This window comes from Urocampus carinirostris, chromosome 3, assembly GCF_059441175.1.
Source record: "Urocampus carinirostris isolate Australia breed hairy pipefish chromosome 3, RoL_Ucar_1.0, whole genome shotgun sequence".
Taxonomy (NCBI): domain Eukaryota; kingdom Metazoa; phylum Chordata; class Actinopteri; order Syngnathiformes; family Syngnathidae; genus Urocampus; species Urocampus carinirostris.
The window spans coordinates 18,401,842-18,626,229 of NC_142351.1; the positions used below are offsets into that span (position 1 = coordinate 18,401,842).

At 39.6% G+C, this 224,388-nt stretch overlaps 6 protein-coding genes and 1 non-coding gene across 13 annotated transcripts; 3 read left to right on the forward strand and 4 right to left on the reverse strand.

The window, feature by feature from the left end:
- Positions 1-12,921: 12,921 nt before the first annotated feature.
- Positions 12,922-44,313, reverse strand: LOC148368994 (ankyrin repeat domain-containing protein SOWAHA). Its single transcript, XM_088329724.1, has 11 exons — positions 44,009-44,313; positions 38,096-38,157; positions 35,754-35,978; positions 30,114-30,170; positions 29,787-29,888; positions 29,177-29,188; positions 27,986-28,168; positions 22,161-22,253; positions 20,180-20,252; positions 17,977-18,072; positions 12,922-14,658 (listed from the first exon to the last, which is right to left on the reverse strand). Exons 1-11 carry the CDS (start codon positions 44,229-44,231, stop codon positions 14,480-14,482), a joined length of 1,305 nt encoding a protein of 434 aa, XP_088185850.1. The 5' UTR covers positions 44,232-44,313; the 3' UTR covers positions 12,922-14,479.
- A 10,167-nt stretch (positions 44,314-54,480) lies between these two features.
- Positions 54,481-127,806, reverse strand: plekhg5b (pleckstrin homology domain containing, family G (with RhoGef domain) member 5b). Of its 3 annotated transcripts, XM_088330919.1 has the most exons (21): positions 127,220-127,806; positions 109,036-109,112; positions 86,087-86,225; positions 85,587-85,686; positions 85,454-85,514; positions 84,718-84,809; positions 83,623-83,759; positions 81,683-81,849; positions 68,764-68,955; positions 66,597-66,770; positions 65,066-65,161; positions 63,230-63,430; positions 62,905-63,015; positions 61,049-61,198; positions 60,832-60,969; positions 60,559-60,678; positions 60,351-60,483; positions 60,040-60,155; positions 58,010-58,167; positions 56,433-57,254; positions 54,481-54,635 (listed from the first exon to the last, which is right to left on the reverse strand). In XM_088330919.1, exons 1-21 carry the CDS (start codon positions 127,299-127,301, stop codon positions 54,626-54,628), a joined length of 3,276 nt encoding a protein of 1,091 aa, XP_088187045.1. In that variant the 5' UTR covers positions 127,302-127,806; the 3' UTR covers positions 54,481-54,625. The 3 variants fall into 3 exon arrangements, with proteins under 3 accessions (XP_088187045.1, XP_088187046.1, XP_088187047.1); XM_088330920.1 differs by lacking the exons at positions 109,036-109,112; positions 127,220-127,806 and adding an exon at positions 98,305-98,489; XM_088330921.1 differs by lacking the exons at positions 109,036-109,112; positions 127,220-127,806 and adding an exon at positions 95,292-95,572.
- Positions 127,807-136,036: 8,230 nt separating this feature from the next.
- On the forward strand, positions 136,037-155,287 carry nsmce4a (NSE4A component of SMC5/6 complex). Its single transcript, XM_088329857.1, has 11 exons — positions 136,037-136,334; positions 138,217-138,412; positions 138,500-138,580; positions 140,906-141,036; positions 142,562-142,710; positions 145,554-145,653; positions 149,427-149,517; positions 149,576-149,670; positions 149,742-149,790; positions 152,881-152,972; positions 155,112-155,287. The coding sequence occupies exons 2-11, from the start codon at positions 138,229-138,231 to the stop codon at positions 155,175-155,177; spliced, it is 1,038 nt and encodes a 345-aa protein (XP_088185983.1). The 5' UTR covers positions 136,037-136,334; positions 138,217-138,228; the 3' UTR covers positions 155,178-155,287.
- Positions 155,288-156,699: 1,412 nt separating this feature from the next.
- nol9 (nucleolar protein 9) lies at positions 156,700-167,982 on the reverse strand. Its single transcript, XM_088330922.1, has 14 exons — positions 167,844-167,982; positions 167,674-167,775; positions 167,068-167,567; positions 166,795-167,005; positions 166,493-166,623; positions 165,917-166,052; positions 164,594-164,690; positions 164,433-164,530; positions 163,338-163,505; positions 160,896-161,154; positions 160,720-160,819; positions 159,439-159,613; positions 157,824-157,957; positions 156,700-156,959 (listed from the first exon to the last, which is right to left on the reverse strand). Exons 1-14 carry the CDS (start codon positions 167,902-167,904, stop codon positions 156,840-156,842), a joined length of 2,292 nt encoding a protein of 763 aa, XP_088187048.1. The 5' UTR covers positions 167,905-167,982; the 3' UTR covers positions 156,700-156,839.
- A 99-nt stretch (positions 167,983-168,081) lies between these two features.
- zbtb48 (zinc finger and BTB domain containing 48) lies at positions 168,082-180,388 on the forward strand. Of its 3 annotated transcripts, none has more exons than XM_088330923.1 (11): positions 168,082-168,158; positions 169,859-170,535; positions 171,186-171,457; positions 171,535-171,640; positions 173,432-173,524; positions 173,592-173,678; positions 174,579-174,733; positions 175,454-175,590; positions 175,660-175,824; positions 177,730-177,818; positions 178,889-180,388. In XM_088330923.1, the coding sequence occupies exons 2-11, from the start codon at positions 169,864-169,866 to the stop codon at positions 179,102-179,104; spliced, it is 1,992 nt and encodes a 663-aa protein (XP_088187049.1). In that variant the 5' UTR covers positions 168,082-168,158; positions 169,859-169,863; the 3' UTR covers positions 179,105-180,388. The 3 variants fall into 3 exon arrangements, with proteins under 3 accessions (XP_088187049.1, XP_088187050.1, XP_088187051.1); XM_088330924.1 differs by having other exon boundaries at positions 168,112-168,158; positions 169,862-170,535; XM_088330925.1 differs by lacking the exon at positions 168,082-168,158 and adding an exon at positions 168,172-169,695.
- klhl21 (kelch-like family member 21) lies at positions 170,224-203,797 on the reverse strand. Of its 3 annotated transcripts, XR_015849963.1 has the most exons (6): positions 203,657-203,797; positions 198,052-199,116; positions 190,449-190,854; positions 190,280-190,352; positions 171,796-171,903; positions 170,224-170,491 (listed from the first exon to the last, which is right to left on the reverse strand). XR_015849963.1 is itself a non-coding variant. In XM_088330927.1 (5 exons), the coding sequence occupies exons 2-5, from the start codon at positions 199,076-199,078 to the stop codon at positions 186,553-186,555; spliced, it is 1,830 nt and encodes a 609-aa protein (XP_088187053.1). In that variant the 5' UTR covers positions 199,079-199,116; positions 203,657-203,797; the 3' UTR covers positions 183,354-186,552. The 3 variants fall into 3 exon arrangements, 2 of the variants coding, with proteins under 2 accessions (XP_088187053.1, XP_088187054.1); XM_088330927.1 differs by lacking the exons at positions 170,224-170,491; positions 171,796-171,903 and adding an exon at positions 183,354-186,876; XM_088330928.1 differs by lacking the exons at positions 170,224-170,491; positions 171,796-171,903; positions 203,657-203,797 and adding exons at positions 183,354-186,876; positions 203,170-203,544.
- A 398-nt stretch (positions 203,798-204,195) lies between these two features.
- Positions 204,196-204,268, forward strand: trnar-ucg (transfer RNA arginine (anticodon UCG)). The gene has a single exon. It is a non-coding gene; the product is annotated as a tRNA-Arg (tRNA).
- Positions 204,269-224,388: the final 20,120 nt, after the last annotated feature.

The window sequence follows — 224,388 nt, forward strand, 5'->3', positions numbered from 1 at the left end:
TGTGTGAACGCTCAGACCCGTGGAAAATTAGAGGGAACATTGGTCCTAAGGTGAAAAAAAGTGCTTGTGGAGAAAGAATCTAGGGATTTATTCGGTTGAGCCCTCCAGCAAATTTAAACAGAGGCAACAATAGCCAACTAAAGTGCAAAGAAGAAGAAGAGAGGCAAGCTTACGGCTGCAGGAGAAAACATCCCAAGGCAAACAAACTCTGGGCGGTCGGCTTTGTCTTGCGTTCTGACTCTTCTTTTCGGCATCTTCCTCTTTTTTGGGGGGGCCCCGGTGCGGGTGTCGGCACTGCTCCGACGGGTCGGAGCGCTATTTGCTTTTGGGATGTTGCTCATTTCCAGGGCAGTAGGGCCATGAGGGGCAGAGCGAGGGAAAAGACCAAATTAAATCCCGATTGTTCTACCGGCCTGATGTGATAACATACAAGATGGCTTAAAAGATTAAAAAAAGGGAAAAAAAAGCGGGGGGTGTCCCGAGAGACTTGATATCTGTTGACCAAAAACCTATTTTTGTGTACTGTGTTTCTACATAAATATTTAATGTTTCAACCATGGCGTATGCGGCTTATAGTCAGATGCGGGTTATGTATGTGTCATGATTAGTGATGTGACTCAGCTTTGCCCGTACCTTTGGCGCCAACCGCCGCGGGTTCTGATTGGCTCCCTGTCCCTATTTGAACCCAGTCCTGTCAGTCCCCTGTTGTCAGTTCGTCTGCAAACCTCAGTGTATACTAGGCAAGCCTTTCTCGACCCTGATTCCCACCTGTCCCGTTTTTGTTCCCGTCTGGCTCCAGCTACGACCCATTTTGATCCTGACCACGTCTGCTCTCCCGTCCCGACTTACGACACGTTTTTGATCCCGACCACGTTTGCTCTCCCATCCCGGCTTACGACCCATTTCTGACCCCAACCACATTTTTGCTCTCCTGTCCCAGCTATTGACCTGTTTTTCCATCCTTGACACCACCATCGCTCACTATGTCAGATCCACTTCCGTGTTTGGATCACAATCCGAGTACGAAAGCGACCTACTTCCTGCGCCTAGCGAACACCGGATCGTGGGCACAGCCCGTCCTCTTTCCTTTGATAAAACTTGTGAGAAACGTAACGCAATTGGGTCCTGTTTCCGTTCTGGTCCTGACAGTATGTCTAAATATGTTTTCCTTTAAAAACTGTATTGGGTGCATCTTATAGTCTGAAAATTACGTTTTATGTAGAAATTCATGTTTAAAACAAGAAATACGTACAAATATATGCCATGTAAATAAATTAACACATACGTAAATGACACAATTTATATTTATATTTATTTATATAACATGACTAAAATGTATTCATTTTATCATGCATTTTGTCATTTTATGTCATTTATTTATTTTCGTATTTATTTTGTTGGATATTTTGTTAAGTAATTTGTCGTGTATTCTGTTGTGCATTTTGTCGTGCATTTTGTCATGTATTTTGTTGTGTATTTCATCATAAATTTGTTGTTATTTTATCGTGTATTGTGTTGTGTATTTTATCAAGCATTTTGTCTTGTGTTTTGTCAGGTATTTTGGAGTGTATTTTTGTTATGTATTGTGTTGTGTATTTTATAATGTATTCTGATGTGTATTTTGTTGTGATTTTTGTCCTGTATTGTGTCATGCATTTTGTCATGTATTTTGTAATTTATTTTGTTATTTTTACAGAAAAATACACAACAAGATACACTAGAAAATAAAGAAATACATTACCAATTATAAGAATAATGCATATAAATTAAAAAATTGCATTTATTTCATATATTTAGAAATGACATGATTAATTTACCATAATATCCAGACTGTAAACCGCGACTTTCGTCACAGAATGTCGATCCTGCTGCTTATGCAGAGATGCGGCTGATGTGTGCATTTTTTTTTTACCTGTGTTTTACTTGTGTTGCTGCTGTGTTACGGTATTTGTGTTGCTGTGTTCACTGGAAGAGAAGTTCTGAATTTCTACCATGTGTGTATATTAATAAACTTGGAAATCGCTTTCTGTGTATTGTCTTACTTTGTAAATATCTCATGTTTAAACCTGGGCAAGTGCGGCTAATAGTCATGTGCAGTTCATGTACATACAAAATGTTTTATCCTTTATAAATGTATTGGCCCCGTTACCCCTGCTGAGGATTAGCAGTGTAGAAATAGATCGATGGATGGATGAGATTTATTGGGTGCGGCTTATATTCAGGTGCGCCCTTTAGTCAGGAAATGAGAGTATGTGTTCATTTATTTATGTGGTACATAGTTGTAGTCAAGTCATGTTTATTTGTGTACCCCTTGATCACAAGACTTGTCAAAGGGCGGTACAGGCTATAGACATCTGTAGGTATTATTAATTTTTATTTTTATAGATCACAGGATTCTCCATAGAGAGGTAATGATGAAATATGCACACAATAACTCAAGTGGCAAAAAAAGAATTGAAAAATAGTTTTATTTATCATAGTTCTTCTTATTGGTGAAATTGATATTTTAACTTTAACTGAACCCAGATATCCACTCCAAATATAAATTAGTATCCTGGTTAATACCAAGAATTAGAACTGGTATCAGCCCTAAAACATACAGATTAATCTACAAGGCACAGAAACAAAAAAACCCCACAGATGGTTTATGTCACAACAGCTATAAAATTGCAGCACTCTCTGGTGTCCTCGCTTTGCCATGGCATTTCTTCTGTCAGGATTAACGGCAGCTAGAATTAGTTTGTATGGCATTTTCCTATGGAGCGTCATCGCTGCCTACGGGTCATGCCCAATATGACAGATGCAAAAATGTGTATTAGAGCAAGGATTACTTAACAATTATTATGTTTTATTAATATGAATTATTAAGAGCCATGCAAAAAAATTAAGGTAGTATGTGAAATAATGTCCGGGGCGTGCATCTTTTACGTCGGACGTACAACTTACAAAACGACTCCGCCCGGGTGGCCGACAACTTTTTTTTTTTTACACAGGATGGAATGGTAGCTTGTTACAAACGTTTGCTTAATTCAGATTTTGAAATCTTCGTTCGGTTTGGATATTTCGGTTCGTTCGGCAATTTGCATACCCTGCAGCCAATGAGAAGCCTGCATCAATTAACTTCGTGCTTCCGGACTTTCCCGAGCCTTATAAGGTCATGCATTCGCATATCATTTTCCAAAGTAGATGCACAGACACCACAATAAAAATGATAAAGTGGTGAGGAATCAAGCCAAACCTCAGCCCCAGAAGAAATATTCAAAAGAAGCTAACAAAATTGATGACGCTACAAAACGTAAACGTACATTAAAAGCATCGTTCATGTGGCTTGTAGCAGACAATGCAACGCAAACACTGCATAAAATGAAGATGAGTAAATACAGGTACATACTTATTGCAGATGGAAAACGGCAATGTCACTTACATGCAATGAATGTTATAAGTAGATTATATAATAATAAACTTAATTTTAAAGTGTTGTTCTGTTATATATTCTGATTATCAATCCTCAATACTTTGCAACAATGTTTTTGTTTTTCGTTTTTTGCGATTAGTCATCTTATTGTGTTTCAAGTCTGGAAAAAATGGGGCAGGCAACTTTATGGCTGGGCAAGCAACTTTTCAGAGTTGTCTGCCCTGATGTCCAGTAACTTTTTGTCATGGGTTTCAGACACTGCCAACACCTAGATGAGGAGAGATTTGTTTCGAAGATAGACATACGTATTTGTCTAACAAGCGAAAGGTCCTGGTTGGAGACTGGGTGGAAACATGTTGGCCTGGAGAGTGATGGGTGCCACCAGGCTGTACAGAACACAGAAAATGGTGCCCCTAGGACCCTAGTGGTTAAGAAATCCACCTGACCAACCAACCATTCCTCAGATACACAAATATAGTCATGATTTATTCAAGATCTAAACATCATATGTCTGGATCAGAAGATTAATAATCACACATGAAAATTTCAGATATATTTGTGGATTTGCATAATTTACACCAAATTTCTTTGAATGGTACTGGAGGTACTTGAAGGTCTTTAAAAATTGCTTGAATTTGGCTAAGAAAAAACCTTGTAACTGTATTGAAACTGATCAAAGATTTTTTTTTTCTGTGTTTCCACATAAACACAAATTAGTAATTCTAATCGCAAGCGGGCGACGGGGGTCGAAGGTGCGAATCGAGTTAAAGGTGGCCGACAAAAGGTTGAAACGAGTAATTAGAAGCGCTCATCGAGAGGTGAGAACAAGACAACAAAAGCCGAAGCGACAATCCACAAGAGTTGTCGACACCTTCGCCTTGTTAGTTGATCTTTACGGGACGCCGGAGCGCTCCAACACACCGTCGTCCCGAAAAGCCACCATTTTCAAACGATACTTCGCAGATTCCCTGAAGAATGTCCAGATCGACGTGGCGATTGTCGTGGCCGTCGTTTACGCGAAATGCTTTGCGGCAAATCTCCAATTGAGCCGCCTAATGGGATTTTGCAGAGGCAACTGCACAAATGGGAGATGTAAGCAAAGCGTGAATGTTATCTAGCCTTGCCACTTCTTTACTATCTAAGCCCCCCTCCCACGACCAGCGCCTCCTCTTCACCCCCGGGAGACCCCCTTCCATTCTTTGTCCTTTGTCATTGCTCTTATCAGTAGCACTCTATCATTCTTTCAAAATAGTCTCGGCGTTGAAAGCGCTTGCAAATGTAAGTATTTCTTTGTTTGGGGCCGGCCCGAGGTCCGCCCACCGCCAGACTCCCTCCAGGGTGCAAGCTGATTGACGGCCCTCCTCTGGGTGAGTGACAGCCGCCGTCGGTTCAGCTGCCCCTGCTGCCGGTGGAATATCCTTTTCTTAAATCATTAATACGTTTATAGTTTAGTAGACACTGAAATAAGGAGAGGAGACATCAATTGATTATGAATTTGAACAAACAGTAAACGACAAAACCCTCAGATAAGAAATTCCTACCTGTTCTAAAAGCCCTCCCCTGAGCTCTTCCTCTTTTTTTAATTAAATCTATTAGGTTACAAAACATGGGTGTGAAATCAAAGAACAGCAATGTTATTAGCTAATGAGATAGATAGATAGATAGATAGATAGATAGATAGATAGATAGATAGATAGATAGATAGATAGATAGATAGATAGATAGATAGATAGATAGATAGATAGATAGATAGATAGATAGATAGATAGATAGATAGATAGATAGATAGATAGATAGATAGATAGATAGATAGATAGATAGATGGATAGATACTTTATTCACATAGCTTCAAAATAGTTGGTAAACAGTGCATAATATTCAAAATAATGGACAACCAGGGCATCCTATGCAATCTTACAAGATGGGTGCAGCAGTTAATGACTCTCCATCTAATTTTATACTTCTTACCCTTTTGTTATTTTTTTGACTTTCCTTTTTAGGTACATGCTTGGCTGCCAGTCCCCTGAGCACTACGTTGTAAATATATTTTTTTGCTTTTCATTCTGACAGTCTTATCTTGTTATTGTCTTTAAAGTCTTTATGACATAATTACCCTGGCCTGGAGTGCCGTGTCTAATCTTGTCTCGTACAATGTTTGACAACGTTGATATCAATGATAATAAAAACAATTCAATGTATTCCAATTCAATCTCTTTGCAGGCACCCAATATTAAAAACAGAACGCTGAGTAAACTTATCAGTCACTGGTTGGGAGATTCTGTAGCCGTGGGTTTCTTTGGCAGAGCACTGTAAAAAGAAAGGAACACTACGCATGCTAATGCATGGAAATGTATGTCTCATCAAAATTTGATTTTTGTACACAGCATAAATAAATTATTGTCCATTAGGTATTTTTAAGAATTATTTTTTCGTATTTTACTTTCAGTAAAATATTACCAACAAAATTGTCAGAACCAGAACAGGAGGAGGACCCAGATGCGTAACGTTACTCACAAGTTTATTGGGATATAGAGGAAAAAAACAGCGCCAGAAATAAGGTGCTCGCTGGACAGGGGAGCAAGCCGCGTGTTCGGAATGCGGAAGTGGATCTTCCGGAGCGGGAGAAAGTAGCGTGGTCAAACGGGTCGTTAGCCAGGAGATCAGAACGTGGTCGGGGTCAAAAAACGGGTCGTAGCCGGAGACAAACGGGGAAATCAGGAACAGACGAGTGGGAACGGGTGACAAAACGGGACCGACGGGAGTCAGAGTCAAAATGCTTGCCTTGTGTAGACAGAGGTTCGCTGACGGACTTACAAAGGGAGAGTGAAAGCACTGATCTTAAATGGGAGGGGGAACCAGTTAGGTAACCAGCAGCCGCTGGCGCTAAACGAGCAGGCACAGGTGAGTGCAATGAGTAATCATGACACAAAATGATGTTGCAAATGGCAGACTCTAAATAGCAGTGACCTATTTTCTATTATTTCACAGTTTATTTTAATATCAATCTTTTTTTGTAAAATAAAAGAAAGTAATACTACATCACAGAAAATATAATTAAATTACAATAACATTCCAGGTAGAAGAAAATATGCAGGTGAATTTGCTCATTTTCAATGTTCTCACTTCCCATTTTAACCTTTTCTTCTCGCTTAATAAATCTAGCGGAAATGATTTATGTTGCAGATGCTTTTTATACTACTGTTCTACTTTAAATGTTTTAGGTTTGAATAAGAAAACAATTTCAAGAAAAATGCAGTATTGGTAAATTCTTGCTTTTCCCACCTTTGGCAGATAATTTTCGTCATACTGAAAATATTTTTCTTACCCAATAATTTATCTCACGACTTTTGGGATTATTTCGAGATTTATTTTAAGAACTTTTCTTATTATAACATAAACATAAACAATGATTTTTAAACAAGAACTTAAAGGAGAAATTATTTTCCTTGTTCTCCTGCATTTTCCATCAATTTTCTAATCACATATTGAACGGTGTAAATCAAATAAAATGAGAGGCAATTAGTAAAGTTCCCCTTGATTGTGGCATCAACATGCTGGAATTCATCAGATGAAAAACCATTTAAAAATAAATTCAAATAGTGTATTTCCACTACCAACAAAGCCAAACAGACAACATTCTAGCTTTCACATGAATATGCTAAAACTCTCACCATTCTCGCCTACTTGCAAAAAACAACACAGGTACACAGGCAAGTAGTTGGCGAGGTTACGCTTATTTAATTTGAATCAGACAAATTAAATAGTATGTAGTGACCATTTACATTTAATCAGTTTGAACCCAAAAACATTTCTTTTTTAGTTAAAAAATGTGAGTGTTTGGACTCGGCCAGAATGGTTTACTTTGTTCATTTTAAAATATACAGTAATATGTATTCAATCTTCTTTTTGAGAGGGTCAGGGGGTTGAATAATTATAGAACTTAATATCACAATATTCTCGCAGTATAGGCAAGTTCATTACAGATATTTTGCAAAATAACAACAAAGTAGTAACTCTATGAATTTATGCCCCAGGCTACTTAAGTTTAAGTATTGCACGTTTTCTGTAATTCTTATAAACTTAATTTCACTTCTCAAATATCACTGTTTTTGTCTGCTATTAGATATTCTATCTGAAATAGCTGATCTGAACAACCAATGACTTATAAAGGAAAATCTTGAACATTTTTGGAGGTTTCATACCACATTCAGAAAATACAAAAGAAATGAAGCCGTCGTTTAATCGTTTAAATGTCTTGAGCACTTTAATGTGCAGCTAAGATTATTTATGAAAAATATGTTTTTATATCAGGGGCACACCACTGGCATAACCAGCCAGTTTTGGAGGTTTATAAAGACCCCCAAATATTATTGCATGTTAAAACTCTCTTTTGCTTAAAAAAGGACATGATTGGCTAAAATATGATGGAAAATGCCAGATTAAAAAAACAAAAATGTGAACAACGCAACTGGCTTAAAAATGGTTCAGTCGATTTGATTCCCAGGACTGCTTCATTTTCAAATAGTGTCACTTGCGGCATAGCGGTGGAGTCTGTGGAAACTCCAGTGGAGTACAGTGAGAGGCTGTTATACAAGTGGGTATGGTGAACTATTGGTTGAAGATATTTGAAGCCAAAGCAGGTCATGTCCGTTTCCTTAATACAGGCATTCAAAGGCTATGACAGGCTAAGGACCGTAAAAAAGCTTGCAATTGATCGGGTGTCAAGTGTTGTCAATCAAAAGGTCAAAGGCTAATGACCATATTGGAAATCAATTGCCGAATCTGTTTACTTTTAAAAATAACTGTAGGTCGAACCAGACGGATAACAAGAAACGATGGAGAAATGCTTTTAGGCGTTTTGTTTTTTTTAATCGGTCTGCATTATTACATGTTTTGGACTAATCATTTTACCTGGTTGGATTTACTGGGCTGTCCAGAGTGTACCAAGACCATGTATGCGGAGAATCATGTCATGGGACGTTATTGGTGAGCTATGCCAGCCTATCTTGTTACAGACTGATTTGGATGTTTCTGTGATGAGAACATTTTGAAATATCATATATTGAATCCCAAGAGTTTAAGCTTTCCAATGATATGTGGCATGCCGTATTTCCGTATCAGGTGACACGTCTGACGGCCCACTGGTGGTCAGCATGTTAAGGGGTTAACTACCAAATTGAAACAGAGAGAAATTAAAAGTAAATAGGGAAGTTTTGCTGGCAAGTCTTTGCATCCGCAAAAGCCTGACTGTTGTCCAGGTTGTGTATATTTGTCACCTGTTGTGAAGCTCTAATAATTGAATGTCATCCTCCCAAAAATGTTCAATGTAGTTTGTGTCCTCTTTTAGAGAAATGCGAGTATTGCAGGAAAAAGGAGAACACTTATTAGTAGTACAGTGGTACCTCTTCTTTCGCTCTGAATTCCTTCCAGGATTGAGCTCTCAGTTCGAATCGCTCGTGCAACGAGCGGGTTTTCCCAATATGAGATACTTTAAAAAACTATGTTTTACCTAAAACATTCAAGTGAATCCTAAATAGCAATAAAACACGTCTTTCTGATCAGTAGAAACACATTAGAATAGTGAATAAACATAAAAAATACAATAATAAGATAAAAAGATATTAGCGAAATAAAATGCCAGTTTATAGCTATAGCTAATGTGTGCTTGGCTGCAAAGGAAACGCGGGGCGGTTGCAACCAGTAGTCATGGAGATTGTATTCCTGCCAACTGTACGTTGTCCCTGTATTTCAGGGGTCAGGTACCTTTTTGACCCAAAGAGCCATAAAAGCAAAAAATGTTTTAAAAATAAATTGAGAGAGCCACATCATATATTTACAGACAAAATTGAAAAAACTGCCAAACACGCTCTCTAGACAAAAGCTAATTCTTCAGGACATTTTATTTCACTGTGCGTCATTTGATGATTTAATCAAATGAATGAAATGATAATAATGCCAAATACTGTGTCCCAAATCAATGTAAATATGCCATTTACAATTTGTCTTCCACCTTAAGTTAAGAGTGTTGCGGCAATTTTTTTCTATGAAATTTGTCCTTAATAACGGTTTCAAAACAATGTGCATGCAAAGTTATTTTGTAAAAATGTCACAAATTACTAAGCATATCATCATTTTCACTTTCGGTGTAGACTGCACTGAGCGAGAGAGAGAAGGAAGTGCCTTGTGCTGTGTGCAGGGATCCGCCCACCTGTACTGCTCACCCGATCAAAGTCGTTTGCCAGCATTTTTATTTATCAGTTTAAATGGTTTCTAATCGAACTTCTGCATTAAGTTGCTTCAGCTTTATATGGACCAAAATCGGGATGAAATCACTTGACTTTGGAACGCCACAGAGAGATGTGCAATAGTTACATTTTATTTTGGAGCCATATGTACTCATGAAAAGAGCCATATATGGCTCCCGAGCCATAGGTTCCCTACCCCTGCTGTATTGTATAAGTTCTTTGATGATTTCACATTGCGTACGCCGTACAACAATTTTTAGACAGTGACATTTTTGTTTTGTTATTAAAAACTCATAATTTTTTTACCCATTTCAACTCTAATCCAGATCGTCTCTGTCACTGGTAGCAGACAACGTCATCGTAAATTGCTAATATTGCCACGGCATTCCACATAGTCTTGCTGTGAGTCAATGGGTGCCACTTTGTTGTTGTAAGGCTTATTAAAGAGGATTTGCAATTACTATTAAGGGAAGTAATTGGCGGAGGTAGACAGGTATGAGATTAAGAGACTGTTGATGATATGTAATCACTTATTGTACACTTAAATGAGCGTACAGTAGACACTATCATTTTTTTTTTTCCATTTTTTGCCTGTAGGAGTTTGCATGCCCAAACTGGACGATCTGATTCAGAAGATAAGCAGTCACGAATGGTAGCCCCTGGAACTGTAGGGAATTGGAGTTCCCTTGTAATGGCAAACAACTTTTGAACAAAAACAAAACAACATAAAACTTGTATGCCGAGTGTTGAGAGGTGCTCGTATAAGGAGGTACCAGTGTACTTTTAGGACACATTATTACCGTTTTCGTTCAGCGGGCCGGATTAAGAATCTTAAAAGGCCGTGTTTAGCCCGCAAGCTGTAGTGTGCCCATGCCAGATTTTTGCAGTGTCCAAAAACAAGCAAACTAGACACACGCATTCTCTCTCCAGGCACTAATGAGGTTATTGGGCATCTGTGACATGACATCTACATTCGAGGCCCGTTTGCGAAACAATGACAACGAGGAAGCCCCGAACCTCGGGCCCTGTGTTTTCCGAGTGAAAATAACAAAGGCGAGCGGGACGCCGGCGGGAGGGTGCGCTCTCATGGAAATGAGCAACCCAAGCGACAATGTAGCGCCTAATCTCTACAGAGAGAGGAATCAGTTACACAGCAGTATGCAACCCTCAGTGCTTTTCATTGGAGTCAGCGGGCTGTAGAAACAGCAGCCGTCACTTCACCCCCAACACACACACACATGGGTGTAATGTAGCCACAGGCCTTGCCCCTACAAGCACCAGAAACAAGGTGGCCCCCCTCTCCCCAAACAACAGAAGGGAAAGAATAAATGGGGCAGAGGGTGCTACGGGGGTGCGAGGCCTCAAAGCACGGGATTAGAGTTAATGTGCCTCCCTGGGTTATAATCTCTTCACAGGGGGACTTTGTTTGAGGGGTTTGAGGGCAGTAAGATAAGTATCTATTACAGAAACTCCCTCTTATCCCGCCAACATCCCCGCTTCAAAAATGAGGCCCAAAAAAACTTCCCTGTCCCCCCCTCGGTGTCGTCCGATATTCAAAGATCCCGAGAGCAAGTGCTTCCCTTTTCAGCTGGTCGGGATTTAAGAACTGAAGCCGTATGGAGTTAGCGGTGCCCGTATTTACTGCATCTGAGGCCCCCAAAAAATCAGGTGGTTAAATGTTGAAAGAAGTGGTGTTGAACAAGGGGACTATCTGCAAAAACGGTTCATTTTTTATCACTACTGTACATATTTTTTACATTTTATCTCTTGGGTTTTCTACAACCTCTAGCAAAAAGTATGGGATAATCAGTCTTGGACAAGCACTCACTCATACAATATATTCTGTAGAACAAACTCGGATAAAAAGCATGAAAAAAAGATTTTTTTTCAAAGTTCAACTCCTTGTTATTCAGAAACTCAAAAATAAATTAAGAAAAAAACATTTTAAATGGTCAGTAAATGTTACTTTTACAGACAAAGCAAAGAGAAAAAAATGGAAATCACTCCATTTTGAGTCAAAAACAAGGACACACCCAGTCAATTTCCTTTCCTTATTAGGGTACCTGGCTTAGATTAAGTCTGCTGGTTAGTCAGCAGTTTAAAACAGTGCAGTTATTACACCTTGGAGGGCTCCTGGACTAAGTGGATTGGCAAGAACCAGGGCTCCAAAAAGAGAGATCTATCTTAAGACCAAAGACAGGATTGTCAAACTTCTTGAAGAAGGTAACTCTACTCGTATGGTTGCCAAAGATGTGGGATGTTCACAGTCAGGTGTATCACAGATTTGGACCACGTACTAACGGCATGGGAAAGTTGTTAAAGTCAAGCCTACTGGTAGGCCAAGGAAGCCATGTAGGTGTCAAGACAAACCACTACAGGCCATATGTCTTTAAAACAGAAACTCACGATTCCATACTTTTTTCTAGGGGTTGGAGTATGTGAATTCTTACCGCAAGTGTTACGCAAATTGGCTAATTCTTGATTTTGATGGGTCAAGAATAATAGTGAAGGTTTAAACTTCAGATGATTGAGATGAAAAGCTCCTGAATCAACCTCTTATTTTGCACATCACGCACATTATGGTTGTGCTGTTCCCACCACATTTTGCTTAAATAGACCTTGAATTGATCTGTATGAAATGAAATGATCTGCATTTATATAGCGCTTTTCAAGTCAATGAAGACTTCCCAAAGCGCTTGAATCGGTTATGTTCTGCGCTAAAAAGACTCAAATGGATATATTCGGTTATTCTTTAACGTTTAGAGGAAACACACCTTTCCGCAGAATTCAATAAGCCAATTTGCAAAAACAGTTGCAAGGACGGAGAGCATTATTTGACCACAAAATGTCGCTGTACTGTGTAGTGCATCCAAAAACAAGTGCTACAAATCACAAGGAAGATTACAAACTACTGACACCCAGTGACAAACCGCAACAATTTTCTTCTCATTTTTTTGCCCAGCCTTTCACAAGTATTTTTATTTTTTTTTATTTTTTTGCAGTATCCTTAGCTCTGAGATGGCTGAGGTGTGACTCATGTTATGGTAAAATAAATGCAGATTTCATGACCTACGAGTATTTCAACACATAAAAGTTTATGTCAATTAGTTTTTTAATTTTAAATGAATGTTTTTACTTTAATGCATGCTGACCAAAACATCCCCAACTGCATGATTCTCCCTCAAAGGTTTCAGAATTGGTCAATATTATCAATGCCTATGTATGTGGCCCAAATCAGGAAAATCCATTTGAAAGACAAAATGAGTTTAGCATAGAATAGTTTAATAGCCAAAAACAAAATATCGATATTGTTTAAACAACACAATAGTGGCTTGTACAAGTAATTGAATTACATATCGCAAGTATAGATTTCAAACGATAACAAAATGACCGCAAGGGGCGGAATTCCTTCCCTTTGAAATATAAATTGGCACAATAAAACTCCAAAAGGTTGTTAAAAGTAACACAGAGTGCTAAAATCAATGAAGGCACTTAATTATCAGCCGTTAATTACCAACACAAGTCCTGATAACGCCTGTATCCGAACCCAAAAAGGCAGCAAAGTGACACTTAAAGGTCCCTCACTGGTGAGGAACTTTGCAGACTTTAGAGAAAAAAAATGTGGATTTCTTCTTTTAAATGTCATGCTAGTGGTTTTAAAGCTTACAATTCAAGTAACTTTCCAGATTACAATCTTTCCATAGATCTTAAGTGATATAACAGAACCCTTCATCTAGGAATTAGAAAAACTAAATATAAATTTGAAAACTCACCGCACACATTTCACTTCCCATGAATAATATTTGTTCGCATGTAAGTGCATTAAATAATATGTTTTAAAACAGATTCTCAGCATTCGAGATTTAAAACTAACACAATTCCTGCTGGTCGTAAAATGCGTATCCCTAATTTTTCATTAAAAATCAGTATAAAATTTTGTTTCACTTTTCCCGAATCCGGGTCGGTCCGTGAGAGCGCTAAATCCTAACCACTGTACTACGAGCAGTAGATATGACATGCAAAGGGAAGTATCCTTTATCTCATCATCACTATTTTAGTCACAGTACTAGAGACAAATGTTAATTTGGTTGTGGCGTTCACATGTTACAATGACAATACATTAATTTCTATCCTAAGCGACAAATGTAAAGAACATTTGTCTTGTGACTAAAAGTAGTGTTATAACGGGATTAATCGTCTTTACGACTGATAAGATAAGATAAGATAAGACAATCCCTTATTCGTCCCACAATGGGGAAATTTATTTTGTTACAGCAGTAAGACAATGAATCATGAATAACAGCTAAAAATATGAACAGTAATAACAATTATTTAGAAATATAAAAACCAGAATATCAAAGGTGGTCCAGTTATAAGGATTCAGTGCTCTCACTGCCGCGACCCAGGTTTGATTCCCATGTCGTCCAATATTATGCATGTTTTTCGACTGTTCAGTCGGTAAAACCTGCTGTATGACGTGCATCCAAACATAGTTATTGTTTAGGTACAACAAAATGTGTGTTAAACAAGAATAAAAACGGAGTTTTTTTTCTCTCAATAATAACTACTTTTGGTTTCAGGGCTTAATGTGTAAACATGAACACAACCGCATGAGTTATCTTGACAATCGTCCTGAGCAAAGACAGCAATTACGCTAAAAAAGTAACAGAAGGAAACATCCGAGTGCTAAATACTGATAAGGCGTCACATAAAAAATCTGCAAATGCCATTTATGTGCTTGGAGGATATTCGTGACCGATAATGGTAAAAATGGAAGCCGATTTTAACTTGCAGAACGTTCCTGAGTATCCACCGTCCTTCAGCGCGAGAACTTCCTGGGTCTGAAGGGAGGAAGGGCGAGCTGGTGCGACGGCGTTCTCTCTTCCTCAATGGGCGCCAGTTCCTCAGCGGAACCCCATTTCTTCCTAGACTGGAAGATTGAGGCCAACTTCCTGTTCCTGTTACGCTCTCGGGCCTGAGATGCTTGAAACTCCACTGCTGTGAAGGACAGAAAACAGTTGGACAGAGTACATGCTTGTCTCTATGAGAGTTCCATCTGAGGAGTAAGTCATACTTGCTCTCACATTTAAAAGTGGGGTGCGGAATTTTAAAACTTAAGGCTGGAAATATGACTAATGACTTTAAGTCAGGAGATAGCGGCAGAGTAACACATAATGTGTGTGCATTTCTTATACTTTTCTTAAACTCTCCTCTTTTTATCTTTTTGGGGGTTTGTTCCGCCCCGAACAGGTCTGATAAACGTAAGATAAAAGCAGATAGGCGCAATGGAAAATAAAGCATGAGGGCTCGTTGAACTCAGTTTATCATCGTTAACACATACTAAATGAGAAAATATTCAACTTTCAACACCTCAAACTACGCAACGCACCTTTTACATCATACTCTCACACAAGCACAACTATACTATCATATAGACACATTCGCTTCTATGCACAAACACTACCATAATCTCTCACAAATACTACTATACTCACTCACACAAATGATTATACTCTCCTACACACACTACTAGATAGATAGATAGATAGATAGATAGATAGATAGATAGATAGATAGATAGATAGATAGATAGATAGATAGATAGATAGATAGATAGATAGATAGATAGATAGATAGATAGATAGATAGATAGATAGATAGATAGATAGATAGATAGATAGATAGATAGATAGATAGATAGATAGATAGATAGATAGATACTTTATTCATCCCCGAAGGGAAATTCACATTTCCAGCAGCATCCGTGAGCTGAGAACAATACAATAATAAAGCAAAAAGAATACAATATACAAATACCCAGTGTGACGTGCAAATGCCCACTGTAGCGTGTTATATAGAATAACTAAATAGTGCTACACAGAATACATATTGCAATAAGATTCGGTAATATGCAATGTAGGGGGTGTGGTTTACTGTGGGCTTTTACTCTGCCGGGTAGAGTTAAAGAGCCTCATGGCATGAGGAAGAAAAGATCTCTTCAGTCTGTCCATAGTACAAGACAGTGACAGCAGTCTGTCGCTAAAACTGCTCTTCTGTCTGGAGATAATGCTGTGTAGTGGATGCGATGGATTGTCCATGATTGACCGCAGCTTTCTATCTAGCTTACTATTCTTTCACGCACATACTACTATACTCCCCCAAACACACCCCCCCCTCCAAAACACTACTATTGACTCTCGCACACACTATCATACTCTCAAACACAATACTATACAAAGGTTCCTACAGCTTATAGCAAGCTATTATATTCAAGTTATATTCAAGACTTTTGAAGTAAAATTGAAAACCCCAAAAAATGACCCCCCCCCCCAAAAAAAACACAATTGAAACAAAACAAAAAAATTCTAATATTTCTTGCACAATACATCGTGCGTAGTACAGATTACCTGGCACAGCTTTTAGCCATGGCGAAAACCGTTTGTCAGACAGCCTCTTCTCATTAAAATTACATTTTTATATGGTCCAAAGTAAACGTCTATATACAGACACACTTCTATAGGTTCTCATACACACTACTATTATTTCTCATACACCATTAGAATTGCTTTCAGGGCTTTTCACACCTAGCGTAATGATCATCTTACCTCTCAGTGTTATTTTAGTTTGGGCACTTTAAGTAACCACAGCGATGCACACTGTGTTGAAGAGTTCAATGTCAAACTGGAGTTGCTCCCAGTATAGTAATATATGTGAAGAACTATAGTAAGTGAGTAGTAGTATAGTACAGTATTGTAAGCTATAGTATGTGTATTAGAGCATAGTGGTATGCAGTGTTCATTTTACCTCTGAAATGTGATGGGTCCCCGGGACTCGCATTCTCAAAAATCTATGGGTCCCAACAGAGATCTATGGGTCCCCAAAATTTAGTGTTGTCGAGGTTGAAATTGTAAATCGGCAACATATATGCAATATAAATCTATATATTCATTCAGTTTTAATCATCACAGTTTACTGGAAATACAAATCAGTTATCGCTTCAAGATTTTTCAGTTCACAACAATATTGTAAATTATACAAAATAATATTGCTGAAATAATTATATAAATCTATATTTTCATTCACTTTCAATCATCACAGTTTATTGGTAATACAAAGCAGTTATCACTTCAAATTTTTCATTTCACAATAATGTACATTATACAAAATACTGAAAATACTGCTATCCACTTAACTATCTTTAGCAGTGAAAGCATGGCCAAGTCTTCTTTTTGATGTCGTATCCGTTCATACTTGCCTCTCTCTTCCTGCAGCAACAGAATTTCCATAGCTAATTTGTGGTTTTCATTGTCATTGTGCCGATCCAATGTGCTTTTCTGAAAGTTCGTATTGCAAAATGATTTATGCAATCCAGTTTTTTTGTCACGCTGGGTACACGCATCACAGAACATGTAGCCTCCATTATCATCCTCCTCATAGCGTAACCAGGAATATAATTGAGTCCATTTTGGCAGAAAAGTCCTTTTCTTGCTCGGGGTATTCTTTTGTTTATTTTCTTTCATCGAATCGTTCGCTTCAAAACACGTGTTTTCCTTGCCTTCGCGGTCTTCTGAAGAATTTCTCCGCCATTTTTACGTGCCGGAATTATTTCCGTTGTTACCACTTTCTGTGTTATGTTTCGACTTATTACCGACACTGAAGAAATTACCAATTTTTTGTTGATTTGCACCTAATACCAACTGTTTTTTCGGAGGCATACTTCTCTTTCACTCGACAACCGCCTCAGTAGCCTAGATGGTAAGGCGCCCGCTTTGAGACTGGGAGGTTCGGGTTCGCGCCCCGGCCGAGTCATTCCTAAGACTTAAAAAGTGGTCGGCGGCGCCCTCTCTTGGCTGCGGCTGCATCGGGTCAGATGCAATCGACATTTCGTTCTGTGTACATTGTTACACAGAATGACAATACAAGGAAATTATTATTATTATTATTATTATTAACAATGTCATCTCGAAGCAACGAGATCTCGTTTGCCGAGATCTCGTTGCGAGACCAAAACAACAATGGCGGATGGCGGATCTGCCCGACGAAACGTTTGGAGTGCGGTAAATCTTTGTTAAAAAAAAAAAAAGTAATCGGGTAATAATGACAATTTGGTGTCAAAAACGTTGCGTCCCGGGGACGCACGTTGATTTGACCCAATGCGTCCCCAGCAAAAATGATGCATCTAGGACGCAGGGACGCGGGCAAACGAGAACACTGACCGTGAGTGAGGCTATGACGTTATATGTGAGAGAAAGTATGATTTACCTCTCAAACAGCCTCTCATATGTCTCCCGTGGTCCGAAATGAAAGAGCACTCACGCATCTCACAGTCCTCCTCTGGACCGTCTGCTTCTCTGGGGTCGAGGTAATGCAAGGCAAGACGGCCACTGTAGTCCCTCAAGTTCTCTTTAGCACCTGAAAGAAAATAACAGGACGAAAATATAACTTAAAATGTCAAGAGGCACTTGTGCCTGTTATTATTCTATGATGCTGCCATCAAGCATGGGACATAATTGCGTGCCACGATAATAAAACACACAAAGGTATCTCACTCCAGCACAGAACAAGACGGGCAAGGTTTATGTTCTATGTTTTTTTTTTTCCTCAGGATCTTATTTAGGTATACTTTCAGGAAGATCATGGCGTTAAAAGAAAAATCTCGGAACCTTACTTTACAACTATAATATGGACAAGTTTTCCTATGCCTAACCACAAAATATCTAGAAGATAGTACGCATTTTGAACACAAGACTAAGCAGCTTTTTAAAATATATTTGTTATGTCAATGCATTGTGTTGTACGGTATTTCAGGCAAAATTAAAGTAAAGCTCAAGTGCAGCGAGTGCTAATTCAGCTAGCCGCTAACATTAGGGTCATGAGCATGGCGATTTGCATTCGGGCTTTGATCAACTCAATAAACTCAATCTTCGCTATACTCCACTTTAAAACAAACATTATTAAAAGCGTCAAACAAAAGAAACTACCAAAATTCGTCATTAATAAATGTAAGCAGGGCAGTTAAATACTAAAGTAAATTAATAATAAATTGACTAGCATGAGGAAACCTAAATAAACAAGAAGAAAAGCATAAATAATTACAGAAATGTATAAAAAAAAATACAAGGTTTCATGTTGAGTGAAGGCCAAAAAGCAGAGATGATTGTCTCCCTTGTTTTTAATTTATAATATCATGAAAAAATATATTCATAAAATCATGTCTTAACACAATTAGCAATTAAAGTTAGTTGAAATAAATGATAAATTAAATAAACATGACAAACACTTAACAACAATTGGTGACTAGTCAAAGGCCCCAAGTTACAAAAATATTTTTCACAAAGTATTCTCTCATATATTCATAATTTAACATTAAAAGAACAGTGTTTTATTTGACTATTACATGTCACTGTATCATCTATTGTGTACCAAAACTGAGTGTCTAAAGGACACGTAGGAATATAAACTATGGAGAGTTAAAGTGACACACTATTTTCCTTCTTATTTTAAACTCAACTTTTCTTTAGGTTTTGGGGGATTTTTGTGCACCTGTAGCAGAAATATGGCGGAAAATCATGTGAGCTCCCTCTAGTTAAGGCTCGTGATATGTAAATAAATACACATTTTTCAAATGTACTTAATTATACGATAGTTTGTGTATTATTATTAAAATAAATATATTTTTTTAACAAAGTTTTTTTTACAACTAGGAGGCGCTAAATAATACACACTGTCCCTTTAAAATGAATTTGTGAAAAGCACTAAATTAGATCGTTGTAGCCTTTTTCAGCAAGGAGAAAAAAACAGTTATTATGTGGCAGCTACATTTAAAAAAATATCCTGTTTATATATTGTATATTCGTAACTCATAATTTGACCGCCACATTTCTTCGCAAAAAAAGTACATTATTCAGGGTCCTTGCAGCTCCCGGCAAGTTAAATTAAAGACTTTTCAAGACCTTTTTAATGCGTTATAAGGTCGTGCATTTGCATATCATTTTCCAAAGTAGATGCACAGAGAACACAAGAAAAATGGATAAGTAGTTAGGAATCAAGCCAAAACCTCAGCCCCAGAAGAAATATTCAAAAGAAGCTAACCAAATTGATGACGCTACAAAACGTAAACGTACATAAAAAGCATCGTGGAAAAGAGGAGTTCACGTGGCTTGTAGCAGACGACGCAACGCAAACTTTGCATGAATGAAGATGAGTAAATACAGGTACATACTGAGGGCAGATGGAAAACAGCGACGTCATATACATGCAATGAATGTTATAAGTAGATTTTTAATATAATTAATATAATAAATATAAACTTAATTTTAAAATGTTGTTTTGTTGTTATATATTCTGATTATCAATCCTGAATACTTTGCAACAATAGTTTTTTTGCGATTAGTCGTCTTATTGTGTTTCAACTTGTGAAAAATGGGGCAGGCAGCTTTATGGCTGGTGTCTGGTGTCCGGTAACTTTTTGTCATGAGTTTCAGACACTGCTATTAGGTATTCCAGACAAAAATCTTACCATAAGTCCCAACAAGCAGATCAAGAATTTTCCGATGTCCATGCAGCGCTGCGATATGCAACGGCGTGTAACCCTGTGGAAGACCACAAATTGAGAGATGGCCTTTCTCTCTGCATGCAAAACTAACTCAGGTAGTGTTGCGGTCACTCACCCCCTGGAAATCCGAAAGTCCGACGGAAAAAGCCAGGAAAGAAAAGACAAATGAGAAAAGCGCTAAATGATAACAAAAACATAATTGGCAGGTAATTCGTGGAAAATTGCGCGGTTTCAGAGTGGTGCATGCTGGGACACAGATGCCGTGTTATGGGAGACAATTAACGTGACATGATGTGATGATTTATTAGGCCGGCTTCTGCGCTCCCGTCGCGCATTTGCACAGCTGGCTCTTCACTTTGATCGCTCACCACGTTGCCGCATGCTAGCATGTTTGCAGAGGCGATACTCACGTGCTGCAAGACACACAAAAAAAAAGCAAAGACTGGATTGAAGAGTAATAAAGGTGCCACAGAATACTTTTGTTTTGCTAACAAAATGACAGAATCACAAAAACAATGTGGCATTTCTAGATTCAGCAAAAAAAACCTGAAACTATATAAGCCAGGGGTAGCGGGGTTCGTACACCTATATCAAAGCCAAAGTTACTCAGTAATTGAGTAATTTTTTCACCAAGTACTTTTCTACTTTTACTCTAGTAAGTATTTGGATGACTACTTTTACTTGAGTAATATTTTTCTGAAATAACAGTACTTTTACTCAAGTAAATTGAGTGTTCATTTTACCTGTGAAAAGTGATGGGTCCCGGGGACTCGCATGCTCAAAAATCTATGGGTCCCAACAGAGATCTATGGGTACCCAAAATTTAGTGTTATCGAGGTTGAAATTGTAAATCGACGACAAATATATAAATACATATATAAATCTATATATTAATTTAGTTTTAATCATCACACTTAATTGGTAATACAAAGCAGTTATCACTTCAGATTTTTCAGTTCACAAAAATATTGTACATTATACAAAATTATATTGCTGAAATATTAGTCTATACAGTATATTCATGCAGTTTTAATCACTTCAGATTTTTCAATTCATATATTCTTCGTGGTTTGCTGTCCCGCCACAGTTGTAATGCCCTCTCAAGGTCCAATTGCAGCAACAGAATTTCAATAGCTAATTTGTGGTTTTCATTGTCGTTGTGCCGATCCAAAGTGCTTTTCTGAAAGTTCGTATTGCGAAATGATTTGTGCAATCCAGTTTTTTTTGTCACGCTGGATGCACGCATCACAGAACATGTAGCCTCCATTATCATCCTCCTCATAGCGTAACCAGGAATATAATCGAGTCCATTTTGGCAGAAAAGTCCTTTTCTTGCTAAGAGTATTCTTTTGTTCATCTTTTGTCGAATCGTTCGCTTCAAAACACGTGTTGTCTTCTGAAGAATTTCTCCGCCGTTTTTTCGTGCCGGAATTATTGCCGTTGTTACCACTTTCTGTGTTATGTTTCAACTTATTACCGACACTGAAGAAATTACAAATTTTTTGTTGATTTGCACCTAATACCAACTGTTTTTACGGAGGCATACTTCTCTTTCACTCGACAACCACCACAACAATGACGTCATCTCGAAGCAACGAGATCTCGTTTGCCGAGATCGGCGCGAGACCAAAACAACAAAGGCGGATCTGCTTGACGAAAAGTTTGGAGTGCGGTAAATCTTTGTAAAAAAAAAAAAAGTAATCGGGTAATAATGACAATTTGGTGTGAAAAAAGGTGCGTCCCGGGGACGCACGTAGATTTGATAGAAGATTGATGCGTCTAGGATGCAGGGACGCGGGCAAACGAGAACACTGAGTAAAACTTTTGGCTACTCTAGGCACAAAAACACATGACAGCTAGCATTCGAATCCCTCACAAAACACAATAAGGAAAGAATGCACTCTTATGTCTCCCTGATGTAAAACAAGTGAGAAGAGGACGAAACACTCACAGATTTGATGTTGACATCGGCACCAGCATTTGCGATCAGAGTCGCCATGTCCTCGTTGCCGTGCTTGGCGGCCCAGTGCAGAGCAGTCTGCGGGAAGGAGACGGCAACAAAAAAGTTAATACAAGAAATCAGTGCATTACAAGTTAAAAGCTGCAGGAAAAACAACAGGTGGAAAAAATAAAGAGAGTGCAATCACTTTGCTAGTTGAAATTTAGATATCATCTCATCTCTTTTTGACCTTTGACTCTGTATTAGATTGAATATATTTAGGAATTTAAAACACTCATTCAATCGGTAGTGAAAGAAATAATAATAATAAAATTGACTCAAAGGTATTTTCTTTAATAGAACTAACTTTAGTTTGTGTGATTTCATTTCTTCTACAGAATTGTGTACGCAATGATAGTTGTCTTTAAATGCTACATAAACAGAGTTGAGGTGAGTTTTAGCTAACCTGCATTGGCTCCCTGCTAGCTTAAGATGTGATTTTAAGGTTCTGTTGGTATTATACAAAATCATGCATGGATTTGATCCCTCATCTCTTCGGGAACTTACTTGCCCCTATGTCCCGGTCCGGAACCAATTCACCTGACATGCATGTTTTGGAAATGTGGGAGGAAACCCACGCAAGCACGGGGAAAACATGCAAACTCCACAGAGGAAGGTTCAAACTCATGACCTCAGAACTGTGCCGCACACACGCTGCCTAGATTATGATGATTTGTGTAAAAATTAGTCTCCTGATTACTATATTATATACAAACTTCGAATGGGGAATTTCTAAAATGTGGTGTTTTAAATAACGTGAGACACCTTTACAGTCATCTACATTTACTTGACTGACCATTGATCATTTGTTTTCATATTTAATGGTGTAAAACAATGGTCGGCATCCACTGGACCGTGGACTGGCTTCAGGAAGGTTGTGCCGGGCCGCACAAGAAGAAAAAAAATGTGTCTAATTTTTTGCTTGTACAGTTTTTGTTTGTGATTGCACACATTTTGTTAACAGTAATATCTTATTATAATTGAGGAATATATCGACAAATATAGGGTGCGGCTGCGAGAGCGTTGAATTCTAACATCTAGGCCACTAGGATTGTAAATAGCAAGAAAAAGGTATTACATTTTATCTTATCACCACATTATTTTTTACTCACGTTGCCACTATGTACAACATTGTTTTGGCTGAACTCTTTCCCATAATGATCAATTACAAAGTGGTACTGTGAGTAAAAATAGTGTGATGAGGAGATAAAATGGAATGCCTTTTCCTATGTAATCTATATCCCTAGTGCTCCAGTGATTACACAGTAGATTTGAGCTTATTGTTGTCATTAATTGTTACTTTTACCAATGTTTTTATGACGCTGGACCATAAGAATATAGTCAGACATTAAACTGGTTCGAGTTACAGAAAGGTTGCCGACCACCGATGTAAAACAACAAGATTTTTATTCCTTGCCATTACCTAAATGCTAAACATTATGATATGAACACTTTCGTACTCCTGCATGACCCAAGTACAGAAAATTAGCTCCATAAAAGTGTGATGTGCTGACTTTGGTATTCACCAGCCAACACACAGGCCTCCTCTTTTGTTTTAGGGACTGCATAGTCATTTCCTTGCAAAATGTTGCGGGCCAAGAAGGATGTTGTCATTGCTGTTTGGTATTGAACACCAGTTGGAGCAGCTGCAGTCGACGAGTGTCGAGGATGAATGGAGGGATGGTTTCCTGCCATCTAACGGAGCCTAATTACAAAATAACACAGCGCTGCCCGCACGGCAGGAGGGGGTTAGGGGGTGGTCGGCCGCCTGTCACCACAGGCAAGATTGATGATGTTAGTGTGACCCGCAAAGGGGAGCCCAGCCCACGAGCGACTGTCAAAGCGCAAAAACGAGCATTTACAAAGGCACGCCTGCAGGTTGGCATGAAACGTGAAAATAATAAATGCCAGTATGTAGCGGGGGAAAAAACTACACACGTCCACCTGTCAGACTGTGATCTCCTGTGTTTTTCCATCACTCTTTAGGACGTGTAATTATGGGCTATCAACAGGTGTCGGCTAAATAACCGCAACCATCAAGTCAGAATTGGACCCTTAACACGGAAAATCAAACATGAGTCACATCAGAATAATTTGTAGAATGTTATTTTGAGAAAAGTGAAAACAACCTCAGATGTGAACAAAGCCTGCTGGATGCCCACATTATGGAAGTTCTTAGAAGAACTGTCGGGAGTTCAGGCAGGTCAGGTTTTCTCAGACCAACCTGGCGTTATTCGATGACAGCCTTGTCTGTCAGTCTGATGACATACTCTCTGAACAAACGCTTTAGGAAAATAATACTCGAAGTGCATGTGTGGGATACTTTTATTCACTATTGCAATTTGTATCTGTAAAACACAGCGTGAGGAATAAAATAAGCATTCGAGTTTTAGGGCATTGAAGTACACCCCGGATCCCAAGCTTCAGTAAAAATAGAGGAATTTAAGTACAATTGCAAGTAGAATCCTGGAGCAATTTAAGGACCAGAAAGCTTATCAATGAAAAGATAACCTTGACTTGTCATAAACCAATCATAAAGCAATAACAGAATGTAAACAGGGATGACTACAATTGGATGAAAATTTGCCACTGGGATCTCAAAACCAACGTTTTACATTTGCTGCTTGTTTGACCCAAGTGTTGAATAGATACAAATGTTCGAGTGTAAGACAATATTCACTATTATTCGAGAAACCCACCAAAAAGACAGAAAATTTGCATTTTTATAGTTTGGATTGGGAAATAGTTTAATTGGAGGGCTGGAAAGAGTTTGCTAAGAACAATACTATACATTTTTTTAGTTTACCAAATTGTGACTTGGAGGTAAATCCCAGGTATCAACAAGAGGTTTAACTTTGCTTCAACACAGAGAAAAAAATAAATTGCTAATTATAAACTGATTAGAAGCTGAAATTCAGAAATGTCGTAAACCCCAAAAATGTATCGATTCACAAAATTGTTAGCGATTCAATTTATGTCACTTCCATATCGATTAATCCATTAGTCGTTCCGCCTCTAATCTAACAGCTGATTCAAGCACACGAACTTGATTCCACAAAAGTTACCGGTCCCTCTACATACCTCCTATTCTAGTTAAGAGAAAATTGAGATCCAAGATATTTTTCCAACAATAATCTTTCCCAACATGAACTGAAAGTTACGATATTTTCCAGACGTATCAATTAGAAACCGCTCAACACCCGCATCAGCTGAAAAAATTTAGCAAATGCGTTTTCTGCCAAACAGACTTGATCCCGCGCACTTGTGTTGTGCTTTTTTTTTTTGCATTGCATCTTCTTTTTTTGTATTTTGGTGTGACTTTAGCCATGAGTTCTGGATAGGAAATGGAAAGGTGTTTTCTGAGGAAACAAGAAGAAGGTACGGAGTGCTTTGATTCACTACTTTGTGAAGGTTACATCCCGCTGCAAGTGTTAAACTGCAGCAAGACGACTCTTTTTGGTAGAAAAAAATGCCATGCAGGACATTCATCAAGGCTAAGGGGAAAAAAGCTGCCAGGCCATAAGGCCATAAAAGATTGTGAGGGAGTCTCCTGTGCTCCCTCACTCCTGCACTACCACGCATACACCTCCATTAGCAACCACTGACTTCCTCCAAGGTAAGTGCTCATAATAAAGTCACATTTATTTCGTTAATATCATTTCAGTTATTTTATTACTGGAGCTTTTTAGGGTTAACTTAGATGATTTTGTTATTGGGAAAAGCCATTCGAGATTCAAGAAATTCTATATATGAGGGTACACGGTATTGCTTTTTTGATGTTGGTTACTTAGTTTTACTTTGGCGGGCCTTGTTCCCGTGCTTTAGTGACCTTTGCCAGCCTCTTTGATTTAGGTTTTAGTCTGGGTGAAGTAGAGAGAGTGACACTAGCACATCAGAATAATCTACAATCAGTATTCAATGACTAAGCTAGAATTCCCTAATACTGATTTCCTCTCATCACTGATGGTTCTGACAGCGACCTCATCCAACCTGGTGACCCAATTAAACAACCATTAAAAAAAAGATTCTTCCCTACTTCATAGAGAAGCTCAACGATTCACTTCATGTCTCGTGGTTCCCTTAGTCACCAGGGACAAGTTAAAAGTTCACGAGCTGTTCAAGTTTTGCAACTCTGTTGTGCACGTGTTTGGGATCTTGAGACGGTAATGTGCTAGGAGGTGTACCTCAGCAGAGATGTCGTCCATCTCTATTGTTGGCTAGCTGTCACAACACAAGATTGATTGGCCCAAGTGCTGTTTCTCCTACTGAAAAAGAGTGACTGACGAGCCGGAACAGGATGCAGCGTGTCCCCTTCCTGCGTCCCTCGTTTTTGGTTCCTGAACCCCCCCTCGAACACGCACTGTCTGACTGAATACTTAAGGGGTGCGTCTTGGTATAACACCTGCCCAGAGCAAGATGAAGAGGAATGATGGACGGATGATGTACTTACAAACTGTGTGGCCCGGGAGGAAGAGCAGGTCCCAGCAGGGCGGCAGGTCCATGTTTTGACAACAGCAGAGACACAACAAATTACATTTAAAATTAGTTCACCTTCACACTACCTGATCCTTAAATAGAAATTGTAATATTCGACCACTAGATGCCTCTGTATTGTGTCGTGCAGGAGTGTCAAACTCATTTTTGCTCAGGGGCCACATTGTAGGGTCTCACCGAAGTGCCAGACTAATAAAGTAAAGGCATAAAAAGTCTGCTAGAGCAGTGGGGCTGGGAATCTTTAGTAGTCTCCCAATCAAATTACAATTACAATTCAGGGTGTAAGATTTGGTTATAAAACGGTTATTGAGTTGTTTTGGTTCCGAAATATATTTTTCTTGACAAAGATTTAATCTCTAAGAGTGTTAATCAATGGTACATTTGTAGAAAACGCAAAACAACAGTTGAATTCATTGGCACAAGTCTGGGGAAACTCATGAAAATGGCAAAGTGACATATAACACCCAAACACCAATTCAAATGCAAATCATTTCAATGATTTTAAAGTATTTTTCTTCTATTTTTTTATTTTGTATGCAAATGTTTATTTGAATTTTGGAACTTCGTTGTTATATTTAATATCTATTATAAAAAGGAGCGTAAGCTTCTTAAGTTGCAAAGACACACAGGTGCTAACTGATAATATACAATTATTGATCATTTATAGTAAAAAGTGTAGTTCAGTAGAAAATATTGCGGTTTAAAGAGACATACACGCACCACACCTGAGTTCATTCGTATTGCCTTAAACAGCCGTCTTTGACTTCTATTTTAAGTAAAATAACATCAGGATGGGTGTTTCTTCAAATGTTCTCTGGTTGATAAATGTCAGTCAACAAATACTGCTAGTGGGTGGCTTGCTTTGGGAGTGGTGCCTGGTTATGGCAACCTCGAGTGGACTTATTTAAAACTGCAGGTCATTGTTTGACGCAATACTGTTCGTTTTTTTTTCTCGTGTTTCTCTCAGCATTGTCATTTTTTTAAACAAATTTAATTCTTTTTACCACGAAGGGCGCTAAATGATACATAATGTCCCTTTGACGATAAGTCATAAACACAAAAACACAAAAGTGTGGTTCTGATCTAGTTCTACTGAGTCATGTGACATCACCTGCCTCCGGGTAAGCTAAGCGTGGATGCTTTTTGCGCAAAGAGCATCTTCCTCTCTACGACCAGGAAGCCAAACGGGAACATCAAAGCGCGCTAAAGGAGACTTAGCACCTTCCCAGGGACACAAGCACTATTGTTCTGCAATTAATCCCAGCCTGCGCTATTACTTTCAGATTATCTTTAAGTAGGTGAAGTCTTTGTGGGGAATTAAGACTCTCCTTAATCCACGACCCCCCCCCTCTCATCTCCGTGCACTTCAATGGCGGCCGAGCTATCTTGTCCGGGTGGCTACCGCGGTGGCTTAGAAGGTGGTCCGCAACCGGCCGCAGGACAGTGTGAGAACTGTGATGCTGGGGAGGGACAACAAACATGAGCCCAAAGCTCTTAAGCGCACAGGGAGACAAATAAAAGGATTTGGGTTGTCAAGGGGGGCGCAGGAGCTAAAAAGCTATCTTTCATAATCCTTTTGATAGTGGACCTTTGAAATGCGTGATCTGGATGTTTTAACACAGCCTTCTCGGAATTCCATTGAGACGGGATCAAAAAATCTCCGGACGACCATATGAAAGTTACACAAGAAGATCGCAGGTCCAAGCCGAGGGCGGGCAAGCGTTACATTCTCGCTAGGATTGCAGATTAGTTGAGAAAGGGGAAGATATTTGATAGGTGGTAATTGTTCATGAGAAAGGAAACTTACCCCCTGATGAATACGGTGATCATCACGGACATAAGGACAAAGATACAGACAAAGAATCAAGTTCATAAATGTTTAAAGATTAGAACAGTGTTTTTCAACCAGTGTGCCGGGGCACAGTAGAGTGCTGTAAGAACTTGTCTAGTGTGCCACAGGAATTGCCCAATTTAATCTTTGCAAACAAAAACATGAAATAGTTTTTTTCAGCGATCAACCAAGTAATTGTAACTTTTATTTCCATATCAGTAAGTGGGAACACATTACATTTTTGTCCTAAATGGAATAAAGAAAATAATCTTGCATTCATTATTATTTTGTTATTTTACTAAAAAAATCTTGTTATATTACTTATTTTTCTTTTTGGAAAAACAGCATAAAATAGTAAAACTTGAAAAACACGTTAAAAAATCTAATTCTAAAATAAAATTGTTAACTTGTACGTCCGAAGCCACGGTGATCACAATCAATAAACATTTTATTACATTTTATAATGTCAGTTTAAGCTTAAAAAGATACAATTCAAATGAAATAAATTTCAAATATTTACAGCAGACAGTGTGCTCCGAGGTTTTTTATAATAAAAAAGTGTGCCCTGGCTCAAAAAAGGTTGAAAAACACTGGATTAGAATATCGACATACAAGAGGAAAAAGGTGAAATACTTACAGATGTGAAGTCCTGCAGTAACACAAAAAAACAAGAGAATATTTTAGCAAAATCCTAATGTAATCATGCAATATTGGCATCATTTAGCATATTTCCCCAACTGTCTTATGTATGGACACAATTGGAAATGCGTGTCGGTGTATTATCATAATCGTGCATTTATTAATGAATAGATATTTATTGAACAGGGGATTCGACACAGATAGCTACGCTAAGAGTGCTGAATCCTAACTACCAGGCCACTAAGGACATAAATGATGTAGGAAAAGGCAATGGAGCTTATCTCATTAGTACGCTATTCAGTCCAATAGATAGGATCCGTTGCTCACCCTGCCGAGACCGGGTTCGGTTCTCGTTGCATCCAATTTTTTCAATTGTGGGTATTTTATCAATAAATTGACCATTTAATCAAATTAGTTGTGCAATGCTCATAATTGAAGCAAAGTGCTAAATTATGTCCCTTGATTAAGCACTAAATTGTATAATATGGATTGAAAAACTCACACGCACATATAAATTTTGGATAATCGTTTTTTCGTCATTAATAATCAAAATAATTTAATAAATAAAATGGAGTAGGTCCCAATTTTTAGGATATTAAAAACATTACCTTCTTGTTGGCAAGTGACGGGTCCTGTCGAAGCAGCTGAGAAAGGTCAGGAATGCGAGCACCAGCCGCAAAGTAGATCCACTCTTTTTCTAAAGGATCCAGCTAGGATGGAGAGAAATTGGTTATTAAGATTGTTTTTTTGTTCAAGAGTTAGCATTGCGAAGAAGGTTATCCCACTTGCAAATAACACAGTCTCTCAAAGATGACATAACTAGCATAGCTTAAACTTTGGCAATGTCACAAATAAGAAATATGTTTTATTTTGGCAGACCTGTCGGCTTTGACTTTAAAAATAAAGGGGGAAAAAAATTATTACAGTAAACTTACTGCAACTGCCGCGGAACCCATATTACCGGACGACTCTTCGTCCTGCTCCGACTCCCACTGAAATCCAGAAAAACATCAAAGATGACTAAAACATATGGCACAATCAGCTGCAGAAGATGTATATAGTCATACACACACACACACACACACACACACACACACATAAACGCAAACAGGCACTTATACTCGTTTGAAATCATCCGGCTGCTGACCAAGAGGTGTGAGAGCAAGCTAGCAAAACAGGGACACAGTTTCACTCCGGAGGAAAAAAAAAACAATCTAAAAAACGAATTTCAAAACAACACGCATGGTGTGTATCACTTCAAAAATGTGAACACCTTCAGCTCTGAAGTTGTTATTATGTCATAATACTCACCAACACAACCGCTTTAAATATTGGACTATCACTTTTCTCCCCGTAAAAACGCCTACCCATTTAAAGGTTTTTTTTACCTGTTGCGCTTTTAGGGTGGACCAAAGTGAAAGCAAGCGTAGACTGAGAAAGAGATGCTCAAAAAAGCACAGTCTTTAACAGGGTTGGGTAGGGTTACTTTAACTGGATTACTTTCAATTACTTTTGGACTACTCCAATACCAAATATGCTAATAAAAGACAAAAGAAACTAAATATGAATAATATAAAATAATATCCCATAATATCTTCATTCTGCTGACATTTTTGTGCAGGCTTGGGAGTAACGGAATACATGGAACGGCAAAAATGATGTTGGCAAGCTCATCTCATCTCATTAGCTGCACCGCTTATCCTCAGTAGGGTCGCGGGGTGCTGGAGCCCATCCCAGCAATCATCGGGCAGTGGGCAGGGGACACCCTGAACTGGTTGCCAGCCAATCGCAGGGCACACGGGGACAGACAACTCACTCGCTCATTCACACCTAGGGACAATTAGGACCGGCCAATTTACCTGAAATGCATGTCTTTGGAATGTGGGAGGTAACCGGAGTGCCCGGAGGAAACCCACGCAAGCACGGGGAGAACATACAAACTCCGCACAGTAAGGCCGGGATCTGGATTTGAACCCACGCAGGAGGTTCCCACGACCTCAGAACTGTGCCGCACACGCGCTAACCACTGCGCCGCCGTGCTGCCCATGTTGGCAAGCTGTTTGGATTTATTTTCATTCTGTTTCTGTCGCATTTTATGTTAGTTTTGCCGGAGATCAAAGCCAGGAGAGAAAGCTTACCACGTGTTGTGAGTCATCATTGTATTCAAATCTAGTTTCTTTTGTCTTTTATTAGCATATTTGGTATTGGAGTAATCCAAAAGTAGTTGAAAGTAATTCAAGTTAAGTAACCCTACCCAACCCTGGTCTTTAATAACAAAACCAGGAACAATGTAACAAATAAACAAGGAGTCACAAAAAGAAATAACATGTCCAAACAAAATTCAACCAAACAATATCGAAACCAGAGACAAAAACCAAACTGGAAATGGAAATGCAAGGAACAAAGTAACAAACAACAACAAACAAAGGGTCACAAAACTAAAAACATGTCTGGGGGAAGGTTGCGTTACACATCCTGACCGTACCGCTTTAGAAAATTCAAACAACAACAAAAATCTTAACTCAACAATGGCATTTTAAGTCCACAGCTGCTTTTATTTGAAGTGAAATCTCCATGTGAGTAAACTGCTCCAACGATCACATTCGATATCTTTTTTGGTCAAAGTTTTCCACTTTTGGTTTTGAACAAGCACATGTTTTTCTTTTGTTTGTTTTTTTAATATTCAAGAGACGGATTGTGTTTCACGCGTAATAATAAGAGTATGCGATAAAATTTACAGCTTTTTAGTGTCAAAAAATTGGCATGTATGGTGTCACACTGGCAACCTTGCAGCAACTCGTAGGAGTTCAAATGAATTCAAATCAATTGTTATCTGCAAGTAAAATAAGATTAAAAATACTATCTTTAATATTTCAAAATCATTTAATAATGTGTCGTAAGAATTGGACAGGAACATGATTCAGGTAGTGTATTATAACTCTTTCAACGTGACTATAGTCAGCAAATGTATTCATTCATTGGTTTAGGGTAAAACTTATAATGAAAAGAAAAGTATGTCAACTAAATCTATGTAAATATGACATTTAATATTCTATTGCTGCTAATGTTATTTCGACTACCTGTGGGGTAAGACTATTTTAATTATCCTTGAATGTTCTATAATATTACCAAAAATGATGGTAACCTTAAAATTTCCCTGATTTATATCAAATTAATAATCAAATTAATTAAAAAAAAAGAACGGGGGATTGATGCTATGAGAAACGAGCATGAATCAGAAACACTCAAGCCCTGCCTCTTACTAACTTTCACAGCCAATTAGCATGACGCCACCTTGTGGGTCAGAACTAGTACTGCTCGTGAATAACGCTCGAAGTATACCTTAATCACTCGCTATAACGCGGTTTATGCATTGCGCTCTGCATTGTGATTGCCTAAACAGTACCTAAGAGAGTAAATATTGATAAAAACGTAAATAAATAAATGTTCACAGGTACCGTATACAGTACTTTTATTTGTTAAAGGAATATATGGGCCTGTGAAAAGGTTTTCCTAGATTTCAACATATTTTATACTAATTAATTGTGTAATAATTGTTCAAAAAGTTTATGACTTCTCAGGTTTGCTTATCACAGGGTATACTTGGAATGTAACAGCCGTGAAAAATGAAGTATTACTGTAATAAGGAGGTGGCCACCTGCCTGACACGAATATCTGAGCTAATAAAAATCCAACCAGTGTTTATTTTTGTTTTTACTGTAATTGCAGAAACACGACTATAAGGCTCACCTAAAAATCCCAATTAGGCCAGAAATTAGAAAGTACACTTTATTACCCGGTGCGACTTACATACTGCAGAAAGTGGCAGATAAAATTGGAAATGCAGAAAGTAGTTATAGGTATGGATTATTATACAAGGTTTGAGCATTAAATGTGCAATGTTTGATCAAATTGATAAACATCACTGACCTAAACTGCACAGCATTGTGTAAAACGGGAATCAAACTCAAATAGTGCCAGGGAAGGTGCAAAAACTTTAGCACTGAAACAGTAGCTGTACATATGAGGTACCATAAGGCATTAGACCTTATCTCATTATTACAGTATTTTTACTTACAGTGCCAGGAAAACTGATTTGCAAAGTGTATTCTTGTAAATGTAAATGTTCTGCATTCATATAGCGCTTTTCAAGTCAATGAAGACCTCCCAAAGCGCTTTACAATGTGCTTCACACTTTTCCCTTTTACACACTAACTAGCCGATAGCAGCTTCAGCCATGCAATTGGGGGCATTAGGGATTCAGTGTCTTGCCCAAGGACACTTCGACATATAACACGGAGGAGCTGGGAATCGAACCTGCGACTTCTTGATCCCAAGACGAGCACTCTACCTTTTAAGGAGTCTCTCCACTTCTTAATCAACAAATGTTAGAGAATAAAGAAAACAAATTATTTCGACAAAATACAAATCTCTATTAAATACATGTACATGATATTATTTACGCACAGGTGAAGAAGTGTAGAGACTGTTTTTAACCAATTAGAATACACTAAGCAAATCAGTGTTGCTGGCACCGTGGATAAAAATGCTGTGATAATGAGATAAGGTCTAATGCATTTGCATTTGTCATCCGTACCACTGGGGGGTCTATTGGTAATGTGTGCTTTCAATGCTGCTATTCAAGTTTGATTCCCATTGCATACAATGTTTAGCTATTTTGGTCAACGGCACATACTACCTCAACACGGTAGCTCTTACTGTAGTCTCAATCTCATGAGCCTTATAGTCTCGTGCGCCTTGTGTAAGAAAGATAAATGACAAAAGATTATTTTTGGGGGATGTGCCTTGCAATCGGGGAGGTAGAGTGTGTGCCCCTCTGTGTGTAGCTCCACCCACTCCTACCGCTCACCCAAATCAAGAAGATCTAGGTTCTTTGCTAGAGCTTCTGGGCGTGTAAAGTTTGTTCTGTGGTTTTTCATCATACGGGCCGGTAATCGTTGAGTGATAAGATCTGGGGTTTCTTTGGCACTGGGATGATGTTGGCAAATTTGAAGCATGATGGTACTTTGGCTTGGTCTAGCGAGGTGTTGAAAATGTCTGTTAGTACACAAGCCAGCTGATCGGCGCACTCCCTAAGTACCCGCCCCGGAATGTTGTCCGGGCCTGGAGCCTTCCTTGTGTTGACCCTTCTCAGGGTCTTCCTCACGTCAGATGAGTCCAGGTGGAGTGCTCTTTCGCCCTGATTTGGAACCGCTTTCGCTGCAGGGGTGCCGTTTTGTGCCTCGAACCTTCCAAAGAATTTGTTGAGGTCATTCAGAAAGTCCATGCTAGTGTTCTGCACTGGGGCGGTGGTTGGCTTGTAACTGGTGATGGCCTGAATGCCTTTCCACATATCCCTGGTGTTGGTTGTGCTGAGGAAACGTTCCTGGATTTTTTGACTGTGCGTTCGCTTTGCTAGTCTGATAGCCAGGTTCAGGTTAGCCCTCGCTGATAACAGCGCCTCCTTGTCACCAGATCTAAAGGCAAGGTTCCGTACTTTTAGTTGTTTTCGTATTTCAGCAGTCATCCAGGGCTTCTGATTGGCACGGGTGCAGTATCAAGTTCCTAGGGGTGCACATTACAAACAAACTCACCTGGTCCGTAAACACTGCATCACTGGTTAAGAGGGCACAGCAGCGCCTGTACTTCCTGCGGAGGATGAGGAGAGCCCACCTGCCCCCACCCTCCCTCATTACATTCTACAGGGGCACCATAGAGAGTATCCTGACCAGCTGTATCTCTGTGTGGTGTGGAGGCTGCAGCGCTACCGACTGGGGTAGTGTGAGGAGGGTAACGAGGACAGCAGAGAAAATAATCGGGACTACACTTCCCTCCATTCAGGACATTGGCCAGAAGCACTGCCTATCCCATGCTAAAAACATTACCGGGGACCCCTCTCACCCCCATCATGGACTGTTCACTCTGCTAGCCTCTGGGAAGAGGTACTGCAGTGTGCGGTGCAGGACCACCAGGCTCCGCAATAGTCTAGTCCCCCTGGCCATTAGACTGTTAAATGGTCAATCTAACATATAGTTAACTTAAATCTAAACGGCTGCTAATCTGACTTTTGCACTACTGGCAGTTTTTTTTATAGCTTGCCACTCCTTGCACATTGCTCTCTGCACTATTGTAATTACAGCGTTATTGTTACAGTGTTAATGTTACTGTGTACCTGACTTGTTAACCTGACTGCCCATTTTGCGCATCTGGTTAGCTACTCTTCTTGCACTATCGGAACTATGGTAAAATACTATACGTAGCCAAAATACAATACAACATTATTTATATCTGTACATTCAAGGAAACTGTGGGGGTCAGATGCATCGACATTTCGTTCTGTATACACGTGTACTAGAATGACAATAAAGTAGATCTGAATCTGAATCTGAATCTGAATCTGACAGTGAACCTAAATTGTTGAATGTGCTTCCATATTAAGGAGTATTGAGAAACTCGCGAGGTGTGTTTGGCCTCTGATGCACCTTACATTTCGGAAGATACGGTACTTATATACTCAAGAGGAGTTGTTAGGCCTAGCATCAATGTGGAATAAAAGAGAATAACTTTGGATTCACCTCAGTAGTACTGTCTGGCTCGCCGCACATCATCAGCTCATCCCGGCATTCAACCTGCAGTGGGACACAAGCGCTGGAGTCCGTTGCATCCCGCTGCGCCTTGGCTGGCACTGTGGTGGGACTCGATTGTCTCTGCCCGTCTACATCAGGCACCTGAAGTTTGTCTTTGTCCCGGACTTGCAGCAGCTGTCTGTATTTCTTCTTGAGGAAAAGATACTTCTCACCCTGCAGAGCACAGAAGTCATGTTTCATCCCACCTGGAGTAAATTCATGAGTAGAAACAAGTAGTAGAAGCTGCCAACTACATCAGTGCAAAGAGGTTAGCTTGAAAGTTAGTGTGAAATATTAGATTGCTAAGATTAAATTAATTTTTTTTGAAAATGGACTTCTTTTAAAAATAATAAGAATACACAACTAATTGATTAATCTTATAAATTGACAGCTAATTTCGTGATAAATTCACTTTAAAAGCGCTCCCCAGAATATGGCATTTTTCTACTTGCTGATGCCCACTTCTGTCATTGCAGCCTCTGTCAAGCTTTTAAGTCCATGCATTTCTTAGATACGTTTAAATAAACTCTTCTTTTTTCATCTCTTTTGAGGTTTGGGTTTGCTTTTGGACTGTACTTGAAACAGGCCTTTTTTTACTTTCACCATTTTCATGCTACACTTACATAAATCTGCAGCGACGAGCATAACATCACTCTCCATCACTTCCCCCTGACCCTACTTTCCTTCTACCGTGGCCCGAAAAGCTTTGCTATAGGTAAGATAAAAGCAGATTGGCATAGTGGGAAAAAATACAAGGGCTCTTTGAACTTAGTTGGGCATTGTTAACACATACTTGATAGAGAATCCATTCTACTTTGTCTTTTTAAGGACACCTGAATAGGACAATAAGGCTGCACGATTTTAGAAAAAAAACTAATTGCGATTTTTCAGACCAGTATTGCAATTTCAATGCAATTTTCACTTTTAAAATAAAAGTTTGTTTTCCGTGCTGGATTTTTTGAGAGTACTTAACCCTCCTGTTGCCCTCAGATGAGAATGAAATGTCATGTCATGTTTCATGTTTCATGTTTATTTGTATAGCCCTTAATCACAAAGAGTTTCAAAGGGCTGCACAGACCACAGACAATTGCAAACCACAGACAATTATGACACTATCCCCTGATCTAAACCCTTCCCCACAGCCATTACCCTAAACAGACACCGCACAAAAAACTGAAAACTCTTGCAAAAAAACTACGTCACACAAATGTAAAATGGTACTCGCGTCTATGTTCTTACACTTCCTGACTGCACAATGTTTGTTCTCTGCTCAAAACAGACACCGCACAAAAAAAAACTGAAGAACTCTTGCCAAACACTACCTCATACGAATATAATGGTACTCATGTCTATGTTCTTGCACATGTCGACGGCACTATGTTTACTGCTCACCTTGCACAATGTCTGACCATTTCTTTTTTCTGCACTATGATGACTATGTTTGCACCAATGCATATGCTGACTATTTTTTTTTGCACTATGATGACTTTTGCACTAAATGCAATATTGCACAACCCTTACGATACCAACGGTATTACGATAACAACTGGATGTTACATCCCACATGCCGACAATTCTTGTGTAAATACCATGTAAATTATAACTATAGCCTTATCCCCCTTGTTTTATAACCTTATCTTCTCTGTTCATTTATCTTCTTGGCTCATACCTCACTGTGAATGTGTAAAATTGGAGTGTCATGCCCAATTTCATTGTCACAATATGTTAACCCATTTTGTAAAAATGACAATAAAGGTATATTCTATTCTATTCTACATGAGGGCAAGGAATGCCACTGTGTTGTTAAAAACCCCAAAAAATCCCCTGAAAATATATCTTATTTACCTTTTAATGTTCTTTTTGTAGCTTGGTCTCAACAATTTATATTTTGTTTTGTTTTAAAATAAAGACAACACAAGGATTAAACATATTGACATACTTTAATAAGAAAACAGCGCCCTTTGCCGGGGATGCTTTGTTAGGGTTTCTGTCGGCTCACACAGGGCTCTAAACGCAGCGTATCGCGATTACACGATTGCGCTACTTCACATCGTAATATCGATTAGACTTTGGTTAATCATCAGGAGATGGTATAATAATAGTCTGTAGTTTGAAATAATCTGTGGTGTGGGCAGCTTTGGGACTCCTTGTGATTAAGGGTGTCACAAATAAACATGACTTGACTTAATCGTGCAGCCCTAGTGGACAATGTTCACGCAAAGATAAGATCAATTTGAGTTTCATAACACTGAAATCTCAAAAAAACAAATCAATAAAGCAGTGCTACTCACGTTTTCAGACTTGACCACAGCAATCCTGTCAATAATCAGTTTGAATTCTTCTCTGTATCTAGCTGAAAGAACACAAAACACAAAAAGGGTTCAGATTCTGGATCACTACAGTGCATCCCACAATATTATAAAACAATGTTATAGGTAGGTGGCAGGGCTGGAGGAAGAAAGGCCAGCCAGCAGAAGAAAATAGCAGTGATCATTACGTTCTATTTATTATATAACGCATATCAATTTCAAGGCCATGATAAACATTAGCTGACCAGTTGAATAAAGACTAAAAGCACCCAAAAAGTATGAACTATTGTAAACATATTTTAATCACCCAATTAGCAAAATTTTAGTTAAAACCAACAGCTTTTTAGATTTTTATAAAATAACAATAATAATAATTTAAAGGTGCTGTGTGAAATATGGAAATGTTCTACTCGCTGACCCAATCGTCAGGCTTAAGCAACATTGCATCCCGAACAGCATTGCTAAATGTAAGATAAAAGCAGATAGGCGCAGTGGAAACAAACAAATAAAGGCTCTTTGAAATCAGTGTAGCATTGTTAACACTTACTTACAAGAGAAAATATTCTTATTTCAACTTTTTAAGGACACCTAAAACAAAGCACCCCACCTTTAAGCTAATTTGGTTTAATGCTCATCACAATATCTAAAACTGATGAACCAAGCTTTTGGGTGATCATTTAACCAACAAATCTGCACTTCATTTGCTGATTATGAAGAAGAACATTTGGGAAAACGCTGTAACGACATTTGCTACCAGGTGGTCAAAATGGCACTGTTTGACAATGTTTGCTGAAAAAGTGAACCCTTGGCTGACTATGTGAAGGTTGGCTAAGTATTTGGCTACGTGAAGGCTAGCTAAGTATTTGTGTGCATTCCTACATGACAACCAAGGTTTGCTTTTCCTGGTGTAGACAGAAAGTACACTTCCTGGTGTGGATAAATATAAAAACAGGAAACAAAAATTCATGATTCACACGAACATGACCAAAAATTTCCAGGTATCTATTGACCATAAACTACAACAAATTTAAGACCAATTCGACAAAAATAAAAACAGTTAAAACGAAACAGTAAAACACAAGTATTTCCTGCATTACTTATCACATTACCTCGCCTTGGCGAAAAACAATCGTTGGGCACCCACGTCTCATTAAATTTAGACTTTCCCATGGTCCAAAGTAAAATGTGTGTCCAACGTTGCTATGTGTACTGTGGGTAGACCTAAGAGACATGTGTGTGCCCTGAAATGCCCAATGTCACGGTTGCCATGGCGCCCAATTTGCCCCGCCCACGTGGGGCCAGCTGCGGCTCGTTGACAGATTGGCTTCCCTTCTAATTAAGCTCAGTGCTCTCACTCACCCTTAGTCAGTCCGTCAATGAACCTCTGCACCCGCAAGATGTGGGTTTTGACTGTGTCCGGTTTCCTGCTTGTGTTTCCTGTCCGGTATCGTTCCTGTCTATTTTGTCCTGTTTAATATAGATCTCCATTTTTTTATATCAATCCTGTCTTTCCCGTCATGTCCGGTATTGACCCCATCTGTCCGATATCTGCTCGTGCAATTGGTTTCAATCTTGTCGGCCTCTGGCTTCCTGTTATTCCACGCCAGACTCCTGCCTTACATTTTCCGCCCAACAATCACTGAATCACTGGCGTTTGGGTTAACGTGCATGACTGCCCCATTTCCCGTAAAGTAAAAGCTTGCGTGAGAAACATCACCCATCTGGGTTCTCCTCCTGTTCCGGTTCATGACACCCGACTGAAATCACATCACCGTTTTGATGGTTCCTTCATTGTGGTCACGCGATGTTGCCACAAACGTAAATCGGTAAAATATTAAAAAAGACAATTGATAAATGTTATTAATTTTTAGTTCAAACAAAATAATAAATCTTAATAATGTGTTCACATTTCTAAGACTTTAGAAAATTGAATTTATATTAAGAATAATGAATTCAATGCCTTTTAAGACTTTTCAAGGATCTGCGGGAACCCTTTAGTATCACCACTTCAATCATTTACAAACGTGGCCCACTTTTTATACGGGATCAAAAATCTCCCCCATTCTGTGGTCAGTGTTCTCAATGCAGTCATGCATGCGGACTTAATTGTGATTAAAGTAAGATCATCACATTTACAACGCATGAAACAGCGAGCACATGCTCTGGCCGACATGTAAGTGTGTGGTGGGAAGCACTTCTCTAATCGGCAAACACATCAGATGGCTCTGACATCACATCTGGAACACATGTGGCGGCATTGCAAGGTCACCCTCTATCAACATTTATTTTGGCAAGCTTCACATGTTGGCCTTTCGGACACCAATAAAATAAATAGATTATAGGGGAAAATTGTCAGTCTTAATTGACTATTGTTCATAGCAGGGAAATACTACAAAACAATGGTGTAAAAAACCCAATTATATCAAGTCAAGTTTATTTGTATAGCCCTTGATCACAAGGAGTCTCAAAGGGCTGCACAGACAACGGTTTATTGCAGGCGTGTCAATAAGGCGGCCCGCGGGCCGGATCAGGCCAGCTAAGGGATTGACAACGCTGAGGGAAGCGCAAGAGAAACACGAGCTGCAGCTTGAAATATGTTCACTTGATGTTGCCAAAGCCAGGTGCCTCTCACAAATTTAGTACTTGCAACATTCGTTGCAGCTTGGTCATCCTGGAAGGGGGATTACCTCATGTGCGGTCCCTTTTCAAGGTTCCTTGATTCATGTTGATATTTTTGAGTTTTTCCTTGCCCTCATGTAGGTTTTAGATCAGGGAATGGTGTAATAATAGTCTGTGGTTTGCAGTAATCTGTGGTCTGTGCACCCCTCTGAGACATCTTATGATTAAGGGCAATACAAATAAATGTGACTTGATACTAAACTAAAATTGGGGGGGTTGTGATTGCGTTACCAGCAGCGAAGCAGTAGGCAGCGCGCCTTTTACAGGAACAACAATACCAATGGGGCAAACGTGAGCACATAATTTACGGTAAAAGAATGCTTGAATTTGGTCTTTTTATTTGTAAAATTATTTTTGCAATACACCATGCGTGGTTAAAAAAAATGTCAAGGACATTACCCAGAAATCGAGTAGAAATATTTATGTGGTTGAAAACAAAAGACAAAATGAACATGGAGTGTCTCAGCTGTATTAGTATGCAAGCTCTGAAGATAGGAGCCAAGACATATAAAAGGTTCACTACTTCCGCATGTTAGTGTAAATGTTTTCTTCTATTTTTTTTATTACATGACTATTTTTAAGAAGCTTCAGGTGGTCGGCTTTGATGCCAGTGTGTAGAGTAATTTGAAACTAGTTACTTTCAGATGTAACGACCCTCAATCATGCACGACACAAGGGTTCACAATCACTTGGTTTATCGCCTGCATTCAGTAAACAAAACAATACAAAGAAGTCAGGGCGTCTGTGCACACCTGCATATATCTTCAGCACGAGGTAATATAGCTGCATTACTTTACTTTTAATTAGTGCTTTTTTGTATGCATCATTTAGCACAACTTCTATACATTTACATACAAAAATAGTTTGTGAAAGCAGCTCCTATATTTAGCATAATATGATTGCTGGGATGGGCTCCAGCACCCCCGCGACCCTACTGAGGATAAGCGGTGCAGCTGATGAGATGAGATGAGAGAATTTAATATAATATAATTGTATCAGAAATTAAGTTTTTAAGGGTCATAATAGACAATAAATTAGGTTGGAAAACACACATCAGACACATACAAACTAAGGTATCTAATAATAATAATAATAATTTCCTTTGTATTGTCATTCTTTGTAACAATGTACACAGAACGAAATGTCGATACAATTGACCCGTTGTAGCGAGCCGATGCAGCCAACAGAGGGCGCCGCCATTATACCAATTAGGTATGACTCGGCCGAGGCGCGAACCAGCGACCTCCCAGTCTCAAAGTGGGCACACTACCATCTAGGCTACTGAGCATTTCAATAATTAATAAAGCAAAATTTCTTTTAAATTATAATGCATTGTATTTATTATATTGTTCTCTCGTTCTGCCATATCTAACATATTGTGCAGAAGTCTAGGGCAATAATTACAAAAGTTCACTACAGCCCCTTTTTATCCTTCAAAATCGTGCAATAAGAACCTTACACAGGGTAGGATATCGGGATCATACTAATATTTTATTCATGCAGTCTAAATTATTAAAATTGGATGATTTAATAAAAATGTTCACTTCACAACTGTTGTTTAAGGTCAACAAAAACATAGTGCCAGAAAACATACAAAAAGTATTCACTCGGAAAGAGGGAAATTATAACTTGAGGGGCTGTAGTGAATTCAAAATCCCAAAGGTGAGAACAACCAGGAAAAGTATGTGTGTGCCTGTGTGTGGAGTCAAACTTTGGAATAATTTACAAGATGAGCTCAAACAATTTCCAACTATCCATGTGTTCAAATTTAAATACAAAAAAGTATTACTGGCGAAATACAGGGATGAAGAAAATGGGATATGAGGGAGATTGGAAATACTTCGTTTAAAACTATGGTTAGCTTGTTGTTATTGTTGCTATTATTATATCAGAACTGTTATTATAAATATGTTTATTTTTATTGTTGTTATTATCATTGGTGCCGGAGTGACATTTGGTAACTAGGCGCATTATGACGTTGAGGGATGGGTATTACGAAGATTAGTGTATAAAATATGTGATTGTTGTAATTATTATAATTATTGATATCTGACATATGTAATAAGTATATCCATGAGATTTTGTTATATTAGACACAAGAGGAAAGGAGGATTTGTAAAATGTATTTAATAGGGAAGATAAAGGGGTATGGGAAATAAGCATCAGCTTCTGACTACCCCTTTTTGAATATGTTATGTGACATTATTTCGTTGTTGACTCATTGTTTTTGTCCTGTTTTATTTTAATGTTCGAAATAAAGTTTTCATTCATTCATAATATGAACTTTTACCCAAACTGATAATGGGCAAAGCTTACCTTCAGCAGGAGGTGATATAGCTGAAGGTACGGCAAGCGCAGAAGCCCATAAAGTGCCAAAAGAAAAAGACAGTCGCTCACGCCCGTGGCTTAACAAATGAATGCGGTACCAGAGTTTTAACAGTAATGCAACAAAAACACTGATTATGTGAGAATTCAAAAAAACTCAAAACAATCAAATTTCAACTCTGTTAAACGGAATGATACGCTACATTTGGGTATCAGTAATCTAGTGGGTAATGCAATTCATTTTTTGCAATATCCTTTGCCTGGTAATCCTGAAAGGGGGATACCACATGTGCGGCCCCTTCTCAAGGTTTCTTCATTTTACTCATGTTGAGGTTTTTAAGTTTTTCCTTGCCCTCATGTTGTTTCCAGATCAGGGGATGGTGTAATAATAGTTTTAAATAATAGTCTGTGCAATAACCTGTGCAGCCCTATGGGACTCTTTGTGATTAAGGGCTATACAAATAAAAATGACTTGACTTGACTTTTTAACTTAAGTAACTAGCAACTGTAACTAAATTACTTTTAGTCAGTTACGTGCACAACACTGACGTAAACACACCATCCAACCCACTTGTGCCTTGTTTGCTGGACTAAAGTCTGCACTGTTGGATTTTTGGCCCAATGGAGGCGATGACGTCATGATAACGGGATACTCGTGATGACAAGATACGTCATGATATCGGGATACATCATGACGTCATTCCACTCCGCGAGGAAGGGGGGAACGTAGCAGGAAACACTGGAACGCCATTTCTATCCCTACGTGCCGTCCCAAAAAGTTATTTTGTCTTCAAAAATGAGACCCGGAGAGCGAGAAAACACCATGCAGTTTGTGACCTAAACACGCAAACTGTACTTTGCAGACTTATCGGCACGAATCAACTTACTTACCGCGCAACTGAACGTCACCGTGGCCAATAAAAGGCTTAAAAGCCTTCAGTATATCTGCATTTCTCACTTTGCCAGAGCTGCCCGCCGTGGAGTAGAAGTAATCCAGCAGCGCTTCCTCGCTTACATCGCTCATATTAGCTGTACTTCTTATTAGTCGTTGTTGAACGATAACTGATGCTATTTCGATCCCTCTTTTTCGTGCTTGTTTTTTTCTACGCAGCATCAAAAGTGGTCGTCTGTTCGGTTAATCTAGTGTCTACATTTCGCTCCTATCTAGCTAGCAAGTCGATCGAAGTAGCTGCTGCGCCTCCTCTTGTTTTTTTTTACGGTTAACCCCTTGTTTCCTCCGTATTTGAGAGAGTTCTCGTTTTCCTGATTTTCTATAGTGGTTGTAAACGTCTCATTGAATACAGTATACAGTGGGACCTCGCTACTTCGCGGTTCCACGTTCGCGGGTTCAGAGCTACGCGGGTCTAAAATAATTATAATAATAAAATAAAAAATTTTAAGCATTTTTGAATGGGCGTCGCTACTTCGCAGATTTTCACTTTTCGCAGGCGGTTTTGGTCCCCATTAACTGGGTCTAAAAAATAATAATAAAATAAAATAAAGAAAAGTAAATGAATAAAATAATGTAATTTCCTTTTTTTTAAGCATTTTTAAAGGGGCGCCGCTACTTCACAGATTTTCACTTTTCGTGGGTGGTTTTGGTCCCCATTAACCGGGTCTAAAAAAAATAATAATATATATATATATATATTTTTTTTTTTTAATATTTGTATTTATTTATTTATTTTAGGCATTTTTGAAGGAAGTCGCTACTTCGCGGATTTTCACTTTCCGCGGGTGGTTTTGGTCCCCATTAACCGCAATAACCGAGGGATTACTGTATCACGTTCAGAAGATACATTTTTGGTGCACTTCGGTGAAATAACGTAAAGAAAACAAGAATCACGTCATTAACATATTTAAAATACGACTTAATGGACTCTAGTTTGATATAAGATGTGAAGCATGACAGTTTGAACTGTAAAGTGATTGGAACTTAAGTGTTTGAATATTTAAAGGGACTGGGTGTATTATTTAGCACCTCGTGGTAAAAAAAGAAAGGAAAATTGTAAAACAACGTAATTCGTTTGAAAAATAAATAAAAATACATGAACGATCAGGGCATAACACAGCGGCGCAGTGGTTAACGCGTGTTCGGCACAGTTTTGAGGTCTTGAGATCAAACCTTCCTGAGTTTGCATGTTCTCCCCGTGCTTGCATGGGTTTCCTCCGGGCACTCCGGTTTCCTCCCACATTCCAAAAACATGCATGTTAGGTTAATTGGCCGGTCCAAATTGTCCCTAGGTATGAATGAGCGAGTGAGTCATCTGACTCTGTATGCCCCCAGCTGGCAACCAGTTGAGGGTGTCCCCTGCCCACTGCCTGAGGACAGCTAGGATGGGCTCCAGCACCCCCCGTGACCCTACTGAGGATAAGCGGTGCAGATAATGGATGGATGGAGATTAACTATCATATAACGTTGCATTTATTTGACAGCACATGAACCTTGTACACTATCTATGAAGTTATGTCAACTGTGGTTCTGAATTTGCACACTATATGGATCGCTGCTTGGCTCTGTGGCCAGGACCTTGACTCAGCCTCTTGGCTGAGAGCAAGTGTCTCGGCCCCTTGACTTTGTAGCGTAATATGATTTGACCGATAACGGATAATAGATAATTGATAAAGAATATAGAACAATAAACCTTACAAATCCCCCCCCCCCCCCCAACTAGTGGAAGGCTAATAAAATCGTCGCCCATATTACTCTGCGGTTATCCACGAATTAGTGATGGCAAAATGAAGCCCCATAAGCAGTGAAGCCCTGGAGAGAAACGCTTCACACACGTGATGATTCATTTCCTCAACTACGCCATCATGTGGACATAATTATACAATTCTTAGTGCATGCAATGAAATGGTGTAAATCATGCTCTGAATACAAAATGTATACACTATTTATATATATGAAGAGTTTCTTAACATGAATTGTTCTTGTGCAACAAGTGAAAGTGCAAAATAAGGAGTGAAAATAAAGTAAAGTGTCTATTATTTCACTAACACGAGGTGGTGTATCCTTGGGCACAAAGATTTCCATCTGCCGCAGGGACGTCGAACTTTTGGACTACCATGTGACGTCATCCACTCCGCTGTGGCTGAACTCCAACAAAGCACCCCGGGGGCATCCTGTTAATCTGTTAATAAACAACAAAGGAGACTGCTGGAAGTGTGAATTTCCCTACAAGGATGAATAAAGTGTCTATCTATCTATCTATCTATCTAATTCCATATCAGACGTTTTTTCTAAAGTTATTGAACTTAAACGGGGTTCAGGGGAACACAAAGCGTTTCTTTGTCGTGTTTTTGAGCTGCACTCAAACCTAGCAAATAATTTCCTGAATTAGTCACGTGGTACACCCGCTTCACGGAGCTTTAAACTCTCGGTTCATGAACCACTCAGCACGCGCTTCAGGGATTCAACCCAAGAAGCATTTTACTACCACAAACCAACTGTCCTAAACAGTGAGTTTTAACTGGAACTGTAAAAGGGCATTAAGGTTGAAACTCGAGGTGTTGAATCTTTCACTAGGACTGTTTATAAGCCAATATCATTAAAAAATAATGATAATAATGATAAATACAATTGTTCTCAAAAGCCAATATGTATGGGTAAGTACTTAAAATAGATTGAATAGTTATACTTCTTCAGAGCTAAAGTTCTTTCTCATTCAACTTCACAGTATTTGCATTTCCTTATTAAAAATATCTGAATGTTGACACTGTGTCATGAATATTATGAATAAACATAGTATGTAACGTATTCTCTTGCCTCATGGCACAGGGCAATAGAGAGACCAAGCATTCTAATTTACCCCCAAACAATAGAATTAGTGATAGTATTAGCTAGTATCAATAAATCTAACAAGCATGCTTTTGGAATGTGGGAGGAAAACGGAGTTCCCGGAGGAAACCCACGCAAGCACGGGGAGAACATGCAAACTCCACACAGGAGTTTCGAACTCATGACCTTAAACTGTGCCGCACTCATGCTAACCACTGCGCTGCTGTGCTGCCCGCACTTCAATATATTGATTTATATTTGATTGAGTATTCCCACAGATGTTTTATTTGTATCGGGAATTGTATTATTTATTCCTGTATTTATATTAACATTTTTATACACATATTATTGTTTGTTTTATGTTAAAATTTATATATTTTAGTTTTAACAAGTAAAATTGCGCAGCATCGCTGAGCCAATAGAAGACTGCTTGGAATGGTCGTTGGTCAGGAGCAACAGTATCCAATTTGGCCGCCAGAGGGCGTTAGAAACACCACAAATGCACACCACACAAAAGCAGATGTTTTATTCATTTTGTTTTTTGTTTTATTGGGAGTGCCTTGACGTGAAACCCAGCTAAAGACACTTGCGGAGACCAAAAGTACACCTCTGTACATTTTCACGAAAACTGGTTTGGCCATTTTGGAGCCTATAAGCCACATACAAATACACAAACACACACACATATCTGGATTTCTAAAGTAGTTTAGATTAAGGATAGATAGATTTAGATTTGGTTGGGTCGTCAGTTTTAATTGTCTGGTAGTCATGGTGGTTGTAGATATAATTCACTGACACTTGAGTCGATAAAACATTAAACAACCAGCATAATAGTCCGTCGTTGCTGGACTCGGTGTGGCTGGGCATTTTACTTGGGCGAAGTTGTTGGGGCCTTGGTTTGTTAAACCTCCAGGGATTTACTAGGGAGCGCCAAAGAGCCGCATGCAGTTACAGAGCCGGTGATACACAAGAACAGATGTTTATCAATTTTGTTGATATTTATTAGGGGTGGTTTGACAAGAAACCTAGTTAGACACTTGCATAGGCCTAAAGTACCACTGTTTTGACAAAACGCATGAACACACACACACAAATCAGGATTTAAAGAGTAGTTTAGATATCTGTTATACTTGAACTCAGAGTATTTGACTGTGTCCTATTAGATACATTATGTTTCAGTACTTGTGTCTTGACACTACTTGACAAAATGGGGTTCACTTTTCTGCCTCTCTGTGACTTTGCCCAAAATTTATGATTTTTTACTTAATTTGTGCAACCTGTGGAGACATCTAACTTTTCTTTACTTCATGCCTTCCATCTCATGTACCTTCTTTGGATGTAATACATCGTGCCTAGTGGCAGGGATGGCTGGGACAATTCAGATTCAGATTCAGATATACTTTATTGTCATTCGTGTACACGTGTATACAGAACGAAATGTCGCTACATCTGACCACAGTTTCCTTGAGCATCAGCCGGGATAGATAAGTTTAAGCATGTCTTCGTCAGAATTTTAGCGCAGCAGTTCGTCATCTCGCGGTTCGATTTTAGCTTCAGTTGTAAATGGTCCAGTTTATTGTCCAGAGAGCGAACGTTGGAGAGGAAAATGGATGGGAGAGGCGTTTTTAAGGGTTTAGCCTTTAGCCTAGCGGTTAGCCCGGCCCGACAACCTCACTTCCTCCTCCGGTCACACCGCTCTCTTGCCACTCTGCTTCGCTGCTTTGTAGGCCGCTGTGTCTTGTTGACGTAGCAGTTCGTGGCTAATTAACACTCCCGAGTGGTCGTAGCACCGATCGCTTGATTTCTGGATGATCGCATATCCAGCAAAAAAAACTGCGATCGTATAATAATCTGCAGTTTGAGTTGAGTTTGTGCGCCGTCAAAACTGAGTCGAAGACTGGGTTTTATGACCGAAGTGTAAAAAACTGTAGCGAGCCGATGTAGCCGCAGCCGAACAGGGGCGCCGCCATCTTAACTCAGGACAATGGTTGTCTCTCAAAGAAAAAACAAAACGCAACCAGCAGCTATTTGGGTCAGGAATTGTAGCCGTGTCTGCGTATGGTTAATAGTCTCAGGTATTAGACAAAACACATTGTCAGATTAATTGTACGCCTGCGCTGTAAATATTAAATGCAGAAGACTTACACGTTAATCCGGCCGTGGATTCTCTTAGAACGAGTTCCGTTTAATTTGCTGAGTGATTTGTGCGCCGGTGTTTGAGGACAGAACAATATTGTAATTACAGTAAGCTTCTTACGACTGATACAATTATTGAGGTGAACAGTTTACACAGCGGCGTGAAAAAGTGGGACCTTATGCTCTTTCAATTTCAGAAACAACACAACTTTTGAGAGGATAACCGTGTTTGATCCTTTAGCATATGCCACACTCTATTCATGCCAGCCAGCAGCTGGCGGTGAATTGATCACCTTGTTGCTGGTGCAAGGCATTGTGGGGGCACAGCATGCCCCAAATCTTTGTTATTTTTGTCCACCAGCAGATTTGTGTTAGGGTACCAAACACACCAGGAACAGAGTTGAACTATAATCTGTTTCAGATTCATCAAATTGGGGTTACAAAAAGGACAATGGAGATCGGGAAAAACTTTGAGGGCATAAAATATCTGCTTCTGGTACCAGTAGTGGGGAAAGCATACTTCTCAGCCTACCTTGAAAGGTCTATTTGGGGGTACGAGAGAGAAAGGTCTGTCAGGAAGTTGAATATCTGATTCTGGAGGAGCAGTGTGGTTTTCACTCTGGAACGGTTGACCAGCTCTGCACCCTCTGCTGGGTATTAGAGGGTGCATGTGATTTTGTCTATCCAGTCTTCATGTGTTTTGTGGACTTAGAGAAGGCAATTCCCATTGTTCCTCGTGGAACTCATGGAGCCCTGCGGACAGTGCTTCAGGAGTGTAGGGTACCGGAGAGTCTTATTAGGGCTGTGTGGACTGCTACTGTTTGTTCTGCATAGCTGGTGGTAAGTCAGGTTTGTTTCCACTCGAAGTTGGGCTCTGCCAAGGCTGCCCTTTCTTATCGATTATGTTCATAACTTTTATAGACCTAATTTTTAGTGAAAACCGTGAAAGAAGTCCGGTTTGAAAGGCTCTGCATCACATTTCTGTTTTTTTCTTATTTGCGGTGCTGTTGGCTTTTTTAAGCTATGATCTTCAGCTCTTTCTGGAGCGGTTCACATCTGAGTGAGAAACGACTGGGATGAAGATCAGCACCTCTAAGTCCGAGACTACAGTTCTCTGCCGTAAAAAGGCGGCATTCCCTTTCCGGTTCCGGGATGAGAGCCTGCCTTAAGTGGAGGAGTCCAGGCATCTATGGGTCCTGTTCACGAGCATGGGTGGGATGGAATGGATGATCGACATACAGATCTGTGCCGCTTTCTGCAGGCATAGGGGCCCTGTGCCGGTCTGTGGCTGGAGAGACCATGTTTCTAGGCTGGCCTTGGAACGCCTCAGGATCCCGGTGCACAAATTAAAAAAAGTGGCTGGGGATATGGAGGTCTGGGCTTTGCTGCTGAGGCTGCTTCCCCCGCAACTCAACCTCGGATAAGATGGACAGGTTTTTGCAAAGAAAAAAACAATACCAACCCAAAACTAGATTCAGACCCAGAATGAAGGCCCACGTATAAGTGGAAGTCAAAAGAAACCAAAAACTGAGGAAAGTATCTAGTATTTGAATTCTATTCAATCCTTTGACTGGGTTAACTGACCAATTCAAGGACATGACTTTACAGGAGCAAGAGGAACTAACTGACCAGAGACAAGATCACAGTTATTAAGCCAAGCTTTGCTGCTTTCTGGTTGGCCATAGCGAAAGCGTACACCATCCTCGCAAACAAAGCTATTTTGACATTGCTCAAATTTTCCATGACATATATCTGTGATTTGAGCTTTTCAAAAGCTATTTAAACACAGAGAGAAACTGAAAACAGTCGGTGAGGAACTTTGTGAAAGTCTTTCAATTATTACGAGCAGAATTATCAGCTCTATGTTCATCCAAACAAGCCAAAGTCTCACATTAAGTAGGTAAAAATATGATTGTAGAATGTGTTTTATTTGTTTTTACTTAATTGGCCATGACAATAGCGTTAAAGTGTGGCTTGGCTGAAAAAAGGTTGACAAACACTGACATAGACCATTCAACAGATGAGGTTCATTGGGAACTGGTGGATGGGCAAGTGATCTGAAAAAGGTTTGGACTTAAAAAAAAAAAAAAAACAGAAAAGAAAACATATCCCTTTCACCACAGTGATTATTGGGATCCCAATTGTATGCCTTATTTGGCAAGGCAAGCCATACATGACAGAAGCAGGAAATTTATGTTGACAAAAATATATAACTTAAAACAAAAATTTGTAGGGAATAGAGAGGCCATTTCATAGACTTCAACTCTATAGAGAATCCATTTCATTCGCGGAAGAAAAACAAAGTTTTGTTGTGTCAAGGGGAGTCTTTTGATTGAAATCCCTCCGTGTCAATTTGGCAGCTAGTTGTCACAGCCATCTTGACGCGTTCTTCGCCAGGAATCGTCAGAAGCTCAGGCAATTACCAGCAGGTATGTTGTATTACTACAACTCAGGAGTTTCCCCTCTGTTCTAGCCAAGTAAGGCAAATGCGACAAGATCTAATGGATGTATGTGGTCAGTCCGTCCAACAAAATGTTCTTCCTGATGTGGCTTGTTTGTAAACCCCTGACTGCGACTTTACATGTATACAAGCGATCCAGATGTTTCCATGCCAAGGTCAAAGCGGGCGCAGCAAACTGTCCTGATGGAGGCCAGATGTCGCGCTGACTCCATATGCCATCCAACTCATACACCAGCATCACACTTGTAAACATGCTCTACTTAACCTGAACCGCCCCCCCCCCCAGACTGGAAGTGTCCTAAATCTAATCGCAGCACTGAGAGGCTGATGTTGATGAAGATTGGGAGCCGTTAACCACGACCAGTAAGCCGGCGCTGAGAAGGGGCCGCTTTATACGGGGATTGTTCGGACAGACAATGGCGTCTACCTGCTTTTAATCCGCCCGCACAAAGAGCGCAGGACCGGGACATAGTTTAATAAAGGAAAGTGCTCCCATAATCGGGATTTGTTAAAGTGCCCCCTTTGTGTTAATCGGACATTTTTTACAGCATGCTTTGTGACATCTGCCACAGCAAGTGGTGTTAACCCTTTTGCTCTTTCTCTTCCCAGCTGCATATACAACAAAAATGTCTTTCTTAGAAATTCACACAACTTGGAGGGAAAGATTCCTACAAAATTGTGCCATATAACAGTGAAGATTTCCAAAAAGTGCAATATGTTGTACCTTATTACTTAGCAGAGGCTAATAGAACAAGGATTTGTAATTACTTCTACGCCAAAGCTGCATTTTCATAATTAAAATCCTGGCGAGATAAAATAAAATAGTTCTAAAGTGAAGGATTACAAGAGCAAATCCTACACGGTCCAGATGTGATAACGGTGAGGGGGGGTGGGATTCTGGGGTCGAGATTAAGGGACAAATCCCGTAGGCGGGAGCTTCGCCGTTGCTCCCCCGCAGTTTAGCGGCTCGTGTGGAATCAACATGCTGTAATCTGCAGATTAGCTCATATAATGAGCTGTAAATACAGAACAGGCCAGCTACACTACTTTGGGACATCATTGCTGCTGAGAAGACCCTATCGGACCAGTTGCGCAAGCGACTGGATCTTTTGTCGAGTCAGGTCGGACCTTTTTAAAGAAATTCGGGAAAAAAAACATGGATCTTTCCACCTCGTCCTCATACACCAATTTTTTAAAAAGTTGATGCAGCATAAACAAATTGTTCATTGTTTTACAGACAGCTGTCAAGACCAGAACAGAGATAGGACCCACTTGCGTTGCGTTTCTCTCAAGTTGAATTGGAAGAAAGGGAAAGGGTTGCGCCCTTGATCCAGTGATCGCTGGAAGCAGATCGCTCTAAACGCGGAAGTGGAACTTCCGTAGCGAGCGATGGCGGTGTCTGGAGCGGAAAAACGGGTCAGTAGACATGGTCGGGGTTGGAAGCGAGTCGTGAGCCAGAAAAGGAGAGTAGACGTTGTCGGGGACAAAAGAGGTCGAAAGCCGGAAGGGGAGAAAAAAACAGGTGGGAGTCTGGGTCGGAAAAGGCTTGCCTAGTGTTAACTGAGGTTCGCAGACAGACTGACCACAGATGACAGAAAGGAGTGGGTTTAAATAGTGACAGGGAGCCATTTAGAGTCCGTGGCAGTTGGCGCCAAAAGAGCGGGCACAGGTGCATCACATCGGTAATCATGACAACAGCAACGTTGGTGAATGTTCTTTGGCCTCTGTTGTCAAAGCCCAAACAGTTTTAATGCTCAATGGCTGCATTACAGAGGTGGGTTTCCCTCAACCACAAGGGCCGTATGGGCACCATTTCCTGTGGTGTGTATTGAGCAAGTACAGCCTGTTGGCACTCATCCCTCTCAGGCCAAGAAATGTTTCCACCCGGTCTCGATGAAAACTTTAAAAGCAGGGATTCAAACACACCAGTGCATTCTTTTTCTTCTTTTTTTTATTCCTTGAGACCTTTTTTAAAGTCAGGAAATAAATGATTTCAGTTGGCAGCACATGAATGGGCGACAATGAAACTCATTTAAAGACCAAGTCCCCAAAAAGTACAGATGCGGGAAGCACAACAATATCATTTACGTCTTATTCAAATTTATATATACAACAATTACAAAGGAGTATATTAGAGAGGGGGAAGTCACAACAGGAAGTAGAAAAAATAGCAAATTCACAAAAGAACTAAAATGTAATACAACTGATTTTGGAACAAAAATCATTGTGAATTTATTACTTTATTTTCAAAATGGTCCAACTTATTTATGATGGATTTATTTTCTAAACACAATAACTTTATTCCTCAACAATTTTTCCTTTTCCTCAGTATTTCAAGAACAACTGTGTGACTATACTCTCTGCAGTCATTAATACTCCTTTGTACAAAATAAATATGAGACATTAAGAAAATGAAAACAAACTGACATTGTTTGGAAAGCTAAGTGTTTAGGTGTTTTCCCTCCTGGGAAGAACTGGCGCACTCAGGATATTAAACATCCTCTTACCCCGAAAAATGTTCAATCTTTGCTGCAAAACCCAAAACGTGACCAGAAAGAAAAGGCGCAGCCAAGTGACTTCTTTGTGCTGTGTATGTGTCAATATTAGTGCAGAAAAGCCCTCCAACCAAAAATAAAAATAAGAATGGCTGCCTTTAGTGGCAAAAACTCCCCCCTGATGGACTCGTCTTTGGTTGCATGGTTCCGTTTTGGTCATTAGTTATTCAAACACAAAACACACAACATTGTGTGCACACAGACAGAAACTCCACAGGGTACTGTAAATTATTTCACACTTTAGTGAGTCTTCTTATACTCCTAAACAAATGTGCAATTATGTTTTCCCTTATTGTAGCAAACCCAAAAGTTGTTCAAGCGTTTGGGAGCCCTCCCTGCACCACACACCACTTCCAGCGAAAAGGTCGGTAGTGCCCCCCTGTGGTGCTACGTTCTCCACAAAGTGCAAGCAGTTAAAGTGTCTCTCCACCGCCTTCCCCAAAGCTCTTGGAAGTCTCAGTGGCACGGTGAACGTCTCCCATCGAGATAAAAAAACAGCGGAGCGGCGGCATCAAGAAAGACAGAGGAAAAAGAGTGCAGTGTTGTCTCCAGGGGAAACTCGTCTTTGTTGGCAGTTACACCTCCCTGAAGAAGTAAGAACACACAAATAAGCCAAATTAGCTCTGTCACAATTATATACATACAGTACGCAACCGTATCCAGTGTTCGTACACCCTTTTCATGGCCAAAAACAAGCCCTTTTTCAGTACTTTCAAATATCATTAAAATAAGATAACCAGTGCAGATAAAAACAAAAGGACCCTAAACCTTAGTTTCAAACCCCATCTCTAGCCACAACCTCATATCGGAACCCCAAAATCGGTTTAAAACCTTAACTTTCAGCCCAAACCCAAGCTGCAGACCTTAGCCCTACGCCTAACCCTAGCGGTAACCCAAGCCCTAACACTGTTTCAAACCGTAACCATAGCTCTAAACCTATTATTGGAACCCTACACTCACTTTAAAACCCTAACAGGAGCTAGAACCAAACCCTACACCTAACATTAGCCGTGAAACTATCCCCAAACCTAAATTCAGTTTAATATCCTAATAAGGAGCCTAAACATTAGTTTCTAACACAAGTCTAAATGCCATTTGGAACCACAAAATAAGTTTAAAACCCTCATTTGAAGTCAAAACCCTAACTACCAACGCTAGTCCTAACACCTAACCTAAGAAACCTTGCGACCATTTGAAGCATATACAAGCTCTTAACCTAAAATGTAAGCACTTTTAAACATTGAAAACAAATTCAAATGTTTTTAAGTATTTCTAAACCTCGTACAAACCCTGCACATCATTATAACTAAAAAGGGCAAAGATGATTGCCTAAACAAATTATAAATTAATAAATCGGAAAAATTAAATACCATATTTTCTGGACTATAAGGCCAAATTGGCCAGAAATTTCAATGTGTGCCTAACATACTTCAAAATACGGTGAATACAATTCGAAATGTGTACGGTATTTATTAGTGTGCATTACTATCTGAAGTTTTACGATATTAGTTCCTTTTATGAGCAACAATTGACCATTTGATAAACATTACTGGCCCAAATCGCAATACATTTTATGCAATAGGATTTGATCTCGGGTCGTGGCTGTGACGCCGCTAACACTTTACCACTAGACCTCGATTTGTACATATGACATGCAAAAAGGCATATTAAGTTACCTCATTGTTACTTTATTTTACTAACAGTGCCAAAAAAACACTTATTTGCATAGTGCATTCTGATAGGTTGAAGAGTCTCTCCACTTCTTCACCAGTATATGACAGAAACCGAAAAGAGTCTTTCTAAAAAAATTCTATACAAGTTTTGTATTGTGCATGTACATATATTGCATATTCTATATACTCATATATTTTTGACGCACAGGTGATTTAGTGGAGAAACTGTTTAATGCAATATGCAAATAATTGTTTCTGGCATTGTGTGTGGAAATATGGTCTTGAGGAGATAAGTTCTAATGCCTAATCGTATGTCATCTCTAACAAGTGGAAAAGTTTTGAGGCCCTCATCACCGTGATTGGGGTTTGATTCCTTTTGCAAACAATGGTTTGCAATGCCGAGCCCAACGGTTATACACGTTTTGGTAGCTCTTACTGTAGTTTCAATTTTATGACCCTTATAGTCCGGTGCGCCTTATGTATGAAACATATATGGAGAGAAAAAAATACTTTTAAGGTGTGCGCCTTATAGTGCATAAAATATAGTAGTTAATTCGAATATATAAATCAAAACATTCTGGATTTTGTGTATCAGCTCCTTGTTCAAAAATACTCAGATATTGAACAATACTAATTATTCATTATTATTCATTGTGGAAATGTCAAATAATCGTTCAAAGTCTGTATCGGTGTCTATGAGGGTACTTACGATGCGGTGAGCGTCGAGTTGAGGACCAGAGTGGTGCGGATTCGATAAAGCTGTGCTAAAGTCAGTTTCTTGTGCTGTGGTGCTGGGGAATTTCTTGTTCTGGGCGACGTTTCCCCCAAATGTTCACCAACCGTCGGATCGGACTTTCTCTTAACTTCTCCATCCGTGAGGACGTCCGGGCAGAGACTGGCGGGTGAGTTGGCGCTATTGCTGGCGAGTTCGGAGAGGCTCTTGCTGTGTGCTAGCAAGGAAACATCTGTGTGGTTTGGGTGATCGGAATGGTGAGGGGGCGGTGCTTTGGCATGGAAAAGCTGCAGGAGGTTGTCCTCAGAACGTGACAAGACCAGAGAAGACATCTTCTGGAGACAGTGGAGTCTTGACTGCACATGAGGTCGGCGACGAGGTTTGCACGGCTGCACCACTGACAACTGCGAGCCGAGTGAGTTCAAATCCTCCTCATCCTCCTCTTCCTCATCGTCCTCCTCTGGCTCCTCGGTTACTTCCTCTTCACTATGTGGGGGCTGAAGTTCTCTGAGAAGCGACTCAGGGGAAAGCGTACCATAGGCGCTGTCCATTGAGAGAGAGCGGCACTGAGGGTCCAGCTCACCGCCCTCAGGATGCGATTCCTGATTTAACTGTGAGTGATCGCCCGAAAAGGTCCTGTGGACAACTGCGGGCCGTCCATCTTCTGACAGGGCAGAGACACCACCTGCTACGTCATCTTGTCCTTCTCGGGTATCTATGGTGGCTGAAGACGTTAGAGACTCTGACGCTTCTTCAACTTCCATCACTGACAAGGTCTCAGTGGAACCGTCTGACTGGCTGAAAATTAAAAAAAAAAACAGGACTCATTCGTTTATGAAGCACATGCTCCCGATTATCTGGTACAGGGGCCCCTTTATAAAAAAGCTACTTTAGTTCCGAGTAACTTGAGATAAGAGATGTCTTTTGAGCAAAACTATTGCCTGACATACAAGAGAAAATCCAAGTTATGAGAATATCCAGATGCTACCACTGTAGGGCTGAGTGCTCAGGACCGATTACCAACAGTATCAGGTCCTCCCAACGAGCACTTGCATTTTCTGCCATACCAAACTGATCCCACACTCTTATGTTATTTTTTTCTCTCAGTCTCCCTCACTTCTCCGCTACCACCGACTTCCTTCACGGTAAGTGCTCATAATTAACTTGCACTTTATTTATCTTCTTACCGTAATCTTAACTTTAATAATTATTTGATTTTTTTATTTTATCGTCACGAAGATTTGGGGCTAAACAAATAAACATGACTTGATTAAATTGTTTTAATAGTTAAATAAATGTACGTATTGAATCCATTTTTTCTTAAGAAAATTAAACTTCTTAAACACTTTGTTGGTGATAAAATATAAAATAGTAGTAAATTAAGGGGTTACTATTTTTTTGTAGATTTCTACATAAGCAATCCACAGTAAATCCTTTAAATACTTGAAAGCAATCCTTTCCCCAAAAACTTCCCAAAAGATCCCTTTCAACGAAAACCGAATGTCATTTGACTTTGTTAAGTACACAAGTCCCATCTATTTTTCTTCCAGTACCTTAAATTATGCTGATCTTTATGCCTGAGACACGGTGAGCTTGTGTTGGAGGTGCTACTCTCGTCTTCTTCATCCCGCTCTTCTTCGCCCTCCGTGCAACTCAACAGCGAATTCTGCAGCCGGACCACTTCCTCGTTGCGAAGCCTTTGGAGTTGGTTCTGCCGTGCAAAAAGACAAGTTAGAAGAAGTCGCCTCAACACAGAGCGGGCCCAAGGTATAAGACATCGAAGCGGCTGCTTAAGGCCCCACAACCACTAGGGCGCCCCAAAGAACGGTTAACTTTTTTGGAGTCACTGTCACGTTCGTGTGTCTACAACGACAAAAACTTCTACAGAAAATCTACAAAAGCACTACAAAACTAAATATCAAATATAGTGCGTAAAAACAGGGACCTCTTATATTATATTTGCTTTCATTCGGAATAGAAAAAAATAGTACAGAAATACTACAAAAATACTATGATAAAAAATACTACAGAAATATTACCCCAGAATTACTACAAAAACACAACGACAGTAATATGACAAATATACTGAAGAAAAATGACAAAAACAACACTATGTGAATACTTCAAAAAATAATAAATATTACTAAAATACTGCTTTGGAAATGTATCAAAAATACCACTTTATAATACTATAATAAAAAACACTCCAAGAAAAATATTACTACAGAATTACTACTACAGAAGTGTTACAACAGAAATACTGCAAAAATACAATGAGAGTGATACTACAAAAATTGTACTGTGGAAATACGACAAAATACTACAAAAATCAAGCTACAGTGATACTTTTCTACAGAAATACTACAGCTGTACATCAAAATTTCTACAATATAAATACTACAAAATACAACAGAAATAGTACAAAAATACCCAAAAATAATAATAGAGTATTTCAACAAAAACACAGAAATCATTAAAGTACTATAATACTACAGAAATACTAGACATACAACAAAAACATAATTATCGTAATACAACAAAAATACTTAAGAAATACTAAAAATGTATGACTACAGAAAAACTACCAAGAAAACGACTACATTAATAGTACAGAAATACTAAAAAAAATGCCTAAAATAGGGACCTTATATATTATTTTGCTTTAATTGTGATTGTTTCAAAACCAATTTGATGAGACTAATCTAGTTTAAAAGAATGATACCATGTAAATGTCTGCATGTATATTAATTCCCAAATTTAAAAATTGGATCTTTTTCCAAGATCGGCGCATTGGCCCAAAATTTGGGACACAATGCGGCCCCCGATGCTAAATAGTTGCCCATCCCTGGATTAGAACACGGAATGAGTGATAGTAAGTATGCAAATTATCAATTAATAAGGGGCCCCCAAATCTAATTATGCTTATAGCCCCATAAAGGCTCAGGCCGGTGTTATGCCGAGAGATCCCTGCCGAGATTTGCATCCCCTCGCTACTATAAGCACTTTTACCTCGTTTTAACTCACTTTTAGATCACTTTTCGGGAATGTAATGGCGAACATATAACCAAAACCACTTCGTCTTGCATTTGTTGGGAATGTAATAAAATTTAAACCATTCCTTCTTTGTATTTGTTGTGAATGGAATCGAATGGTAATGCACACCGTATACAAATCACTTTTGAGAACTGTTATGGTCTACCATAAAGCAAGCTTATTATGCTAAAATAAGCTTTATGGTAGAGTGCATAACAGTTTCAATACAAGCCATTTGAGTAGAAAAAGGCAAAATAAACATGTTACCTGCTCAAAAGTGATTTATATACAGTGTGCATTACAGTTTGATGACATTCACAACAAATAAAAAGAAGGAATGGTTTCAATTTTATTACATTCCCAACAAATGCAAGACAAAGTGGTTTTATGTTATATGTTTGCCATCACATTCCCGAAAAGTGATATAAGAGTGAGATAAAACGAGGTAAAAGTGGTGATTATGCAAATCTCGGCAGGGATGCATTTCTCGGCATAAAACCGGCCATGCCTCAACACAGCGCAACAGAAAAAAAGCGCCCGGGGAGCAAACCTGAACATTGCAAATCGCCTCAATCCAGCTTCGCCCCTGGGGGGCGCTGTTAGCTTGAAATGTGTAGGCGGCCACTGCGCTCCTGAACTCGTTGAGGTAGATAAGGATGAAAGAGCCTAAACAGAGGAGAGAGAAAATTGTGGAATGGCACATGGAGTCACACTTTCATGTAAAACTCTTTCTGTTCTTAATTTATTCAACATGTATATGAGCATTTATAGCTAAACAATGACGTATTCAACCATATTTTATTTCATTGCGATGTTGAAAACATCCCTATAAAACATTCACAATTGCCACTCGCATCCTACCTGTGTCTTTCAGCTCCTTACAGACAACATTGTGGATGAAAAGAGGCTGCCGAATTATTTTGACCTTCTCTACTCTCTTCACAGGCTTTGTGATGAGCAGAAGATCAGTGAAAAGGAAGCAGTAGACGTCCATCTAAAGTGAAAAGTCAATTATAAGAAAAAGAGGAAAAAGGCACACATTTTGAACAAAGGAGAATTTTGTCTTTACCCGACTGTCTTTGCCCTCCTTCATCCTCAAAGCGCCCTCCAGGTGAAGTTGTCGAGTCTCCTCTGAAGACGTTCCTTTCATGGGAGCCATGAGATCAAAGTGATTGAACTCTTTGAGGATCTGAATGGAAACAAGCGAAAAGATTGTTTAGCATTCAAACCACCAGTAAAATTATAAAAAATGATTAAAAAAAGAAAATAATACCGCAGAAAATCATTGCTCTTTGAAATAGGTTACAAAAAATAAAATCCTATCGTCCAGTGCTTGGCTCACCTTCTCCACCTCCTCGCTACTGCCCTCGACTGCCTCATAGGAGTCGATGCGGGCAGAAATGGTAGCTAGTCTCTGGTGCTCCTGACGCTGGCGCATGTGTGAATTGATGCTGTCGATAAAACTCTCAACCGAGGCCACCTAAAAGTCAAGTTTGATGGTAAGGAAGGTTGCCGACTCATCAATGTAGATTGAACATAAAAATCAAATCGCCCCCTACCATGCTGACTATGACATCTCGGACAAGCGGCTCATCCGTCTTCTTGAGGATGCTCTTCAGCAGGAGGGGATATTTGGTCAACCGCTGGTGAGGTTTGGCCAACATGTCTGCCAACTTCAGACGATTACATTGTTTGTGCGTCTCTGCCCACTGGTGACAAAATAGAGGCTTGTTACACACAACATTGTAACACAAATAAAGATGGACTATGTTCAAATAGAAAAAAAGTTAAAGAGTATGAGTTTCTCTGAGTGATTATTAGCCATGATCTCAGCATATAATTAGCTAGAATCCAAATTAGCAAAGAACATTGCAGTTATGAGGATGTCACTCAACTTCTTGCGCCTTAACTCAGAAAAGACCTAAATGTTAGTTATTGGTCCATCTAAATGCCGTGACTTGTTCTCAAAAACTGTTCTGAACATTGACAAATGTAATATCACCCAGAGTGACTCAGTCAAAAATTTAGGTGTCATATTTGACCCCAATCTGTCCTTTCAAACACAAGTTAAGAATATTACTAGAACAGCTTTTTTTCCACCTTCGCAACATTGCTAAAATTCTCCCTATGCTGTCTCAGTCGGATACGGAGATTATAATTCACACTTTTGTTCCCTCCCGTCTCGATTACTGTAATGCACTACTCTCTGGTCTCCCAAAGTCCCAAATCAAGAGCCTTCAGCTGGTACAAAATGCTGCAGCGAGGCTTTTAACTAAAACAAGAGAGTTTAATCACATAACCCTGATCTCAGCTAACCTGCATTGGCTCCCCTTTTAGCTTAAGAGGTGATTTTAAGGTTCTGTTGGCAGTATACAAAATCATGCAGGTACTTGCTCCCTCATATATCTTTCATATTTAATTTCCTCCTATGTTTTGGTCCGGAACTTTCGCTTTGAAAGTGCTGGTCTACTAATGATCCCAAGAGCCAAGAAGTGATCCGCGGGTTCGAGAGCGTTCTTCATTCGGGCCCCAGTGCTGTGGAATGCTCTTCCCCCTTAGATTCGATCAGCAACCTCAGTGGACAGTTTAAATCTAGGCTTAAAGCACACTTCTATTCTATAGCATATGAATAACCTATATTTTATGTTGACAATATCTGTGTATTATTTGTTATTGCAACATCCATTGCAGCCTGGTCATCCTGGAAGGGGGATTACCTCATGTGCGGTCCCTTCTCAAGGTTTCTTCATTTATCTCATGTTGAGGTTTTGAGTTTTTCTTTGCTCTCATGTAGGTTTTAGATCAGGGGATGGTGTAATAATAGCCTGTGGTTTGCCATTATCTGTGCAGCCCTATTGAGACTCTTTGTGATTAAGGGTGTCACAAATAAACATGACCTGACATGTAGACATATATTTGACTAAAAACCCTTCACATGATGTACAGTTCTTTAATTTTGCTTTATTTAAGCTCTTGTATAAAGATTTGGGGAAATACATATAAGAGCCAGATTTATACGAATTGAAAAATAATAATAAACTATATGGATATTAGATTAATATACAAAAGAACATAAATATATCAAGAGTTTCTTTGGGTTTTATATTTTATAGGAATCACTAGCGATACTATAAGAAGTTTGAAATGTCTTTGCTTTTGAAGTTCCCGTTGTAGGGTAAGGTTATGTTTTTTTGCAAGGAAAGACATAGAACAGTAGACACTAAAAGCTTTGGCTTCAGCCGACTTCCTTTAGACACGTGTTTAAGGATTGTATTACACGGCTGCTTTTTGTGCAAATAGTTTTTTTTCTTTGGTTAATTAATGCTTTTTTGTGCTGTGCCTAAATAAAAAGCCAAAAACAAACCAACAACTAGAAACACATTCTATAAAATCGTAGGTTGGCACTCCTACTCACAGTCACATAGGTCCTGAAGAGTTCATTGTCCCTGAGAAGTGCTCGCATGTTTTCCATGCAACTTTCCTCCTCCATGCAGTAACGGATGTACGGCTTGAACCTGGAGGTGAACTGAAGACAAAACACAATGCCCTCCTCAGTACTTGCACAGTCCATCAAGGAAACTAATAAATTTACCAGCCGAGTTGTGTTTGGTAAATGCCAATTTCTACAGTTTCATATGGAATGGAAGATTGACAACCAAATGTTTGGATAACATAATCACACTAATTATTTTGCAAATAAATGTGCCTCTAAGAAGGTCTTGTTCTGAGCTACTACCTACCGTATGAAATCCATGACTAAGATCGGTGGGGTCGAGCAGCACCCGGGCCTGCCTGGCCTTGTCTAACAGTGGCTGCATGACCTGGTTCCAAAGGGCTTTATGTAGACGTACTATCTCCTGGATATTGCTGAAGATCCGTGAGGGTTCGACCTCAGTGAGCAGGCCACTCTCCTGCAGGTTGAGCAGGCCACACAGGAAAAGCTGCAAAGTCACCAAGGAATAAAATAAGCTAATTTTTCATGTAAATTAACAACATTCTGTGATGAAACAACCTATTCATTTGCAGCATTAATCAAGAATAAACAGGAGTAATAATACCACAATCTCAATTTTTTCACGTTTTATTTACAAACACGTATTTCAGTCTAAATTGGTAATTCTGAATATTCAGTCTGGTCCCGGATATTGAACACGCGGCGAGACACTGAATGTCTGACGCCAACAGTACCCTTAGCAGCGAGATGGCAGACTATCATGTCAGCTCCCTCTAGGTGAGCATAATGTTATCTCATCCCATCCCATCTCATCTCATTAGCTGCACCACTTATCCTCAGTAGGGTCGCGGGGGTGCTGGAGCCCATCCCAGCAATCATCGGGCAGTGGGCAGGGGACACCCTGAACTGGTTGCCAGCCAATCGTAGAACACACAGGGACAGACAACTCGCTCGCCCATTCACACCTAGGGATAATTTGTACCGGCCAATCCACCTGAAATGCATGTCTTTGGAATGTGGGAGAAAACCGGAGTGCCCGGAGGAAACCCACGCAAGCACGGGGAGAACATACAAACTCCGCACAGGAAGTCCGGTAGCTGGATTTGAACCCACACAGGAGGTTCCCAAGACCTTAGAATTGTGCCGCACACGCGCTAACCACGGCGCCGCCGTGCTGCCCCGAGCATAATGTTATGTAAAAAAAAAAAACTATCTTGACCTTAGTATTTTAAAAGGTGAATGTTTAAATAATAGATCTTTCGCCAATTATTCAAATGTAATATATGTTTTGTAGTAAATTTAGTTTTCGTTACCACTTAGAGGTGCTTAATAATACACATTGTCCCTAAAATGTTATTTTCAGCCAACTATACTTTCTGAACATCTTTTATTTTGGAACAATGGAACGATAACACGCAAATTCATCATCATTTCTACTCATTGCTGGTATCTTCCTGTCGGCACCTTGGAAAGCATTTTAAAATTTTCTTTTTTCATTTTACATTTCAGAAATATGGTTCCATATTGTCTGGTAACACTTGGAAATGTCAGTTTATTTAACAAAACTTTAAGTTGTCTGGCTGCACCGACACGTGCGAATCTAGGAGTGAATTACGTATCCCCTTAGTCGGCTGCATGCCAAGAGTGCTTGTGTGTTCATTGGGCATTTCAAACAGCAGTATAAGCTTGTTTGCTGTACTGAAATCAGGATATTCTGTGGTATCCGCTGTGTGACTTAACTTTGGTAAAACTGGAGGACAAAAGCATTCAGTATAGGTGAGCATGCATTTGTGTCAAACGGAACTGCTCCATCAGAACAGAAGTCATTTCAAAATTGTAATAAAATGAAAAGCACAATAAAACACAAGCAAAAGTAAATATAATCTAATGAAACAGCCAGAAAAAGATGAGGACTACAGAAGATTGAACCATCTTACAATTGATTCAGCGCACAAACCTGTCCTTAATGACCCAATAACGTCACATCGCCCATCCCTAAACCGAAGCATCAGTCTCGGAATTCACAGACTCATGCTTTCTTAAGGTGCAAAGGGTGCTTTATCTTTTATGTAAGTTCATTGACCCTTTTGTGTCTGCACAGTGGCTGATCAGTTGGACTTACGTCAGTGATGACGCTGAGTTTTTTGATGTAGGAGGCCTCGGTGTGGAGCAATTCCCATATTGCCTCCTGTTGGTGGAATTGTCTCCTTGTCAACGTCTAAACACACACCCACATGCACAAAGATACAGGTTTCAACATGAGGGGAGTGCACACATTAAGCTATGAAAATTTTCAGTTTGTTATGTAATCCCTGCACACGTGTGTCGCTAAAGCACTAAATGCTCCATCTGGCTATCTTGGTTAGTCATGCACTTGTGCTTGTAATTGCCAGAACTGCAGTAAGAGCTTGTAAACACCCATCTGGGAAATGGGAGACAGTAAATGATAAGGAAGTACTGCAAACGGGAATCTATTTTTTTTCATGGCAATGGAATTACTTTGATACTCTCGTCACATGCTGTGCGATAATTGTTAGTTGGACTGGAGATTGAACTATTAAAACAGTACTGCTGAAATGCAAGTGTTAGAATGTGATTGGATTTAACAACTCAAATTGGTAATAGGATGGATGGCATCATCTTGAACAGGGGTCGGGAACATTTTTGACCCAAAGAGCCATCAGAGCAACATGTTAAGATTTTTTTTAGACAAACAAAATTGCCAAATCTGCTCTTCAAACAATAGTTAATTCTTACGCGCATTTTATTTCACTGTGTGACATTTGATAATTTTATAAAATCTATGAAATAATAATAATGCCAGAGCCTGTGTCCCATGTCAACAATTATACACCACTTAAAATTGATCTACCTCCCGCAGTTACCTAAAATTGTTGAGGCTCATTTTGACTGTCATTTTGTTTTGTAAATAAGGATTTCAAAACAAGATGCAAGAGGAGTTGTTTTGTAAAGATGTCACAAAATACCGCAAATGAGAGAGATACAAATGTATTTACCTAAGGCACAGAGAGTCCTGGGCGAGAGAGGGTGAGCACGCTGTGTGCAGAGATCCACCCACCCATATACTCACACAACCAAATTACCTGGGTATTTGGCCGGCGTTTTCTGGAGTTTACAGTTTGTTCTGTGGCTTTTCATCATCAATTATCGCAACAGTGAGTATGAATATTTTTAATGAGCTTCCATACACACAAGGCCAAAACGGGGTCTCTTGGGGTAACACCGTGACAGTAAACTGTAGTCATTTTATCTCAGAGCCAGATGTACTTGTGAAAAGAGCCATATCGGACTTGTGAGCCATACATTCCCGACCTCTGATCTAAAACCTGCTGCATCAGCCTATATTTTGGGACAGGAGGCTCCTCAGCAACTGGAGTTTTTGTACTATTTCAGTTTCTACTTTTATTTAATGGTGATGTTGACTGTATTGTCTGTTGATGCCTTTGCAACATACATTGCAGTTTTTTCTTGCCCTCGTGTAGGTTTCAGATCAGGGGATAATGTAATGGTGGTCTGTGCAATCCTTTTGAGATATTTTGTGATTAAGAGCTATAGAAAATTATTGTGACTTGACACGGGGTGATATGTGAAGGTCTCTTCCCGTGTTGTAATAAAATCATTCATATTTTAACCTCAGCATTGTCCAGCAACATCTGCCAACTGTCCTCAAGGACCAAGTCAGGTTCCTGCTCGTCCTCCTCCTCCCAGGAATCCTGGTGAAAGGAAAGCTGCCGCGGCACCTTAGGCAGCCCAAACAACGTGTACGAGTGCAGCTTGCTGTGGAGCTGCTCCAACCGGTCCACCTCCTTTTGGGAACATATAGTTTGACACTGTTACAATAGAACATGACAAAGGCCTGTAATTACATAAAACAGCTGTGTGCAGGAAGACCCTTCTTAACAATGGTCTTAAATAGTCGGACGTCATAAGAGGAGAAGGTGGATAAGGGGAACTGTGGATCATTAACACATTTGGCGGGAAGCCTGCTTCTGGGTCGGTGGGGGCAAAATCAGAGGTGCAAAAGGTCCATTTCCCACAAGAGTATCTTTCGACTCTGAAGAGGTTAAGGGTGAAAAGACACGAGTCCACCCTTGACATGTGACTAACAGTGTCTCGATTTCACATTTGAGAATGAATGCGATTTTAACTCACATTGGGTAACACAATGTCTTAAAAAGGGCTTTGTTGAACTAAAGTTTTATTTCAATATACAGCTGTCAAACAACTATATTTTCTAATCTACATTTTCAATATTTGATTATAAATGTATAAAGATTTAGATATGTCCCTTTACTTCACTGTCAACCACTGACAGAGTCATATCAGATAATACAACACTATCAAAAAGTGTTTGCGACGAGCAGTATAAAATCTTGCTACCAACATTCCACATAACAATCATGTAAGTTTATGGAATATTTGTTCCATTTCTGGTACAAGTTTGTGGAAACGTATCATAGGGATAACAATCTTATCACTTGTAAATCAAGGAAGTTATTTTGTCAAACATTAACTTAATTGGTCTTCTTTTAAAATGTATCCCTCTCAACAGTCAAAATCCAAAACATCCCTTCTCAAAAGCTGAAATCTTTTGTGCTGATAAAATTAATGCTTAATCTTGGAAATATTTCTGCTTTATTCCTGTTGCAATTACTGCTGCCAATTGAATTGCTTTAGTTTTACATTACTATAGAACCCCAAGAGATCATTTAGATCGAGTGACAAACAGACAATTTTTGAGTTATTGTTGTTGGAGTCCACTTTCACCCAGTGAGCAAATAAGATGGAGGTGCATTTAGATAACTGGTGTTAATCAATCTAATTAGTTGAATTTTAATGTCTAATTTTCTTCTTGTGAGTCTTGTAAATATTAGTCATACCATTTTTGTGTATATAACCCATAGCTGCAAAAAAATAATCTGGATACAATTTGATAAAAAAATGGGACTACATTTACACTAAATTTAAAAACATCTTTAAATCTCTCCCAACCTGATGGTTGTTCTTGCTGTCATTTGTTATTTGTATCGTGCCTTATTGTTCCATGTTTGCATGCTGTGTTGTATTTTGTGCATAAAACATAATAGAGAAAGTTGAGCTTGAAAACCAAACATTGTGGTTACTGCTAATCAAAGCAAATGTAAATGTCTTGCATACAGAGAGCACATTCTGCTATAATGTAAGACTGCAGAGATTCAAATGTCTACACTTAAGAGGCCAGAATTTAAACAGATTCGTACAATTCTAAATTAAGGCGGGAATAATAACTGTTTACAAAATAATAATTGATACGATTATCAACAAAGGCAATTAATCGAGCAATTGTTTTTAGCTAGCTAGTATAGGTTAATTGTGATCAATAAATTCCTGAGAAAAAGACAACATTAAATGTGCATCTTTGTAAATGTTTTTCATTCACAGTTTAAAAGAATATGCATAATTCAAAAGCTCTAATGAGAGCTAATGAACACAACGACCTTCTCCAAAATAAATGGAACTTAGTGTAAATGATTTGGTTATCAATGTGAAGGACATGCAGTGCAGGACATTTCCTCTGACAGCTAGTTTCCAGAAGTGCTGGCAGGAAAATATCTGAGGCAACAAGATTTGGAAGGAAATGATCTCACCTCCCGCACCTCTGACCTCCTCCCACTGTAGCCTACTTACTTACATTTTGTCTAATGTTCCCTCAACAGTATGTCTGACCAGCAATCCACAAAAGCCAAACAATGAACTGTCCCATTGTCACTCCATCATAAGTGTTCTTGCCAAAAACAATCCATTAAAGGCTTGAAATACCTTGCCGAAGGAAGCTGCTGCGGCGTTTGAACTGAAAAAGCCACTGAAGCGGCTGGCGGCTCGGTTCTTCCAGCTGTCGGGACCGGAGCCGACACCGGGCAGCGAGCCGCCCATTTGCCCGATCGTATCCGGTGTGGGAATGTTCGTCTCGCCCAAAAACTCCGTCATGTTCTTCCTCCGCCTGGACTGACCCTTCAGAAAAGAAGAAATAACTTAAACCACAGCTTCCCGATAAATCTATGTATTCTATGTAAAAACTGTCTGCCTGTTTTATTTTATTGTGCTTTTAAAGACCAGCCCACCTGAACTTTCCAGCAAACAGTTACTTAGTGTAAAGAAAAATGATTACTGTATTTTCCGCACAATAAGGCGCACCGCCAAAAATGTGTCTATTGTGATAATTATTTCATATACAAGGCACTCCGGACTATAAGGCACATACAATCAAACCAAAGTAAGGGTTAAGGTCGCACCAGAGATAAATAAGTACCATATTTGGCATTGATTGATCAGTCAAAATATCAAGAATCAAACCTGGATCATGGGGGGAAGCGCGCTATGTCCCAGCGACTGGCCTACTAGGGATATAAACAATCTACAAAAAAGCATTGGGTTTTATGTCATCATCCCACTACTTATAGTCAAGGTACCAGGTTATTGATATCATTGGACCCGGCCATGAGAATATTGTCAGACATTAAACCTGTCTGTGGTACATACAAAGGTCGGGGGGCCACAGAAATGTAATTCGGTCGTCCTGGAACATATAAATGCATGGCCACACGTATTTAACGTTTGTCACTTACAATTCTCAGTTAGAGCTAAGGAAAAGCGAGACAAAATTTTATACCGATTTTAATACCTTTGTTTTACCATTTCTTTAACATTTGTATCTGGTACCATGACTAAAAATAGTGTAAAATGAGATTAAACCTATTGACTTTTTGTCATCTAGGTCCCTGGTAGCTTGGATACGGTGCTCTTACAGACACTATTTGATGGCTGTGTTTTGCTGCTGTTGGTGTCAGTGGATTTGTTCAGACCGAGGACAATCGACTTTGGCCTGGACGGATCTATTGACACTAACAAAGATGTTATATAATGAAATTGTGAATATGTTTGATTTTCGAGAAGGTTTGTTCAAACCTCACTTTGTGTTTGCTGTTAAAAACGTAATATTGGAATATAATATTGTGAATGTGCTTAATTGCTGTTGAGATTGTCATGATTGTTTTCTGTTTTTAGTGTCAATAAATTTGTTCAAACCCCCCAAAAAAAAAAAAAAAAAACGGGAACAATCGCAATGATCGCAGCATGGCTTTAGGACTAGGACCTTAGCTTGGCCTTTTGGCTGAGAGTAAGTGTCCCGGCTCCTAGGCTTTGTAGCGTATTATGAACTGACCGATAACGGATAATGGATAATGAATAACGAAGATAGATCAATAACCCTTAAAAACCCCAAAACCCCATACGGGAACAATCCAGTTTCCGAAATTAAGGTCAGTCATACCTATTGACTGATCAATAATTACGCAAATATGATATTACACTGGAATGCGTTTCAATATTTTTATATACCTTCTATGCCTATTATAGTCCTGAAAATACGATATGTACAATTACACCTGGTGGTCATACGGCAGCTGCGATGAGTGAAAATGAAAGAAGTATCATTATTGTCTCCCTCTCCAGGGACAGCAGATATGTTCCAGATAGGTGAATGGAAAGAGGGAAACACAATAAAGGGGGACACAAACAGGAACTTGTCAGGGGAATTTGACGTTAGAGATGACATCAGCATGGCCATTAAAGCAGTCAGACACAAACAGGAGAGGGAAGGACAGCTACTTCCTCGCGGGGAATGCTCGTTACATCACAGAAAGTTTTCTCAACTCCAAGACTGACCAGTGAGGACCCCCCACCCCCTCCATCCTCACTATTGTTACCCTGTCAGCATGCCCTGCTGTGCACCCTTCACTTTACAAGCACCAACAGAGCAAACAAAAAGGCGACCCCGCCGTATCTGAGGAAGCACTTGTTTTTTTTTTTTAAACGCAGCACTGTCAGTGATGAGGAATCAACAAGAGAATTCCCCGCCACCTCCAAAAGTAGTTCCTAAGACATCAACATTCCACAAGGTTGACAGCATCAATGGAAAACAATAACATTTTCAAAAGAATTCCTTTGCAGACACAAACATCAGTGACGTATGCTGATTGGGTGAAGCATTACAGAAAGAGTAGGGAGGGAACCAATAAGGTTGGCCCGAACCAGTATCCCTCGATTCTGCCGTTATACAAGAAATAATAGAAGAATATAAAATGTCAGAGTACTCAACAGTTTAATCAATGAAAGTGAAATAATTGCCTTGAGTGACGAATAACATTGGAACATCAAATTGACAAATCAACCAATTCTTTTCAAAAGTTAGGATTGAAAGTAATAAGTAATAATAACAATTGATTCATGCATTGTTTTTTAAATTTATTCCTAAGAGATTGGATTTCATTGCATTTACCCAATGGCAAAAACGAGAACCTACAGTAATCCAATGAGAAAGACAACATTAACTAAGCGGGGACAAAGGGTATAAAATGATTTTCTCACCAAGAGGATATCTAAGCCAAGAAAACACGGATCTCAACAAACAGCTTTTCAGCGACAATGAAAGAATGATCTTTTCAGCTAGAATAGTTTTAAAACTACCTCCACCTTGTTTGGAGGAAGGGTGAAACCATCCAGTACAACAGAACCACACATAATGATTTGTTTGAATACACAAAGTGCAGGCAACCTTAAAATATAATAAAACACTGACTAGAGAATTTATTGATGATGGAAACATTAGGCTAAAAAACATATTATAATGAAAGAGCAAAGAAATGTCATGCTCACATGATCCTGATAACAAATTGAGTCACAGGCTGTACTTTGAAATTGGCTGAACATTTGTTTAAAGAACAATGCTGTTCGCAACTGCAGCAGCGGTCAGGAACCTATGGCTCACAAGCCATATCTCCAGTATATCAAGGGCAGAGTTTAAACAACAGTTTACAATCAAGGTCTCACACCAACATACCCTCTTTTGGTTGTACATCGCAAAGGAATCCTTTATATGCAAGCTCATTCAACAATTTATGTTCACTGTTGAGATACTTTATGATGAAAACTCTCAGAAAAAAACAAAATAACCAAAAACACCAGCCAAATACACAGAGCAATTTGATTGGGAGAGTGGTAGAAGTGGATGGCTATGATTGGGTGAGCGATTGGGTGGGCGGAGTTCTGAGGACAGCACATTTCCTTCTCTCTCCCAAACGCCCACTGCGCGAAAGGGAAATACTGTACAGACGGAAACTTTGTTTGCAAAATTTTGTGACGTTTAAAATAAAACACTACTTGCACCTTGTTCTGAAATCATTATTTACGAAAAAGATGAAGGTCAAAATGAGCCTCAAAGATCTTAAGTAACTGCAGGAGGGAGAGTAGTGTAAAGTGGTATATTTGATGATATAGGACACAAGTTCTTTCAGTATTATAATTTAATCGATCATCTAACGTCATTCAGTGAAAATAAATGTGCTGAAGAATAAGCTTTAGTTTAGGGAGCGGGTTTGGCAGTTTTGTGAAATGTTGTCTTAAAAAATATTGTCCGTCTCTCTTAAAAAGTAAAATAAAATGAAGATAAAAATGTCTGAATATTTTGTTATCCCGACCCCTGGGATAGAGGAACAATTGCATTTATTCTTGTCATCCAACTCAAACACAATCAATTGATTCTTGTTGTGTTCAGGATCCACACTTACATTAAGATCCCTTTAAGAAATAAGATTACAGCAGGCTGTAATAAACTTAAAATAACATTTTACACTCACCGTTGAAGTCAGAGGCATGTCAAAACTAACAAAAACCATCCTGATGCCTTAAATTGACTCATGGATCACAGCAGACTCTGGAAGCAGTTTCCATTTATGTTCTCTTTTAAAATCTCGTCCTGCATCCGATAAACGTGTCCGCTTGGAGGGTTAAGGTCCAAGACCCGTTATGAGTGGCCGCAGGGTATAGCTATTTAGGGGAGAATTCTTTTCCTGAAAATGTAGACGGCCGGGCAGTGTTGCAGAGCTTCTGACTGCTTGCATATCATGCGGACACTGGCATGAAGTCATAGCAACCAGGAGAATCCTGCCTCATTGTGCTGGCCAGGAAAACGAGGGAGGACGGACAGCAGAAGGCTGCTGCCCTCTCACCTCGACCCAAAGAGAAGAGGGTGATTTGAATATTTATTTGGAGGCAGAGCTTCAAGGCAACAGCTTGTAGTATTTACAAACACTCAATAGTGACTTGAATTTCCGCTTTGGAAGCCAATTCTTTAGTACTCTTTCAATTCTTCAAGATTTTTGGGTAATGATTGGATAATTCCTGAATTCATGCAATAAAACTTAATCTAATGCGAAATGTTTTTTTCCAAAACTTTAGCATCAACACTCATCAAACTGTACCTGCTATTTTCACTGAGAACATGCGTTGAGAACAACAGTTGGCTTTCCGAGCCCACAGAGAACTACAAAGCCTCCATTCACAATATAAAAGCGGGGGACTTCCAGGTTAATGATATTAAACATTGCTCTCAGCCTTATCTTATCACGACCATTTGCGGCAGTAACCTTGGTCGAGAAATGGGAAAATCGTTACATGGGGGAGGACTATATGGTAATAGAATGAAGGGAGTATGGCTGGTAAAGCACTGATAACACTATTTCTTGATGAAGCAGTTTTGATTAACAACGGGAAAACACTGCAGACTTGTCAAAGCTTCAAAACAAACACTAGGCCCTGACCTGTAAAATATCACATGCACAAGGAAATTAAAGTGAAATCCCCTGCTGTCAACACAATGCCTGAAGGACACAAAATGTTTCCTAGTTATCTAGAAACAAAACTACATTTCAAAACCATGACTTAATCTGGCCTTAAAGACCTGAAAAATGTCTTATGTGGCCCAACAATTTGAACAGTGTTCAAATATAGGTTAATTGCAGCAACTCAACTTCTGGGTAGCGCCATTTACATAAGCTAAGCAGGACCAACATCAAACTAGTTTCTGTTCTAAAGCCTTTATAATCGGAGATATGAAGATGTGTTACTTTTTGCTTTTATGCTAGCTAGCCTATTTTGAATATTTTGGGGCAAGAGAATCAAATATGCAAGAACTCGGATTCAAACTGGTTCTAGTCATACTGTGGACGAAAACACAAAAACACCAATGATCTGTTGGATAGAGTACTAGTCTGTTTACTAACTACTGAAAGTGCCTACGGGGCCACTTCCCCCTTGCAAGTACCTTTTCCCCAAGCGCAGGAGTGTCAAATTCATTTTAGCTTGTAGAAAAACATTCTCATGGGGGCTGGACTAGTAAATGAATGGCATGATAAGTGTACGTTAGCCAGAGGAATGGGGGTCTTTTGAGAGGCTCACATTTCAATTAAAATTCAGGGATGAGAGATTCGATTATAAAACGATTATTGATGTTTTTAAAAATATATTTTCCATCACTAAGATTTAATCCTTTAGTGTTTTTCAACTGTGCATTGGTTAAAAAAGCAAAACAACAATCAACAATTTAACACGGCAGTAGCTCAGGAGGTAGAGCGATCGTTTTAGGATTAACGGATCCCAGTTCGAATCCCGGCTTGTCCGTGTTACATGCCGAAGTGTCCTTGGGTAAGACACTGAACCCCCAATACCCCCAATAAGAAGGTTAGCGCCTTACATGGCTGCACAGATCACGGCCGCTATTGGGAAATGTGAAGCACAATGTAAAGCGCTTTGGGAAGTCATTGACTTGAAAAGCGCTATATAAATGCAGATCATTTCATTTCATTAACACGAGGAATCAATGTTCTGTGGTTCATTAATATCAGCCATCAAAATGCAGCTACTTGGGGTGCTTTACGAGTGGCGCCTGCTATGGCGGCATCCAGTGGACATATTTAAACCTGCAAGTCATTTTTCTCTCGTGATTCTCTCAGTATTGCTTGCAGGCCCCAAAAAATAATGTGGCGGGCCTGATTAGGCCCCTGAGCCACGAGTTTTCCAAATGTGCTTCAGTGCAAAAACAAAAAACAAAAACATAATTTGGTCGTTGTTTTCACTACCATGGTAAAACAAAATGCATATAAAGCCGAGTGCAAATAGAATTTCAACATGAGGGATTCTAATCAGAATAACAAACAAAACTAGCTTCCGGTTGTTGATTTTTTTTTTTTACACAAATGCTGAAATAAACAGAATTTTTTTACTGTAGTGTAACCATTGGGAACAATGTTACCGTAATCGTACGACGTTTGACACTGTTTCCATTTAAAAAAAACAACAACAATATTTTAAATGACATTTTCATAGGTTTAAATGGACTCTTCTCACGCTAAATCTTAACAATAAAGCAAATTGATGATAATAATATTAATCCCGCGAGGTTCTCTTCTGTATGTGCATGTACGTAACTGAAATCTATAAGTCAGCAAGGCTTTCACCTGACATTCGGTTGCGTGGTTGACTTCCGCCGGCAACTCTGCAATCTCCAATTGGCGAAGGTCCCAACTGTGCCACGAAGACAGGCGGCTAAAGCGCATCATTTAATCACAGAAAACTCCCTGAGTTCTGAATACGTGCAGGAACTCAAAACTGAAACTGTATCTGAGTGCCTGCCTTAACGTGACCCGATCCTCCAGGTACGGAGTGCTATAGGCCGAAGGTCACGCACGCTGTCATCTCCACCTATGGGTGTCAGGAGATTTCTTTTGTTCAATGGCGCGCACACAAAACACTAACAAACACACCCATTTGTGCTGCTCCACCCACAACACACATTGGGTATATTATATTACCTAGAACGGTGAAAGTCATTTGAAAATGACCGAAATGTTTCACTTGAGTTCATTGATATTTAAAATATAAATATATTTTTAAAAGGAAACTTTTTCCCCATACCCCCAAAACACCCATTATGAAAGATGTCAATTTTCTTAACTAGGGGTGGGAAAAACTGGGATTTTTGGTATCGATCCACTCAAGTAAACTAAGGATAGTATCGATCGATACCTATACCATTACTTTTTGCTTGGAAAAGTAATGATCATGAAATTATTAAACCTTCCCCCCTTAAATTAGGTTGTAAATTTGATTAAAAACAGCACAGATTTTAGGTTCTGTATTTATTTAAAATAACTACAATAACAAATTTTGACGGTTAAAAAATAGATATAAATATTTCTATAACAGTTTCAGAAAAACAATAAAAAAAGTCAACAAATCCAAAAGCAGTAATCTACCAAATTACGAAAATCGTAAAACAAAGATACTAAGACGAATAAAATACAGTATTTTCCAGACTTGGTGGCGCAAAAAACCCTAAATAAGCATGTGCGCCAGATATACAGTAAATAAATCTGGAAATTGAGGAGTATAATGAAATGGTTCTACATAGGGTAACCATTTATGAATTAATTGATTCATTTTAGACGTGAAACAAGATCCCTTAATATTTATGTTCTATGAAATGCATTTTTTATCTTGTGTTTTTATTTCATCATAAAGAGTGGGGCAAATAAGTATTTTTTCAACCACCAATTGTGCCAGTTCTCCTACTTTAATAGATTAGAGAGGCCATTTTTTAAAAAAAGTCAAACAAATTAATGTCTATTTTTTTTTTTTTTTTAAATTGGAATACTCTTACTGTATTTTCCGCACTATAAGGCACACCCACAAAAAATATTCTTTTGTGATATATATTTTCATATATAGGGCGCACTAGAATAAAAGGCAGGCAGAATCAATACTATATTAAGAGCTTGGGTTGAATAATTAATAAATTAAAACTAAATTAATTTGTTCTATAGAACATAAATTAACATTATGATGTCTGATTTCACCACTAAAAATATTTCATTAATTCACAAATGGTCACAGTCTTGTCCTTATTCCGAAGAATCCCCTTTTTTGCCATCTAGACAGCTAATGAGCTACATCCCAAATAACCAGACTTTTTCCTCAGTTTCTGTTTATTTAAAGGATGGCCTACAACCATACCCTTATAACGTCACCGTAAAACTAAAAAAACTAAGTACAAAAAAAAGTCCCGTTAGCTTGCTAACTATCCAGATAGATTTTAAACTAAGACATACTAAACAATATTCAAACAAGGGTAAATAACTTTGTAAGAAACTTTACCATGAACAAAATTCTTCATTCAAATGATCAAAAAACATTTTATACTTACGGACAACAACAAAGCAACAACTAAAGAGAATTTGCTATGAGCGTTTGTTGAAGTTCAGCACTTCTCTTTTGATTCCGTTTAGCAAAGAACATTTAACATGCTAACCACAAGAGAGAACTAAAAGACCAGTTTATATGTTTCTCAAAGGCAGAACAGTTATCCATCCATCCATTATCTGCACCGCTTATCCTCAGTAGGGTCGCGGGGGTGCTGGAGCCCATTCCAGCCATCTCCGGGCAGTAGGCAGGGGACACCCTGAACTGGTTGCCAGCCAGTCGCAGGGCACAGAGGGACAGAGAACTCGCTCGCTCATTCACACCTAGGGACAATTTGGACAGGCCAATTGACCTGACGTGCATGTTTTTAGAATGTGGGCAGAAACCGGAGTGCCCCGAGGAATCCCAAGCAAGCACGGGGAGAACATGCAAACTCCGCACAGGAAGGTTGGTTGCTGGATTTGAACCCATGACCCCAGAACTGTGCCGCACACGCGCTAGCCACCACGCCGCCGTGCTGCAGTTACTGTAATACAATTTAATTTAATTGCAACTATGCATTTCCATTTTTTATGCACCGCATTTTCCGGTATATAAGGCGCACCTTCAAAAATCTGGCCAATTTGTTTTTTTTTTTTAGGTGCACCTTGTCGTACGAGAAGTTTGATGGATAATTGTCACTCAATTCAAAACTGTATTAAGTGTAGTGGAGAGAAGTGTAGTGAAGATAATCTAAATGGGAAGTGAGCAAAATCAAACACAGACAGGATTACACATGAGACTGCCTCTCAATCAGCCATTGACGACATGCGAAACCAGTCAGCACAAGACAACATGAAGCTCGCCTTTCTTTATGAGCCTTCAGACAGGCCAATTGCGCAGTTTGGGAAAGAGGAAGTCGATGAAGACAATAGCGTTACACTTAGTCACACAAAATAAGAAGAATACAATAAGGCTGCAGACAGAGTATCTGAATACTTGCTTTTTTGCCTGCCACACAGGCCAAGGTCTTATCAGACTTGTAAACTTTACATTGTCTTAACGGCTTTTGAAGAGCTTTTTAAAGTAGTACTTCGACAGTGCAGACAACATTAGGTGATCAAACTAAAAACACTAACAGTAAAACTACGATGGTGTTTTAATTGGAACCTGGTGGTTTTTCATTTTGCCTACATAGTCCCAGTGATAATCAGTATTTTATACAGTAAACCTGGTGGAGATTGACTGTGGATTGTTGTAAATTTCATCTAAAAAAAAAAAAAGGGACGCACAACCAGAAGAAAATACTTCATTTACAAAAGTGCCAAAAAATAGTTTATAGATACACAGCATCTATAAATATGTATCTGTAAAAACAGTGGTAACTTGGTATTCAAACGACTCTGTATTCAGTATTTGAACAAAAATTTGGTGGAATTTCAGCTTCAGAATTCCGACAGGGCCCAAACACACCCGACAACAGCTAAACGCGTGTCCGAGAGAGATGAGCGGCCATCTTGGCTACTCATTTTGAGAGGTCACAAGCCCGACAACAATTTTGAAAATATAGCGTGGTTACATGCGTTTTATATCTTCCCACATATCAAACAAACTTCTTTGGGAACTGAGAGGTGTTGTTTTTGTGTATTTGCGGATTGATTTTCGAATATTCAACCGTTTATCCTTCACGTCAACACTGACATCAGCTCCTACATACACATTTGAGCATCATCAGTCTCGATTTTGCCAACCAGTTTGATTAACATATATCCTGAATCCGAACAGCAAGCATCTTTATGACATTAAAATGGTTAAAAGTGCCTATACTGTACTGTTAGATTAACTCAATCAAAAGGATTCAGTACTATTTTGGTTTGGTGTTTCACTCAGAATTTCGTAAGTCTGTTATGTTATATGTGAAGTTTGAGTTTCATGAAACCTGAATGGTGGACAATTAGGAAGTTATCTCATTCTACATTTTGGAATAAATACACTCAGAAAATGAACCTCTGCCAAAGCAAACCTGAGGCCTTCCCTATGTAATCTTTCTCACGACCAGCAGGGGGGACTGGTTGCAAGGGAAGCTTGACCATCACTGTGAAAAGCTTGCAGTACTCATCCATAATAATAATAATAATTTCCTTTGTATTGTCATTCTTTGTAACAATGTACACAGAACGAAATGTCGATACACCTGACCCTACTAGAATTTTAAAAAAAATAACTCTCTAGGATGATTCAAAAGTACATTTCTATTTTCAAATATTTTTAATGTATTTAAATGTTCTTGTGTATCATTCACCGCAGAACGGGGGGCAGTGGTGTGCGGCACAGTTCTGAGGTCATGAGAGGGAACCTTCCTGTGTGGAGTTTGCATGTTCTCCCCATGCTTGCGTGAGTTTCCTCCGGGCACTCCGGTTTCCTCCCACATTCCAAAAACATGCATGTCAGGTTAGTTGGCCAGTCCAAATGGTCCCTAGGTGTGAATGAGCGAGTGAATTGTCTGTCTCTGTGTGCCCTGCGACTGGTTGGCAACCAGTTCAGGGTGTCCCCTGCCCACTGCCCGAAGATAGCTGGGATGGGCTCCAGCACCCCCGCGGCCCTACTGAGGATAAGCGGTGTAGATAATGGATGGATGGATATCCATGGACCAAACTTTGCTAGTTTTGTTCTCGAGTGGTTGAGAGCCCAATTTCCCAAAAGATGGATACGTTGTTGTTGTCCACAAATGGCCACTTAGATGTCTTGACTTACCACACCAAACCTTTTTCTTTTGAAGCGTACACGTGTGGATATGTTAAATTATGAACTCCATCCAGTTTAAAAGGACAGTGTCTTATATTTAGTGCCTTTTAGTGGTCCGAAAAACGTTCTTTCAGTAAAAAAATAAAAACATTCTTTTAATTATTAGGCAAAAAATACATTAAAGGTCATACAAATGTTAGTCTTTATAAAAAGAAAAAGATAGAGAAATTTGTATTTCTTTTACATAGTGAAGTGGAACCCATTCTTTCCAAGAGAGACTGCTATACAAGAGTGTTATTTGCATTACAGGACTGACCTAAATAGTGTATAGCGATTCGAGATTTAAAACCGAAGCTAATCAAAAGTGACATGTCGGAAAATGGAGGCGAGTTGTTCATCTTTAGGAAATCGAGCTCCTGGCCTGCATGACAAGGCTCATTAAGTCCCATCCAACTAAATGACTCGACTGTATAACTACTATGCAGCCAAGCACATCGGAGTGAAATCTGAAGTAGACTTATTGAGGCGCAAGGATTCACAAATCTTCACAGTTTAGCAGAGCAGACAAATGAAATACAAAATACTTCCACTGAACATAAAACTCTTTGGTCAAGATGTGATCACCAGCGGGAATGCAACGTAAAACAAAAACAAGGCAGCACAACAATATAATATATTCCTGCCGCGTGCAAAGACGTGACTCACAACCCCAGCCTGATTCATCAAGGTAACTTGGGTACAAAATTTGTAGTTAGGAACATTTCTCAAATTAAGCACAACAATCCAGAATCTTGGGTTTCTCCAAGAAATTACAACATTGCCAACTTTACTCAACTCCCTTTTCCCACAAATTTACTCATTTGTTAAATAGAAATGCAAGTTTATCTTGTCCACAATGTCCTTCTGTTTGATTAAATTTTCCTTGTCATGTAAATAATGTAGTTTGTTAGTATCAAACCACTTGTGTCTCTACTATTTTCCTACCAGACTTAAGAATCATTATCCATTATCTATGATCTATCTATTTGAAAGCTAAAAATGAAACATGTTTAGATATTGCTTCCTTCATGATAAATACTAGACACAATATAAGGCTACAGACGCTGCCCTACTTTCAAACGAGACATGGTGCGTAAGTTGAATTTGTTTGTAAGTTGCTTCAGTGCTATGTTTTGTATGTTTAAGGTTTACATAAGTATGTTTAAGACTTGGATAAGTAACCTGTTTTGTACTAAAAAAATTAACATTTCATAAAATAATATGCTCTATAAAGACAAATAAAGTTGAGTTTAACTTACTTTTGGAAAATGGGTTTCAGGAGGTCCTCCTTCATGGTAAAAAGTGGCCGGAAAAAAAAAACGCTCCGACAATTTTCTCAACCGCATCAACCTTTCTTGTTCCACTTTAATTTCAAAAGAAATGGCTCGCCTCTTCTTTACATGTTACACCAACCATATTGAATGGATGCATGAGAGATTAAACAATAAAAACGTAAAAATTCGCGCTACAGATAAAGTACACCTAGTATGTGTACACATGAACTGGGAAGTAGAAGCCGGATTTCTTCTTCTGGGTGGATGCTGGGTGACCTCACACAGCGCTACCACACACCGGTAGCGGCAGAAAGAAGCACTACAGTATTGTCCTGTACTCGAAAAGGTGCAAACAATACAATATCTAACTTACAGCAATGTCTGGATATTTTTCAACATCCCCAAAATTTTTTTCGAAACTACCATTTTACATAAGTCGAATGGTTGAAAGAAGGAGAGTGTATGTATTTTTAATAAATTTGGGTGGGAAACCGTGAACACTACCAGCTGGCCGAATCTGTAACCACCGAATAATATTTTGGATTAAATAAATATAATTTTAAGCAATTTTCTCACTGAGTACGTCTGTGTTTAGAATGACGACTCACCAGTGGATCGGCACCCTCGCGACGTCCCAGAGATCCGTGCTCCACCCTGTCAGTGGCTGTTGTGAGGATGTAGGAGGTCTGATTTCCAGCGGGCTTCATGTTGGGCAAGCTCAGAGACCTCATGTCCTTGACCCCCTGCTCCACTTTTAGCTCGTCGCCAGGCCGTGCTTCCGGACAAAGAAAGGCCCGTTAAAACTAACACCAGTTTAAAAAGTGGCCTACATGGACCAGACAACTTCCTCGGGTTTTTTTGTTACAAGCAAGCGAGATTTAGGACTTAATGATTCTGCTATAAATTCAGTTACTGATAAGATAATAATTGTATATTTCCATAAAAAAGGGAGTAAAAAAAACTATACCCAACAACTTATGTGAGCAACTCATACTGGTTTTTTGAGTCAAGTGCCTGGACTGGTCACCTGCCATTTATAGGACATATAGGCAAAGATCATAAACAAAAAAAAATAATCAAAATGAGATTAATGAAACATTTTGAGTATGCAGTTACACAACCTGCATGTTTTTAAATTTAATAGGTAACCAGAGTACACATGGTTATCTGTAACCACTGTAGGCATCCTTGGAACATTTAAAACTTTTTTGACATAATATTCGCCTCAAGCGCACTATAGATCAAGGTTTTTCAAATAGTGTGCCGGGGAACAGTAGTGTGCCGTGGGACTTTGTCTCGTGTGCCACAGTAAATTGGCCAATTTTGTCTTTGCAAAAACATTCCATTGGTCAGTATCTTTGCTTTCTTGCAGTGATCTGCCAAGTAACTGTAACATTTATCCATATCAGTAATTACCAGCAGATGATTGTTATTCATTAATTCTGTACACTAACTGTTCATGAGGTAGTGTGTGTGCGTGTATATCTCTTGACTACGAGAGTCGTAGGGGCACCGTTTACTGTTGTTTCCTGGGTAAGTACAGCCTGGTGGCGCCCATCCCTCTCCAGGCTAACAAATGTTTCCTCCCGGTCTCGAACCGGGGTCCTTTTGCGCATTACGTGTCGTCCAGGGAAAGATATTAAATCGCTGATTTTGTTTGATCAAGTTGTTTGCAGAGTTTAATAATATTTTGTTTATTTTGGAAAACAACTGAAAAATGTTAAAACGATTGAAGAAACATTGGCAGATATTCCTTTTAAGTATTATGTTGGTTTTCATTTTAAAAAATAAGACAAAAATATAATTAAACTAGAAAAACGGGTTAAGAATATAGTATAATTCGGAAACTACTACCTAATTAATAACCAAAATAATTAACGCCTTATACCTCCTGAGCAACCACAAACTATATAAAAAAAATTGTATTTGTGCTGTTAATTTTGCCAACACAGTGATTGAAGATTTAAAAAAAAAAAAGAAAAAAAAGTGTGTCTTGGCTCAGAAAGGGTTAAAAATCACTGCCATTGATAGTTAATTTTTGGTTGGTGAACACATTTTTATGCTTAACCCGAGTGCGTCTGCTTTGTGTTGCTTCTTCAGTGTTCATTGCACAACCTTGAAGACATTTATTCAATTTTTCTGCAGAACAGATGTAATAGAGAATAACGTGTTCCACCTTTCCTAGCTTTATTCATTTAAGGGGTCCACTCCTTTTCCTCTTTTAGTCTGGACAGCGGGTGTGAGAGGAAACTGGCCTATACAGATTACTCTCCTCACTGTAAAGGTCAGCTCAGATAAGAACACTAAAGTTAAATACACCACTTGGCTCTGAATCAAAAGGCTTCTAACTTTCTACTTGTATGAACAAAGCGGTATTGTTGATCCTGGTGCAATGAGCCATTTTTAGTTTACCAAGAACAATAAAATCTGTCTGACAGCAGATTTTGGATACACAAATACGTTCCGACAGCTTGGGCTCTGTAAAGGCATCGTAACTTCCAGCCTATTAATGAGTGCCAGCTAAACATGAAAACAGTGGTGCTTTTACCTTTGACTTTAAGGTAGTGACCTCCGAATCGATAGGCTTCGAAGTTAAGCGACAGCGGCGTGTTGGACTGATCCAGGAACAAGTCTACACGCGACAGCTCAATGCCATTCCTCTCAAACACTGGACCTAGAACCTCTCTGCCCCAGAAAACAAATAATATTATAAGTAATGCAAAAAACATACCAATTCTCAAAGCTGCTTTTGGGTGCATCATTTCAATAGATTCACCTGTTTTTCAAATACAGTATGTATTGTATGTATTAAAACATTTTCAAAGGGTCATTTGAGTAATGTATATGAATGAAGTGCTTGTGAGCAGTAGTGACATTTGATGAAGAGAACTATTCTAGGACTGCAACTCACCATTTTTTAAATAATCCCCGAATAGGTCGATTTTTTTTCAATTAAATGATCAATCGGATTAAAAAATACATTTTCCTCCTCTATTCAAATATGGAAGTTTTGGACAGATAGAAAAATAGTGCACGTAACAGAATATTCTATGATAAAAAAACAATAAAAAATCCAAGTGATTGTCAAATAGCCTAACAAACAAAAATACATACAAATGTATGTTATACACCTGCAAATATGTAAGTAATTTTTTATACTGATGTGTGCAAATATTGTATTGTTTCATTTTTATTATGTAATGATTCCAGGGAGGTGCTGTGCCTCATTAAACAAAACCTCTAAACTAGAGGTTGCTTGCGCGTTTACCAAAATTTCCTCTCTTTAAAGCCGTTTGCTTAACTCATTGCTTTGCAGGCAACTTTTTTAAAGTCTTATTGTATATTTAATATTTTTTTACAGCACTTTGAGTTGCGTTTTGGTCTTGGACACCCTAAGTCAGAAGCTCTAATACAAGTTTGCTGCAGGTCCAAGAGAAAATTCAGTGCACTCTCTTATTTGCATTGAATTAACTCAATGAGTGCTTCATGTATTGCACGACACATGAATCAATGATAACTTTTAATAATTTATTTGAAACAATTTGATTTATTCGTTGTTGCAAGCCCATTCTATTCAGACAAATCAACCTTAAATATATATATTTTGTTGTTGATAACTGAAATTTCAATAAATATCACTCACCTCAAAGTTTTCTTTTTCATAGCAGGCACTATTTCAGTGTTAATGTCCACATTTAGGTCGAACTTGAGACTGAAACACTCTTTACTGGGATCCTAGAAGGAAGGGTATACACACAGTTTACACAAAACCTCTTTTACTAGCACTACGCTCTTGCGCAAGCCCAAGTCATAGTAATGTTTGAATAATTTGAAAATCTGAATAATGGAAAATATTGTTTAAGCATTTTATAGTATCAGTATATGTGTCTTAAAGAGCTGCTATAACTTATCATCAACATGATCACTCTCTATTGTTACATTATTATTTCTTAACAGGAGTACTGAACACTTCTTTCTGGAGTTAGATTATCACCCCGAAGTGCCCTTTTCTTTTAAGAAAGATGTTTTTTTCTGTCGACTGAGCGCATGTTAGCCCCATTCACAAGGACAACTTGGTAGTATCAGAACAAAGTTACAACATAATGACATAACAGTAATTTAAGAAATGTCTATCAACCTTCACACTAATCAGTGACAAAGTAGTAATTTCAGCTTCAACATGGTTGGTAAGCCGTGCTCTACTCCACACGAGGCCTTTTCATCTCCACAGGGAATCTCCTGTGCACTGTAGCTTAAACCCTCAAAGCACATAGTGAGACATCTTTTAGCTGCATGCTATGCAAATGCGTGCTTCTATTTAGTCACTTTATTTTTGTGTACAAGAAGTATTCTGCGTCAAGGCAACTGAGTCAACTTACATCGGTGTGTCTTCTGCGTGGCTTCTTCTTCACCAGCTTCATACCCCCCGTTTTCTTCTCCCTGCAAATGAAACTTTGTTGAAGTTATATAATTACATTATTTAACCATACAGCAAGAGGAAAGTCTTCAAACCCGCGGTCACTGCTTCCCTCATCATCTTCTTCTAGGTCAGAGGGGCCACTGGTCCGTGGGGGACAGGATCGAGTGGAAACGTTACGAGCCAGGATGGAGGCTAAAAAGAACAGGGAAAATACTTGTTGACAATAACAATAATAATAACAATGAATAATATTTCTATCTTTGATGTGTGGCTCTTAATGCAATATCTTCAGTAATATCACAATTTATTTCTAAGAGGAGAAACTCCATCCAGGAAGTCATGCACAAACTAACCCATTCAAATAACACATTCCTTGGTGGTAATTAACTCTTAATTGTCATGATTTGAATCACCATTACAATGTCAAAACAGAAAACAAAAACAAAACAAAAAGTCACCAACAACAGTTGATGTAATGGCAACAAAGAAAATGTGCAACATATTGTGTCCTTCCCTAATCTCCAGTTTTGGGGAAGTTTTGTGTATTGATTAGTGATCCCTAATGTGAAACAATCCAAACGCTGTAAGCTACCTTGAGGTTGTAAGTCAAACCGGGGGTGTCGGTCAAAGTGCATGTTGTCCTTCTCCAAGTGGCAACGCGAGTCACATGACTCACACAGGTGAAGTGGGCTTTTGCTATTCAGGCCTTGGCAATCAGGGTGGTGGCAAACCTGCAAATATATAGAAACCAAACTGTCAGGTTGACAAAAGTATGGCTTTAATTTGAACTCTGTAAAAATCAGCTATACACGAAGCAATCTTACTACTAACAGTTTGACAAAACCTTGAAATTCAATTGAACACACAATCATTCCAAAGATTAAGACACGCCAACATTCTCTCCATCTGTCTTGGTATGTTAGATTTTCACCTCTGCGATCAGCTTTAACAGCTAAGCTAAGCAGGGACCAGCAATGTCCTGGAAGCTTTTCCACAGCCCAGACAACAGGCAGCAGAAGGCTGCAGGATTAAGTAGATCCGTCTCAAACCAGACAGATCCAACTCCGCACCAACAAACCCCCGTAAACTTTTATCTCAAAGGGTGGTGGGCTTCAAAACACCAGGAGGCATTTGCACGCCTGTGCCATCATCACGCAACTCTTTTAGATGCGGTTATGTTCGGGTAGATACAATGGAAGTCCTGCTAATGTACTTCCTGTCATTGTGCTTGGGTGGATTTAATGCATGCGAGTGCACTCAATAGTCTAGCTCTTACAACAATGTCATCACTGAAATTTAAAGGCTTTTCTGCATTGAGCTTGTCTTATGAGATGCCTTTTTTCGACTCTCTAGTGATACATTCACATGTGACCAAGGCATCAAAAAGGGTAAAATGCAATTATAATGTTAATGATGGTAGACTGGCCTGTCAAAAATCTCATATTTTGATTAATCAACAAATTATTTGGGATGTTTTTAAATATTATTTGAATTTGTACCTACCAGTGCTTAAAACCTATCAACAATCAAGTAGGAATACATTTTTATTTGTATTTAAAAAACTAAAACAAAAATGTATTTTAAAAATTTAAATAGAGGGCATGCAACTATATTTCAGGTATCCTAAAAAGTCTTCATGTATAAACCTGTTGAAATGTTGGCTCAAGAAAACTGCAAATTTAAAAAAGTCAGTAAATCGTCCGCATTTATTATTTGTGTTTTTCTTAACTGATCTTTGTAAACATATTTTCTGTATCACCTGTTGCTATTAGTGTATTTTTGCTGTTTATCTTGCATTGTATTTGAAAAATTGAAATCACAATCCCTAAACATTATAACTAACAATACTCTATGCTTCTATTACCAACAATTGACTTGATAAAGAAAAAAAATGTATATATGCATTTAGAAAAGACACACCCCATAATGATTTTATATCCTCAAGTGTGACTCCAGTAACTGACCGGTTCAACAGGAAGTAAGGATGTTCCACTTCCTATTAAAGAGGAAGTACTCTGTTGATGTCACAGGGAAATGGTTAAGTACTTCTGCAAACTACACCAATATTAGGGAGTGCAAGGACTCGATATCTAAGTTAGCCAAACGTCCAGTCCGTCATCTCACCAGGCTGCAACAACCTGGCCCCCCTTATTAACCAATAATCCCTTCCTCTTAATGTCTAGCCAGGTATAATCACATCTTTAATAGGACAGGAAGGGGTGGGTTCAAAGAAAAATAATAAGGAATCCCACCAAAATTATAAAGAAAACAAATGAAGGGGGAACAAAAAGAAGAACAAATTTCAGGAGCCTCTGAGAAGAGTTTCTGACCAAATATTGAGGCCAAATTAGTGCCTGTGCTTAGTCAAGACCATCTTGACGGTCCAACAGAGATTAAACAGAGCCGCTCGACACGCCACAAGAGAAAAGTCATGTCCTGCTGCCTTCCCTTTTTCATGCATACGACCCCTCCCTTACTCTTTTTTTTCCCAGCCCTTAAGATAGAACAGGTTAGATTAAAAAAAACTCTGTGATTGCGTTCACAACAACAACGGTCTCACAGAGCTGCACATTAATGAACCGTTTTCTCAAAAGATGGCTTTAATTATAATTAGTTGACTATTTCAAATAAAATCGAAGGTTTCTACCTGACGAATCAGTTTAAGCAAAAATGATGTTACCTTACTTTTGTTACCCTTCTTAAATTTGGGAAGGGAACAGAGGGCATAGAACAGGGGTAAGGAACCACCATTGTGTGGTGTCATGCTTTGAATGATTAGAAAAGTACGTCAAAACATGAGGTTGGTACTCTCTGGTCTTGCCAAAGTCTAGCATCAAGAGCCTGCAGCTGGTACAAAATGATGCAGCAAGACTTTTAACTAAGACAGTTTGATCACATTACCCGGATTTTAGCTAACCTGCATTGGCTCCCTGTCAGTTTAAGATGTGAATCTCAAGTTTTGATAGTATTTTTAAAAAAAATGCATGGACTTGCCCCCTGATATCTTTCAGAATTAATTTCCCCCTATGTTCCTTTGCTCTGAAAATGCTGTTCTACTAGTGATTGCAAGACCCAAGAAGAGCTCGGCAGGTTTGAGAGCGGTCTCCATTTGGGCCCCAGTGCTGTGAAATTCTCTGCCCTCTGAGATTTGATCTGCAACCTCAGTGGAACTGTTTAAATCTAGGCTTAAAACTCACTTATATTCTATTTCTTATGAATAACCGCTTTCATGTTGACAATGTCTGCGTACTGCAACATCTATTTCAGCCTGGTCATCCTGGAATTTAGGATTACCTCATGTGCGGACACTTCAAGGTTTCTTAATTTTTCTGATGCTGAGGTTTTGAGGTTTTCCTTGCCCTCATATAGGCTTTAGATCAGGAGCTGGTTTCATATTAGTTTGAAATAGTTTGTGGTATGTGCAGCCCGTTGAGACTTCTTGTGGTTAAGGGCTATACAAATGAACGTGACTTGATATTGCCATCTTAACTCGGAAAAAGTTTCTCTGCTACCTCTCTCTTTTTCCCTTTCTCTCCCCTTTATTTCCTTCCCAACCTCCCTCCTTCCATTTTTTCCCTCTTTCAATCTTCCTCTTCCCTGTCTGTCTTTCATTCAATCACTCCCACTCTCTCTCTCTTGCTCTCTTTCGATCACATAATCTAGCTCCCTATTTCTCACTCTCTCGCCAACTCTCTCTCGTTATATCTCTCTCTCTCGCTGACTCATTCTCTCTCTTTCTCTCTCTTCTTGATCATCCAAATGCTCTGTAGCAAAGCGCACAAGGGCCTGGATATGAGACTTATCCTCTGGAGGAACTCAAAGTCCAGAAAATATGGTATTTAGTATCCACTCTAACTTGGAAAGAAATACTTTCAAAATCAAACAATGTGATTTTCTGTTTATTTCCACATTCTGTCTCTCATAGTTGATTTACCCATCTTGACAAATACTGGCCTCTCTCATCTTTTCAAGTAAGAGAACTTGCACAATTGGTGGTTATTTGAATACTTATTTGCTCCACTGTTTATACTGGACTGAACCATGCGATTGATACGTTGATGTCTCAAAGTGTTGCATATCATATTTATTCAAATGATATGTATTTCTAATTATTATAAGAGCTATTGTTTATGTTCACTGTCTTTGCACAAATGTTGATAACCATAAATATGATTGAAGCAAATCTGATAATTCAGAAATGTGTACTAACTTGGGAGCCCTTCACATTGAACCGTACCCAAGGTTGGTTTGAGTAGTCTTTAAAAAAAAAAAGACCAAAAAAAAATCCTCCTTTGACGCTCCCTAGGAGCTTCCACTAGCAATCCGGATATGGAATAAGAGCTTGCTCTGTCCACTCCACGCATCGGCCCGGTATTGCAGTACCTCCGGGAACGGTGCATCCGCAATGATCGCAGCAAGGCTTTAGGGCTAGGACCTTAGCTTGGCCTTTTGGCTGAGAGTGAGTCCCGGCTCCTAGGCTTTGTAGCGTATTATGAACTGACCGATAACAGATAATGGATAATGAATAAAGAAGATAGATCAATAACCCTTAAAAAATCCCTCCCCCCCACTTTGACGCCTCACATGACATCATGCACGACAGCGGTTTGATAAAGTGTGAATCTAGAGTAAAGCATAAGAGCAAGTACACTTATTAGGCAGGATGTGCGTCATTTATGACTGCAAGTAGCCAAATTGGAAAAGTATGACTTAGAAGGCAAGTCAGGATTATCCCTAAAATGATCCACACATTATGAGAGCTGTTTCAACATGAAAGAAGATAACATGGAACATAGGGTCAACACAAGGAAGGCTCCAGGCCCGGACAACATTCCGGGGCGGGTACTTAGGGAGTGCGCCGATCAGCTGGCTTGTGTACTAACAGACATTTTCAACACCTCGCTAGACCAAGCCAAAGTACCATCATGCTTCAAATTTGCCAACATCATCCCAGTGCCAAAGAAAACCCAGATCTTATCACTCAACGATTACCGGCCCGTTGCACTGACTCCTATCATAATGAAGTGCTTCGAGAGACTGGTTAAAGAGCACATCACCTCCAGTCTCCCCTCTTCATTCGACCCCTTTCAGTTTGCCTACAGGACAAACCGCTCCACCAGGGATGCCATCTCCTCTGCGCTTCACCTGAGCCTGACACACCTAGAGGAGAAGAACACCCATGTGCGGATGCTGTTCCTGGACTTCAGTTCAGCATTCAACACCATCATCCCACAACATCTGGTAGACAAAATGGGGCTTCTGGGTTTCAACACCCCCCTGCGGAACTGGCTGCTGGACTTCCTCTGTGACAGACCCCAATCTGTGCGGATAGGTCAGAACAGTTCAGATGTCATCTACCTCAGCACGGGCTCCCCCCAAGGCTGCGTCCTAAGCCCCTTGCTGTTCACCTTGATGACACACGACTGCGCCCCTAGGTCCGCCACAAACCACATCGTGAAGTATGCTGACGACACAACGGTGGTGGGCCTCATCAGGGATGACAACGACCTGGCCTACAGAGAGGAAGTGGAGCAGATGGTGGGCTGGTGCAAGGACAACAGCCTGGTCCTGAATGTTGACAAGACTAAAGAGATCATTGTCGACTTTAGGAAAAACCAGCCCAACCATGCCCCACTTTGCATCAACAACAAGGCTGTGGAGGTTGTCAGCAGTATCAAGTTCCTAGGGGTGCACATCACAAACAAACTCACCTGGTCCGTGAACACTGCATCTCTGGTTAAGAGGGCACAGCAGCGCCTGTACTTCCTGCGGAGGATGAGGAGAGCCCACCTGCCCCCACCATCCCTCATCACATTCTACAGGGGCACCATAGAGAGTATCCTGACCAGCTGTATCTCTGTGTGGTGTGGAGGCTGCAGCGCTACCGACTGGGGTAGTGTGAGGAGGGTAACGAGGACAGCGGAGAAAATAATCGGGACTACACTTCCCTCCATTCAGGACATTGGCCAGAAGCGCTGCTTATCCCATGCTAAGAACATTACCGGGGACCCCTCTCACCCCCATCATGGACTATTCACTCTGCTAGCCTCTGGGAAGAGGTACTGCAGTGTGCGGTGCAGGACCACCAGGCTCCGCAATAGTCTAGTCCCCCTGGCCATTAGACTGTTAAATGGTCAATCTAACATATAGTTAACTAAAATCTAAACGGCTGCTAATTTGACTTTTGCACTAGTGGCAGTTTTTTTATAGCTTGCCACTCCTTGCACATTTGATCTCTGCACTATTGTTACTTACAGTGTTATTACTTACAGTGTTATTGTTTACAATATAATGGTACTGTGTACCTGACTTGTTAACCTGACTGCCCATCTTGCACATCTGGTTAGCGTCTCTTCTTGCACTATCGGCACTATGGTAAATAACTCAATACAGCTTTATTTATATCTGTACACTGAAGGACACTGAGGGAAACTGTGGGAGTCAGATCCATCGACATTTCGTTCTGTATACACGTGTACTAGAATGACAATAAAGTAGATCTGAATCTGAATCTGAATCTGAATGACTGCACGGCTGTATTCTTGTGCGAAAAGGTGCAGTCCCTTCTGAAATAGTTGGATATAGCAAGTCAAATTGTTTGCTTTTGTTGTATAATGAATAGGATTAGGGTTTAGTTTAAATGGATATCAGATAATAACTTAAAAGTTAGAATATTCTGCAGTATATACACATCTAGATGCGTTTGGCACATTTTTCACTTCTCGAGCATTCTCAAGTACTGAAATGGACATTATAAAAACAATTTGAAGTAAATAACTTAACAGAAGCTGAAGGTGTCCTACAAAGCCACAGTGGAGAGCATTCTGACATCCGGCATCACCGTGTTGTATGCAGTGAGTCCGGCAGTGGACAGGAAAAACATACAAGAGTAATCAACACAGCCCAGAAGATTGTCGGCTGCTCTTTGCCCCAGTCTGGAGGAAATTGCCGCACTGTGATACCGCGGCAGAACCATTAACATTACAAGACTCTTCTCAGCCTGTCCACCACCTCGTTGACCTGTTGCCCTCTGGTAGGTGCTAGAGGTCCCTTAAAACAATGACTAATAGGCTCAGTGACATGATTATCACCACCCTAAACAAGTGTGCAACACTGAATATATTTATCTTGCAGATTTTTTTTGTTGCTGCTAAATTTTATTGTACTACTTTTCATTGCACTACTGTTACGATGCACTATTCTTTTTCATTGTACTATTATATAACTTAGGCCAATCTCAAAGCCCGACTTGGTAATTATTTTTGCCAATTTATCATGACAGTCATTTATCTTATTTTTCTCTTTATGTCATGCCAAATCTCATTGCATACGTTTCACATCATTCATATCAATGACAATAAAGATAATTCGCTTCATAATATAACTCTGAAGTGAGCTGAAGTATTGAAATGGTCAAAAACAATTTCAAATAAATAAATAACAAAAACACCTGGAAACGTAATCATAACCAGAGGAGGATGGTGCACATCTTAGTGACTATCCTGTCTCAGAATAAAAAGTTGATGTATAAGGATTTTAGGGGGGTCTACCACAGAATGCAATTCAGGTGTTACAAAGTAGTGTTCACTGATACCTAAAGGGTATAGTGAGCAAGATTTTTGTAAACGATTGTATAGCGATATTTTCATGTTTTTGTGATTCTCATATTTAAGGGCTACCACTGTGTTTTGTTGGGACGCAAGCTCCACAAGGGCTTACCAGTCATTACCAACCGGAGCGAAACTGCTCAACTCTGAGGGAAACAGCTGCACATTTGCAAGTTGACACATTGCTCCACCTGCAGGTTCGCGTTAAAGCCTGTGTAGCAATTATATTGTAAATGGGCCTTCAGTTGTAAGATTAAGAGCAAGACGGGTGAAAAGCTGAGCTGAGCAGATACCACAAGCTTTAGAAAGAACTGTTGCACCATTTAACAGAGTAACTTAAAAGTCAACTTCTGCATGGCGAATCTTTGAGGTTTTTCTGGTCAATGTTCCTTTCCTCCACTTTTGTCTCCTAGACAGTCTGCTTTGTCCCCCGAAGAGCGAAATATGAGAGTTGACGAGCCAAAATATTAGTATAGTAGTTGCGTTTCAACCTGGACCATTTGCTGAGTCGGAGATTGGTGCCTGGCAATGGATTACTGAGATCAAAGGGTGGAAGGCAGAATGTTCCCCGCCCATGTATTATTTATTATCAATAAATAAGGTTAGCAAGGAGCAGCAGATGCGCTTATGCAACACTCATGTCCGCCAGTGTGCACACCTGCTTTACATTACTTCATTGTAATGTTCATTGTAGCTATGCACATGTTGAGCTACTCAAACAGAGGCACTTATGTTTAATCCTTCAAGGTGACACAAAACAACCATGAGAGAGGTTCATCCTGTTAACATATGGAAAAACAACAACAAAGCATCTGTCAAATTATATTGAAATGCTGGCCTACCTTAGTTTTCCTTATTTAAAATGATATAAGCATGTTTAAATGTTCTACCGGTCTGTTCATGAAAGAATTCATGTAAACTTAAGCAATTAGTTGAGCTTTTGGTAAGGGTACCCAGTGTTTATTAATACGAATGATTAAATTGTAATAAACAAAACAAATAATGCAAACACGTTTAGAACAGGAAGTGTCTCAGTATTAGTTTGCCAAAATCAACCCTAATAGAATCAGAGACAAGCATATACATATACTTACAAACACCTGAATCACAATTTCCCTTATTTATTATGCAGAAAAACACTCCTTCATGGAAAAAGACTCATTAACAAGTTGTAGTATTTTACTTTTTCTTTTTGTTAGATGTCAAATCATTCCCCCACCCTCACACACAAAATTACATTACATATATGTAGCAGAGTGTTAAATACATTGTAAAATTACACACACACACACACACACACACACACACACACACACACACACACACACACACACACACACACACACACACACACACACACACACACACACACACACACACACACACCATCCATCATCTGCACCGCTTATCCTCAGTAGGGTCGCAGGGGTGCCGGAGCCAATCTCAGCTGTCTTCGGGCAGTGGGCAGGGGACACCCTAAACTGGTTGCCAGCCAGTCGCAGGGCACAATAGGACAGACACCTCACTCGCTCATTCACACCTAGGGACAATTTGGACCGGACAATTAACCTGACATGCATGTTTTTGGAATGTGGGAGGAAAGCGGAGTACCGGGAGGAAACCCACATAAGCACGGGGAGAACATGCAAACTCTGCACAAGTCTGGTAGCTAGATTTGATCTCAGAACACAGTTTTTTAATATTACGGATAACCTAAAGAGAAATGTATACCCTAAGTTTGCAGTTGATACTCTTATCACATTTAGGGTATTCTACATAGTCTGTTTTGCTGCATTTATTTGCATTTTCTGTTATTATTTTTACACCTCCGAGTGCGGTAACTGCATGGTCAAATTGGTAACTCATTTGAAATGTATTAATCCACGAATAAAGGAATGAGGAGATAGAGAATCCAAAAAGAGTGTTAGTAGTTAATATGTGCCTTCTAATCGCTGTGCACCTGAAAACAGCTGAAAAAAGGCTGCTGCCAGCCCATGAACCTCCACATTATCATCTACACCTCTGTCTAAATGCAAACAATCACAGTAAATCAACCCCATTCCTAATTAATGGGTAACTACATTATTACCATCACCATGAAGTCTTAATGAAAATATAAAATAGCAGCAGCATAAAATTCAAGGGATAGATAAGTAAAATAATTATTTCAAATAAAGAGACATATCTTACCTTATTATCAACAGAGCAGTAGCAATGGCAAATTCAGTTACAATTGTCAAAATGAGATCTTTGTCTTTACTGGGGAACATAAGAAATGTATGGGAGAAGAATAAACATTGAGCAGCACTGCAAGGGATCACTATGGTCTCAAAATAACCCAAAAAGTCAAAAAATGCATGTCAGATGGCCTCCATTAAAATATTGCTACAAGCAGATGTCATCAAGTAAATACATTTAAAGTGATACAATTGATAAAAGCAGGACAGTATATCCAAAGCTATTCAAGACGGAATTCCCTTTTCTGAAAAGAGACTGAAAGCAAAATTCGTGACTGGCTCTGAAGCAGGGGTAAGTGACCTTTTTTTTGAAACCGGGCTAAGTTGGCTACTGATTAATGGGAAGAGCAACCACTTTGATAAATATACTTCAGTCATAGTAAACATATAAGCTCAATCTTATAATTCATTAGAATGGGCAAATTTTAATGTAAGGAACATTTTGTGCAAACTTGTTTTTAAAACTATATTTACTCATTTTTATGCAATCAAACATACGATTCACCAAGTTAGGCTCATATTACATACTATACATAGTACACCAAAGTTCCCATGAGTCAGTGTCTGGGATGAACCTAAGTCCAGCTTCTGTAATGCAATCATCTGCTAAATGACAAATGATGTAGATTTCCCAAGTTGGGAATGGGCAAATAGTTCTTAGGTAATAGTGCTTTCCCACCGTAAATCACTTGAAATGTGTTCCATTCAAAGACTTATTGACCTTCTAATGATGATGCAGCATCAGGCGCGATTGGGTTTCTAAATCTGTTGCAACGACACTTTAACATGATCACAGGGACATGGGGTCAAACCCGCAACCAATGGGTTGTGAAACAACCGCTTAAAAACTGAGTCTTTGGAGATTTTTACTGTAAAAAGCATCAGCCCCCACTTCATAATGAGACTATCTAAATAAAAACTTTCTTTGAATTTGAAATAGAGGTAAGATCGGGCCTAAAAAGCCAGCCCGACCCGACACGGCCCGCAGGTCCAAGAGCCCGAACCCAACAAATTAACCTTACTTAATGGACAGCGCTCAAAGTAAACCCGAAGCTGCTTTGCGACACTGCGTATTTCGGCACCCAAGTGTCTTCTTCGGCTTAAGTACACGCGGCGCCGAAATGCAGCGCCGAGGTGCAGCTTCAAGTTCACTTTGGGCTCGGTCCCTCAAATCAAGTGTGCGCTTCGCGCCAAAATAAGCACTGACCCGAAGTGCGGCGCCCAATTCTGTTACTCGAGTAAAAGCAAGTGCATGCTGTGCAGGTACTACACGAAGAAAAAAAAAATGAAGGAGAAGCTCGACTTAAATATTGACATTTTATGCCAGTTCGAAACGGGTTCGGGTCTGGGCCCAAGATCTTACCTCTAACTTGAAGTAATTGAAAAAAAAAATTGAACCCTTAATTGACCAAGCATCATAGATGCCGCTTGGATTTTTTGGGGGTTATTTTGGCCGTGAAAAGGTCAGAAATCATATTATAACTTTTGGCCTTTTTTTATGAAAACCCCAAACTTTCAATATCTGGCAATATCTACCATAAATATGTGCTAAAATAAAGTAATTACAATTTAAAAGGAATAATAAAAAACAGACCTTTCAGTGATACGAATGGCACTAAACATGACTGCATTGTAAGAGCACTGAAAAATAATTAACTGTTATAAATATATACAAATAAATTTGAGTCTTGCTCTTAGTTTTCCATATATTGCCAACTATTTTTCACCATGACCCGGCGTTTAATGGGCCTGTGTGGTGGATGGTGAAGAAGTTTTAAAGGATTCAAATTTTTTGTTTATATTAGTTACAGATAACAAAAATGGTTGACAAAATGCATTACCCGTCACCTCTTGCCTGTAATTGGTCCGTTGCCACATGTGCATGCCTGTGAGATACGATTAGAGGAAGTTGGTGACCACTTGTGGGTGTTTTGGAGAACTACTTTGGTTCCATTTATTTTTTTTATACCGCCCCAAAGCCTGTCTTCTTTTTCCAGCAACCTTCAGAATTTTTTTTTTTTTTAAGGCTGACGGTCGCGGAGTTACAATAACTTAACTACCGCTTTTGAAACGGGGGTGTCAGCGCCCAAATTGGTTACTGGAGGCTTAAACCAAAAGATATATTAGACTGTAAACATTCCAACGGGGTGCACCTCAACATCTTTATAGAAAACCCTGATAACAAGTTGTGGCAAGAGATCCGTTTCAACTCGAAGTAATCGACTCACCTCAGAAAACTATTACCACCACTTTAAATGCTCTCTTATCAGACAGCTGGTAGTTCTAGAACCAAGACATCCACTATGTTCTAGCGGGCTAGATGTAAACATGGCTTAATTGTGAAATGTGTTTAAGGATAATGCACTCCAGGCCATTCAACTGCCTTGTTGTAGTCACAAAAAAAATACCCCACTCAATAATGCGCCATTAAAATACTCCTAGAGCGATAAACTGAACTTGGACTATGCAAACCAGAATGCGGAGAAAATGTGTCTCACCTGCAGCTGAGGCTCAAAGTCAAATGTAGGAACAGCAGCAAGAACAGTCTATTGTTGCGCGAGTGGCCATTCCATCCATAGCCTGGGGGCAGGCACAGATAGACAAGGGGGCTGCACAATGCCCGTTAGGAATATTTAAATCCCAAAATGGATTTTTCATTTGGATTAGAGCTGTTTCAAATTCGACACAGAGAAGGATTTGTTTGAGAGTTTTGTCTGTTTAGGAGAAGGTTGTTGGTGCCAGGAGGGAGGCTGGCGTGTTGATATAAGAAGCAGATGTGAAATATGCACACTTTGGAGGAAAAACAGACAAAGTGCTGTTCCACTCATATGTGGAAAAAAGCCACCATTGTAAATTGTGATGTCACACACCTGCCTTTACTTTAACCAGGGAACGAACGGAAACTTAATAAGAACATTACACAGAGGTAAAAAAAAAAAAGAAGAGCATATTTAATGCTTACCTACCATAGAAAATGTCAGCGTCCCAGGAAATATAAGCCTTTAGTTTCAGTGGAATAAATATTGACAAGATCCAACAGGAGAAGGAGTTTTGGTCCTGATCAAATTTAAGCTTCCTAGTGCAATGTTCTTGTTTTCACTTTCTGGTTTAGATGATATTCCAAAATTCACAGACGATGACAATGGATGTGTTCACTTTGTTTATGACAGCAGTCTGACAGGCTCTCACAGAAACACACAAGCAGAAAGTTACAGGCCCGCCCACCTTCCCAACCACACCCACACACAAGCTGACTGCCATGAACTCCCTTTTTTCTCCCCAGCAATGTAGTTGATCCATATCAAATAGTCCCTCTCGTCCCAACTTAGAATAAAACGTGTTTTTTCTTCAGGCTAATGTTTTGCTTTCTGTTTTGTTTCCACCATTGGAAAGTTAACAAGCTTACTTTGATAACTTCAAATTGATATTCTGGCCGATAAAATTGAAAAATAAAAAAAACGTCTTAGTTGTTATAGGTGAACAAATGTGTCAGTTTAGCAAATGTCAGAATTGACTCAAATCAGACAAGGATATCCTCCTAAACAGGAAATATCAATGAAAGCTTACGCAAAAGCTTGTCGACACCTGCAATGGTCTTGCGGGTCAAAACTCGAAGTGCATCACGCAGTCTCAATAATTATTATACCTGCAGGCATCCAATTTTTGCTTTTATCACTTATTGCACAAGAAACGGTGTTTGGGAACAGAAAATATCTTGCTCACAAGCAGTCGGAGCAGTTCACTCTTTTGAGGCAGGGCTTTTGCTTTCAATACAACATGCATGCTGCAATGCAATACCAGAATTACTGTCTGGTTTGGATAACGGTGCCATGCAGAGAACGGATTGTGCTTTCGATCAAAAAAAAAAAACCCAACACTTTTTTCAAAAAGGTTATGAAACGCAACAAGAAAAAAAGAAAGTGGCACTTATTTAAGTTCCTAGAAAAAATATCAAGGTACTGTTCCCAAAGATCTGGTTCAACACTCAGACATTAAATTTAAAAAAATTAAGATTTTTAAGGCGGCACACTGCGACTGTTCTCTTGTTTTCTTCTTAAAACAGAGATGACTTCATTTAAATCCCTCACGATTAGCGCACAAAAACATACCCCCTGCCACCCTCAACAAAGTAGGCGGAGGTGGCACATGTTTGGAGTAGGGTAAAGGAGTGGGTAGCTTTTTAATGACTAAAACCCCACATCAATTGTTTGAAATAAAGTAACCTTTTGAATCCATGTCCCCCACTGTCAGTCTTAATTAGAGGAGGCGACTCTTGAAAGCCGGGATGGCAGCAATGCAATTAACATGAGGGATTAGACCCCTCTGGCAAAGCCCTTGTTGGGGGAGGAGTGGGAAATTGGGGCTAGTTGGGATGGTTGCCTATGTGACCCGACCTTGGCATTAACCCCCTGACCCACCATGAGCTTTAAATTCCACAAGTGTTCCCTGGAAGTCTGCGATGCAAGGGCAAACAAAAGAAAGATGCAGTGTGAGGATAACGAGGATGAGCACATCGGCACAAGAAATGCTGCACGGACACACTAAGAGGATTACAAGCAAATATTTCCCCTGGGATGCTGGTCTATGTTTCCACATATTCTTGGCCGGATGACCAGTTTGCTTGGTTGGCTTCAAATGTAGAAAACAAGTGTGCTGAAGTTGGGAAGCCATAATCATACATTTGGAAAATGCCTTGCAATGCTTCTGTAGTTGAGCCGTGCGGACTTAACATTTCATTAAGATGCAGTTTACATGGGCTATACATGATTGCAGGCTCATTTAAGAGGGCTTGTTTTCTTAACCCTTCTATGCTTGGGGGCTTCTTTAAGACTCTAAATCCCAACTACTAGGTCTATACAATGATCAGGAACAATGTATTCGGAGTGCCAGTCCAGTCATCTATTTGCTTTCTGTTATTCCATGTCTGTTTTATTGGATCCGAATAACTAATTGGGATTGCTAGGTCATCACTTGAGCTTGTATTTCCCAGTCAAAACAAACTGTAAAGTTGATACATTGCTTCGGGATGTTGGTTGATTGCTGAAACAGCTATTTGCAGGACATAACAGTCAGAAAAATGTTTTAAGTAGCGTTGGGTTGTTCTCTAAAATAATAGTCCAGGAGAGTACATCTGAAGCAAAATGTGAGTAGGAAGCTTTACACCAACAACAACAGCGACCAGATGATGAAGGTGCTGTATATTAGCAGCAGGCTTCTCCTGCTACTGATCATATTGGAAACCAGCATTATCTGTTTCATGTGGGGGAAAAAAAAAAAAACAACCTGGAGGGGGATGGGCACAGCCAGGTTTGTAATTACTAAAAACACACCACAGTGAGTGGGGTCCTGACGACCCAGGCGGTTAAAGGATTCGTGAACCGTGAAGCTCAAGTATCTTAGATTCTTGAGGTATTCTCTTTTTATTACATTTTTTTCCTTTTTCGTGACAAGGCTCATCCTGGTTAGTACTGATTCAACCTGGCGTGAAATCACTTTTTTTGTTGCTAGCATGGCATACAGCAAGGTGTTGGCTGCAGACCGCCAGCGGCAAGGCAAAATAATTATTCATATTGCCAGGAGGGCATTAACTGGCCAAAAGCGCACCATTAGCCAAATATTCCTATAATTACTTTGGGGCGTCTGCTAGAACCTAGCACATTTGAAGCTTTCACACATGTGCACTCCCTATATGGATATGGCAGCAAAAGAGAGGCAACTACATGACATGATCCAATCGAACTATTAGACAATTCAGATGAATTCGTTGCTCAATTTAAGTCAGCACTGATTCATGCACGGTTGCAAAGTTTTGAATAGAAGAACAAAGTACATGGAAAATTACCCATTATGGTTCTTTTGAGCATCACAGTAAAGTGCAACTCATTAGGTGTTGCAAAACACAAAATGCCTGTAGCTGAACTGCTCATCTCTCAAATATTGCTTGCTCAGAGTTAGGAATATTTGAAGTGTTTTCAAGTTGTAATGATCATTGTTACCGTTTGGTGCTCTGTTTTATAGAATAAACAAACGTCCATCCATCTATCCTAAATACATTTTCATCCCTACAAAAAAGTGCATTTTGCAGTGGAATTGGAAAACAGATTCTAAAGACTGCTGAGATTAGCTGAAGAGTACACAAAGGGGACATGTCATTTAATCATTGTGTTTACTACCGCGCTATAGCACATGGGCATGTCAGTGCTAGTTAAATGAGATTTGCAGCAGCTGTTGCAGCACAGAGGGGCTGAAAATTTGAGACAAGAAAAGGAGAGGATATTTGAATTTAAACAGTTCATATTGTGATGCAAAAAAGGTGATTGGCAACATAATGTGCCTTGGGCCCCTGATTTTGGGGAAAGGGTTATTTTCACAGTAAGACAAACCTTACACATGTCTGGTCCTGTCTTTATAATTCTTACAGGACAGACACAGGAGACTAAAGGACAAGCAAGCTGGGACTAGCTCAAGCGCAAAACTGACGTAAATTTAGAGATGACTTCTTCAATTTCAGGTTAAACTCAAGACTGTATTTGCTTCGATAAACCCTGCAGGCGGTATTAAATCTCCTGGATTTGCAGTAAACCCCAGCAAAATAATCCATGGAGACAGCAAAATCTTAAACACGTGGCAGCGCTATCGGCCTCTGTTATAGTAAAAACAAGGTAGATTATTGCTGCAATTATTATCTTGATTAACAGTGTGTTTGAATATGTGTTGAATCAGAGAAAATACATGTTAGTGACAGCAGCAGAATGTGTATCAAGACCAACATTGTAGTATGAAAATTGAATGAGGCCATTTTGTTAGCTCCACAGCAACACGGACAAACTAAACCTAATTATAACTACAAAGTGGCATTGCCTGTTATTTTGACTCGAGAGGGCGCGAGCGGCTCAGGACAAAAGATCTACCGGTACTTGAAATTTGATTAGTTTAATTAGGTGACACGCCTAGCAAATGAGCATTTCATTGTTGATTCTAATGCACTACCTGGTAAATATGTTTGCCTATTTATCTTAACATGCTTTTAGTCTTACTTTTCTCTCAAACCTTTCTTGCATGTTAATCCCGGATTACCACGTCTGATCTTGTTGTAAACAATCTTTACTGTGTTGTAATCTATCTATCTATCTATCTACCTTGGTCATGTCCCTCAAAAGGGGTGACCGACAGCAAAACAAACACATACAATAACAAAGAAAATAAAAAAGGGAAAAAAATAAGCAAAAACAGACACAAAAATTTTTGGACCATGGCCAACTCAAATGCCCAAACACCCAAACAAGTTAGGCACCTTGGCACCCGAGTTGGTCACGCTTTCGTCCCTCCAGATGAAACGGGACACAAGAAAGCGGCCATGTCACTCGGGTCAGGGTGACACAACACACTCTTTTGTTCAACAGCAGAACCCGACAGCTTTCACTGGTTTACCCCTGCCGCATCATAAGGGTTTCCCCTTTACAAAAAAAACCTGAGCGATATTTTTAGCCGAGACCCAATGCACTTGTGTAACATTGGTGAATTAGTCATAAAAGCAAATTCAATGTGCTATAAAGAGTGAGGTTTGGTGAAGTGACTTCTGTTCCGATTTGCATTGGATAAAACTGTCCAATGCGTCCATATTTTGGACTGTACTAAATTGGATGGCCACTGATAGTCTATGGCCCTTGTTCTGTCAACCACTCCAGTACTTCTATGGGAATGAAAGTGCTACACAACAAAATAACCCACGCACCGCTTCACCAGCGGATAAATGATAGATTTAAACCGATTGCTTATTGGCTGAGTAACCAATAAAGAAGCAGATACAATACGTTAAATATTGGTGCAGATTATTTGCTTTGCTATTGACAGTAAATTTCTAATGCTAAATTGTTTTTGACAACAACGCCAACCAGAATAATGGCCTGCGAAAACAAAGATAATTGCTAAATATTTGCACATTGTCAAAAGGTAGACAGGGGTAGGCAGGATTGTTTTTCATTGTTATAAATGTTTGTTTGAGTGGATAAGAGTAGTAAAAGTTGGAACATTTTATCAAGAAGTGTGAAAGAGGATTTGATTTCTAAATGCTCTTTTAAGCGCAGGACTCTAAATCCAACCATTGCCTCTGCTATTGTTAGATGTTGGAAGCAAATAAGTATTGCATTAATATGAAGACAGGGTGGGTGATTAGAAGAGTAACGGCTCTCATACTAAATCATTTTTTTCGTCATTAAAAAAATGCCAGACTAAACAGTGGGTGATGTCTCAGCCGCTATTTACTCACACCTCATGTCCTAAATTAAGGTGGAATATTAGGAATTGTGTCATTGGGGAATATCACATCATCAAGGGCTTGGCATAAATATGAAGACCGGGTGGGTGATTGGAAGAGTAACAGCTCTCATACCAAATCATTTTTTTCATCATCAAAAAAATGCCAGAATAAACATTAGGTGATGTCTCAGCCGCTATTTACTCACACCTCAATTCTTAAATTCAGGTGGAATATTAGGAATTGTGTCATTGGGGAATATCACATCATCAAGGGCTTGGCAATGTGAGTCAGGCCATGACAACAAGTCAAAAAATGATGAAATGAAACGAAATGATCCGCATTTATATAGCGCTTTTCAAGTCAATGACTTCCCAAAGCGCTTTACAGTGTGCTTCACATTTCCCAATAGCGGCCGTGCAGCCATGTAAGGCGCTAACCTGCTTATTGAGGGCATTAGGGGTTCAGTGTCTTACCCAAGGACACTTCGACATGTAACACGGAGGAGCCGGGATTCGAACCTGCGATCTCATGATCCCCAGACGAGCGCTCTACCTCCTGAGCTACTGCGGCCCCATGATCAATGTTCACGTGGAATCTGTTCACTAAAATTTGATGTGTGAACTCTACATGACCTCTCCCGAATAGGAACCACACAGTTTTAGTATTTACTGACAAAATGTTAGCCTATACTTAATTTATGAACTGCAAAAAAAAATAAGTGTAAAATGTCAATCTTTTAAAGCATTTATAGTTCTGATTCAGATCAACCTTGAGTGACAGCAATATTGAAAAAAAGATAATGCAGACACTCCCCTTCTTACGAACATTCGAGTTACGAACAACAGTACATCCGAACATTTTGTTCGGGATTTCGAAAAATATCCGGACATTGCTCTAAGTTCGATTTTGTATTGTGCACCTTTTTCCGATTACAGGACAGTACTGTAGTGCTTCTTTTCGCCGCTACCGGCGTGTGGCGCTGTGAGAGCTCACCCAGCATCCACCGGCTTCCTCTTACGGTCACAGTTTGTGTGTAAAAATACTGTATTGTATCTCCAGCGTGCCAAGAACATTGACATTTTCACTGTTTAATATCTTGTGCATCCATTCGATATGGTTGGTATTAAGTGCATCCATTCGATATGGTTGGTATTAAGTGTAAAGAAGAGGCAAGCCCTTTCACTTGACATGAAACTGGAAAAGAAAGCTTGATGCGGTTGAGAAAAAGGTTGGATCGCTTTTTTCCGTCCACTATTTACCACGGAGGAGGAAGTCGGCTAACTTTTGAAGCCCATCTTCCAAAAGTAAGTTAAACTTCTCTTTATCTATCTTTATAGAGCAGGTTATTTTAATAAATGATTATTTTTTAGTACAAACCAAAACATGGTTACTTATACAAGCTTTAAACATACTTATATAAACCTTAAACATACATTCCATACAAAATATAGCACTGGAGCAACTTACGAACAAATTCAATTTACTAAGAATCGTCCGGAACGCATCTCGATCGTAAGTAAGAAAGGTGTCCGTACGTCATTTTGGAATTGTTTAGATATACTCGATGGCCATCTAAGATACTGTGCCTTTTCAAATGGTGCTCCTATTGATGCATGTCGTTTCGGGGAGATTTTGGATCGATCCTTGGTGTACAGATATACTCAGACCACTCGGGATGGAACAAAAAAAATTGATTCATGTACATATCGTGATTTTATTTTTGGCGATTTTTAAAATCAACATTTATTCATGAAATTTTCTTTTGGAGGCTCTATTATTTTTTTATCATCTTACAGTGTTAATCATAAAAAGGATATTAAAGGACCACATTTGTGTTATATTGACATTTCAGTCAATGACATTTTGTGTCTGTAAACCTGTTGCAGAGTGTATGTTACATTCTCATTGTCTCAATCATGGTTTATTGTCCCAGAAATGTATGATTTGAGTTGCTTGTTTTTGTAGGGAAGAAAATTAAATTGCAATTATCAATTGCATTGATTCGTAATACAGTACAGTACAGCAGTTATCGAGCATATTGATTTAAATCCAATCGGCATCTTAGTATTATGATACAATCGAATCATAACCAAAGCATATCGTCCAAGCCCTAGACACCACGTGCGGCTTTTTCAACACAACTCTAACTAACACCTTCCGCACACCACACGCTACCACAGCGCCTAACTTTCTGCACTTACACTATAACCAATACTGCTAAAAATTGTCCAAACTAAGAGATACAGCGTTAACCCTTGTCACTTGTCATATAAATGTGTTATTCTGATTGGGCCGAAAAAGGAAATTTTGGTATCAATCTAACAACTCCCTGCATGTAAACATATCCGTTGTTTCCAATACTATCACCCTTTTCTGCTTTTGTATTACCGTATTTTCCCCATTATAAGGCGTCTCAGATTTTATGGCGCACTCCCCCCCAAAAAATAGTCTTTTGTCATGTACTTTTCATACTTTAGGTGCACTATAAACCGCATCAAAATGAGACTACAGTAAGAGCTACAGTGTAACTGATGAGCTTTTCATACACTAACAGCATAATAGCGCAATGATGCAATAATCACTGTTTAAAGTCACAAAATACAGTTGACAAAATAAATCAGACCTGGATCGCTGAGGTGGGGGGCCAGGACTATACCACTAAACCACAACTGGTACAGATAACATATGAAAAGGCATTACAGCTTATCTCAATATCACACTATATTTACTGACGGTTCCAGGAACACATTTGCATAGTGCATTCTGATAGCTTAAACAGTCTCTCCACTTTTACACCTGTGTGTAATTAACCTCACAGTTTACGATGTAAGAGCTTGTTTAGTATTTTGTTGAAAGACTTTCTGTTTTTCTGTTTCTGTCTTTTGCAACGTTATTGCCATACAGGTGAAGAAGTGGTCTAGTGCTAGAACATTGGCACCCTCACCACCACACCTCTGGTTCAAATCAACAATGAATTGCGATTTGTGCCAGCGATGAATATTGATTAATCAATCATTGTTCGAATACAGAAGTATACCGTAAAACCTCGTGTAGTAACAAACACCTAAAATTACTCTATGTATGCAACCTATTCTGTGGTATATAAAGATGCACCAGGTTATAAGGCGCACTTTAAAATTTATACCCAATTTTGGATTGTTGGGTGCGCCTTACAGTCCAATTTTGTTTTTACTACATTGCATTGTTCCTATAATTTTAAATTTAGCAATTGAAAACTCTTGACAATTTACCTAACTTTGGTAAATATTTAGAAGGAAGTAGGCACTAAATGTGGCAGAAAGAATGTTCAGGTTCTATAGCTCACTCTTTTTCCAATGTATCTGTTACCAAGTCATCCTTAAGCAAGACTCTTAGCGTACCTTGCCATTAGTTCCACTCACAATGGTGAATGAAAGGTGCAAAAGTCCGGATATGGTCTTAGAGGGCAGTAGACTTGAAATGACATCCGAACTGTGGTTTACTGCTAGAAAGGGCGCACTATAAATCTAATGCAGTATTATTACCCCTTTATTCATCTGTTACCATGGACTTCAGCTTTTTTCTTCCTTTTGTCTCCAGAGTAATACTCAAATGAAAAAAAGGACATCACATAAAGGAGAGGCAGTAGGAGGCCGAGCTGAACAACCAAAACAAGCAGGCAGTGAGCATGCACTGTGTCCGTCTCCCCTCCGCCTTCTGGCCAGACTCCTATTGTCAAAACTGGCGGCTTCAAAGCACTAATTCATTAAACAGTTCAGTGGCCAGACACAAGAGGCCTGACACCCCTTTTAACCAGCCTAAAAGCTTTCAACCATAGCCTGACCATAGAGATGAAGTTTAGTGTTGCTGGTGATGAGGAAATTAACAGGGAAGGGGGTTGCCATGTAAAAGGTAATTATTGCAGTATTAGTTTCGCCACCCCAATCACGAATCTTACCAAATGAGTTTTAGAATACAGCAGTATTTGAAACACTGAGGAAGATTATGACCACATAAGTAAGTGTTCAATTTGAATAATAGGTCAATAGCATTTTTTCTCCCTGACGGAATAAAACACACAGGTAACTTTGAAATTCAAAAAGTACCAGTGTTAGGTCAGTGTGTGTTGTTTGTTTTTTTTTCACTAAAACACTAAAGTATTAAAGTTACAGCAATGGATTACACTGTATAGCCGTATATTTTTCGTGGTTTGGCCGTTTTTCGCTGATTTTTTTATCATGCGTTGTATTCTACATTCTAATTGGTTAAACAGACTGCCCCTTTTCTGCCTGTGTCTGAATGTGCGTCAATGACGTTGCAGTAAGATTTGTACTTGTTTTTACTTGCCCTCATGTAGGTTTTAGATCAGGGAATGGTGTAATTATAGTCTGTAGTTTGCAATAATCTGTGGTCTGTGCAGCCCTTGGAGACTCCTTGTGATTTAAGGGCTATACAAATAAACATGACTTGACTTGTACATAAAAATAAAACAGCTTGATAAACCTACATTAAGTATAAGCAGATCTTTTTCAATTTCAAGTTTCTCTAAAACCCATCATGTCAACAAAATGCTCTGAACCGACAAACTCACCAAAAGGCAGTGAAATATACTTTCTATCGGCATCAAAGTTGGACTTTACAACCAGCTACTTGCTCTGAAACCGCATGCTGCTCTTTGGGGCTAGCTAGCTAGCTAGATAGATAGCTAGATAGCTAGATAGATAGATACTTTATTCATCCCCGAAGTGGCGACTTGGTGTTTTTTCATAAATGCTTGAAAATGGAAAAGTATATATTGTTTTTGTAGGACAAACAGGATTCATTCTTAACGTTTTCCAATTAATATCGATACAATATCGGTGTCCTTCCTTATAAGGCTTGTATTTTTATGCAGCTACAGACATTTTTTGGTGTCCAATATGACTCTTTCAACATTTTGTGATGCCAAATCATGCCTTAATGAAGTTTTCCATAACATCGACATGATCGAACAAAGTATCATGAAAAGTAAAAACATAGCGTCCTGAAATCAATTAGCGCAAAATATTTTTTTAAATGTAATTCACACAACAGAAGTTATTTGTAAGAGTAAAAGTTTATTGAGTACAGTACTTTTATTTGTTAAAGAAAGGCTTGAGGCTGTAAATTTGGTTTGTCCTTTGGTTTCAATGTATAATAAAGTATTTAATAAGTAAATAAATACATAGATAAAGGTTTCTACTTTGTGGGTTTTGACCATCGTGGGACCTTTTTGGACGGCGACCCCGCGGGATCACTGTACATTAAGATTTAATATAATAAATAAATATTCTTTGTGGTCACAGATGAAATGTGTAGTTAGAAAAAAAAAGCGTAATGACGTGATGGGATATTTCGCCTCATGATTATTTTACCATCAGAATCTTATATTTGCCTATGCTTAGCTTAGGAAAAGCCTTTTAAGTTTTGGTCGTCTTACTTTTGAGGCCCTGCGCTGGTCTGGACACTCAGGGTGCTGGCACACCACCCAATCCTCCTCTTGAACAGGCTTGTCATCTGAAACACAACCAACAGACATGTTAGAACATGAGTCACAAACAAAAAAGGACCCAAACTAATTTGAATCTAATTGCACATGTTCATACCACTCCTTTTTTGGTAGAACTGTTAAAAGTATGGCCCTGGCTCACTGCCTGAGGTTCCGATATGTACCATGGACAGTAAATCTCTTGTAGAGGAGAGTAGGGATTGTAAGGGTGTCCGAGCAGCAATAGAGAGCAAAGTGAGACTGAGTAAACACGAGTTTAAAGGGAGCAGGCGCGGGGGCACTAATGGGAAGAGATCAGAGGGACAAGAATAATGAGTGACAGGGCAGGAAGAAAATGGAGAAAAGGAGTAGAAAGCTCTGTACCATTTTTTGAGCAAAGTGCACTCACTCCATGCTCCACAATAACAAATCACTTTTGTCAAATAAACATCCAAAACCTAGTCCACAATACTCAACATTGAGCGAGTGATTAAAGGCTTTGTTTATGTCTGCAACTTGTGCGGGAACATACAGTACATGAGATAAAGACAATAATAGAAACAAAACACAGGCATATTTATCCGCGTGTCTAATTAAGCCTATCCATTGCACAGGGGGTGATCACAAAAGGTTAGTATCTAATTTTAAGTTGTTATTCTTTCAAAATAAATCCATTAAACATTTGAAGAGATATTTTGTCCTTCCAACACCGGGGTCGGCAAGCTACGGCTCAAGAGCGGTATGTGGCCCTCTAGTTCTGCAGAATGGCTCCCAGGCACTTTTCCAAAAATATTTAATAAATAAGATAAATGGAGGAGGGAAATATATTTTTCTATTAATATGGTTTCAGTAGGAGGACAAACGTGACATAAACTAACATTTTCCAATGTTGTAAAAATGTGTAGAATGAATAATACATTTCAACTCCAGGTGATACTATGCAACTATGAGACGAGAGGGATATCGGCTCCTTCACTTGTTTCTCTCTCTCAGGTCTTTCCTATTTTGTCAGTATACATTTTGAATGACACTTGGGGATAATACTTGTGTTTTTTTGCTCAGGCCCAAGGATAGATGCTTTTAGTATCGAAAGAGAGAAAAGAAGATGCTGCTGTGTTTTACCCATGCACTGCCTTGGTTAATATTTGCACATAATGTAACTTAAACAGCAATAATATGATTTTATTAGTTTCACCTTATCATAGGGCTGTGTTTTTCATTTTATATATATGTATGCTACCCTATTTTTCATTTAATTTAATTCCAAATGTGAGCCATGCCCTATTGCCCAGCACGCCTTTTGTGGCGGACGTGACTGAAGACGTGTGGGCGTCCCTGTGAAAGATTGAGTTGCGGGCGTCACCGCTACCATTTTAATTGTGGACGTGTATATAAACCAACGGGCGTGTGCTTATTGCACAACTTGTTTGAGTTGTTTAGACACTGTAAATGGCACAGAGGCACATGTATGAAGCACATTTTAAACTGGCCGTCATCAGCTAGGCTGAGGAACACGGAAATTGAACTGCAGCGAGAGAACTGAAGATTAATGAATCGATGGTTCGAAATGGCTCGACCGACGGAAACCCCAGTTTCACAAAGAGGTGAAGGCAGCGGGTTACACCACACTTTGCAAATGGATAGTTTATGCAAGGGCTATCGTGTCTGCTGTGACTGTTGTTCGATCTTTCGCAAAAGCCTTGTTGCATTCATTATAAGGCTTATATAAAGCTTTTATTGTTTTGCACCTCCAGACAATATACTCTTTAATTTGTTTTTGCCAATATGGCTTTTTCAACATTTTGGGTTGCCGCCCCTGTTTAAAGGTAGTTAAGTGATAAACTGTCTCTATCACCAGTCTGCTTCTCAAATGGAGGAATATAAATATTGATGCATTAATATGTATAGCATAATTCAAATAGTTAAAGGTGGTATGCATAATTTTAGGCGTCCTTTAAAAAGTTGAAAGTTAAATATTTTCTCTATTATGTACAGTATGTGTCAACAAGAGCCAACTGAGTTCAACTGAGCCCTTATGCTTTATTTTCCACTGAACTTTTGTGCTTTTATGTTACTTTTAGCAAAGCTGTTTGGGGCGGAACAAATTAGGCAAGAGGAATGAGGATGGGGAGGGTAACTGGAGCGTGTGGTCATGCTCGCCACTGTGGGTTTCTTTTTTTAATTGATTTTCAGTGTAGCATGAATATGGCTAAAGGCCTGCTTTTTGTAGAGCCCAAACACCAACCAGATATGTAAATAAATAAATAAATAAAATTGTCTGGAGCCGCAAAACATTAATAGTTTTATACAAGCCTAAAAATGAATGCAACACACGCACATCGCTCTATAGTACCTATATTAGCCTACTGTCTTTATGAATCAGTTGGATGCAGCCCATCCTGTGGAGAATGATTCCCCACGTGACTACTCTGTTCTAGGATACCGCCTCAAATTTAACTTTATTACAATATTAACTAATTACAGTATTGCAGTAAATAAAGGGAATAAATGCATCCAATTTTTGATGTCATTTTCATTTTGAGGATTTGAAAAAACAACTAAACTGAACGTGCATAATGTGCTGCTTATCTGGACAACAAAAAGAGTGCAATAAAACGCAGCATGAATTCATAAAAATAAAGTCTTTTTAACAGCTAAAAAAAATTCAAATTAATACAATTTAAATTTGATTTAAAGTAAGTGCATGGGTAAAACTCAGCAGCATCCTCTTCTCTCTCTTTTGATGCCAAATCAATGCCCCCATTCTTGGGCCTGAGCAACAATACACAGATACTATCCCTAAGTGTCATTCAAAATATATACAAAAATCATAAAATCCCTTAATAAAAACGGCTTCTTTATTACTAAAAGGGCCTGTGTAAGGATTCTTTTCTTACCTGTTTATTGAGACTTCTGTGTTAAATTTATCGCTGTAGCGAAGGGAAGGCAGAGTTATATTGTGATGCTGGCCCTTTAAAAGGGGCGTAGCTTGAGCTATGCTCAGCTCCAGGTTGGAACCTCCAACATAGGAAACACGGTAGAGAAGAAAACAAGCAAAGGAGAAATGCAGCAAAAGTAAGTCAAGCCAAGTCATGTTTATTTTTTATAGTTCTTAATCACAAAGGGTCTCAAAGGGCTGCACAGACCACATATTATTGCAGACCACAGACTATTATGACACCATCACCTGATCTAAAACCTACACAAGGGCAAATAATACAAGTAGTTGAAATGTAATAGGTATTCTACATATTTTTACAGCTTTCGTAAACGTTAAAGCTCCAGTGTGTAATATGTGATCACTAGATGGCACTGCATTGTCTGATGCGAACGAAAACCAGTGCTACAGAGCACAGCAAGGCAACAAGTAGCCAGAAAAACATGGCGGCGACCTTAGGTAGGGATTTCAACTGAAATAATGACATAAGGCAAGAGAAAGCGGCACTGAGAAAAATGTTCTAAATTCCGGACAGCTCCTTTAAACAGATGAATATATACATTTCAGGTCATTCATAAATTTCAGGAACCAATCTTGTTAGCATATCAATAAAACACTACTATTTTTACAAGTGCTCCATCTTGCCATTGACTTCCTCATATAATGTGGACTTTTCTCTATTACCCACTCTCTGGGTCTTTCATTCTCTGATGAATCAAAATTTGCTTAACTCAGCAGTGCTGACGAGGCAAAAAGCTGATACAAACTGTTCACTGACACACACGTGACAGTGGACAAACAGATTGCATTCTAAAGAGACAGTGGAGAATCACATCAACGCCGTGATCCGCAAAACAGTGGCATCTAAATCCCCTTTTAAGCATTAAAATACTACTTAACCCAGGGGTGTCCAAACTTTTCAGAAAGCGGGCCAGAAGCTGAAAATGTGTGAGGGCTGACTATTCAGCCGAGTATTCTTTGAATAGTCTTTAAAAAATCCACCCTTTGTTAAAGTTTTGTAGTGCTTGGCAATCAGTGTCGCGACCTCGGCGCTCACCTTTGTAGCATTTTCATCTGACCTGCAGGGTCTCGTGAAAAAGCGCTGCTGTGCCGTTAAAACTGCTTCCAGTTGCTTCGCCTTTTCACGTTTGTTTCCAGCAAGCTTTTTGTAGTCAGCATGATTAAACTAGCAGTGACTCTAGATATTATATTCTTTAAAAACAGCCACAGACTCTTTACAAATAAGGCAGACGCAGTTGTTTCATATTTCAGTGAGAAACTACTTCAATTTCCACTTGTTCTGGAAGCAGCAGCCCCCCAGTCAACTTTCCTTTTTTATTTACAGTCGCCATATCGGAAATGGGGTGGGCTAAAATTCTCACGGAAGGCCATAGTGGCCAAAGGGCTACTGCTGGTAAAAAAGGTAATGTTTTTATTTTCTTTGAAACAGATTTATTTAATACTGCAGTCAACATTACTGGCTGTCCACATATTATTAATATTATGACAGAGGCCGCAGGTCAGTGGAAATTTGATCACGGGCCTGACTGGCCCCCGGGCCGGACTTTTGACCTGCCTGACTTAACCGGTTTGGGTTAAGGCCACGAAAAAGAAAATTGAACAATATCCGGGTCAATTGCCCTTTTCTAAGCTTAAATAGCTTCGAAAATAACTGCTGACTTATCAAAGTTTTTGTACTGTGTGTGGCTTTCCAAGTTGGGATTCTTTGCAGGAATGTTCCTAAATGTAACTAATTGGGAAGGAAAACAAAATGATAATCAAGGATTTTCAGATGATGCCAGCAAAATAATGAAAATAATGCCTTTCATTAAATAATGGAGTTTGTTCAGGAATAAGCATTAGTGTATTCATTTTGATTTATTACAGCTATGGAAACATTTGTTGGCCTGGAGATGGATGGGCGCCACCAGGCTGTATTTGCCCAAGACACACCACAGGAAATGGTGCTCCTACGACCCCAGTGGTTAAGGGATCCACCATTCCACCCACTCCGCTAATGTGTACATTACGATACTGCCACTTGATAGCGAAGATATGTACGACATTCAGTTTTAGAGCACTTGTATAATGTTTAGACATGACATTTTTACATCATGAACACACCCATGATCATATACATATGCACTTTAGACAATATCTCAGTATTATGGTGTCTATAACAATATAGTGTTATTGAGTTATTATATATTGTTACCACTGACAAAAGTATGGCTCAACTGATTGAAAGTCAAACTCTAAACTAGGGGACTCCAACCTATCAAGGCTACCTTATGTTAGTAATTAGCGCAAAGGGCACTCAGTCTGATATGACGTTACGGTATTGGTAAGAAGAAACAGTTAATGCGCATCCTTAATAAAAAGTATTTATGTTTGGAAGTTTGCATAAACTTTGCATAGCACTTATGTTGGTTAACCAAAGAATGTAAAGAATAAAAACAGTGATTGAACTGTAGTTTGTATGTTTGTGTGACCAATGACCATATAACTGTGCAACTCAAAATACAAATACATTGGGTTTAAGATGGTGAACGTTAAAAGAGGTTTCTACTGTTAACAAAAAACCTATCAACACATCTTGGCAACCATAATCTGCCAAAAAGCATTGTGTCAGCAGTCATAAGCATGATAGTGGCCAGATACTTCCAGTACACTTTAAGGGTGGCTGGCTGGCAGGAAGGTTAAGGGAAATTCCTTCACAGACCTGTGTTAATACATCTCCTTCACTAATAGCGTGAATAAGGAAGGGCAAAGGAAAGTGAGCGCTATGGTGCCACATCACTTACACAAACACACAAAAGCAAAGGCAGGCTACAGAGAAAGAAATGTTATAGTACAACTTTCTTGACCAGTAAATATTTCATCCATGTTGAGTTGTTACCATTAAAGCTGGCACATCAATTTCCACCAGATATGCACAAACATGCTTGGGAGGAAAGACCTTTCCATGAGGAAGGTGTATTAATTACCTCAAAGTAACAGTACAGAATGGATAAAGAAAGACAGACGGAAAGTAGATAGAAAAACAAAGACAGAAACACTAAGACAAAAAGACAAGCAGAAAGACGATAAGAAGCAAAGAAAGAACGAACAAACACAAGATGAAGTCATGTCTCTTGCAAAATATTAATGTCCAAAATGTCCCTAAAAATGAAAAATATGTTTGTGTAATTTAACTGAAAGTACAGAAAAGTAACAGAAGATGTGGACTAGACGAAGTGATGACACCCAGGTTTTTTTCCTCCTAAATTACAGATGAAGCTACTGATGCAATCTTCCAATATATCTAGGCTCGGGAACAGCACTGGAAATTTCTTGTGGCTTGGGGGTTGGTCAACAGATGATGACAGTGATCTGTGAAGTTTGACCACAAAATTACTAATGTCTTACCGACTTTTTTTTAGCCATGACTCTTAGCTTGTTTCTTCACTTGTGTTCTGAGCATTTATGGTCAAACACTCCACAGTTATTTGGGTGGATGGGATCACGTACAACGTTGACTCAGTGGGTTTTATTACACGTTAGGTCTGAGGTGGCAGTCACAGGTAAAAAAAAAAAAAAAAGACACAACCTTATTTTTCAAAACATAAACCAAGTTCTAATGTGTTGGCCTTAAAAATATAATTTGTAAATCGTGATAAACACACAAAATACTTGATCACGCTCGCCATTTCACTTTGCGCAAATTCAATTGTGATCATTTGGAGTTCTTACCACACAGATCATGGATGTCATCCAGGGATGATGACCAGAAATAGCACTCGATTCCCATTTGGGAGTAAGATGTCAGTTGTGGCTCCAACTCATAAGCGCCTCGCTTCTTCCAGTATAGGAACATTCTGTTGCCTTAAGCTCGTTCACTCGAGTTATTATCAAAAAAACAAATCTTTAGATTCCGCTGTAAAGTGAGGGTTGACCCAACTGTGAGTCATCTGCGGAGCTTCTGACCGGCCTAAGCATTCTCCTTTCAATGACCTAATCTTTCCAAATAATAAAGTTGCCAGTTTAAACTCCGCTTTAATAGCCTGCCAAGATTCTCATTCCAAATATCCACCTGCATGATGACCTCATGCAGTTTTGCAGTCAAGCTTCGTCTTACAACACCTCCATTAGAACGGAGAAGCCGGAAAAAATCTTTTAAAAAAAATGAAGTTTGAGTTCCCATTCTTGAAAATCTTAAAAGAGAAAGTGGTCCTATCAAATGATGCCATGGGAAAAGTTATTCTCATTGCTCTTCCTGTTGAGAGCACCAGTCACCTCCTTATCGGATTCTTCAAAACAATTCCAAGAGCGATTCGTTTCGCAATCCTTGATCTCACACAGACGCAACCTCATCTGCGATCAGATGTTCCTCAAATGTGCCACATTTGCTGCTTATGTAGGAGGTCTGGACTGTAAGGTGGGTTTTAGGGCCCACTCAGTAGGACAAGTGGTGTATTCATAAAGGTTTGCAATGCATGCTGGGGTAGTAATGGCAAATGGCTTTTAGACCAGACGACACAATGATCTCTTTTAAATACCTCTCCTACATGCCGAATGGGCTGTATTTATTTATTCCACTAACTGTAAAGGGCGCATATATTCCACATTAATTTATAGCTGAGCTCTTTTGCCTGATCTATTTTTACATATACAATGGTGTATTCATGTGTCTGTGTGGGTGGGTGGTATAGGAACTGATGAAATTATGACAATTATTGCCTTGATATGCCAGTAGATTAAAACAGTGTAAAGTGGCTATTCTACTTTACACGATTAGATTTACATATAGAATGGATTAGTTTTCAAGGCGGGAGCTTTATTCTCAAACAAGGTGTCCAATTTAAAATCTACGGTTCAACCTGACGTTATGTAAAATAAAACAAAAGCTGGGGAGAGAAGTTCCGTGGAGGATTTTATTACAATAAAACAAAATAGAACAAAAACAAATAAAATGAATAAAACAAAAAGACATCATATTCTGGGCGAGTTGAGAAAAGCATATCTACGAGAATAATAATTGGGAAATTTGCGGGCTTATATTTTATCATATACATGGGCGTGGTTTGAAAGAGTAGTCAACAGTCGACAAGCTGACTCATTGAAATTTGACAGTGTTCTGTTAAGGGTCCAGTCAAAAACCATAAGTAAAGGCTTCACCTAAATACACAAACGGAAGTAAATGCCTTACTCAACCAGATTATTATGAAGTGAAGCAACTAAAAAAAAAAATGAAAAGCTCATATACAACTATGACTATCTACCCTGGTCATATCCCTTGAGAGGGGTGACCGACAGCAAGACGAACACGTACACAAAAAGAAAGAAAATTAAAAAGAATGGGAAAAAGTAGGAAAAAACACACAAAGGTTTTGGACCATGGCCAACCCAAATGCCCAAACACCCAAACAAGTTAAGCACCTCGGCACCTAAGTTGGTCATGCTTTCGTCCCTCTCCAGATCAAACGGGACACAAGAAAGCAGCCATGTCACTCGGGTCAGGGTGACACAACACACTCTTCTGTTCAACAGCAGGGCCCGACAGCTTTCACTGGTTTACCCCTGCCGCATCATACAGGTGCCCTACCCATCCCTTAGAACACGTTTAAACATCCCACTATCCTTTTAAAACACCTCTCCACTCATTCCTATCACCAACAAGAGATCTAGCTTCCACTATATTTAGACCTCTTTCCTGCAGTGCACTCATAACACCACCTATCCACGTCAATCGCGGCCTTCCTCTTAGTCACCTTCCATTTACTTCTGCTCTAGATCCTCTTCAACATTCTCTCCTCATTCAGCCTCTCCATGTGTCCAAACCAACCGACTACTCTTATCCACACGCTTGCTCAGTTCCACTACAACTCCAGTTCTGTCTCTCGCAATTTCATCTGTCAATCAATACAATCTTGTCACTCCTAACATACTCCTCAAACACTTCATCTCAAATACATGTAATTTCCTTCTCAAATCTGCATTCAGGCTCCAAGATATGCAATAATATTTATGCAAGCTGTTTAATTATGTGATTGGTATTACGCGACCGTTCAAGATGGTGACATCGCTTACGTACTGTATTTTCGAAATCTCACAGCGTCATCAAACATTTTCTGAATATATATAAAATGCCTTTAAAGTCATTACACAGAGTGTCAATGAAATTCAAAGCTGCCCCATATAGGGATACATAGGGAGAGGGAAAGTACACAGGCAATATGGAAAGTGGAAACAAGATCAAGGGATGATGTAATTGTACCTGTGCAGTCCTTTGAGACATTTTGTGATTAAGGGATAAACAAATAAATGTGACTTGACTTGACCAACCATCATAAGGAAAATGCCCATCCAGACTGGATAAGAATTCGGGATCATATCATGTATGCGTGCAAAAAGACACAATCTGATTGAAGCGAGTGGATGTGAATTACACTGTATTTCCAAATGAACTGTGAAATGCAAACGACACACACCCTTGTACACATGCACAAATTGATATCACGTACGGACACTGATAACACTGACATATTCTCATTGCACATAATTATAATCGTTCATGAACACACTCTATTCAACGTTCACACTTCCCCTCAAACTTTCCTGGTGTTCTCTTTACAGTCCACAACACACACACACTTGGCACACCACACAATAGGGCACGCCACTCAATTTGAAGAAAATGTAACACTAAGATTTGGAAAATAAGGTAATAAAAACAAGGTTCATCTGTAAGTGATGCCTTATAGCTTGTTTTTACGATGCAGATTTAGAAAGAGTAAAAACTGAAAATGATATTTATTGATACTTCATACATATGAAAAACCTATATTTTATGTTGACAATATCTGTGTATTATTTACCCTCATCTAGGTTTTAGATCAGGGGATGGTGTCATAATAGTCTGTTATTTGCAATAAAATGTGGTCTGTGCAGCCCTTTGAGACTCTTTGTGATTAAGGGCAATACAAATATACATGACTTTACAAGATCTCAACATAATCTAAATTGCCATTTGTAAATTACCAGAAAGCACATACTAAGAAGAATGGTGCATGAACAACAACAAACACTATTTTGAAAGGATTACCCATCAAACAGATAATAAAATATTGTCATAACCATTTGTTTATCTGTTCCTTTATCTTCTTGGTTTTTTTACCTCACTGTGAATGTGTGACACTGGAGTGTCATGCCCAATCTCGTTGTCACAATATGTTAACCCATTTTGTAACAATGACAATAAAGGTGTATTCTATTCTATTCTATTTTATCTATTCTATTATGTTATGTTATCTTACAAAGTGTTCATGTTCAGTTCCAGTCTCTACTTATAGTGGTGAAAAATCCAAGTCCGTTTTTTGCTTTGTAATTTCAAACATTTTCTTAACACATAGTTATTGTAGATATTGCCAGATATTCAAAGTTTGGGCCAAAGGTAATCATTTAAAACATGATTTCTGGCCCTTTCATTGACAAAATAACAAAAAAAAACCTCCAGGCAGCCTGTATGATACTTAGTCAATAAAAGGTTTATCAAAGTTATTTTTACCAGTCAATTGTTACCAACTATCATTGTGATGAATTTGTTTTATAGTTATAATGATATTATTAAAATATCTACATTTGTCATAAAAATCTTAAAATAAGAGCTCAATCCAATGCCTGGGGACGGACTAGATTTAACCTGATGATCACTAACGGTCTACTATTTAAAAAACGTCATCTCGGCTACAAAGACAGTGGATGAACAGACGTGTCTTGGTTAACCGAGGATTTTTGTCGAGTACTGTAACTGTTTTTCTGCCATTCCTAATGAGTAGACGTAGTTTTGTTGCACATTTGAAAATAGGACAAGGAATACTGTGGGATGGTGCCTGTCCGGGTTCAGGGAAGGGAGGGACACAGTCAAATGTAGCAACCAATATGTCCAATTTTGGGATAAGAAATTAGAGGGTAGGATGGGAGCTGGTCTTCCTGAGCAGCTCTGGGCTTAGCAGACATGTGGTAATAATCAAAAGCAGCTTTGGGCATCCAGCTTCCCTTTTAATGAAGCAGGCAGATGTGAAGCATGGGAACTGGCTTGCCAATACAAGGAGCCAATTTCAACCTCCTGCAGAAACAAAGCATGTGCCGGGTCCTCGGAAGGGCAGAGGAGATACTACATGTCCTCGCTTTGATCATCAGGTGACCCTTTCATCATGAGACTCGCTACAAACAATGCACCTGCATGTTGCTCATACAGCATTTCCATCTGATCACACAACGTTTACATAAAAAGACAATCTCACATCCAGAAAGACTCCTTTCTTGACAAAGCTGTCTAGTTATGAACCTTATTAGCTGCATATCATTTGCATTCAAAAACAGTAGGTGGGACTACAACCACAAGATGGGCAACTATTTTAGCCCAGGGATGCTCAAAGAAAGTACCGTGTTTCCGCATTTAAAAGCGCACAAGATTATAAGGCGCACCCCCAGAATTTAGTCTGCAATTCACACAGTGCTCTCCCCTAAATGCATCTATATCCTTGCCATTTGCAGAATTTTGTAACATTTTAACAAAAGAACTCCGCTCGCACCTTGTTTTGAAACATTACATTCAGCAAAATGACTGTCAAAATGAGCCTCCATAATTTCAAGTAACTGCGGAAGGGAGATACATTTTAAATGGCATATTTGTTGAAATAGGGTACCATTATTTTATAGATTTGATCAAATAATCAAACGTCACACTGTGAAATAAAGTGTGCTTAATAGCTTAGGTTTGGTGGTTTTATGTCTTAAACTATATGATGTGGCTCTCAAAAAAAAAAAAAAAAAAAAAAAAAAAAACATAAGTGGAAAAAGTTTCCAGTCCCTGGTATAACCAAACATTTCACAAGTTTACTTACTTGGGGCGGCAGTAGCTCAGGAGGTAGAGCGATCGTTTTAGGATTAAGGGATCCCAGTTCGAATCCCGGCTTGTCCGTGTTACATGCCGAAGTGTCCTTGGGTAAGACACTGAAACCCCAATACCCCCAATAAGCAGGTTAGCAGCCTTACATGGCTGCACAGATCACGGCCGCTATTGGGAAATGTGAAGCACAATGTAAAGCGCTTTGGGAAGTCATTGACTTGAAAAGCGCTATATAAATGCAGATCATTTCATTTCATTTCATCACTTGGGGAGTTAAAAAAAATCTGGTTCACAAACGTTTGAGCAAAAGTATATAGACTTTATTGAAATCTGGAACAAATTAATTTGACTCAAAAACAAGAAGAGTGACTTCAAAGAGCAGCAATGGGAATGGAGGAGTGCCAGAGTTAAGATTAGCAGTCACTAGGCACAATGTTTGGGAGAAAAGATGTGTAAAGACACGCAAGAGAAGGAAGGAAGGCAAAAGGCCTCCTCAAGGTGTGAGCGTGTTTAAAACGATGACTTCATAATCGAATGAGCAGTCAAAATGACACTGCAGTGCTGAGTTGACAACAGTGCCTTTCAAGGGCCTCAACATTGGAGCACAATTTACCTCCATTGAACGCGGGTAACCGGGACCCCCCTCTAAAGCCAGGCATGGAGGTGGGGTCCGCTAAAAAATGCCAGGTGGCCGGGCCTTTACTCACGGGGTCCAGGCGGGCCCCTTTTCCATGGGCTCACCACCTGTGGGAGGGGCTGAATGGGTTGGGTGCGCAGAGAGCCGTGTAGCAGCTAACACAGGGGTCCTTGGCCCACTGATCTCGGGCTAGAGAAACTGGCCCCTGGGACATGGATGTGTTTTGATCACATTTATGAAACACATACATTAATCAAAACATACAATTGTCGCAAGTAATAAAGAAACCATTTGTGTAGCTGAATGAGTAATATGACCAGGAACTCACCATGCATGTAAAACATAGGCATGATATTTTTTTTAAAGTACCATCCTCCTTTCTGCTGCTTACTTGATGCATAAAATTCCTGATCACAAACAACTAAATTTCATATTGCTATTTGCAATTGAATGTTTATGTAGCAGGTAGCGAGCAAGTCATTACAATAGATATATTCTAGGGCAGAGGTATGGAAAGCGGTTTATGTAATATAATAGTTAGAAAATGTAAAGGGGAATACTAGCACCAAAAATAAAAACAGATTTTAAAAAAAGGCAGAAATTCACAAAGTGGTCTGAGTGTCAGGGTGGGGAAGATTAGGACCTGCCTCAGGATGAGGTAGATAGAGGGTGAAAGGAAATTACTGTCAGGAATAAAGTAAAACAATGGAGGGGGAAGTCTGAACTATAAACAGAGACAGCGGGACATAAACCCTGAACACGCACTTAAATTTGTTTGCCTTATAAAGGTGAAAACTAGTGAGCCTACAACTATCTGTTAAGAGTACACTAGCAAGAGTCTGGGCCCGTGAACAGAGTGCACTAGAATAAGCGCTACTAAGACAATTGTTTTCCTAACAATGACTATTCTTCAGAGGTTGACATCCCAGGATTTTAGCTAGAGTTCAAAGACATAATAAGGCATACAATAAAAAAATAAAATCTCAAGAGACATATACCGCATCGCTTAAAACTTCAAACTGCTTATTTTGCTTATTCTGTGAATTTGTCCATCTTCAAAAGTATGCATGTGCAATTTGAGTAAAGTTGAATGATATTAAAGTTGCATAAAATTAGCAGACAGACAACAAATTGAGTATCCCTTGCAGCTTCACTCCGACAAAGTTCATCATTTTGGTTTTCCTTCAACAGTGACATACCTTAACTTAACATTTGAGTTCAGATATATTTGTAAATTATGTAAAGATTCCTCTTTACTTCCACTTTACCTAAAGTCACAGATTTTCTCAAGGTTTGACAACTAAGTGGTTAACTTCTATAATAGCTCAGTTTATTTAACTAAAAACATCAAACATAAGCACATTAGTGTTGACAAATGTGAAGCCAAAAATGGATTGTACAGTATATTGATTTCCATTATTTTCAATAGTGAAGCTGTTCAAACATTGGAACTAATCAGGCCAGCATTCAGGTCTTGATTATAGAAAACATCTGACCTCAAATGCCTTAGTTTCAGAAACCCTCACATAATTAAATGTGAAACTATTTTTGTTGTTAGACTCTAAACAAAGACCAGCCAAGACATCTGTTTATTAGACGGGTATATTTTAGACTCCAGTGGCCTGGAATACTGAAGGTTTCCATACTCCTCTATTAAGACTGCTATACAGGTTATTTAATGCTGTGAATTCATTAAATGCTCAAAGGCAACTCATGAAGTGGAGAGGTGCTAGGGGCAGTTGAAACAGTCATCGGGCAATTAGGAGATTATCCGATCCCCTGTTGCACAGAAAAACTGCTCAGGCATAAAAAGCTTAAGATCCTCCCATTCTGCTTGACCAGGCTACCAAACATGACGGGTTTATTTTCAAAGAAAAACTAGATTAGTTGATAAAACAGTAACTCAAAAATAGTGTTCAACTCATTCAATTGATGGGCCTTTGGTCCATCTTAATCTATTCTAATGAGACAAGCAGAATTGAAGAAAAAGTCATGAATCGATGGAAGGGTTTGGCTAAACATACAAACTCGGCAAGTAGTAGGCTTCAGTGCAGTTGGAGTGCCCACGTCTAATTTTAAACATGTACTCTACAACTTAACCATTTAATCAATTGAATATAAATGTACGGCAATTCCTAAATATAGAGCAATCCTAAATATATTTAACTTTACATAAAGTTTGCTTTACCTAGACCAGAAGCTGGCAACCCAAAATATCGAAAGAGCCATATTAGACGGGGGAAAAAACATAATTGTCTGGAGCCGCAAAAAAAAAAAGATATCAAATAAAAACCTTATACAAGCCTTACAATGAATGCAACATTTATATGCATTTACATTCGCTATATTATCCCACTATATGACTAAGTTGGATGCAGCACATCCTGTGGAGAATGATGCACCTCGTGATTACACTGTTGTAGGCTACTCCCTTAAGTAAAACGTCATTGCAATATTAATGAATTACAGTATGTTTCATTGTTTGGATCAAATTAAAGAAATGCAATAAAGAAATCCAACTTTTGGACCACAAGCATTTATAAAAATGAAGTAGTAGCCTTTTGGAAAGCTAAATCAAATCAAATTAATACAATTTAAGTTTGATTTCTGTGCACATGTCAAACAAGGGGGCAGCACGGTGGTTGGCGCGTGTGCGGCATAGTTTTGAGGTCATGAGATCGAACCTCTTGTGTGGAGTTTGCTTGTTCTCCCCGTGCTTGTGTGGGTTTCCTCCGGGCACTCCGGTTTCCTCCCACATTCCAAAAACATGCATGTTAGGTTCATTAGCATAGCGCTAAATCTCCTGCCTGCTGCTATCAATAAACAGCAGCTTGCACACCCCAACGGAGCTTTTATCGTCGCCGGCGACTTTAATTGGGCATGTTTATGGACTGTACTTCCCAAATACATTCAGTACGTGGACTGAGCAATTGGGGAAAAAAAACACTGGACCGTGTGTACAGTAAGATCAAACATCTAGTTGGATCCGCCCATCTCCGTCTGTCCCTCACCCCATCATACACCCCACCTCCGGAGGAAAACAAAGCCTATACAACAAGGACAGTACAAACATCTTCTTTGTTCCTTTATCTCTTTGTTTTCCTTATATCCTCACTGTAAAATGTGGAACTGGAGTGCCACGTCCAATTTCGTTGTCACAATATATCCCATGTTGTAACAATGACAATAAAGGTATATTCTATTCTTTTCTATTCTAATTGGCCGGTGTGAATGAGCGAGTGGCCTATTTCTCTGTGTGCCCTGCGACTGGCTGGCAACCAGTTCAGTGTGTCCCCTGCCCACTGCCCGAAGATAGCTGGGATGGGCTCCAGCACCCCCGCAACCCTACTGAGTATAAGTGGTGCAGATAATGGATGGATGGATGTCAAACAGGTCAGTACAAGGGTACAAGGCAGCAGCATCCTCTTCTCTTTGTATACCAAATTAACGCACCCATCAAATAGTATCCCTACATGTTATTCAAAATATGTACTGACAATAATCTGAAACCCCCAATAAAAGCAGCTAATTTGTTTCTAAAAATGGCCACACAGGATTACGTTCTTATAAATAAATAATCAGTTAAATGTGACTTGGTGTTGAAATTAGGGCTGTGGCAAGGTTTGAGTTGGATTGTAACGCTGCCCCTTTAAAAGGGGTGAAGCTTGCGCTCCGCTCGGCTCCAACACGGGCAGCGCGGAGAGATGAAAGGAGAAATCTGCCGAAGTCGTTAAAATGTAATATTTGTTGCACACTTTTTTGCAGCATTTGAAAGCGTTAAAGGTTTATGTGTCAAGTTTGTCCTCCTACAGAAATTCTTTTAAAAGAAAAATATATTTCCTCATTTTCAATCTGTAAACATTTCTTGAAAAGTGCCAGGGAGCCACTCGGCAGCTCTTGAGCCACGGATTGCTGACCCACAAAATAGATTGACTCACTCAGATTTACTTCAATTCCAATGTTTTTTTTTCATCCAAGCCTTTGTTGTAATCTATATTCACATTTGGTACTTTTTAAGCCTATTTTTGTCACTATATGACCAATCTGTGCAGTGCACACTGCAGTAAATTTCTTGTCAATTTTATTTTCCCAGCCAGTTAAGCATTTGATCGACCAGGGTTACCTATCCATGCATGTTCAATAACTTTACTTTAGAAAACCAAGATGGACCAGCTTTTACTTTGTACGAGAAATCCATATCTACCTTTTCTTTCCTCACAACACACTCATGTGATCGTACCACTTGTGAGCAAAAAAAATAATCAAGTCAAGTCAAGTCATGTTTATTTGTGACGCCCTTAATCACAAAGAGTCTCAAAGGGCTGCACAGACCACAAATTATTGCAAACCACAGACTATTATGACACCATCCCCTGATCTAAAGCCTACATGAGGGCAAAGAAAAACTCAAAAACCTCAACATGAGGAAAATGAAGAAACCTTGAGAAGGGACCGCACATGAGGTAATCCCCCCTTCCAGGATGACCAGGCTGCAATGGATGTTGGAATAACAAATAATACACAGATATTGTCAACATAAGATACATTATTCATATGCTATAGAATAGAGGTGTGTTTTAAGCCTACATTTTACGTATTAAGTAACAAATAAATCATTTTCTTACGGGGATTATAACCACACAATCCTAATTTAATTGTTAAAGCTTAGCATTTAGAATCAATTAGGTCAGATATTTGAAAATGATGGCGAAGTACATCAAAACTAAACCAACCTAAATCATACACATTGGTTTACAATTGCAATAGGATCAAAACAAATACGTTGTTCATGTCAGCTTTGCAAACACTTAACCTCTAGTAAGATTGAGACATATAATCAATTAAACAACAGTTCGGGAAAAAATATGTCAGTTCATCCTGAATGTTGTAAACTCACCTCATATTTTAGTTTTTGTTAAAACTTTAGCACAAGCATAAAGAAAGGTTGGACACTCATTTCACAAAGAGAAATGTCAAGTGACATATCTTCAAGCTCTTATTCACTGAAGCATTGTAAAAAAAAATGTATATTAAAACATTAGACTGAAATTAACCGTTCTTAAACCTAATTTTGTAATTTAACAGTTTGTTGTGCGCTTTCATCTCTTTCATTAAGAGTCTTCAAATAATGAAATTGGCATTTAGTATATTTGTAAATGTATACATTTTGTCATATACTAGCGATTTAATAATGTTAAAGATCAGTTATTTCCTATGAAATAATTGTTTTTATATTTGTGATGCGTGTTCCAAAATAATTGTATTTACAAAAATATCTTATGGGAACTCTGCCTCCGTTTTTGTGCAGTTTTAGTCAGAATTTTTATGTTCCTTGCTGAATAGGAATATGGAATTTAATTTTACATAATTGATTGACAGTATATTTGTAACACATTTTGATTAATTGTGATGGTTTTCTGTACAGTATTTCATTGAACGTTTTGTACACCTCAGTGGCTTGTTTCAGTTTGCCTTTATATCTGCTGACTACTCTAATCTGCGGTCAAATCGGCATCGCAAAGAAGATAATCTTTCCTCACTATCCTTACCTCTAAATAAACAGATCGAATATTCATGCATTCGACATTGTTAAAGTGAGTAAGCACTGTACTTGAATATAAAAGGCTTTTCAAGTCCGTACAAATTCAATCCAAAAATGGTCACTTACTGAGTCTCAACTTGAGTCCCAGCCAGCTCCGCGGAGGCGATTTGTGCAGGACTGCGTTCATGGTCCACTTGTTCGGAACCATACAGGCATGTAGTTTTTTCCCCTTTTACTTGGATTTTGGGGGGTCCACAAAGGTTCCCCGCAGCTTCGCGTGCCGCCGCCGGCGTGCTCCGATGCTAATAGCTAATCAAGCGAAGAGCGGTCGTCAAAAGCCTTCCCACATTGTCTCCCACAGTTGGCGAAGCTCCGCTCGGTTGTGCCCGCATCACGCTAAGCGCGTGGGAATATAAATGCAGCGATGGTGTCCGTGGAAAGAAAAGTGCCACGATTTTGTCTGTGGACGTGTGTTTTAAACTATCTTATGTCTCCACCTTAACGATTACACGCACATCCGAACCTTATGTCGTGGTTGAAACATTAAAAAAGAAAAGTGTCCTCAGCGGGCGCTGCAAGTTTGATGACTGCGCAGGGAAGTGAAATAATTGTCCTAGGCGGTGTTTTGAAGAAGTCGAGTGTATGTTCCATGAGAAGTTTCAAACAAAGTGTTGCTCTCTATTTTAGGTTAGTGTCTCCCCCCTCCAACTCTCGCCGACTGCCTTTCATTCATCGACTGTAACACTAACCTTTAGTGCCACTAGGGGCGCTACTCGCAGTTCAAGTCAAGTCATGTTTATTTGTATAGCCCTTCATCACAAGAAGTCTCAAAGGGCTGTTCAGACTACAAACTATTATTACACCACCCCCTGATCTAAAACCTACACGAGGGAGAGGGAAGACTCAAGACCTCAGCATGAAGATATTAAAAAAATCTTGGGAAAGGGCCACACAGAATGTAATCCCCCTTCCAGGATGGCCAGGCTGCAATGGATGTTGCAAGGGCATAAACACATACATGTCAACCTCCACGGCTCCATGCCCGTACAAACTGTCGTATTTTCCCGTACAAAATACAAAATAATCATAGACCTTTTTTTTTTTTCGGAATGATTCATGATCGCTTTGTTTGCTACGAAAAAAACGATACCTAGATAGAGGCTTCCGCGGCGAACTCCTCCTCCTTCGACTTGATTGATTTGCCATGTCGTGATAGTCTGTGTTTACCGGATGGTACCCATCATTGACAAATTTGCGTTTTTCCGTACAGATTTCCTTGTACGTCGTACTCGTCTTAAAATGTATAAAAAAACGTACTTTGTACGGCAAAACCGTACAGGTTGACGGTATGTAAACAAACAACACAAATACATCATTAACATGAAATTAAGGTCACGCATAAGTTATAGAATGTATCTGCGTTATAAGCCTAGATTTAAACAGGTCCACTGAAGTTGCAGTTTTAATTTCAGAGGCCCAATATTCCACTGCACCAGGGGATGAACGGTAAACACTCTCGAAACTTCAGTTCCATTAAAAGACAATTCTGACCGTGTCGCCCATGAACTATCATACCAATATTATTTTTTAACTATCCATGGGTCGGCAAGCTGTATTCCTTTTACATAGCTGAATCCACACCTGGTAGTCGCTGCCATGTTTGTCTAGTATCTTGCTGCTTTGCTGTACTCAAGCACTGTTACAGTGCCCTTTAGTGGTCGAATATTAACCAATGGACCCTAAATATCAAGAGAGGAATCTCAGGGGGATATTGCACCATACCAATATATGGATATGTTATTATTTTGGCCAAATCGAGTTAGTTGCATGAAACTAGGTTGGATTTACCTCAGCTCAATTACCATGGTGATTTGGATCAGGCTACCCACCGAGCTACAATTATCCTAGAGATGCATCTGGCATTTTAGTCAATAGTGTGAAAAAATATATGCGTTTCATAGTATCTTTTTTTATATGTTGTCTTATTTTTTCTTATTCCCTTCTGGTAGGTGCTACAGGTCTCTAAAAAGAAGGATTAACAGGCTCAAAGACAGTTTCTTACCCAGGGCCATCACTACCCTAAACTGTCATGATGACTGATTTGTTTCACCTGTGCTCATTTGGCACCAGCCGCTGCGGGCTTCCTGATTGGTTCCCCGTTTTACCTAAGCTCAGTCCTTTCACTCGCTGGTTGTCAGTCCGTCAGCAAACCTCTGTTTCAACAAGGCAAGCACTTTGACTCTGACTACCATCGGTCACGCTTTTTGCACCCGTTTTCCCCCCTTCCGTTCCTGATTTCCCCGTTTGTCTCCGGCTACAACCTGTTTTTTGACCCCGACCACGTTTGCGCTCCCGTCCCAGCTATCGGCCTGTTTTTTCCGTCCTTGACACCACCATCTCCCGCTCCGGAAGATCCACTTCGGCATTTGGAGCAGGATCCGATTCTGTGAGCGGCTTGCCTCCCACGTCCAGCAAGCACCGGATCGCGGGCGGTGCCTTTCCTCTTTATCTCAATAAACTTTTGAGAAACGTTACGCGATTTGGTCTACCCTTCGGGCTGGCCGTGACATAAACAAGCAAGCAAGACTGTGATTAATATTGATCTTGTCATTTGTGTTGAAAAAAACGTGTATTGCATAGAATAACGGGTATTTCTATCTTATTTGGGAATTGTGTTGCTGCTTAATGTTTATTGCACTACTTTTTTGCACTATTGTTACGATGTACTGTTTTTATTGCACTTTTATTACAACTTGAGCCAGTCTCCAAGCAACTTGTAAAAATGTTTGCCTCTGTATCCTGACATCCTTTTTTATCTTATTTTTGTCTTTTAAGACTTTATTACATGATTATCCTTGAATGCCAAGTTTAATCTCATTGCAACCACTGTTGGCTAAACGTTGCTGCCAATGACAATAAAGACAATTCTAATTTTATTATTTTGCGTTAAAATGTCACATAAAGCCTATTTTGTGCTTTTATCTAAGTCAGTTGACTGTATAATTATAACACTTATTCATAGTCATTCATGTGGTATATTTATTGCTGTCAGGCCATGTGTTTTGTTGTATGCCAATGGTCAAATTACCATCAGACCTTTGATGAATATAGATCTTAAAAAGTAACCAAAAAACATGCAAAGTTGGTATTTGAGAAAGGTAATACAAACAGTATATTCATTTCTAATTCCAATTAATCTTTTCCCTTACTTTTTTGGAGGATATTCTGGAAGAGGAAGCCCTAAATATTAGAGGAGCATTTAGACATGAAAGAGTCTTCCGGGGTAGGGTGGACCCATTGGCCTTTGGAGAAGACCATCTCGTTGAGAGGTATAGATTCTCGGGTGATGGCCTGAGATATTTATGGAAGCTGGTGGGGCCAAAAATACTGCACATGGAGTGCCAGCTCTTCCGCTGGGATCATACCCCTTTGGCTTTGTGGGCCACCCCCTGTGCCAGTTGTGTGTTCCTTTTTTTACTGCTACAAATCATACACACCATGTCAGACATCTCATGTAATGACCTCAATTGTTCACTCTCATCTAAATCGAAGTCACTTATCTGTTCGTGGAATGTTCTCATATTTAAAAATTGGACTTATTGCCAGGTACTATTTTGGCCAGACAAGTTTGGTTTTATGAACAAATACAAGGAAAAATAATAATAATAACAATTAAATGGATAACACTGACATACTGGATGGGTTTTTGCACCTTATAATATTAACTGAGTGGCATCTATCTAAGTCATAATGAGAACATGTTGATTAGTTGGGAAGTAACATTTTCAGTCGTTTAATCATTACAATGGCAGTACTAGTGAAGCACAGTGTAATTTTTTGCAGTATTTACGGGTTAAGCAGGTCCTGCAATTGTCTGCCAGGCTTTCTCCCTTTACTTAATAACAATGCTTGTTCACCTTTTTTTTAGTTATCAGTTCTTACCATTTATTTGACATATACAGTGAAGAATATAAGTATTTGAACACCCAGTTATTGTGCTATTTCTCCCACTTAGAAATTATGGAGGGGTCTGAAATTTTCATTGAAGGTGGATTTCCACGGTGAGAGAGATAAACTAAGAAGAAAAATCCAGAAATCACAATGCATGATTTTTTTAATGATTTATTTGTGTGATATAGCTGCAAACAAGTATTTGAACACCTGAGAAAATTACCGTAATGTTAAAATTTGGTACAGTAGCCTTTGTTTTCTATTGCAGAGGTCAAATGTTTCCTGTAGTCTTTCACCAGGTTTGCACACACTTTAGGGTGGATCTTGGCCCACTCATCCACACAGATCTTCTCTACATCAGTCAGGTTTCCGGACTGTCGCTGAGAAACACAGAGTTTGAGCTCCCTCCAAAGATTTTCGATTGTGTTTAGGTCTGAAAACTGGCTGGGCCATGCTAGAACCTGGATATGCTTCTTACACAGCCACTCCTTGGTTTTCCTGGCTGTGTACTTCGGGTCGTTGACGTGTTGGAAGACCCAGGCACGACCCATCATCAATGCTCTGACTGAGGGGAGGAAGTTGTCGCCCAAAATCTCACAATACACGGCCCCAGTCGTCTTCTCTTTCATGCAGTGCACTCGTCCTGTACCATGTGCAGAAAAACACCCCCAAAGCATGATGCTACCACCCCCATGCTCCAGAGTAGGGATGGTGTTCTTCGGATTGTACTCTTCATTCTTCTTCCTCACACTCCAAGCAGGAGAACCTTTCAGGCCATGCATGACTTCAAACCGTGACATCTTAGTGTATTACCTACAGCAATCTTGGAAACGGTGGTCCCAGCTCTTTTCAGGTCATTGACCAACTCCTGTCTTGTAATTCCGGGCTGATTCCTCTCCTTTCTTAGAATTTACTCCGATTGAGATTGACCGTCATGTTTAGCTTCTTCAGCTTTCTAATGATTGGTCCAACAGCGGACCTTTATTCCCCATCTGCTTGGCAATTGCTTTGGAGCCCTTTCCAGCCTTGTGGAGGTGTCCAATTTTGTCTTTGGTGTCTTTGGACAGCTCTTTGGTCTTTGCCATGTTACAAGTTAAAGTCTCACTTATTATATGGGGTGGGCAGGTGTCTTTATGGAGCTAACAACCTGAGGCTGATATATCTGATTCAGTATGATACATGGAGTGCAGGTGGACTTCTAAATGGGCGGACTAACATGTCTTTCAGGGTCAGAATTCTAGATGATACACAGGTGTATCAAACTTTATCAAACATTCTTTAGCTTGGACAAGTCTTAGTCAAGCTATTGCCGTATATTCTGACTGTCCAATAATGCCAAATGTATTCTTAAACATGAATATTTTGAGGGAGGGACATCCAATTAAAAATACACGATGCCATAATCTACAGATTGGTTGAAGGGCACTGTTGTCGGAAACCATCTGCCTCAGAATAAATAATCAGTATTTTCTTGATATTTTTTAACCAGCATATGACCTGCAATGGCCTAATATTGTAAGAAAAACATAACTTCACTGCCATATGAAAAAAAAAGAATTTCGTTTTTGTACATTTATTCTTTAAATCCGCCCTTAGTAGAGTTATTCATGTTAGTTAAACAGTATTTTCTGAATCTTAAAGACATCATTCCTTTCATGTAAAAAATATCTCCTAAATATTTTTAGGGGGGAGATTATTGTGTGTTTTTCATCCTCCAGTGAATAGTTTTTTTCTCACATATTTAAAATGTACAGTATTTAGAATAGAATTTACTTTTATTGTCATTCTTTGTAACAATGCACACAGAACGAATTGTCCATACACCTGACCCGTACAGTTAAACTGTAGCGAGCCGAAGCAGCTGCAGCCAAACAGGGCGCAGCCATTTTAGTCATTAGGTGACCAAACCCCCCAATTCCAACCCTTAATGCCGAGCACCAAGCAGGGAGGCAATGAGTACCAATGTTGTAAGTCTTAGGTATGACTCGGCCGAGTCTTGAACCAGCGACCTCCCAGTCTCAGAGCGGGCGCCCTACCATCTAGGCTACCGAGCTGGTAAACTGATTTACATAAACCATTTCCCGTACAGCCAGTTGCAGCATTCCCTTTTGGGAACCCTTTTATGACGCCGCAATCCACATGAGGCTGTATTGCCTGGCTGGCATTTAAGAACCATTGTGGCTCTCGAGGAAATGCCAATGGGTAATAAAACAGTGAGGGTCATCTTGATGAGGCAAATGCCAAGAGGCCACCCTTTTGTCGAAGCCCATATCAGACTTTGCTGTCAGTTTTCTCAAAGAATTGACATTATGATATTGTCAGAATATTGTTAATGATTTGGACAGAAACTGATCTAAATGTGAAGAACAGTATAGGAAATTTGTTTTAAAATAAGTTCAATAAAAAGTGATCCACTTCAATCACTGGTAGTTTGAGTTGAAGTTTGAATTTGTATTAGCCAAGTGTAACAGTTAAAAGACACTATTGATTATGACCATGCTGACATTTATATCATTGACACACTGTTTTTCGATTGTATTAGTTATGCGGTCAGCATTCTTAGCTTAGGTTTTGTCTTCTTTATGTCTAAGTCAGAGGTCACCAACCCTTTTGAAGCTGAGAGCTAGATTTTACCGATGGCACTGAGGGCTACCAGTTCAATATGCATTTCTGAAAAGGCAACTTATCATGTTAATATTATGTTATTATATTATTGCCAGGTAGTTATTATAAGTTGAATTAAAATAGGCCCAGTCAATCACTAAAAAAATCATGCAATTTAGAAATAAAATTTTACTTTTGAGCTAATTTTAGAACCTAAATAAACAGGACTCGACGTTTTAAGTTGTGCAACTGAAAAAAGTGCTATGTGGCATAATAAAAAATACAAACTACACATACAAAAACTCAAAGTCACCAAACCGCAACAATTTTCTTCTCATTTTTTGCCCAGCCTTTTACAAAGCTTTTGTCTTTTGGGAGGTAGCAAGACGACAGACAATTATGTCAGCTCCAAATAGCTAAAGCTCATATTATGTAAAATAAATACAAATAAGTGACCTAGGACTTATTAAAAAAAACAATGTTTGTATAATAAATCATGTAGTTTTGCTTACTATTCAAAACAATGTTTTTTTAACGAATTAAATTATTTTCCCACAAGGAGGCGTAAAATAATACACCATGTCCCTTTAAGTTCATCTGTGGTGTTGCCCCCGTCAATATGGCCGTCACGTGAGCACGCAATCATTTCCGTTCCACGACAATCACGACTTTAATGTATTTCTTTACCCGAGTTTAGTACCAAAGGACTACATATTTTTTTCATATGTATTTTTTCCACGTCATTTTGCAGACTTTATTGATCTGTGAAAATTGACATTTTGTATTGTTTTTTTGACTGCCTCGTGTCATTTTTTTGTTTTGATACAATGTACCAGTGTTTATTGTTCCCTTGGAAAATCGTTGATTTGTTTGTTTGTTGCTGTTTCGTACCAATTTTATTTGGAACGATACAATGTAAAAAAAAATAATTTCTGGACAACATAAGGCAAGGCAATAAATCTGATATTATTTATAGCAAGGTTTTTTTTAATCCACAAAAATCTCAAAAATGTAATCCCACTTTTAAAAATGTTGTCAACAACTTTTTGTTGTTGTCAAATCTTTAAATATTATCAACATTTCTAATTTGCAAATTATATTTTTATGCTTAGTATCCCCCCCTGTTGTGTTGAGTAAAACATGACATAATTATTATTTTTCTTTTTACTTCACTTATTTTATTTCATTTTCTCTGTGTTTCGCAGCATGTTCTGGAGCCATGAAAATCGACACATTTGTAGTGTTTTTGACTGTTTAGTGCCAATTTTAGTCGTATTGATACAATGTAAAAAAACGTTAAAAACGAATAAAACCGAATCACTCAAATTACCCACAGTCCCCTCTGATAATTTGGGAATGTTAATATGGACTGAAATTAGTCGTACGACATTTTATTAAATAATATAAAAACATGACGTGAGAGACAACGCAATTGGTAAAATCTTATGTCGGAAACAATTTGTCCAAGATGGGGGGGATAATAATTTAAAAAAACATTTTGAGATCAAACTCAATAAAACATAAGGGTGTCACGAATACAAATATATACAAATAAACATGACTTGACGTGACGTATAAAGTACTGATGGGGATTTCAGCTATTTTTAGAGAACCAGCTCTTTAGGCTCGGCTCACTAAAAAGAGCCAGCTTTTCGGCTCCCGAACAGTCCTCAGATTGTTTCGTTGTTAAAGATATATTACTAATAAAAATGAAACAATATGCATTAAGCCAATTACTTTAGAAACATAGACCGAGAGAGAGATAGGGAGAGAGAAAGAGAGAGGGGGAGGAAGAAAGAGAGAGAGAGAGAGAGAGGGAAGGAGAAAGGGAAAAAGAGAGAAGGAGAAAGGAAAAAAGAAAGAAGGAGAGAACACGAGAAAGAGAGAAAGTGAGAGAAAGAGTAATAAAGAGAGAAAACGCTAGAGACAGAGAAGGAGGGAGAAAGAGAGAAAACAAAGAGAGGAGAGAGACAGAGAAAGAGAGAGTGATAAAGAAAGAGAAACAGGGAAAGAGAAAAAAAGAAAGACAGTGAGAAAGAAGTAAAGACAGAGGAAAAAGACAGAAATGAGGGAGAGAAAGAAAGGGAAGAAGAAATAAAGAGAAAGGAGGGGGGCAAGAGAGTGGGGTAGAGAGAAATAGAGAACAAAAGTCAGAAAGTGAGAGATGGAGTAAAAAAATAGTGAGAAAGAGAGATCAAAAAAGAAACAAAGAAAGAGAGTGAGAAAGCGAGAAGGAGAGTAACTAGACACAGAGATAGACAAAGAGATAGAGAGCGGAAAAGAGAGAGAGTTTTGAAATAGACGGCTCCTTATTGATAGGGATCCGGCTCTTGTCGTTCACTTAAAAAATCCGGCTCATAAAGCCCTTTCATTCGTGAACGACCTACCGTTAGTGCAACGCGCCGCACATGAAAAGATGGCTGTCCCAGTCTCCCGACAGATTTCAGTTCGCACGTTTGACAAAACTTCAAAGTTTCGGGTTTTAAAATAAACGAGAAGTTAGTGAACTAGGGAACACATTCAGACCTAGCCAAGGTGAAGTACACGATCGTTTGAATGTGAAGTGTAGTCACCATTCGTTTTATTGCGTTTAACTGCTCGGAAATCGTCGCTCCTGGCACTGCTTGGACCCCCCCAAAAACAACCACAACAAACAATACGGCTTTAAGCATTTGCAAGCGTTAAAGTAAGTATTTTTTGATACGAAGTGTTTTAGCGCGCGGCTAAGTGGCTAATGCTAGTGGTAAAACACGTTGACGTAATTCCTTAAAGGGCCAGTGTGTAATATTTAATGGTAAATGGTCTGCATTTCTATAGCGCTTTTCAAGTCAATGAAGGCCTCCCAAAGTGCTTTACAATGTGCTTCACACTTACCTATTCACACACACATTATGTATCCTCCTTGTCTCCTGCCCAATGCCCAAAAGTCAGCTGGGATGGGCTCTAGTGTGGATAAGCGGTGCAGGAAATGGATGGTTCGATGGATGACTATGTATCAATTACTTTTGGATTACTCCATTACCAAATATGCTAATAAAAGACAAATGAAACTAAATATGAATAAAAGGACTAAATATTGTGCAGGCTTGGGGAGTAACGGAATACATGGAATGGCAAAAATGATGTTGGCAAGCTGTTTGGATTTATTTTCATTTTGTTTCTGTCGCATTTTATGTTAGTTTTGCCGGAGATCAAAGCCAGGAGAGAAAGCTTACCACGTGTTGTGAGTCATAATTTTATTCATATTTAGTTTCTTTTGTTAGCATATTTGGTTTTGGAGTAATCCAAAAGTAATTGAAAGTAATCAAGTTAAAGTAACCCTACCCAACCCTGTGTACAAATTATTTAATCCAATACAGACAAACATTAATTTGAACACCAGGCAAACAGACAAGAACTATTATACCAATTCTATTGTTCATGAATCAAAATCATAGGTGGAGAAACGTGTATTTCTTTTACATAGTGGTATCCCTACCTAGAAGTCGCCCTTATGTTTGTCTTCCATCTTCCATCGGACAGACTGAAGAGATATAAAAATGGTTAACGAAAGTATTACCAAATATTTTATATGACCCCAGTAATAATATTTATTTGTACCATTTTACTACAAAAATATATTATATGGTTTAAAAAAACAAACACTTTAAATGTATTATTATTTGTTTTAAAGTTATACCTAATACTTATTTTATTTTAATACCAATATATTATTATTATTAAGATATTATTATGTTTAAAAGCACATTTAAATAAAAAATAAATATTATTACTTAAAATATTTAAACATATTTTATATGACTAATGGAATATTATATATTTTTTCTAACATTTTAAAATAAAATTATGATAGACTAGTTTAAAGAATGCATTCAGTATGATTTGTTATTGGTTATTATTTTCTATTTTGAAATATTTTTGATAATGTCTTTATTTTTCATTAGTTTGTTTAATATTTATGCTAACCAGTTTTAGATGTATTTATAGTCAATTATTCAAATTTGTGTCTTAAAAACGGGTGAAATAATAAACTATACATGCATTGATAAGGCAGCACGGCAGAGCAGTGGTTAGCGTGCGTGCGACACAGTTCTGAGGTCATGAGATCGAACCTTCCTGAGTGGAGTTTGCATGTTCTCCCCAAAGGCTGCGGTTATTGAAGCCCAACTCATCCCGAGCTCGACCAATTATCTTGATTTGTGGGACCAAGCCCGATGCTAACTTGAAATTTCATATTTTATTTGTGAGGACTCAGGAGGGGGACGATTTATGATTATGAATAAAAAGTTCTCTTTTGGACACAAAGTTAAAGAAGTCAAGTCAAGTCATTTTTATTTGTATAGCCCTTAATCACAAATAGTCTCAAAGGGCTTCACAAGTTATTACATATAAGAAAGAAAGAAAGAAGACCTTATCAACATTTACATTTTTTTATGTTTCTGTGTCTGTAGAGGTTACATTGACCGGCAAATTTCCACCATCGACAAACTTTCTTTTTAAGAGTTGACGGGAATATTTTAAGGCCCAACGTCATTTAACTCTCATATCCCTGTCCTGTACACTTGCAGACTGAACGATCGATGGAGCGTCTCAGATGCCCTTCATCTGAAGAGCAAGATGGCGCTGCAAAGCACAACAGCGGCGACCGGAAGCGGAGCAATGAGGATTCCAATATCGGCTCCGTCAACGGGCAGGACGGCAACAATAGGGGAATAAGGAGGGAAATCAGGGGCAAGTATAGAGACCTCATCAATTCTCTTCAGCGTAAGTAAAACAAATTTACACTGGGTGGTGGATTATGGTTTTTGTGGGGTGTTTTGTACCCTATTATTTCTCTTTTATTTTTTTCAGAAAACCGAGAAGATTTTTTAAATCCTACCAGCACCAAACTCTCAGAGGTTTTGGAAGAGGCAGACAAGCTTTTTGAAAATGGTACGTGTAATTTTTCAAATAGTGACTTTTCATATTGGTTGAGTATAGATGCTCCCCTACTTACGACCATTTGACTTACCAAAAACCGTAGATACGAACCATTTTTTTCGGGATGTCGAAAAATATTCGGACATTGCTGTAAGGTAGATTTTATATTGTATGCACCTTTTTCCGATTAGAGGACAGTGCTGTGGTGCTTCTTTCCGCCACTACCAAAGTGTGGCGCTGTGAGAGGTCGCCCAGCATCCACCCCGAAGAAGAAATCCGTTTCCTCTTCCTAGTTTGTGTAGAAACATACTACGTGTACTGTATCTCTAGCGTCCTAAGAACTTTCACTATTTTATTGTTTAATGTTTCTATTCAATATGGTTGGTGTAAAGTGTAAAAAAAAAGGGAAAGTAGAATAAGAAAGCTTAATGCGGTTGAGAAAATGGTTGGATGGCTTTTTTTCAGCCACTCTAACACGGAGGGGGACCTCTTGAAGCTCAACCTCCAAAACTATGTTAAACTTAACTTTTTTTTATCTTTATAGAGCATATTATTTTATGAAATGTTTATTTTTTAGTACAAAACAATACAGGTTACTTATACAAGCCTTAAACACACATTCTATACAAAATATAACACTGAAGCAACTTACGAACAAATTCAACTTATGAACGATCATCCGGAACTCGTTCGTAAGTAGGCCAGGGCTTGTACACGGTATATTTATCTTTTTTTTTTTTCATAAATATACCATTTCATCAAATTGGTTTTAAAACACTCCGAATTAAAGCAGAAAAATATAAGGTCCCTTTTTTACAGACTCGATTTTTTTGAGGGGCAGCTCAGTGTATCTGATACGAGACCATTCATCCTAGCATCATTTTTCCCTTTTATTTTCATTCTCTAAATATTTGTGTGTGTGTGCTAGTACATGTATTGTATTTGTGCTCTTCAGTATAACTCTTTATTATACTTTGGGCATTCTCCAAGCTAACTCAACTTAACAAGAAACCTTTCCACACTAGATATTATGATACGCATTGAAAATGCAATAGATATAACCCCCCTTTTTTAATGAAATATCACGATAGAAAAAATAAATACATGTTAAATAAAATGGTAAGTACAGGAAAATGTCGCCAGCTAAGCGTATTGTACTGGAAGGATACTGGGATCAATAATTGCAGCAAAAAACAATTTTATAAGTCTTACTTTATCCGTTTATCCACCAATTATCTGCACCGCTTATCCTTAGTAGGGTCGCGGGGGTGCTGGAGCCCATCCCAGCTATCTTCGGGCAATGGGCAGGGGACACCCTGAACTGGTTGCCAGCCAATCGCAGGGCACACAGGGACAGACAACTCACACGCTCATTCACACCTAGGGACAATTCGGACCGGCCAATTAACCTGACATGCATGTTTTTGGAATGTGGGAGGAAACCGGAGTGCCAGAAGGAAACCCAAGCAAGCACGGGGAGAAGATGCAAACTCCACACAGGAGGTTTGATCTCATGACCTCAGAATAACCACTGCGCCGCCGTGGTGCAGTGTTACTTCAGTTTACCGATATATATTTGATCCTAATATCACACTGGGTATTTGTACATTGTATTCTTTTTGCTTTATTATTGTATTGTTCTCAGCTCAGGGATGCTGCTGGAAATGTGAATTTCCCTTCGGGGATGAATAAAGTATCTATCTCTCTATCTCTCTATCTATCTATCTAATATTTTTCCTATTTCTATCGGGTGGGCTGGATAATAAACCTGCGGGCTGTAGTTTGCCCCCCCAGTCTGTCATAGATTATATTTTATATGCATTGATAGCAGGCGGAACGGCGGATGGGTGGTTAGCGCGCCGCCCCACAGTGCGGAGGTTCAGGGTTCAAGTCCAGCTACCGCAGCCTCCTTGTGTAGAGTTTTCATGTTCTCACCGTGCTTGCATGGGTTTCTACCCGGCCACTCTAGTATCCTTCCACATTACTATAACATTCATGTGTGGTTAATTGGCCGGTCCAAATTGTGAATTAGCAAGCGTCAGTCCCTGTGTGCCCTGCGACTGGCTGGCAACCAGTTCAGGGTGTCCCCTGCCCACTGCCCAAACATAGCTGGGATAGGCTCCAGCACCACCCGCGCCCCTACTGATGATGAGCGGTGCAGACAATGGATGCATTAATAGCATAAAAAGTGATTCACCATTTTACACTGTTTTACAAGGTAGAGGACTAGACTCCTTCAGTATTGGCTATTAAAAGTCTAAGTTTCAATTGAATTTGATTACATTTTATGAGTGGATGCCGCACAGACCTTCTGAAAGCACACTTATCTTTTGACAGTGTTGGAAACGAGCGAAGCGGTGCTGGATTCCAGGTTTGTCACTGTGGCCACAGACTTAAACCATGAGAGAGCCAAACGGATGCGAAACGAGGACAGCGCCTTTGATGTCAATGTCTATGCTCAGCACCTTGTAAGTCATTTCATAAAAGCTACATCACTGTTTTTCTGATCCTCAAAGTGACAGCGTGTAGTATTTCAGTGTGTAATATAAAAAGTTTTCAGTAAAAAACAAACAAACATTGATTTGAATACTCGGTAAAAATACATGAACTTTCATACCAATGTTAATAGTTATAAAAAATAGGTTGAGAAATTTGTATTTTTTTATGTAGCCATGCCGCCATGTTTGTCTGGCATCTTGCTGGTACGCTATGCTCTTTGGCACTGCTTTTTTTTTCGCGTTAGACAATACAGTGCCATCTAGTAGTCAAATATTACACACTGGGGCTTTAGAGATGACCAATTTAGAGACTTCACAGTTAATTTACCTCAAGCCAAATGAATGTGTCACAGAAATCTAACATGTAGTCATACTTTATAAACTAAGCAAACAAAAGCATTTTTCACGGAAGCCACTGAAACAGGGGTCCGGGACCGAAAGAGCGATCTTGCACCCCACTATTTGAAAAATTGCTGGTGTAGTGGAAGCTTGCTGTGCCGGCTGGCTGCCAAAATTGTTGTACTCATTGCTGTGCTGCTACGCACTGTGTTGCCAGATGTAATCTGTGGCCATGGCTTGAAGTACGGGTAGACGTAAATTGAGTAGGTCGTAAATCGGATGTTATATATCTATTACTTATCTTTATTACATTTCTACAAAAGGAAGCTTGCATCATAAAAAAGTAAAAATAGGCACTACTCAAAATAGCATCTTTCCGATGTATTCTAACGCACTGGTGATTTCATTTTCTGCTTTTTTTATATAAAGCATATTCATTTTTTGATTTTTGCCTCGAAATAAAAATAAGTATTTGTCTGACTTGGTGGTAACTAAATACTCTCAATGATTATCAGGACCACATTAAAAAGTTTGCAAATAGAAAATATAAAATGCAATATATTTGAACACAAAGTTGTACATTTTCGTGTACAATTTTCGTATGTGTGTTTGTGTTCATATGTGGCTTATAGTCTCCGAAATGGCTTAACCTATTTTCGTGAGTATTTACATGGTTGTACTTTAGGCCTTTGGGAGTGTTTTTAGCTAGGTTTGGTGTCGAGACACCTCCAATAAATACCAAAATGGATAAACATCTGATTTCCTGTCCAAGCGGCTCTGGTGCTTCATGCGGTCATACCGCTCTTTGGCACTACTTAATGGCTCACTAGCGCTTTTTCAGCAAACCATGGCACCAACAACCTCGCTCAAGTAGAATACCCAGAAACGCCAAGCCCAGGCCATTACGCTTGTATGTATAGTATATGAAATATACAATATTTTTATCCTAAATGTGCTCTTAATTATCTTAAAAATTGTGCCACCTCTGGTTGCAAAGCCATATTTCATATGCCAGATGTATCCACTCAGTTCTCACTTCACAATATGCTAAATAGAAGCATCCTTTTGAGGCAGTGAATATTCATAATGTTAATACTGTATCTGTTGCATTGATTCTTAGCTTTTCATCCTGACTTTACCATTCTACTTCTGACAGCTCACCTTCATGGGTCTCAACCGAATCGAAAGCGAGGGGGACCAGGACGATAAAGATGAAATTGATGGTTACCTACCCAGCAACGCCTGGCAAAAACTGTCCCGGAGAGCCGAACGTTGTTTTAGGACAGCACCGACGTTCCATTACATGTACGTTTTGAGCCACTGACTCGCTTGTTGGAGCAAAACGCTTGCAATTCAAAGGTTTAAAAGTGACATCATAAACAGAATCCATTTTGGAGCCCATGGTTATTTTAGAGGGGCAATGTGTAATATTTGACCACCAGATGCCACAGTTTTTTGTTGTTTAACCAAAAACGACTGCTAAAAAGCACAGGAAAGATATCAAACTACGGAGATTCAAAGCGGCCTAACCGCACCATTTTTCTTCTATATTTTTTTGCTCAATGTTTTGCAAGGTTTTGGGGTACCTCTTGCAGCGAGATTGCTGCCTGGTTATGTAAATTTAACAAATATTTCTCGGCCTAAGAGTATTTTAACACATACAGACGCTCCTCGACTTACGAACATTCGACTTACAGATCCTGGGAGATACAATCATTTTTTTCGGGATGTCGAAAACTATCCGGACATTGCTGTAAGTTACATTTTGTATTGTGTGCACCATTTTCCGAGTAGAGGACAGTACTGTAGTGCTTCTTTCCGCTGCGTGGCTCTGTGAGAGGTCACCCAGCATCCACACCAAAGAAGAAATCCGGCTTCCACCTTCTGTTTTGTGTGTAATCATAACAACGTGTACTGTATTGCTAGTGCGCTAAGAACTATGACTTTTTTATTGTTTGATATCTCATGCATGCATTCAATATGTTTGGTGTGAAATGTAAAGAAGAGGCAAGCTGTTTCTTTTGAAACGAAAGTGGAATAAGAAAGCTTGATGCGGTTGAGAAAATGGTCGGAAAACTTTTTTGGGCCACTTTTTACCACATAGGAGGATCTCTTGAAGCGCAAGTAAAAAAGTGCTTCTTTTATGGTACCTTACAATGCAGGTTACTTGTACAAGCCTTAAACATACGTATACAAACCATAAACATACAAAATATAGCACTGAAGCAACTTACGAACAAATTAAACTTACAAATGATCGTCCGGAACCTAACTCTTTCGTAGGTCGGGCAGAGTTTGTGATAGTTCATGTATTTTTTTCTCACTATATAAATAAATGTTGTTTTTTTTGTCACTAGGATGTGATAAATAATACACAATTGGTACCTACCTTAAAACAAAGATAATGGTGTGTTTTGCTCCAATCAAATGAGAATTTCTTACATTCTTTTGTTCCAACATGCTTCCCGTTTCTTGAAAACTGCTTCTTTCTGACTTTTGAACATAAACATTTGGGTCCTTCTCTGTAAATTAGTTTTCTCAGCTAAGCTCGTTGTAGAGATACAGTTGTTGTTTATCAAAAAGTTCATGAAAAAAATAAATAATAGTAATTAGAGGTAAAAAAAATCTGTAAAATAACTCAGAATAAATATCACGGCACCAGAATGCGGCCTTTTGCTTTGCCCTGGGAGGTTTGGTTTTCCTAAACCGAGCCACCAATAATTAGTTATTTGAAAAAAACCGTCGCCATGGTGTTAGTGGTAAGCTAGCTGTACCGTACCATGTTTTACCCTCTATAAGGCGCAACGGATTATAAAGCGCGCATCCCCCCAAAAATTATTCTTTTGTGATATATTTTTCATATATAGGGCGGAATTAAAATTACAGTAAAAGCTAGGGTTGCATAAAAATTAATACATTTAAAATATCAATTATTTCATGGAAGATAAATGAACTTTGACATTTGGATTCACCACTAAAATCAATTTTATACACAAACAATTGCCATGTTAACCACAAAAGCACTCAAAGACCACTGTATATGTTTCACAAAGGCAGAGCAGTTACCGTATGCAGTATAACAATTCAAACAAGAATATGTAACTTTGTTTCTCAAAGGTGGAACAGTTACTGAATGCATTCAAACAAGAGTATGTAATTTTGTACAAAACTTTGTCATGAACAGGGTTGGTACAGGTTCTTGAAATCTGGGAAAATGCTTGAATATTAATGTTGTTTTCAGAATCAGGAAAATGCTTGATTTTTTTTCATGGTGTAGTGCTTGAAAACGTTTGAAATTCTTGTCGGGTTTCTCGGCTGTATGACTCGACAGACCATGGATTGAACCTAAAAAGGAAAAAAATAATAAAACAAAGTCTGCTTAAAAATGACGCCGACTGCAGCTGCAATTGAATTAGTATGTCTTGTAAAGCATCATTGCCCCCTACAGGTGCATTAGGGCTGGTGTATCAGACCAAGATGTTGTCTGTCGTGGAGATAACAGAAAAGTTTGATACAACATGGACAAAACAGAGACGGCAGCATCACTAATATAACGGGGCAGAGAAACTGGGTTTCATTTTATATGCCCCATTCAGCTGCTGTTTTATGTTTGGCTTAAGATTTGTCACGTTTTTTGGCTCTTTTTTTCCTTCAGGCAGCATTCGGTCACCTCAAACAGCTGGGCTATAGAGTCATGATTCACACCAGATTTCCCCTTTTAGTAGTACTGGTGAAATGAGAAAATTGGCCTTGAAGTGCTTTAAAAACTGCTTGAATTCGGCCATGGAAAAGCTGTATGAACCCTGCATAAACAATCTTCAAGTAATCACATTACATTTTATATTTATGGACAGTCCAAAAACAATAAACACATTTACCACAAGAGGGCTCTCGAACACCACGCTAGTTGTTTCTCAAAGGTAGAACAGTTATTGTATGCATTATCATTTAATTGTAGCTTTATATTTCTAATTGTATCCACCGTATTTTCCGGTATATAAGGCGCACTGGATTATAAGGTGCACTTTCAAACTTCTGGCCAGTTTGGGGTTTCTAGGTGTGCTTTGTAGTCCGGAAAATACGGTAATCGTACTAATGTTGATAGTTCAGAGTCCTTTAGTAAATCTCAATAACTTGTCTCTCACCAGGTTAGGTTCCTTCCATACCGAGCCGCCACCTCCCAAGCAAAGAATTGAACGACAAAGAAGACCCCCTAACAAGGATGTCAAAAGGGTTTTGCCCACTCAGGTAGCAATGAAACATTAAAGGGAGAGTGTGTATTGTTTAGCACCTCCTAGTGGTAGAACACTTAATTAAATAAAACAAAATTGATTTAAATAGTAAGCAACACTACATGAACTATTATATAAACATGTATTTTCTAAAATTCTCGTAGGGTTCAGAAATGTGCATTTATTTTACATAACATGATCCTCACTTAGAGGGAGCTGGCATAATTATCTGTTGTTTTGCTGCTACAGGCAAAAAAAAACAAAATGCTAAAAGGCCGGGCAAAAAAACGAGTAGGAGAATGGTGAGTTTTGGCCAATTTGAGTCTCCATAGTTCAGGGGTGTCAAATTGATTTTAGCTCGGGGGCCACAAGACAGAAAAAACATTCTCACTGGGGTCTGACTAGTAAATTAAGGACATCAAAAGTTTGCCTTAGCTGGAGGGCTGGGGGTCCTTTAGGAGGCTCACAATTAAATTATGATTGAGGGATGTAAGACTAGCAGCACGGCGGCACAGTGGTTAGTGCGTGTGCGGCACAGTTCTAAGGTCATAAGATCGAACCTCCTGTGTTGAGTTTGCATGTTCTCCCCGTGCTTGTGTGGGTTTCCTCCCACATTCCAAAAACGTGCATGTTGGGTTAATTGGCCGGTCCAAATTGTCCCTAGGTGGGAATGAGCGAGCGAGAGAGTGAGTTCTTTGTCTCTGTGTGCCCTGCGACTGGCTGGCAACCAGTTAAGGGTGTCCCCTGCCCACCACCCGAAGATGGGATGGGCTCTAGCACCCCCGTGACCCTACTGAGGATAATCACTGCAGATAACGGATGGATGGATATACAAATAATATACAAATACAAATAATTTCCTTGTATTGTCATTCTGTGTAACAATGTACACAGAACGAAATGTCGATTGCACCTGACCCGTTGTAGCGAGCCGATGCAGCCGCAGCCAACAGAGGGCGCCGCCGACCACTTTTTAAGTCTTAGGAATGACTCGGCCGGGGCGCGAACCACCGACCTCCCAGTCTCAAAGCGGGCGCCTTACCATCTAGGCTACTGAGCTGGTATAAGACTTGATGATAAAACAATACCTCAATATTTTTTCTCCGTCACTAAGATATAATTATTGTAGTGTAAAAAAATACTAAATAAATAAATAAAAGCAAAACAACAATTGAATTCATTTCCACTCCAGTTTATCCAACTCGGGAAAACTACTGCAGACTTTGAAGTGACAAAAATAGCACAGTCATGACATTTTTGATTGAATGATTTAAAAATGGGCAGCACGGCAGCGCAGTGGTTAGTGCGTGTGCGGCACAATTCTGAGTACATGAGATCGAACCTCCTGTGTGGAGTTTGCATGTCCTCCCTGTGCTTGTGTGGGTTTCCTCCGGGCACTCCGGTTTTCTCCCACATTCCAAAAACATGCATGTCAGGTTAATTGGCCGGTCCAAATTGTCGCTAGCTGTGAATAAGCGAGTGAGTGGTCTGTCCCTGTGTGCCCTGTGACTGGCTGGCAACCAGATCAGGGTGTCCCCTGCCCACTGCCCGGAGATAGCTAGAATGGTCTCCAGCACCCCTGCGACCCTACTGAGGATAAGCGGTGCAGATAATTGATGGATGGATGGATGATTTAAAAGTTTTTCTGCGTTCTGTTTTTATCTCTTTATCAAAATGTCTTCCGGATAATGGGAATTTGGTTGTTCGATTCAATATTTATGACAGAAAGAAGCTAAAGCTTTTTTAAACTTATGATAAGACTCCCAGGTGCCCCATTTTTAAATTTGTATTTTTTTTTTCTATTGCCTTAAATGGCGTGACCAAGACTTTTCTTTATTTTAAAGCAAAATAATGTCAGGCTGCGTTTCCTCAATGTTCTCTGGTTGAGTAACTGTAGAAGGAAAATACAGCTACAAAGGGTGGTTTGGAAATGGTGCCTAGCTTTGGCGACATTCAGTGGACATGTTTAAAACTGCGGGCCATAGTCGGACTATTTTCTGCTTCTCTCAGCATTTGTCCCGCAGGCCACATTAAATCTAGTGGCAGGGTGCTTTTGTCCCACGGGACTTGAGTTTGACATATGCGCCATACTTGGTACCCTTCTTTATACATTTTAGCACTCATTCGTTTGCACTACACCATAAAGCGACATCTAGTGGTCAAATAATGCGCACTGTCTATTCATGGCTCACTATTTGTATTTACAATTTTTTTCTACTCTTAGTAACGTTTGCGAATGTACAACTTAGGAGTGTTTGCCCTCTGATATCTTCTGGAAGAGTTATTGCGGTTGATGGGGACCAGAATCCCTTGCGAAACGTGAACATTCGTGAAGTAGGGTCTCACCTTCATAAAAGTCCCAAAGGGTCAAACTTAACTTGAGAATGATGTCTTTACCGACAGAGTATACAAACTGTAACAAAGTAACTAAGGAACACGGAATTGCAGTTGAATTAAGTCTTTATTGTCATTGTACAAAAGTACAAAGAAATTGGAGGTTTTCTCCTTTCAGATTGAAAGAGCGTCTTGCTGCGCGCTAGCAACGGGTAACCTCAGGTTGAGTCAGGTCTCCACCATGATTGAAATACTACCGTCCCCAATGTAGCAGTTTCCTATGTCTTGTAGCTCCAGGTTTTCTGCTTCATGCGTAAAGGATCTGGTGTTGGTGAGATAGAGGCTCCACAAGTGCTTGAGAGCGTTGTTGCATAGCTTAGCCATAGCAGTAGGCTGGACCTGCATCCTTATTATTGTCTTCTCTCCCTAGGCGGCCTTAGCCCCTTCCCGAACCTGTTGACAATCCACTGAGAACCCACTGGTGATCAGCATTTCTTTGCGCTTTTCTGACTTTTCTCAGAGTCTAATTTAATGCATGAATTACTGTTCAATGTAACGAGCCGCTAGCTGTCGCCGTGCTCAAAAATCTATGGGTCCCAACAGAGATCTATGGGTCCCCAAAATTTAGTGTTATCGAGGTTGAAATTGTAAATCGGCGACAAATATATAATATACATTTATATATTCATTCAGTTTTAATCATCAAAGTATTAATTCATTTTCTGGATCAAAATATTGTTGGTAATATACCGATTAAAGGGATAACCACAAACCTGTCTTTTTTTTTTATTTTCACCTTTTATACTTCCTTTTTTTCTTAACTTCTTTATACAACATAATTCGTAATCACCAAAGCAAGTGAGCCGTTGAGCGGGCTCTTTTTAATAAGTTGAGCCAAAAAACGGTTCTCTAATAAAAGACGGACTTCCTTTCACTACACAACGAGATCTCGTTGGCCGAGATCGGCGTGCAGACAAAAACTCGAACCGCGAGACCAAAACAACAATGGTGGATCTGCCTGACGAAAAGGTTTAGTGCAGTAAATCTTTGTTAAAAAATAGTAATCGGGTAATAATGACAATTTTGTGGCAAAAAGTTGTGTCCCGGGGACACACGTTCATTTGAGACTATGCGTCCCCAGCAAAAATGATGCGTCTAGGACGCAGGGACGCGGGCAAGCGAGAACACTGACATAGACTTCTTCGCCCGCTCTGCTGTTTGACCGCATGCATCAGTTTATCACAGTCATGCGCACAGTCATGGCCACCCACTACTCAAAGTCCTCCCCGAATTGCCCCCGCCATACCAGAACACAATTCACGATGTGTTGATATCAATGACAAAAAAGACAATTTAATTCAAAATCCGCGAGGCAGTAAACCAGCAATAACAAAAGCGCCAAGTAGCGGGGGATCACTGTATTTGGTGATCTCATCGGACGTTTTGCTCCATCAGCTGAAGAAGATGGAAGAGACCGAGGAAGAAGCCACAGAGAAGGAGGTGGAGAGGATCCTAGCCTGTCTGAAGCGCTACCATCAAGATTGCTGTGAGTCCAAAACTGTGAGACCGAACCCAAATCGCTATCAACTGTACTTTCTTCACAGCGTCGTCGGCGATTCCCTATTACGAATTTGTCATCGACCCGGACTCTTTTTCACGCACAGTTGAGAACATCTTTCACACGTCATTCCTTATCAGAGTACGTTTTTGCTGTGGAAGACTCAAACGGATGCCGTTTGCGTTCTCTAGTAACTTTGATTAACTTCTCAGGACGGTTTGGCTCGGATATACTTCAATCAAGACAAGATGCCGAATATAGGTAAAGCACATTAGCAGTGTCTGAAACTCATGACAAAAAGTTACCGGACACCAGGGCAGACAACTCTAAAGTTGCCTGCCCCATTTTTTACAATTTGAAACACAATAAGATGACTAATCGTAAAAAAAAACGTTGTTAGAAAGTATTAGGGATTGATAATCACAATATATATCAGAACAACACTTTAAAATTAAGTTCTTTACAAATCTACTTATAACATTCATTGCATGTATATGACTTTGCTGTTTTCCATCTGCCATCAAGGTTGGGTAGGGTTACTTTAACTGGATTACTTTCAATTACTTTTGGATTACTCCTATACTAAATATGCTGATAAAAGACAAAATAAACTAAATATGAATAAAATTATGACTCACAACACGTGGTAAGCTTTCTCTCCTGGCTTTGATCTCCGGCAAAACTAACATCAAATGCGACAGAAACAAAATGAAAATAAATCCAAACAGCTTGCCAACATCATTTTTGCCGTTCCATGTATTCCGTTACTCCCCAAGCCTGCACAAAATTTAGTATTTACACATCTTCATTCACGCAATGTTTGCGTTCAGTAGTCTGCTACAATCCACGTGAACTCCTCTTTCCGCGATGCTTTTAATGTACGTTTACGTTTTGTAGCGTCATACATTTTGTTAGCTTCTTTTGAATCTTTCTTCTGGGGCTGAGGTTTTAGCTTGATTCCTAAACACTTATCCGTTTTTCTTGCGTTCTCTGTGCGTCTACTTTTGAAAATGGTATGCAAATGCATGACCTTATAAGGCTCGGGAAAGTCCGGAAGCAGGAAGTTATTCGATGCAGGTGAAACAGACCGAAACTCTGAAATTTCCAAACCGAACAAATACCAATGTTATTTTGGAAAAAAAAAAATCGTTTTTTTTTCTTTTTTCTTTTTCTTGAAAAAGTTGTCGGCCACCCGGACGCAGACGTTTTGTAAGTTGTACGCCCGATGTAAAAGATGCAGGCCCCGGGCGTCCGGGCAGACGTTATTTCAGACACTGACATTATACGGGTTTGACATTTAACTCGTTCAATGCCAGATGTTTTTCCTTAAACTGGGAGAACCAATGCCAGCCATTTTTTTCCATTTCAACTCGTTTTTGAAGGTGTACAGAAGATTTAGCTTTGTAGCTCTATAGGCATTGGATGTATAAAGAAAAAGCTTGAACCCTTAACTTTAATGTGAAAAAAAAGTATGTTTTCGCGCATTGACCAGTCTTTAGTAATCAGCAGTTGAAGATGACCAAGTTTCTTGAAAATACTCTTTCCAAGAAATCTAAGGAAAAACAGCTTTTTGCGATAAGAGGCATTTCAAGCAGAACTTTTAATTTTATTTTTGTTTTGATCTTTTGCATTTGTGATACCTCCAATATCCAAACATTGCTCTCGATAAACACAAGGGCACTTTGCTTACAAAATAACATTTTATTGCAAGAACACCTGAGCCGGTGCATGAATTTTTCAAGACCTTTTCACGCCCAATGTTTCCTGGGAAATGATCATGATTTCGGTGACCATGGAAATTGCATTCCCCCTTGTGCATGTAACCTTATACCTCTCTGACCAGATGATGGGACCTACCGTAAATTCCGGACTATAGAGCGCACCTGATTATAAGCCGCACCCACCACATTAAAAAAATGTAATACAAAAGTCACCCAGACCCGACTTTAAGTCTCGCGATTGTAACTGAATATCCTTTATTAAAGTACACAGTCCAAAAATCACAGCCAACTAAATGAATGTAAAATAAAAATGAAACCAAGGTTTGATGCAGACCGGCAGAGTTCGGGTCCCGTTGAAAGTAATCCAAAGAAAAAAGTGTATATTTCCAAAGGTAAGGGTGGGGAAAAATGTATATCCACCATTGTCCGCCGTGTCCACAATCACTCACCTTTACCGGTCCCCACTTCCCGTCAGCCCGCGTTTGTTACGCCCCTTCTTTTTAATTCGCCCATCCGAAAAATATCAGAATAAGTGTCCAAAATAAATACAAATAAATAGATTACAAAAATATACAGTTGCAAATACATATTATACATGGTCACTCATATTTACAAAAAAATACAGCACACCGAGAGAGTTTTCAAAGCTTTAATAATAATAATATAACTCTCATCCCAAACGGTGCCTGTGACAGGAAGCAACACGCTAGTAACACGCTCGCAACACAGTAAACGGGTCTGTTAAAAAAACAATCCGTACTTGTAAAAATCACGGTAAACCGTCCTCATCTTCCTCCTTACAACTGAAGCCATCAAAGTTGTCTTCCTCAGTGTCTGAAAGAAACAGTGTCATATAGACGTCGTCCCACGCTCCCGCAGCCTCACTCGCGCTGTCACTGTCGCTGGTGTGCCCTCCTCTTTGTCACGGCTTTTCGGAACCCGTTGGTGATGGTGGATTTTTTTATGCTGCCCCACGCTGTCAGGATCCACTGGCAGACTTGCGAAAAAGTTGCCTTTTGCATGCGGCCAGTTTTAGTGAAAGATTTCTCGCCGCTAGTCAAGCTAAGAAGTTGCAGTCTTCCTCGGCGTATATATTCCACCGCTCTAAATCTTACCTTTTGTACTCGAGCGCCGCTGGCGGCCGTTAGAAAAATTACATAAATTGGCCGCATCACTGAATAAGCCGCAGGGTTGAAAGTTTGGGGAAAAAGTAGCAGCTCATAGTCCTAAATTTACGGTAATCGTTTTTTGTTTTTTTTTGAAAGGAATAAGCTCTGTTGAAGAGATAACTGCAGTTATTTGTCCATCCTTTGCGACTCTTACCACACTGCTTCACTACACCTACTCACCATACTGGGCCGCCTACACACACTTAATTATTTATAGGAAGTGGGGCAGTGGATTCCTCGATATGTGGACAAAGATTTATTATACCTAAACCATTCACAGAGGCTCGATACTTGGCGATGAGCAGCACCAAGCCCTTTATAATGAAAACAATAAAACTGTATTTTTACGTTTTGGCATTAAGGGACAATAGGTTTGCAAATGTATGGCATTAAATGAGTTAAATTTGAAATGAAGAGAATAAAACAACCATAACAGTACAGAAATGTTACTTTTCTTTCAGCTCCAGTGGAGGAGGGTGTGGTAGAAATGGACGCCGGAGGATCGGAATGCCGTAATGCGTCCATCGTCTCACTCAGCCCAAAGACTTGGAAGGTGGAACATTTTTCTGATCATTTCTGTGTCAAACTGTCTAAAGCAGGGATTTTATACTCAGTTGAGCTCTGGGGCCGGATCCAGACTTTTGTTCTCAGGCGGGCTGGATCGGTAAAAGAATGTCAACTCCCTAATTTTTTAGCTTTGAATTTTCAGTAGCATGCTTTATCATTCAGCCTATATTAGTAACACACCTTACATACAGTGGCTTGAAAAACTATTTGGCCCCCCATGGACTTTGTGACCTTTTGCAACATTTCAGACTTCAAACATCAAGATATAAAACAGTAATTTCTTGTCAAGCATCAACAATAAGTGGGGCACAATTGTGAAGTGGAAAACACTTTATTGGATATTTTAAACTTTTTTAACAAATAAAAAAGGTAAAAGTGCGTGTGCAAAATTATTCAGATCCATTGAGTTAATACTTTGTAGCGCCGCGTTTTGCTGCGATTACAGCTGCAAGTCGCTCGGGGTATGTCTCTATCAGGTTTGCACATCGAGAAACTGATATTTTTGCCCATTCCTCCTTGCAAAACAGCTCAAGCTCAGTGAGGTTAGATGGAAGGCGTTTGTGAACAGTAGTTTTCAGTTCTTTCCTAAAATTCTCAATTGGATTGAGGTCTGGACTTTGACTTGGCCGTTCTAACACCTTGATATGTTTTTTGGTTAATCACTCCATTGTAGCTTTTGCTTTATGTTTTGGATCATTGTCTTGTTGTAGACAAATCTCCGTCTCAGTCTCAGGTCTTTTGCGGACTCCATCAGTTTTTCTTGCAGTATTTGGCTCCATCCATCTTCCCATCAATTTTAACCATCTTCCCTGTCCCTGCTGAAGAAAAGCAGGCACAAACCATGATGCTGCCACCACCATGTTTGACTGTGGGGATGGTGTGTTGAGGGTGATGAGCTGTGCTGCTTTTACACTAAACATAACGTCTTGCATTGTTGCCAAAAAGTTAGATTTTGGTCTCATCTGACCAGAGCACCTTCTTCCACATGTTGGGTGTGTCTCCCAGGTGGCTTGTGGCAAACCTTTTATGGATATCTTTAATGGCTTCCTTCTTGCCACTCTTCCATAAAGGCCAGATTTGTGCAGTATACGACTGATTGTTGTCCCATAGACAGATTCTCCCACCTCAGCTGTAGACCTCTGCAGTTCCTCGAGAGTGATCATGGGCCTCTTGGCTGCATCTCTGATCAGTTTTCTCCTTGTATGAGCTGAAAGTTTAGGGGCACGGCCCGATCTTGGTAGATTTGCAGTGGTCTGATACTCCTTCCATTTAAATATTCTTGCTTGCACAGTGCTTCTTGGGATGTTTAAAGTTTGGGAAATCTTTTTGTATCCAAATCCAGCTTTAAACTTCTCCACAAAAGTATCTCGGACGTGCCTGGTGCGTTCCTCGTTCTTCATGATGCTCTCTGCGCTTTAAACAGACCTCTGAGACTATCACAGTGTAGGGGCATTCATACAGAGACTTGATTACACACAGGTGGATTCCATTTATCATTGTTAGTCATTTAGATCAACATTGAATCATTCAGAGATCCTCACTGAACCTCTGGACAGAGCTTGCTGCACTGATAGGAAAGGGGCTGAATAATTTTGCACACCCACTTTTTCCATTTTTAATTGTTAAAAAAAGTTTAAAATATCCAATAAAGTGTGTTCCACTTCATGATTGTGTCCCAGTTATTGCTGATTTTTCACAAGAATTTACAGTTTTATATCTTTATGTTTGAAGTCTGAAATGTGGCAAAAGGTCACAAAGTTCAAGGGGGCCAAATAGTTTTGCAAGCCACTGTATTATAATCACTAATGACTAATTTATTTTTACACGTTCATGTTAGCGTAATCTTTCGTACGGAAGATTACGATAACGCGAACGTACGATTAGCCTGGGTTAGCTTTATGTTTACGTTAAACATTCAGGGTGTTGGAACGGATTAAAACGATTTACATTATTTTTAATCGGAAAAATGATTTTGGTGATCGAACAAATCGGTTTTCGAACAGGGTTCTGGAGTGGATTATTGTCGAGAACCGAGGTTCCACTGTACTAAGAATTTAAGGAGTACCAGTAATGCAAAAGGTACCGATTCCCTGAGCCTTACTTTTTTTGTCTTTGACCCTTTCAGGAACTCATAGATGCTTTGGATATCAGAGGTGCCATGATTCCATCGGGGACAGCACGCAGTGACTAAATAATCAGTTTTTTATCAAGGAGAATGGCAGTTCTTGTTCCTAATTTGTTTGAATTGTTTACTTTTTTTTAAAAAAAACAAACACATTTTAATAAAATATATTGACACAGCTTCATGTTTAATTCATCAAGAAAGAACGCAAGATGGTCTCTTATGTCTCTAAGATGTGCTTATCCTTTAAAGCTCTTCCAAATTTGTATTGTCCGACTCCCATCTTGCTCATTGATAACTCCACCGCATCAATACAGAAGACATTCTGGTCAATCTGAAAAGATAGCTTATTCATTTCAATAATTTTGGCAATTCTGTTCTACATATCGCTTGACACTTTTAAGGTTAGCTTGACAAACCAGATCAACTTTGTCCTTTTCTGTCCTGGTTAACAATGAAGTTGCTGGTACGGCAATGAGTCTTATATTGCCAAATTAAATATGAATAAAATTATGACTCACAACACGCGGTAAGATTTTTCTCCTGGCTTTGATCTCTTTGATCTCCGGCAAAACTAACATAAAATGCGACAGAAACAAAATGAAAATAAATCCAAACAGCTTGCCAACATCATTTTTGCCGTTCCATGTATTCCGCCGTTACTCCCCAAGCCTGCACAAAATTTAGTAATTTAGTATTTAGTTTCTATTGTCTTTTATTAGCATATTTGGTATTGGAGTGATCCAAAAGTAATTGAAAGTAATCAAGTTAAAGTAACCCTATCCAACCCTGGCTAATAGTTACTGCTGATACTTTATTCATCCCCGTAGGGAAATTCACACTTCCAGCAGTATGTGATAAAAAAAAAAAAAAAAATATAGAATACAAAAATACCCAATATAACACGTTGATAAAGAGCATTTAAATAGTGTTACGGAAAATAATGTTATAAATAGGGTAATATGCAAATGTGGGGGTGGGGTTTAATGTGGGCTTTTACTCTCACGGGTGGAGTTAAAGAGCCTCATGGCATGAGGAAGAAATTATCTCAGTCTGTCCGTGGAACGAGACTGTGACAGCAGTCTGTCGCTGAAGTTGCTCTTCTGTTTGGAGATGATGCTGTGTCGTGGATGTAATGAATTGTCCATGACTGGAACAGTGAATTGTCCTTCGAGAGCATCAAATTATAAAACTGTGGTAGTAGATTGGTAATGCTGGCCTTAAACTAGTTCAGTGTCTGTGTATAGTTTTCCCCAGTACACATTCTAAAACATGAGCAGTAATATGTTAAAGCCTCGAGTTATCGAGGGATGTGAATGCTAAATGACAAGTGGCTGGGTGTGCTGGCAAATCAAAATTTTTTTGCAGACTTTGTGCAGAATCTTTGTAGCCTATTTATGAATACATAGGCTTAAGAGGTCATCCAAACAATGAGTTATATTTTGGGGCTTCTTGCAACTAAATTTTTTTCATTCTATGGCCAGTTTTTTTTTTTTTAAATCACTAATTTTACAATATACTCTCTTTTATCAATGAGTAGGACCATACTACACACCATAGCACCAATTAAAAGCAAAAACTACAATTGAACTCTTTTTCAGCTTTTAATGTGACATTAAATTCAGATGCAGTTTTGGAATGGCAGCGGTACAAAAACAAGTATTCTGACATCTTTCACTACCAAAGAGTAGGTGTCAAACATGATCATGGGAAAAGTCTCAAGTCCGAAAATTAGTGCGTCCCCATCTGACCCATTCTCTGCATGCCCTTAAAATGTCGCAGCTTTCCAGCACCCGTCAGGTCGAAGCTGTAGTCGGAGGTGACGTATGGAAGCTCTCCTTCGAAACTACCCTGTAAAAGAAAAAATAAAGAGTTTTATTTTTTTCAATTTTACCTGACAACAACCCCTAGCAAAAAGTATGGAGTCACCAGTCTTGGGCAAGCCCTCACTCAGAACTTTTTTTTCTGTAGAGAAAACTTGGATAAAAAAATCATGAAAAAAAAATATATATTTTTTTTTCAAAGTGGAACTCCTTGGCATTCAGGAACAAAGAAATGAACAAAAACATTGCAATGGTTAGTAAATCTTACTTTCATAGACCAAGTGCAGGGAAATAAGTATGGAATCATTCCATTATGAGGAAAAAATATGCAATAAGTGCATTTGAGTAGAAAGTAAGGCCACACCCAGACAATTTCCTTTCCTTAATTGGGCACCTGGCTTAGATGAAGTCTGCGAGTTAGTCAGAGTTAAAAACAGTGCAATTATCACACCTTGGAGGACTCCTGGACTAAGTGGATTGGCAAGAATCATGGCTCCAGCCAGAGAGATAGAGTTGGCACCAGATTGATGAAGAATACTTATCAAGTCCTTGCCTCAGACACTGCAAGCTGCCATAAAAGCTAAACGTGGTGAAACTAAATACTAGTGATGTTTTGATTGATATTTCTTTGTCTGTTTCTCATGATTCCATATCGATTTCCCTGCTCTTGCTCTATAAAAGTAACATTTACTGACCATTGCAATGTTTTTTCTTCATTTCTTTTAGTGTTTCTAAATGCCGATATGTTGCACTTTGGAATGACCTTGCGATTGTTTCAGTTTTTTTCCACAGAATAAAATGTGAGTGCTTGCCCAAGACTGGTGGTTCCGTACTTTTTTGCTAAGTGTTGTAATACCAAACTTTTTTCTGAGGACTGTACTGAACTTCTAACCTGCGTCGTTAGGATGCAGGCCGGCACTGACATGGCTCCCACAAGGATACAGTTAACTTTGCGCAGCACGGAGGGCTCTACTGGCGTCAGCACCAAGTAGAGTCCTCGTGCCATGTCAATTCCCCGCAGCACACCTGCAAGATACAAAGTAAACAACCTGAGACGAGAAAAGTGTATTTCTTTGTTCTGCATACCCCGGACGGTAGAGATGAAACCATTGGAATCCTTACAAGTGACACAGACCCATAGATCCGGGTTTTTACTTTATTTTTCTTTGTGGAGGATCTCCTTGGCGTAGCAAATCTTGTGCGTTCAGCACAAAAAGAGACTGAATCCTTTGCGCGGAGAGATCTTTCACAAAGAAAAATAAGAACATTAAAGGATGGCTAGTAAAAAAGGCGAGAGAAGCCCTCACAAAATAAAAAATAAAAAAGTCTTCACAAATAAAATGTTACCAAGAGAGCTCATGATTTACATTTAAGGCCAAACCTATATTTTGGTTCAGGCTTAAGATCTTACCTCAAGTATATATACACGGTTGCAAAAAGTGCCAAAACGTAAACACACTTTCTTTTAATCATAAAAAGCTATTAACGGTTTGGAATTTAGACGACAGGAATGGCTTTGACCAAATTTTTGTCCACACATCGAGGAAGCCCACTTCCTACATCCGGCGAGTAGGCGTAGTGAAGCACTGTCATGAGTCGCGAGGGATGGACAATACCGGCAGTTAACATTTCAACAGCGTTTTCCTATGAAAAAAGGATGATTAAGTCCATCTGGTCAGCGAAGGATGACATAACATGCGCACGCGCGCAGGACCGTGATTGTCATGGTGATCTATTCACCGGAAACATCAGGCACTGAAATAGTTCATGAATCAGTTCAGCGCTCTTGCAATAAACTATCATTTTTCAGGCAAAGTGCCCTTGTGTTGTTTACGGAAAGCGTTGTGCAACAGAAAAGCACAGAAGAGAAAGTTCCGTTTCAAAAGCATCCTTTCACAAAAAAAGCTGATTTTCTTAGAAATGTTCTTGGAAATGAGCCCAGTAATTCCCAGACTATAAGCCTCGTTTTATTTTTTCATAATTTGCCCAGGGGTGCCACTTATATGAGAAACTATTGACACATTAATACCCGGTAAAAAATTCACATGTTATTTTCTCACTTAACTGCAAGAGGGCGCTCTAGACCTGTGTGGATAATTGAATTGCCCTCGTCTCATTTTTTGAGAAATGTAATAGAACAGTAAAGCACAGGGAATTTGCACCGTGTATGAAATCATTTTTGAGCAAGCTGAACATATTTACTATGGCAAAATCAGAACCTTATCTTACCGATCATTGGTCACGTAAGCTAGTTGCTTTTATTTCAATTAACCTGCCATTCAAAACAGTCATCTTCTGATTATCACGTGTATTGAAAACTTATGTGTTCTACCCTAAGCCACTTTGGAAAAAGTAAGATAAAACCAGATAGGTGCAGTGGGAAAAAAACTCAGTAGGGCATTGTTAACAAATACTTAGTAGAGAAAATACTATACTTCCAACTTTTTAAGGACACTGGAAATAAAGCATCCCGCCTTGAACGTCAAGACATGAAAATAATTTCGTACCCAGGCCTACGCAAGGGCAGATGGGAGCTCGGGTCAGCAGGACTGGACTTCCTCTGCCTGACACCTTCTCTGCCAGGCAGCAGAGTCCTACCAAGCCGCAGTTGGCAGCATAGAACATGTTACTGGGCGCCACGTCAAAATGGAGAACACCCAAAGCCACGTCGGTATGAGGCACCTGTGGTGTCACAATCACACGTTAGTATATGAACCACCAATAGAAAACATTTAGAGGTATTCCCAAACTAAAGTTATTTCTTATTTAAATAAGAAACAGAACATGTAGTGTTCCTTCCCTCAATTTTGCAAATATGTTACAAAATCATCCATGCGCCATGGAACTCGAGAAATTTAGTTCAAAGTTGACTGTAGAGCAGAGACATCATTGAAGGAACACAATACATTCAAAATGGTGAATCCTGTGAACACAACTAAATGAGGCCAACTGTGAAAAAGAGCAATTGTGCGTTTACATACCACTCATATTTGTTTGGAGATAGGTGATTGCGTCTTTTCCTTTGTTTTTTGCCACATGTCACTGTTGGTATAATATTGTCCATCTGGGTGCTTGTTTGGCTATGGTTTGGACAGTTTGCCTGGCGTTAACCAAGGACACGGCAAGACCTACGCTTATTCCAGGCTGACTTCGCAATTATCCCTGGAATAATTGCCGCTTTTCTTTGTTGGTTCTTAGTTAGCTTGGCTGCTCAATGCCCGTTTTTTGATCAGCTAGCCTGGCATTAGTGCCGGTTTTGCCTTGTTCCTTGGTTTGACATTTGTCACCATAGCCACTACTAATTTTCATTGTTGGTTCCTGGTTAACCTGGTTGCTCATTGCCTGATTTTTGGTCAGCCAGCCGCGTGTTTTTCCGCTGAGGTTGCCGTCTTTAGTTGATCTGTCCCGGTTAGCACTCTCTGTGTGTTATTTTTGCCATTCAGACCCTTTTCGGCTGCTCGTGCTTTGTTGTACCATTATGACAGTCATTTGGCATCACCATTCATAGGCATTCTCTACAAAAACTGCCAAACTTTGCTTAAAACACTAATAACCTCGAGGATAAATTAACACATAAATAGGGCAATTAGTTTTTTGGGTTCCTTCGATGACGTCACAGCTCAGATGACAAAGACATGACGTTTTCAAAATGCACTCAAGTATCAGAAAATCACTGTAACATAACGAAATATATAGAGATTTTATGCAAAGATATGTCCTCTTGCATGTTTAAGAATTTGGGGTTACCTATTACGGATAACGTTTGATAAATACAGACTTAACAGTACCTGGTATGGCGTGAGAGAGTGAAGCGGTCTCACAGGTCCTTGCTCACGCGTCTGCATCTGAGCAAGGTATGCCAGCACTGACAGCTCTCGCAGGAATTTCCTGTGTGGCACAACAACCAAAATTTTTAAAATCATCAAATCCATGCTTGCGATGACAACGCAATGCTAACACTTACGGCAGCCCCTTGAGGCCAACGCCTTCGAAATCTGATTGAACGGTCATGTGAACGTAGGTGAGGGGAGGGCTTTGCGTGCCCTCCGTGTACTCGTCGAGCACTGTCTGAGCAGGCGGATGTGTCTGGATGCCCTGGGCTGTCCTGAGGAACTCAGGAGTGAGGGCAGGACATTGTGCGGTGCTGCCACGGTCAGTCAGCTGGATAACGTGCGAGACTGGGAAGAAGCGGAGCATGTCCACTAGCAGCTGCAGTCCAAAGCCTTGAGATTGCATCAAGGCACAAAAACATACAAAACTTATTAAAAAAAGATTATACCTCTATGTACGGCACCTCTAAAAGCCAGAATTTCGATATACAAGGTTATTTTCAACAAATCTGCCTTGCTTTACAAATGAAAATCAAGGTCACCATCTTAGTTCAGTTTGTAAATGCGCCTCAAGGCACCTGAGGCGTGTTCAGGAGAGTAATCAGACATGTAGTCGCTTGTTAATCGCTTGCCGCGCACTGCTGAACGTTTTGTAATCGCTCACTGTGATTGCCTTACTGATCCAAAATGGCCGACGACAGTACAATGGATTTCGTTCTACAGCTTGCTTTGAGCGAGTTGGCTGATATGAGCGACAGTTCGCATATTGACACAGTTAAGGTTATCCTAAACGCAGTGGAAGGGTCATACCTGTCTTGCATTGTTCACAAACATTACCAGGCAATGTAAGACGATATATTACATCGCCAACAGCACTCGTCAGGGTGAGATCCTCCATGTTCAGCACTGTCGACGCCATGTTGGAAATCAAAGTAAGCGGTCTTTCTCCCGTGATTACTCGGGCACGCGAGCGCTCAATAATCATTGGCCGTTCAGAAGCTAGCGATAGCTAGCGATAGCAATCGCTCACTCTCCTGAACACGCCTCTGATTTCACGTCTTTGGTTATACCGGTATTTCTCAGCATGCTCGTTTTGATCGCATTGCTTTAATAGCCTCTCCTTTTTGTGACCTTAGCCATCAGTTACGGAAAGCGAAACGGTAAGGTGTCCAAGAAAAAAGGAGAATAACAATTGAAACGAAGCAAAAAATTAATGAAAAAACACCAGCTCTGTGTTCGTGTGAGTGACCAAGCCAACAAATTCAATTGGGAAGCAGCGAGTGCCGATCAAATAGCCACGGAAGAATTATACAGCGGTTCACTGCGATCATTTCCGAGGAAAGTTATATTTTTGTTGAATATTGGATGTCGAAAAATACGTTGCTGTAAATTAGATTTTGTATTGTGTGCACCTTTATCTGAGTAGAGGACAGTACTGTAGTCCTTCTTTCCGCCGCTCCCGGCGTGTGAGAGGTCACCCACCATCCACCCCGAAGAAGAAATTCTGCTTCTACTTCCTAGTTTGTGTGCATACACACTGCACTGTATCTCTAGCACTCTGTTTAATTTCTCATGCATCCATCCAATATGGTTGGTGTAATGCTTAAAGGGGCCAGACGTTTGTTTTGAAATGAAAGTGGAATAAGAAAGCTTGATGCGGTTGAGAAAATTGTTGGATCGCTTTTTTTTCGTCCACTTTTTACCACAGAGGAGGAAGTCACCAAAGTCTTCCAAAAGTAAGCTAAACTTGACTATAAAGATAAATACAGTTAAGTCATGTTTATTAGTGACGCCCTTAATCACAAGGAGTCTCAAAGGGTTTCACAGACGACAGAATGTCAATGTGTAGCTTTGTTTTTCAGTACTATGCTTTATCATTCAGCCTGCTTTGTAACGTTATGGAGCGTATTATTTTGTTAAACGTTTATTTATCAGTTTCAAAACAATAACCTGTATTATAACTTACACAAGCCTTAAACATACTATTATAAACCTTAAATACATTCCATACAAAATATAGCACTGGAGCAACTTACGAACAAACTCAACTTACGAACGATCGTCCCGTTGGTAAGTAGGGCAGCGTCTGTATGCACTTTTTGGCTGGTGCAACTTATACTCCAGAAAAACGTATATTCCAAAAAACACGGTATGTAAAATGTTTTGTGTTTATCTTTATTTAAAGTTACAGTGACTTAAGTGTTCAGTAAGAGCTTAAGTATCATCAAAAGTTGTGCGCCGTCACTCCTCACCTTTGTTACAGCAACTTGAGTGCCTCCATAGTAAGTGCTCTTAACAAACTTGCATTTTATTTAGCTAATATCTTATTACGGCTTTTTAAATTTTAATTACTACATGAATTGTTTTATTATACGGGGAGATGCGTTTTATAGCTATCTAGAGCTTAGCACTTATATGCTTTTGGTAGGTCATGAATGCGCCAATTAGTTTTTAATTTTTTGTTCTCAGGTAAATGTGCTCGCTACAAGAGCAATTTGAGTTATAAGCACAATCTTGGAACAAATTAAGCTTGTATGTAAAGGTAAAAATGTATATAACAGAAATAATTTACTGACCTTTTACCCAGCCCATGGTATTGATAACAATGGGTGTCTCTCTGTTAGGGGAGCGCCTGCGCCACAAGAACTTGAGGCTTTCCAAGTAGCGACTTAGATCCGATTCGCACGACGACTCGCCGTAGTAGACCATGTGGTCAGGTTTGCGCTGATGTGTGAAAGGGGGGCCTAAAAAGTGATCATGCTTCAACAATTACTACAACGTTAATGCAAGTACCATCCCAAATGTCTAATCAGCATTATGGCTGCAGCTAGCGACTATTTTAATAGTTGACTCGTAACCGACTTTTCAAAATGACATGTCGAATATCAGATAATTATTAAATAGACAAATCCGCGCATTTTGTGAAGTACAATCAGTGGTTCACTGCAAAGTGGGTAACAAATGTAATTAACAATACTCAACAGCTCGGAATCAAACGTTTTTAACAACTGACGTTTGTTCTTCGTATTCCTTTTAAATTTTCTCGTTTATTTGTTTCTTCCGACTGCATACATTTAACTTAACATGCGTTTGTCAGGCACAGTCTGGCATAACGCGCAACACTCTCCTTCATAGCAAAAAATGTATGCGTAAAAATGTATAATGCATGTCATGAAAATATAGTCTGACTTCATTTCATTCAACAATTCGTCGTGCTTTGTCTTCAAATATTTATGTATCACTGATGTAGTGCCATGATACGCAAGGTCTGCATGGCCAACTTTCCAAGTAGTCTTTTTGTTTGCCATATTCAGGCTAAAATGCTCCCAAACCTTAGAAGTTTGGGTACATGTACATGATGTTGACACCCCCATTTCTGTGTTATCGCTCGAGACAGATACACTATTGCGCATGAGAGACTCAGCAGATATCATAACCATGTAAGCTGCCCCACGCTGTTAGAAAAAAGGTGTCTGGCGATAATGGTCAACAATAGAATTGATTGCGGATTAATTATCGATATTTCTCCACAAAGTAGGCCAATTGTTGCAGCCCTAATCAGTATACTATTGGAAGCAGAAACATTGGTAGTGGTTGTCAATTTTATTTAATGATTTTAAGATTTGAAGTTCCGCTTCAAACGATCCTAATGAACTAGAGAGTAAACATACCTAGCAAAGGATCTGTGACAGTCTGTAAAGACAAGCAACCAGCCGGAGTGAATTCAGTTTGACCGAGGTCCGCTTCGAAATAATCCACACACGTATTGCTACGAACACATATACAGACGAATGAGTGAGCGGTTCAATTTAAGCATGCCGATGTCACTTACTGGTTTAGTAGAGTGTTGATCACCATTCTGATGTACGTGGACTTGCCGACGTTTTTGGCTCCGTAAACAAGGACAACGCCACAGCCGTCCATGTCCCCTATGAAGCAGAGTAAGGAATCGTTGCTATAGAAGCAGACCAAAACATCACTTGATTTTAATTTTTAAACTTATTGTAGCATTTTATATAAAGTACATGTTTTGAGTATCATAAAATCATGTCACTATCCTAATATTTTGTACTTATTAATGCTGTTGAGGGCCATACAGTATGTAAAAAGTGAGTAAACCCCTCACATATCTGCACAGAGTTTATTATTAAGTTTAATAGAACACTGTAGAAAGTTGCTTGTAACTACTCAGACAGTACGCCGCAAACTTCATCGCCCCAGAATGAAGCCTTTTCTAAAGGCTCTCCACAAAAAAGCCCGCGAAAGGTTTGTTGAGGATATGTCAACAATGGCTAGGTATTAATGTAAAATATCCTCAGGTCTGATGGGAAAAATATTTATGTATTTGGCTCAGATTATGTGAACCATGTTTGATGGCAACTAAGTGAGTAGTAGGGAATGTCACGGTTTGGGGCTGCATAGAGTGCAACTGTAGTAGGGAAGTTGCATTTCATTGAGGGAACCAAACTCAAGCATGTACTGTGACATACTGGATCAGAAAATGATCCTTTCCATCCAGAAACTGGGTCGCAAGGCAGTGTTCCTGCATGACAATGACCCCAAACACACCTCTAAGATCTTTGGGGCACCTTCAAGCGGAAGGTGGAGAAGCACATGACCTTCAACATCTTCTAGCTCAGTCATGTTGTCATGGAGGAGCAGAAGAACATTCCAATAGCAGCCTGTGAGGCTCTGATGAAATACATGGAGGATTCTGCAAAATCATGGTGGCCATAAAAAGTATTGACACTTAAAGAACTTTCACTATTAATGGCTATATTGAGTTTGAGGGGAAAAAAAATAATTTACACTGATATAAGCTTTACTTTTCTTGTGTCAAAGCCATGTTTCTTCAGTGTTGTTCAATTAAACATTATAATGACACCTCTGCAGAAATGTGAGGGGTCTATTCACTTTTGGGACATACTGTTGGGGACAAGAATCACGTGGTTTTAAATGTTTCTCCTCTCCTTTTGCTAAAAATTAGGTCAGACATGTTATGAATTAATCCATCTTCGGGAACTGCTTTCAACTGTGAAAATATGGTATTTATCTTTTCAGCTCCGAAGCAAAAAAAGACAAAACCGTCCAAAAAAGACTTGCGAAAAAGAAAAATAGCCCGCATGTCTTCTGAAAAGCCTACATTTGATTTTACCTCTGCAGGCATTGACCACCACACCCAGCGACTCTCGCCAGCTGGGTGACACCTTTAGGCCCTGGATGCCGCCATCCAGAGGAATCATCCCTAGACCATTAAGCGGAGTGTCCAGGATGGCAGAGGTTAGTTCTCCCTGCAAGCATAAGTTGGAGAGAAGTTTAGAGCCTACACATTCAAAATTAAATTTATTCAAGTCCACACTTGACATAGTTCTGAATTTGTAAATACATTCAGGGACGATTTTTTGGGGGAAATCCACCTGCTACGACTTTTGTTTGTCTTTTTTGAGGTGAGGCTATTGCATTTATGTAACCATTTATTAGAATAGCAAACGTAAAAGTGTGAATCTTCTTGATGATCTAACTACTGTCACGACTAACGTCATACTGTCCCAGAGAATTAAGGTATTTTCCAATTCATGCACTTATATTTATTTAACGGAACTCCAACAAAATGGCACCTCACAAAATTTGGCATGTTTTTTCAGTCTAAATACATTTCATTCTGTTAAAACTCCACCATGCTTAATACTCAAATTCCAAAATAAGTACTGAGAAAGAAAAGTCATCTTACCACAGTGGGATCAAACAAATAAGTTAAATCGGCAAAGCTTGAAAGGAAGTGTGTCAGTTGAGTCTCCATTGGCTCCAACAGGATGATAGAGGAGTTGGAATCAACTTTTTTAACAAGCTTCTTCTGAGACGCTGCAAAGATAAGTGAGAGGGACAATACTACAGTACGTAAAATGCTTAATAGTTAAAATTCAATAATATAAATGCGTTAAATATTATTGTATCTCATCTATTTAAAGTCTTAAATTTGTTGAGGAAAATAGCCCCACGTTAAGCAATTGTAAAATTATGCATTCTATTTACCTAGTGGTAGGTAATTGCGCAGTATATCTGCTGCTGCACTTCCATAATCTCGGTTATTATCAAAGCCCTCTGTTGCCCTGATAGTGAGTGGACAATGTGAGGCGGGAGAGAATATCGGGTAAGACTGCTGGCCCTCCTCAATGGTGAAGCCCATCACTTCCACACGCCCAAACAAGCAGGTCAATAAACACTTCCCACGGAAACACAGGGTCTGAGAAAAAGGAGGAAAATGATAAAAATTGGGTTTTATTATCATCATTTTTTGAAGCGTACCTGTCCTTTCTGCATGACGAGCACCGCATGCTTTCTTTGACCATCCCTCTCTGCGCATTCATGAAGAGACTTCCCAACCAGTCGACATTCACGTGCGCTGTCAATGGCACCTTGCGTATTTAATTCATTTACTTGAACCGATTGAGAATACTCTTTCCAGTCTTCAATTTCACCCGAATCCAAGCCCATGTTGCCGTTAGTGACCGTCTCTGTCGGAGGAAAACCTTTCTCTGTCACTGGCTTTGCTTTGTTTTTCAGTCTTTTAACAGCAGGGCTTTTCCTTTTGGCTTCCTTGTGCTCTTTGTTGGTCATCTTCTTGGCCTCCAGGTGCTCTTCGATCTTCACAACCTTGACAGCACTACTGTTTAAATCAGTGGAACAAATGGGAAGTCTGCACCGTTTACCCCTCACGTCCTTCCATTTCTGAGACGTGGTGGTGCTGCTCTGGGAAGTACTGATTCTTTTTGCCTTCATTATGTCAATGTGATACTGATGAGAGCCTGGTGGGTAAGCACACACACACACAAAAAAACATCTTATTTTACAATGTAAATGCACATATCGTGAAACATAATAGTAAGATATACGACTTAAAAATTAGTATACCTTCAAACAAACACCACAGGCAAAGTGAAGGTAGCAGTTGCCTCGTTAACTTTGCATCACCGCCAAGGTTTCTCTCCAGGAATGAAGGTGTGCTGCAACTTACTGGCGAGTCAAAATACAATCCCGTGGATGTGAATATTTTTCAGTACACCCGACGACTGCAAAATTACTTAAAATAGTTAATGACGAGTCGTATCTTCCCGAATTTCTGGCTAGCCTGCTAGCTAACATGTGTACAAGGGTGCTACATCAGTCGACAAGACGTCGCTGGCCCCAAAAGACAATTCCTGGAGTGCGTTTCCCCCAAAAAATACTTAAGTGTTTTGCTTTATTATAACAATACTCACTTCGTCTTAAACCACATATTTAGGTGCATCCCGTTATCTTATGTGCTACAATAACCTCGTCCGATAACTTCCGGAGTACCGCATTGCGTTCTACGTCACATCCGCTCCGTTTTGGGGGCCTGCACGAAGCAAAGCAAGGTAAATGGGAAAATATCTTGAGCTGTTTTACGCAACAACATGGCGACGTCAACATAACATAATCGAATAACTGTTTTTTTCGTGTATAATTCAAGAGGTGGCTTTTAAGTGCTTCAGTCTTGTTTTAAGTCAGCGTATCTGCCAGCAAGGCTAGGGAGCGTCTTGAAAAACATGCTAGGACATAAACGTCGACGTATCTGGGATTTACACTACTGTATTTTTTCGATCGACAGAAAGTTCGTTTACAAAATGGGGTTTTCACGCAATTAATATTAGAGTTAATTTAATTTTGTTTATAGCTTTGATTGTGTGTGTACATATGGTCATACATTCGGGTAACCGGAGTTTTATCCACTTGACATCTTTCAATGGCGACGCTGTTCCTTTTGTTACAGTCCACTCCCAACAAGCCGCTTCGTGTGTTATCAAAACGAATTTCGTGAAATCGTTTAAAAAAATTGATATTGTCATGATTTTATTAATGCATGGATTTAGTCTTTTAATTGAAAACTTTAAAGGGACAATTCTTATCATTTGGTGTCTCTTCGTGTTAAAAAGCACTTTATTCATCAAAAAACTTGATTTCAATAATAATAAAAAAAAAACTAACATGCATCAAATAAATATGGATTTTTTAGTAGAACAACTTTATGAATGATATATGTTTACACGATATTTGAATGGCATCTTTGTATAGAAATTATGGATTGGAATCTTGAAATGTGCCACTGCATGTTGTCATAATTGTGTTTGAGTGTTGAGTTTTCCAGTTATATCATTTTAGGGATAAGTCACAGAGACCTAATGGCATAGCTCAAGTCTTCTATCTAATATTGGAGAGGCCTAGTCTAACATGCTTCACATCCATATTTTAATAAAGTTAATCTTTTTGTGGTTATTAATGCACCCTACGATTATCCATGTAATCTCATCTCATCGGCTGCACCGCTTATCCTCAGTAGGGTCGCGGGGGTGCAGGAGCCCATCCCAGCAATCATCGGGCAGTGGGCAGGGGACACCCTGAACTGGTTGCCAGTCAATCGCAGGGCACACGGGGACAGACAACTCACTCGCTCAGTCATACCTAGGGACAACACACATACTCAATTCTTCTCAATTGTGTCCTGTATATACTGGACCAAACCCAATGAGTAATCAGTGTTGACTCGACTTCGAACATGCGTCAATCGTGCACCGCTTGCAACAATATATTAAATAATCGCGCAGTTTCCATCTTATCTTCGAGCAATATGTTCTCATGAATAGAGCCACATATGGCTCGCGAGCCATAGGTTCTCGAACCCTGAGAGGACAGTTCCTGAAAGATCAATGCTAAAAAACTCACCTGTCGATACCATGATTTGTTGGGCTGATATTGTGTATTCAATGATTATCTCCGTAGTGATAGTAGTTGAAAAGTGCATTGTTATGAACTTAACTCACCTGTATGACTGGTAACGTCCCGCGCTATTGCACTTCCAGCATACTTGTTTTCACTGTTTTAAAAGCAGGCCTTCGTGCACCTTGATAGGAGTTTGTAAGTTTTCAAGCATAAGTATATATTGCACATCTTAATTAAAGCTAGCTGATATATGCGTCAGCTTACTTGTGTTAAGTAAAATTCATCAACAAATTTCAAGACTTAAGCTTTCTGATCTGCTCCTGTCATGTTAATATTTCACATAAAGTTTTTGTTTTAGTAGCGATGCCTGCCGCAGAACATGCACGGCGTGTCCTGGCTGTCTTAAACCAGCAGAGAGCAGCAGGGAGCTTCTGTGACGCCATACTGAAAGTGACTGATGGGATGGTCTACACTGCCCATCGTAGTGTCCTGGCCTGCTTCAGTGAAGTCTTCCAAGGGACCAACCTGGCTGCCGCATCACCCAACATGGAATTCCATCTCCAAGAGTGCCCCGGTGAGGGCCTAGAACTGCTCCTGGACTTTGTTTACACTGGGGAGCTGAAGCTGGATCTGGGTGTTCTGGATAAGGTGCAGAGTGCAGCGTCCAGTTTGTGCATTCCTGAAGTGCTCGCAATGTGTCAGCGCTTCAGGGATGAGCCCACAGATGCCACCCTTTCTCTCAAGCGTAAGCGAGGTAGACCAAGAAAGTCGAAATTGATGGTCCTCTCCGCTCCTGGTGAAGACATTAACAAACTAAAAGCAATCAAAGAGCAGTCAGTGTCAGAGGGTGTCACTGACAACGTGAGGACCCCCATTACTGCCACCACCCGCTCGGGTCGAGTTGTCAAAGGGCCCAAATGGAGGATGTCTGAAGAAGATGCCCAGGCCGACGAGGGAGTCCTGTCTCATTTTCCAAAGAGACAATCTCCTGCTGATAACGATCAGAACACTGAGAACCAAACAGGCCAAACACAGGTAAATATAGATATATATTTCATCCAATATGTTTATTTCTTTAGAATTAAAAAAAAAGTATTTTTTCCACTCATTTCAATATTCAGTAAAACGTTTTTTTCACTTAAAATAGAAAAGGGACACTTTCTGAATTTTTGGTACATGTACATACTAAATATGGTTGTTTTTAATAATTTCACATCCAAAGTGTTAAAAAAAATGATACTTTAAAAACGCACACACAAACTACTCAAAGCAGCATTAATTCAGATCACTGAATCGGGCTTACACTGAATTGTTTTTTCTCTTTGGGCGGGTGTAAATTCCTTTACTCCCAAAAGAGTGTTTGTTCAAACATCATCGTTGACACATCCGTTTTAAGTCCGAAGCAATGTCGTTTTTTTAATCTAATTCCATTCTGCTGGAACTGAATAGTGTTAAAAGGGACTTGCTTTAAATAACAAAATCACGACTATAACCTACAATTTTAGTACTATTTAAGCAGAGGCAAAGGTCCCCTGATCCGGGGAACACCTTTAGTGAAGCATATCCATTTACCTAAAATTACTAAAGAAACTACTCCAGAAACTAAAAACCTTATCATGATAAATCTGAAGCTTAATATCAGAATTACTGCACAAACACCAATGATTTTTCCTCCAAACATACAGATTAATGTTCTGCCAAGCGACAGAAATGATACAGCAACAGTTGAGGATGAAAGCGAAAATTTTGAAAGGACAGCCCACGATTCTGATGAGGAGTACATTCCCACCAAGTCCAGTCCAGCTGTGCCTCCTGCGTCAAGAGTTCGACAACGCTTGCCCAGTTCTCACAAAAGTGGAGATGGCCAAATGGTGGAAGTAGAAACTGACAACGGCGTGCACTGTACCATCTGTCACAAAGTCTTCAAAAGCAAATATTACCTCAAGGTGCACAACAGGTACTAGTTTTCAAAATCTGCCATTTTCTGCTTTGAAAATTATTTGTGCCTCAGGATTTATTTTTCCTCCATTAAAGACGTCATACGGGAGAGAAACCGTATGGTTGCCCTAAATGCGGGAAGCATTACTTCAGAAAAGAGAATCTTTTAATCCATGAGCTCAGGCACTGTCCCGCAACACAGGTGAGGCTGTAATTGTTTTAGCATAAACACATTGATGTGGACCTTTTAAAGCCACAATTACTTTATTTGCTATTTTATGTATCCCCTCCCTCCCCTTTCCACTTCTTTGGTTAGGGCAAATAAATGATTCCTCTCGGAGTTAGCTACATACTTACCATTTATAATGCCATCAGTTTGAGTAGCGTCAGGTGTAAAGTCAATTGTTCAGTTCTTTTTCATCTACGTCTTCCCCCTGACCACTTTTCTCTGTCTCACAGCACCCTCTGTAGAAATAGAAGTTAAACAAATAAAAACCAACGTAAACACTTATTACTAATCCTCTCCCACAATTTCTTCAAGTTGGTCAGTAATGCTGAGTAGGGAGTAACTAGGACACTCGAGATTTATCATTGGACTCTTGTCTCTCCAACTCTTCCTTCTCTTATTGCTCATTGCCGAGGAACAATCTTGTTCTACTTGGTAGGGCGCATTGTTAGAGTAAGGCAGAAGATGGAGAGGAGAGTAATGGGATTGAGCCTAAAGTCTCTTTTCCACAGTACTGGTTCTGCATGCCGCCGTACTTTCTAGAACATAAATTCTGTCTTTCCCAATTGAATTTTATGGCTTTAAAAGTGTTCAGTCGACTGCTATTATAAACCATTTCTGACAAGGTTTTGGAGCTGCGTGGTCCTGTTTTGTGATTGGCTGACAAATCAGAGGTTACTCAAAAATTTCCATTGTCCCTGTCTTTTGATTGGAGATTTCGCTGGTTTACATTATGTTTGAAAGCTGAGGCAAAAATTAGAGCTTTTTATTTTGAGGTTTCGTACAGATGCTTGAATCTTTAAAACATGTTTGGATTTTACTGTTGCGTTTTCTAGGATTGAAAAATGCTCTAAATCTTGGTGAAGTGCTTGTAAATGCTTGAAATTCTTGCCCTGTTTCTCAACAAGTCAGTTTAAAAACAACATTGGCCTTTGTTAGCTTCGCTATGCCATTCTAATTCTTCCTCCCTTGTGACTAACGGCAGCTAGCATTACTGTAGTCTCAACGGAATTGTCCTTTGGACCGTCAGCGCCCTTAATGATGCACTTAAACAGGGCAAAATGAAATGTCTCGCAATGCAAGGATTACGTCTAAGTCATGGACATTCATTATGGGCCATGCAACGGAAATTATAAGCTACACATTACTGTAATTGTGACAAGTTTTGCCTCAAAAACAAAACGTGTATTAGCAGTTTTCTCAAGATCTAAAAATCATATGTCCTAACAAATGCACACGCGAGATTTAAAATTGCTTATGTAAATCACAGATATTTGTGGCTTTGCAAAATACATGCGTCAGATTTATTCTTTTAATGGCTTTGAAAAAAAGGCTTTGACATTTTTGGAAAAGTGCTTAAATTTTGGCCTTGTAAAAGGTGTTTGAATCCTGTATTTAGCAATTGCAGTAATGGCAAATTCAGCAATTTTGTCTTGTTGAAATGAAAAGATTTTTGCATTGTCAACCACCTGTTTTTTCAAACACACGTTAAGAATATTACTAGAACAGCTTTTTTCCATCTTCGCAACATTGCTAAAATTCGCCCAATGCTGTCTCAGTCGGATGCGGACATTACAATTCATGCGTTTGTTACCTCCCGTCTCGATTACTGTAATGCACTACTCTCCGGTCTCCCGAAGTCCAAAATCAAAGGTGGAAAGGTGCGGCGCCGGCCAAACCAGTATTTTGGAAAAGAGGCTTAAGTGTGCAGCATGTTTTTCAGTGTCAAATTGGGAAAATGTGTGACATTAATGCTACTCTCTCCAGACATTCGCGTGTCGGACATGTTCGTCTTCATTTGAAGGGAAAGAGGAGCTCCGTGCACACTTAGTCACCCACGCAGAGAAGATGCCTTACAAGGTAGCGCCAACATCAGTAACGAGGCACGCGCTATCATCTCTGACGCGCCGTTGTTTTTGTTCCTAAGTGTTCATCGTGTGCTGAACATTTCATGATCAAGAAACATCTTATGTGTCACATGATGAAGGTCCATGGCTACCCCAAACCACATGCTGTAAGTTACTATAGAATTGATAATTGCTTCCAAATGAAAAAGCTAACCATCCTTGTTTTAAAAATCATATGTCTAGATAGCCGAATGATTTTTTGCAGGGAAGTGCAGTGAGATTCGTTTCTAGTGAGGCACAGATTTACAAATTACCTTATTACTCACAATGAGGTGTTGTGACACATCGGTTGCGTATAATAATCGTCGCATCATTTTCCGTGCAGTTTACGACTGTGTATGGGAGTTGATCCCTGGTATGATGGAATATGAGGGGCAAAAGAAGATGTTTTCATTGCCTCACCTGTCTCCCGTGACTGCACGTCACCAGCTTAGGATCTGTGCCACTTAATAAATAGTGAAAAGTTTAGTTTTTCTGCCTTTTTTCTTTACTCATTTAACATATATCCCGATTAAATTGAGCTCTTCACATCAGTTATAGATTAGAATATTGCTCTTTTTTAGAATTGCACTAAGGCATGTTGGAGCAAAAGTGTAGAACTTAAATGAATACATAAACACATAAATAAATAAATATGTCTGGCAAAAGCTCCAGCAATGGATGGCAAATTTTTCCACCCAAAAGGACGAATAGAATGTCTAATTTTTCGAGAGCATCATACAAATTCAATGCTGTTAATCTCTGGGACTGCTGTTGACCTGGATTTTCCTTTGTATAGTGAGCAGGATTTTCCTTGCAAATAAAGCTCATATAATTAAATTCCCGTGTTTATAAGTGCTCATATGAAGAGGTACCACTGTATACATAACCACGTCTGCACAAGTAAACAGATCCCAACACTCTACATCGAAACAACAGACAATTAGATTGATCCAAATATGGAACCCTGCATAGATTTGCTCAGTGCTTCTACCGGGCATAAAAAGTAGTAATAAATTCCCTGTCAGTGTCCACAGTGCTCAAAAACCTTCTGGACCCGCTACGAAGTGCGAGTGCACGAAGCCGCCAAACATCGTGGAGAAAAGCCGTTTGTGTGTGAGGAGTGTGGCCATCGAGCGTCCAGTCGTAACGGCTTACAGATGCACATAAAGGCCATTCACAGGTAAGACTTCCATTTTACTAAGAATTCTCTGCTATGGACATGTGCTTTACAGGACTGGCCTGCCCACAGTCCAGATCTGACACCCATTTAAATTGTGTCGCGTACTATGAAGCGTAAAACCTGTAATCCAAGGCAAGTTGAGTAAGTTGAAAATGAAAAATTGGAAGACCTTCCACATAAATCTTAGTTAGCCTTTTAATTCTCAATCAATCATATTGTCTTGACAGATTACACCCTTCGATTTTTAAGATAAAGTAATATTTAGGTGAAAAGAATTAATTTATATAGGTCTTCAGGTTGAACTAATGTCAAGGAACTTACATTTTTAATATAAGTCACTCAAAATGTTGTACTCCTTTTCTCAGTTTCTTGTGACTGGTGTTTAGTTAAAAACAGTTTTTCATGCTGATGCTGTGCTTTATTATTAATGTCTATGATTTCTGTAGAAAGTTTACGATTGTTGTCATTTTTCTACCCTAGTGCGAACTGGAATGGAGGATACCACTTTCCTTTTCCACTAGTTCTTATATCCACAAAAAAAACCCCGACTGCTCTCAACTCCAAAAATTGTATTAACAACGCGTTACAGTACTAAAGTACCGAGAAGTAATGGCGTTCCATTGAAACGTGTTAGTCCCAACACTGCTATGTCAGCCCTAATTATAATAACATGTGACTCCCATCCTCAATGAACTCCTTCTTCTTGTGTCCTTCCCCCAGAAACGAGCGCCCGTTCCTTTGTAACATCTGCGGACATGCATTTTCTCAGAAAAACAACCTCAACATGCACCTGCGCGTGCATAGCGGCGAAAGACCGTACCAGTGTCACCTGTGCGGCAAAACCTTCCGCACACAAGGTAACACCCCTTCCAGCTTTGCCGTCTTGAGTTTGGGGTAAATTAACTCCCGCTGATTTTGGACGGCAGCGAGCCTGGAAAAACACCATCGGACACACACAGGTGAGCGACCCTTCCCCTGCGACGTGTGCGAGCAGCGCTTCACCGAGAAGGGCGCCCTCCTTCGCCACAAGGCCAGCAAGCATACGGAAGGACGCCCTCACAGCTGCCACATTTGTAACAAGACGTTTAAAGGTAATCCCAAATTCTTTAACATGTAAATTCTGAGAAAATACTACATATTTTTTGCATTGTACCTGGCATTGGCAAGATACAGTGCACGCAGTGGTGGCTGAGGAGAGTTGTTAGCCTAGCCATTAGCAGTAGCTCGGATCAGCAGCACTGCTCTTTCCTTCTCCCCAACGCTGCCCTAGTCGCTTTTTGTATGCGGTAATAATCCACGTAGCACCCGTTGGTGATCACCGCTTTGTTGCGCTCTTCTGACTTTCCTCACAGTCCGATTTAATCGATGAATTTAAAAGCTTTCTGGCACTATGCTGCAGTTTTTTGGGAAAGACGGCCACTCTTGCTCTTGCCAGCATATAGTCACACCTACCAGCGCCCATCCTTATCTGCCCCTGCTCTCTGCAGTCTACCATAACAACGCAAAAAACAGTTAAATCAAGGTCAATAAAGACAAAATCAATTCAATTCAAAATCTGCAAAGGATTGAACCAGCGACAACCAAGGCGTGAAGTAGCAAGGGGTCTCTGTATTCCAATTATTTTCCATGATGATGCATTTTGAAGCTGCCTTGTCTTTGAGATCCTGAGCTGTGACATCACCGGAATAACACTAGCCGGCTTGCAAACCAGGTACCATAATGCCTTACGTGATAATTAATCGAAGAGGTTTAAATCAATTATTGTCTGTTTTTTATCCAGACTGACACCGAAAATCCAACTTTTTGTGACAACAGTGGGCTTTGTTGCGAGCAGTTTGGGGAAACTCCATGCCTGCACCATCACTAAATACAGAGTTTTGTGCTTGAGTAAATCGTAAATACGCTAGAAACTGAAGAATGCAGTTCCAAAGGGAATGAACAATACATCTGGACAAGATTTATGTGATATTTGCAGTGCAATATCCATATTTTAAAACAGTAAATATATTCATCCTTTTTCCAACGGTGTGTTCCTGACTGACTGAAAACTGCGCATTATAACGAAAATTGGCAAAATTACCTCTAAAAAAAGAGGATAGAAACTGATAATCTGATCAAACACTTTCTCAGAAGAGTCTTAGACACAACCAGTCTGTGTTCCGTCCACCTTGGTTCCAAATGTCAAGTTTACCCTTGTACTCGTCACTCGCCTCAACCACCGATTCGAATTGATTGATTGATCTAACTCTCTGGCACTCTGCAAAGAAGAATGGGCCAAAAATCCTCCATGGCCTTGTAAAAGACTTATTACCAATTATGAAAAACGTTTGATTTCCGTTTTCGCTGCCAAACGTGGCTCAACACACTATTAGGTTCAGGGGTCATTTACTTTTTCAGGTACTTTTTTTTTTTTTTTTTTTTTTTTTGCCTTGATAAACGAAATTAACATTTAAAAACGGCATTTTGTATTTCCTTGGGTTGTCTACGTGTGATATTAAAATTGGTTTGATGATCTAAAACCTTTCCGGGTGATAGAAATCTAAAAAAACCACAGAAATAAGGCAGGGGGTTAAAACTTTTTTTCACGTTACGGTAACTGTTTTTTTTTTGTCTGGACATATTTGTCAGTGACATTCTTTCCTCATAATCGTCCATAAAATCGGGGTCAGAGCAACTTTGTTCACTACATTCACTGTCCTTTTTGGAGCTAGCCTCATATGTTGTGTTAATGGGATTTGAAAGTGTTTTGTTCCTTCAATTACGTCACACCTCTGCCAGAATCAAACCGGATTGGTCATCTTTGAGATTAAAGTTCCCCGGCGTGTGCCATATTTTGCAAAATATTTGCATAAATTAAGGAGAAATACTACATGTTCTGTGCCTAATTGAAACACAAAATCTGTTTTGGAATACCTGTAAAAGTAAAGCTTCTCCCTGTGGGACATGCTTGGCCTGAAAGATCAGCACATTTGAGATTTTGTGTTGTTCTTCCCCAGCCAAAGAGCAACTGCGGGTTCACTTGCGTCGCCATAAGGGCATGAGGAAGTTCGAGTGTCCTGACTGTGGATACAAGTTCACCCGACAGGTATTCAACAAGAAAGAACCCACCAGGAAAACCTGTAGCGCCATTAAATACCCATTATCTTCCAAATGTAGCTGAAAAAGGAGAAAGCTTCGTGCAGTGATTCTTAAATTAGGCGACCCAAATGCATTCCAAGGGGTACATAAGATTTCAAAATATATCTTAAATGTAGCATCAATCCAAAATCACAGCACTTGCAGACACCTTCTACTTCACTGAGATAAAGAGGAAATTTTGAATATAATATGTTTAACTATTATTTTCTAGCGAAATAAGAAAAGTACCGTAAATTCCGGACTATAGAGCGCACCTGATTATAAGCCGCACCCACCACACTTTAAGAGGAAAACCGATTTTGAACTTACACAAGCCGCACCTGTATATAAGCTGCATGCGCCCACATTAAAAGAATGTAACACAAACATAAAGTATCTATCTATCTATCTATCTATCTATCTATCTATCCAAACACAAAATTAACCCAGACCCGACTTTAAGTCCCGCGATTGAAACTGTCCTTCATTAAAGTACACAGTCCAAAAATCACAGCCGGCATATTGGACGGAAAATTATACTTAAGACTTAAGGTTTGATGCAGACCTGCAGAGTCCAGGTCCCGTTGAAAGTAATCCAAGGAAAAAAGTGTATATTTCCAAAGGTAAGGGTGGGAAAAATATATATCCAGTATTGTCCGCCGTGTCCAAAAACACTCACCTTTACCAGTCCCCACTTCCCGTCACCCCGCGTTTGTTACGCCCCTTCTTTTTAATTCGCCCGTGCAAAACATATCAGAATAAGTGTCCAAAATAAATACAAATAAATACATTACAAAAATATACAGTTGCAAATACATATTATACATGGTTACACATATTTACATTTTTTCTCATTTTACTCAAAAACCAAGTCAAAAATTAGTACAAAAACCAACAAAATGGCAGATAAGTAAATAATTTTCCAGATTTGTTTATAGACTAACAGTGCACATACCTCAGTGAACTGGAACTAGTTAAGCTCGTATGAAGAGGTTCCACTGTACTTGAAAATTCTCACTCGTACTTCTTCTGTCCCAGGCCCACTTGCGCCGACACATTCAGATCCACAAGCGTACGGAGAACTACTTTCCGCGAGAGAGGAAACTTCGGAACGTGGTGGTTGTCAACGAGCAAGAAGAAGCAGGCGACTTGGACGCCGACAAAACAGCAGCCGCCTCTCCAAACGCTTCGGAATCACACGAGTCGGTGCCCACTCGGATGGATTGCGTGGTGATGGCTGTTGTGATCGAATAAGCTCCTTTTTTTTTACTACAAACAACAGTGTTTCCAAAATGAGTTTTGCCGTTGTTTTTTATTTTGAAAGTCATGATTTGTTTTGCCCTAAAATAGGTGTGTTGTGGGCAGGGTTGGGTAGGGTTACTTTAACTTGATTACTTTCAATTACTTTTGGATTACTCCAATACCAAATATGCTAAGAAAAGACAAAAGAAATTAAATATGATTACATTTATGACTCACAACATGTGGTAAGTTTTCTCTCCTGGCTTTGATCTCTTTGATCTCCGGCAAAACTAACATAAAATGCGACAGAAACAAAATGAAAATAAATCCAAACAGCTTGCCAACATGGGCAGCACGGCGGCGCAGTGGTTAGCGTGTGTGCGGCACAGTTCTAAGGTCTTGGGAACCTCCTGTGTGGGTTCAAATCCAGCTACCGGACTTCCTGTGCGGAGTTTGTATGTTCTCCCCGTGCTTGCGTGGGTTTCCTCCGGGCACTCCAGTTTCCTCCCACATTCCAAAGACATTCATTTCAGGTGGATTGGCCGGTTCAATTTCTCCCTAGGTGTGAACGAGCGAGCGAGTTGTCTGCCCCTGTGTCCCCTGCCCACTGCCTGATGATTGCTGGGATGGGCTCCAGCACTCCCGTGACCCTACTGAGGATAAGCGGTGCAGCTAATGAGATGAGATGAACTTGCCAACATCATTTTTGTCGTTCCACGTATTCCGTTACTTCCCAGCCAGCACAAAATTTAGTAATTTTATTCATATTTAGTTTCTTTTGTCTTTTATTAGCATATTTGGTATTGGAGTAATCCAAAAGTAATTGAAAGTAATCGTAATTGTGGGCTTGTGAGGGTGTTTTAGCTGGGAATCAAAAACCAAGATCGCCATAATAACCAACAGTGTCGAGTGTAACGTAATTACCGTAAAATACGGACTATAAACCGCCAAGGTTTTCCCCAAGCTTTCAACCCTGTGGCTTATGCAACCATGCGGCTAATATTTTTCTGCAGCAGCGTTTCCTGCCACATAAATTAAAGTAGATTTATTATGATTCGACTTTATGCTACATGCTTACTGTGAGAGTGCATGTAGATTTATTATGTGGGTAATTGATATATTTAGGTTTCACTCTGCCATTTGTTAGTATTAGGATTGTACATACAGAATGATGAATGCTATGAGGCGAGGTATTAAATGATTCAGTCACTGTGTCAGAGGTGGCAGGTGCAATTATTATATTTGGGTGCATGTGAAATTTTTGGAAAGCTACTGACATTAAATGGCACTACTGAATTTTTCATTGTTTTATGTGTTGGCGCTAGGAAGACCATCAACAAAATTCCACACGCTAGTGGCATTAATGAATGTGGGTAAGGCCATTATTGTCACGACAGGAACAAGCAGTAGACCCAAATGCGGAACGTTTCCCACAATGCTTTATTAAGGAATCAGGGAAGTCAGGGTGATAGGAAAAAGACAGCTATCTGGTGCTCGCTGGGCAGGAGGAGCAGGAAGCCCCTGAGGCCGGTGACAGCTAGCAAGTCGGGTACCCGGGACAAGAGAACGAAGCTAGTCGTGGAACGGAAGCAAGTCGGGTAGCCGGGACAGGAGAATGAAGTGTGGTCGGGGATCGGAAGCAAGTCGGGTACCCGAAGGTGATCGGGAGGTGAGGGACAGGGGATCGTTACAGGTTGCAGGAACAGGTCAGAATCAAAACGGGAGCCAGAGTCCAAAAAGTGCTTGCCTTGCATGTGCGGAGGTTTGCTGATGGACTGACAAAGAGTGAACGAGAATGAGGTGCTTAAATAGGGAGAGGGATGATTAGGGAATGAGTGGCAGCTGGGGCTGGAAGAGTGAGCGCAGCCGAGGGTAATTATCAGGCAAGGGACGGAATCGTGACAATTATCGCATGAGAAATAACAGTAAGGCCACTAACACCCGGAACGTTTTTTTTTTTTCATTATTCGGTCTATTGTCAGTAATGCCATTTTCGCATGAGGTTCAAAATGTGTACTTATTTTTCCAGACTCTACCATCCGCAGATACCATTTACAAATGTTGTGAGCTGCCATACATGTGAATCAGTATAAGAGATCATATCCAAGATTAAAAAAGGTTCACAGTTCAAGAGCAATTCATTTTTTGGGGAGAAATTGTATTTATAACTAAAAAAAAAATCACACACAAAAAGACCCATGGTGTCCGTCTTTCAAATGCAATGATTCACATCAGCAATAAAGATGAATGCATCATGATTCACTTGCACTTAAATAGATTTAAATATAAAACATCATGCACTCAATTGTAAAGAGCTGAACACAAATTCTAGGCTAACATAAGTTTCAATCTGCTATTAAAGCTACGCGAACTGTAAACACAATACAATATTAAACCGAAGCAAAAAGGCAAAGAAATGTGAAGTCCCATATTAGGATTAGCAGAGACCGTAGCACTTCCAGTTAAAGCCATCAACCTTTAAAACAATTTACATTTCTGTTGCTGAGTCATTGAGAAATAATCCACACTGTCTCTGCTGGTTGGGACCCAGTATTGCACTGCGTTTTAGTCAGGGTTGGGTAGGGTTACTTTCACTTGATTACTTTCAATTACTTTTGGATTACTCCAATACCAAATATGCTAAAAAAAGACAAAAGAAACTAAATATGAATACAATTACTAAATTTCGTGCAGTTTCTTTTGTCTTTTATTAGCATATTTGGTATTGCAGTAATCCAAAAGTAATTGAAAGTAATCAAGTGAAAGTAACCCTACCAAACCCTGGTTTTAGTTCAATAGCCCAAGATCAACAACATCAAATAGTGATCATTCCTCCATTCACATTGAAAGTTCAAACATTTTTAAAGCAGAATGTGCTCATTAAAGCATAATAGTATGTGCTCATTATATCACACCAGATTGAGTTTGGGACTATTAGGTGAAGCTATCATGATGTATGATTAATATCATTTTATAGTCAGCTTCTGAGGCATATTCATATTTTATTATGATATTTTAAACTGTTTTAACAAATAAACAAAAAAGTGGGTGTGGAAAATTATTCAGCCCTATTGAGTTAATACTTTGTAGCGCCACATTTTGCTCTGATTACAGCTGCAAGTCGCTCGGGGTGTGTCTTTATCAGTTTTGCACATCGAGAAACTGATATTTTTGCCCATTCCTCCTTGCAAAACAGCTCGAGCTCAGTGAGGTTGGATGGAAACTGTTTGTGTACAGTAGTTTTCAGTTCTTTCAAAAGATTCTCGATTGACTTGGCCATTCTAACGCCTTGATGTTTTTTTGTGAACCATTCCGTTGTAGCTTTTGCTTAATGTTTTCGATCATTGTCTTGTTGGAAGACAAATCTCCGTCCCCAGTGCAGACTCCATCAGGTTTTCTTCCAGAATGGTCCTGTGTTTGGCTCCATCCATCTTCCCATCAATTCTAACCATCTTTCCCGTCCCTGCTGAAGAAAAGCAGGCCTAAACCATGATGCTGCCACCACCATGTTTGACTGTGGGGAGGGTGATGAGCTGAGCTGCTTTTAGGCCAAACATAACGTATTGCATTGCTGCCAAAAAGTTAGATTTTGGTCTCATCTGACCAGAGCACCTTCTTCCACATGTTTGGTGTGTCTCCCAGGTGGCTTGTGACAAACCTTTTATGGATATCTTTAAGAAATGGCTTCCTTCTTGCCACTCTTCCATAAAGGCCAGATTTGTGCAGTATACGACTGATGTTTGTCCTACGGACAGATTCTCCCACCTCAGCTGTAGACCTCTGCAGTTCATCCAAAATGATCATGGGCCTCTTTTCTGCCTCTCTGATCAGTTTTCTACTTGTATGAGCTGAAAGGTTAGGGGGACGGCCCGATCTTGGTAGATTTGCAGTGGTCTGACACTCCTTCCATTTCAATAATATTGCTTTCACAGTGCTACTTAAGATGTTTAAAGCTTGGGAAATCTTTTTGTATCCAAATCCAGCTTTAAACCTCTCCACAACAGTATTTCGGACCTGCCTGGTGTCTTCCTCGTTCTTCATGATGCTCTCTGCGCTTTAAACAGACCTCTGAGACTATCACAGTGCAGGTGCATTCGTACAGACACTTAATTGCACACAGGTGGATTCCATTTATCATCGTTAGTCCTATAGATAAACATTGAATCATTCAGAAATCATCACTGAACTTCTGGACAGTTTGCTGCACTGAAAGTAAAGGGGCTGAATTTTGGACACCCACTTTTTCGTTTTTCATTTGTTAAAAAAAGTTTAAAATAGCCAGTAAAGTGTTTTCCACTTCATGATTGTGTCTCACTTATTGTTGATTCTTCACAAGAAATTAGTTTTATATCTTGATGTTTGAAGTCTGAAGTGTGGCAAAAGGTCACTAAGTTCAAGAGGGCCAAATAGCTTCGCAAGCCACTGTACATGTATATAGCTGATGCATAATGCATGCATTTTGTGATATGCACGATTAACTTGCATGTGGTGCAAAATCGGGCAAAAATGTCAATATTGCATGGCTTTTGTGTCTGCTCAATCGAAGACATGAATAAGCACGTTCACAGTTTTGAGGGATGCCGTTCAGATTTCCAACATTTACAAACCAGCGGACAAGCAGGGTAAATCCAAGAGATGGAACATGTAATTTGGAAATAACTGAAATAAAGGGAAACTTGCATGCTTCTGAAGAACCATTTTGGAAATAATCAAACTGATGTTAATATCGATAAATAGTATACCAGTATGCCATCGCACCCTCAATGTCCAAAATAGAATATATTCAAATAAATATGAGGTCTACCAGTTGAGGATGTCCCTGACTCACTGCTGAAAATGGATAAATATGATGTATAACAGATTTATGGCTACTATCGTATCTGATGTGAACCTAACAAATGTGTTTTAGAAAGTGTACAGAAAGCAGAGATTTGCATACAAAGACTTATTTTCACATTAAAAAAAAAAAAACTACCGTAATTATTTCAAAATGTCCAATATCGTGTGAAAATGCTATTTGTTTATCTAACGCTAAACCACATGTAACATTTTGCAATGGACGTAGAACATGGAATAAATGATGAAATGCAAACCTCCTGCTTGTTTTTTGTTTTTAACAGTTTCTGAATAAAAATCAATGATACAGAACCTTTTACAAGAAATTGCTATGCCAAGGCACTTGAACCTTCTTTCAGCTTTCTTGAACCCAGTTTATTTTAGCACACTGTGACAACTCCAGTGCTGGCAAATAATATGAATCTCCCGGAGTTTACTACGCAATTTCATAGCAAATTACGAAACGGGCATTTGCTCATAAAAATAATAAAATCGAATAAATAAATCAAGCAAGCGCACATGTTTTTCCTTGGGTCGTTTCTGACACATTAGTGCCACCTTCTGGACTACCAGATTACATTGTCTAAGTGTCCCGTTCAACTCTAGAATGGCACTCTTAAGTACTACTAGATAACATTTAAAAAATCTGAAATTTCATGTATCCATTCTGACATTGGATTTAAAATATTTGGTCGCCCTGCAACTGCTTCTGGATGATCTAAAAGCAGCTCTCTGGTGTGCTGTTACAAACTGGATGTTACAGGGTGGACAAGTACAACGAATTCTCATACAGATCTCATGTGGTTTCAGGCGATCCCAGAATTCTCAAAGTGCTCAGGTTCATTTCCCGTCATTTCTTTTGCTACTTGCACAAACAATTTGCATTATATCACTTTAAACTTCCTTTGTTGAGTTCTCACAGGTTTTCCATGTTCTGCAGAGCTTGATGTTGGGACTAAAGTGTTACAAAGAAACGCGATTCCGTTTCTCTGTAATGAGTAACGTAACATTAATGAAATTTTGCTGCTGCGTGGTGCGTTACTACGTTACTCCGCTAATTCATAAATGTAGATCATTAACTAGTATCTTTTGATAGCTTCACTTTCGTTACAACATAAATCCCTCGATCCAACAGAGCAAACACTGAAGAGTGTTAATATGTTCCTACTAAATACCACTGAATACAGTGATGAAGATATTTTCCCTACCGTTTAAATCAGGGGGTGTCAAACTCGTTTTAACTTGGGGGCCACGCGATAGAATTAACATTCTCGGGGCCGGACTAGTAGATTAAGGAAAGAGAAAAAAAGAGAGAATGTGACAGACAAAATGAACAAAAAGAAATACTGAGCGAAAGAAAAGGAGAGAAAAGAGGAGAAAGAGAAAGGGGAAGCAAGACGGAGAGAGAAAGGGAGAAAAAGAGAGAAGGGGGAAGCAAGACAGAAAGAAGGAGAAAAACAGACAGGGAGGAACAAAGACACACTGAGAAAAAAAGGGTGAGATCACACAAACAGAGAGACACATAGAGAAAGAAAAACTAAGAGAAACGGGTGCGAGAGACACAGAGAGAGACACAAAGAGAGAGAAAGAGAGAAAGGAGAAAACTAGAGAAAGAAATACAAAACAGCATCTTTGTGAGAGGCACCTTATTCTGGCAACAATACGTGGACATATTTCAACCTGCAGCTCATTTTTCTCTTACGCTTCTCTCAGCGTTATCTCGCGGGGTTAGGGTTAGAATTCAATCCCCTAGTGGGCCTGAAACGGCCTGCGAGCCACCAGTTTGACACCACTGGTATAAATAGTCACACTTTACGCAGATTTCACAATTCTAAAATAAAATATTAAAGTCGGGGATTCAGCTTATATGCAGAAATGTGTCACCAGTGGCGAATGGAAGGTAGCACGTCAGGAGGGGGATTGGCTTTTACAGGAAACACGCTATTGTTATTATTTTGGTAAAATTATTTTTGCAATACAGCATGCCTGGAGAGAAAAAACGTCCTGAGCAGTACCCAAAAATGGTGATTTGAAGCCCAGAGACAAAATAGATATGGAGTGTCTCTGATAAGTGTTCGTTTGCAAGCTCTCAAGATTACAGAAGATGACAAATATGTAGGATTCACCGCTGTCACAGGCTGGTTTACACGACTTCATCTATTTATTTAATCATTTAGCTATTTTAAAGCATTTTAGGGGATCCGCTTCTATGTGAGTAGAGTATATATGGTAACTTGGAATTAGATAGTTACTTTCCACTTTAATGTGCTACTTTTTGGTGTCAGTAATCTGTGTGGCCAACTGAATTACTCATTAAATTCTGCAACTAGGAATTATCATTTTCTTTTATCTCAGTTACGCAAACAATACTGGACAAGAGCATCAAATTTCACTAAACCATTTTGCCTCAATCCGACTGGACCACGCACAGCACCGGCATCAAACCGAATAAAATGATCATACGATTTCATGTCATATGCAATTTCCAAAACATTCAACCCTGATCCAAGCCACAGAAATGTTGTCCCTTGTGTGTGTACGTGTGGATTCTTCAGTCACCAAAAGTCCTTAGAAAATGTCATATTTTAGCTTTGTGATGAGGTAAATCCTGCAAAGATCCGCCATTACGGAGCTGCATTTAGGTCCTGATTGAGGTTGTCGTTGAGGTTTTGCACGGCATGGTGGCGCTGGTGTCGGTGCAGGTGGATGGCGTTGGCGTCGGGGACGGCGACGGGCTCAAAAGCGCTAGACACGAGCGGCATGAACTGGCGAAATATGCTAACGCTGCCGTGCCAGAAGGTAGGCTGAGGCAGCCGGCCCGCCACACTCCAGGTGAGAGTAGCCGGGTCGTACGCTTCCACCACATCCGACAACTCGAACGTGTTGTCGTAACCGCCGGACACAAAGAGTTTGCCGCCCAGCACCGCCACGCTGCCCCCGACATGGACCTGGGACGGCAAAAGACAAACAGGTTCTGTTAAATGGCAACAACAAAGCAAGAGTCGTAACTCAGTGTTTAGCAGGGGGGCGCGTGTCCGACCACCCGCAACCAGGGTTTCCTCTAAGCTGCGCGCGTGCGCAATTGCGCACTGCTCGCACATTCTCAGAGCACAAGAAAATCTAGCCAGCGCACAAAAATGAGGGCTCAAAATTACTAATTAAGAAGCAACTCAAGTCAAAGTTACAGTGCATGAAGGTAAAAAAACTAGGGTTCCCCTGACGTTTTGTCCTAAATGTGGTATTTTGAAGTCGAGTCGAAGGAGAACGAAGTTGAGTAAAGTTAGAAGAGTTTGTCGAAAACCGGCTTCTTCGGCTCGGCTCACTGAAAGGAACCGGCTCTTTCGGGTCCTAAACGGCTCTTCGAGTTGTTTTTGCTTCTTTAATCCCAACATGACCAAATAGTATGTAAAATTATGCACAACAAGACTTAAAGGAAGAGGGGAATAGAACAAAAAAGAAAAAAAATACCAAAATGAAAAAGTAGTGAAAAGCTGAGAAAAAAAAGAAAAGGAAGAGAAAAAGGAGGAAAAATTTTAGAAAAAAAAAACAGAAAAAAAGAAAAGAAAGAAATGTAGGAAAAAAGTAAATAGAGAACAAAAATAAAAAAAGTGACAGCTTGGAAAAAATAATCACAATGAGATTTTTTTAAAGGAATTCAGAAAAAAGAAGAAAAAGTTTGTGTTGCATTCAAATAATTTCCAATTATATCAAGTGAATCTTCTTGCCAACATTGTACTTTCACTAAAAAATGTGATTAAGTACAGTTCTGTATCTTACAACTGACTAAATAAGCCCCCAAAAATGTTAATATTATGCGACAAAATATATCAGGAAATAAAAAGAAATAGATATCTTGTGAAAGAATTGTAAGAACAAACGACTTTGCAATAGTACATGAGTCAATTCATTCAAAAGAGAAAAATATTTTTGCATTGCCGGAAACTCAGCAAAATGTAACTTGATGTCAAGTTTTGGACATGTTTGATAATTAATTATCTTGCCACACTTGGGATTATGGTTGCTCACTGTTGTTTTAAGCGCTGCTCACCGACTTTGTGTGAACGCTCAGACCCTTGGAAAATTAGAAGGAACATTGCCCGCAACACTTTTTTTTTAACTGTTGTAAAATAAAGTGCAGTTGCAGCTTCACTCCATTAGGGGGCAGGGGCACTCTCATTCGCAGAGCGTGCACTTGGTGAAGAGGTTCTCAGCAATGAGCATAGCACAGTTTGTAAAATGTAGCAGACCCAAGTCACACTATGAAAAATATAAAATACAGAGACCCCTCCCTACTTGGCTATTTGGTTATGCTTGGTACAATCCTTTGGGGATTTTGGATTGAATTGTCATTATTGTCATTGATATCAACGTAACGTTTATTGTGGTCAGAGAGGGCACACAGCAAGTGCTGCACCGGGCAGATTGAATGTGTGTGTATTGGGTGGGCTTGACTGCCTGCATGCGCGACTGTGATATGCTGGTGTATGCTGTTAGTCAAATAGCCGGAGAATGCATATGTCAACGTCTCTGGATCCCCCAAAAATTTGGAAGGAAAGAAACCGCTAGCTTTTAGTGGCTTGTTACATTGAAGAAAAATTCTTCAAATAAATCAGACTATAAGGAAAGTCAGAAGAGCGTAAAGAGATTCTGATCACCAACGTGTGATTGTTATCCTGTCCGGGAAATCGACTGAGGCGTCGTCGAAAGGGAAAGCAATGGCCTGGCTGCAGCTTCGGCCTACTGCTACGGCTAAGCTAACAATCCTCACAAGCTACCCCTGCCGATCCTGGCTAGTCTAATGTCAGATCTGTTAGCAATAAAGCGGACATAAATCTGGAGCTACAACTCGTGGAAAACTGTTACATTCAGGACTCTTGTATGTTAGAGCGCTGCTAGCCATCTGCTCTCTAAATTGCTTTCTTACACTGAAAGAAGGAGCACTCCAATTTCCTTTTGTATAATAGTTGTCTCTCTATAGTTGTTATTTTATTGCAATCATATACTCTCAGTCGGTAAAGATGTCTTCTCGAGGTAAATTAAACCATTTGGGGGCTTTTAGATAGATAGATAGATAGATAGATAGATAGATACTTTATTCATCCCCTAAGGGAAATTCACATTTCCAGCAGCATCCCTGAGCTGAGAACAGTACAATAATAAAGCCAAAAGAATACAATATACAAATACCCAGTGTGACGTGCAAATGCCCACTGTAGCGTGTTATATAGAGTAACTAAATAGTGCTACACAGAATACATATTGCAGTAAGATTCGGTAATATCCAATGTAGGTGGTGTGGTTTAATGTGGGCCTTTACTCTGCCGCGTGGAGTTAAAGAGCCTCATGGCATGAGGAAGAAAAGATCTCTTCAGTCTGTCCGTAGTACAAGACAGTGACAGCAGTCTGTCGCTGAAACTGCTCTTCTGTCTGGAGATAATGCTGTGTAGTGGATGCGAAGGTGGCGTATTTTACTTCTCGTGGGTGGTTCTGGTCAATATTAAACATCAAAACTGTATTTAACAGGGATGAAAAGACAAAGAGAGACACAAGTAGAAAAAAAGTCTCCGCCAATAAGCCTAGATGAGGAAATATGAAATGTGAGTGCGGACGAGGAAAAGACTTACTGTGTCTAAAAATGTTGGCAGCAGGGAACATGGAGCCAAACTAGTTAAGCTGTCACTTTAAGACATTACACCCTAATCCTGCCGATAAGCTGATTGAGTTTATTCTAATTTTTTTCCATGCCGAACAAATGCGTGGATTTGGCACGGATAGAGGTGATGCGTCATCTCCAATATCGAGCAATCATTGTATTGTTCCCACCAATATCATGTGTGAAACACTCACCAAGGGCCTGGGGGGAATCATGATGTCATTCATGACGTTATTCGAACTTAAAGAAGGTGTCAGTAACTTCAAAATATTCTACTTGCTGATGCCATCTCGCTCAAATAAAACCCTTCTTTCTTAAATATTTTGGAAGGTTTGAGTTGGCACTTGGTGTGTCATTGAAATAGATATTTTCTTACTTTCACCATTCTCATCCTCGTGTAAAAGATGACATTGAGCACACGTGGGAAATCACTCTCTCCCCCATCCCAATTGCCTCCTTTCCTGCAGCCTAATGCACTCAGTGGCTGGAACAACCATGATAAAAGTAAGAAAAGCAGATAGGTGCGGTGAAAAAACTTCAGTTCAGTTGGATATTGTTAACACATACTCAATAAAAAAATAAACTTTCATTTTTTTTCAGAGACACATCAAACTACACACTCCACTTTAAAAAAAAAATGGATACATTGCCTGGGCAAATGTCAAAACTCCCAAAAACCTGTTCAGAAGTGGACAAACCTGGTTCATAGGACTGATCTTATCCCACTCATTCTTCAAGGGGTTGTAAACATCCACTTCAGCAGAGTCATCCCTATGAGAGATACATGGGTCAATTGTGATTGCTAGAACGAAGCACTCGTGCAGGTCACAGTAAAAGCGCAAATATTCAAAAATATTCCCTGCATACCTTACAAAGAAAATGAGGCCATTGAGGGTAACAGTTTTTGGCGTGAAGGACCACGGGGGAAGCTGGCCCCAGTTGACCAGGGACCACCGTTTGCTGTCCGGCTCGTAACACTGGACGGCCATGGTGTCTTCCCCGGCCAGGCAGCCGATGGCGTAGAGGCGTCCGTTACAAGTTGTGGTGGAGCAGTTGTCCATGGCGTGCAGCATGGGGGGCAAAGCCTCCCAGCAGTCCAGCGTTTGGTCGTAGCGCTCGGTGCTGTCCGACGCAACCACGTAGAGTTGTCCTTTGAGCACGCACGAACTGTGGTACTCGCGCGCCTTGAGCATGGGCGACACTTCCGTCCATTCGTTGACGCTCGACTTGTAGCGCCACACTCCGTCGTACAGCCGGGAGATGTCCGAGCCGCCTGTCGAAAGGCAGAAGAAAAACAAAAAGGGTGCTGCAGAAGCTGTGCAACAAAAAGGAAGCCAACTGAAAACAGTTTTATGTACAGTGGTACCTCTTTATACGAGAACTTCAAAACACAAGCCTTTTGGAATTGATAATTTTCCTGTGACATAATGCGCATCAACGAAGATAAACAGTCAGCCATATTGTCATGGGTCTACACTAGTTTTGTTGGACGTCCTGTATAAGGCATTGTTTTGTGACTTTACAGTTCTTTTCTAAGTACTGTTATCTGGTGAGTGGTGGCCAGAGCGAGAACCTCACTTGAAATGCACCCTTCTGAGAAAGCAAATGTATGCCATAAACCCCAAACAAAAATATTGTGAAATTTCCCAGCTGAGATGAGCTCCAAAGAAAGCCCGAGTGTCCCTGAAATCCTGGCCAGAAAGAAAGCCCCCTTATCCTGAGAATGGATAGGCTCCGAATTGATAAGATGCTAGTCCTGGGGAGAGCCCAGGCATGCTACAATTCCTTGCTGATGATAGTGCGCCATTAACTGGCTCAAATGAGTCCCATATTTTCATCAATGGAAGATTTTATATATATATATATATATATATATATATATAAATTATTATATATACACCACACGCTTTGCTGAAGCGCTTATGGATCTTGTTTGTACATAAGTGAACCTAGCCCTGAAAGTTTAACAACAGCCACACAAGAGCTTTGATCGCCATACTTTAAACGTCAATCACAATAATAATGAGGCAAACTTGCACCCATCCAGCATGGCTGGCAGTACTTGGGTAGCTTAGATGTTGTTCACCTGATTTGGAACTATCTATACAAATTCTTATTTGCCACAAAAATCTTTCTAACGATACGAAGGAAAATCCAGTTTGTGAGCAGTCCCAGGGACTACCGCTAAGACCGCTCTGTACCTCTTACTGCTTGTGACTGCTTATCATCGGCATCAACTTGTCCCGCAAAATACTACAGGCAAAAAAAGTGTTTTAAATGTATTTGTGTACTTTCAGTTAAAGTTGCAGTAACTTTAAAGTGTAAAGTAAGTGTTTCCATAACAATCGTCTCTCGAGCTCATACCTAACAACCTCCACTCCCCTTATAAAACCTTACAAATACGACGCGGCACCTACTCACAGCAAGGTACAATGCCTTAAAAAGTATTTGCCCCCTTCCTGATGTGTTCTTTTTTGCATATATATATATATATATATATATATATATATAACTTACAAAGGTTTCAGATCATCAAACCAATTTAATATCACACAGAGAAAACCCATCCATCCATTATCTGCACCGCTTATCCTCAGTAGGGTCGCAGGGGTGCTGGAGCCCATCCCAGCTATCTTTGGGCAGGGGACACCCTGAACTGGTTGCCAGCCAGTTGCACGGCACACAGAGACAGACAATCCGGAAAAAACTCACGCAAGCACGGAGAGAATATGCAAACTACACACAGGAGGTTCGATCTGATGACCTCAGAACTGTGCCGCACACGCGCTAACCACTGCGCCGCCATGCTGCCCTCACACAGAAAGCCCAATTAAATAAACAATGCAATTTTGAAACATTGAGTCTACTTGATAAGGCACACAAAAAAAATCTAAACCTATCTGGCCCTATGTGAAAAAGTAATTGTTCCTTGGATCTATTAGCGAGTTGGGCCACCTTTGGCAGCTATTACAGAAACGAAATGTTTACGATAATTGGTAATGAGTCTTTTCACAATGCTTTGAAGGACTTTTGGCCCACTCTTTTTTGCAAAATTGTTTCAAATATGCCATATTAGAGGTATTTCTTGCATGAACTGCCCATTTAAGGTCACATCACAGCACCTCAATCGGATCTTAATCCAAACTTTCACTTGGCCACTCCAGCACTTTCTTTTATTCTATTGAGCCATTCAGAAGCGGATTTGCTGGTGTGTTATGTATTGTTATCCTGCTGCATGATCCAAGAGCGCTCAAGTTTAAAGGGTACAAATGAAGAGAAAACCCACCAATATGGCAGATTTGAAACAGCTTTGTGAAAGACTCATTACCTATTACCATAAACGTTTGATTTCTGTTATCACTGCCAAAAGGTAGCCAAACTTGCTAATGGGTTCAGGAGGCACTGTTGACTATGTAGAATACCGCGACAATATTAGCAATCTACGATGGAGTTGTCATCTGCAACCAGCGACAGAGATGATCCAGATTAGAGCCAAAATGGGCCCGATTAAATTTGTCTTTAAATAATAAACAAATCCAGTTAAAAACTCGGTGTACACAATTTAATATGATCAAAAATTGTACAAAGTAGTGAGTAGGAAGATGTATTTTATAGCTACTTTGGGTTTACTTGGATGATTTAGAGAGGAAAGGAGCTTTTTGATGATTTTATATTGGGAAAATTCACTTGTTACACGACCAATTCGTGCTATGAACATGATCCTGGAATAAATTTAGTTCGTATATAGGGGTACTACTATACTCATTTTATTCAACTCAGGGGCTAATATCTCCGTTGCTGTCATTTGAGAATGACTTTGAGCTTACGCTCATGGCTCAGCTAACAAATATTCCTGCGTAAGCAGTGATTGGTTGTTTCTTAGAAAACTCTCCCCACATTTAATGTGTTCAAACTATAATCGGCATTTTTTAAAATAATTTTCAAGCTAACTGTCAAAAGCTGTCAAAGAAACGGCCTGCGGGATGGATCAGGCCCACCAACTCATTTGATACACTGGATAAATACAATAAAGTAAAAATCAGAATAAGACTTAAATAATTCATTTAAATCATACCAGGTCTTTGTGTGTTTTTGACACTCTCCAGTTGCTCTCGGTTTCACTGAGTTAAATAGACTGTTGTGGAAATCGTTGTTTTGCCTTTTTTTTACAAAAGTACAGTTGCTAAACAATATAAGACATTAAATCTTAGTGTAGGAAAACAATAATAACAAAAAAAAAAACTCAATACTAATTTTCTAATCAAATCACCCCTGATTCTTTATTGTAATTAAATTGCGAGCCTCTAAAAGATCCCCAGCCCTACAGCCAAGGCACCCTTTTAATGACATTAAATGTGCTAGTCCAGCCCAAGTGAATATTTTTTCTACAATGTGGACCCTAAAATAAAAGGAGTTTGACACCCCTGAATTAAGCACTGGCCATTTTGCCAAAGAGCTGCTGCAACATAAACAGTTCGGAACCTAACAAGACTCCAGAGAGACTTCCTGCAGTAGTTAGGTCAAGTCAAGCCATGTTTACTTGACATTTTCAGGGACTAGTCCGACATTATTCTCTTGCTGTTTAATCTGTCTTTGCAAATTGTTATGTGAAACCATTTTGAATCGCTTTGAGTATTTCTTTCAATCACAATAATTGAAGTCATTCCTTTTCAAGCACAACTTGTGTTGGTCTATTGAAAAAGTATCATGACAAACATTACAGAATCTATAATATGAGCAAAAATAAAAGGAAAAAGATCTAAAAGAGAAAAAGGCCTCAAGCATACACATTGACCTATCATGTCAAAAAACAGAAGCGTTAATTGAGGCGGTAGATAAATACTTTGTTGACAACATTCTCAATTTCTACCAATTTACTGAAGCTGATATACAATAAAAGTGTTGTCTTTCCTTTCCCTTTGTTCTTCTTTCTTTAGCAATTTAAAGTGAGGGCCTCTGTTGGTTGCTGTGTTGGTTTCAAATTTCCCATGACGCCCAACAGTGGAAATCGATACCTCATCTGTTTCTAATTTACCATAAACGTGCAATCAAATGACTTGCATACTGTCTATAGCTTGTTGCAGTTATTTTTGTGAGAGATAAAGTTACAGCATTGCGAAATATGTTTTCTCAGAGGGGAACACGTGAGTTGGTATTATGAAGTCCTGGCAGCACAGCATGTTCCGCTTTAATCTGATGTCATCATTTTGCATTTAAAGCCATGAAGGAAACTATTGCTATAGTGTGTGTCTTAAAAGTGCGGGCTCTTACTCACTCTTTCTCCCTAAAGCTCTACACCTTTCCAGAAATAGCGCTGGTGATTTTTTTTTCCCCATTTTTACAGCAAAGGATTTGGTTGCACGCTTTAAAACAAACAAGAAAGTGGCGCAGATGGCATTTAATAAATATCGAATTTAAAACATAATGCAGAATGAGCCAAATGACCCTGCGTTGGGTAGCCTGACAATCTTTTACTCGCATGCACTAGAAATTTGGCCGCATTTGCAACTTAATGGCCCATTAATGGGTCGCATTGTCAAATCAGGTTTACATTAACGCTGCAATGATTAGTCAACGTTGTTGACAAAAATCAGTATGACAAATAGTCGACAATAAATTTCAATGGTGAGTTTTGTCGCCAGACATGTTTTTTCCAACAGTAAGAGGTATCATCGGATCATTATTTAGTTACATTCGAAGTGCTAGCTAAATGTAGTACTAAAAAAGCTGAAGGATTTAGCGGACGCAATATAAGCACTGGCAAAGTTTCCGAACTCTCTGATCTTCTTTCAGGAGCAGTTGCGTCCTTTCCTTCATACAAAGGCTCTATCGACTCACTCATGAATGAGTTTAATGCTACCCTGGCTACTGTCCTGGATTCAGTAGCGCCCATACGGCTCAAATCACGACCTAAAAGACGCACGCCTTGGTTTACCGATGAAACTAGATCCCTTAAACAATAATGCAGGAAATCTGAAAGAAAATGGCCCGCTACCAAGCTTGAGGTTTTCCATCAAACCTGGTGCGACAGCTTGTTAAAGTATAAAGCGGCCCTTGCCTAGGCAAAATCAGCCTACCTTTCGAAGGTGATTGCGTCACAAAAGAACAATCCCAAAGTCCTTTTCGACACTGTAGCATCACTTACAAGGCAACAGATTATCCCAGATAGTTCCACCAATCATACGGGCGCCCAGGCCATCTTTAAGAACGCGTCCACAATCCCACTATCCTTTCACCACACCTCTCCACTCCTTTCTATCACCAATGAGAGCTCTAGCTTCCATTATATTTAGACCTCTTTCCTGCAGAGCACTCATAACACTATCCATCCACGTCAATCGCGGCCTTCCTCTTGGTCTCTTTCCATTGACTTCTGCTCTGTAGATCCTCTTCAACATTCACTCCTCATCCATCCTCTCCATGTGTCCAAACCAACCGAGTACTCTCTTATCCACACGCTTGCTCAGTTCCACGACAATTCCAGTTGTCTCTCACAATTTCATTTCTCAATCTATCCAATCTTGTCACTCCTAACATAGTCAAAGCGGCTGCCTTTCCAGCAGCTCCCCTGTTATCTCGCACTTTTTGTGATTCATTGTTTTATTGTCTGCTACTATCTTCTGTGTTTTTCTTCCCGTTTGACAACTACACTTTGAATTACTTTCTATCCTATGGACATGAGTTTTAGCGCACAAAAATGCGTTTATTCGAGGAATCAACTCCTTGCCCTTAAGAATTCTCGTGCCGGCGTAATGAGGGGCCTATCGTGGAAGAAGAGCCGGAGCTAGCTAAGCGGCTAGCAGCGTTATAAGTCTTCGGTACCGTCCATAATCATGGTAAATGTGAAATCACTAACAAATAAGACCAACTGGCTGTGCTGGTGAAAAACATCGAAGCGCACAGGGAGTGCAGTTGCTGTGTTTTACGGAAAAGTGGCACACGTTTAGCATCCCGGACGCTAACGTGTAGCCACCCGGAGCAACCCGGACCGGAGCTATCCGGAGCTATCCGGCTTCAGCGCTGCTATACAGAGACATGAAAGCCTGCGGGAATCGGAGAGGAGGTGGACTCGCTAACACGAAGTGGTGTATCCTTGGGCACAAAGATTTCCATCTGCGGCAGGGATGTCGAACTTTTGGACTAGCGTGTGACGTCATCCACTCCGCTACAAGCACCCCTAGGGCATCATGTTAATCTGTTAATAAACAACAGGGTAGACTGCTGGAAGTGTGAATTTCCCTACGGGGATGAATAAAGTATCTATCTATCTATCTATCTATCTAGTCCTCAAACACTTCATCTCAAAAACATACAATTTCCTTCTTAAATCTGCGTTCAGGCTCCAAGTCTCTGCACCATACAACACAGTCGGCACAATCACACTCTCATACAGTCCCCTCTTAACATCCATACTCATACTCTTGTTGTTCATCACTCTCCTCAGAACACCCAAAACCTTGCTTCCTTGATTCACTCTGTGCAATACCTCGCACTCCATTCCCCCAACTGCAGCCACATCACAACCCAAGTACCTAAAGCTTTCCACTTCTTCCAGCCCACTCCATCACGTGAACACTTCATCACCTTACTCTTCCCAACATTGACACATAATTTACGCCTATCACATACTCTGAAAGCTGTCGGGCCCTGCTGTTGAACAACAAAATAACAGGCAGATAGGTTTCAAACAAATAATTATTTTAATATTTGACCTAATATGGATAATAATTTATTGACGTGAATGTTTATAATAGTAATCCCCAAAACCTCGGGCTGCAGACAGGTACAGGGCCGTTGGATGTTTGGTACCTAGCAGTACAGAAACAAATAGAAGTTCCATTACTTTATGCTGATTATTGCTTTACTGACACTGCTATGGTCACACTGAATGTAAACCAGGTGTTTGAGGCAGTGCATTTGAATAGTGTAGTTTGCACAGGCGGGCGCAGTTCTTAGTCGCACTATAAGCAAGCATTCCTACCCATGGAAAATACAAGGAGAGATAAATCAAACCAAATGTATGTGCTTATAGCCAATAAGTAGCCCACTATGTCTTGTTTGAAAATCAGTAAACACATTTTTGGCAGAGGAGTTTGATGATGCATAGAGACCAAATAACACCAACACGCTTTTCACCGAGGTTTGTTCATTTGGTGAGTTTGTATTTCTGATTACCATATTTTCCGGACAATTAGTCGCAGTTCGTTTCATAGTTTGGCTGGTGGTGCACACTAATTCCCAAGAGGATCCGCTAAGACTGTGTTGATCATTTTCACCTTGCCCCTATGTGGACATTTTTCAAACAGAAAGAAAGAAGCGGTTTAACATCCAATGTAAAATGTTACGTAAATGTGGAGCTCCTTCAGAGATGTTTGAACTACATCACTTAGCTATATTTAGCTCGCATATTTTTCCCCCCAAAATAACAAGCAAAAAACCTGAAATGCAAAGTCATTGAGCAGTAACTTACCAGTGACGTACATGTCATTCCCAAGGGCAGCTATGCTGAAGCCCCCAGTGAGGTGGACGGGGAACTCGGCTAAGTAGCGCCACTGGCCAGTCTGAGGGTTAAAGCAGTCAGCAGTGACCAGCTCGTCGCAATCCTGGTCGCAACCGCCAACAACTACCAGGATCTCAGCCAGTCCGGTAGACGGCCGCGGCCGCATGCGACAGCAAGGTCTGTCGTGGCGGTCGTACTCGCAGGACTGGAAGCTGCGGGCCTCATTCACCATTCGGAGGCAGGCGGGCGAAAGATACACGAGCGGATCACTTTCCACGTGGGCCAAGAGGAAGAACCTCCTTACAAATGGTAGCCGCACCTGCTGTAGCAGCTCAGGCCAGTAGTGCAATCTACGCTGGAGATCAGCCTTTACCCAACGCACTGCGATTTGGTAGACCGTTTCCTCTTTGTCGACGCACAGCTCATCATCAGAAACAAACTCAAGAAGGCGCTTCCAAGGCAACCGCTCAAAATCTGTCCCTTTTGCCAGATCCATTAAGTTTTTCAGGACAAAGCGGCGGGCACTGGCAGCCAGTTCACGGCAAGCGTAGGCCTCGGCAAAGTCCTGAATTTCCAAGCAGTTGCTAACATCCAGACGTTGTTCAAGGAATGCGCAGCAGGCATCTTTGACTGACGGGAACTGAAAAAGATCCGCAGTTTTCAGCAAAACATCAACGTTGTCCTGCGTGACAGTGACCCGTCCCGTGTAGCAGAAGTCCACTAACAGTCCCAAAAGCTCGGCTGAAACCTCGTGCAGAACAACCCGGTCCATAATGCTCTCCCGAAGCGTGCCGGCGAACATAGCCCGGAAGTAAGTGCTGGCAGCAGCCAGTACTGTCCGGTGGCAGTGGAACTCCCGGCCCTCAGCACACAAAGTCACATCAAAAAATTTGCGCTCAGCCCGGAGCTCATGGATTCCTCGGAGCAGGTTGATGGCATGGGCTGTGTCGAAAAACGGCAGTGTGGACGACTGCGTCTGTAAGACAGGTTCTTCCATCTCCTTGAAAATGTTTGCGCACCGGCAGACGTCTGCATCTAAAAAGCACAAATCAGGACCACATGAAAAACTGCTGGACACAGTAACAAACACAACAATAAACTAGCTTGCAAATATAATATCACTATCCAAAAGTTAAATTTAGAGGTCTGATTCTTATACTGCATGAGATCAGTGCAGGAGAGCAACAGACACAACAATCTGGAACATTCGCTAGCATGACTTGATGTGAATAGTTCCTTTCAAAAGACAGCACACTTATGTGCTAAGGCTAAAAATACACCAGCAGAGTAAATTTCCAACTAAAGGGGAGGGTCATGTGGATAGTGGACTGAGTAAAACACCTCGACCGTTAAGGGGTGGGGGCAGTCCGAGAACTAAAAAGAAGCCCTACTCCAAGTGTCCGCCCATACAATCTTTGAGAGAAAATTACAGTTGATGCAGCTGACAGTTTTGATTGTAATGGAGTTCCCATCCCACGAACATAAAGATGGTAATCTGATTACTATTTGAAATAAGAATTAAGTAGTAATTCCCATCAAATTTGACACTTGCTTAGAAAGTAAATGACAAATCTCAGCTCAACTTCAAACATGAGCACTCAGCGACTGTGGTGTGATTTTCACTTGACAGGAAGTAGCAAAACTTTTTTAATCACACATTCATCAAGCATTATTATTTACATATTTATATTTATTGTTCAACTGCTGGAATAATTTCTTCTTAAAATAAGAAGAGATCTGCTTTCAGGGATTTGCGTCAGGTCATAAATAAAGAACTGGTCCATGGCCAAGAGACTTAGCACACACATTCCGCTCAGGGCTTCAACAATACAGCCACACATGGAGATCGGCTAAAGATTATAACTCTCTTTGCAAGGACGAACTTCAGTAGGCCCATAAAAACCTTCATATGGAAAAATAATAAGTTAAGTGTGGGTAGGATATTGTTCTCTTTTTAGAAAATACAATTTACCTATACCCACCTCCATTTAAGTACTTATACACATATGGACAAACATTTAGGGTCAAATGACCAGCAGACATGTAGAAATTCACTTTGCACAGTCATATCACGGCTCCTGCATCACAATGCATATCCTATTATGTGGTTGATAGCAATACCAAAACCCTGAGTAACTTTCTCATAAAATGGCCTTTATACGGTCATGCAAATTACAAAACCTTACGTTGTCCTCATTAGGAAGTTGGAAATTGTTACTTACCAGGGCAGTACAACAATACACCACCCTGAAGTTGCATGATGTTTCTAATACAACTCTTCCTGAAAATAGATCATGACAGTGTTTATTCTACGTTTTTTTAACAGGCAATGACACCGGTATAACACCAGCAGTCAAAAAAGCCAGGCGGTTGAAAATAGAAATCCTGCAATGAGACACCAAATTTTAGAGGTGTCACTATCTTCCAAATTGAGGATCTGATTTAGGAAAGTTAACGTTTCAGGCAAGATCTCTTTTCCATGCAGTGGTTGTGTAATTTACGGCACGTAAAAATATTTCAATAAAGCTGAAAGGTATGTGTTACACCTCAAGATCAGATTGCCATGGAATTAAATGTGAATTCAAAAGCCCAGCCAAACTGTGTTTGTTTCTTGTATAATCATTTTCTTTATTTTACATGAGTGTAAATTATGGTAACAATAACAATATTTGAACATTCAGAAATATAAATTGCAGTCATTGACAGCTAATTAACTATTGCACCAAGTCCAACTTGTCCAAATCAACCCTGCACGCTATTCCTTAGAGTTGAAGTTTGGCAACAGCCATTTGCTTGCTGTTGTTGCTTTTCTAGGTTTATGCTCTTCTGCCTGTAACTATTTTTGAACTCATTCTTTTACCTAAACATGGTGTCCTGTCGCTGAAAAGAACCCATTACAGTAAAAGCAGTTTTAATCCAAAAACATTAGGAGGGTTGACAATAAAAATAATCAAAAATGCATTTTCTTGAAGTCAAATAACCATCCACAAAGTGAACTACACCAATAAAGAAATGTGAGATAATGTAACATGGGCATTGAAGCTCCACGCTGCCCTGGCGACTGGACACACACATGCAACAACTGCAGCAAGTTGCCACCCATTGAAGTGCAACAACATAAGCCAGAGCTTTGTAGAGCTGAGCAGCTGGACCAGGCCATTAAAATACACACATGTTCAATTCTTCACTTAAACAAAGCAGACCAGGAGGAACAACCTGAAAGAGAAGCTGCTGGTGACATACAGCGCCACCATAGAGGGCATCCTAACGTAGTGCATCACGACATGGCACGCAGGAAGCTCTGGATCGGACAATAAAGCCCTACAGAGGATTATAAACACAGCCCAAAAGATCACCAGCTGCCCTATGCCCAATCTGGAGGACATTGCCATGCCTCGCTATCTCAAGAGAGCAAAATACAACCTGTTAGACTCATTGTAGCCCAGCGATCCCCTTTTCAAACTGTTACCATTGGGCTGACTGTTAAGATCACACAAGGCCCGAACAAAGAGAATGAAGGATAGCTTCTTTCCCAGAGCAATCAAAACAATAAAACCAGTTTTGGAGCACAGTTTTAAGTGCGATATCCCAGTTTTAAGTGTAATATCCTGGTTGTGTATAGTTTTTATTTTAGATGTTAACACCTTACATTAGAGGTGAATACTTAATATTCTTTTAAGTCAAGTTACGGGTGTTTGTATGGACCTTAATCACAAAATGTCTTAACGGACTGCACAGGTACAATAAACGTGGACTTTACCGTCTTGTTGTATGCTGAATGCTTTCATACAGCAGTTTGCGTGGCAATTGTTTACCTGAAAAACACTTTACAAGTACATTTTATTGATAGTGACATGTTTAAAAATGAAATTACAAATCCTTGAAAAAAAAAATCCCTGTCTTGCAAGCACACAATCGTACTACGTCACATCGCAATATCGTTAGATTTTGGTTAACTGTGCAGCCCTAGTGTATACTTTACCAACTGAAGTGCAAGCAACCCGAATTTTGCAGTAGCGAGACAATAATAATCAAAGTAATTCTGGTCCTAAAACCATCAAGGTTGCAGAATTGGAATTATTTATTTATCCATCTTTTAGAATAGTAAAATTTGACGAATACAAAATAAAATTAAACCTTAACATCTCTACTTTTTACCAAACACACAGGCATTTGGATGCAACAGGAAAGCATGATAAAAGAACCACCCAGAAGCACTGTGGCATTTGTTAGGATAATAATGATTTCTTGATTATTTCGAGACTTAAATTATTTACCATACCGTTGCTCTTTTTTATCAAGGCGTACAGTATGTGTAATATTAAGCTGATATTTTCATAGTAACATATAAAGCAGAGGGGATATTTTGGGGACAATATATCAATAATCGTAATTACTTGTTTGAAAATTAATCTCAAGGAATTCCTAATCGTGACAGCCCGATTGACACTGGCCAAATTATTTATGTCTTCTTCAATAATCACTTAGAAATGTGTCTTGGGAACCTCCTGTGTGGTTCAAATCCAGCTACCGGACTTCCTGTGCGGAGTTTGTATGTTCTCCCCGTGCTTGCGTGGGTTTCCTCCGGGCACTCCGGTTTCCTCCCACATTCCAAAGACATGCATTTCAGGTGGATTGGCCGGTCCAAATTGTCCCTAAGTGTGAATGAGCGAGCGAGTTGTCTGTCCCTGTGTTTCCTGCGATTGGCTGGCAACCAGTTCAGGGTGTCCCCTGCCCACTGCGCGATGAATGCTGGGATGGGCTCAAGCACCCCCGCGACCCTACTGAGGATAAGGGGTGCAGCTAATGAGATGAGACTTAGAAATGTTCCGTTTTGAATACATGGGTTAAAATGAATGAATTCATATGAAATAAATCATGTTTTTACGAAATGAAAGGAGTGATGAAACAATACTTTCTTGCAGCATTAATACAAACCAAATAATTGAACATCACCGAGAGATTGAGATTGTTCACGAAAGTAAACATCGTTGTATTTAGGATACAATTAACGATCATGAACGATTGCAAAAATGCATTTGTTACTTTTTTGTTCAAAGCACTTTTTACATACCAAAATTTTCTTACATTCTTGTCATTCCTTGCATCCTTCCCTCAAACCGTGGAACCATCCAAGTCCTTACTAAAAACAAACTCAGCCATTGAACCTCAATTTACCCCGACAAATTACATGAACTAAGCACCTCATGACTTAAACCAATACGGAAAAGGACAGAGGCACTTAAACGCAACACAAAGTCCATACTTAAAGAACCAAAAGAGAAAACGAACTCTTTCGGGGTTTTAAAAACCACGATTAAACACAATTTAAGCGGTTTGTGAAAAGCTATTTTCTGAATTGACGTATAGTCGTTTGTGACGTGACATTGGAAAATTGGTTTTCTTTTTTATAATTTGAGTCACTTTTAAAAGTTGGACGAAAAGTGTCGCGTACATGCGAACCCAGAGACGTCACGATTTTATCCGACACCCCAACCCCAAAAAACCTTGTTATCGTCTATTCGCTCCGCCGTTTCGAGGTGGGCGTAAACAAAGACTTTCAAGGCCATCTTACCCGTTTGCGTGCCCGTCTTGTGCTCATAAATATTCAGGAACCTGCGAATAAAGGCCTTTACAAATGGAACGGCGATGAAACTTTGATGTCGCAGATGTGGTCGGCCTCTACCGGCGCCATGATTGTGCTGTGAACTGCTGCATTCAGGTGCTGCAGGAAATCCTACTACGTAATCCGAGCTGCAAACAGCCGGTGGATTTCCTTCAGTTTTCCGTTTACATTCTTCCTTTTTGTTTCTTGTAATCATTTTCCATTTTGGTCTTGCATTTTTTAGAATCTCAATAGAAATATAATATGCTCCCTGAGAACAATAAATGCCAGCTTTGGCAGTGGTATTTAAATTCAGTAGTGGAAAAAAAGATTCCTTAACACATGATTGACTAACAATTTACTGAAAAAAAAGATTCCTTAACACATGATTGACTAACAATTTACTGATACCAGTATTTATACGCTGTATCAATCTGTAAGACATCATAAAACATGCTGTTGCCAGAGAACTTATTTATAAACTATCAGATCGTGACTGTTCACACGGCGGCCGCGTGGCCTAATGGATAAGGCGTCTGACTTCGGATCAGAAGATTGAGGGTTCGAGTCCCTTCGTGGTCATTCTTTTGTCATTACAATGACCTGGGACGAGAATAGAATATACCTTTATTATCATTGTTACAAAAAGGGTTGAACATATTATGACAACGAAATTGGACGTGGCACTCCTGTTACACATTTTGACAGTAAAGATAAAAGATTAAAAAATATAAAAATAATTTGGATATATATGAACACAAAATATTTACAAAAGAAAGTGTGGGCACGTCAAAGCAGAAGATATTTACATTGGGTGTTTTCTTACAGGAGATAGTAGTGCAATATGCAGTAGTGCAAAATAGGCAACATTGTGCAAGGTAAGCATAGACATGAATAACATTTTACATCTGTATGAGGTAGTGTGTTTGCATTGGTATTCCTCCTTGAAGAGCGTTTGTGAAGAGTTTCCGTTTTTTGTGCAGTGTGTATTTAGGGTGGTGAGTCTGTTTGTTTTAGTTTTGTGTGACCTGTAGTGTCTGCCGGAGGGCAGCAAGTCAAAGAGCTGGTGACCGGGGTGTCCTTGATGATGTTTTCTACTCTGCTGAGGTAGGCAATGTCCTCCAAACTGGGCAGAGAGCAACCACCAATTCTCTGGGCTGTGTTGATGACCCTCTGATGTATTTTCCTGTCTGCACCCAGCATACTGCACCATAATCCAGTATACCAGAATGCTCTCCACTGTGGCTCTATAGAAGGGCACCAGCAGCTGCTGTACTAGGTGATTTTTCCTGAGCACTCTCAGGAAATGGAGCTGCTGCTGGGCCTTCCCTATCACAGCTCTGGTGTTTGCAGACCAGGAGAGGTCGTCAGAGATGTGCACACCCAGGAATTTGAATGAGTGGACTCTCTCTACACAGTCTCCAATTATAATGAGTGTTGCTGGGTTCTTGTTTTTCCTCCTGAAGTCCAGTATGACTTCTTTTGTTTTTGTGGCGTTCAATAGGAGGTTGTTTTTCGAACACCACGTTGTCAGTGAAACTAAGCAAGAAACTTAGCCTTTATATGAATACACATATATATATATATATATATATATATATATATATATATATATATATATATATATATATATATATATATATATATATATATATATATATATATATATATATATATATATATATATATATATATATATATATATATATATATATATATATATATAAAGAAAGGAACACTTTATAGACTACATACATTTATATTCTTTAGAAAATGCTAAGAATGTTTTTGGCATGTTTGTTCTACAGAAACCATGTATTTTTCCATTATCAAACATTTTTGGAACCACCAGGGAGCGCCAAAGAGCTGCATGTGGCTCCAGATCAACTTGTTGCTGAACCCCAACATAGACATTCAACCTTCAAATTATGAAATTTTCTAAACTGTTATAGGGCCATTGTGTATTATATAGCGCCTTCTCGTCATGAAAAAAACAAAAACAAATTTATTTAAAAACAATATTTATTTAAATGATAAGCAAAAATACATGCAGTGTCATGCAAACATCTCATCTCATTTCATTAGCTGCACCGCTTATCCTCAGTAGGGTCGTGGGGGTGCTGGAGCCCATCCCAGCAATCATCGGGCAGTGGCCAGGGGACACCCTGAACTGGTTGCCAGCCAATCACAGGGCACACAAGGACAGACAACTCGCTCGCTCATTCACACCTAGGGACAATTTGGACCGGCCAATCCACCTGAAATGCATGTCTTGGAATGCGGGAGGAAACCGGAGTGCCCGGAGGAAACCCATGCAAGCACGGGGAGAACATACAAACTCCACACAGGAAGTCCGGTAGCTGAATTTGAACCCACACAGGAGGTTCCCAAGACCTTAGAACTGTGTCGCACACGCGCTAACCACTGCGTCGCCGTGCTGCCCTCATGCAAACATGCATTTTTAAAAATACCATATAAACAAGAAATGTGTATTTATTTAATATAACAGGAAGCTCAATTTGAGGGAGCTGGCATGATTGTCTGACATCTTGCTGTTTCAGGTACCCCCAAAAACCTTGTGAAAGGCTGGGCAAAAAAATGGGAAGAGAAATGGTGCGGTTTGGTCACTTTGAGTCTTCAGATTTGGTATTGTTCCTTGTGCTTTGTAGCACTCGTTTACAGTTGCATTACACAATACAGCGACATCCATTGGTGAAATTTTTCACAGTTTGCCTTTAACGAGTAGAACATGTGTAACGTGAAACTGTTTTCTGACCTAGAAAACTGACCTGAAGCTTCCATTCATTTCATTTCATTTTAGGGGCGGCAGTAGCTCAGGAGGTAGAGCGATCGTTTAAGGGATCCCAGTTCGAATTCCGGCTTGTCCGTGTTACATGCCGAAGTGTCTTTGGGTAAGACACTGAAACCCCAATACCCCCAATAAGCAGGTTAGCGCCTTACATGGCTGCGATAATAAATAATACACTGATATTGTTTACATAAATATATAGTTTATTCATATGCTATGGAATAGAAGTGTGTTTTAAGCTTAGATTTAAACATTTCCACTGAGGTTGCAGATCGGATCTCAGGGGAAAGAGCGTTCCATAGCACTGGTGCCCGAAAGAAGATCGCTCTCTTCTTGGCTCTTGAGATCACTTGTAGACCAGCATATTCAGAGCGAAGGCTCCAGACCGGAACATAGGTCGAAATTCAAATCTGAAAGATATGAGGGAGCAAGTCCATGCATGATTTTGTATACTACCAACATCTTAAACTAATAGGGAGCCAATGCAGGTTAAGTAAAATCGGGGTAATGTGATCAAACTTTCTTTTCTTAGTTAAAAGCCTCGCTGCAGCATTTTGTACCAGCTGAAGGCTCTTGATTTTGGACTTCGGGAGACCGGAGAGTAGTGCATTACAGTAATCGAGACGGGAGGTAACAAATGCGTGAATTATAACCTCCACATCCGACTGAGACAGCATATGGCGAATTTTAGCAATGTTGCGAAGATGGAAAAAAACCTGTTCTAGTAATATTCTTAATGTGTGTTTGAAACGACAGATTGTGGTCAAATATGCCACCTAAATTTTTGACTGAGTCACTCTGGGTAATATTACATTTTTCAATGTTCGGAGCAGTTTTTGAGAAGAAGTACGGACCAATAACTAACATTTCGGTCTTTTCAGAGTTAAGGCGCAAGAAGTTGAGTGACATCCATTCAGGCAGTTACATTCTTTGTGTACCCATGTAAATAGAACTTTTAACAGAATGCCTGAAAGGGAGTGGGACGAGGAAAACGTATTAAATCCCACCCCTTTTCTCTCATATACAAAACTTAAAGCAATTTAAATTAATTTCCCTCCACAAAGTGTGTGCTCAGTTGTGCACCCACTAACATCCTTAAACAAAAATGCATGGTTGGACAATCGGATTGTGTTCTTTCTCAGATCAAGTCAAAAATGTAGTTGCTGTTTTCATTTACTATCAAGGGAATCACACAGAGATATGGTAGATTCAGAAAACCTCTGTTTATTCATTCATAAGCAACCCATTGGATCATTGATATGAATACACGTTAGTTGCACGGAGGACGTGCGCACGTATGCATTGTTGCGATGCTCGGTTTGCACCGTCACCTTGTGAATTATTGATATGGGAGACCGACCGCAGCTTTCAATGTCGATACATCTCCTTGGATTCGGAGATGGAACAAAACCCTGAACAAGATCAATAGGAGGAAAGATAAGAGCCAGGTGGGAAAAGTGATGACGAGTTTGCTGATGGAGCCAGAAAAAGTTGAAGAATACAGGAGAAAAAAAAGAATGGGGTCGGAAAGACTGCAAAAACTGCATTTCATCAAAACGTTTGAAAGAAGTAGCAAAAAAAGAAGAAGTATTTTTCTGGAATTTACCGAGTTGCGTGCATGGACTTGGGTGCATAGATCAGTTTCTTTTGGTCTTGTGGGAGAGAATTTGTGAAATACCTTGGTAGCCAAATGTAATTATCTTGGCGACCAAATGGGGCGCCACATCGGTATACAGATGCTCCCCTACTTACGAACATTCGAGTTACGAAAAACGATAAAAACGAACATTTTTTTCGGGATGTAGAAAAATATCCGGACGTTGCTGAAAGTTAGAGTTTGTATTTTGCACCTTTTTCAAAGTACAGGACATTACTGTATTGCTTCGTTCCGCCATTATCGGCGTGTGGCGCTGTGAGAGCTCACCCAGCATCCACCCCGAAGAAGATAATTCAGCTTCCTCTTCCTAGTTCATGCATCCATTCAATATGGTTAGTGTAAAGTGTAAAGAAGACGCGAGCCATTTCTTTTGAAATGAAAGTGAAATAAGAAAGTCTGATGCGGTTGAGAAAATGGTCTGAACGCTTTTTTTGAGCCACCTTTTTATTACAGAAGGAGAACCTCTTGAAGTGCATCTTTCAAAAGTAATTAAACTAAACTTTTTTTATCTTTATAGTGAGTATTATTTTATGATCTGTTTATTGTTTTAGTACAAAACAATACAGGTTACTTATAAAAGCCTTAAACATACTTATATAAACCTTAAACATACAAAACATAGAACTGAAGCAACTTACAAACAAATTCAATTTACGAACGATCGTCGGGAACGTATCTCATTTGTAAGCAGGGCAGCATCTGTAGTTTTGTTTTATGAGTTTGTTTGATTGTTTCCTTAACCACCAGGATCCTCAGGGCACCACTTCCTGAGGTGTGTCTTGGGCAAGGACAACCTGGCGATGCCCATCCCTCTTGATAAGTATACTCTGTTTTACTATTCGGACAAATGCAAACTATTTTTCAGCCAGTTCCTTATTTTGACTCACAGTTGTTAACTGTTTTGACAATTATATCATTGTTGCTATCGGACAATCATGTTGCTGTTCTTTGATTTCCACATCGTTTAGGTCTATTTTTGCAACCTTCAATATGAAATAAAATATGCTCGGAGGAGGGATTTAGGAAGTGATAAAATTCTCTTATCTGAAAGGCTTCCTCCCAGTCCCGCTTGCAAGTTCAAGTTGATGTCTTCTTGCCCTAAGTTGGGTATGTAGTTTAAATTAAACACCTCTCCAAGCTTTTGTTGGTGGTTTGGGTTTTCTCCACCTGTAAATAGATCGGAGGGATGCACGACTAACCAGAATCTAATCAATATTGCCAAGAGATGTAGTCTGATTGTGAAATCGATCAGAACTGCTTTTTTTTCAAGGATTATGGTTCCCCTTAGTTATTTGAGCGACGGGGCTTTTGGCCAACATAAATTGTCACATGTTAGGTTTTAACAGCGCTGGCCAATCAGAGGCAAGTTTACACGGCACTGGCCGATAAAGGCGAGGCAAAGTTTATTCACCCACGTGTGAGCTTCGTGTGAGCAGACAGCAACCCTTATAAAGCTCCCCAGAAGAGAGTGCTGTTTACTTAAGTTTAAAGCATGTCACTAGTATTGATCTATCAATCAACCAACCAACCAACCATCCATCCATCCATCCATCCATCCATCCATCCATCCATCCATCCATCCATCCATCCATCCATCCATCCATCCATCCATCCATCCATCCATGCATCAATAAGCATCCACAAAAAACAAAGCAAGCACAGAAAAGCACTTTTCTTTTAAAATTGAAATTGAAATTGCAACAATGGTCTGAAAAATCGCAATCAGTTTTTTTCCCAAAATCGTGCAAACCTAACAGTAGCAGGAGAAGCCTTAAGGGTTGATAAAAGTCAAGTCTCGTTTATTTTTAATCACAAATACTCTCAAAGGGGCTGCACTGGCCACAATTCTGTGAGTTACAACATCCCCTGAACTCAATTCTATATGAGGGCAAGTGAAGAACGATGTGTTTGTTTCCATCTGTGTTGTGAGACAGGTAAAACGAGCACTGGACCTGAGGGGAGGAGTTTCTTTGAATATTCAATATCACAAATGAGCTTTGGGATAACGGCTTGTCGGAATCATGAGTGTGCAGTCAAAATAGCTGACAGTTATTTTTATACTAAAACGGCGGTCCCTGAGTAAAACCGAAACTAAGAGTTGAATTTTCCACTGAGAAGATCCTATTCTAACGGAACCTGATAGGACAAGCCCAAGCCTCGTATACTACAAAATAAAACATTTGAAACAATGGAGATGCCTTACAAATGCAACTGAATAAATTAAGAACGACCCAGGACACGCTGGAGAGACTATGTCTATAGCCTGGCCTAGGAACGCCTTAGGATCCTGTCGGATGAGCTGGAGGAGGTGAATGGGGACGTCTGGGCTTCCCTTTTAAGGCTGCTGCCCCTGCGACCTGACCCCGGATAAGCGGAAGACAATGGATGGATGGATGGAAAAATGAAGAAGTTATAAATGACTGAAATAATGAAAATGTTATTATTAAACAAAGGGATAATGTGTATTAATTAGCGCCTCTTATTGGTAAAAATCCATTAAAACAACAATATTGTGCTGAATAAAAAGCAAAAATACATGAAATATCATATAAAGTTGTTTTTTTTTTTAAAGACCCATAGTTCAATAAATTTATTTTATATTACCTGAGGCTCACCCAGAGGGAGCTGACATAATTGTCCAGATCGTGCTTTATGACAGGATGTGTAAAATTTTGAAGAGAAATAGTGCGGTTTGGTCACTTTGAGTCTCCATAGTATGTTTTCTTCCAAAACAATTATGACCTTTTTTATACTCAACAAATATAAAGTTAATAACACAAATCATCTAAAAAAATGTTCGCGTGCTAACAAGTGGTAAAATATTACAGTGTCCCTTCAAAGTACAGCTTTTTAAAAACACAATGTCAAACATAATTTATTTCGTTGATTGAATAATTATTTAAAAATATCTTTATTTCCGTGATGGCGGAGGGGCAGGAGCTGGCACAACCTATGGTTTACTTGTGTACAACCCCCTGCCAGGGACACAAATATGGACTGAGTTGGTAATTTGTTTTTACATAACAATTCAGGTCTTCATCATGGTGCGTTATACATGAGGGATGAATACATTTAGCATTTATTATAATATACAGTAATCCATTTCTACTTAATGCTTCCCGTTATTGATGGTTCACGGCTTTGCGAAATTTGAATTGAATTGTATTTATTGTCATTAATATCAACGTATCTTGCATTGTGCACACAACAAATTCTATCACCGAGACTGGATAGGGAGGGCTTTGGGTGTTCGCTGGGCGTCACTGTCTGTGCCCATGACTGTGGCAGGCTTGCGTATCCTGTCAGTTAAACAGCAGAGCGGATGCACAAGTCAATATTTCTACCAAAAACAAACTGGGAAGCATGGCAACCGCTAGATTTTAGCGTCTCGTTACATTGAAAAGCATTTCATCAATAAAATCGGACTGTGAAGAAAGTTAAAAGAGGGCAAAGAATGCTGATAACTAGCGGAAGCTCAGTGTATTATCGGGTGTGGGGATGGAATGAGGCAGTGTCTGGAAAGATGGTTGTTGAATGTGATTTCGCCATACACATGAATGTTATGTAAGGTACACCTCCCCTGAAAACAGTTGGTGACAGCTTGGGATGATGATCCAATGTTCTACAGGGCAAAGCAGTTTCCTTTTTTAAGTGAAACACCTGTCCCTCAATTTTTTTTTTACTCTGTGACGGAACAGACGCGCTCAAGATGTATTACGACATGAATCCCTCGGAAGCGGGAACTAGCACCGCTGCAGAAAGACCACCAGTTTATGGGCCCAGGTCAATTTCCATTCCGGCAAAGCACGGAAGAGGACCGCCGTCGAGGTTTGATGGGGACGAAGCACGCTACCACATGTGGAAAGCGCGGTTCCTGGCCTACCTAAAAATAATCGGTCTCAAGGGCGCCATCCTTAGAAACGAGTCAGAAGGACTGGCTGACGACCTTGAAGCGCCAGAGATCACTAGAATAATCGAACTTGCTATTGAAGGACTGTGTGGGTGTTTGGATGACTGTATGAAGTAACTGAAGATGGAAAGAAAAGTCTGGAAATTTTTAGGAGACATTCTGAGTCTGGAGAAAAGCCATGAAGTTGACTAATGTGAAATTAGCTGATGGGTAGAAGCTTACGGACTACTTAACACGTGTTGAGAAGATAGTGGCACGGCGGTTAGCGCTTGTGCGGCACAGTTCATGTCATGGGAACCTGTCGTGGGTTCAAATCCAGCTCCAGACTTCCTGTGCGGAGTTTGTATGTTCTCCCCGTGCTTGCGTGGGTTTCCTCCGGGCACTCCGGTTTCCTCCCACATTCCAAAAACATGCATTTCAGGTGAATTGGCCGGTCCAAATTGTCCATAGGTGTGAATGAGCGAATGAGTTGTCTGTCCCTGTGTGCCCTGTGATTGGCTGGCAACCAGTTCAGGGTGTCCCCTGCCCACTGCCCGGAGATGGCTGGGATGGGCTCCAGCCCCCCCGCGACCCTAATGAGGATAAGCGGTACGGCTGATGAGATGAGATGAGATGAGAAGATAGTGGTCGCATTCAGCAGAGCAAAGGAAGCCCTCACCGATGCATTATTAGTGGGGATGGTGGTGAAAGGACTCATAGATGAATACAAACCATTTTCTGTGAATGCTATTCAAACAAGTGAAGTCATAACCTTCAAAGAGTTTAAGGCAAGAATTAGAAGCTTTAAATCCTCATTGCGTTACAGCAGCAGACCAAGAGTGGACTAAATGATGTCTGCGAGCACCAATATCTTTAAATGAAATATAAAAGACAAGTAGTACTTTAATGTAAAATGTTTTATATGTGGGACAGTGTGATATTAAGCATAAGACTGTCACAATAAGGAAAATAAATTCTTGTTGCGGCTGTTAATGACACTAAGAAAGGCCCCATGCGCCGTAAAGGGAATCACAATCTTCACAAAGAGGATGAAGAAGAAGCAATCACGCTAACTATAAGCGAATGGCAACCCCTTGGTGCACTGCTGCTAGCTAGGTCTTTTTGTGGAGAGCGGTGTCACAGCGCACAACGTGACCAAGGAGAAGATATTCGTTGGATTCGACATGAGGCTCCAGCCAGAAAACCACATCATACAGCTGTCTGACTGGACGAAAATCAGCGGCAGCGTGCAGAGGAAAATGACGCTTTGGTAAAACTGATAAACTCTGACGGGAAGATGTTGAGTGTCAAACACACGGTGCTCTCCTGATCCTTGAGCATCTGCACAACATTATTTCTGTGGAGGCGGCTTTAAAAGAAGCAAGGTTTAACGACAGTAATAAAAGACAATTGAACGATTCTTCGAAATAGGACAACCTCCAAGATCAAGGTAAAGAGAAAAGTTTACGACTTGGACATTATTGGTGAGAGCCGATGGTATGAGAATACAAGACAAGGTTTACTCTCCTAATCAATGCAAAATTATTCTCCAAGGTAAATTACAACAAAGTAGAAGCAGACAGAGTGATGGTGGAGCAAAAAAGCCATTAGGGCTTATCCACACTGACTTAAGCGGGCCTATTGCCCTTGATTCATTTGAAGGGTATAAATGTGCCATTACCTTCACCGACGATTTTTCAGGTGCAATGTACGTTTACTTTTTTAGAAGCAAAATTAAGGAAATTGAAGCAAAAAACAATTTTTGGCAGACACAGCACCCTATGGTAAGGTTAAACATTTGGAATCTGACAATTTTAGAGGCATATCAAACCATAATGAGGGATATTAAAATCAAGCGTGAGAGTCAGCGCCCTACTTCTCCATCAAAATGGAAGGGTGGAGAGGAACTGGCAAACTCTATTTTAAATGGTTTGATGCGTACAGGGAGTGCAGTTTGCTGTGTTTTACGGAAACGTGGCTCACGTCTAGCATCCCGGTTGCTAATGTGGAGCTACCTGGCTACCGTATATAAAAGGAGTCGTGGCCTCGTGCTGCTAGGACAGCAACGATCATAAGGAATATGTGTTGCCGCAAAAAAAGGGAGACCACCTATTTTCTTTTTACTGGGCAAATACGAGATTGGCCAAAAATGAGAATGTTTGGTTCTGAGTGTATAGTATGTGAGCAAAACCAGATAAAGTTAGACTCAATATGCAGAAACTGTATTTTTGTGGGTTTTGATTCTCATTCACCTGCATATCTTATCTATTTTCCAGAGGTGAAAAAGGTGCAGAAAATGTGTTTGTTTTATTGAAAAGAATGGGACAGAGAACTACACTCGGACAAACAAAATGAACCAGAGGAACACTATCGAGAGTGTCACGGTCGCCTTGGTGACCAGTCTGCCCCGCCCTCTGGGCAACAGCTGAAAGCAGTTCCACTAATTGTGGATCTGCTACTTAAGGCTGCATTGTGGGTTCTGCGGTTGCTGGTTCATTACTCATTATTCACAATCCCGGTCTGTTATGCCTTGTCCTGTTTTAGTCTGTTATGCCTTGTCCTGTTGAGTTCGTGCCGGAGGAACTCTGTATTGTTCTGTTTTGCCTCGGAGTATTGGGCGACTTTTATTTTATTAAATAAAACCTATGGATCGTCAACGCATTTGAGTTCTCCCTTCATGCCTCCTGCCTCCGTTCTGGTCCGGTCACCTTCCACGCCACCACGTCTCGTGACAGAGAGTGGTTAATACACCTTCACTGACTGGGCAGACATACAGAAAATACATCCAAATACAAATATAGGTATATCCAGGTGGGCTTATCCTCGTGGCTAAAACAGTCAGGATCTCAGTAATCCCTTTCAGATCACTGAGTGAGTGGCTGGTTTATTTTTGGAACAGCTAAACACCTTGTTACATCAAACAATATCAAATGTCTTTGTCTGCAAAGAGACACACAGGCCATGACTTGCAAGAGGAAGACAATTTGTTGTATTCATTTATCAATTTACATTCATCATGATTCATGCAGTCAAACGGTATCATTATTTATTATTTTCACATCCTGGGTTATTTATGAGCTACACAATACACCTAAGGGTAGATGTATTCAGTGTGTGCAGCTGTAGTTCGAGAGCTTATTTCTGCAGACGTCTTGTTTACCAACGGCTTGATTTGCTGCCTACTGGGCTGGCACAATGAAATGAATAGAAATGGAGGATCTATAGAGATTCAATAACAGCTAAAATTAGCACACTGAGAACCCATTCAAACCAAATTACCATTTTTATCCAGATAGGGAATTACACCAAATGAGGCATACTTTGTCATGAAACAAACCAGTAAGCAGGAAGTTGGAACTCATATGCGTAGACGATCTGTCACTTTAATTAGGAAAAAAAAATAGTCCAACACACAAACGGACCAAGGACAAAACAAAACAGGTTCAAAGGTAATCAAAAATTACAAACTAGGCATTACTCAGAACAAACAGGCATGAACAGGTTTTCCTCAAGGTTAAGCAATGGTCTGGCAACGGGTAGTCCCAAAAGGAGCGTTTAAGTACTCCACAAGCAATCAGTTCAATGCGTCTCAGCCGGTGTCAAGGGGCGGAGCCAGCTGGGCGCCATGACATACTTTGAAATAATCGGTTACAAATTCAAGATTTTGAAGTATGCAAAACTATGTTCTATTTTATTATAACAATGTTTGATACAATATATTTGTGGAGCAACCTTTTACACAAAAAGCCCCAATGTGTCATGTCTGACTATTAGATGGCACTGTGTTGTCTGGTGTGAGCGAGGGCCAGTGCTACAGAGCGCAGTGTGGAGGCAGGATGCCAGGCAACCATGGCAGTGACTTTAGTGGGGATTTCACCGTGTAAATGAAACCTATGACCAATGATTTTCTTTAAATAAAAAAATAGCATTCGTATGATAGTTCATGTATTTTTGCCTAATATTCAAATACACAAATGCATTTTTACTGAATGAAAGTTTTTGTACCACTAGTAGGCACTAAATATTACACACTGTCCCTATACATAAACAAATGTTTAGGGTTACAAGTTTGGGTAGATGTCAGAGAATTGTACCTATTCGTAATGAGTAGGGGTCGGCGATACAATTTTTTTGGGCATTGATTCTATCCAACTAAAGACATCATAGTATTGATCGATGCCCATCCAATACTGATACTTTTTGCTTGGAAATGTCATGACCATGAATAATTAGATCCATCCTGCTGAGTTAGTATATAATAACAATAAACACAGCACACAGATTTTAGGCTCTAAAATGTTTCATTTTTGAATGAAAACTTTATTTCGAACATTAAAATAAAAACAGGACAAAAACAATAACACCAAAATAATGTTACATAACATGTTCGAAAAGGGGTAGTAAGAAGCAGATACTTATTTTCCCTACCCCTTCATCTTCCCTATTAAATACATTTTACAGATCCTCTTCTCCTCTTGTATCTAGTATAACAAAGTCTCATGGATATACATATTACCAGGGTTGGGTAGGGTGACTTTAACTTGATTACTTTCAGTTACTTTTGGATTACTCCAATACCAAATATGCTAATAAAAGACAAAAGAAACTAAATATGAATAAAATTACTAAATTTTGTGCAGGCTTGGGGAGTAACGGAATATAGGGAACGGCAAAAATGATGTTGGCAAGCTGTTTGGATTTATTTTCATTTTGTTTCTGTCGCAGTTTATGTTAGTTTTGCCGGAGATCAAAGAGATCAAAGCCAGGAGAGAAAGCTTACCACGTGGTGTGAGTCATAATTTTATTCATATTTAGTTTTTTTGTCTTTTATTAGCAGATTTGGTATTGGAGTAATCCAAAAGTAATTGAAAGTAATCAAGTTAAAGTAACCCTACCCAACCCTGATAATTATAATAATAATAATAGTCACATATTTTATACACTAATCTTCGTAGTACCCATCCCTCAATGTCATAATGCCACTAGTCACCAAACATCACTGCGACACCAATGTGAATAACAACAATAACAATAATATCAATAATAACAGTTATGATATAACAACAGCAACATTAACTACAAAGTTAACCATAGTTGTGAGCGCACTATTCAAAATCTCTCGTATCACTCATACCCCATTTTCTTCATCTCTGTATTCCGCCAGTAATGTTTTTTTTTGTATTTAAATTTGAAAAATCAAATAACTGTCAAGGTTAAAACTTAAGATTGCATTAAGGTAAAGAGAGAAACACATCCGGAGTCAGGTATTGATGTTCGGTAGCCCTTTCATCGGAGGCCCTAGATCTGGTTCCAAGATCGGCTCAGAGAGAAAAGACACCCACCCCTGATTGGCTTAAACAAAATCCCATGATTAAATGGAGCGATATAATGCTGGTCACTAGATAGTGTGCAAGCACAATAAATGAACAGTAAGAAAAGTGAAACTTTTGTAACATAAAAGAACAATGAGTTACTGTAAAATTAATAATAATAATAATAATTTCCTTTGTATTGTCATTCTTTGTAACAATGTACACAGAACGAAATAAGGGAGTATATCAAAGGAGGCAAGCCAGTGACCAGACTTTCCCGGCACTAAAGTGAAGGACATCTTGATTAATAGTTAGCAGGACGAAGACAATACAATCGTTGAAAGAATACAAACAGTGCCTGGCTCTGGCAGCCTTGAAACCATTTGTAGCATAAAAGCAAAACACTTTTGAGTATAAAATCATAAAAAGGCACAAATAAACCAGAATTTTCCTGTTTAGGAACAGTAACATGTTTACATTTTTGGTTGCAGCTTGCTGCTCTCTGCAGAGTGAGCTTTTTTTTCCCCCATGTGTTTACCTAAATTTGTGTTCATGACACAGTAGCAGACCACTTTAACACACAAATTGCACTTGGCATTCTCTTTTTCTGTAGTGAAATCAAAGTCCACTCTTCTCTGCACTTCCTGTCTGCCTAAGTCATTTTTAGCTTCTGGTAGGGGTGAGTGCATTGATTTGGCCCTTTATTCTGTCTGGCAGGCAGGATGCAGCAGCGGGGCCATGTAGGGAGAGGGGCTCAAGTGTGCCTGTTAGTGACATACTAAGGCACAGGTGTCAAACAGGCGGCCCGGGGGCCAGATCATGCCCGCCAAGTGATTGAATCCGGCCAGCGAGACAACACTCAGAGAAATGCAAGAGAAAAACAAGCTGCAGGTTGAAATATGTCAACTTGATGTTGCCAAAGCCAGGTGCCTCTCACAAAGACACTGTACTTGTATTTCTTTCTCTCTCTCTCTCTCTCTCTCTCTCTCTCTCTCTCTCTCTCTCTCTCTCTCTCTCTCTCTCTCTCTCTCTCTCTCTCTCTCTCTCTCTCTCTCTCTCTCTCTCTCTCTCTCTCTCTCTCTCTCTCTCTCTCTCTCTTTCTTTTCCACCCCTTTTCTCCCAGTCTGTCTCTGTCTCTTTCACTCTCTGTTTCTCTTTTTTTTTCTCTTCCTTTGTTGGTCTTTGTCTCTTGCTCTAACATCGTTTTTTCCTTTTCTCTCTTTTCTCTTCCTCTCTTCATACCCTTTGCGCTTTCTTTTTTCCTTTCTCTCCTTCTGTCTTTCTATTTCTCTTTGGATTTCTTTCTTCCTCCCCCTTTCTTTTCCCCCTCTTTCACAACTTTTATCTTTTGTTTCTCACGATCTCTCCCTCTCTCTCTTTTTCTTTCTTTGTCCTGCCCTCTCTCCTTTTCCCTCCCTCTTTCTCTTATTTAATTATCTCTTTTTCTTTCTCTTTAATCCACTAGTCCTACCCCCGACAGAATGTTTGTTCTATTGTGTGGCCCCCGAGTTAAAATGAGTTTGAAACCCCTGTACTAAGACATAGACTTATAGAGTGGCTGAAGGTGCAGGGTGAGAGAAAGAAGGGCTGCTCTATCTACATAGAGAGGTGCTACTTCGAGGAAATTGGTGGAGTTAAATATCGATCCAAGGACAATAATATCGACCTGATTCAATACTTGCCTAGCATTGGTATTATCAATATTTGGATCAATCTGCCCACCCTTAGCAATGAGTTCACCTGTATTTTGAAGTGCTCTGTTGTTGAAATACATAGCACTTCTTTATTTCCCAATTAAGAGCTAGAACCGTCTTTAAACCATTCTTCAGCGTCGTGTCTGCCGAGTGTGTTGACTTGACTCACCATATACTGATTTGTATCTCAAATTTAGCTCAGAGAAAAAAAAATCGAAAGAACAAGATAATCAGGATGTTTTGTTTCGAGACGATTACGGCACCATTGCCAAGTCAGGAATTAGAGCCTGCCTCACTGGTTTCAAGACAATGAGTTATCAATACTCTGCGCATAAATATTAATGATCCATTCAACAAATTACTGTTTTTATACAAAAGCAACACAAAATATCCTATCTAGTTCCCTTGCTCAGTGCTTGGCCATTTATTGGACTGCACAGGAGTTGACAAGAGGCAGTCACTTTGCCTCCAAACAAATGACGCTATGTTAGTCATGCTTGTCACACACTTGTGTGCTCAATGGCCCAAGGTGGGCAGGACAAGACTGACATAGTGTGACAAAATAAGACACAACAAAGCCTAGCGACAGCTGACTGGGGCTTCATAGGAATGCACGGCTAACATCTGGATCAGCCGTTCCCGACCTGAGACATGCTGCCTTCAAAATGAATTATCTTGGAAAATAATTGGAAAATATCAAATAAATAGACATAGATTTTATGCAAAAACTATGTACTATTTCCTCACAAGAATTTTAGATTACCTTTAAATACAGATAGATAGATAGATAGATAGATAGATAGATACTTTATTCATCCCCAAAGGGAAATTCGCATTTCCAGCAGCATCCCTGAGCTGAGAACAGTACAATAATAAAGCCAAAAGAATGCGATATACAAATACCCAGTGTGACGTGCAAATGCCCACTGTAGCGTGTTATATAGAGTAACTAAGTAGTGCTACACAGAATACATATTGCAGTAAGATTCAGTAATATCCAATGTAGGTGGTGTGGTTTAATGTGGGCCTTTACTCTGCCGGGTGGAGTTAAAGAGCCTCATGGCATGAGGAAGAAAAGATCTCTTCAGTCTGTCCGTAGTACAAGACAGTGACAGCAGTCTGTCGCTGAAACTGCTCTTCTGTCTGGAGATAATGCTGTGTAGTGGATGCGATGGATTGTCCATGATTGACCTCAGCTTTTTCAGTGCTCGTCTCTCAGCTACTGTTGTTAGGCTGTCCAGCTCTTTGCCCACAACAGAGCTCACTTTCCTAGCCAGTTTATTGAGACGAGAGGCATCCTTCTTCTTGACGCTGCCTCCCCAACACGCTGCCGCATAGAAGAGGGCGCTTGCCACTACTGTCTCATAGAATATTTTCAGGAGCTTTTTGCAGATGTTGAAGGAGGCCAGCCTTCTGAGGAAGTAAAGTCGGCTTTGCCCTTTCCTACATAGAGCTTCTGTGTTGGCAGTCCAGTCCAGTTTGTTGTCCAGCTGCACACCCAGGTATTTGTAGGTCTGGACAAATCCTACACATTCTCCCTTGATGGTTACAGGAACCGGGTGAGTTCTGGTTCTGCAACACTTAGTAAATCCAGCTCAACAAAATGTAGCAGAGTGGCAGGTGAGACACTGAATAAAGGCACAATTTACTTTCATTTACAGCAGCAACAGGCTGCTAGTATAGGGACCCAGGTAGGACCTGCCAGATTGAACAGATGGACGTGTTCTGGTTTGATATGACTCCCACAAATTACTTGCGATAAAAGAAGTCACTGGCACAATATGGTTATTACCGGCAGAGGTCTAATAAATGACATGATATCATAATTGTTATTGCACCACAGGCTGATTTGGTCCACGTTGACTTGACAACTCATTACCGTACAGATTATAGAGATAAAATGATAAATGTAGATGAGCTTTACTCTCTCAAAACTTAATTGTTCACAAAATACATCAACAAGTAAGCTACATAATAAGCCTTGTAATATCTGTTAAACCCTTGAACCCGGAAGCGCTTTGTAAATTTTTTTTACTAAAACCTATTTTCACGTATTATAACTTGTTAGGTCTCACGAGGGCATGCAGGTCTGCTTCTGAAGGCCTCAGGGCAGACTACTAAGCTTGGCAACAACTAATAGCTGAAATGTGATTGCTTAAATGAAAGCATGGACACAGACAGAACAGCCAAGGGGGAAAGTAATGAAAGGGAGCTGACAGACAACTTGGAATCATTTAATAAATATTTAGGGACAAAATATAAGTAATATTACATGATTCAGATATTTTTAGAGCCAGCAGTGAAGGCCTTGAAGGCCCTCACGGCCCACCACTGGTTAACAATGCTCAACTGAGTTAAAACTATCTTTATTCTTAGAATTCTACTCCGCCTATCTGCTTGTATCTTACCTTTAGCAAAGATGTTGAGGGCGAAACCTATTATGCAGGAGCAAATGGGGTGTGAGGGGAAGGGCTGGAGAGTAACGTCATGCTCCTCTCCTCGATTTTTTTCTTCCTCTTTATTAGTGTAGCATGAAAATGGCGAAAGTAATGAGGCCTTGTTCAAGTTTAGTCCAAACACCAACCCAAACCCCCAGAATGATGAAAATGTACGTACTTGCACACGCATCATCATTGAGCTGACGAAGAGTGCAATGATGAAACAAGCCAGGAGATGGCAGCCGTGAGTCAAAAAGTTTCAAATTCTGTCCAGCGCCTCTAAGGATAAATGACAAAGTACAGTGCTACCTCTACTTACAAATATTTCTACATACGAAAGTTTCAGGTTACGAAGTACCTGAATGTGAAAATATTGCCTCTAATTACAATGCCGTTTCGCGTTTCAGGATACAAAGTCAGAAATACGGTACAGTACGAGCTGCTATTAGCCGCTCTCAGAGTTTCTCGACAATAAACAAACTGGCTATGGTCTAAAATCCGCCTGGCAACCCAGTGCTCATGCATGCTCCCAGCATGCTCTTCGTGTCACCGTCACAGCTCAGAGTTCAGAGAAGACGAGATGGAAGTGTTCCAAAAAGTAATGAGATATTTATGAATCAAAAAATACAAAATGTTAAAAAATGTTTAGAAATAATCAAGTATTTTTCAATTTCTTAATGGAATAATCTCTAAAATTCAACTTTATCCTTGGCCCCATGAGAGTGAGAGTTTTTTTTTAGAATAACAGCATAGTTGTAAAGCGCTTTGGGAGGTCGTCATTGACTTGAAAAGCGCTATATAAATGCAGACCATTATAATACTCTTACTACAATTTAATTGCTAATATGATTACTGCAAAGTTATGAAATGTTATTTTTAAAATATACGAACAAAATATCCAGCTATTTTATTTCATTTAAAACGTGTTCCCCAGGGCTCAGTACTTGGTCCTCTTCTCTTCAGCATTGATATGCATACGTATTTCTAATCAAATATTAACAGTAGAAATGGGTGGGTCCTGACATCAGATATCAGCATCGGTGCCAATATTAGCCTTATCTTTAAGGTATTAGGACCCATGATGGTGTCACATACTTGGATCTACTGGTCAAGTCAAGTCAATTTATGTCATCTGTATAGTCCTTAATTACAAGGAGTCTCAAAGGGCTGCACAGACCACAGATTATTGCAAACCACAGATTATTATTATTATACCATCCCCTGATCTAAAACCTACATGAAGGCAAGGAAAAACTCAAAACCCATGAGAAAAATGAAGAAACCTTGAGAAGACCGCACATGAGGTAATCCCCCCTACAGGATGACCAGGCAACAACAAAGTGATTCCTTTCCACTTCTTCAAAATTACAGTATTTTAAAGATTTCTTTCACCAAGTTTGTGAAATCACTGATAACCTTTCTATTACAGGTGCATGTTGAGTTACTCCCTTGTGGATTAGTAAACCTATACTGTTGCAGGTTATATTTTTTAACTCCCTCACACATCATGGCCTGGATGGATAGCTCGCTCAGGTTGACCAATTTAAATGACAATCTCAGGAGAAAATCATTCGAGACCTGTAATTGAAAGTGAAAATGTATTGATGAGTCCTTTCACCTTAACTGTCCATCTTGAGGCTGACATCAATATTGGATCAATTAGGTTTAACCAAGTTCATAAAATAACAGTGAATCTATAAAAAAGGCAACCAGTTGAGTGTGTCCGATGAGTTTTGACACTTGCTTTCACAAAAACAAATCAATGATAAAAAAAAAAAAAAAGAAATAAAAAGTGAAAGGTCGCTGACAGTTTTGACGAGTATTTAAAAAGACTTGCACTCGCCACTTGTCAGTACAATCTAACACGTATTGAAGATTTTGGAGCAAAGTGTGAGACATATTTCTATGCAGTGGACATTTAAAACAACAGAATTTAATAATAAGACTCTTAAAAAAATTGAAATAAATCAACAGGAGGCCGCAGTAGTCAATTCGACATTGAGGCGCAAACGCATTCCCAAAAAATACAAAGAAAACTGAATACTTCGCGGTTCGGTTATCGCTGGTTCACTGCTTTGCGGATTTTGAATTGAATTGACTTTATTGTCATCAATGACAACGGATCTTGCATTGTGTTCTACAACAGACAGCTCACAGAAAATGTCATCGTGGGGGCAGGTTGGAGAGGGCTTTGTGTGTTGGGTGGGCATGTCTGTGTACACGATTGTAATAGGCTCGTGTATGCTATCAGTCAAACAGGGCGATGATCCCCATCAAACGCAATAACCAAGGTAATACTGGATACCGGTGCACATTTTAGCCACTGATAACTGTATTATTTATTCTTTTTAAGTAGACATAATACCCAGTGATGGTAGCCAGGCTTGACTTTGAAAAAGGGACATGTATTTTAAAACGCTACTGGAAATATGAAAGAGCAGTAAACGTTTAAAGACAATTTTCCATGGACTTTAACAACGACCACTAAAAAGAACAGTGCTTGGTGCGTTACTGAAAAGCTGTAATTAGTTTAATATACTAGTTACGCCATTTAAAAAGTAATATGGTACGTTACTCCAAAAGTAACTATCTAGTAACAATTACCATATCCATTTGGAAAGAAGTCATTCCCCAAAACTGCTTTAAAATAGCCACAAAACAAAAGAAGAAAACACGAACATCAACCTGTAGAAGGATTGAAACCTTCATATTTCTTGGCTTGTCCAATCATTGTCTCTGGGCTTTGTCATGACCGGTACAAGCAGTGGACCCAAATGAATAACGTTTCACACAATGCTTTATTAAGAGATCGGGGAAGTCAGAGCGAGAGTAAAAAACAACAGCGATCCGGTGTTCGCTTGGCAGGAGGAGCAGGAAGCCCTTGCGAACGAAGCGTGGTCAGG

Coding starts and splice junctions, on each gene's coding strand:
- LOC148368994 (XM_088329724.1), bottom strand. CDS start 44,231: ATGCTGCGTAGAAAAAAACAAGCACGAAAAAGAGGGATCGAAATAGCA. Junction 29,889..30,113: donor TGGGTTCCGCGGCAGTTGCA/GTAAGTTTACTG, acceptor TCTCCATCCTAG/CTGGATCCTTTAGAAAAAGA. Junction 18,073..20,179: donor TCTGCTTGTTGGGACTTATG/GTAAGATTTTTG, acceptor ATTTTCTTTCAG/GTGCTAAAGAGAACTTGAGG.
- plekhg5b (XM_088330919.1), bottom strand. CDS start 127,301: ATGGTTCCGAACAAGTGGACCATGAACGCAGTCCTGCACAAATCGCCT. Junction 66,771..68,763: donor CAGCAGCTTCCTTCGGCAAG/GTATTTCAAGCC, acceptor TGTTCCCAAAAG/GAGGTGGACCGGTTGGAGCA. Junction 61,199..62,904: donor TCTTCAGGACCTATGTGACT/GTGAGTAGGAGT, acceptor TTTTGTCACCAG/TGGGCAGAGACGCACAAACA.
- nsmce4a (XM_088329857.1), top strand. CDS start 138,229: ATGGAGCGTCTCAGATGCCCTTCATCTGAAGAGCAAGATGGCGCTGCA. Junction 149,518..149,575: donor GCGCTACCATCAAGATTGCT/GTGAGTCCAAAA, acceptor CTTTCTTCACAG/CGTCGTCGGCGATTCCCTAT. Junction 149,791..152,880: donor AGACAAGATGCCGAATATAG/GTAAAGCACATT, acceptor CTTTTCTTTCAG/CTCCAGTGGAGGAGGGTGTG.
- nol9 (XM_088330922.1), bottom strand. CDS start 167,904: ATGTTAGCTAGCAGGCTAGCCAGAAATTCGGGAAGATACGACTCGTCA. Junction 167,776..167,843: donor CTCGTCATTAACTATTTTAA/GTAATTTTGCAG, acceptor TTGACTCGCCAG/TAAGTTGCAGCACACCTTCA. Junction 160,820..160,895: donor GTTGGCCTCAAGGGGCTGCC/GTAAGTGTTAGC, acceptor TGTGCCACACAG/GAAATTCCTGCGAGAGCTGT.
- zbtb48 (XM_088330923.1), top strand. CDS start 169,864: ATGCCTGCCGCAGAACATGCACGGCGTGTCCTGGCTGTCTTAAACCAG. Junction 170,536..171,185: donor ACCAAACAGGCCAAACACAG/GTAAATATAGAT, acceptor CCAAACATACAG/ATTAATGTTCTGCCAAGCGA. Junction 173,525..173,591: donor CAGAGAAGATGCCTTACAAG/GTAGCGCCAACA, acceptor TTTGTTCCTAAG/TGTTCATCGTGTGCTGAACA.
- klhl21 (XM_088330927.1), bottom strand. CDS start 199,078: ATGGAAGAACCTGTCTTACAGACGCAGTCGTCCACACTGCCGTTTTTC. Junction 190,353..190,448: donor GGCCTCATTTTCTTTGTAAG/GTATGCAGGGAA, acceptor TATCTCTCATAG/GGATGACTCTGCTGAAGTGG. Junction 186,877..190,279: donor AGATCAGTCCTATGAACCAG/GTTTGTCCACTT, acceptor TTGCCGTCCCAG/GTCCATGTCGGGGGCAGCGT.